Genomic DNA, 288,358 nt, shown 5'->3' on the forward strand with positions numbered 1-288,358 from the left:
TCTCCCAGAGATTTTCTAACTGCTTGCTTGTGTCAATTCCTGTTTCAATCATTAGAATACCTTTAGCCAGCCATATAAATGGCACAAATCTATTGTTTATGTCTTGTTTGTTTCTAATTTTTTCCCATTTACTTTGTGCCATCACACACATGTGAAGGGCATCTCGGAGGAGTTGGTTCTCTCTTTCCACCAGGCTTGGTCGTGAGCCCGTGCCTTAAGGTGATTCTTGTTTGCTTGCTTGCTTCCTTCCTTTCTGAGTAACCCAGAATGGCCTTAAACTCAGTATATAGTTGAGACTGACCATGAGTTTCTTATCTTTCCTGTCTCCACCCTTCAAGAGTTGGGATTATAGATATGTGCCACCATGCCCAGGAAATTTCTGTCTTATTCATTGCTGTATTCCTGGCAATTAGCACAGGGCCCATCATGCAAGAAGCACTCCCTATATTTGTTGAATGAAAGAAAGGATGAATGGCTTTCTCGAGAGCGTCTTGATGGCTGAGAGGAAGAAGTAAACAGCCTCAGTACTACGTGGGTGGTGCTATGATGCACACAGATTGCTGTCAACATATTGCACTAAGAACACGACAGCAAGGCAATTCATAGCAGTCTCACTGAAGTGGGGTGGTAGAAGCTAGGCGTCATGGAGCATACCTGTAATCTTAGCACTACAGAGGCTCTCAGGGGAATCTTGAGTTCAAGGCCAACCTGTGTGTGCTATACAGCACGAAAGACTCTCTTTACCCCCCCACAAAAAAACCCATGAAGTGGTATGATTAACGCTAACTTGAGGTTCTGCCATGATACGCTATTTGAGTGACCTTGGGAGTTGCTTGTTGTTTAACCTCTTTTTTTTTTTTTTCCAAGACAGGGCTTCTCTGTGTCACAGCCCTGCCTGTCCTGGAACCCATTCTGTAGACCAGGCTGGCCTCAAACTCACAGAGATCTACCTACCTTTGCCTCCCAAGTGCTAGGATCACAGGCATATGCCACTCCTCCAGCTGTTATTTAACCTCTTTAACCTTTATTTTAACGCAGTAAAATGAGTGAATGACTATGTAATGAATTTTGTGAGGTTTGACTGAGATACTGTCTGTAAAGGACCTATTGCAGTCAAACTTTATTTGGACTGCCAACTCCCAACACAGAGGCTTCTTATTCATTATGAAAGCTTGGCTTTAACTTAGGCTTGTACATACTAGCTTTTTTGTTTTTGTTTGTTTGTTTGTTTCCAGAGACAGGATTCCTCAGTGTAAGAGCCCTAGCTGTCCAGGGACTTGCTTTGTAGACCAGGCTGGCCTCGAACTCACAGAAATCTGCCTGCCTCCGCCTCTGCCTCCTGAGTGCTGGATTAAAGGCATGTGCCACCACCAACCGGTTTCACACACTAGCTCTTATAACTTAAATTAACCCATTTATGTTAATCTACACTCTGTCACGCGGCTCCTTACTTCCCCTCAGTACAGTATGTCCCATTTCCTCCGCATCTAGCTAGCAAATTCTGCCTCTTTTCTTTGCAGAGTTTCTGTCTCTGTCTAGAAGTCTGGCCTATCCTCTCCTGCCTAACTATTGGCTGCTAAACTCTTTATTAAACCAATCCAGAAGGTGTCTTGGCAGAGATATATCTTCACAGTGTACAAAAAGATTATCCCACAACACCCTATTACATAGAGATGCTTAACAATTATTAGTTACTATTAGATTGTGGTTTTAGTAGCATTGTTCAAGTATGACATATGTCTCTCCATTTTTAAAGATTTACTTTTATTATTTTTATTTTTTAAAGATTTATTTATTATGTATATAGTGTTCTGCCTGCAGGCCAGAAGAGGGCACCAGATCTCCTTACAGATGGCTGTGAGCCACCATGTGGTTGCTGGGAATTGAACTCAGGACCTCTGGAATAGTAGCTGGTGCTCTTACCCTCTGAGCCGTCTCTCCAGCCCCTACTTTTACTTTTATTATTTTTAAAATGTGAATTTAGGTACCTGCCAAGGCCAGAGGCATCAGATTCCTTGGAGCTGGAGTCACAGGTAGTTGAGTAGCCTGATGTAAGTACTGGGAGCTGAATTCAGGTCCTCTGCAAAACTAGTATGTGCTTGAACTATCTCTCTAGCCCCTATGCATTTATTTTTTGAGACAGCTCTGTATAACAGCTCTGGCTGTCCTAGAACTCACTCTGTAGACCAGGCTGGCCTCAAACTCAAGAGATCCACCTGCTCTGCCTCTCTAGTGCTAGGATTAAAGATGTGCTGAGACAGGTTTCTTGTTTCCCCATCAGCCTTGGGATTCATGAACTTGAACATAATTTGTAGTCTAGGCTAGGCTTGAATTTCTGATATCCTTCCCCTGCCCCCAAGACAGGGTTTTTCTATATAGTCCTGGGACTCTCTCTATACACCAGACTTTAGAGACGCAAAGGACTCTGCTTCCTGAGTGGTGGGATTAAAAAGGTGTGCCACCGTCACAGCCCTGCTCAAATTCCTGGTATCCTATCTTCACACCCAGAGTCCTCGGAGTATACTCATACACCAGTATACCTTGCTTTATGTTAATATATTGAGCGAGAAATAAGTGAATAAGCCTGAAAACTAAATAATAAATACAATTTTTAAACAAAGTTTTGGGGGCTGGAGGGATGGCTCAGAGGTTAAGAGCACTGGCTGCTCTTCCAGAGGTCCTGAGTTCAATTCCCAGCAACCACATGGTGGCTCACAACCATCTGTACTGAGATCTGGCGCCCTCCTCTGGCGTGCGGGCATACATGGAGGCAGAATGTTGTATACATAATAAATAAATCTTTAAAAAAAAAAAACAAAGTTTTGGGGGGTTGAATGCAGGCATCGCATATTTTTTGTAAACATTCAGCCACATTCCTAACCCAATCATTGAATTCAGAATCAATGGCTGGGATATGTGGCGCATGCCTGCACTCCATAACTTGACTGGTAGACACATGAAGATCAGTTTAAGGACAGTCTCAACTACATAGCAAGTTTAAAGCTAGCCTGGGATACTTGGACCTTATCTATAAAAAAGAATCACAATTAAATTTCCTCAAATGGGCACATCAGCGCAAACCTTTAACTACAAGCAGAGGTGGAGGCAGGAGAATCTCAAATTCAAGGTCATTCTCAGCTGTGTAGCTAGTTCAAGGCCAGCTGGGGATACTGGAAACTCCATTTTAAAAATTTAAATATCCCAAATAAAATTCTTCTTCCTCTCTTTAGATTATGTCAGCTCTCACTTGAAAAAAAAAAAAAGTTAATGGACTCTACAGAAGTTTCCTGCTTGGCTCATACCAGGTAAAGCCTTAGAATGTGAGTTGGTTTTGTTTTCTTGACCACAAGAGGGCACCAATCAATTAATTCAAGTCTGTTCCTGCTATTATGAAACAGAAGGTTGTAATTTCTACCAATCATTTTTGTTGGGGTGGTTGTGTTCCTCAGTGCCAGATCATGAATGGGCCTTACATGTTGCACAAGTGTTCTACCACCGAGCTATATATTCCCAGACTTTTTAATTTTGAGAGAGGACCAACTTGCCCAGACTGATTTTGAACTGACTCTGTAGCTGGCTTTGAACTTGTGTTTGAATTGCCCCTCCATCTCTTTCATCTCTCTGCGTTCAGCTTTTACTTCAGAACATAATCCATGAAAGACATTAGAAAAATATGATTATGTATTTTGTTGTCCGGAATACCTGCTATGTGCCAGAGACAGCGTAGCCATGGAGGTGGAAGGTGGGGTTCAATGTGTTATTCTGTGATACTGACTATCTTCTTGGCTCTGACTCCCCCACCCTGTGTGTGTGTGCGCGCGTGTGTGTGCGCGCGCGTGTGTGTGTTGAGTCAGAATCTTGTTGTGCAGCCCTGGTTGACCTGGTACTCACTAAATAGTTCCAACTCAAGGTAATCCTCCTGCCTTAACCACTTAAATGCTGGACTTCCTGCTTTAGCCTTGCCATTCAGTGCTGAAATTACAGACTATGCCACCAAGTCTTGTTGCCTTTCAAAACAAATACTTAAGTGACCTCCTGAGCTACAAGAGAAGATCCTTCCTCAAAAAGCAAACAGACAAACAGGGGATGGCAAAATGGCTCAGAGGGTAAAGGCACTTGCTGCCAAGCCTGGTGACTGAGGTTCTATACCATGAGCTTCACACCGTGAAAAGAGAGAGCCTATTCCTGCAAGTTGTTCTCTGACCTCCATATCCCACCTCGATGTTGCATGTGGTCTCCCCCCACACAAAATAAACATAATAATAATAAGCAACATAAATTCCAAATGCCAAGTATCTGCTTTGTATCAGACATGGTGCCTTCCCTGAGATACAGAGATGAGTTAAGAAGCTGCAGTTTACTAAAGAATGTCTTGGTGGGATTGCGCTTCTAGACTGACAGTGGAGAGTTGAGAATAAAACCCATTAAGACAAGAAGATGCCAGTCTACCGTAGGACCATGCCCAGAGTAGATATGAGTGTATGAGTGTGTGAGTTGACTTGAGCCCAGGAATGCAGGTGCGTGTTTCAATGGGTTAGGCTAAAGATCTATAATCCTATAGGTCAGGGTGGGGCCATGGTGACTGTATGTGGGTGAAATGCTTTGAAGAAGATCTTTCTGCCTATTTGTCTACTCACAGCTGTGCTATTAAAGGTGTCAACATCATCTCCCGGGTTTCTAGGTCAGCAATCTTCTTGTCCTTAAATTGAATAGTGGAGGAAAGGAAGCTAGAGCTAGGCATATGTCATCATTTGGAGAGGAGAGGATGCTTTAATTAGGATATTCTTCCTTGAGGGAGTTCTAATTCTAGTGGTAGAACTTGGTCTCATGACCTAGACAGGCTTGAGAGCCCATCAACTATTCCTTTTAAAAATGGTTTGAGACAGGGTCTTATGTTGCCCTCGCTGGGGACTGAATGGCTGTGGGACCGGGTGGGACAGAAACTTCAGTCTGCATTTAACTATACAGCTAAAGATGACCCAGGGATGAAAATGATGCTTTAAAGTACCGAGGTCTCAGCTATGGGGGGGAGGGGAGTTGTGCTTGGTGGTGACACATATCTGTAGTCCCAGAATTAGGCAGGGAGACAGGAGGCTCACAAGTCTTAGGCCAGCTTGGGCTACATACTGAGTTATAAGTCAGCTTGGGCTATACAGCAAGAAGATACCCTGTCTGTAAATAAACAAGTTGCTCATCAACTGGATTTTTGTACAGTGACTTCCTTCCAGACAACACAGTAATGAAGGGGTGGGGAAGCAGAGTGACTTTACAGTGGAGAGACTTGACACACTACCTTAGCCAGCTGACCAAGGTCAACATCAACAAGGCTAATCATGTTGTTCTATTACATGCCCTTGGTATGATGTGATGCAGATGGTATTTTACCTCTGTGATCGTTCCCTTTAGGAAAAAAAAAGTCTAACTTATGAGAAAGACATCGCAAATCCCAGTTTTGAGGGATTGTCTACTAAATACTTGATCTAGATAAGTGTGGTGGCCTTCCCCTATTATCAACTGTTCTGGAGGCTGAGGCAGAGACTGCCAGTTGAAGTCAGCCTGGGTTACATAGTGAAATCTGTAACCCAAAAAGTAAAACAGAGGGTCAGCAAGAGATAGCCCAGTGGGTACAGGCTCTTAGTGCCAAGCCTGAGGACTGAGTTTGATCCCTAGGACTCACATGGTGAAGGGAGAGAATCAACTCCAGAAAATTGTCCTCTGACCGCCATGCAGGACACTCCCCACCCCACAATGTAGAATAATAAATAAATAAAAAGAGGGAATCCTGATTGAAAATAAAAATAAAAAAGAAGAAGCAAGTAGCCGAGGGTTGTATCTCAGATGTAGAGTGTTTCCTTACCTCGGAGGCGGTCTGAGTCAGGGTTACTGTTGCTGCAATCAAATGCCATGACCAAAGCAACTTAGGGAGGAAAGGGTTTATTTCACTCACAGTTCCATGTAATAGTTCTTCACCAAAAGCAGTGAGGGCAGAAACTCACACAGGATGGGAACCTGGAGGCAGGAGCTGAGGAATGCTACTTACTGGTTTGTTCAGCATGGCTTGCTCAGCTTACAGAATTTAGGACCACCAGCCCAGGGATGGCATCACCCACCAAGGCCTGGGCCCTTCTCCATGAATCACAAATAAAGAAAATAATGTCCTTCAGCTGGATTTCTTTTTTGAGACAGGGTTTCTCTGTGTGTAGCTCTGGCTGTCCTGGAACTTGCTCTGTAGACCAGATTGACCTCGAACTCACAGACATCTGCCTGCCTCTGTCTCCCAAGTGCTGGGATTGAAGACATGTGCCACCACCGCCTGGCCAGCTGAATCTGAAATGAAGGCATTTTCTCAGTTGAGGTTCCCTACTCTCAGATGACTCCAGCTTGTGTCAAACAGACATAAAACTAGCCAGGAAAGAGGCCTTGGTTTCAGTCCTCAGCACCACCATAAGTAATTAAAAATAAAAGCAGGCCGGGCGGTGGTGGCGCACGCCTTTAATCCCAGCACTCGGGAGGCAGAGGCAGGCGGATCTCTGTGAGTTCGAGGCCAGCCTGGTCTACAAGAGCTAGTTCCAGGACAGGCTCTAGAAACTACAGGGAAACCTTGTCTCGAAAAACAAACAAACAAAAAAAAAAAAATAAAAGCAGGACTGGAGAGATGGATGACTGGTTGATCTTTGAGAGGCCCTAGGTTCAAGCGTCTGCACCCACATGGCAGCTCACAGCTGCAGTCCCAGGAGAGCTGACCCTCTTATGACCTCTGAAGGCACCAGGAATGCACATGTTACACAGACATATGTACAGGTAATTCACTCATGCCCATCACATGATTGAAATGTAAAAAGCAAAAACCAATATGCTTTAAAATTTTTTGACAATTCCTTTTTATTTATTTGTTTGTTTGTTTGTTTGTTTATTTATTTATTTTTATGTCCGTTGGTGTTTTGCTTGCATGTATGTCTGTATGAGGGTGTTTGGTCCCCTGAAACTGAAGTTGCAGACAATTTTGAGTTGCTGTGTTGAGTGCTGGGAATTGAACCAGGGACTTCTGGAAGAGCAGCCAGTGCTCTTTACCTCTGAGCCATCTGTCCGGCCCTACCCTCCACCCCAATATTCTTTAGAAGTGTCAAAGTTGTCAAAAGGAAAAAAAGTCTAAGAAACTGCACTCGTTAAGACTGGATGGGATAGTCAAGAAAATGTCCTGTAGGAAAAAAAAAAAGACTGGATGGGATAGGTGGATTTCTGTGAGTTCAAGGCCAACCTGGTCTACAAAATAAGTTCCAGGACTGGCTCCATAGCTAAAGAAAAACCCTGACTCGAAAAGCCAAAAAAAGAGGAAAAAAAAAAAAAAGAAAGAAAAAAGACTGGGTGGAATGCAGAAATAGAAAAGGAAAAATGACACTGGTCTCTGAGTTTGAGGTCAGCCTGGTCTGCAATTCTAGGACATCCAGATCTAGGGAGCTTCAGGGACACCCAGGGCTACCCAGAGAAACCGTCTCCTCCCCCCCAAAAAAAGGGAAAATAACACTAGGTAAAAGCAAAGAAAATGTGAATAAAACCCGAGCTTCCATTAATAGTCTTGCATCAGTATCGGCATATATCTATTTCCGGATGATGGAGGGGGACCTTGGAACGTTGCTAGGTTCTGGGGTCATGGGTCACACTTGATTTGACCTTCCGTTTGGGTGCAGGTTGTTGTGGGTGCACGTCCTGTGGGGGTGGACTGCCCTGCCCCTGGGTGCCTTTGTGACAGCTCATCTTGTCCCAGGTGCACTTCTGGATGAGCTGGCAAAGGGACAGGTGCAGGGGGCACTCTTTCTGGACAGTGTAGTCTGACAAGATGCGGTCATCCTCCAGCCGCTTCCTAGTGCACAGCAGCCCTGCCGGTTGTGCTGGATGCCTTCCTTGTCTTGGATTTTGGCCCTGAGAATGGTGTCCCTGGGCTCATCCTCTAGGGTGAGGGTCTTACTCCTTCAGGCCTCCATGAAGATCTGTAAGCTGATGTCTCATCTGGCCATTGTTTAAAGAGAAAGAGGGTGGCAGAACTGGAAATGCTGGGGTTTAAAAAGCCTCTCAAAAGTTGCCAAGTGTGGGGCACAGAACTTTAGTCCCAGCACCTGGGTGGCAGAGGCAGGTGGATCTTGTTGAGTTTGAGACCAATCCGGTCTACATAGTGAGTTCTAGGACAGTCAGAGCTACATAGTTCCCTATCTCAAAAATACCAAAAAAGAAAAAAAAAGGAAAAATGTTTTCTTAATATGTATATGGAATTATTATTATTATTATCATTATTTATTTGTTTTTTCGAGACAGGGTTTCTCTGTAGTTTTAGAGCCTGGCCTGGAACTAACTCTTGTAGACCAGGCTGGCCTCAAACTCACAAAGATCCACCTGCCTCTGCCTCCCAAATGCTGGGATTAAAGGCATGCACCACCACCACCACCCGGCTATTATTATTATTATTTTGGTTTTTCGAGACAGGGTTTCACTGTAGCTTTAGAGCCTGGCCTGGAGCTAGCTCTTGTAGACCAGGCTGGCCTCAAACTCACAGAGATCTGCCTGCCTCTGCCTTCCGAGGGAATTATTTTTCTTGTTTTTTTTTTTTTTGACAGAATTTCTCTGTGTAGCCCTTGCTGTCCTAGAACTCTGTAGACTAGGCTGGCCTCAAACTCAGATTGATCAGCCTCTGCTTCCCAGGTGCTGGGATTGGAGGTGTGTGCGTGGGTGTTGTGCCTTCATGAATATCTGTACACCATGTGAATATAGTGGTGAATATAGTGCCCATGGAGGTGAGAAAAGGGTGTTGGCTCCCCTGTAAATGGAGTTACAAGTGGTTTTGAGTCACCACGTGGGTGCTGGGGACCGAATCCAGGCCCTTTGCAAGAACATCAAGTTCTCTTAACTGCTGAACCATTTCTCCAGTCCCCTCCTTTTTTTATATTAAAAAATTATGTGTGTGTATTTTTGTGTTGAGAAGTACATGTGAGTGTGGTGACCACAGAGGCCAGAAACAGTCACTGGAGATGGATTGTATGTGATTGTGAGCTGTCTGATGTGGGTGCTGGGAATTGATATCAGGTCCTCCGGAAGAGAAGTACACACTCTTCACCACTGATCTCTCTCCAGCCCCCAGGCTTGAATGTGGTACATACATGCAGGCAAGCACACACACACATCTAAACTATTTAAACGATTTTTACATCTTTATTTATTGTGTGCCACTGCAAGCACTGAGTGTAGGTCAGAGGACAGCTTGTGGGAGTCAGTTCTTCACTTCCACCATGTGGATCCTAGACTCCTCTGTCATCAGACTTAACAGCAGTTCCTGTATCTGCTGAGGCTTCTCTCAGGCTCCTTGTGCTTGAGTGGGGTCTTGTAGCCCAGAATTGATTCTCTTGTCTCTGTACCCAGAGGGCTGGGGATTACAGGGAGCAGCAGAACCACTTGGTTTTAAGACAGGTTCTTCTGAAGGTCAGGCAGGCCTAGAATTTGAAGTGATCTTTCTGCTTCAGCCTCAGAATCTTGGGGGTCACAAACATGTAGCATCATGCTAAGCTGTAAGTATTGTTTTATAGTCACAATAACTGCCCTATACTATGGAAGATGTTACAATAGGGGTACTGGGTGCTAAGTACATGAGAACTGTTTCTATAAATCTGAAACTTTTGTAAAATAAAGTCTTATTACCTGTAGATTCAATTTAACCATTACAAATTCTTTTAAGTGTAATCAGTCCTCTTTTACAGAAGCTGATCAAACAAGGGGTTAATGGAGCTTTCTGTACCCAAAATGGTATGTTTGGAATTTATTTCAGTATTCTGGTTTCTATTTTTGTTTGTTTGCTTGTTTTTTTGAGACAGCTCTGACAGTTTGCTTTGTAGCTCTGGCTGTCCTGGAACTAGTTAGGTAGACTAGGTTGGCCTTGAATTCAATCAGCCTGCCTCTGCCTATCAAGTACTGAAATCAAAAGCGTGAGCCCCTGTGCCCAACAGTCTCCTGGTTTCCTTAGCGAACAATCCTGGAGTATCCTAACCCAGGGACTGAAGACCATGTCTCCCTATCTCTCTTCAGTCATGACATATCCAGGTAGAACAAGCAGAAAGGATCCGTACGAAGTAAAAGTTCAACCGCAGCCTTTTGTCTTTAGAGGCGGTCTCACTCTGTAGCGCTGACTGGCAAGGAAGTACACAGGTTGGCCTCGCACTGACTCTTCGGCTTTTGTCCCCGTCTTCCTTTCCAAGCTCAAACCAGGCCAACCTCAATATTTTGCAACCAGGTACTCTAAAGTATAGGCAGCGCTCTTCCCCAAATCTCACGGAGAGGGACCTGGAATCAGGTTCAGTATTAGTTTTCTAAGTTTTCTACTCTTTTCACACAACCTTCTCTCGGAAAAAGGAAGCAGGAGCTAGCTGTTTTTCTCTAGTTCTCCTTTGGGAGACTGCTTTCCCCAAGGTGGGCGACTTGCCTAGGGGCTCGATCAGCGGGAGACAGAGCTTTTGCTAGCATCTCCTAAGTGTGGGGACCACAGACTGGGTGTCGCCGAGAGGAGCCCGCAGGGGACCAGGGTTCCACCCAGGAAGACTGCGGAGGCCAAGGGACACACAGGGCGAGAGCTCTGAGAGCCTTAGGTTCCTTCCGGGGCACGCCTCTGGAACCGCGGCGTCCAGCCGCACAACTGTCACTTAGGGCCCAAAGCGATCCTCGGCGGCCCGCCCTTGATCCCCACCGCCGCTTGGCCCTTAAAGGGTGGGGGACACGCGCGGGCGTCACAAAGCGCCGCCACCGTGGGGCCCGGCGAGGAAGAGGCGGGCAGACGGGAGCAGGAGCCGAGTGGAGCCGAGAGAAGAGGGCGGGCGGGGGGGAGGGAGGAGGGGCGCGCGCACGCGCACCGGGCAGCTGCCGCCGCGAGCCGCCCCCCTCCCGGCGCGCGCCCCTCCTCCTCTCCGTCCCTCCCTGCCTCCCTCCCTCCCTCCTTCTCTGCTCTGTCGCTCCCGCGGCGCGAGGCGCTCTCGCTCTTCTCCTCCGCCCCTCCCCCCGCGCAGCCGCCGCCGCCGCCGCCACCGTCCCCGAGACCCTAGCGCACGGCGCGCCCTCCCTCGTGCGCCTCTCCGGCCCCCGCGGAGAACGAGAGGGCGAGCGAGCACGGCGCTCCCGGCCCAGCCCGGCCCCCCTGTCTTCACCACCGCCTGCCCTCCGCCGCCTTCTTTCGCTTCCACCTCCACTCCCCCCCCCCGCCCGCCAAGTAGAGGCCCCCTCCGGGGGGGGGAGGCCCGGGGCCGGGAGCGGATTCCCCAACTCCTTCAGGCCCGCCCCCACCCGGCCCGAGTGTGAGGAGGGCCCGGGCCGGCCCGCGTCGAGAGTGAGGAGGACCCCGGGCGGGCCCGCGGGCCGTCTGGGGCCTGATCCGGCCCCACCAGGCGTGTGAAGACAGGGGCCCGGCCCGGCCCGAGGGCGAGCGGAGGGGAGGGGCCTGGTCCGGCCCGGCCGGTGCGCGAGGACTGGGGCCGCGGCCCCGCACGGCCGCCGCCGCGATGGCCCAGCAGCAGATGACCAGCTCGCAAAAAGCCTTGATGCTTGAGCTGAAATCCTTGCAGGAGGAACCAGTGGAGGGCTTCCGGATCACCCTGGTGGATGAGTCCGACCTCTACAACTGGGAGGTGGCCATCTTCGGACCCCCTAACACCCTCTACGAAGGCGGCTACTTCAAGGTACCCCCACCCCTTCCCGGACCGGCTTCCGGGCCCTCTGCTCTCCGCCGCGGGCCGGGAGCGTGAGCGCGGGGGAGTCGAGGGGGCTCCTCACCTCGCAGCCCCCTCCCCCAATCGTGGAGGCAGGAAGGCCTTGCTCACCAAGTGCCTTTTCTTTGTCATGGGGCGGGGGCGGGAGGCCAGACTGCACCGGGAAATAGGAAAGCCTCTGTGGCTGGGGTAGTGGCTACCGGGAAGGAGGGCTGCCTTTGTTTTGTTTCTCCAGCTGAGGGTGTGTGGAAATAGAGATGGTCTGTCTTCTCTTTCTCGACCCATCCGAGCCTTCTCTGCGCAGGCTGGAACTGCCCCAGAGGGCAGGATGACCTGCACTTATTGGATTGGACTTTTCTCTTTTTTGGGGGGGGGGGGAGTGTGGGGGAGGAACATTAGCCTGTCATTCCCGATGTCGCTAGTGCCCTGACATTTGGAGGATTTGTCGGTCTGGGTACGGGTAGTCCAACTTTTGATTTCAGTAGGCGGTAATAAGGAAGAGGACCCCCTGGGGGTGGCCAAAAAAGGGAGGGTGGTGTGCTGGCGTTGCCTTGTTCGGCTGCTTGAGGGGACTTTAATTTAACCCTCTTTCTGCCCTCATTCTCCATTTACTTGAGTCTCCCCTGCTTTCAGAATGCCCTTTGTCCTTTTCTACCAAGTTTACTAGCGTGCCCCCCCCCCCCCCCCGTGTACAAACATTCACAAAGGGTGGAACGTGTTAGGCAGAGAGATTGATAGCTTCCCACTTTAGGGAGAGAAAATTGAAAGCTTTTGCTTAGGTGGTTAGCTTCTGCAAATGGGGTCGTCCCACAAATGAGAAGCATCTGGGGTGAGAGGGTTTCTCATGGTGGAGTGGCTCCTTAGGCAGCCTCTATATAGACACTGTTACTATTGTTTTCCATGAATTATTTCTGAGTTCACGGAGGTTTTTTTTTTTTTTTTTTTACTTGATTTGACTAAAGCGTGTTTTTGGAGGGTGGAATCCCAGAGTGAAGATGGAGTGGGGGGGGTAGAGAGAGAAAATAAGTGCTTAAGAATCCATTTTTTAAAAATTTCCAGAATTAAGTAAAATAGGCCAATGAGTCAATTTTCGGTTGTTTTGAAGGGAGGGGTTATCTTGGCACAAGTTTTAAACGAATATCTTAGTCATGTAGTTGTGATGTGTATTTTTAGGACTACCCAATTACTTAACTCTTATTTTTCTACCGTCCAGAAGCCTCAATTTCAGGCTTCAAACTGGGTCAACTTTGTGGAAAATAGGATTGATAGGGAGGGAATGCTTAACATTCATGCATGTGATAGTTGCTGAATACTCAGTAAAAGGACGTTCTTAGAATATTATGTAAGAGTAGTATCCTTACCAACTGTTTGCTTCATCTTTTGTGGTCGGTGTACACTACTTTTTAGATGCAGGTGCTTAAAAGTGCTAAGTGAAGGTTCAAGTTACTAGTGACAGATTGGAAAGAGTATTGTGTCCTTGTTGAGGTATGTTGTATGTGCTGTCAGATGTAAACATTATTTGTAGATACTGGAAGTGTTGCACACAGTGGAGTTCATATGCCAACTTTCTTAGAAACTGCTGGCTAGTTTTAAAGGATACAGTTTGTTTGTTTGCTTTTTGTTCTTTTGGTTGAGATGGGGATTGGTTTCTCTGTGTAGCCTTGGCTGTCCTGGAACTCTCTGTAGACCAGGCTGGCCTTGAACTCACAGAGATCCACCTTCTGCTTCCTGAGTACTGGGATCAAAGGCCTGCACCACCATGCATGCCTTAAGGATACAATTTAATTTCCAAAAACTATTATTACTGAACAACTAATAGTTAATTTCCCTATATTGGAATTTGTTAATTAAAAAAATCAAACTATGAAAGTAATACTTCTGCTTACTAATAGGGAACAGAGTGTGACACTTTTGATTTGAAATTGATAATATAGAAATACTTCCTGTAGCATATACTTATTTAGAATAAAGGCTTTGGACTTAGTGTGTAGCTTAGTGGTAGAGTACTTGCTTATCATGCATGAAGCCCTGATTTTAAACTTGAGCAACACACACACACACACACACACACGAAAATAAATAGCTTCAGTTCTGCTAAAAAGTTTGGCTTTGGGGACTGGGGTGTACCTCAGTGGTAGAGGACTTGTTTAGCATGGTTAAGCCCTGGGTTCCATCTCCAGTACTGCTCAAACCCAGACAAGTCCCTGAAATCCTAGCAGTCAGGAAACAAAGGCAAGAGTTATGCAAGCAAGTTAGAGGCCAGTCTAGTCTCCATAGTAAGGATAGTAAGGTCTAGGTCAACCAGGACTGCATAGCAAGAGGTGAAAAGAGAGAAAAAGGCTTTATGTCCTATATCCTATTTAATGTTGTTTTTTCGTTCTTTTTTTTTTTTTTTTTTTGGTTTTTTTTTTTTTTTTTTTGAGACAGGGTCTCCCTGTGTAGTCCTGACTGTTTTGGACCTAGCTCTGTAGACCAGATTGGCTTCAAACTCAGAGATCCACCTGCCTCTTTCTTCCAGAGTTCTGGGATTAAAGCTGTGTACCACCAAGGCCGGTTCATGTCCACCCTTTTAAGATCTCTCTCTCTCTCTCTCTCTCTCTCTCTCTCTCTCTCTCTCTCTCTCTCTCTCTCTCTCTCTCTCTCGATTTGTTGAGACAAGTCTGTCTTGGAACTCGCTCTGTAGACAAGGCTGGTCTTGAACTCACAGATATCCACCTGTCTTTGCCTCTGAATGCTGGGATTAAAGGTGTGTGCCACCACCGCCCCGCAAAGGCTTCTCTTATATGTATGTGTAGTATGTGTGTGCTTGCTTTGTGGTTTTAGAGTTCAAAAGAGGGCATTGGATCATCTGAAACTGTAGTTATAGGAGGTTGTCAGCCACCTTGTGGGTGCTTGGAGTTGAACCTGAGTCCTCCAAGAGCAGCCTGTGCTCTTAGCTATTGATCCAACCCTTCAGCCCCTGTTTACATCTTTGTTGGGGGTGTGGGGTTTCGAAACAGGGTTTCTTTGTGTGTCTTGGCTATACTGGAACTCTGTAGACCAATCTGACCTCAGATTTAGTGATCTGCCTGCCTATGAGTGTTGGAATTGAAGGCGTGCGCCGCTATGACCAGTTTAAATATTAGGATATGTGTGTTGTTTCTTTTTTCTGTCCTAATTTTTAAAAAATTGTGTTTGTGTGTGAATATGGGTGAGCGGAAACCACACCTTGTTTGTGAAGGCCAGAGGACAGCTTTAGAGTATAGTTTTCCCCTTCCACCTATGTGTGGGTTCTGGTGATTAAACTCAAATTTACAGGCTTGTATGGGAAGAACTTTACCTGCTGATCCATCTTATACTAATTTTTTTTTTTTTTTTTTTTTTGGTTTTTCGAGACAGGGTTTCCCTGTAGTTTCTAGAGCCTGTCCTGGAACTAGCTCTAGTAGACCAGGCTGGCCTCGAACTCACAGAGATCCGCCTGCCTCTGCCTCCCGAGTGCTGGGATTAAAGGCCTGCGCCACCACCGCCCGGCTTTGTTTTTGTTTTTTGAGACAGGGTTTCTCTGTGTAGCTTTGGAGCCTGTCCTGGAACTAGCTCTTGTAGACCAGGCTGGTCTCAAACTCAACAGAGATCTGCCTATCTCTGCCTCCCTAGTGCTGGGATTAAAGGTGTGCTCCACCATCTCCCGACCCCGTACTAATTTTTTGATGCTGGGGATTGAACCCAGGGCTACTCAAAGTCTACCACTGAAGCTATGCACTCAGCATTTTTATCTGTAGTTTTTAGAAAAATGACACCCATTCTCCACCCCAATCCAAAACCCCTTACTCCCATGTTTCATATTTGCTGTGTCAGTGGCAGCCTGTGATCAGGATTAGATCCTGGTTATGTAGCTCATGATGGCCAGGAGATTTGCAACTTGTGCTGACTTCCAGCTCACCTCACCACCCCTGTTCTCAGCCTCTGAAATGTCTGTGCTACCCTGTTCTAGTAAAGTATGAACACTTTTCGTTTTTCGAGACAGGGTTTCTCTGTATAACAGCCCTAGATGTCCTGGGACTTGTTCTGTAGACCAGACTGGCCTTAAACTCAGAGAGATCTGCCTATCTCTGCCTCCCAAGTGCTGGGATTAAAGGCGTGCACCACCACCACCCGGCTTTTTTTTTTTTTTTTTGTAAAGACATGCCTCATATAACCTGGGTTGACTTGGCTTGAACTTTCTATGTAGCCAGGGATGACCTTAAACTTCTGATCTTCTTGACTCCCACCCCCCAAGTGTTGGCATTACAGGCTTTTGTCACCATGCCAGGTTTATGCCATGCTGGAGATTGAACCTAGGGTATGATGTGTGTCGGGCAAGAACTGTGCCAGTTGTTACATCCTCAACGTTCAAATGAAATTTTTTTTAAAATACTGTGTGTGTGTGTGTGTGTGTGTGTGTGTGTGTGTGTGTGTGTAAGAGAGGAGAGTGTGTCTGTGTCTGTGTTTGCCCCAGATGGGTGCTTTCAGAAGCCAGAAAAGGACATCAGATCCCCTAGAATTAGAGTTGCAGAGGGTTATGAGCCTACTAATACGGTTGCTAGACACTGATCTTGGGTCCTTTTGGAAAAAAAGCAAATGCTATTAACTACTGAGCCATCATTCTCACTCTCAGAAATTCTTTACTTTGAGGTGGGGTTATTGAAACAGGATTTCTACAAAGTCCCCAGTGTCCTGCAACTCAATATGTAAACTAGGCTGGCCTTGAACTTACAGAGATACACCTGCTAAATGCCAAGATTTAAGGTGTGTGCTGCCACATCTAGCCCTCAGAAATTCTTTAAAATGTATTTTTTATTTTTATGTCTCTGGGTGTTTTGCTTACATGTATGTCTGTGCACCCTGTGCATACCCGGTATTCATGGAAGACTGAAGAGGCCACCAGATCCCCAGGAACTGGTGTTACAGATGGTTATGAACTTGAACCCTGGTCCTATGGAAGAGCGGCTAGTGGTCTTTATTGGCTGAGCCAACTCCAGCTCCTAAAATTCTTTTTATTGCATTATACACACACACACACACACACACACACACACACACACAGCATTTGTTTCCTTTGTTTTCAAGAAAGATTTTCTGTGTAGCCTTGGCTGTCCTGGAACTTGATCTGTAGGCACAGACTGGCCTGGAACTCAGAGTTTTTCCTGCCTCTGCTTCCTGAGTATTTAAGATACATATTTATATATTCATTTTAATTCCAGCACTCTGGAGGCAGAGACAGGTGACTTTGAAACCAGCTTAGTTGACATAGTGAGTTCCAGGACATCCAGAGCTCTATATAGAAAAATCTGAACTCAAAAAACCAGAATAAGGGGCTGGAGAGATGGCTCAGAGGTTAAGAGCACTGGCTGCTCTTCCAGAGGTCCTGAGTTCAATTCCCAGCAACCACATGGTGGCTCACAACCATCTGTAATGAGATCTAGTGCCCTCCTCTGGCGTGCGGGCATACATGGAGGCAGAATGTTGTATACATAATAAATCTTAAAAAAAAACAGAATAATTTTATTTTTATTTCACATGTATATGTGAGTGCTTGTATGTGTGTGTGTTTGTGCCTAATGTGGCCTGGGGTCTGAGGTGTCCAGACGAGGATATTGGATCTTCTGGAACTACAGTCACGGGTAGTTGTGAACTTCTGAATGAGTGCTAGGAACTGAATCTGGTTCCTCTTGGGTCTTAAAAAGCTGAGCCATCTCATCCATGTTGGGCCTGTTTTTGTTTTGACACAGGGTTTCTCTCTTCAGCCCCGGCTGGCCTTGGAATCACAAAGATCCACCTGCCTCTGCCTCCGCCTCTGCCTCCCTAGTGCTGCTAAAGAAGTGTATCACTACCACCTGTCAGCTTTTTTTTTTTTTTAAATACAAGTGCTTTGCTTGCATGTGTGTCTGCACCACATGTGTACCTGATGCCTGAAAAGATCTGAAGATGTCCTCCACCATGTGGGAGCCACCATGTGGGAGCTTGAACTCAAACCTGGGTCTTCTGCAAGAATAACAAGAATAACTCTTACCCGGCAAGCCATCTCTTCTAGCCCTGCATCTTGTATTTAAGTGTATGTATATGCTCACATGATCATTGCAGGAGTTAGTTCTCTGCTTTTGCAATGTGGGTACCAGAGATGGAACTCAGGTCATCAGAGTTGGCAGCAGATGTTTTTTTTAAAACCTGTTGAGCCAGCTCTTTGGCAAAGTTTGAAAACCTTTTTTTTTTTTTTTTTTTGTTGTTGTTGTTTTCTTTTTAAGATTTATTTATTTATACAGTATCCTACCTGAGGCCAGAAGAAGGCACCAGATCTCATTACAGATGGTTGTAAGCCACCATGTGGTTGCTGGGAATTGAACTCAGGACCTCTGGAAGAGCAGTCAGTGCTCTTAACTGCTGAGCCATCTCTCCAGCCCAGTTTGAAAACTCTTAACAGGTTTTTTCTTTCAGTCTTTATGAGAAATTTGTTCAGTGGCATTTTCTGCTGTTTTTCTCCTTAAGTTATCTTATTAGTTCTTCCTTGGAAAAAGGTCAATTTTTTATCACTTTTTTTGTTTTGTTGTTTTTTTTGAGACAGGCTTTCCTCTGTAGTTTTGGAGCCTGTCTTGGAACTCATGCTGTAGACCAGGCTGGCCTCGAACTCACAGAGATCTGTCTGACTCTACCTCCTGAGTGCTGGAATTAAAGGTATGTGCTGCCACCACCACCATCTGGCTATAATCATTGTTTTTGTTTTTTAAAATTTCAGTGCTTTTGTCTTAAAACAAGGTTTTAGTGTGTTCCTCTACAGCTACAATGACAAGTTGGCACAGGGACTGACAAGATTGCTGGTTAAGAGTGCTTGCTGCCAAAACTGATGACCTATGTATATTAGGCAAAGTAATCTACCACCAAGTTACAGTTCCAGCTGAAGTTACCCTTGGTTAATGTGGCATAAGGTAAAGAGATCACTTAATAAACATAGTAAGTGGTAAACTGGAAAGGAGGTTATATGAAGACTACAATATTCTATTTTAACGGAATCTGTTATTTCTAGCTTTGAAAACACTTTCTAGGGCAACCTAATCTTTTAGCCTTCTCCCTTGCTATTGCAGGGAGCTCTTTTTCTATCCCACTAAAGGTTTGTTTGTTGTTCTTTTAAGAACCCTGTCTGCCAGTCAGTAGGGGCAGGCAGATCTCTGAGTTCAAGGCCAGTCTGGTCTATAAAGAGTTCTACAACAGCCAGGATTGTTATACAAAGAAACACTGTCTCAAAAAAATAAAAAATAAAAAAATAAAAAAAAAGAACTCTTGGGCCGGGCAGTGGAATCCCAGCACTCGGAAGGCAGAGGCAGGTGGATCTCTGTGAGTTGGAGGCCAGCGTGGCAGCCTGGTCTACAAGAGCCAGGAGAGGCTCCAAAGCTACAGAGAAATCCTGTCTCAAAAAACAAAAACAAAAAAGGACCTCTTTCCAAGCTGGGTGCTAGTGGTACATCCCTTTGATTCCAGTACTCGGGAGGCAGATCTGAGTTTAAGGCCGGCCTGGGTTACATAGACGAGGGTGCTTTCCAGCTGAGGCCATACCTCAGTGATACTGGTCTTACCTAGTATTGAACCAGGCCATGGGTTCAATCTTCACTACTGAAAAAAAAAAAAAAAATTTTTTTTTTTTCTTTTTCTTTAGTTAGTAGGCATGGTGGCTCACATCAATAATCTCAGTTTATGGGAGACTGAAGCAGGAGTATTGTAAGTTTTTGAATTGCTGAGGTTAGCCTGTACTAATAGTTGAGACCCTGTCTCTTTCTCTCTCTTAAAAAAAAAAACAGTAAAATACCAGGCCGTAGTGGTGCACGCCTTTAATCTCAGCACTCAGGAGGCAGAGGCAGGCGGATCTAAAAGTTTTCTCTAGTGAACAAAGCTTGTTAGTACAATTAGTACAGTATATATATGGCTATAGGCTCTTTTCTCTGTTTACTTATTTCTTGTTTTATTTATTTTTAAATATGTATTTTTTATGTATGTGGATGTGTTGTCTGCATGTACATGAGAGAGGGCATTGGATCCTGTGGGACTGCAGGTGTAGATGGTTGTGAGCCACCATGTGGGTGCAGGGAATTAGACTCAGAACTTGGAAAAGCAGCTAGTGCTTGAAACTCTTTTTTTTTTTTTTTTTTTTTTTTTTTTTTTTTTGGTTTTTCGAGACAGGGTTTCTCTGCAGCTTTTTTAGAGCCTGTCCTGGAACTAGCTCTTGTAGACCAGGCTGGCCTTGAACTCACAGAGATCCGTCTGCCTCTGCCTCCCGAGTGCTGGGATTAAAGGCGTGCGCCACCACCGCCTGGCTGTGCTTGAAACTCTTGAGCCATCTCCCCTGCCTCTGCTCTTGTTTATTTTTATTGCAACTTATTTGGTATGTGTGTACCCTGAGGTCAGAGGACAATTTTTAGATTCATTGATCTCCTACGTTGGATCAAATTCAAGACTTGGGGGGGGGGGGGGGCGTGTCAGTGTCTTGCTTGCTGAGCCATCCTTGTTTGTTTGTCTTTGCAGACAGAATTTTTCTGCTTAACCCTGGCTGTCCTAGAGCTCGCTCTGTAGACCAGCCTGGCCTCGAACTCACAGAGATCTGCTTACCTCTTCCTCCCAAGTGCTGGGATTAAAGGTTTGCAACACCACTACCTGGAAAGCTGTTTGATTTTTTACTTTATTTACTTATTTTTGGTTTTTTGAGACAGGGTTTCTTTGTGTAGCTTTGGAGTCTGTCCTGGAACTTGTTCTGTGTAGACCAGGCTGGCCTCAAACTCACAGAGATCCCCCTGCCTCTGCCTCCCGAGTGCTGTGATTAAAGACCTCTGCTTTGTTTGAGATTTAGAGACAGAATTTCAGGTACACACGTTAGATTTGAAGTGAATGCCTGTTCTTGCCTTCACTTCACCCCCAATTTCCTTTTTTTTGTTTGCTGTTGTTTGTTTTTCCGAGATGTGGTATCTCTGTCTCTTGGAACCTGTCCTGGAACTCCCTCTGTTTATCAGGCTGGCCTTGAACTCACGGAGATCACCTGTCTCTGCCTCGAGTGCTGTGATTAAAGGTGTGCACCACCATTGCTACCCCCAAGCTACCACACCTGGCTTCTTAGATTGTGAACTATTTAGGAAATGTTACTCAGCCTTAAAATAGCAGTTTAATTCTTCCTTCTTTCCTTCCTTCCCCTTTCTTCCTTTCTTTTTCTCTCTCTCTCTTTATTGAGACTGTGTCTGTACATAGACCTGGCTGTCCTGTAATTAACTAGAACCAACTGGATAAAGATCAGCCTGCTTTTGCTTCTGGAATTCTGCAATTAAAGTTATGTCACCACACTTGAAATCTTTTTTGTTTTCCAGAGAGAGGGTTCTTACTATGTTGTCCAGACTGGCCTCAAACTTCTGGGCTTAAGGGTTCCTCCTGTTTGAGCTGAGACCAGCTTTAATACTATTTACTATTATTTTTTGAGTTCTCTTTCTGAGATCTGAGACAGGGTCTCTATGTAGTACTCTCTTGGAACTCACTCTGTAGAACAGGCTGGCCTCAAACTCATAGATAATTTGTTGAGACAGTGTTTCTCTGTGCAATAGCCCTAGCTGTCCTGGAACTCTGTAGATCAGGCTGGCCTTTAGCTCACAGAGATCCTATGCCTGCCTCTGCCTCCAAAGTGCTAGGATTAAAGGTGTGCAACAACATTGCCTGGATCATTTGATTTTTTTGGGTGGGGGAGGAGGGAGGTTTCGAGACAGGGTTTCTCTATAGCTTTGGAGCCTGTTCTGGAACTAGTTCATATATATATATATATATATATATATATATATATATATATAATTTATTTAGATTCATTTTATGATACATTGGTGTGAAGGTGTCAGATCCCTTGGAACTGGAGTGACAGACATTTGTGAGCTGCCATGTGGGTGCTGGGAATTGAACCCAGGTCCTCTGGAAGAGCAATCAGTGCTCTTAACCACTGAACCATCTCTCCAGCCCGGCTTTTTTTTTTTTTTTTTTTTTTTGAAACTCAGATGGTTGACTTAAACTTTCAGTCTCTTTGGATTGTGAATCCTTTGGTTCCATTTTTCCTCCTAGGAAGAAATTGGATTTTATTTTAGAGTTTGCTTATCAGTGACTTTTTATCTAGTTGCTGGGTTGTCTCAGGCTCTTAATGGACTGAAGGTTTGGCTAAACAACAACAAAAGAGGATGATTGCAATCTTGTTAATATACTCAATATAGCAAATTAGCATCTTTGTAAAGGCAGCCTATAACTAAATGTACATAGGAGGAAGGCTAAGAATTCCACAGCAGTGATAATGAGGGACATTAGCAAAACCTGCTGGCAATAACAGCCTCGACTTCTATGAATTTGGAGAATCTAAGGAACAAATAAACCTAATTCTGTTTTCACCTTAACTTTTACAATATTAAAATAAGTTAAAAAGCCAGGCCTGGTGGAGCTAACTTTTAATCCCAGCACTTGGGAGGCAGAGGCAGGCGGATCTCTGAATTTAAGGCTAGCCTGGTCTATAGAGTGAGTTCCTGGGTATCAGATGCCCTCTTCTGACTCTGGCAGGCACCAAGTGAGTGTGTGGTGCACATACTTACATGAAACAATTGAATAAATTTTAATTTAAAAAGTGTACAATTAAAAAATCGTTTATAAACAGTTGTTTCTAACAGGGAGGCATTCCTAATTAACTCTGTGCTGTAAGTGTTGCTCAGTGGTGCAGTGGGAGTGTGGCATGTTTGAGGCTCTGTAACATAGTAGCTATGTCACATTTCTTGCAGCAGTCTTTGAGAGCTCTCATTTCTCTGTATTCTACCTATATGTTTGCACTGTAAAAGGAACATTAAGATCTGCTGTGGTGGCATGCACCTTTAATACCAAACTTGGAGGAAGAGATAGGCTTTGTGAGCTCCAAGCTTGTATGGTCTACATATAGTGAATCCCAGGCCTGCCAGGGTGACACAGTGACACTTTGTTTCCAAAAAGGGGGGGGGGGGGGGGCTGCTGCCAAGATGATTGTGTACAGGGTACTTTCCACTGACTCTGAAGATTTTAATACCCAGGACCCACATAGTCCTGGAGAGAAAAAACTGCAAATTCTTCTGACTTACATACGAGAGTGCACACATGCAAAAATATTTCTTTTAATTTCGTGTAGATATGTGTGTCTGCATGTATATGTGCATATGAGTGAGTACAGGTTACTAGAGAGGCCAGAGGCATCAGAGCCCCTGGAGCTGGATTTACAGACATCTGGGAGCTGTCCTCTGTAAGAGCTGAGCAGCGGTATCCTTACCTGCTGAGCCATCTTACCTCTCCAGACCTAAAGAATTAATTTGTAACAGCTGAGATGCTACCTTCACTTTATTTGAATTCAGTATTGGATTGGTCATACTTATATTTTGTTGTAAACCAAAGAATTTCATCACAATACTAATGTATCGTGAGGCTACTGTCTTGTTTGTTTGTTTTTCGAGACGGTTTCTCTGTAGCTTTGGAGCCTGTCCTGGAACTAGATCTTGTAGACCAGGCTGGCCTCGAACTCACAGATTCGCCTGCCTCTGTCTTCCAAGTGCTGGGATTAAAGGCATGCGCCATCACAGCCCTGGTGAGGGTACTGTTTTAGGGTTGGCAGTTACAAAGTAATCATGGAAAGCTGGAGCCGGAAACGAGTTTAGCTTGCCTTGCCTCTTTCTGCTCCCCATTTCAGTCCTTAAACCCTTGATTATGTGTGCTTCTGTATAGAGTTATCAGGGCCTGAGGTTGTAGCTCAGTGTTTGGGTACTTCCTTAGGATGCACAAGGCCTTTGGTTCAGTTGATCAACTCCTAATACTACAAAAGTAAAATGAAAATGAACAGTTTAGTAAGTTAAATATTTTTGTTTTTCTTTATATGAGCTGTTTAAATTTAGGTCCATAAATTTGGTAAGAAAATAAAGTCTAAGATAAGATGGGGATTTTTGTTTGTTTTGTGTGTATTGTATATGTGTGTGTGTGTGTGTATCTTCTGAGGAAGGCTTCTCTGTGTATCCTTGACGTCCTGGAACTCACTCTGTAAACTAGGCTGCCCTCAGACTCAGAGATCTGCCACCAAGCCTGGTGAGTGAATATAATTTTATCATCATAGATACTGTACAAAAATTCATTTTTTTAACAGCGACAGTTAACATTTTTCTTTTCTAAAAAGACTGGTATGGAAAAACAAGCAATGTAAGTGCATTTCTTACTCCTGAAAGCCACTTACCTGTTCAAGATGTAATCCTCCAGAAATAGTCTATGCATATGTAAACATATACTCTCTAAAATTAGAAGCAGCAGCTGGGTGTGGTGGTACACACCTGTACTCAGCAGGCTTAAGCAGAATGATTGTCCCTTATAAGATGATATTAAAGTGGTAACCAGATAACTCAGATCTCACTACTGTCAGTAGTGAATTAGTTGTATGTATTATTTGTGACCTGGAACTGAAGATGACTACCTCAGTCTCCTGAGATGTTGGGCTACAAGTGTTATGTGCCACACCAGTCTGGACTTTTTATCCTGTAGTTTTATGTATTTCTATTTCATTTATTACTATTAGTAGACTTAATTTTATGTATATGAGTGTTTTGTCTGCATGTATGTACATTATGTGTCTGCTTGGTGCCCCTAGAGGTGAGAAGAGGGTGTCAGGGTCCCTGGAACTAGCACTGCCATGTGGAACCTGGGAACTGAACCCGAGTCTTCTGCAAGAATAAGTGCTCCTAACTGCTGTCCCATCTTTTCAACTCTCATTTAACTATTTTTCTTTATTTGTTTTGAGATAACTTGGATAACCATGAACTCCTAGACTTCCTCCCTTTACCTCCGAAGTGTTTAAGTAACATATACCACCTTGTTTAGTTTATGCTGCATTTTAATTGCTATTTAGTGTACATGCTATAATTTTGTACTGCCTGTATTGTTGAAGTTTTTTTTGCTTTACCCTAATAAAAATTTTATTTTCCAAAGAAATTACTCCATACACCCTTAGAATGTACCCTTTGCAACGAAATATTGTAGATTTTAGAAATACAGCCCAGTACAGACAGAGGTGTGCGTCCATTCGTACTGGGAAGACTGAGAAGAGATATGAGTTTAGGAATTCAAGCCAATCTAGAAAACATAGAAACCTCCCATCTCAAAAAGGAAAGTTAGTAGAGCAGTGGATGCCCTGATAACTACCATCCAGCTTTGGCCTAAAATTTTATAAACACTATTTGGTTTTATTTATTATAAATTAATAGAAATTGATTTCTATAGGTCAATATGTTTACATCTGGAAATTTTTGTAGTAAATTTAATAATTTCATAAAAATAAAATTGAGCCAGGCAGTGGTGGTCACTCTTTTAATCCCAGCACTTGGGAGGCAGAGGTGAGTGGATCTCTGGGAGTTTGAGGCCAGCTTGGTCTACAAGAGTTAGTTCCAGGACAGCTAGGGATGTTACAGAGAAACCCTGTCTTGAAAAACCAATAAATAAAATAAATTTGGAGCAAATTCTGAAGATTATTTAGATTTTCTTTATTTTTTTCCCTCCTGAGTGGTAGCTAGTGTTTGAATTTGGAAGCATTGAATACCAGCATCTTCCAGTTTAATATCTTTTTTTTTTTGTAGAAACTAGATCAGGAGAACAAGGCAGGTTTCATTATGTTAGGCCAAGGATTTCCAATATTTGGTGCTTTCCATAAATTCAGGTATTGGGGGAGATGAAGAAATTTTTGTCCTGGAGATCATTCAGTGTGTTTTAGATGGGGTTTAGGGCAGTAGTCTAAGAATATTAAACATATGATCATTTTTGGAAACTTGAAGATAATACTAGTTGAAAAATATGTTGATATAGAGCTAGATAAGGTGGTTACATGCCTATAATCCAGCTCAGGATCACATAGTGAAGTAATGGCATCTGCATATTACTTATAAAATATTGTCTGTTGGCCTGGAGAGATGGCTCAGAGGTTAAGAGCACTAGCTGCTCTTCCAGAGGTCCTGAGTTCAATTCCTAGCAACCACATGGTGACTCACAACCTTCTGTAATGAAATCTGGTGCCCTCTTCTGGCCGGCAGGTATACATGCAGACAGAACACTATAGCAAATATTTTTTAAAAAAATACTGTTTAAAGCCGGGCGGTGGTGGCGCACGCCTTTAATCCCAGCACTCGGGAGGCAGAGGCAGGCGGATCTCTGTGTGTTCGAGACCAGCCTGGTCTACAAGAGCTGGTTCCAGGACAGGCTCCAAAGCCACAGAGAAACCCTGTCTCGAAAAAACCAAAAAAAAAAAAAAAATACTGTTTAATTCTCTCTGTCATTTGTCTGTTTTTCTCTGTTCGAATGAGGTTTGAGTTAAAGGTTAGTTGGAACTGCATAGAAAGATCCTATCTCCAAAACACATAGATTTGATCAACTTGTTCCAGAATTGTTTTCAGAATCAAAATCTTCCAGGTTAGAACAAGAATCTGTTGGAAATCTCTACCTGGGATTCTATTTTCTATTTAATTTGTTAATGTGGAGACATAGTGTGTACTAGGGAGAAGACAGCTTTCAGAAGTCAGTTTTCACCTTTACTGGCCCTGAACTCAGGTCATCGCTAGTGTGGCAAGTGCTTTTTACCTGCTGAGCCACCTTGCCTGCCCAAAAATTGTGGGAGAATTTTTTTTTTTTTTTTTTTTTTTTTTTTTTTTTTTTTTTTTTTTTTTTGTGATAGGGTCTCCTTGTATAGCCCTAGCTGGCCTGGAACTTGCTTTGTAGGATAGGCTGGAGTACAAGGTTGGTCTTGAATTCACAGAGACCTGCCTGTGCCTAGCAATGCTGGGACTAAAGGTGTACGGTGCTGCACCCAATTTATTATTTATTGTTTTTTTTGAGATGGTGTGGTGAGGATGACCTTGAACTCCTGATTCTGCCTCAGCATCCAGAGTGTTCAGATTATAGACATAGCACCTCGCCCAGTCTCCATGTAATCCTCACAAATCCACATAGTCAATAGTTTTTTTAATGATTAGAATGTCTTTATGTTTTAAAGATACATACCTGTGAGGGTTTGTTTGTTCATTTGTTTCTGGTTTTTGTTCATTCATTCATTTAATTTTTTCATTTTTTAAGACAGGGTTTCTCTGTGTAACAGCTCTAACTGTCCTGGAACCAGAGTGACCTGTAGCTTGGCTGGTCTCAGACTCACAGAAATTCACCTGCCTCTGCCTCCTGAGTAATGGGATTAAAGGTATGTGCTACCACTGCTTTTTTTGTTTTTCCTTAAAGATAGGGTCTCATTTTTTTTATCTTTTTTTCATACGTGTGTGATTTTTGCTAGCTCATATACACCACCTGTGGGTAGCAGCCTGCAGAGACCAGAGGGAGGCATTGGGGTCCCTGGAACTGGAGTTGGAGGTGGTTCTCAGCTGCCACATGGATGTTGAGGACTAAACTCTGACTCCTGCAAGCACAGGAAGTGCTGAGCTGTGTCTCCAGCCCCCAGCTGTGTTCCTGAATGCCTGGGACTTGCTGTGAGCAGAAAGGTTTGGACCATGTGGTGACTCTCCCCTTCTTGACCCTGAGTGCTGCTGTTATTAATGACATGCCCAACTGATAAGTTCATTTTTTAAAATAACTCATTTTATGTGCATTGGTGTGAGGGTGTCAGATCCCCTGGAAAAGGAGTTAGAGACAGGTGTGAACTGCCGTGTGGGTGCTGGGAATTGACCCAGGTCCTCTAGAAGACCTTAACTGCTGAACCATCCAGCCCTGATAAGTTCATTTTAAAAACACTTTGTGTGAATATGTAAACCAGATAACTTTATTTAAGTTTGGAGAGTTTTGGAAAGGCAATTTGAATGTACAGCAAGGGAGTAACAGACTGGGTCAGAAGTAGAAGCTTGAGCTGGAAATGTTTATTTCCAGATAGGTTTTCTCTGAACAAACAGCCTTTGCAGTCCTGGGACTCGGTCTGTAGACCGTGGTGACCAGTGCGGCCTTTGTGAGCACAGACACATGTGCATCCAAAGACATAAAAACATAGCTAAAATTTTTTAAAGATTTATTTATTATGTATACAGTCTTCTGTCTGCATATATGTCTGCATGACAGTAGGAAGCACCAGATCTCATTACAGGTGGTTGTGAGTCGCCATGTAGTTGCCAGGAATTGAACTCAGGACCTCTGGAAGAGCAGTCTCTGCTCTTAACCTCTGAGCCATCTCTCCAGCCCTTAAAAAAAATTTTTTTTATAGGTGGGATTGAGTATTGATTCTCAAGAAAGATCATTCCTTTGGTCTGATTTCTCCTTAAATTTAATTGTTAATTTTTTTTTTTCTTTTTCAAGTTAAGATTTCACTGTGTAGCTCTGGTTGTCCTGAAAACTGTAGACCAGGCTGACCTCAAACTCATTGATAGCCTTTTACCTCTGCTTCCCAAATGCTGGGATTAACGATGTGAGCCACTGCTGCCCAGCTTCATTTTGGAATTTTTATGCTAATAGCCTTCATAATTTGTTCCAAGGAAAGCTTGTTTTTTCATTCACTCATTTGTCTGCCTGCCTGCCTACCTATCATTTATTTATATTCATTCATTCATTCATTCATTCATTCATTCATTCATTCAGAGACAAGAGCCTAGAATTTATTGAGTAGACCAGGCTAGCCATGAACTCAGAGAGGTCCACCTGCTCTAATCTTCCTGACTATTGAGACAAGGTTTCACTCTCTGAGCTGGTCTGAACTGTAGGAGAGTAGTAGGATTCCTGTGTGTGCCCAGCCAGGATGTTACATGCTGATATATAATCCATGCTTTAGGATGCTAAAACAGAAGGATTTCTTTGAGTTTGAGGCCTTTCTGAGCTACATAGTAAGTTCAAGGTCTTGGGTTTTCAGAGCAATAGGGGTGAGGTAAGAGAAAGAAACTGAATGATTCTCAAATTCAGTTATTTTTCCTTTTTAAAAAAATGTTTTATTAGGTGGTGGTGGCGGCACACGCCTTTAATCTCAGCACTTGGGAGGCAGAGGCAGGCGGATCTCTGTGAGTTTGAGGTCAGCTTGGTACAGAGAGTTCCAGGACAGCCTGGGCGGTCACGGAGAAACCATGTCTTGAAAAGCTAAAAAAAAAAAAAATTTTTTTTTGGACTTGAGAAATGGCTTAGCTTAAAGTTAAGAGCACTGGCTGCTCTTCAGAGGACCTGAGTTCAATTTTCAGCACCCAACTGGGAGGCCAGCCTGGTTTACAAAGTGAGTTCCAAGATAGCCAGAACTATACAAACCCTGTCTCAATAATTATCTATCTTTTTGTCTGTCTGTCTATCTATCGATCTATCTATTGTCTCAGTCAGTGTTCTTTTGCTGTGAAGAGACACCATGACTATGGCAGCTCTTATAAGGGAAACATGTAATTGGGGCTGGCTTCCAGTTCAGATGTTTAGTCCATTATTGTTATGGTGGGAAGCATGTTGGCACTCAGACATGTTGCTGAGAGGTAGCTGACAGTTCTATATCCAGATCCACAGTCAACAGGAAGAGACACTGGACCTGGCTTGAGCTTTGAAATCCAAAACCCACCCCCAATGACACCCTTCCTCCAACAAGGCCACACCTCCCAATCCCTGTCAAGCAGTACTTCTTTAATGACCAGGGATTCAAATATATGGGCCTATGGAGGCCATCTTATTCATACCACCACATTTATTGTGTTTTAATTCTGTCTGCATGTGGCTGTGCACATGCAAGTGTAGGTGCTGTGAAGGCTGAGGGCTGGAGTTGCACATTATTGTGAGCGTCCTGAAATAGGTGCTGCGACTTGAACTGAGGTTCCCTGCAAAGAGCAGTAGCACGTGCAGCTATTAAATCATCTCTTCAGTCCCCTTTCTTTTCCTTTTTGCCTGCTTGCCTTCCTTCCTTAAGATAGAGTCTCAATATTTAGCCTCTGCTGCCTGGAACTAGCTATGTAGATCAGGCTAGCCTCAAATTCATTGAGATGTGCCTTCTGTCTCCTGAGTGCAGGACTGAAAAGTGTGTGCTGTCATCGTCAGCCGCTTTTCCTTTTTTAAATTAATGTTTTAGGTTATAACAGAGTAGTGGGTTACATCATGGCATCTTCATTCATATGCATACCATATTTTGTTCTCATTTATTTCTGTCCTCTCTGCCCACCCTCATGCCTTTCCCACCTCCAGCTGGTTCTCTTTCTTCCCACAGTCTTACCTTCTGGGTGCCTGTCAAACATTCCATACCGTCTGTATTTCCCACAACCCTCAGACTGCTGCCCCTTCTAATCCCCTAGATTTTTTAAAAGTTAGATTTAGTGCATCTAATTTTTGAGTCTTTATGGGTTGGTTTTTAGAGTCTAAGTAACGTTAAGAGGTGAAAAAAGTCTAATGCCATTTGAGACTATTTTTAGTAGAGTTAGAGATTAAGTATTCTATACGTTATTGGTCCTTTGAATTTTACTGTGTTAAAACAATTCTTTAGGTTAATTAACAGGATTAGGGGGTTATAGCTTGGTGAAATGCTTTAATATCATTCCAAGTATATAGCTATGAAAATAAATACTTGTTAAAAAATTTTTAATGTCAGGTCAAGCAGTGGTGGCACACACGCCTTTAATCCCAGCACTCAGGAGGCAGAGGCAGGTGGATCTCTGAGTTGGAGGCCAGTCTGGTCTACAAGAGTGAGTTCCAGGATAGGCATCAAAGCTACAGAGAAACCCTGTCTTCAAAAACAAAAACAAACAAAAGAAAAAAAAAAAAAGAAAGAAAAACCAAACCAAACAAATTTATTTGGGTGTGTATAGACTTTTGAAGGTCCGAGTACAATTTGCAGAGTTGGCTCCCTCCTTCCATGGTGTGCGTGCCAGGGATTGAACTCAGATCATCAGGCTAGTGCAGAGTTAATTTTTTTATTTTAAAGATTTATTTGTGTATGATCATTTTGGCTCATGTGCTTGATATCTGAAGAGGTCAGACCCCCTGACACTGGAGTTACAAATGGTTGTGAGCCACCATATAGGTTCTGAGAAACAAATTTGGGTCCTCTGTAAGAACAAGTTTTTTGTTTTTAATTATTTATGTGCATTGGTGTCAGATCCCCTGGAACTAGACTTACAGACAGTTGTGAGCTGCCATGTAAGTGCTGGGAATTGAACCCAGATCCTCTGTAAGAGCCAGTCTTTTTTTTTTTTTTTTTTTTTTTGGTTTTTCGAGACAGGGTTTCTCTGTGGCTTTGGAGCCTGTCCTGGAACTAGCTCTTGTAGACCAGGCTGGTCTCGAACTCACAGAGATCCGCCTGCCTCTGCCTCCCGAGTGCTGGGATTAAAGGCGTGCGCCACCACCGCCCGGCGAGCCAGTCTTCTTTAACTGCCGACTTGTGTCGTCGTCCCCCTCCCCCCCCCCCCCCCCCCCAAATAAAGACTAAAGATAGAGGCTGTGAGAAAGCAGCTTTGCCGGGCAGTCATGACATGTGCCTTTAATGCCAACACTAGGGAGGCAGAGGGAGGATCTCTGAGTTTGAGGCCAGCCTGATCTACAGAGTGAGTTCTGAGACAGCCAGAGCTTCGCAGAGAAACCCTGTCTCAAAAAAAAAAAAAAAAAAAAACTAAAATAAACAAAGAACTTTGTTATACTGGTAAGATGGGTCAGTAGGTAAAGGTGTTTGCCATTGAGTCTAAAGACCTGAATTTAAACCCTGAAACCCACGTATTAAGAGGAGAGAATGAAGTTCAGTTTGTTCTTTGACATCTGCATGTGTACCCTCCTTCAATGAGTGCAATAAAATTTTTTTAAAAAAATATTTCCTTGGAGCTAGGGGTAGTGACACATGCATATAATCCCAGTATTTGGAAAGCTGAGGCAAGACTTCCGTGAGTTTGAGAACAACCCAGTACTTATAGCAAGACCTGCCTCAAAAAATGAAACAAAACAGAAAACAAGTTTCTTCTTTTCTAAAAAATGTATTATGTATACAGTGTTCTGCCTGAGTGTATGCCTGCAGGCCAGAAGAGGGCACCAGATCTCATTACAGATTTTTTAGTCACCATGTGGTTCCCAGGAATTGAATTCAGGACCTTTGAAAGAGCAGGCTTAACCGCTCAACCTTCTCTCCAGTACCAAGTTTGTTTGTTTCTTCCTTCCCCTCCCCTCCCCTCCCCTCCCCTCCTCTCCCTTTCCTCTTCTCTCCTCCCTCCTTCCCTCCGATTCTCCCTTCCTTCCTTCCTTCCTTCCTTCCTTCCTTCCTTCCTTCCTTCCTTCCTTCCTTCCTTTTTTTCCTTCCTTTTTTCCTTCCTTCCTTTCTTCTTTTTCTTCTAAAGAAACTTTCCCTTCTTCCGGAATTCAATTCCTCTCCATGCTAGAATGCCAGCTTGTGTTTGTTGTCTTGTGCAGGCGTCCTGTCATTTCCATAAGATGCTGTTTTAGACCTTTGGCTTTTAGAATCTTTCCTTGGGGCAGGGCTGGTGGTGTGTGTGTCTGCCTGTCTGTCTGTCTGTCTCTCTGTCTCTGTTTGTGTGTAGGGTATTAGGGTGGTAGTGATTCACATCTTTGATCCCAGCACTAAGAAGGCAGAGGCAGACAAATCTCTTGAATTTGAGGTTAGCCTAGTCTACACTACAAAACTAGTTCAGGATAGCCAGGGCTACACAGAGAAATCTGTCTTGAAAAACAAGGATTTCATTTGTGGCTGAGCATTCCACTGACATTGGCTTTCTGCAGTTTGACCAGTTGTGAGTTTCTGTGTTAACCACTTTTAATTACACAAAGAAACTTCTCTGATGGGATCTGAGAGTTGTATTAATCTACAGGTAGACAGATAATGAATTTAGAGGACAATAATAGTAAGTTCTCTGGGGCATGTGAGCTCCCTAGTCATGGATTCTTGCTTAGATTGACAGTACGGAGAACATGTTTCCTCCTCTGGGGTGGGCCTTAAGTGCTGCCAGTCCTACCCTGTAGACATACCTTGCATGGATTGTAGTTCACAGGATTCACAGCTGGATGAGACTGTTGATGTCCCTCTCCATCCTCTCTCCAGCTGCCTACTAAAGCCTTGCAGTTTTGAGAGCTTGCCAGCAGAGGTGAAGATTCCTTTTTTGGTTTTTTGAGATGAGGTTTCTCTGTAGCTTTGGAGCCTGTCCTGGAACTAGCTCTTGTAGACCAGGCTGGCCTCGAACTCACAGAGATCCGCCTGCCTCTGCCTCCCTGAGTGCTGGGATTAAAGGCGTGCGCCGCCGCCACCACCACCGGCGAAGCTTCCTTTTTAGTACCCGTTTGTTCTCCTTGTCCTTGTTTTTGGGATGTCATTAGCCTTTTTTCTCTCCACACACAGTTGTACTGTGTCGATTTGCCTGGCCTTGGACTCCTATGCAAACCTGTGTAGACATCCTTTTGAATCAGCCTCCCTAGTGCTGGGCATGTCGCTGTCTAACCTTTTCATCCACAGGGAATTGCCATTCTACTTCTGTCTCTGGATTTACCTATCCTGAACATTTAATATAAATGAAATTACATGTGGTCTTTTATGAATGGCTTCTTTCACTTAGCCTAATATTCTCAAAGTTTATGTATATTTTAACATGTACCAGTACCTCTTTATTTATTCATGAGGCAGGGTCCTTATTGTAGTTCCAGCTCCCAGTGCTGGTATTATGGGCATGTTCCACCATACCCAGTTTGGAAGCCCACACAGATGAGCTATATGCTCATCCTACTTCATTCCTTTTATTGCTGAATAACTTTGTGTTGCATGGGTGCATTTGTCTTCTGTTGTGATTCTGAGGATGGAATCTGGAGCTTTGTGTATGCTAGGGAAGTGCTTTAACTGCTGATAATAGCCTATATTCCCAGCCCTGAGCACATTTTTTCTCCTCTTCCTCCTCCTCCTCTTCCTGCTTTTTGAGACAGCCTCCCCCCCCCCCTCCCCGAGGCAGGGTTTCTCTGTAGCTTTGGTGCCTGTCTTGGAGCTGGCTCTTGTAGACCAGGCTGGCCTCGAACTCAGAGATCCGCCTGCCTCTTTCTCCATAGTGTTGGGATTAAAGGCAAGTGCCACCACCGCCTGGCTTCTAAAAGTTCTTTTATGCTGCTTTTCTGATCATTCTACCCCACATTATCCCAGACAATCAATTTAAATTTTAATTAATAATTATGTGTGCAGGTGTTTTGCCAGCTTGTATGTATACCACTTTTGTCCTGATGCCCCCCGGGTTACAGATAGTTGTGAACCACCATGCAGATCTAGGAATTGAACCCAGGTCTGCTGGGAAAGTAACCAGTGCTCTTAACTGTGGAGCTGTTTCACCAGCTCCTTTTTAAACTTTTTTGGGTTTTTGAGACAGGGTTTCTCTGTGTAATAGCTCTGGCTGCCCTGGCACTCACTCATAGACCAGGCTGGCCTTGAACTCACAGAGATCTGCCTGTCTCTGGCTCCTGAGTGCTGGAATTAAGGGCATGTGCCACTGTCCCCAGCAAAATTTTATAAAATTACATAACAACTTGTAGGATTTGGTTTTCTCTCAACCATGTAAGTCCCGAGGATTGAACTCAGGCTGTCAGACTTGGCTGCAATGCCTTTACCCACCCAGTCATCTCAGCAGCCACTCACTGTAACTTAGTTTTGCACATCCCAGACATTTATATGATAATAGTCAAATGAAGTAATGCAGTGTATATTTTTGGGTATGACTTATTTTGTTTGATGAGTGGCTTTAAGATTTCACATTGTTTCAGTAGGTAGAATGCTTTGATTGGTTAGTGGTATCCTGTAGATAATTGGATTGTTTTCACTACCTTTGGTTTGTTGTATATGCTTAATTCTGCTATTTTACTTCTCTACCCAGCCCCCAGGCAGGGTTTCTCCATGTAGCCCTTGCTGTCCTAGAACTCACTCTGTAGACAAGGCTGGCCTCCAGATACCTACTTAACTCTGCCTCTTTTTTTTTTTTTTTTTTTTTTTTTTTTTTTTTTTTTTTTTTTTTTTTTTTTTGTAGCCTTAGCTGTCCTGGAACTGGCTCTGTAATTCAGGCTGGCCTCAAACTCACAAAGATGTATCTGCCTGTCTTTGCCTCCCAAGTGCTGGGCATGCACCACCATCATCTCTTTGAGTCCTGGGATTAAAGGTGTGCCCCTGGCCAGTGCTGAGGTTTCTAATTCTTGGGTAGTGGTCAAGAATTCAGTATGAAACAAAAGTGGAATCTGCTAAGACACAGTATAAATGATGTTGGTAAAAATGCATGCAGAACAGAAAAAGATTAACAAATTGGTGAACCTTGGTGAACCTATGTGAATAAATGTTTGTCAAGCTTGTGATTATTCATTCCATTGTTTATTAGCAGATGCTTTTTAAGAGCAGGAAATTTGCATCAGTCGTGTATAATGGACCAGTAGTGATGAGAGGGGAATTCATTCACTTTTGTGTATTTCCCAAAGAATGTCCTGCTGTCCCTATATATAGCAATTCAGTGTCATGACAGGGGCTGATGCTTTTTAGTTCAGGCTAGTAACTCACTGCATAGCCCACATAGGCCTTGAATTCATGGTAATCCTCCTGCCTTGCCTGCCCAAGTACTTCATTACAGATGTGAACTTCCCCCCAAAAAAATCCACCCAAAATTAGAATACAATAGGCAAATACTGTAGAATACAGTAGGCAAATACTGTATTCTAATTTTTGGGTGTTTTTTTTCTGTTTTGTTTTGTTCGAGACAGGGTTTCTCTGTGTAACTACCCTGGCTGTCCTGGAACTCCCTTTGTAGACCAGGCTGGCCTTGAACTCACAGAGATCTGCACGCCTCTGCCTCCACCTCCCAAGTGCTGGGGATAAAGGTGTGTACCACCACCGCTGGGCGCCTAATTTTTATTTTTAAAGCCCATTGCCAAAACAGCTGAGAAAGTATCACAGATACTCTTTTCTCTTAAAAAGCGTTTTGTGTGAGAGCCTGAGCACGTGCGTGCTTAGCAGGCGTTGTATCCATGTGCCATGTGGGTGTGTGGAGGTCAGAGGACAGGTTTCTAACTTGTTGTTTCTGCTGCTGCTCAGTATATAGTTAGCTGTAGTGCCTATGGCGGCCAGAGGACAATCATGAGAGTTGCTCCTCAGTTGCTGTCCACCTGTTTTATCTTTTTTTTATTAGACAAAAGAAGAGAAAAAGAAGTTAACACATAATTATCTTTCAGAAAATGAGGTTTGTTGGCAGAAAGGGCCTCAAGGCTGCTCTTTGACACTTAAAAGTGGAAAAACATTGGAAAGGAGGTACCAGGCCTGGTGATGCACACCTTTAATCCAAGCAGAAGCAAGTGGATCTCTGAGTTTGCAGCTAGCCTGGTCTACAGAGTGAGCTCCAGGACCGTCAGGGCTGCACAGAGAAACCCTGGTCTCCAATTCCCCCCACCCCCCAAAAAAAACTCCACAAAAACAAAAATAAAGGAAATCGTCTTGTTTAACAGAGAACTACGGAGATATAACTCCTGTCCATTGTATCACTTGCAGTCTTCCTGTGCTAAGATGGAAATGTCTGTTCTCTGTGCTGCATATGGATACATACATATGTCAAATCTTAAATAGATAATATGCAGACTCTCTTAAATGTGACCCTGTATAAGTTTCTAGAACTTTGTATTCATCTTCTTTATAATAAGGTTCTGATGATAATAATTCAGGGTTAGTTTAGGAATTACATGAATTAACAATGTAACATTTTAGAAGTATGTCCAGCACATAGGAAATGCCCACTGAATGAAGCTGCTTGCTTTTATTATATACATGTGTTCTTGTGAGTGGGGTAGATCTGCATGTGTCTCTGTGGTTACGTCCTCTTGTGTAGAGGCCAGGGGCAGAGGTTGGATGTTCTCTTCCATTGCTCCCCCCATTTCAGCTAGGCTTGTTAGCTAGGACGACCCCCCAGAATCATCCTGAGTCTGGGTTATCCCCAAGCTCCTGCAGTCACTGAGGTTGTGCACCTGCACACTCAGCCTTGTGTGGTGCTGGACATGGTGATGCGGGTCCTGAGGTTGCACAGCAGACACTCCACCCGGGCTGTCTGCCTGTCTCCTACTGTCGTGGTTTGCACAACAGCTTGGTGAGACTTCAGTGACGTAGTTCGAGAAATGGGATGAGTAGAATGAAGGCTTGTAGGGTGTTTGAGACTTGCCCGGGTTACACAGATTAGTTTTCATTCCAGGTTCTGCAGCTTACTAAGTTAGTATGCCTTAACTATTCTACCCTACTTCTCAAAGCACATACTTGAATTTTCAGCTGTGGAAGTCTGTTAGAGAGTTGTTTGGTAAGAGGTTCACAAAGATCCTTGCGATGTTAGGGAGACAGAGTATAGCCTTCAGGAGGAGGTTTGATGGGCATGGCAAATAAGAGAATAAATATCACACAGTTTAGAGGGCAGGTAGATAGTGCTGGGTGTTAAGTCGAGGGCCTTATGTATGCTAGCCAACTGCTCTCCCGCTGAGCTATGTACACTCTGTTCCATGTATTTTCAGGAGAAAAATCAGAGTTGGGGCAGATTCTAGTGTCCGTGCTTGAAGATTGAGAGTGGGTGTAGTCATTAGGCTGTTTTAAGGTTGCACCAAAGCTGAGGATCTGGACTTCTAAAGTCAGGCAGGATTAGGAGTACTCTGATGTAGGTGTGTTTAAAGTGGCAGTAGGGCAGGGAGAATTGCTGGAGAGAGGTCACAGAAGTGTCATTGTTGCTTCCTTTAGCAGTCCTATGTAACCATTCATCCAGTGTACTAAACCAGCCTACCCTACAGTCTGCTGAACTACTGGACTCGTAACTTAGATGCCTTTTGCAATGCCAAGTGTTATTGTGTCCTGGTGGCTGATGACTTAACTGACCTGCTTATCTCTGGCTTTAAACCTCCCCTCCGAATCTTCCAGTCCAGATTGCTCACTGTCTTCACATAAGAAACACACGCACTGACTAGTAACAATATCTTTCAGTTCCTTCAGAACAGAATCTTTACCTCCAACGTCAAACCACCCCTGGAGGGAGTTCTAGCCCTAGATTCAGTCATGTTTCAGTACTTAAAATAATTTTTAAAGTATTGTTTCTAATATTGAGATCATAATCATATTTTTAAGTTCATGGTTCCCTCTCTGAGATTCTGAAATATTAGAGAAGGAGCCAAGGGCCTGAAGCTTGCGATCTCCTGAGCTATACCTCATGCCCCATTTTACGATTCATTATTACTTTGACTGCTATAGGCCTTCTTTTATTTGTTGGTCTCCATGTAGTCATTTCTTTTTCTCCTGCTGCTCCTTGGACAACAGTTCAAACAGATTATATTCTTTATTAGGCACTCTAGTTTTTAAAGAATTAAACACACTCGGGAGGCAGAGGCAGGCGGATCTCTGTGAGTTCGAGACCAGCCTGGTCTACAAGAGCTAGTTCCAGGACAGGCTCCAAAGCCACAGAGAAACCCTGTCTCGAAAAACCAAAAAAAAAAAAAAGAATTAAACACTTTGAGATAAGTTAAAAAAATTTTTGGGGGAGAGCCACTTGAAGTATCTGATGTCTCATTATTACTCTGAATATTTTAGTGTGTACCCTACAAACAAGGGTATATTCTGTATATTCAGAATTGTTATCAACAAGACACTAAAATGAAGTTGACTGTGATAATTCACTCATGCTTGTAATCTTACCACTTGGGAAGCCGAGGCAAATGGGTTGTTGTGAGTTTGGGGTTAGCCTGGGATGACCTCTCTTCCTCATCCTCCCCAAAAGAGAAATTAAAGTTGAGACATAAGTACCATTTAATATGCAGATCCCGGGGTTGGAGAGATGGCTCAGTGGTTAAGAGCACTGACTGCTCTTCCAAAGGACCCAGGTCCAATTCCCAGCACCCACATGGCAGCTCACAACTGTCTGAAGATCCAGTTGCAGGGGATCTGACACCTTCACACCAATGCACATTAAATAAACCATAAAATATATATGTAAAAATAATAATAATAATATGCAGATCCCATTAAGTTTGCCCAGTCATTTTAAAGTTACAGTAACAGAAGGATGCACTTGAGTCTTTTACTGCTTCTGGCTATCCTGTCTATAGAACCTTTGAGCAGGTAGCAAGCATTCCTAGTCTTGTCCTAGACTTTCATGACCTTGATGTTTGGTCACTATAGTTCCTTTATTTTGTAGACTCACAGTCTGATTTCTTCCCATTCCTGCTCTTTGAGGTGGCACATCATTTCACATGTCTCACTAATGGGAATATCTACTTTGGTTGCTGTAGATGGCTCCCAGGTTTCTCCACTACAGTTAATTTTCTGTGTAATTCATATTGCATAGAATTTTATTTCCGAAGTGCAGTGGTGGCACAGGTCTTCAGTGCTAGAACTCAGGAGGCCGAGGCAGGCAGATCTCAAGATCAAGGCCAGACTGGGGTACAGAGCAAGTTCCACTTTTGAGCCATAAAGTGAAACCTGTCTCAAAAATTAAAAACTAAGAAAATGCGAAGTAGAATAAGGTGTATGATGGTTCATAGTTAGAATCCCAGCATTTGTTAGGTGCAGGTAGAAAGAGTAAGAGTTTGAAGTTAGACTGGGCTAAATGAAACCCAGTCTCAAAAGGAGGAGGAGGATGGGGAAGGGGGAGAGAGGAAAGAGGAGAGGAGGAAATTAGAGCAAAGAGGAAAGCTGGAAAGGAATAAAAATTTTGTTTTTTGAGACAGGGCTTTTCTGTGTACCTCTGGCTCTCCTGGAATTCTCTTTGTAGTACAGGATGACCTTGAACTTGCAAGAGATCTGCCTGTCTCTGCCTCCCGAGTGCTGGGATTAAATTTTGTCACTGTGCTTGGCTCTCATTTCCTTTTTTTTTTTTAAATAGAACTATTTTATATAGAGTGTTTGCTGCATGTATGCACCATGTTTGTGCCTGGTGCCTGTAGCGCCAGTTCTAGCCCTGGAACTAGAGATAAAGGCAGTTCTACTACCTGTGGGTCCTAGAACCCACACCTAGGTCCTTTGGAAAAATAGTAAGCAGCATTCCTAACCATGGATCCTCTAGCCTGCACTGCCTGTTTTTCAAGTAGGTAAGCCAAGTTTTTAGTGATAAGATTTCATTGTGTTGCCCAGGCTGGCCTTTAACTCACACTCTTGTCTCAGCCTCTTAAATTATTAGCTGGATTATAGATTTATTATTAAATGAATGAATGATAGTGTGCAATTTTGTTTTATAGTGCTAGAGATAGTGCCCAGTGTTTTGCATCAAGTGCTTAGTCTATCATTGCTTCATCTCTAGACCCTTCTCTGCCTGCCCCCCAATAAGGTCTTTCCTGAAGTGCAGGATAGCTTTGAACTCAGTCTTCCCACCTCAGCTTCTGATTGCTGATTATCGAAATGTACCCATTCAGTTTTATTGCATGCATATTACATTGGCATAAATGACCATGTTTAATTTTTATTTTGATTGTAATAGTATAAAGGTATTAACATATAACTTAAGCCCAGAATGTCATATTCTAGGATGGTGGTTATATAGTTGGTGATATGTAAGTTCCACCTTACTGTGTTAAGTGGTGTTAAATAAGTCACACAAAATGTGAGATGTTATTTCTGTCTTGGAATTTCAGGAAATCCTCGTTATCTAAATCTGATTTGGTCTTGGAGGTACTTTGCCGCCACCTAGTGGCAGTGGTCTATCTCAGCATAAAAATGTTAATGGGAACAAATCAAGCTGGCTAAGACTTCTAGGCATTGGCAGCGATTTTATGTGAGGTTTGTTGATGCCAGGTTCTTTGTCACAATCCTGGAGGATCGGGCCAGGAAAAGACTGAGGACAAAAATGGCCTTTTCTCTACCTCTTGCTTTCGAAGATAGATTTTGTTTCTAGGCCTTGACTTTATGAGAATTTGGAGTGAAGGTGGGTAGAAGTGTTAACTATTCAGCCAGCGATTTTTACTTTGTATTTAAAAATTGGGATGCTCGGGGCCTGGGGAGATGACTCAGGGTTAAAAGTACTTGGTTCTTGCAGAGGTGTTCAATTCCTAACACCATGTGGAGGCTCAAAACGATGTGTAACTCCAGTTTCAGAGGATATGAACGAAACAACAGTTCCAGAGGATCTGATGCCCTCTTTTGGCTTTTTTAAAATATAATTTATTATATATATATTTTGTTAAAATAATTTTTTAATATAATTTATTTTTATTTTATTTGCATTGGTGTTTTGCTACATGTCTGTCCATGTGAAGATGTCAGATCTTGGAGTTACAGACAGTTTGAGCTGCCATGTGGGTGCTAGGACTTGAACCCACATGGAAGAGCAGCCAGTGCTCTTAACCACTGAGCCATCTCTCCAGCCCCTCTCTTTTGGCGTTCACAGGCACCAGGCATCAGGCTTGCATACACAAACATTCAGGAATAATGTTAAGTAGAAGAAATATATAAAAATCTTTTTAAAAATGGGATCTGAGAATATAGCTTAGTAGAGCACTTGCCCAGCATGTGTAAGACCCCAGGGTTAATCTCCAATACCATAACCAAATTATTTTCTGTTTCTTTAAATTAGCATATGAATGGTGTGTGTGTGTGTGTGTGTGTGTGTGTGTGTGTGTGTGTGTGTTGTACTGGAACTCTACCCCAGGGTTTCATATGTACCAGATGCTCACTACAGACAAATTACAAATTACCACCAACTTGGAAGACAGGGACGGGTAGTTGTGATCTGCCTGACAGTGCTGGGAAACAAGCTTGAATTTTCTACAAGAGCAGGTACACTTTCAATTTTCATTTCATTCATTCACAAAAGCACGCCTTTATTTATTTATTTATTTATTTATTTATTTATTTATTTATTTATTTATTATGTTTCAAGACAGGCTTATTCTATTAACTCCTGGCTGTCCTTGAACTCAGAGATCTGCCTACCTCTGTCTCTCAAGTGCAAAGGCACACGCTGCCACCACCCAGCTATAGTACACATTCTTAATCCCTGAACCATCTCAATAGCTTCAGATCCTTGAATTTTTGATTCTTTTGTCTCAGCCTCCCCAGTAGCTGGGATTCCAGATATGTTAACCATGCTGGGTTTGGATATTCAGTTTCTAATTAGAAGCACCCTAAACATTTCTGTTCTATTCTAGGACTATGCCAGATCAAATCTGCCTTTTTTAGTGTATGAAAATGTTTGTATCTCTCCCCCACCTCCCTGCTTTCCACAAAGCTTATTACTTTCTGGTTGCTTTCCTGATTGCTGGGATTACAGCTGTGTCCACTAAGTGTCTGTCAGTTAACTTTAAGAATACAGATGCTACTTGGGAGGCAGAGGTACGTAGATCTCTGTGAGTTCGAGGTCAGCCTGGTCTACAAAGTGAGTTCCAGGACTGTTAAAGAAACCCTGTCTTAAAAAACAAAAAATACAGATGCTACCGAACATGGTGGCATAAGCCTTCCATTTCAGCATTCTGAGGTAGAGGTAGGAGAATCTGAGCCCCCGGTCAGCCTGGGTTGTGTTGCTTTGTGGAATATTTGCTTGCACTGAACTCCAGACTGTCAATAAAGTTTACCTTGAAACAAAGTGGTGATGGAGGATCCATCAGCTGACTCTGCCTTTCCATGCTTCCCAGATCAAAAAGGCTAAGCTCCTCCCTGCTACTTTCTATGCCCCTTTCTCAGTCCTCTAAAACCTCTATAGCTAATTCCGGTCAGCCAATCATTGACTCTGCTCTCTGATTCTAGGTAAACTTTATTGGCAGTCTTGGGAGTATCAGTGTGAACAAATACCCTGCAAAATATAGAGAGACCCTGTCTCAAAAAATATAGAAGCTTTCTAAAAATTGGTTACGTTTTTCATTTTTTAAAAAATGTGTGTATATGTGTGTGGGTGTGCATGGGCTATGGTATACAAGTATGGGTCAGAGAAGAGTTGCGGTCAAGGAGAGGGCACCAAACCTCATTACAGATGGCTGTGAGCCACCATGTGGTTGCTGGGAATTGAACTCAGGACCTCTGGAAGAGCAGCCAGTGCTCTTAACTTCTGAGCCATCTCTCCAGCCTGAGAACAGTTACAGAATTAGTGATTCAATCTTGTAGGGACTGAGCCAGGTCATCAGGCTTGGTGGCAGGTACCTTTTTCTACCAACCAGTCCACTGATGGACTGGGGGTTGAGGGTCTGGAGAGTTGTCACACTTTTAGAGGACACACATGGTGACAACAACAGCTCAGTTCTAGGCCAGCCGATGCCCTCTTCTGCCTCTCTCTGTAGGCATTATTCAAGCATGTGGTGCACTGACAGCCCAGGCAGAGGCAAGTGGGTTTATCTCAGCTGGTCCACATAGTGAGTTCCAGGCCAGCCAAGGCTATGTAGTGAGACCCTTTCTTAACAGAATGCAGATGGTATTATAATTTAAAAAACAGCAGGAGAGAGTCATACCACATAACAGAGCTCACATTGGAGGTTTACCGGAAGAGGAGAGAGAGGGGGGCAGAGACTGGTTCTTGAGGACGAGAGTGGAGGAAGAGAGACTGGAGGTGGGCAAGACCCGCCCGTATTGAAATGTAGAGTTTGTGCACGGGGTGCTCTTAGTGGCTACAGCTGAGGATGTATCCTGTTAGGACCCTGAGGGCAGGCCAGTACAGGCGCCTGAAAGCTAACGTTCCTTCCTTTGCTTATTAGAAAGGGGTAGCAGGTGAAGTGGGGATGAGGACTCAGTGTTCTTGAGACTGCTTCCTGCTGACCTGGGGGCGTCACAATCTTTGAGGGAACCTGAGAGAGTTGGGGATAGCTGGCTATTACACTTTGCTCTCCAGACTCTGTGGGACCCTCCGATGGATGCCTCTTGGACCTGGCAAGATGCTGTTCGAGGTGGATCCAAGTCGACTCCCTGGAGCTCACAAGGATTCTTTGAGCTTGTGAAAGATGAGCTTTAGACACATTAGCGTTCCCACTGTTTGTAATCTGCACCAAAACCACATTACAGGAAAGGTGGTATACTCAGAAAAAAGAGTGTAGTACTCTGCCAGTTAACAGCTTATCAAGATTCTGTCGATTGATGTTAAGACTATAACAGTAGCATAGTGAGAGAGAAATCTGGAACATGTTTCAATCTTTTAAACGATTTAAAAAGGAAGTCACTTTTCCTTGTCACCAGTTAAGCTTCTTATCTTTATGTAAACAGACCATAAAGCACTGACCCTTTCCCACACCAGGACATCATCACCTGGATACCCTCTTTTTTTTTTTTTTTAATTATGTATACAACATTCTGCCTCCATCTATGCCCACATGCCAGAAGAGGGTGCCAGATCTCATTACAGATGGTTGTGAGCCACCATGTTGCTGGGAATTGAACTCAGGACCTCTGGAAGAGCAGCCAGTACTCTTAACCACTGAGCCATCTCTCCAGCCCTGGATACCCTCTTTCTATCCAGTTTACCAGGACACAGGTGGTTGATTACTGAGGGTAGTCATTGTATTTTAAATAAAGGAATAGTAAAGAGTTACATTAATAGTTACATCTACTTCTGTGAGTCTCTTTTCTGAGTCTGGGGGTACATGGATACTTCTGGAGTACTGTTGGTTTTTACCACCTGAAAGTAGTCTTGCGCCTCCAGTTCTGTGCCTGAATGATTGCCAGTCCTGTAACAGTAGCTGACCAATTGTTTGATGGAGATAAATAGAGAAGAAATAGATAAAGCAGGGAGTGGTTGTTAAAGATAGGAGAATGAGGAGATGGGTCAGGAAGTAAAGGCATCCACTTCCATATGGGGTTCCTAATCCAGTAGAGTTGGTGCAGCTGTGGGGTGAAGCCTCATTCTCCCGAAATGGAGACAAGGCAGTTGCTCTCGGTGTCCTCTGAAGCAGGGTTCCAGTCGAGGTGAAGTTCCTGTGACATTTTAACAAGGGTGTTTTATAAGGAGCGGTTTCCCAAGGACTGTCTCCATCTCTGACTCCCACTTTGCAGCTAACGTAGATTGGACATTTAGAGAGGGAGAGCAAACAGACGCAAGCAGGTTTGAAGCAATGAAAAAGAAAATGGAGAATTCTCTCTGTTCCCAGACTGTCTGGTCCGAGGAATACGGAGGCAAGATTTGATTTAAAACATATAGTCAGTGGGTCTCCAAAAGACATCCCAGTGGGAGCGAGGAGGAGTATGACACAGTTCCCATGGATGAGACAGAGGAGGATTGGGCACAACGAGTGAGGTAGAGAAAGAAGATCCAAAGGCCTGAACACACTGGCACAGGGATCCAGGGAGGATCAGATTGAGTGGGCACAATCTGTTCAGTATGTCGTCATGCAAGAACAGGGCCAAGGGCTCTGAGCCCGAGAGAGACATGTTTGCCTGGTACCAGAAGGCAAGGAGAGGACTGCTGGAGAAAGGAAGCCTTACATCTAGGGGAATGGTCAGAGGTGGAAACCCTCCAGAGACCCAACTGTTGGTATTGAATGGAAGGCAAAGCTGTCAGCAAACGAGCAGGTGGGTAGGGTCCCAGTGTGAAGTGGTTTCCTTTCGGTGAGCTCTGCCACTAAGCAAACATTCTGCACAAAACAGTGTAAGAAGTCTATTGGAGGAGGGGGAGGGGGGAGGAGGGAGGGGGAGGGGAGCAGAAACACGAAAGGGTGAAAGTGAAAGGCTGCTTCGGAGTTGGGGACATCAGAGACTCAAGAGAGGAAATTAGAGATAGGAAGGATTAAGAGGCGAGAAAAGAACAGAGCGAGCTTGGAGCAAAGAAGAGAAAAGCATGAAAATAGGATACCAACTGGGTGGTGGTGGCACACACCTTTAATCCCAGCACTCGGGAGGCAGAGGCAGGCGGATCTTTGTGAGTCCGAGGCCAACCTGGTCTACAAGAGCTAGTTCCAGGACAGGTTCCAAAGCTGCAGAGAAACTCTGTCTCAAAAAACGACAGGAAAAACAAAAAAGAAGAAGAAAAGGAACATTGGATACGTCCTTCCATCTATTGGATTGCAGAATGTTCCAAAATACCCTGGTATTTTGCAGGACCTTTGGAACAAGTGGCCATTTGGATTGATATCTAAGGGATGTTTGGATCAGATCAGATCTTACTGTAAAAGTGGACACAGTTCCCACAAGTGAGGTAGAGAAATCAAGATCCAAGGATCTGCAATTTCTAGAGCCCCAGGAATTCAGAGAGGATTGGATAAGTAGGCACAGGCTGTCCTGTACATCGTCTTGCAAAGAACAGGAACCAAGGGCTCCGAGCCTGAGAGAGCCATGGTTGCCTGGTATCAGGACTTACTGTGGGGCCAAAAGGCAAGAAACTACACTTGAGAGGGGAGACCTCACTCATGGGAATTGGCCAGAGGTCAGTCAGTGAAGATGGTCAACTGTAGCCTTAAAGGCTGTGGTTGGGGGTTCCTCCATTTCCAAGGACACCAGAAGGATGCAGGATACTAAGCGGTCACTCCCACGGATCCAGGAAGAAGGGAAACTTAACCATTTCTGCCGGTGTAGTGTGGTTCACCCATGATTTGTTAGTTGGAAAAGTGAGACTGTCACAGGAAGACCGGGTTTCAGGGTTCTGGCATACCTCAGACTGCCAGTGGGCAGGAGGAAGCGCCAGGAGAGCCTGCTGAGGTTATAACATTTATTGTTTATTATCTGAATGGCTGTTAGCAGAGATAACCATTGTGTAGTTACCTCCTGTGCCAAAATCTTCTGGCTGTCATTTTGTATGATAAATTGTCAAGAGTTAGAGATTTTTTTGTTTTTCTCTTCAGCCACTGTTGTTATTTTCTGGTTAATTAATTCTCTTCAGTTGTCACTCATAACTCCTGCCCGGGAGTCTGGGTCTAGTACGCAATGCTAGTCAGGCACGCAGGGTAGTGTGTGGGCACGCCACTATTTGTTCTCTTCTTGCTGTGGTAAACTTGACACTTGATGTGGATTTCCTTCTGTCTGGCTGGCTTTTTTTCTGTGTATTCATTATTTCTCAGTGGCGTACACAAGGATTACTACTCTACATTTTAAAAAATTGTTGGCTCACTGTGTAAGAGGTTCTTTCCATGTATACTTTTCGGATTCTTAGCCCATGAATAGGCTGGTAAGTAGTATGCTGTAATTTTTCTCTTTGGCTCCTTCATTCAGGTCCTTTGTTGTAAGTGGCTTTTTGTATTTATGTCTTAAATTACAAAGTTATTTCCTTTATAGTGTTTCTGCTTTCTTTTGTCAGGGTTACTCTATGTAGCCCAGGCTGGCCTTGACAACTGTGGATTACAAGTATAAACCAAAGTGCCAAGTTTGTTTTTGAGATGGGATGTTGTTTCATATCCTTGACTTCCTCTGAACTGTCTATTCTTCTTTTCCACCTCCAAATACTGATACTATAGGCATGTGCCAGTACAGCTATCTGGTTCATCTTCTTTCTGTTGTAAATGAATTTTAGTATTCTTAATATCACCCTTGTTAGCTTAGAGAATTTTGGTTGACTTTTTGGTGTCTGCTGATTTATTTCTTTTTTTCTTTTTCTTATTGGTATTTATTTTTTATTTTTTTAAATATCTATTGGAGACTTTTTAAAAATTTATTTATTTATTATGTGTACAATATTCTGTCTGTGTATGCCTGAAGGCCAGGACACCAGACCTCATTACAAATGGTTATGAGTCATCATGTGGTTGCTGGGAATTGAACTCAGGATCTTGGGAAGAACAGGCAATGCTCTTAACCACTGAACCATCTCTCCAGCCCTTTATTGATATTTATTGAGCTCTACATTTTTCTCTGCTTCCCTCCCTGCTTCTCCCCTCCCGCCTTCAATCCTCCCCCAAAGTCCCCATGCTCCCAATTTACTCAGGAGATCTTGTCTTTTTCTACTTTCCATGTAGATTAGATCTATGTAAGTCTCTCTTAGTGTCCTCATTGTTGTCTAAGTTCTCTGTGATTGTGGTTTGAAGGCTGGCTTTCTTTGCTTTATGTTTAAAAACCACCTATGAGTGAGTACATGTGATAATTGTCTTTCTGTGTCTGGGTTACCTCACTCAAAATAATGTTTTCTAGTTCCATCCATTTTCTTGCAAAATTCAAGCTGTCATTTTTTTCTGCTGCGTAGTACTCCACTGTGTAAATGTACCACATTTTTTTTATCCATTCTTCGGTCGAGGGGCATTTAGGTTGTTTCCAGGTTCTGGCTATGACAAACAAAGCTGCTATGAACAGCACATCATGTCTTTGTGGCACGATTGAGCATCCTTTGGTTATACCCCAAAATGGTATTATTTGGTCTTGAGGAAGGTTGTTTCCTAATTTTCTGAGAAATCACCACACTGACATCCAAAGGGGTTGTACCAGCTCGCATTCCCACCAGCAATGCAGATGTGTTCCCTTTTCCCCACAACCTCTCCAGCATAAGTTGTCATTGGTGTTTTTGATCTTGGCCATTCTTACAGGTGTAAGATAGAATATCAGAGTTGTTTTGATTTGCATTTCTCTGATGACTAAGGATGTTGAACATTGTCTTAAGTGTCTTTCAGCCATTTTAGATTTCTCTGTTGAGAGTTCTCTGTTTAGGTCTGTACTCCATTTTTTTTTATTGGATTATGTGATCTTTTGGTGTCCAATTTCTTGAGTTCTTTGTATATTTTGGAGTTCAGACTGATGTGGGGTTAGTGAAGATCTTTTCCCATTCTGTAGGCTGTTTTGTCTTGTTGACCATGTCCTTTGCTTTACAGAAGCGTTTCAGTTTCAGGAGTTCCTATTTATTAATTGTTTCTCTCAGTTTCTGTGCTGCTGGGGTTATATTTAGGAAGTAGGTCCTTGTGCCAATGTGATCAAGTGTACTTTGCACTTTCTCTTTATAAGGTTTGCACTTTCTCTTTATAAGGTTCAGTGTGGCTGGCTTTATGTTGAGGTCTTTGATCCATTTGGACTTGAGTTTTGTGCATGGTGATAGATATGGGTCTATTTTCATTCTTCTACATGTTGGTATCCAGTTATGCCAGCACCACTTGTTAAATATGCTTTCTTTTTTCCATTTGATATCTTTTGCTTCTTTATCAAATATCAGGTGTTTGAAGATGTGTGGGTTGATATCCGGGTCTTCTGTTCGGGTCCATTGGTCCTCCTGTCTGTTCTTATGCCAGTACCAGGCTGTTTTCAGTACTGTAACTCTGTAGTAGAGTTTGACATCAGGGATTGTGATGCCTTCAGAAGTTCTTTTATTGCCCCGGATTGTTTTGGCTATCCTGGGTTTTGTTTTTTTTTTTTTTTGCTTTTCCAAATGAAGAGGTCTTTGATGAATTTTGCTGAGATTTTGATGGGCATTGCGTTGAATCTGTAGATTGCTTTTGGTAAGATTGCCATTTTTACTATGTTAATTCTGCCTGCCCAATAGCATGGGAGATCTTTCCACTTTCTGGTGTCTCCTTCAATTTCTTTCTTCAAAGATTTAAAGTTCTTGTCATACAAGTCCTCCACTTGTTTGGTTAGAGTTACTCCGAGATATTTTATGCTTTTTATGGCTATTATGAAGGGTGTTGATTCTCTGATTTCTTTCTAATCCCATTTATCACCTTTGTATAGGAGGGCTATTGATTTTTTTGAGTTAATCTTATATCCTGCTACATTGTTGAAAGTGTTTATGAGTTGTAGAAGTTCCTTGGTAGAATTTTTGGAATCACTTATATAAACTATTATATCAGCAAATGGTGAGATTTTGACTTCTTCTTTTCCAATTTGTATCCCTTTCATCTCCCCTTGGTGTCTTATCGCTCTAGCTAGGACCTCAAGAACTATATTGAATAAATATGGAGAGAGTGGACAACCTTGTCTTGTTCCTGATTTCAGTGGAATCACTGGGAGTTTCTCTCCATTTAGTTTGATGTTGGCTTGCTGTATATTGCCTTGATTATGTTTAGGTATGTTTCTTGTATCCCTGCTCTCTCCAAGACCTTTATCATGAAGGGATGTTGTATTTTGTCGAAAGCTTTTTCAGCATCTAATGAGATGATCATATGGTTTTTATTTTTTAGCTTGTTTATATGGTGGATTACGTTGACAGATTTTCTTATGTTGAAGCATCCCTGCATCTGTGGGATGAAGCCAACTTGGTCATGGTGGATGATGGTTCTGATGTGTTCTTGGATTAGATTTGCTGGTATTTTATTTAGTATTTTTGCATCAATGTTCATGAGTGAGATTGGTCTGTAATTCTCTTTCTTAGCAATGTCTTTCTGTGGTTTGGGTATCAGGGTAATTGTAGCCTCATAAAAAGAGTTTGCCAATGTTCTCTCTGTTTCTATTGTGTGGAGTATGGAAAATTTGAGGAGTATTGGTATTAGAATTCTGAGCTGAAACCATTTGGTCCTGGACTTTTTTTTTTTTTTTTTTTTTTGGTTGGGAGTCTTTTGGTGACTTTCTTTCTTTTTTTTTTTTTTTAAGCAGTTATAGGTCGGTTTAATTTGCTTATCTGGTCTTGATTTAATTTTGGTAAGTGATATTTATCTAGAAAGTTGTCCATTTCCTTTAAGTTTTTCAATTTTGTGGAGTATAGAGTTTCAACATAAGAGCTAATGATTCTCTGTATTTCCTCCGTGACTGTTGTTATGTCCCCCTTTTCTGATTTTGTTAATTTGGATATTCTTTCTTTGCCTTTTGGTTAGTTTGGATAAAGGTTTGTCTGTTTTGTTGATTTTTCTTGAAGAACCAACTCTTTGTCTCATTGATTCTTTGTATTGTTTTCTTTGTTTCTATTTTGTTGATTTCAGCTCTCAATTTGATTATTTCCTGCCATCTAGTTCTCTTAGGTGAGTTTGCTTCTTTTTGTTCTAAAGTTTTCAAATGTTCTGTTAATTCACTAGTGTGGGATTTTTCCAGCTTCTTTAAATAGGCGTTTAGTGCTATGTATACATAATTTTGTATGTGTGCAGTATTATATCTGTGTACCACATGCATTCAGTGTTAGTGTTGGCCAGAAGAGGGTATTGAATTCCCTGGGACCGGAGTTACAGATGGTTCCTAATCACTGTGGTGCTAGGAATAGAACCTGGGTCCTCTGGAAGATAAGTTAGGGCTCTTCACTGCTGAGCCATGTCTTCAGCCTGTTTTGCTTGGATTTTTTTTCCTTATATATGTTGGGATTAAGTGTGCCCACATGCCCAGTGTGTGTATGCACACCTGTGCATGCTGGAGTACCAGTGCATATGTGTAAACACAAGTGTGAGCACATGTGATTTTTGCATTTGAAAATGGACATTTTAATAATAGTTGTTTAATCTGTGTTTTATTTATCTGTGTACTTATTTAGATCTTTATTTTAGAAAAGAGGTTTGATATGTAATTTAGATTTACTCTTTCTGCCTCAGTCTTTTGTGATGGAATTTCAGGCATTTGCTACCTCATCATTTTAAAAATTTATCAGCAAGCATGGCTGTGCATACTTTTAATCCTAGCAAATCCAGAGGCAGGAGGATTTCTGTGAGTTCAGTGTTAGCTTGGTCTACATTGTGAGACCCCAGGGCTACATAGAGAGACTAACCCGGTGGTGGTGGCACACGCCTTTAATCCCAGCACTCAGGAGGCAGAGGCAGGCGGATCTTTGTGAGTTCGAGGCCAGCCTAGTTTACAAGAGCTACAGAGAAATCCTGTCTTGAAAAACCAAAGAGGTGTGTGTGTGTGTGTGTGTGTGTGTGTGTGTGTGTGTGTGTGAGAGAGAGAGAGAGAGAGAGAGAGAGAGAGAGAGAGAGAGAGAGAGAGGAGAGAGAGAGAATGTCTACAAAAATGAATGAACGACCTCCTCATGAATTTATTATAGTCTTTATCATAGGCTTTGGAATTCCCACTCTGCAGTGGAGGGTGGGTTTCAGATCCTTCCGCTTTAATATCTGTATTGGGATTAAGTGTACCACCATTGCGAATGTGTGTGCACATACATTCACATTCGGGAGTGCAAGAGCATCTATGTGCGCACAAATTCTTGTGTGTGTGGGTGTGTGTTTCTGGTCATGTCAGATATCCTCTTTAATCCTGACCACAGCCATACCATCAGGAATATTCCAAGTCTTACCTTAATGACTTTTCATTAAGATAATTGTTGCTAAAACAATTTTTTTTATATTTACCTTGTTTTTAGTGATTTTACTAATTGCTTTGATAGTTTATTCTTTTGAGTCTTGTACATTTTTTATAACATTTGTTTGTGTGTTTTTGCTTCATTTAAGATAAGGGTCTCTTTGTAGCTCAGACTGGCCTGATGCTCTAGATACTTCTGTCTCATTTCTTGAATGCTGAGATTACAGGTTTGTGCCTGTATAATGTAATTGATAACATGGTTAATTACAATCTTTTTGGAATGTGGGAGTATGAAGTGTAAATTCTAGTACCTCTTTTTGTTTGTATGTGTGCGATTTATTTATTTATTTTGAGATCGGGTTTCTCTGTGAAATAGTTCTCACTCTGTACACCAGACTGGCCTTGGTCTGAGTTCCACCTGCTCCTGCTGCCCAAGTGCTGGGATTAAAGGCATGTACCACCACCACCTGGTAATTCTAGTACCTTTTAGAAAAGAGCATCATTAGAAGATAATATTGACATTTTTATATCTAAAAATACATATTTTGCATTTGAAGTATAGTTTGCTAGATGAATAATTTTTCTATAGACTTTTGAAAGCATGTGTTTCTTCCAGTATTGCTTGAGACATCTCTTACAAGTATTTTTTTTAATCTCTGTCTCCCCCTCCCAAAAAAAAGAAAAAAACAAACAAAAAGTTCGGTTTTCTTGCCTCAGCCTTTTAGTGTCAGGAATACTGCTATGCCCACCTTCTTTATGGAATTAAAAAATTTTATTACATTTTAATTTATTTTGTATGTGCATAAATGTGTGTTTGCTGTGGCTCTTGTGTGGAGGTCAGAGAACAACGTGCAGGAATTGGTTTTCTCCTATACTCCTTGTGTCCCTGGGATGGACCTCAGATTGTCAGACTTGGGGGCAAGTGTCAGTAAGCAGTAAGCTACCTCACCAGCTCGCTAGAATCTTGCACATCTCACAAAGATGTGCCCTTTGAGTTTTCCCTTCCGTACATGCACTACTGTGATCTATTTTCATCCCCCGCCCGCGCGCCCCTCCCCCCAAGACAGGGTGTCTCTAAATAGTTGTAGAACTATGTACACCGGCCTGGCCTCAAACTCACAGAGACTTGCCTGCCTCTGTCTCGAGTGCTGGGTGTGCACCACCATGCTTGACTTTTACTTCGTTTTTTAATCTTCAACTATAATGACTGTTGAGCTTCCTAGATTGTTCTTTTAATGAAAACTTTCTTATTTTAAATTTTCAATTTTTGTCTTCATAAGTTTTTTTTTTTTAATTATTAAACCTGGGTTTTCTGGAAGAGCAGCTGCTGAGTCATCTTTCCAGTTCCTAAATGTATTTTGTTTACTCATGTTCATTCATTCATTTTGGTGTTTCTAAACAAGGTTTCTTTGTGTAGCCCTGGCTGTCCTGGTACTAACTCTGTAGATCAAGCTGACCTCTTATCTCAGAGATCCACTTGCCTCTGCTTTCCTGTGCTGGATTAAAAGCAAGAGCCATCTTACCTAAAGTTTTTTTTAAATGTCTGTGTATAATGTGTATGTATATATATACATATATATTTTATAGTATATTATATAAAATATATTTATAAAATATTATCTCATATATATATTGAAGCTTAGCCAGGCATGGTAGTACACACTTCTAACTCCAGCACTTGAAAGGCAGAGACAGGTAGATCTCTGAGTTCTAGGCTAGCCAGGGCTACTATAATGAGACCCTGTCTTAAAATAGAAAAAAGAAAAGGAAAAAAAAAGTTTAGAGATTTAAATAATAGGGTGATAAATTGTTAGGGCTCAGAGCCTCTGTTCCGTTGTCCTATCTTTTCATTGTTCCTCCTTGTTTTAGTTAGGGTTTCTTTTGCTGTGAAGAGACACCCTGACCACAGAAACTCTTGTTACAGGAGGAGCGGGCCTGCTTTTCGTCCCGGCCACCCGGCTAGCTTAACCCCAGAAATAACCACACAGAAATTGTATTAATTAAATCACTGCCTGGCCCATTATTTCTAGCCTCTTACTGGCTAACTCTCACATATTAGTTTAACCCATCTCCATTAACGTGTATCGCTTGACTGTGGCTTCCCGGCATGAGTCTGACCAGCGTCCGTCTCGGGCAGGAGAATCATGGCGTCTGCCACACTGCCCTTCTTCCTCCCAGCATTCCGTTCTCTTTTCCATGCCTACCTAAGCTCTTCCCTATCAAAAGGCCAAGGCAGTTTCTTTATTCAACCAATGAAAGCAACACAAATACAGAAGGACCTCCTACACCAAACTCTTAAAAAGAAAACATTTAATTGAGGGTGGTGGCTTACAGTTCAGAGGTTCAGTCCATTATCATCATGGCGGGGAGCATGGCAGCATGCAGGCGCAGGCCGACATGGTTCTGGCTATATCTTGATCAAAAGGCAACAGGATGTGAACTCAATGTCACACTGAGGGAAGCTTGAGCAAAATAGACCTCAACGCCCACCCTCATAATAACACACTTCCTCCAGCAAGGCCACACCTTCTAATAGTGCCACTCCCTTTAGGGACCATTTTCTTTCAAACCACATTCCTACCTCCATCTCCCCTTACCTTGATGGAAATGGTTTGTTACGGTTAATGATTTCCTTTCCTTTAGGATTTTAAACTCATTCTTTCTTTCTTTTAATCTTATGTGTACAAGACAAGGCATAACTGTATGTTCCAGGCTGGCCAGAACTCAAAAACTGTGTCTATTTTGTTGACTCCATTAATCCTTTAGCCATAGCTTCCTATAGTCCTGTTTAAAGTAGCTAATTAAAAACCTTCATAGGGTCTAGAGAGATGGCTCAGAAGTTAAGAGCACCTGATGCTCTTGCGAAGTTTTTTTGTATTCTTGTGTTTGTATTAATTAAATCACCGCTTGGCCTATTAGCTCTAGCTTCTTATTGGCTAGCTCTTGCATCTAGAATTAATCCATTTTTATTATTTTATATTTCACCACGAGGTTCTTGGCCTACCGGGAAGGTTTTGACTGGTGGCTCACATCATTTTCCTCTGGCAGCTCTATGGCTTCTCTCTGACTTCACCTTTTTTCTCTGTCTTTTCGGCCTGGCTACACTGTGTTAAACCGTTGTCTGAAAGCACCTTTATTATTCATTAACCAGTAAAAGCAACACATATACAGAAGGACCTCCTTACACTACCCCTTTGGACCAAGCATTGGTAGAGGTAAAAAACTCCCTAGTCGCTGGCTACTCTGCTTCTCTGATCCTTCAGCTTTCACAGCCTGATAGCTGACACTGAGTTTTCATTATTAAGACCAATTAGAATTTATGCTCCAGTGATGACTGTAGGCCCTGGCATGTTGACAACTCGAGCATGGCCTTCCAGTCTTCCTTGTTTGATGACAGATGCACATAGCTCATTGTGGCCTGGCGGCACAGCTCAATCATGCTCTCTCTACATGGAGCCCAAGATGCAACAAAAACTCTTTGCAGTTTTGAGCACACAAGTTGGGCATTCACAACCACTTGTAATGCCAGTTTCAGGGGACCTGATGCCCTCTCTGACCTCACATGCATACATCCACACATAGACACATGTGTGTGCATGTACACACAGGCATTCATATACACACCCCTCCCTCTTTAACTAAAAATCCCTTAAAATGTTTTAAAATTTTATGTATATGAGTGTTTTTCCCAAATGTATGTCTATGCATCACACACAGTTCTGGTGCCCACAGAGGGCAGACACAGTCAGATCCCTTGAAACTGGAGTAATGGACAGTTGTAGGCTGCCACGTAGGTGCTGGGAATTGAGCCCAGATCTTCTTCCAAGAAGGTGCTCTTAACCTCTGAGCCATAATAATATACTCCCCTAATAATAAACTTTGAAAAAATTAAAAATCTTTAGTAAATATAGCCAGGATTTTAATTTCAAATGATTACCTGCTCCTCTCCCCTTCTCTCTATATTTTTATGTCTTCCAGAATTATATAATTATTTTTAATTATTTTTTTACATATTGTATGTTATAATTTTTTTTACAGTTACTTATGTATGTGTTTGCATGCATGCCACGATGCATGCGTGAATGTCAGAGGATAACTTAATGGGACAACTGAATTCTACCATGTAGAACCTAATTCTACAACTTAGGTTGTTAGGTTTAGTGAGAGTTTGATGGGTAAATCACATAACCCCAGCTTCAGGGGATCACACACCCGCTTCTGACCTCTGAAGTCACCAGGCACACATGGTGCATATACATACATGCACACAAACATTCAGTACAAATAAAATACATACATGCACACAAACATTCAGTACAAATAAAATGAAATAAATAATTTTAAGTAAGTTTTGAAAACTTTATTTAGTGTTGAGGAAATGCATGAGAGATGACACTATGAAGCCTGGGAATTGAGCTCAAGTCATGAGACTTGGCAGCAAGTGCTTTTTTTGGGAGGGGGTTGGGGGAGGAGGAAAAGAGCATTTGTATAATAAAAAGAACCACTGAAAAGAAATGACATCAAAATGTGCACATTAGCCAGGTGGTGGTACAGTGCACACCTTTAATCCCAGTACTTGGGAGGCAGAGGCAGGTGGATCTCAGTGAGTTTGAGGCCAGCCTGGTCTACAAAGTGAGTTCCAGCATAGCCAGGACTGTTACAAGAGAAACCCTGTCTCGAAAAGCCAAGAAAAGGAGGAAAAAAAAGGTCAAACGTTGGTGAGTGAGGAGATACTGTTTGCATGATATCAATAAAAAGGAAAAATTATTTTGTTCTCTTATTTATTAGAAAACCATGTTGGTTTGTTTGGCACAAAAATAGTGGTAGCAGGCTGGAGAGATGGCTCAGAGGTTATGAGCACTGGCTGTTCTTCCAGAGGTCCTGAGTTCAATTCCCAGCAGCCACATGGTAGCTCACAACCATCTATACTGAGATCTGGTGCCCTCTTCTGGCCTGCAGGTATACATGCAGATAGAACACTATATACATAATTAATAAATCTTTAAACAGTAGTGGTAGCAGAGAACGGGGACTAACTTAGTGACAGGGCGCATCTCTGGACGCAGGGCAGCAGCCTCAGTGTTTTGGCACATCTCTTACTTTTCTTTCCTGTGAGCTGAACTTTTATTCATAAAAATGATAATATCTGAATTTGGGTCATTTAGCCAAGACACAAATATTTGATGATCTACTGAAAGAACATTCTGATAACCCTGGTGCTGTGACTCCTCGGGAACCTGATCTGTAGAAAGGAGCTCTCTTTCTTTGGGATATAATAGTGGGAACTATAGGCAAACGAACAACTTGTCTTATTTATTAGCATTTTTTTTCTTTTTCAGGCACATATTAAATTTCCTATTGACTACCCATATTCACCACCTACCTTCAGATTCTTGACCAAAATGTGGCACCCCAACATTTATGAGGTAAGAGACATCTGTTATAACTTTCTCTGTGGATTTTTTCAGATTAGTTCTTAAAAAGAGTTCTTAAAAAGAGACTAGAGATTTACCAGTCAAGGACCTGTGTTTAATTATCACACCACACAAAAACAGTAGTTTGAGCTGGAGAGTGTAACTTGGTAAAGCATTTGCTTAGCATGCCCAAGGATCTCAGTTCAGTCACTTCAGCACACCCTGCCCACCCTGAAATAGACTGTGTGTATCAGTAAGTTGTGTTTCACTGTACCCACAGAGAAATGTTTGTTTTCTATTTTGTATTCTCTGCTTTAATTATTTAAAATCAAGAGTACTTTTATAATATATAATAATTATTCCAGTTAAAGATGGAAACTTTAAGCCTTTGCAGCTGGTTGCTAAGTTTATAATGCACACATGTTAACTTTCATGTTTTACAAATTTAGTAAAGTACCTATCCTCTAACTTTACAGCAAGGGACACCTGTTGCTATGGGCAGAGACTCAACTTTTTCGGGGGGATTTATCCTAGTACATTTGGCTTGGTCTCCTTTCAGGAGTTACTGCTGAGCATTTGAGAGCCTCTTTTGGAATAAATCCAAGGTGAGGTTCTATTGTATGGAGAGGCCTGCTTTTTTGTCCTGGCTGCCCGGCTAGCTTAGCCCCGAAATAATCACACATAAATTGTATTTATTAAAATACTGCTTGGCCATTAGCTGTAACTTCTTATTGGCTAACTCTTACATATTAGTTTAACCCATCTCCATTAATCTGTGTATCGCCACGTGGCAGTGGCTTACTGGAGATTCTAACTGGCGTCTGTCTCAGGCAGAGGATCCATGCCTTCTCCCTTGACTCTGCTTTCTTCCTCCCAGCATTCAGTTCTGTCCCGTCCTGTGTCCCCCCCCACCCACACCTAAGTTCTGCTCTATCTAAAGGCCAAGGCAGTTTCTTTATTCATTAACCAATGAAAGCAACACATGAACAGAAAAACCTCCTACACCAAGGTTCTCTTGGACAAGTCAATGTGCCTGCAGGGAGACTTTCGAGTAGAACTGCCGGTCAAAACAGAACATGTTAGCTTTGGGCTAATCATGACAGTGCTGGAGTTACTCATTAGCCTTGCAGAGCAGCCGCTTTACCTTCCACGGTTGGCTTTCCCTTTTAATTTATGTTTGTTTGAGAACAGCTCTCATAGTGTATCTCAGGCTGTTTTCTAATTTGTAGTTCTTGGAACCTCCCAAGTAGGGTTCCAGACATCCACAGTTTTACTTTCTGTTTTTTTTCCAACTAGGACAAACATGAAATGGTGATCTATGCTGTTCTGTCCAGAAGTAGCCTCCTGCAATACTGTCTTGTAGTAGTTAGCATAGTCATAATGTTAAGGCAAGATGGCTCAGTGAGTAAAGACGCTTGCCACCAAGCCTGACAACTGGGGTTTAATTTCTGGAACCCACATGGTGGAAGGAGAGAACTGACTCTTCAGAGGTGTCCTCTGATCTATACATAAAACATGTGTTTTCACACCCCCCCCGCCCAATAAATACATATATGTCAAAAAAACAAAAGATGGAGTGGGCATTGTAGCACATGCCTTTAAATCCAGGCAGAGGCGGACAGAGCCAGGGCTACACAGAGAAACACTGTTTTAAAGACCTTAAAAAAAAAAAAAAAAAAAAAAACCTTTGATTATCATTTACTTCTTTTATTGCCCAAAGGAAGTAAACTTTACTGTAGTATTTGTGAATTTAATTTTTAAAAACACCATGATCTGAAATTAATAAAAATAAAGGATAGACTTGTAGACTGTAAGAGTGCATAAGCACAGTGGTGGTGGGATCTTTAATCCCAGCACTTGGGAGGTAGAGGCAGGGGCATCTCTGTGAGTTCAAGGCCAGCCTGGTCTACAGAGTGAGTTCCAAACAGCCAGCCAGCCACACTGAACCTTATAGAAGAGAAAGTGGGAAATACACGTGAATGCATTGGCACAGGGACCCACTTCCTAAATAGAACCCCAGACACTGAGAGAAACAATTAATAAATGGGAACTCCTGAAACTGAAAAGCTTCTGTAAAGCAAAGGACACGGTCTACAAGACAAAACAACAGCCTACGAATGGGAAAAGATCTTCACTAATCCCACATCAGACAGAGGTCTGATCTCCAAAATATACAAAGAACTCAAGAAATTGGACACCAAAAGATCACATAATCCAATTAAAAAAAAAAAAAAAAACAGAGACCTAAACAGAGAACTCTCAACAGAGAAATCTAAAATGGCTGAAAGACACTTAAGACAATGTTCAACATCCTTAGTCAGTAGAGAAATGCAAATCAAAACAACTCTGAGATTCTATCTTACACCTGTAAGAATGGCCAAGATCAAAAACACCAATGACAACTTATGCTGGAGAGGTTGTGGGGAAAAGGGAACACATCTGCATTGCTGGTGGGAATGCAAGCTGGTATAACCCCTTTGGATGTCAGTGTGGCGATTTCTCAGAAAATTAGGAAATAACCTTCCTCAAGACCCAGTAATACCACTTTTGGGTATATATCCAAAGGATGCTCAATCATGCTACAAGGACATGTGCTCAACTATGTTCACAGCAGCTTTGTTTGTCATAGCCAGAACCTGGAAACAACCTAAATGCCCTTCGACCGAAGAATGGATAAAAAAATGTGGTACATTTACACAGTGGAGTACTACGCAGCAGAAAAAAATAACGACAGCTTGAATTTTGCAAGAAAATGGATGGAACTAGAAAACATTATTTTGAGTGAGGTAACCCAGACACAGAAAGACAATTATCACATGTACTCACTCATAGGTGGTTTTTAAACATAAAGCAAAGAAAGCCAGCCTTCAAACCACAATCCCAGAGAACTTAGACAACAATGCGAACACTGAGAGAGACTTCCATAGATCTAATCTACATGGGAAGTAGAAAGTAGAAAAAGACAAGATCTCCTGAGTAAATTGGGAGCATGGGGACCTTGGCTGAGGATTGAAGGGAGGAGGGGAGAGGCAGGGAGAGGAGCAGAGAAAAATGTAGAGCTCAATAAATATCAATAAAAAAAGACACAACAAAAAAAACTTCTAAACAGTAGAGCAACTTAGTATTCACACACTAGGTAGTGAATACAAGAATACTTATTGTACTGTTCTTTTTACATGTCTTAAATAAAATGTAAAATATCAAGACAAAAATAACCAAAAAAATTATTTTTTTAAAAAACAAAGAATATATACTGCTTTTGCTAGCTGAGCTCCCAGTAAAGACAACTTTAATGGGGCAGATAGCATAAGCAGTCGCCTATCAAAATCTCCCCCCAAACATCAGCAAGATGAATATAAAATTTATAAAGAAATAATAAGAGACCTAGAATTTCAAAAATTGAAAGGAATTTAAAACATAGCATGAAATTATTGTCACTAAGAGAGTTTAGTGCTACCATGGTGAAGAACTAAGAACCTCAAAATAATTCAGAACATCTATAATTACCAGTATGTTTATCTTGAGATAAGATCTTGCCATGTAGTCCAGATCAGCCTCTAACACGTCATCTTCCCTCCTCAGCTTCCTAAGTATTAGAACTTTAAGCAGGAACTGCGATGCCCATTTATAATCAATAGATTTTCACAAAAAACGACACCAATCTCATTGAATATCATCTTTACTATGATTTCTCTTGTGGTGACGAAATGTCCTTCAACCTCGGGAGGAAAGGTTTACTTGGCTTTCATACTCTAGATCACTGTCAGATGAGGGAAGCCGGGCTAGGAACTGATGGCAGAGTGTGGAGAAAGTCTGCCTTCTGGCTTACTCCTCATGACTTGCTCAGCCTGCTCTCTTATACAGCTCAGGACCACTGCACAGGGGTGGCTCCAACCACACATCCTTATCAATCAGTGGTTAAGAAATGTCCCAAGTATTTGTCCACAGATAATCGATAGAGGCATCTTCTCAATTAAGGTTCCCACTTCCCAAATGATCCTAGTCTGTGAAGCTGACATAAAAATTAGCACAAGTGAGCACAAGGGGGAAGTAGTGGTCTCATTAATTGTTGGATTTCCACAAACAAAAAAAATGATATTGGCCATCTGTAATGGGGTCTGCTGCCCTCTTCTGGCCTGCAGGCATACACACAGACAGAATATTGTATACATAATTAAAAAAAAACCCACAGGATTTTAAAAGGATTAACCTAATTGAAAAGTAGCCAAAGTTAGCCACAAGTGTGTGTTAGAAGGCGGAGGCAGGAGGATTACCAAAGCCCAGGAGTTTGAGACCAGACTAGGCAGCAATGGCTTGGAGAATAGAAAGAGACCCTGACAACGAATGAACTCAGTTCACATCAGACATGTAGTGAGACTTGACTAATGCACAAAGTGGTGCGTGCGCTCTTAGGAAAAAAGGCCCGTGGAAGTTAAACACAGGCCTCACGTCTAACAAGGGAAAAGAAGCACACAGTATAGAGAGCAGCACTGTTGACATACAACTCCAGTGTCCACCAACGGAAGCCCAGCACATGCTCACTGCATCGATGGAGGGTAGAGGGAACTCTGAAACATTTGACTAAGTGAGAGGAGTCAGAAAACGGTTGCATATTGTGTGATTGCATTTATATTAAAGGTTCAGAATATATAGGGCACTAAACCAGAAAGCCAGCTGGTAGTGACTGAAGACTGGGGCAGCCATGGGGCAGACGACTAAGCTGCGTGGGTTTTTTTCTCTCTATCTTTTCCTTCCTTCCTTCCTTCCTTCCTTCCTTCCTTCCTTCCTTCCTTCCTTCCTCATTTTCTTTTCTTTTTTTTTTTTTTTTGTGGTTTTCTGAGACAGGGTTTCTCTGTGGCTTTGGAGTCTACCCTGGAACTAGCTCTTGTAGGCCAGGCTGGCCAGTTTTATTCTTATAGCCTTGGCAGACAGATCTGTATCTCACTATGCAAACTAAGCTAACCATGAACCTAATTCTGCCTTCCAAGTGTTGGGATTGTAGATGTGTGCCCAACCCAGTTATTCATATAAAAACTTGATTTAGTCAGCCATGATGACAGGCCTTTAAAGACAGAGACAGGTGGCTCTCAATTTCAAGGTCAACCTAGTATATATAGAACTCCAGGCTAACCAAGGCTACATGACAAGACACCCATCTTAAGCAACCAGAAAAGTTTAATTTAGTAAGTTAAATTAATCTAGAAATATTTAAGGGATAAGGTTTTGCCTCTAGAACTGTAGATCTGGAACTGGGTGGTGGCGGCGGCGCATGCCTTTAATCCCGGTACTCAGGAGGCAGAGGCAGGTGGCTCTCTCTTGAGTTTGAGACAAGTCTGGTCTACAGATTCAGTTCCAGGACAGCCAAGGCTACACAGAGAAACTGTGTCTTGAAAAACTAAAAAGAGATAGAGAGACAGAGAAAGAGAGACAAAGGGAAAGACAGAGATAAATATTTATTTATTTACAGCTGTGGCACATGACTTTAACCACAGCACTTTGGAGGCAGAGACAGGTGGGTCTTTGAGTTTGAGGCCAGAGCAAGTTCCAGGACAGCCAGGGCTACACAGAAATCCTGTCTCTAAAAACCAAGAAAAAAAGGGGGGGGGGGTGTTTAGATCTTTGAGTTTTAGGATCAAGAGACCCTGTCTCCAAAAAAAGTAGTATTTATTAACTTTTATTGTTTTATTATTTATTAATTTATAAACTATAATATATTTTATGATATTTTTATACATGCATATAATTTTGATTTATATTCCTTTTCATTATTCCCTTTTGCCCCACTTCCATTCTCACTAATTCTGTTTCTCTTCCCAACTGGTCCTCTTTCTACTTTTTTACCTTTTGTAGTAAATGAGTTCATGTGGTTGCCGACATGAGCCTGGGCATCTTACTGGTGGCTTTACCTTTGAAGAAACTTTCTTTTCCTCCTCAAGGAAGGGTGGGACCTCGTGACCGCCTCCCCTTTCATGACAGGATGTTGGCAGACAGTCTTGTGCAGGGATTACGAAGGCATTCATAGCTCATGTGAATTCAAGGGAGCACTGGCCATATCGTGTCTGTCTCTGTGATCTAGAGCTTGCTCTCTGCACTTTGACTCCTGAGCCATTGTCCGCTGTAGAGAGAGCACTGCAGCACTAGTCTTGGGACGGAACCATGGTTTCCTGGGAGGCAGCTTGGCAGGTATCATGTCCACTTAACAAGGCAGCACAGTAGCTTCCTTATGAGAACTCAGAACTGCCTCCGCCGCAGGCTTTTGACCAGCGAGCACTCTGTCTCTGCCTATCTGCCTTGCCTGTCTGTTTCTGGGACTGGAGAGATGCTCAGCAATTGAGCATGTGCTGATCTTCTAGAAGACCTGGATTCAATTCCCAGCATTCAACCTGGTAGCTCACAACCACATGTAACTCCAGTCCTAGGAATGGTAGGTTCTCTTATGGCTTCTGTGGGCACTGCACATGCATAGTGCACAGATAAACACATAAAAATGAAATTTAAAAAAGTGTATGAGAGAGAGAGAGCGAGAGGGAGGGAGGGAGGGAGAGAGGAGAGAGTGTGTGCTCATGCAGGTGCTTGAAGAAGACAAAAGAGGATGTCAGATCCACTGGAACTGGAGCTACAAGTGGTTGTGAGCTGCCTGATGTGGGTGCAGGGAACTGAACTTGGGTCTTATGAAGATGCCGTATCATTATCATCTTCTTCTTCTTCTTCTTCTTCTTATTATTATTATTATTATTATTATTATTATTATTATTATTATTATTATTATTATTATTATTATTTGTTTGCTGGGTGTGGTAGATCATGACTTTAATCCCAATACTTGGTAGGCAGAGGCAGGCAAATTTGAGGATAGCCTATTCTACATAGAAAGCTCTAGTCCACCTAGGGCTACATAGTGATACCCTGTCCTCCCCCCCAATTGGTTGTATTATATATTTTTAAAAGTGTGTGTGAGATTATATATAACTTAGTTATAACATTTCCCCATTGTCTTCTCCCTCCCCACCCCCATATGCCTCTCCTTGTTCTCTTTCAATTTCATGACCTCTTTTTATGTTAGTTGTTATGTGCCTGTAAGTATGTATATATACACATAAATTCCTACATATGTAAATCCAACTGGCTCAGTCTCTATAATGTTGCATATGTGTATGTTTTCATTTGTTATGGGATGGCAATTCACTGGTATGCTGTCCCTGGGAAAGACCTTGTGTAGTTCTAGTCTGTGTTTCAGTTGCTTCCTGCATAGTAGAGACTCTTAGATTTGGTCTGTTAGTGATTCCCGAAGTCTTGCATGTTCTTTTTTTGTTTTGTTTTCGTTGTTTGTTTGTTTTAGTTAATAACTGAATGTACTAATTCCTCAATCTTGTCTTTAGTCCCTGATGTTAACTTTCTGCCTAGGTCACTTCATTTGTGATGTTTTAGTGAATTTTTTTTAAACTTTATTTTTTGTGCATTGGTATTTTGCCTGAATGTATGTCTTTGTGAAGGTCAGATCTTGGAGTTACAGAGAGTTGTTAGCTACCGTGTGAGTGATGCTGGGAATTGAACCCTCATCCTTGGGAAGAGCAGCCAGTGCTCTGAACTGCTGAGTCACTCACTCTCCAGTGCTGAAGTTGACGTGTGCAGCTGCTCTGCTGTGTCGTTGTAGTTACCCAGCTCTGGCTCTGACAGTTCCTACTGTCTTTTTACTTTCGTGTCTGAGGGTGCTGGTGGGGCAGTATGTGTTTCCTTTAGGGGTGAGCATTTCATAGTCCCTTATTTTCTGCACCTTGGCCAGCTGTGGTTTTCTGTGGTAATCACCATCTACTGCAAATAGGAGCTTCTCAAGTGGGAGTTAAGAGACGTAAAGGAGCACAGAAGGTGGGCAGGCCTTCTGTGGGTGTTGATTTGGCCACATCAGTGTCATGGCTTCACAGCCTGTGTGATCTGCAGCTTGCTGGCCATGACACCCACAGAGAGCACAAGTGTGTTGTCTTCTGTCTTCATGGCTGACTCCATGGTCGGGGACATTGGATGATGTCATAGTGGTCAAGGTGTTTCTCCTGGGTGTGCTCTTTCAAGGGTCTTGGGCTGCCGGAAGGTGGGTGCCGTGTGGGTCTTCCTTTTGTGGCTGTGGGTGCCTTTCAGCACTGCCTTCTTGGCCTTTGCTTTGGCTGCAGCTTTGTGGGGAGGAGCAGGAGCTTCCTTTTTTGCCTTTGGCACCATGTTGGTGAACAGCTTGAATTTGCTGTCTTACATCGTCATGCTGTGGTAATTTTTAGAGTAGTAATAGAAAACAGAAAGAAGTAGCCAGGAATATTTATCAGGTTTTGATTTTCTATGTATTTATCTGTTGTGTATGGGTGCATGTAGTTTGTGATTGCATGTATTATTAAACCAAGGCCAGTGATCAATCTTGGGTGTTGTTCCTCAGAAGCCATTTACTTTGTTTCTTTTGATACAAGATCTCACTCTGGGACCTGGAGCCCATAGGTAGCCCAAGGAAGCATCTCTGCTGAGATTATCAGCGCGCTCCACTGTTCCCATCTCTTTATGTGGTGCTGGGGGTTCAATTCAGGTCCTTATGCTTGTGGAGCAAACACTGCCAACTAAGCTATTTCCCCAGCTTCTGTTCTAATGCTTGTGATGTGGATTTATTTTTCTAGGCAGACACGTGTCAAAATTTATGGAATTTACTCAGTATTAGAGGTCTATGTAAAAGCTTCTACAACCACAAAGCCTCTTGTCTTTTTTCATATTCTACATATACATTCTTTCTCACTGTGTTCTATCGTCTGCCTTTCTTTAATATCCAATTGTAATTTAGCTTTAGAATATACTATTCGATACTTTTACACCTTTAATGTTAGCACTTTGGAGGTAGAGACAGGCTGTTCTCTTGAGTTTTTTGAGGCCAGTCTGGTTTACAGAGTGAGTTCCAGGACAGCTAGGGCTACACAAAGAAACCCTGACTCAAAAAATAAACAAAAGCATGTACGGGTATTTTGCCTGCATGGGTATCTCTGTGTATCATGTGTATGCCTGGTACCTGAGGAGGCCGGGAGAGGGTCTTAGAACCCATGGAACTGGAGTTACATATGGTTGTGAACTGTCATGTGGGTGCTGGGAATTGAACCTGGGTCCTCTGGAGAGCAAATAGCCTCTTTACCTCCCTCCAGCCCCTAAAATTCTTTAAAAATGTTTTGGAGGGGTCTAGAGAAATGGCTTAGGGGTTAAGAGCCCTTGTGTCTGCTCTTATAGAGAACCTCGGTTCAATTCCCAACAACCACGTGGCCACTCATAACTGCTTGTAACTCCAGGTCCGGGAATCCAGCACTCTCACACAGACGTACATGCAAGCAGAACACCAGTCACATAAAAATAAGCAAATCTTTTTTTTAAAGGTGCTGGAAATAAAAACAAAAATCATTAAAATTTTATAAACTGAGCAGGGGTGGTGCACATCTTTAATCCCAGCACTCAGAAGGCAGAGACAGGTGGATTTTGATGCCAGCCTGGTCTACAGAGCGAGTTCCAGGACAGGCAGGGCTACACAGAGAAACTTTGTCTTGAAAAACAAACAAACAAAAGAAAAGCAATTTTTTTAATTAAAAAATTCTTTAAAGATGGGTCTGGAGAGCTTGGCTTAGTGGCTAAGAGTACATACTGCTTTGGCAGAGAACGCGAGTTCAATTCCTACGTCAGGATGCTCATGACCTGTGACTCTAGACTCTGGTGGATGGGTTTCCTTAGGCACTTGCACTCGTGTGTACAGACGCACACACCATGTGGGCTAGTTGTATGTTAGGTTTAGTATAAGCTAGGAAGCCTCAATTGAGAAAATGTCACCATAAGATTTTTTTGTAGGGAATCTTGTAGTGCTTTTCTTAATTGTGGGTGGTGCCTTCTCTAGACTGGTAGTCCTGGGTTCCATAAGAAAGCAGGCTGAGGGCTGGAGAGATGGCTCAGAGGTTAAGAGCATTGCCTGCTCTTCCAAAGGTCCTGAGTTCAATTCCCAGCAACCACATGGTGGCTCACAACCATCTGTAATGGGGTCTGGTGCCCTCTTCTGGCCTGCAGGTATACAGACAGAATATTGTATACATAATAAATAAATAAATATTAAAAAAAAAAAAAAAAGAAAGAAAGCAGGCTGAGCAAGCTACGGGAAGCAAACCCCTCCATGGCCTCTGCATCAGCACCTGCCTCCAGGTCCCTTCCCTGGCTCTCTTTGATGACTAACATAACAATTTTGCACATTATAATACACAGCTAAGTTAATTTTTTTTAAAGAGGCGGGGTTTCTCTGTGTAGCAGCCCTAACTGTCCTGGCTCTGTAGACCAGGCTGGCCTCGAACTCACAAAGATCCGCTTGCCTCTGCCTTCCAAGTGCTGGGATTAACGGTGTGCACTACCACCACCCAGCTAAATTCAAAAAGGTTTTTAACTCTTATGTCCAGTTTTGATTCTTAAACGAAAAACAAATGATTTGGCACACCCCATTGATCCCAGTACTCGGGAGGCAGAGGCAGGTGGATCTCTGAGTTCAAGGTCAGCCCTGCTACACAGCCCTTGGATGACCTGGAACTTGACATGTATGTAGATCAGGCTGCCTCATACTTGGAGTGATCCTCTTGCTTCTCATCTCATTGAGTGTTGTGATTATTATAGGCATGTGCCACTGAACATGGTCCTGGTGAATGTTTATCCTATTTAGTTCTCTTCAACTTCAATATGGAGAACTGTTTTCCCATAATAAAAAGAAACAAACTTTTTAGCAAAACAAATTATGTGCCTTATTCATCGCATGTTTTGGTGGGTTTGTTTGTTTGTTTGTTTGTGTGTGTGTGTGTGTGTTATTAAAGACAGCTTTTACTGTGTAGCACTAGCTGGTTTAGAATTTGCTATGTAGACCAGGCTAACTTCAGACGCATATATTTGCCTGCCTGTGCCTATCAAGTACTGGGATTAAAGGTGCGTACCATCATGCCTGGCCTTTATCACAGGTGTGTGTGTGTGTGTGTGTGTGTGTGTATACCAGGTTTGACTGGCCTTGTACTTGAGATCCTATTGCTTCAGTCTGAGTACTGGGTCTGCAGGTGTGTGTCACTGCACCTTGCTTACATCAGTTTTTTTTACGTATTTACTGAATGTCGTATTATTGTTTTGTAGAATGGAGATGTATGCATTTCAATTCTTCATCCGCCTGTAGATGACCCACAAAGTGGAGAACTGCCCTCTGAAAGGTGGAATCCCACTCAGAATGTGAGGTAAGGTGTTATAAGAGATGATACTTGCCGAGCTTTGTTCTCTGCTTTCTATTTTTATTGGTTTCTTGAGAAAGGATTACTCTGTGAAAGCCCTGGCTCCTGGAACTCCATTTGTAAACCAGGCTGGCTTTGAACTCAGAGACCTGTGTCTGCCCCAGGTGCTGGGATTAAAGGCATGCACCACTATTGCCCAACTATTTTTGAGACATTCTTATTATGTTGCCAAGATTGACCTCAAATTCCTGGGCTCAAGTAAACCCTTTATGTCAGCCTCCCAAATACACCAGACTGCAGACACTTGCTACTTGAGCCGTATGTTGGGTGTCTCACTCTGTGTGAAGCTGTGTTTGATAGCTTCCTCTCTGCCTAGTGCATGAGGATGTGTTGTAAGGGTTTGGCTTCAAAGGGGCATTGGTGATCGGAGGCCAAGAATGCTGCAGAAATCAGAAATTTATTAGGGGGTGGGCCAGAGGCTAGCTCTGAGCTGGGGCGAGGATGACACAGGGGGGGGGGGCTGGAGCATCCCTAAAGGGACATAGGTGACAGTGGTCACAGTGATCTTTAGTGATGATGGTTGAAGGTGGGGTACGGATTGCTTCTGAAATGTGGGCAATTCTTGGTTGACTAACTTCCTGAGGTGGTTGGGATTCTTTCTCATTTCCCTCCATCAGGTTTGGTTTTTTGTTGTTGTTGTTGTTGTTGCTGCTGTTGTTTGCTTGTTTGTTTGTTTTTTGGTTTTGTTTTTTGAGACAGGGTTTCTCTGGGTATCTTTGTAGTCTGTCCTGAAACTCACTCTTGTAGACCAGGCTGGCCTCAAACTCACAGAGATTCACCTGCCTCTGCCTCCCGAGTGCTGGGATTAAAGGCGTGCACCACCACTGCATGGCTGGGATTCAGTTTTATTCATGATTAATACTGTAGTCATTGGAGGATCCTTTAACTTTTCTGTTCTCTCAACTAAAAGCCCAAGCCAACACCTTGCTTAGTTGGTAGAAGCCATGACCAGATAGATAAGGGAAGCTGCTGGAAGAGCCACAGAGCTTTCAGAGTGGGGGTGGGATTTCTTTCTCCGTCCTTCCTTCCCTCTCTCCCTCCTTCCCTTCCTCCCTCCCCCACTTCTTTGGTTTTTTAAGACAGGGTCCCGGAACTAGCTCTTGTAGACCAGGCTGGCCTCAAACTTGGAAAGATCCGCCTGCCTCTTCCTCCTGAGCGTGCACCACCACTGCCCGGCGCAATAAATTTCTTTTTTTTCTCCTTTTTTTCTTTATATGCAATACATTTCTTAATTCCTCAAATCTTTCATTCATTTACGGGGAGAAATAGCTGATAGCTGTCTATATACATCATAGCTTACATATGTCAAATTTAATTTGAATGCTAAATGCATAAAAATAATTATTTTAAACACTTTATTAAAATGCATCCTACTTGTTTTTGAGAAGAACCTATAGCAAATCCTACATATAGGAGCTAACTTTGTTGTTGTTGTTGTTGTTGTTGTTTAGCATGGTTTGTGTAACCACCCTGGCTGGACTGGAACTCGCTCTGTAGATCAGGCTGGCCTAGAACTCACAGAGATCCACCTGCCTCTGGCTCCTGAGTTCTAGGATTAAAGGTGTGTGCCGGCACCACCCAGCTGTAGGAGCGCTATCTTTTTTATTTATTATGTATACACAGAAGAGGGCATGCACATGCAGGCCTGCTTTCTTCAGAGAAAGGGAGAATGATGCCCGGTTACCTGGAATGTTGGAGTGGCATAGCCACACAACCTGATGATCCTTTTCTAGCTGGAATTTCCCCCAAATCCTGATAATTGTTTAGGCCTTAATCCTAGGCTTTGCCTCTCAGTGGATAGAACTCATCCTTATGAAAGTTGCCTCATACTTTGCATCAATCCTTTGCTTAGTGCAAATTCTACCTCTCTGCCCTCGCCCTGAGCATTGTCTCAGCCAGTTGAGCTCATAATGAATTAGATTAGAGGACTGTGCAGCAAGATCCTGTCTCAGGAGAGAGCAGTCTCTGACTTATGTAGGCAAGCTCAGTGTATGGCATTTGCTTTGGAACTGGCTACCTTGTGTCTCTGCTCCTTGTAGCTGTCGTGTATTCCTTCAGCAGAAGTTCTTCTCCGAGGGGGAAATCTCTCGGGGTCATTCAAGAAGACTTTCGCTGGTTGTCTTTGAAAATATTTTTACTTGTCCTTTTTGTTTCTGTTACTTATAGAGATAAAGTTTTTTGTTTTTTTTAAACAAGGTTTTACTGTGTAGCCTAGCTGACCTCAATATTGTAATCTTCCTGCCTCCATCTCCTGAGTCCTGCTATTACAGGCATGCACCACATCTAGCTTGTTTAATGAGGTTATAAAGGTAGGTAGTAAATTGCCAAGTCTGTTTGAGGGTTACTTACGATACTATCATGTCTCACTATGTAGTTCTGGTTGACTTGGAACTTACCCTGTAGACCAGGTGTGCCTTCATTTGTACATCTGTCTCTGCCTCCCAAAGGCTCAACACACTGATACACTGAAATACTGACTCAAGAGACAATAGGGCAGATAGTGCAATCTTTTCTTTCACACCACTTTGCTGCTAATTCGTCAGTGTTCAGTAGCTTGTCTGACTCAGAGGGTTGATCTCTGAGTTGAGCTTTAGGGTTACTGTAGCAGGACTGCAGTGGAACTAGCATGGGGTGTCTGGCTTATCTGTCATCAGTCACAGCTGCTGCATGGCACTGGTATCATATCCTCATGGGTTGGGGTTTCCAGTGTTCTTCAGCTTATTAGTGGGCATATTCATAAGGTAGAGTTGTTTGGAAGAGTCTTTGTGACCTACAGAATATAAAACCTTCTTTAAGAGCTGAGCCTGTACAGTTGTAAGTGTTGGTTAGGGCAGTAAAAGAAAGAGACCAGTTATCCACTAAAGCCTGATGGGTTCGCCAGCCCTGAAGGGTGGGTAGCCAGCCTTTCTGGAGGAAGTCCAGACACCAGGGAGCACAGTGATGTTGAGTGGTCCTTATGTCTCTAGTTAGTAGAAACAACCTCCCCTAGTTCTTGTTTTGGCCATAACCAAGCTGAGACCAGAGAGTTGGTCACAGCCTGCTTACAGTTTACAGTTCCTTTCTCTGAGATACATCTCCAGAACTACTTGTTAGCTCCCCTGTTTCCTGTAGGTCAAGAAAGTGGTCTTCAGTGGAGCCAAATGGATGGGCCTAATCCAGCAGTCACAGTTGCATATAGAGTTTCTTGTCTAGTCTTTTCTACAACCCACTGGAAGGGCAAAGAGGCAAGGTCTGCTACAAGCAAGTGTGGGCAGAATAGGCACAGCTAAGGGGGAAGTTGTAGTCTCACTTGTCCTGGGATTCTTTTAAACCTTACTCGTGGTCAGAGAGATTTTATTTGTCCCTTTGATTTTTGTGTATTGAGTCCCAGTGAACATCGCCATTAATTTTTGCTTTTTTTTTTTGCAAGTAATGAATTTTTTTATATTTAAAATTGCTTCTTTTTGAAAGACAGGGTCTTACGTAGTTAGTTCAGTCTGGCTAGGAACTTGCTATGTAGCTGTGGTTCACTTTGAACTCCTGATCCCATTGCCTTTTCCTTTCAGCTGCTCGATGTGCTTAGTGCTTACCTTGGTGAGTAAAGGTACTTCCTTGTAAGCCTGACAATCCAAGTTTCACCCCCAGAGCCCACAGAAAGGTAGAAGGAGAGAACTGTCTCCACAAAATTGTCTTCTTTTTTGTTTGTTTGGTTTTATTATTTTTGTTTTTCAAGACAAGGATTCTCTGTAGCTTCGGTGCCTGTCCTGGAACTAGCTCTTGTAGACCAGGCTGGCCTCGAACTCACAGAGATCTGCCTGCCTCTGCCTCCCAAGGCATGCGCCATCACCGCCCAGCCAAAATTGTCCTCTTCATACATGTGCCATAGCATACATGCACACACTCATGCAATCATAAAATTTTTAAATTATGTTTTTGCTTACTTGTCTTGGGCAAAGCCCTAAGTTTGATCTCCAGAGGCATGTGTCTCCCCTCCTAAACCCCTACTCCAATCTTAGTTTTGTTATTGTTGTTATTTTTCAGACAGGGTCTTTCTACATAGCCCTGGATATCCTGGAAGTCACTAGGTAGACCAAGCTGGCCTCCCAGTCTTAGTTTTTAAACTTTGTATTTAACTTGGGAATCCTTGATTTTGCATCATGTCCTAGGAATACATTATCAGCAACAGGTACAGCACTTCTCAGAAGGAACTATTAAAATGTCTTAGTTGCTTTAGCAGCATAAAGAAAAGTTGTTTGTAGTATGTGAACCAGTTAAGTTACTATGTTTTTGCCCTGTGTTGCCCTGTTTTCCCAGTTAGAACTTGATTCTTTGCCCCATGTTCTCTTTAATCATCTCTTCTACATCGAAACATGGAATGAGGAATTTTTAGCTAGGTTGTCTTCTGGTGTTACTAGCTGCTCTTTCAAAGAATCCCTTTTTATTAGCAGAGTCAGGGTAGATGAAGCCAGTACAAGTGGTAACCTACAGCAGTATGTGAAGTCTGCTTCTGACAAAAGAAACAAGTTCTTGAGACAGGGTTTCTCTGTAGCTTTGGAGCCTGTTGGAACTAGCTCTTGTAGACCAGGCTGGCCTCGAACTCACAGAGATCTGCCTGCCTCTGCCTCCTGAGTGCTGGGATTAAAGGTGTGTGCCACCAAAGCCCCGCAAAAGAACGAAGTTTTGCTAGGCCTATAAATCTCATCTACAAATCTCTGTGTTAAGCTAGAATCTTTGTTTTTGCTTTAAAAAGATTATTTATTATGTACAAATTGTTCTACCTTCATGTCTGCCTGCAGGACAGAAGAGGGCACCAGATCTCACTATAGGTGGTAGTGAGCCATCATGTTGGTGCTGGGAATTGAACTCAGGACATCAGGAAGAACAGCCAGTGCTCTTAACCTCTGAGCCATCTCTCCAGACTTAGGTTTTTTAAAAGTGAACTTTTTGCTTCTCAAATGCTGCTCTGGGGAGTATATGTAGACTTGGGAGGGAAATAAAAGGCAGGCTGATTTATTTATTTGTTTGTTGTTGGGTTATTTTTTGGAGGCAGTGTCTCACTGTGTAGTCTTGACTTGCTTGGAACTGCTATGTTCTTTGAGCTCACAGATCTGCCTGCCTCTGCTTAAAGTTCTGCAACACAGGCCGGAAGATGATGTGCATGCCTTTGATCCCAGCACTCAGGAGGCAGAGGCAGGAGGATCTTTGTGAGTTTGAGGCCAGCCTGGTCTACAGAGTGAGTTCCAGGACAACCAGGACTGTCTCACAGAGAAGACCTATTTCGAAAAACAAACAAAGTCTGCAGCACCATGGCCAGGTGTTCTGAGATCTGCAAACTGTCACAAGAAGCTAGTTTGCATGCATTGAGTGTGTGTGTGTGTGTGTGTGTGTGTGTGTGTGTGTGTGTGTACATGTACATGCATGCATTTTCCCTACCCATTTTGTAACAGGCTTTGTCCTTTTCCTGTTTTACCTACAGGTGAAATAGGTTTTCCTTAACACACGATTTTCCTATTTTTATCTTTCTGTGATTTTCTGCTCACCCACACAGGGTGTTATGTTGGTGCATTTTCCATTGTTAAGCATGTTGGTATTAAAGGCAGGTACCACCACTGGATGGCCTAGTAGTTCTTTTCCTGCACGGTTGTTTCATGGTCTGTAAAGAATTGTGTTGGAATGCTTTTGGTAGGAAGGCCATTTTTATTATATATATTTTATTATATTGACCGTACTGATCCATGAGCATGGGATATCTTTCCATCTTCTGATATCTTTTCCAGTTTCTTTCTTCAATGACTTGACGTTCTTATCATAAAGGTCTTTCACTTCTTTGGTTAGTGTTACCTCACGATATTTTATATTATTTGATGTGAAGGGTGTTGTGTCCCTGATGTATTTCTCAGTCTGTCATTTCTGTATAGGAGGGCTGTTGAGTTTTGTGAGTTAGTTATTCTATATCTAGCCACTTCACTGAAAGTGAATCTGAATCAGGTGTAGAATTTTTGGGGTCACTTATGTAGACTGTCATATCACCTGCAAATAATGATCCTTTGATTTCTTCCTTTCCAATTTGTATTCCCTGATCTCCTTCAGTTGTCTTATTGCTCTAGCTAAGGATTCAAGTTCTATATTGGAAAGGGAGAGTGGACAGCCTTGTCCCTGATTTTACTAGAATTTCTGTTTCTTTCCATTTAATTTGATGTTGGCAGTTAGTGTGGTATATATTGCTTTCATTATGTTTAGGTATGGCCCTTGTTTCCCTAATCTCTCCAAGACTTTTTTTTTTAAGAAGGGGGGTTAGATTTTGTCAAAGGCTTTTAAACATCTGAGATGATCATGTTTTTTTTTTCCTTTCTGTTTGTTTATATGGTGGATTACATTGACCGATTTTTTTTTTTTTTTTTTTTTTTTTGGTTTTTTGAGACAGGGTTTCTCTGCAGCTTTAGAGCCTGTCCTGGAGCCAGCTCTTGTAGACCAGGCTGGTCTCGAACAGAGATCCACCTGCCTCTGCCTCCCAAGTGCTGGGATTAAAGGCGTGTGCCACCACCGCCCGGCTACATTGACTGAATTTTAAATGTTGAATTGTTTCTGCATCTTTAGGATGAAGCCAACTTGGTCATGCTGGATGATCTTTTTGATGTGCTCATAGATTTGGTTTGTGAGGCTTTTTATTGTTTTGTTTTTTGAGAAAGGATTTCTCTGTATAGCTTTGGTTGTTTTTGGAACTCGCTCTTTAGACCAACCAGGTTGGTCTCCAACTCACGCGATCGCTTGTTTCTACCTTCTAAGTGCTGGGATTAAAGGCGTGTGCCACCAGTGCCCAACCTTTGGGGGGTGGATTGCGATTATTTTATTGAGCATTTTTGCATCTATGTTCATGAGGGAGATTGATTTGTAATTCTTTCTTCGTTAAATGTTTGTGTAATTTGGGTGTCAGGGTAACTATGCCTTATAAAATTAATTTGGCAATGTTCCTTTTATTTTTATTTTGTGGAATAATGTGAGTAGTATTGGTATTAGTTCCTCTTTGAAAGTCTTGGAGAATTCTGCATTTTTAGTTGGGAGACATTTAATGACTGCATTTATTCCTTAGGTTTATAGATCTGTTTATCTGATTGTGATGCTTAGGTAAGTGGGATCTATTGAGAAAATTATTCATTAATTTTCGATTTTCCATTTTTGTGGAGTACAGGTTTTTAAAGTATGACCTAATTCTTTTTTTGGATTTCCTCAGTGTATGTTGTTAGGCCCCCCTCATGTTTCTGGTTTTGTTAATTTGAATATTCCCTCTCAGTTTTTTTAGTTAATTTGGATAAGGGTTTGTCTAGCCTAATGATTTTCTCAAAGAACCATTTCTTTGTTTCTTTGATTCTTTGTATTGTTTTTTGTTTCTCTATTATTGATTTTAGCTCTCAGTTTGATAATTTCCTGCTAGCTCCTCCTGGGTGAGCTTACTTCTTTCTGTCTAGATCTTTCAGGTGTGCTGTTAATTGCTAGTGTGAGAGTTCTCCAAATTCTTTATGTGGGCACTTAGTGCTATGAACTTTGAACCTCTTAGCACTGCTTTCATTGTGTCCCGTAAGTTTGGGTATGTTGTACATTCATTTTTATTGAATTCTAGTAGGTCTTTAATTTCTTTGTCTTAACTTAGTTTTTATTCAGTAGAGTTGTTCAGTTTCCATGAGTTTGTAGGCTTTCTGTTGTTTCTGCTGTTGTTGAAATCTAGCTTTAATCCATGGTAGTTTAATAGGTAAGGGGATTATTTCAATTTCTTGTCTCTGTTGAGACTTGCTTTGTGAGTAGGTATGTGGTCAGTTTTGGAGGAGGCTCATGAGATGCTGGGAAGAAGATATGTTCTTTTGTGTTTGGGCAAAATGTTCTGTAGATGTCTGTTAGGTTCATTTGATTTATAATCAGTTAGCTTCAGTGTTTCTCTGCTTAGTTTCTGGCTGGATGACCTGTCTATTGGCAAGAGTGGGTTTTTGAAGTCTCCCACATTAGTGTGTGACGATCAGCATGTGATTTAAGCTGTAGTACTGTTTCTTCTATAAACATGGGTTGAACCAGGTGTTTTCTTTTGGGCCACCAACCGGCTCCCAAATCATGACATGGAGACTTATTAGTTATGAATGCTTAGCTTAACTTAGGCTTGTTCCTGGCTAGCACTTTGGACTTAAATTAACCTTCTTTTCTTTATCTACTGTTTGCCTCAGGGCTTTTTACTTTTCCCCCTATCTGTTTTATCTTTTTCTGTTGTCTATGGCTGGCTGTTCGGTCCTGGGCATCTCCCTCTTTCTCTCCTCCTTCCTCTCCTTCCTAGGTTTCTTTTATTCTCTCTCTCTCTCTGCTAGCCTTGCCTCTAACCCTAGCTATTGGCCATTCAGCTCTTTATTAGACCAATCAGATGCTTTAGGCAGGCAAGGTGACATAGACACACATCTTTTCATAATTAAACAAATGCAACATAAACAAATGTAACACATCTTTACATAGTTAAATATTCCACAGCAGTGGGTGCTCTTGCATTTGGGGTAGACATTAAGAATTGAAAGATGGGGCTGGAGAGATGGCTCAGAGGTTAAAGAGCACTGGCTGCTCTTCCAGAAGTCCTGAGTTCAATTCCCAGCCACAACCATCTGTAATGAGATCTGGCGCCCTCTTCTGGCCTGCAGGCGTACATGGAGGCAGAATGCTGTATATATAATAAATAAATAAATCTTAAAAAAAAAAAAACTGAAAGATCATTCTGAGGGATTTTTCCTTTGGTGAGTGTAAGATTCCCTCCCTCTCTCCCTCCCTCCCTCCTCCTCCCCCTTTTTCTCTTGAAACAAAATTTCTCTAGCTTTGGAGCTTGTCCTGGAACTAGCTTTTGTAGACCAGGCTGGCCTTGAACTCACAAAGATCCGCCTGCTTCTGCCTCCAGATTGCTGGGAGCTCCCCTATCTCTTGATTAGTTTTGGTTAGCTTTCATTTAATTGGAAAATCTTTTTCCAGCCCTTTCCTCTATATTTGATGCTATATTTGGGCATAGCAGAAGGATGGATTCTGTTTTCAATCCATTCTGTTAGTCTGTCTCTTTACTGGGGAATTGAGTCTGTTGATAGCAATGGCCAGTGATTGTTCATTACTGTTATTTTGTTGTTGGTGTTGGTGGTGATGGTGTGTATAAGTGTGTGTGTGTTTCTTTTGGTTTTGCTGGTGTGAAGTTATTTCCTATGATTTTGTAGGTATAGTTAACCTCCTTAGATTAGAGTTCTCCTTCTAGGACCTTCTGAAGGGCTGGATTTGTGAATATTGTTTGAATTTTACTTTATCATGGAATATCTTGTTTTCTTCATCTTTGGTGATTGAAAGTTTTGCTGTGTGGTCTCCTAAAGAGTCTGTAGCACATCTGTTCAGGCCCTTCTGACTTTTAGAGTTTCCTTTGAGAAGTTGGATGTAGTTCAGGTATGCCTTTCTATGTTACTTGGTCTTTTTCCCTTATAACTTTTGATGTTCTTTGTTTGTTGTGTGTATTCAGTGGTTTGGTTATGTGGCGAGGGGACTTTCTCTTCTTGTCCAGTCTATTTGTTGTTGTGCCTTTATAGGCATCTCCTTCTTTAGGTTAGGAACATTTTCTTATATGATCCTGTTGAAATAGTTTCTGGGCCATTGAGCTGGGTTTCTTCTCCTTCTGTTTCTATTATTCTTAGGTTTGGTCTTTTCACAGTGTCCCATATTTCCTAAATGTTTTATGTCAAGTTTTTTTGTATTTAACATTTCCTTTTACTAATATATCTATTTCTTCTATGCTGTCTTCAGTGCCTGAGAGTCTCTTGTATTCTGCTGGTGGAGCTGGCCTCTGTAGTTCCTCTTCATTTACCTAAAGTTTTCCTTCCAGAATTCCTTCAGTTTGTATTTTCTCTATTGCTTCTATTTCCATTTTCAGGTCTTGGACAGTTTTGTCTCCTACAACTTTTTTTTTTTTTGTTGTTCTTTTTGGCCTTTTATTTCCTTCAACCTTTTGTTAGTCTCTTCCTTCATTTCTTTAGTTTATTCATTTCCTCCCTTGAAGCCCTCAGTCACCTACGTAAAGTTGGTTTTAAGGATGTTTTCATGTGCTCCAGCTGTGTTGGAATAGTCGGGGCTTGCTGTGGTAGGATAGCTGGACTCTGGTGACATATTACCTGGCTGTTACTGTGCTTTTACACTGGCCTCCAGGCTGTTGTGTTCGGGGTGATACAGGTCTAGGTGCCACCTCAAGAGTTTCCTCTCTGGTCTTCTGGCCTGTGGTTGAACAGGCGGGGTCTTCACCTGAGTTGGGGGCTGTACTTCTGGTGACCACTGTGGTCTCTTATGGAGCAGGACACCTCTTGAGTTTGGGGCTGGAGTTCTGGTGGTAGTCTGCAAGGCCTGTGATCCAGGAGGGAGTCTCTGCTTGTACTGGGGGCTGGGTCAAGGCGATGAGAAGTGGGGGTGTTGGGGATAGATTGGGGGCACTGAGTTGGGGAGGTACGCTGGCAAGCTGCCTACCTGGAGTTCTGGCAGCTGGGGTAAATGACTTCTGGTCCTAATCCTAATAAGTTTATATATATATATATATATATATATATATATATATATATATATATATGTGTGTGTGTGTGTGTGTGTGTGTGTGTGTGTATATATATGTGTGTGTGTGTGTGTGTGTGTGTGTGTGTGTATAATAAACATATATGTATATAGATATTTATTATATATACATATATATTATATATAATACATATAATATTAACTTATATAGTTATATATAATATATATATTCTCCCTACATGTCCACCTGCAGGCCAGAAGAGGGCATCAGATCTCATTACAGATGGCTGTGAGCCACCATGTGTTGTTGGGAATTGAACTCAGAACCTCTGGAAAAGCAGCCAGTGCTGATAACCTCTGAGCTATCACTCCAACCCCTAAAAAATTTTTTTAAAATCATATTTACTGTGTGTGTGTGTGTGTATGTATGTATGTGTGTATGTGTGTATGGCATCTAAGCAGAAGTGTGAGAACAACTTGGGGCAGTCATTCTCTTCCTGTCGTTCATCCTGGCTATCAGAGTCGAGTCTCCAGGCTTGGTGGCCAGCACCTCTGCCTGCGGGGCCATCTCTCCAGCTCCCAAACTGTCATCGCTTTTCATAAGTCTTCAAATAGAACCTCACGTTTGAATCAGATATTTTAAGGGTGAAAAACTTTAAAACTGACTGTAATTTCTTTAAAAACTACTTTCTCAACACGGGCCTTCACAGTGGTTTCTTTGCTTTTCAGAACTATCCTGTTAAGTGTAATCTCACTGCTTAATGAGCCCAACACCTTTTCTCCAGCCAATGTGGACGCTTCAGTTATGTTCAGGAAATGGAGGGACAGTAAAGGAAAAGACAAGGAGTATGCTGAGATCATCAGGTGAGTCAGACCGTAGCATTCTGGACCTCACTGCTCATGCGCAAACTTCAATATCCTGTTATTTTAAAACAATTCTCAGGCTTATGGAGTAAGAATCTAAGAGAACTCAGAACAGAAACAAAAAACAAAAAATAAACTCATTAGAAAGCGGGGGGGGGGGCAACGGGAGCTACACAGAACAGGACAGGACAGATGTATTTTATTTTTAAAGATTTATTTATTTATTTATTATGTATACAACATTCTGCCTCCATGCCAGAAGAGGTCGCCAGATCTCATTACAGATGGTTGTGAGCCACCATGCGGTTGCTGGGAATTGAACTCAGGACCTTTGGAAGAGCAGGCGGTGCTCTTAACCACTGAGCCATCTCTCCAGCCCCGACAGATGTATTTTAAAGCAGGCTAGCCTTGAACGTAAAGATCAGAGCTCCATCCTCTGCCTCCCAAGTACTGGGGTTACAGTGTACATCACTGTGCCCTGCTTGTCTTTCATGGTCATCCACTGAGGTTGTCAAGAATCAAGAGGCTGGAGAGATGGCTCAGAGGTTAAGAGCACTGACTGTTCTTCCAGAGGATCTGAGTTCAATTCCCAGCAACCACATGGTGGCTCACAACCATCTATATTGGAATCTGGTGCCCTTTTCTGGTGTGCAGACTGAACACTGTATACATAATAAGAAAAAGTAGTATAAGTGGTAAAGACCTATAGCAACTACAGGAATGTGTGCAAAGCCTGGGACAAACTAAAGCTTCAGGGAAGCAGTGTTCTTATGTTTTCAGTGTTTCCAGTCCTCCATCTTGATGCCTTTGGTTTTTGTACTTTTGGGATGAAACTGTTTTACTTAAACAGCCAGCATTTGCTGCACACCTGTTACCTGACACGCCACCACTAGGTGATGGGAGGCTGGGGAAGACAGGGCGCCTTCTAATGAAGAGCACTCCAAACCAGTGAGACTTAGTGACATGGGGACCTAATCAGCTTCGTGCATTCAAGGCACTGTATATATATGCTGGGCTCTAGCTAAGAGCTGGCTGGAACGCTTGATACATGCCCTGGGTTTGATTCCCAACATCCCCACCCCCCCCCCCATACACACACACAAACGAGGCTGACTCTAAATTCAGAATGCACATTAAAAACCAGTAAGCCAGGTAGTGGTGGCACACGCCTTTAATCCCAGCACTCGGGAGGCAGAGGCAGGCAGATCTCTGTGAGTTCGAGACCAGCCTGGTCTACAAGAGCTAGCTCCAGGACAGGCTCTAAAGCTGCAGAGAAACCCTGTCTCGAAAAACAAAACAAAAAACAAACAAAAAAAGCCAGTAGTGTGTGTGCATCTGTAATCCCTGAGCCCTCAGCAGGAGATGGGAGGCAAAGACAGGATTAGCTAGCCTGATCCGTGTATCAGTGAAGAGATTTTTGTCTCAAGCAAGGCTAAAATGTTAAGCAAGGAGCCTCTATGATGCCTTAGTGTGCTGCAGGGTATCTGTCCTATCTGGAGTATGCAAAGTGAGTGATGACAATATTTATTATGGTCAGTTACAAATTTCTTAAAAACAGAGGCTTAAACCAAGTACGATGGGTTTTGCTCATAATGCCGCATAAGGAGACTTAGGGGCAAGAGCATTAGAGTTGCAGGCCAGTGTTAGTGACATCCTCTCAAACAAAAGCCGACTCGCACAAACCATTGTGTCATCCTCTGCTCAGGAAACAGGTCTCGGCCACTAAGGCTGAAGCAGAAAAGGATGGAGTGAAGGTCCCCACAACCCTGGCAGAATACTGCATCAAAACTAAAGTGCCTTCCAATGACAACAGCTCAGATCTGCTGTATGACGACTTGTATGACGACGACATTGATGATGAAGATGAGGAGGAAGAGGACGCCGACTGTTATGATGATGATGATTCTGGGAACGAGGAGTCGTGACATGTTCCTTCAGTGCCCCTGTACTGCCCTGAGTCTCAGGCCAAAGGGAGGGGAGCAAGTGGGGATCTATGGTGGCCCCTCAGCAAAAACTTACTCATGGGGGGGGGAAACACACAGCTCCTGCTGACTCCCCGCGGATCTCAGTTTGCTCCTTTTTATGGACCTTTACTGGAGAGAAAGTACCCTCCACAGAATGTCTGAATTCTTGCATTCTTTATCCTTCCATCACTGTATTGATTCTTTTTAAAGAAAAAAAAAAAGCCACCACCCTTCAAACTCCCACCTCACTTCATCTCTGCAGAATGTTCACAGCAAAACACGTTTGTCTGTTTTTAGATTCTTGAAGAATTAGTCTGTTTAAGACATTATGTGTTTAAAGCTGGGAACTCACTGGGAGTCCACAAGTGCTGCATATATTGGGTAGCAAAAGAAAATGGGGGAAAAAAAACACAAAACCAAAAAAAAAAAAAAAAACCCACAAAACAAACTTAAAAAAAAAAAAAAAAGCCAATTTGCCAAGCAAGGTTTAGCTGCTCCTTTCCATTAGTGCGTGTGCATTTGTTCAGCCCGTGGTGGTGAATTTTGTTTCTTTCCCTTCCTAAGGCTGGGATGCAGTGGGCATCAGGGACTTTTACTCTTGCTAATCCTGATGAAGTGTGCTGCTTCTGCCTCTATGACATCACCCCAACATGGAGGCTACAGCTACTCTGAGAGAAATCAGATTTTTTTTTTTTGGAATTGATTGGGATCTAAAGCCTGAAATAAATATTCATACTTTACATAGAACTGAGCACTTGGCTGCTATTTATTTTAAAAATAGGGAATCTTTTTTTTTTCTGCCAGAGTGGGGTGAGTGGGGGGACGTGAAAGGCAGTGTGTGTGAAGTTTCAGTTATGAAAACAGAGAATTGAAAATTGTACCAGTTTTGATTGATGCTGCTGAGGGGGAAGGTCAAAAGCCGCTGTTGGGGGAGGAAACATCTCAGATACTCAAATGAGGGTCATTTTTTAAGTAGCCATTTTTAATTATTCAGTATTAATCCTAGGTGCATGTGTTAAGATTTTGGTTTTCATCGAGCTGCTCATACTGGTAGTGACACTTGTGAGCATGTGTGACCTGGATCTCATCCTTCCGGTGTACTTTGGGCCACAGAGTGCAAGCAGGAATTGTTCCTGGAGCTTCCCCTGGCTTACCTCAGTTTTGGCAGGGCTGCAGTTGCTGCAGCTGTTTCCCAGGTCTCAGTCACGTGTTGCTTCAATCAAGAGTGAGCTCCTTTTAGCCTTCACCATCCAGGGACTTCAGATTTGAAGTAAAATTTTTGTTCCTGGTTCAGCAAACTGCTATGACATAAAACTAGTTTTCAGAAGGAGAGGATGCTACGATCCTTGTGTACCAGCTCAGCTAGGAACTGGGGAGGACGGATCCTCCACTGTCGAGTAGGCGCCCCTTCCTTCCTTCCTTTCTGATCTCAGGGTTTTCATTCAATCTTTGAACGCTCCTGAATGAATGCTATTTTTTCCAGTTCTCTGGCCTCTAAAATTGGGTCTGTTCTTCAATGAGAATGTTTAGTCCAGAAATGTTTCAATAGTAAAGAGTTAAAATTCCTCTCAATACTCCCGGATAGCCTGCAGCCCTGGTTCCATACGTAGTGCTGATCTTCTTTCCCCCTACACCCAGCCACCGAAGCTAAAGCATCTCACTCCCGGGCATGGTAGGCACCTTGGCATCCTGGGAGGCGCCCTACTGGCCTCTATTGCATGTTGACTCAGGGAGCCAGAGAGGCAAGTGGAGGTGGGCCTCTTGGCTTCTGTTGACATTACTGTTAAGGTTGGCCTTTGACGGGGGTGCAGCTAGTTCCAAAAGAACTTTCTAGTCTAACCAAGGCCTCACTGAGGCTGAGTGGAGGAGGTACATAGTGACATGATCTGCTGTTGCTACTCTCTTACCATAGAACCCGTCAGCCAAGCTCTACTTTTGTAGGCCCTTCTTCCCCTCTCCTGGCCATTATTTGCTGGGTTTGGTCTTGTCCACTGGAAGGGAAAGGTATATAGCTTTCTTGGAAATCTCTTGGAAAATCACCATGATGCACAAGGTTTACATTTGCAACTAAAAAGATTCAGATGCAATTTTCAATTAAACCAGTGGACACAACGACTTTAGTAGTTTCCTTAGCTACAATTGATGGTTTTTCAGTTTAACTTATGAGAAAAGTTTACCCAATGCATTTTGTGTTGATTTCTCCTTAGTGGTTTGTCTTTTTCTGCCCATCTGTCTCCTAATAAAAAATGTGAAATAAAATATACCTGTATTGCTACTTCCCCATGGGTCATCCCTCCCCACCCCCACCTCGACAATAGCCAGGTCTCAGCTACTACTTGGGCTTCAGAGACTTTTTTGTAGAGAATACCTTCGGTCAGTAACCTCTTTTAAGGAGGATTATTAAAGTCAAAGCCACTCGTTTAACTTACTGAAGGGGGTTTCCATCCCTGAGCAAACACTGAGTTCACTTTCATAAGCAAGAGCATGGGAGGCAGCACACTCACTCGAGGCAGAGGAATAAAGATTGCTGCAGGAGACTAAACATGGGGTGTTCCTGCCTCAGTTGGCCACAATCCTAACTACATGAGTCTGTAGCTACAGGGGTCTGCTGGCTGACCACTGCTCCTGACTATAGCAGGTATGACTGACTGTCATTGTGAACCCCAAATCCTCCAAACTTCAAATAGAGTCTCATCTAAGTAGATATGACTCACTCCAAACTCGCTAATCCCCAACTCTGCCTAGCTCTAGGATTATACCCTTTGCTCCCTTTCCCCCAAAAACCTGTCCTCAGAGCATTTTGAATGAAGTGTGGAGTTGGAGCTGACACTTGAGGATAATGCCAGCCCAACTGACTCAGTAGGAGGACCCTATCCCACTGTCAGCAGAAGCAAGGGGCAGGCATAGGCAGCTATGGGGCCTGGAGTAGTAATAGTCCACTGGCTTCCCTTCACATTATCAGTCACTACCCTGGCATCCCTGCTATGACATAAAACTAGTTTTCAGAAGGATAGGATCCTTGTGTACCAGCTCAGACTATTATAAAGATGGCCAGAAAAGGCACATAGCTTTCCTGAGCACAGCCTAGGCCTGCAGAGAAAGGTCAAAAGACAGTTCAAATGGCTGTCCTTGTGAGGTCCAGTGACTCCCAAACCATCCTTAGTCACAGTACACAGAGAACCAGCATGCTCTCAGAACTTTATTAGGTGGAGTTTGGATGAGAGAAAACCCTGAAACAGTTGCCCGCCTGGTTCAGGACAACTGGTATGGAGCAGCCTTTGTTTGGAACGGCTTTCACTGAGATGGAAGCGGATTGATTTCTTTTCATGGGAGCTGACTGGCTGAACATCTTGAGACCCAGTTCAGATTCTGTTTTAAATGGTTGGTCAAAGGCAAGCCCCTAGGGTAGGGCCAAACCAGAAGGCCTTCCTGTGCAGGCAGACGGGTTTATGCTGGACAGGGGTCATCTCTGCTATTCCCAGATTAAGATCTGTTGGAATGGGGACTGTGACAAATGACAAAAATCAGTTTCTCAAAAACAGTATGAAGTAATTACAGAGGGAAGAAACAATGGTTCACAGCGAGCGAGATAAAGAAAAGTCGTGATTCTTCATTGGTACCTGACCCCAGTCCCCAAACCAGCAGCCCACTGAGCTGGGAGCCACATGGGAGGCCAGAAGGCAGAAGGGGTGGGGCTTGCTTGGCTACAGTGAGGGTGTCCACATGGGAGAGCACACACCCCAGCTCCTCCAGGCTTATATCACATTTATAAACACATACATAAATACATCACATACAACAGTGGGTCTGGGAGGCAGGCTTCCCATAGAGGCTCAGCTGACACAGTTAGGTCTCAGAATTCTAGGAAAGGGCACCGGGCTCCCAGAAATGTGCTCCATGTGTTCTCTCCTGCCCAAGAGCCCACCCTCGTTTTTTTTTCAGGGTCTAGTTTGTCCAGTATGGAGAGCTGCCATAGGTGGGTTTGGAAGCTTGAGACTTGGGCTGCAGGGAGCTGGGCTGGCTGCGCTGACCAGAGCCACTCTGAGGAGGAAGAGGAGAAAAGGCTATAAAGGCAGGCACAGAACCCCAGGCCCATGGTAGGGAGGCTGCCTCCATCACTGCGCTCACCGGGGTATCCTGTGGTAGGTGGTGGTGCAGCAGCTGGGAGTGGGGCTGCTGGTGGGCCGGCATGATATGCAGGAACTGTGCGGGTGCATAACCAGCTGCTGCTCCCGGGGCCAGCGGCCCAGTGGAGCCCAAGGCAGAGGGCACGTTGAAAGGTGGGGGTGTCCCTGCATGAAATCCCTGCTTGTCAAAGTTCTGTAGGACAGAGATGACAATGAGAAGCTCACGTTGAACTGTTCTCTCATCTACCTGCCCGCCTTGTAGGCCCTCACCTGTGTCTTGTTGTAGACAGAACCAGTCATATCCGGTAGGCCAGTGGTGCCTGAAGATACTGATACTCCTAGGAGGAAAGACATTTAAGTGCTCCTGCCTGCCTCAGAGAGGAAACAAGTATTGCAGGACCTAGCCCTGGAGAGGAAGTGACACTACCTTTGCCAGGCCCAGATCCAGCTGACTTGTTTGGTGCCTGTGATGATCCACCATAGCCACCCTTGGTGTAATCTCCTGCCGCTGTCCCCTGGGTCAAATCATCATAACCTAGCATGGCAGGGTACAAAAGGCATATGTGGGCTAAGCAAGTTTGTCCCCACCCCTGTGCCCCTCAGTACGGAGGTATGCCCTTACCTGTGCTGTAAGTGTGCTGCCCATAGCCACTGGCCTGCTGGAAAGGGGTAGGGGGAGTGCTGAGGGTCACACCGTGCTGCTTTGCTGAGGCCGGTGGGACCTAGTGGGACAGGCAGGTGAGGGTGGAGTGTAAGAAAAAGGCAAAGAGATCAGGCAGATCTCTGAGCCTCCGGCAAAACTAAATCACAGCCAAGAGAACCAGCCTTTTCCTAAGAGCAATCCATGATGGATAAAGGCAGCGGGGAAACAGAATCTGACCCCCGAGCAATCCTCAAGGCCAAAACTGTAAGGCAATGGGGCTTGTGGCCACACTCGTCCACTGCTGACAGATGCAGGAAAACCTGCACAGCATTTCAGCCTCAAGGACCCACAGTCCAGGGATGATCTGAGAATACTCACAAACATAGTGGGTCCATACTGGAAGGCACTGGGCACGCCTGTGTAGTAGGGGAGGCCAGGATAGCTGTACCCAGGTGGCAGAGCAGGATTCAGAAAGGGCTGCTGTGCCGTGTGATGGGTCTGAGATTGGCTCTGCTGTGCTGGAGCTGGTGTTGGAGGTGCAGGGGATGCAGAGTCTCCTCGGCCAAATTTTGTGACGTCACCTAGAAGAACAGCAGGCTAGCTGTTAGGTCAACTGACAGCTCAAGGACTTCAGCCCTTCTGGCCTCCTATGGCTACGGGCCACCCCATCCCTTCCCTCTCTTGCCCACGGAGCCAACTAACCTGAGTATGGATTATTAGCTAAACTCCCATCTCGGCTGGCAAGAGCTGTGGGTGCTGCAAAAGGAATTCCATAGTAATCCTAGGAAAAAAAACCAAGGAGACTCACTGAGCAGATGGCCTCCCCCACCCTCAGAGCAGATCCAGCTGACAGAACACAGGCACTCTGGTGGTACCTCTCCGAGTGCCTGTGACAGGTAGCTACGGCAGAGCTGAGCTATGACAGGAACCTCGGTGCAAACAGCCCCGAGTCCCTGCTTCAACACCTATTTTTTAACCACATGTGGAGATTTGGTAAATGCTACAGAGCAAACCAACTTTACTGGCCTTTGCTGTGTGAGTGACTCTAAATGGAAGAGCCACCAGCAAGGCAGAAGAGGCAAAGCCTGGGAGGCTTACAGGGGCTGGAGCAGTGCTAGGTGGGTACAGGACCCTGTGTCTAGGCCCTGCCTAGCCCAGTCTCTCCCAACTCATCTGCACCAGCAACAATGACACTGCAGAGCCAAGCTTGAGAATGGCAGCGGCAAAGGCTAAGATTAAAAAGGGTGAAGAAATCCTGCCATGGCCCTTACCAGCCAAGGTTCTGGGCTGTGTATTCCTCAGCTGGGAATGGCACTCAAATCCTCTGGGCTCTAGGCTAGTAGACTCCAGGGAAATCATGGAATTCTCAGGTAGAATCCCAAAGAGGCCCAGGAAACAGCGAACAGCTTGCAGAAGCCCAAATGGAGACTGGTGGGGAGGGTGCCCAGAAGAGAAATCCAAAGGAAGACGAAAATATGATCCAAGGAAAAACTTAAAGCTGTTGCCCTGTGCTGCACTGGAGATCTGGAGATGTCCTCTAAGATACAGCTTTTTAAAAGAAAAGGGAAGGGCTGGAGAGATGGCTCCAAGGTTAAGAAAATTGGCTGCTCTTCCAGCAACCCACTTAGCTGCTCACAACTGTAACCAGTTCCAGGGATCTAAAGCCTTTGTTTACCCTGTGGGCACCAGGTACACATCTGGTACACTACACAACATGGGAAGTTGGGGGTAGTGGAGAAGGAGCAGGCAGCCCCATGCCTGGGTAGAAGTCTTTTCCTCTGAGGAACATAGAGGCCTTGGCTTACCACTGTGCTTTCCCACAAAACCCACTATTTTATCCCTAGACCCAGAGTCAGAACAGACAGCCCTGGTTGGAAATGAGCCAATCCTGCCCCCATTCCACACAGGGAGAAAAGCAATGCTGCCCATGAGTGTGGCCACTGGCCGCTCTCTGAGGAAGACAACACTAAATCCCAAGATCAACTCTCAGATCATGGATTATATGATATTTGCTTGCTTGTTCTGAGACAGGATCTCAACACACAGCCTATGTTGGTCTTGAACTCAAGCTTAGTCTCTCTGGGATTACAGGAACATACTTCCACGTTCAGCTGTTCTTTGTTGTTTTTTTGTTTTTTTTTAATATTTCTTATTGTTTATTTACTTTATGTGTACTGGTGTGAAGGTGTCAGATCCCCTGGAAGTGGATCTTCAGACAGTTGTGAGCTGCCAATGTGGGTGCTGGGAATTGAACCCGGGTCCTCTGGAAGAGCAGTCAGTGCTCTTAACTGCTGAGCCATCTCTCCAGCCCTGTTCTTTGTTTTCTTAAAGAAAATGAAAAAGAAATAGAGTAGGAAAATAGGGGACTAGATTTGGTACAGGGCATGGCTTACATGTGTTCTTAGTCTAAGTCTCTCAAATTCACCAGGATGACCACTGCTCAAAAGAAATGGTCAAACCAAACATAGGACCAGACACAGCTTCTCAAAGGTGGTGTGGAGAATCCCATAGCTGAGGTCCTGAAGGCCAAACATTTTGGGAGTCAAGAGAAGAAAGAAGAGCGCCCTGAGAGTCTGAGCTGTCCGGGTCCACTACGTCATTTCGTACTCACCATTGGCAGCCGGGACTGCAGCATTTGGAGCTCATCATATCCGTAGATCTGCAGGAGAATCAGCAGATTAGGGACCACACCAAAGCCATCTCAGGTACCAAAACAGATACACTCAAGAACGGGACTGGGGTCAGGTGCTACAGGAAAAGATCTCATCTACATGAAGTCCAGGAGGAAGACACATCGGGTATTGGGTGGACGGAGACAGGGAGACATGAGCTGCCACAGGTAGCCCATTTATCGTGTCCTGCAAGGTACCAGCCCCTGTGCTCACCGGGTAAGCAGGGAGAAGTCCTCCAGGGCCCACGAGGTACTGATTGTGTAGCAGAGGAGGCACCCCTTGAGGCAGGTTTGGGGGTGCTTTGCCTACAAAGAGGAGAAACCAAACACAATAGATTACCTACCCCCTTCAACGTGAGGCCTGGAAGTTCACTCGTGGAGGTGGGGGAGGGGTAGGTAAGGGACATACCTGAGGTCACCAAGGCTGTGGCCCTGGTACTGTTGCTGGGCACGCTCACAGTGGTCCCACCCAGGCACAGGCTGTTCCCGGGTAAGCCAACTCCCGAGGATGGGGCACTTGGGGCAGAGGTTGCAGCTGTGGAGAAGGTAGCTGAGGATGGGGTGCTCTCCACACTGGCATGCTGTCAAGACAAAAGCCAAGATGTGTGGATTTGATGGCAAGGAAGGAGGAGTTGGGACAGCAAGGACTCCAGACAGACCTATGGCACAATAGGCAGTGGGCAATGACAGTACTTGGCAACTAAAAATCACTCTGAGAGTGATTCTGAGAGAATCTTTCTGTCTCAGGGTCAGTGTAGCCAGATTCAGTCAGCAGGACTCAAAGAGAACACAAAGACTATTAAACTGGTCTGGAGGCTGGTCCAGCGTGGTCCACATAGTGAGTTCCAGACCAGTCTGAGACTGTTAACCCCAGTGGCTAAGAGCACATGCAGCTCTTCTAGAAGACAGGAGTCTCTGCTCCTACCTCAGTGTTACAAAACAGCAAATGGAGGTAACCTATAATAACGTATAGGAGGTAACGTATAGTCTCATGGGAAGGGCAGCTCTCCAAGGATGGGAAGCATGCAAAGGACAAGATAGTGAGAATCAACCCACAATGATTTTGGAGACAGACAGAGAAGAGAGATGTCACTTTATTTGAAGGTGCTGGAGAGACGGCTCAAGGTCGGCATGTACAGTTCTGTTCCAAGCACCCATAGCCTATCAGACGGCTCACAGCCTACTGTCACACCAACTTTAGGGAATTCAATACCCTTTTCCAGATTCTATGGTTACCCACCCACAGCCACACACAGACAGCACACATAAATAAAAAGAAGGGAGTTAGAGAGATCGTTCAGTGATTAAAAGCACTGGCTACTCTCGGGGCTGGAGAGATGGCTCAGACGTTAAGAGCACTGGCTGCTCTTCCAGAGGTCCTGAGTTCAATTCTCAGCAACCATATGGTGGCTCACAAACATCTGCAATTTAATCTGGCTCCTACTTCTGGTGTGCAGACCAAACACTGTAATAATAAATAATTAAACGCACTGGCTACTCTTGCAGAGGACCTAGATTTGGTCCCTAGCACACACCTGGTGCCTTACAATCATCTGTAGCTCTAAATGCAGGGAACTGATACCTTCTTCCTTACCTCTGGCACACGAAAGGTGCATATACATAAATGTCAGCAAACACTCACAGGTATTCCCTCACAGAAACCTCCACTCTGAAATGCTCCTGGCCTGGATTTCGTGACCTTCTAAAACATCTTTCCTCAAACTGTCTGTCTCTAAGCAACCAAAGATGGTATGAAGGTCTAATCACCCACTACCACTAGCAAAGCCCCAAATGGCATTAACAAAATGCAATTCAATTTAGTCTACATCTTTTAGGCAGACAGTGAGAGAGATCTGCAGACAGGAATAAGAAACTAAGGCGGTGAACCATGAGACTCTGGGTTATCTCAGTCCAAAATGAACCAATTTCCCCACTACACATGGGAGGTCTTGGTATACTGTGCAGGAGGGGTGCGCACTTACAGTGTGTGGCGTGCTTGTGGGACGTGCTGTGTGTGCAGAAGACAAGCTGTTCTGGTGACTGGAGAGGGAACTAGAAAATAAAATAAAGCACAGGTCCAAACAACACAAGTTTTTTTTTTTTTTTATTTTTTATTTTTTTCCCCCACAGAAGCAAGTCCTGCCTGGTTTAGCTATAATCAAGGTCAATCCTATCCCTGAGATTGCCTGGCTGGGAATCAGATTTCATGCCCTTAGACTCCTGTGGCAACTACTCCTACAGGCCAAAAATGACTTACATGGCTTCAATAAATTATAACCTTTTTTGGCTATAAAAAGAGTAAAATCAGGATTGTTTACCTGGAGAGCTCATAAGACTGAGTCAAGAGAGGTTCTATGTGTTTGCCCACACCTAAGAGTCCAGCTTAAATTCCAATCAGATACAGAGTTGAAATAACTCACGTTTGCTCTGAACTAAATGGATCAAATAACTCTACCCAAAAGTTATGGTAACAAGCTAATTTCTTTTCCTGTATCCTATTCCAATAATTTATCTCTGGAATCAGGACATATTTAAATCATATTAAGGTGGCGTGGGTCAAGAACTCGGGACAAGCAAGTCATTAAGTATCTGCATGTGGTTCCAACGCTTCTCAGGAGACCTCGGACAGAGACATCAGAAGCAGTTAGGGTTTTCATATCAGGTGATGTTGGGCCACGACAGGCCAAAGTCTACGCCAGTATTTTACAACAGACACTCCACCAGAGGTAACAAATAAGCTCTGTTGATGGCATCAGCTTGACAGGAGCCCCACAAGTCTCCATCCCCTTTCTTTTCTGTCACCCACGTACCTGGTAAGCTGAGAAAGAGGGCTGCTGGACAGGTCCCCAGACTGGGACAAGGAGGGCAAAGTGGCAGTGTGTTGGGATGTAGAGGGCAGAAGTACAGTGCAGGAGGTGGTGCTGGGTAAGGAGCCTACGGATGGGAGGGCTGGAGGGTCTGTCGGTTTTGGCTCTAAAATGGATGAAGTACCTGCAAGAAATGTATCTCTTTAGCCGCAGAAACAACCCTTAGTACCGGAGACACAGTCGATGATCTGGTCATATTCAGATATGATATAAAACATGCTACATTTCCTAGCATATCACCTAGGCATGTCACCAGACAGCTCTACTGCTTCACACAAGTGTGAAAGGTGTGGACAGAGAGCAGAAAGGGACACCCAATCCTAAGCTGTCTCGATGGGGATATATTTCTCCCATTTTCAAAAACCTGACACGCACCCAGAGAAGAAAAAAATGGGCCAACATGGATGTGTGTGTGCAGTGGACAAACTTCCCATAGAAAGCGTGGCCCGATTCCGGGCGGTGGTGGCGCACGCCTTTAATCCCAGCACTCGGGAGGCAGAGGCAGGCGGATCTCTGAGTTCGAGGCCAGCCTGGTCTACAAGAGCCAGCTCCAAGACAGGCTCTAGAAACTACAGGGAAACCCTGTCTCGAGGGAAAAAAAAAAAAAAAAAAAAGCGTGGTCCGAGGAAGAAGAGCAAGAACTCCCCAGAGCACTTTCACCCACGTGAAACCACTGAAGGTACAGGCTGCCAGGGGAAATGTCCAGGAAGAACTCACAGCAACGTCTACTAGCAAATTCACAGTGGGAACTTCCTCTGTTTGTCTCACAGACACAAGGTTTTATGTTTCAGGGATGAGATGGACAGAACTGATGATCTTTGGAAAAGACTCAGGTTGATTGTCATCCACACATAAGTCAGATATGTGCTTGGAAACACATCATCGTCTTTTCTCTCTTGCAGAACGCCCTGGGAAGAAGCAAGCACTCTAACAAGAAGGGAGAGTTCACAGCGGACAGGTGAAAGGTTGGCCTGCAGCTTGGGCAACCTGGCTTCTTTCTGAGATAGCCTACAACAAAATTCTGAGTACTCAAGGATGACTTTGAACTCCTGATCCTTGTGCCACCTCTTGCATGCTGTATTTACACTGTATACCACCACACCCATGTAGTTTTGATTCTTATGCCTTCCTAGGGCTACCATTATAGGCTCCTGCCAGCACACCTGGTAGGTTATGTCCTGGAGATTAAACTCAGAGCTACATGTAGACTGAGTAGACACTCCTCTGACCAATAGTTCAGTGCTGTTGGGTGCTAGAAAGACGTGAGTGTGGTGACATCTGAGTAGGGCCATCACAGCTATTGATGTTGCTATGTTACAATGATTCATTTGGGTAAAAATTCTATTAGTGAAGGATTGTACAGGATACAAACAGTATAATATTTTAATTCATATTTGTGAGAGGGACGTAACTAATGTCAATGAATAATAAGAGGATAAATACTGAAATTGTTAGGATTTTAATTATTAGGTTAAAGAGTTTGAGAGTTGGGTTGAACAGCCATAATTCAATCCTGTATTGGTAAAGGAGTAGGCTTTCATTTTTCACAGTTTGGTCTAGTTGAAGCCATTGCAGTCTCTGATTAGATCTGATAAAAATGCAAGAAAAAAATTATAAGGTTAATGCTGATTAATTCATAAATTTAGAATAGAATCGATAATGGGGTATAGTTTTATTGTTTGTTTTGCAGTAGTGGTGCACACCTTTAATTCCAGCACTCGGGAGGCAGAGACAGGCATACATACAGAGGAAGTTCAAGGACAGCCTGGAACAAAGAGAAAGCCTGTCTTGAAAATCCAAAAAGGATTAGCAGTTTGGAGTGAAATACCTTGTGTTACTTTGGGCGATTGAGAGGAATGTGCCAATTCTAGTTTAATTTTAGTTTAAAAGGTCAGGGTTGAGGGGGTAAGTTTGAGGTGACTCCTCGATCTCTTGGCATCTGTTTCATAAGATTAAGCCAGCCATGAAGCATCTAACCCGAGATTAAGAGGCCAAAGGTCACCTGCACAACCAAGGATGACTTTGTAGAAGGCTCACAGAGACATGTTTTCTTGAAAAAGGAACAGGAAGAGAGAGCGAGAACAGGCTGAGAATGGAGCATCTTACATGCTCACTTGGATTCCTAGACACTTTACATTTATTAACTGTGAAGCCTGAGGTCATTCTGGCAGACACGGTGAATGAACACCCTCTCCATAAAAGTAAAAGTTTGGGATGTGGTGTGGTAGTATACATCTTTATTTAATCCTGCACACAGGGGTCAGCGGCAAGCAGAGCTCTTATGAGTTTGAGGGCAGCATGTAGGAATAGCAAACTCCAGGTTAGCCAGAGCTAAGTAAGACCATCTCAAAAACAAACCAACAATGGTTTCCAGAAAAAAGGTCAAGTACTGATTTTAGTGAATTAACCACTGATCAATTGGTGTTTTCCAAATTATGTTAGCCAAAATTTCTGTTTGGTTTCCACAAGTGATAATGAGAACATAACACTTACTGTCCACTGCGTGCTGACTTCGGCTGCCACCATGTCCGTTCTACAAAGAACAGAGAGAGAATTAACACATGGACATGTCAGACAACACCCGTGACTCTCGTGGGGACCAAGACAACCATGCGCACAGGTTAACAAAGGAGCAGTTATTCTTTTCAAAGATTTTACTTTATCTTTAGTCACGTGTATGTGTGTATCTTATGTGACTGCACGTCACTCGGGTAACAGAAGCAGCTGGAAGACACGAACCAGAGCTGAACCCATCATAGCCAATCCTGACGCTTTCCATTTCTCATGAAAACTCTGTAATGCAAAAGTCTCTAAAATTTTGTTAAAAAAAAACCCAAATCCTTTTTTAAAAGAAATAATAATAAAAAGCATCACGGCTTGAGAAATATTTCTTCTTTTTCTTTTCTTTTGAGACAGGGTTTTTCTGTGTAGCTTTGGAGCCTGTCCTGGAACCGGCTCTGCAGATGAGGCACCTCAAACTCACCGAGACCTGCCTGTCTATGCCTCCCAAATGCGGGGGTTAAACATGTGTGCCACCACCTGGCAAGAAACATTTCTAAAAGATGAGATCATCAGATAGACAGAAGACACACCTACATCAACAGGTTAATAATGGTATGTCTGTTATGGGGAATAATTAATGCTTTTCTGGTTGGATTCGATGACTGTTCCACAGAAAACAGTTCACATCTGGTACTGCAGGCCTTGCCAAAAGCCAGTCAAGGAAAGTTCTTTTACCTAAACAACTACAACAGGCAAGCAAGATGGCTCTGTGAGCAAAGGCACTAGCTGCCAAGCCTGATGCCCTTAGTTAGCTTTAGCTCTTCGGGACACAAGATAAAGAGAGAACAACTCCTGCAAGTTGTTCTCTTGACTTCCAGCTCTCTCTCTGTCTCCCCTGCCCCCCCAACACAAACACAATTTTTTTCCTCCCAGTTTTTGAGACACGGTGTTATGCTGGCTATCCTATCCCACTCACCCTGTAGACCAGGTTGACCTTGAATTCAAAAATATGTCTGCCTCTGCCTCCTGAATGCAGAGATAAAAGGTGTGTGGCACGACTGCCTGGCAAACAAACAAACAAATAAACAAAAAAACTGCACACGAACTTGCAAGGAGGAAATCCTAAGAAAAGACACCCAGGTGAATCACTTACAGCCACAGAGCCTGGAGCTGGGTCTGGCGGGCTCGCAGGGCTTTGGTATGCAATCCGGGTGTGCACAGAACTCTGGTCATAAGAGGAAGACGTTGTTGCTGGGCTGGCGGAGCTCAGGGACGAGCTGCTCAGGCTGGAGGAGGTGATGACTGAGGTTGTGTAGGTGGAGCTCTGCACAGCGCTGGTCAGTGGTAGAGAGGCATTCAAAGGGTCACTGAAAAGAGGACATGGGGTCAGACACACTGGCATCATCTGACAGCTCCATATCACACTGTTTCTGTACTGGCATTCACTACAGAATTGCACTAGTCTTTATCAGGCTTCCCCTCTAGATATGGAAAACCCAATTAAGAAAAATATCAAATCTATTTGCAAAATATTTCACTTAAGCAAAATGACATGTTGGAGAGCTAGAGAAGTCAGGCCCCTGCTAGACTGCAGGGAGCGCTAAGTGCTGCCGCTGCCTGCAAGCCCGAGGGCTCCAGGTGCGTCTAGTGACCCAGCATTCTGCTACTAGGACACAGTAACACAGCAGTTACACCACAAGCAAAAGGAGCAAAGAACCTAAATGTCTACCAAACATGAATGTACCACACCTGCTCAGTGAAATGCTAGGCAATGCAAGTTCACTCACATGCAGTATGGACAACCTTTGAAAACTTTTAAGTAAAAGCTAGGAGACACAAAAGCCAAATTTTACATGATTCTAGTTACAAGACACCTCTAGATCAGACGGGTTCTGACATGGCTTTGTCAGAGGGAGGGAAGGAGTGGGAGAAATGAGTACCTGCTAGAGCAGAGTCTAAGAAACTAAGCATGCTGAATGCTGCACAGCAGCATTATTAAGTTGTCTTCACCAATTCTTAGACTCTGTTTTGTTTGACTTTGCAAAGAAAGGAGTATGTTCAGTCATGACTAAAACGGGAGGTCTGTACCTTAAGGACGTTGGGTACATGCTGATAGGACTCTGACAACTATTTTCACTGCCTGAAGCTGCTGGTCCAAACTCAGAAAGAGATGGTTCTGACCCAAATTCCAGGGCCCCAAATTGTACATTTAATCCAGTGACATCCGTAGAACCAGGCATTTCCACCGCGGAAGCAGGAACCTACAAAAGCAAAGCTCTGTCAGGACAGGAAGACAGGAGCTCCAGGTCTCAAGGCTTACAACAGATTAAAGAAAATGGCTTCAGTGAGCTGCACTGGCAAAAACGGTGAGAAAAAGAAAGAAGGGAAACCGAATCTTTTAAACAGTGAGGGAAACCAAGCAAACAACCTATTGGGTTGTAGGGGATGGCTTCAGAGTTGTTGGGAGTCATAGTACTGGCAGTTGGTAGATGACATGCAGCTATTTTTAAAGACATAGAGCAGTGATGAAAACATTATCTGGTCCCAACCATGAGATACCATAAACAATCACAAAAGTGCTTTCAATTAGACCCTCAGGTCTTTACATGAACTAAGAAGCTCTGTTTTCCAGAATGAATAATTAGCCCAGTACCTGAAAAATGGCCAAATCCTCCCAAGCAATGATGTGCTATGCTTGAACACGCTGTATCCCAATGTCTAATACTCAGTTTTCCAATACTTGAGCTATTGTGAAATAGATCCTTTGGGATGGAATGCCTACCTTAGCTGGAGGTATCCGGCGCTTAGGGAGTTTGATGTGTTTGGGCTGTGGTTGGTGGGCAGATACAATGTTTTCAACAGCCATGTTGGGAAGCTGTAAGAGTCTGTTGACAGTAGTAGAAGGACCATCTCCAGGTGTTGACTCTCGGTGTTTAGCCTGGGAAGGAAAGGACTCCAAACCAGGAGGAGGAACACTGACTGCCGGAGTCTGGTGTTGCTGTCGCTGGCTCAACTGGCTAAGAACTGGGGATGGCTCAGGCTGAGATTTAAAGTCTAAGAAATGTGGAAAGAGAAAATAAGCAGCAATGGGTAATTCTGCAACATGTCTTGGACGCTATGCCACTACGGCTACCAGGTGCTCTGAGTTCTCCAGTAGAGCAGCACAGGAGGGGAAGGACAAGTAGACTGCTGGTGACTGGACAGGGTTTGTTCTCATTCCTCATGCAGAAGACACAAAGCAGAGACACCTGTGCATTAGCTAACGGATTTACATGCTTGGTATTTCATCAGTTTTGTTATATTCTCTGTGTGTAGCCGCCAGAGGTCACCACAAAATGTTTTCCAGAGTGGCTCTGTACTTTATTTTGAACTCACCAGAAGCTAGACAGAGAGCTAGTTAATCCAGGGATTAACTTGTTTGCTTCCTCAATGCTAGGATTACAAATGTGTGGCACTACACCCAGCTCTGATGTGGGTGTCAACAAGTCAAACACAGATGTTCTCCCTACACTGCGGGCACTTTACAAAATGAGCCATCTCCCTAGGCAATCTGGTACATACCTTTAAGAAACTATTTTGATTACTATATATTATGTGTGATATTACAAAACTGTAAAGTACATGTGTGACAAACACAACCTTTTCCACTTGCTGTTCTGTTCTCACTCTTGCTCTAGAGAACCAGCTTTGTATACCTGGGTTCTTGACTATCAAAAACACACAAATGTAATTATGTATCTTCATTTCATTTTCAGAGGCTGCTCCATTTTAATATACAGAGAGCATCTTCCCTCATCTTTAGGGCACTGAACTCAGCACATAGTCTACTTTTCTCATACTGCTATTATATGGATGAGCTATATCTTTATCATGTGTGTGTCCACGAGGACAAGAAAAGGGCACTGGATTACCTGAGACTGGAGCAAAGATAGGTGTGAGCAAGGCCACGTGGATGGTGGGATTCCAACCTAGGTCCTCTGAAAGATCAACCAGGACTCGCTAATTCACCTCACTAGTCCCAATTGCTTGGTTTTCCCTGTTGTTATTTTGTTGTATTTTTGGCAGGCTCTCATTATTTTGTCCTGGAACTCAGACTAGCTGGACTCAAACTAATGGAGACCAGTTTGCCTCCCAAGTTGGTGATCAAACTGGCCCAAAGTGGCTTTTGTGACAGGTTCCTACTCTATACTATATATATACTGTGCTAGTTTGGTCTCAAGTTTTTGGTAATCCTCCTCCTTCCACCTCATAAGTGATGGAATTCCAGGCATGAAGCATCATAGAACATTTGTGTTTTCTTCTAGCTAAGAATCTATTCCTGTAAATTGTACAATAAATAAATGTAGGCACTGTACACTAAGACAACTAACTTAATTTTCCAAGCAGTATGTATTCTAAAAGACTCTGAACAAGGTCCTCCACACTGTTCATACACAACACACTCTGCTGATTAACTCAGTATAAAACATGCACTTACCAAAATGATTAAGGACTGACTGTGATGCTGAGGGCTTGAGGTCCCAAGCAGCAGTAGAGGCGGGGGGACTTGTACTGTTCTGCTGTGCACCTGAAGTGGTAGCAAACCGGCTCATACTTGGTGCTTTCAACTTATCCAGAATCTGGGAGTTGGTGATATTCACCATCTTTGATGGGGCTAGATCTCCAAATCCTGAGCCCAGGACAGATGACTGTAGAGACATGGAAAGAGCAAGTCCTGAGCTTTCTTTCACTTCAGGGCTGCAAACACAGTGATCTACAGAAATAAGAACATTGCACCTTGGATCATCTGAACAAGCAAACCTTGCTTTAGAAAGCAGTACATGAAAATGTGCCTATAGTTTAACTATAGCTAAATAAAGCATCATTCCTCCTGATGTGAGAGTAAGAAAACAAAACATTTACTATAATCTTGAAAAGAATATTTTATTTATTAGTACTGATTAATTATTTTTAATTCATGGGGCTCGGAATCAAACTTGGGTCTTCTCCAAGAGGAGTAACTGCTTTTATCTGCTGGGCCATCTCTCCAACCCCAAAATAAACTTTTAAGAAACAACTAAATGTCAAAAATATGCCTGGTAGGTAAAAACACTTTCATAACCTTCAGAGAGTAAATTCTCTCTGCTGACAATAGCAGAGGTCAGTTCTGAATATTCCCTGCAGTGTGAAGAAGTGAATGCCAAAAGCTCACATCCTAATACCAGACACTGAAACATGCAGAAAGCTAAGTAAATGCCATGACAGTACTGTGCTCAGGTGGGTCACATGACTAAGAACACCAATCATTCTCCAGAAGAAAATCAAAACAAAAAAATGCCCCACTCCTTTAGAGAGAGTGTGTGTGTGTCTTACAGAAGCAGAGTAAACAGTAATTTTTATAAGCAATATTCTGGGGGTGGGGGAGGAACAACAGGATTTCTCTGTGTAGCCCTGGCTGCTGTGGAACTCACTCTGTAGATCTGAACTCCAACTCATGACATCTGCCTGCCTTGGCCTCCAAAGTGCTAGGGTTAAAGGAGTACACCATCATGACTGGCTATTATCAATATTCTAAGGTGAGGAATAGCACAGTTAGAAATTCAGGGCTCTCCAATGAGAGGCCCACCAATCACAGCTCCTGCCTCTTAGTGCACTTGTGCAAATGTTATTTTGCCAACAAGGTTATACTCAAGCCCCTCTGGCTCAAGTTAACCCACGCTCTACCGTTTTCACGGACACAGAATCCACCATCCATTCACTAGGTACTACTATCATATAATCTTTTTCTCTGCAGCCACTGCTTTGGTCTCTGTAACATTTAGTACAGTCTCTATTCCATCTACTTCACTAAACCAATAAGATACAAAAAGGCATATATGAACATGCACAGGTATATAATAAATGCACACAGAGTCGGTATCCTAATACCACAGAATCTGACTCATTCTGTCTTATGGTAACCAATTTTACTATTATTATTAAATTGTTATTCACTTAATTTTGGCAATTTGGTTATAAATAGTAGCAATGTTTAGAGCCATGGCTCTAATATAATGCTAAATAGCTCTCACTACAGTGTCTTGAGGTATTGATCATAGAATAAAACAAACTTGATGGTAGAGCTCAATCTTGACCTCAGTGATCAAATAGACTCTAGTAGCCAAAAATACCCTATCAACAGCAAAGGGAAAGGCAGAGGAAAGCACACGGATGACTCCTCTGCATTACAACAGACTTCAGCTCTCCTTCTGTAGCTACATTCCTAAGCAGGTTGCACTACCAATCCCAGAATTCTTTCTGACGGGAAGTCATAGTCACTGTCTCTCTGATGGTGGTTAGAAAACGTATTTTCTGAAGTAAGGGCCTCTGTCATATTACCTGGAAATTTAAGAAAGGAGTGTATTTTAGGGGAGTAGAAGAAAATTGCACAGTAGGAACACCTAGACAGAACTAAGACATCTACATTTTATTTTAGGCATATCAAAAACACAGAAACAGCCTTTAAAACAAAATCTAGGGAAAAATAGATCACTTGGGCTGCCAAATGGCCACTCAATGAGAGTGAAAACCTCCCCCTACAAGTGTCTCTCTTCAAGTGTGTCACTTGTGCACATGGGCGTACCTGCAAGCACGCCCGCAATAAACAGAAAGGAGTGAAAGAAAAGTAAAACAAAATAAAACATTGGTAAGGATACATTAATAAGAAGCCTTCATCCCAGTTACCGCTCACTGGCCCAGGAAACTCAGTAGCTGAGCTCCACACAGAATCATCAGATATGTGCTTGGAAATCATCACATCATCGTTTCCTGGAAGAGGACCACTGCCAGCATTTTACTTCTTAGGAAAGAACTGCAAGGTGTGAGCCATAAATTCTCAATGACAGTTGCTATCGGTGCATTCCTCAAGACCCCAATTTGAAATAAAAGTGAGTTACCAAGCTGTGAGGAGAATAGGCGTTGGCAGAAGTAGAGCTGCCAGTCCCTGGCGCCGTCTGATTACTGTGTTGAGAATTTGTGAAGACGAGTGCTTGGCCAAAGCCCTGCTGCTGGGATGTTTCAAAGGAGCTGGCTTCTGCGGCTTGAGTGGAAGGGACAGGCTTCTGGAGCAAGGCCACTAGATCAATGCTAAGCAGATGAGAGACAAACGAGCAATCAGCTGTCATGAGCAAATCACACCAGCCAGCAAACTGGAGAGCAAATCCATATAAAGAAAATTTAAGCAAGAGATTAAATAAGCAAAACCACTGGGAACTGGAGTTTCAAAGAGAGGCTGAGCAGTCACCCAAACAAGTTACAAAGCCAGAGAGAGAACACACCTTATAAATGGACACTGACAGACTCCGTGAGAACATGAGGGAGCTGTGAGGTCAGATACTATCACCTGAGCTCATGCTCCCCTTTCAACTTTTTGATTTTTGTTACTATGTATATCAGGCTAGCCTCTAACTCAAGATAGCCCCCTGCCTCTGCATACTCAGTGCTAGGATTGAAGGCAGGCACCGCCACTTCAGGCTTCAATATTCTTAAAGCATCAAGACCTCAACCATGGCAGAAGTTTTTAAGTCTTAAATATTTTAAATATCCATATAAATTCTTTATTCTATCTCATAACATATTTAACCATGTATAATTCTCTAGAATATTTAAGAATAAAGAAACAAACTAACAAAAACAGAGTTTCTTTTATGTATGTAGTCTATGTCCTAAACTAGCTCTATTGACCAGGTCGGCCATTAACTCAGAGATCCACCTGCAAAAGCATTGCAAAACACCACTGCTCAGCTCAACGAAGTATCTTATAACGCCCCGTCACCCTGACCGAAAACCCACCACATTTCAGGAGAATGGCCTCAAGAAGAAGTTTGGGATAGATACTGACTGCCATATGAATGACTTACCCAGTAGAGTGGGACCTGTCAAAGATTTTCCCAGGATGGTGCTCCATGAGTCCTTGCAAAACAGCTCTCTAACTGAAACTCACCATATCAGTGAGGTGAGACAGGTTCTAGGTTAAACTATTCAGGCTTTCTTCCTCATACAAACCCAGCTTCTAACCGAAGTTCTTTTTCTTATAAACAACAATTTTCACTCTCCAGACACCGATTTCAATTTTGAAGCTAAAAACCTAATGTTAGTGTTTACTCTAAAAACCTAAGTTAGGCCGGGCAATGGTGGCGCACGCCTTTAATCCCAGCACTCGGGAGGCAGAGGCAGGCGGATCTCTGTGAGTTCGAGACCAGCCTGGTCAACAAGAGCTAGTCCCAGGACAAGCTCCAAAGCCACAGAGAAACCCTGTCTCGAAAAACCAAAAAACAAAACAAAACAAAAAACCTAAGTGAGTGTTCTAATAATTGATACTCCAATTCCAATGATACAAATCAGTTATGTGCATTACATATAGTTATAATAAAACTTGCAACACTATCAGATCAAAGCAAGTTCTATTTTAAATGTTTACTAAGATTCAAATGAGAAATGGTACTGTAGGGTAAAACCAAGAGCCAGGTGTGGTGGTGCACACCTTTTACCTCAGCACTCAGGAGGCAGAGGCAGGCAGTTCTGGTCTACATAGTACTTTCATGACAGCCACAGCTATGAAGAGACTCAAAAATCAATAAAGAACTACAAAAAGTCCAGGGTTTTGACCACTGAGATGGTTTGGAAGATAAAGAAACCTATGAAGAGACTCAAAAATCAATAAAGAACTACAAAAAGTCCAGGGTTTTGACCACTGAGATGGTTTGGAAGATAAAGAAACCTGCCACTAAAACCTGACAACCTGAGTTCCACCAGAGGGAGCCACGGGGTTAAAGGAGAAAACCAATGATCATAAACTGTCCTCTGACCCCCACTCGTGTGGTAGCATAAAATACACATACACACAATAAACACGGATGCCTTCATCCCAGTTACCACTCACTGGCCCAGGAAACTCAGTAGCTGAGCTCCACACAGAATCATCAGATATGTGCTTGGAAATCATCACATCATCGTTTCCTGGAAGAGGACCACTGCCAGCATTTTACTTCTTAGGAAAGAACTGCAAGGTGTGAGCCATAAATTCTCGATGACAGTTGCTATCGGGTGCATTCCTCAAGACCCCATGTTTAATGAAGTTGCAAATGCCTTCTTCAGTCCCAGAAATTGGGAGGCTGATAGAGGCAAGTTTCTGAGTTCAAGGCCAGTCTAGTCTACATTGGTTCCAAGACAGCCAGGGTTTCAAGGTGAGACACACACAAAAGCACATCATACTGAAACAAAAGTGGCCAAACTCTAAGGATAACAGTCCCTAGTAGCAGTGAAGTTTGCAGTCCCTGGTGCCATCTCATCAGTTGTGCTGAGAATTTGTGCAGAAAAGGGCTTGTCCAAAACAGCAAGTTTGTTTGCTTGTTTGTTTTTTAAAGCATTTTGGTTGGGTTTTTGTTTCTTTGATTGGTTTTATAAGACAGGGTTTCTCTGTGTTTCTTTGGCTTTGCCTCCCGAGTTCTGTGTGTGCGCCACCACTGCCTGAGTAATGTTCTGTGTTTTTAAAAATAGGACTCAGGTAGTCAAGATTAGGCTCAAATTTGCTTTGTATGTGAGCCTTGCTTTGAATTCTTGATCCTCCTGTCTCTCCCTCCTGAATGCAAAGATTAAAGGCATTCAAGATCATGCCTTTTTTTCATATTTATTTTACAGCTGAGTGTTTCAGTTGTATGTATATCTGTGTATGGCTGGTACCAGTGGAGATCAAAAGAGATCTCTTGGAACTGGAGTGAGGGACAGCTATGAGCAGTCACGGTAGTGCTGGAATCTAACTTAGGTTTTTACAAAAGAACAAGTGCTCTTAACCAGTGATTCACCTCTCCAGCTCTCTTAATTATCTTTTTAAGAAATTGAAGTACCATTAGTAAATTGGTCATTTTTCATTTATTCATAAATGCAATGGAGGTCTATGTACCTTTCTCTCCTAACTGTTGTAATGCGTCTTAACTGTCTCATTTAGCTTGGTTTAAAGAAGCTAGACTTGCTTACTTTTTAAAGATATATACACACTTCTAGGCTTTAATTCTTCTAGCGTTTAAATTTTTTAATTTTAAAATTAACTACTTTTGGAGCATGTGTGTGCACATATGTTTGAATGCTTGTATTAAGGTCAGAGAACAGCTGTAGGAATCAGCCACATAGACCCTTAAGCACATCTTCAAATGTGTTTAGAATTACTGTGAAGAGTATGATTCTCTAAGAATTCCGGTGAAACCTGGTATGATGACCTAAATCTGTAAGCCTATGGGAGTTTGAGGCAGTAGGACTGCTAAGAGATCAGCATAGACTACATAGCAAAATTATGAAGGGGAATAAAGTAACTCAGCTATGTACACATTCATTTGAGCTGTCTCACTATATAGCACAAATTATCTTTAAGCCCATGACACTTCTGCCTCAGCCTTTGGAATGTTGGGATCATAAGGGAGCACTAACTACCAAGCCTGACTTTCCAATACAGGCTTAAGATTATTATCCTCAGGGCTGCACAATTAGTTCAGTCAAGAGATTCCTAGCAAACACACTGGAGAGGACGAAACAGGTGGACTAACCTCCTCAACAGTTCCCAAACACTAAGAAACTTATTTCCCTAGGCAATTCCCCCAAAAAGTGAAGCAGGGACTAGCAAGATGGCTCAACGGGTGAAGATGAGTGCCGCCAAGCCAGAGAACCTGAGTTTGATCTCTGCAATACACATGATAGACAAAACTGAATAAAGACGTTCTCCTCTGACCTCCAGATTCTTCCACGATTCAGCTGGATGCGCTGTTGAAGACCTAGGTTCTACTCGCTGAGAGCATCACGGAAACATCTACAGTGCAGTGACACTCAAGAAAGGTTTTGTCTGCTGTGTAGATCATAGAAATTTAAAGAAAGTGAAAAGGGCCGGGCGGTGGTGGTGCATGCCTTTAAATCCCAGCACTTGGGAGGCGGAGGCAGGAGGATCTCTGTGAGTTCGAGGCCAGCCTGGTCTACAAGAGCTAGTTCCAGGAGAGGCTCCAAAGCTGCAGAGAAACCCTGTCTCAAAAAACAACAACAAAAGTGCTATGGCACACGTCAAAGGATGTTTCTTTTTCAGGGTGGACAGCCTTCTAAAGGACAACACAAAGCGTTTGTCCTCTAGCCTCCACACACCTGCATCGTCACACAAATGAAAAAAATGCCCTTCTTTTTCTAGAATTTAGAACACTGTAACTAATGTACCCATTTAAATGACAAGTTTAAATTAGGATTGAGACCAACTAAACAAATGCATGAAGAAAACAAAGGATAAAGTAAATTTATTTTTAAATAAATAGTTTTAGCCAGTAATAAATAGTGATATACACCCAGAACTCCAGAGGCAAGATCTCTAATTTCTAAGCTAGCGTGGACTAGGCTTAGTATAACCTCTGTACATCTACTAACAAATCCCATCACCCTTGGACACAGCCTGTACGATGTGACTGAAGCCATGGACGCTGCAAGAAGGGGAAACAAAAACTAAACAGAGAAATAAAAGAGAAACAGAGTAAAAATTGGAAACAGTTGACCTAAAGTAAATTTCCAATTATGCTTTTGATGGGAAAAAAAAAAGATAAAGAAAACCCAGCAAACCCTTTACCTTTGCCCAGGAGTGATGTGGTTCTCTGCTGGAACAGACGAAGCAGTGAAGACTTTGGTTTCAGAAAGCTGTGTGGGAAGTTCAGGAGAAAAAGGCTTTTATTCTTGCGTACAACACAAAAGCCTCTTCAGGCAACAGTGTTCTCACCCTCACCAAAAGGGTGTCGAAAGGAAATGAATGTACAAAACCATCAACTAAGCCTCCCCAGGCAAGGTGACTATGGTTTAGTGTGCCTGCAGGAATGGCTCCACAGAAAGGAAGCCAGTCTCCTGAGACACCACAGAGCAACGAAAAGTGAGGAGAAACAGGACTTGGAAAAGGCTGATCATTTATTTCTCTAAAGACAGATGTCTTTTCGACTTTATCAGTAATCTTTATTTCAAGATTTATTTCATTTATTATCTTTAGATTCATTTTTTATCTTATGTGAAGGTTTGCCTGGTGTGCCTGACGCATCAATTCCCAAGTTTGCCCTTGACCTAACACTTGAATGTTCAGTTCTTCTACCACTAAACAATTCAAAAAAACAAGCTGGGTGGTGGTGCACGCCTTTGGAGGTGAGGCAGGACAGGAGGATCTCCATTAGTTCAACATGGTCTAGAGTTCTAGCACATTCAGGGCCACATATAATTGTCTAAACAAACAAAAAAAAAAAAACCTGAAAATACCAGTTTCTTTATGAGACCCACATGCTGAGGAACAGAAGCCAGGGAGAGGAAGAGAAGCAGGAAGAAGGTGGAGAAGGAGGAAAGAGAATGGCGAGATGCAGCAGTAGCATCTGAGTGACACACTGAGAGGGAAAAGGTCTGAATGGCACCAGACACTTACATCTTCAGTCCAGTCTTCTGTTGTCCAGTCTTCCATAGAATTTTTCCAGGCACCTGACAAGGAAAAAAAAAAAGGGTCCAGCACAGTCAACCAATGATTCTGTGTACCATGCAAGAAAACAATTCATCTCATTAGTAATCTACTTAGCAATCCAAGAAACATGATTCTTTAAATCTACTCTTAATAAAAATAAAAAATTATTCTATGTAAAATACCCAAAACTATATGTTTAAATCAAATTAATGCCTCACCTTGGTATATATATATAGTTACAGCATAGCTAGAACTACAAAGTAAGACTGCCTTAAACAAACAATATAAAATAAATGAATAAAATGGAACACCAGAGCAGACTATAGCTTAACAATAGAGTGTTTGCCTAGCGTGCCTAAGGTCCAATATCTGGTACTGAAAAAAATAAAATAAATAATAATAAAAAAAAAGGTACTGGAGAGTTCACCCAGTCAGGGTACTGCTCATTGTGGAAGTTGAGGGTTTGAAGTCAATTCTCAGAACCCATAATTTAACAAAGAACTCAATGGCTAGAGGGACAGGTAAGAGTACTTGGCTGTGTAAGCATGGAGAATGGAAGGGTTGGGGATTTAGCTCAGTGGTAGAGCGCTTGCCTAGCAAGCGCAAGGCCCTGGGTTCGGTCCTCAGCTTCAGAAAAAAAAAAAAGACAAAATAACAAGCATGGAGAATGGAGCTGGAATTTCCAGTAACTCGTGTAAATGCTGAGCAGGGCCAACCCCAGTGTTGGGGAATGGAGCTCAGCCAGCATGCCTACACCGGTGTGCTTCTTGTTCAGTAAGAACACCGTCTCAAGGCAATACGGTGGAAGGCAACAGAGGAAGACACATGATGTCCACCAGACTCTGGGTGCTTACTTTGTATATTTTCCTGCACACATTACATAAACAAACAAACAAACAAGCTGGGCATGACTGGACGTGTTTGATCCTTGGAAGGGATGACGAGAAGATACGGGAGGCACAATGGGAGACCCGATCAGCCTACTGAAGGCTCCAAACACAAAGTGTGAGACTCAGTCTCAAAATACAAACGGTATGGCTCCTAAGATACGACACCTAAATTTGACTTCAGCCTCCTTGTGCGTGTGTACACACACGTGTATCCACCTGAGCATATAACTACGTTTTTAAAACAAAATAAGAAATTTAAAGGAACAGTTTTAATGCAAATCTGCACCCGGCCCTGTATCAAGTAGATTACTGATTATCAGATTTAGAGAGCAAGGTTAAAATACTACTAGCTATATTACACCACTTATATGTCATCACTGTAACTGTCATCCTGTTCTAAGTACAGAGGAACAGAAAAATAATTCTAAAATTAATTAACCCAAAAGAGGCCATGTATAAACAGGTTAGAAACTGAGTCTGTTTCTAAGCAGGAAGGCATCATGTGCAGTAACTGTAGATGGAATCAGTGCAGTACCATGGATTGCTGTGTTAGCAAATACATGGGACCCCCAGGGCAGTGATGGGGCAGGCCTTTAATCCCAGCAAAAGGCAGAGGTGGGCGGATCTCTGTGAGTTCAAGGTCAGCCTGCTCAAAAGTGTGAGTTCCAAGACTGTCAGGGCCGTTATACAGAGATATCCTGTCTTGAAAAACCAAAAAGAAATGCATGGGAAAGCCAGCGGCAAATGTTGCAATAGATTGCCATACATACTGCAATATAAAAATACCACTCACTGTCTACGGAACTCCCTGTGTAGACCAGGTTGGCTTTGAACTCAGAGATCTACCTCTGCCTCTAGAGTGCTAGGATTAAAGGTTTGCAACACTATATTCAGCCTGAAATCCATTACTTTGTGTAGGAACCAAATACCTTTAAATTTTCAAAAATTTATTAGTTTTATTTATTTTGTGGCGGGAGTATCACAGTATGAATGCGGAGGTCAGTGGACAACGTGTAAGGGTTTGTAAATTCCCAGGAGTAGACATATCAGGACTGGGACACATGCCTTCACCATGACCTGACTGGCTCAAATGCTGTTCAAGCTGCACTACTGCACCACATCCACGTCTATGCAGTGCTGGGGCCAAACCCGGACGTTTAAACCAATGAATGACACACTTGGCTCTGTATGATTCTTAATGATGCAAAATTTCAAAACAAAACATTCCCTATACCTTTGAGTCCATAAGAACTTTTATGTGGCAGCTCCTGAGATATATTGTGAGGCTTTGTTATTCCTTCTGCAGGTCAAAGTAAAAAGAAAGCTTTAAGTATATGAAAACAAGAGAAATAACAGCACAGGGGAAAAGTTAATGTGGTACAGCAGCCCCTCCTCATGGAGAGACCAAGGCCCAAAAATATTAAATGGAAAATTCTAGAAACAAAACATCAACCACATTCATGTAGTGCTTAAAGGGACCAGAAAGATGGTGAACAGGTTTGCTGTTAAGCCTGATATCCAGAGCCCATTTCTGGAACCCACTGGTGGAAAGTCTCCTGACCTCCTCACACGGTAAGAAAAAAACCTAAAAGGCAGAGAAATGTCTTTTAGAAAGACATGTGGTGTCAAGTTCTGGTTTCTTTAAGTATACACATGAACACAAGGACCGACAGCCATGCACGTATACACAAATTATTAATAACCCAAGTTCATGGAGACTTTTATAAATTGTCTTTCCCAGCCCTATCTTTGTGAATGTGTGTGGGTCTCAATTGGGCCCGTTTTCCTACTCAGGACTGCTCCGCTGTGTTCACTCTAGTGACCACTAGGCTACATCGTCAAGCTGTCCACATATGCTTCTGCTAGCTCCATGTTGCTCATTACTGTGGTTTGAGATTAAGTTCTTGAGTTCTTAGCTGTTTCATCATAATTTGGATTACTGTAAATACTTTTCCATCATGTTTTCAGAATGAAGGTAAAAGCCTCCTGAGATGTGGGATGGAATATACACTGAAGCTACCTCCCCATCAATACCTATCACCCTGAGGGAACGGGGTTGTAGCAACAATGAGAATGCCAACCCCACAATACTGAGCATATTCCCCTTTTGGTAGAAAGGGTGCTTTATATTCTCCACAATCAAATCTTTCAAATATATTATGTATGTTTTACTTCTTCAATGTTAGGGATACGGCCAGGGCCCTGCACATGGAAAGAATATGCTCAATCACTGAGCTACATCCCTAGCCAAAAAGATGTTTTTAAACTATAATCCATTCTTACTCTCTTTATAACTGTTTACTGCTACCAGAAAAATACCATCTCGATTTTAATTATGGCTACAATTATGCATGTATTTGTTAAAATTCACTGCTCTGCCCCTTAAAATTTATCAAACTTTTCTCTATGTAAATTAGATATCAATGAGCCAGCAAAATAGCTCAACGGGTACAGATTCTCTCGATCAAGCTATATAAACCTGAGTTCAATTACCAAGTTCTACTGGCAGAAGCAAACAGACTCCATAAGTCGCCCATGTGCTCGTACAGATACATGCAAAAAAAAAAATGTAATAATACCTTAAAAGCTGAAAATGATAAACCCAGAGCTAAAGGAGCTGAGGCAGGAGAATCTCACTGAACTCCAGGCCAGCCTGCACTACATTCATACGTAAGACCCTCCAAATAAAAAATAGCGTATAAATAAAAAATACTCACCAGAGCTCTCATTTTTACTATTCTGAGCAGCTTCCCAAACTCCCGACTTTGTCCCACAGCCGTTTGTGGATGCAGAATCTGAATAGTCTGCAGGGTTGAATGTCCTAGGGTTACGAAAGCAAGTGTCAAAATCACAAAATAAACTTCGTGCACAAAACAATTCCAAATCTGGCCAGGTGTAGTGACACACACACACACACACACACACACACACACACACACGTCTTGGCAATATCCTGGAATTACAAGTTTGTACCAGCATATCCAATTTTATGGTGTGCGGGAACTGAACCCAGAGACCTCTTTGCCTGTACAGGGGAGGCGGTCAATCACCACATCTCCAGTCAAGCTTGACCTTCTACAGAAGAAAGGCTACTCAGGGTCACGTATCTACTCTTGTACAAAACAGCCCTCAAGCTTCTACAATTTGGTTTTGGAATCCTTAGTAGTTATGAAACCTGGAAGCTTTTAACACGAGTAAAAATTAACAGTGAAGGAAGGAGCTCGCGTGATGGGTCAGTGGTTAATAGCACTAGCTGCTCTTGCAGGAAGTGACAGCAGATTCAATGCCCAGCACCCACATGACAGCTCAAAATGGCATGAAACTCCAGTACCTAGGAAACTTATTCGGATCTCAGATACCTTCATGCACACAGTACACTCAAGGCTCACAAATAAACTAAATATCTTTAAAAAAAAAACTTTCAATGAGCTACTGAAGAGAAGGCCCAGGGGTTAAGAGCATTGGCTGATATTCTCAGACGTCAAGTTCAGTTCCCAGCAACCACCTATAATGAGGTCTGGTGTCCTCTTCTGGTGAGCAGACATACAGATAAGCACAATACAGTATTCATTAATCTTTAAAAACAATTAATCTTTAAATTAAACAAAAAACTTCCAGTGAGAAGTAGCATATCCGGAGTCGTACTCTAAGCTTGGCAGGTCTATTTGGTGGAAATCTGATGGAGGAGTGTCTATGTGTTACTTTCATTATTAATAAAGATACTGCCTTGGCCCTTTAAGAGAACAGAAAATTAGGTAGGCGGAGTAGACAGAACAGAATGCTGGGTAGCAGGAGTGGGGAGACGCTTCAGGCAGTTGCCATAGTGAGTCTCCATGCTTCTCCTCTCTGAGATCGACGCAGGTTAAGATCTCTCCGGGTAAGCCACACCTCGTGGTGCTACACAGATTACTAAATATGGGTTAAAGGAAGATGTGAGAATTAACCAATAAGAGGCTGAAACAATGGGCCAGGCAGTGATTTAAAAGAATACAGTTTCCGTGTAATTATTTTGGGCAAAGCTAGCCGGGTGGCGGGAAGCCCGCCGCTTCCTTCTACAGAAATCAGTTTTTGGAATAAGATCTTTCACTGTCACTCTGGCTGTCCCAGAACTTGCTGTGGACTAAACAAGGATCTGCCTGCCTCTGCTTTGATGTGCTGGGGATTAAGAAAGAGTCATTTTTATTTTTATGTGTATGAATGTTTTGACGTGTGTGTGTGTGTGTGTGTGTATCATATGCATGTCCTTGCCGAGAAGAGGCCAGAAAAGAGCATGAGATCCCCTGAAATGGAATTACAAATGGTTATGAGCCACAATGTGGTGCCTGTGTGCTAGAATCAAACCCAGGTCCTCTCCAAGAGCAGCAAGTACACTCAACCAAAGAACCATTTCTCCGGTGCCCAAACCTAGCCAGGACTTCCTGTATTTTCTTTAAAATCTAAAACTGACTGGTGAAATCCAACAAAGCATTATCCAGCAAGACTGCCAGCAGTGCCAAGCTTAGAACCTCAAATTCAGATCTACAACAGCAAAAGTGCTCTAACTGGGATAAATAAATTATAGACAGGAACTAACTACAACAACAGGATAGCTGAGACTTACCCCATGCTTTGTGAAGAGAACCTTCCTGCCCCTCTGCCTCTGCCACGTCCAAATCCTTTAAAAAACACAATTGTAGAATATAGTGTTATTTTTATATTGCATATTTTTGGAATGATTTAATAAAGCAGAGAGTTTCAGGCCTATCTGGGCTACACAGTGACTTTCTAACCAACCTAGACTGTAGTATGAGACGCTTTAAAACATACACATACACAACAACAACAACAACAGAACAAAACCCACAAGTTGCTAGGCAGTGGTGGCACACCCCTTTAATACCAGCACTAAAGGCCTATCTGTGAGATCAAGGCCAGCCTGGTCTACAGAAGGAGTTCAAGGACAACCAAGACACACAGAAAAACTCTGTCTAGAAAAAAGCAAAAAACAAAAAAGTCCCATAAACCCCAAAATAAAGAATTGACAGCCTATGCATACCAGAACTCTCCACACCCCTGCCTGACTCCTAAGCACTGGGATTACATCTGTAGCCACCATGGACGATAAAGGTAGTTTATAACAATAAACTTGTTATGACAATAACCAATCAGAGTCTAGGGTCTGGAGTACTGCTCAGAGGTGGATTAAATTCTTATCAAGGACAGGCATTGAGCAACAGCAGAAAAACAGAACCAATAAAATGTAACAACAAAAACTCCTGGCATAAACTACACCTCTGTCACAGGCAGCAGTAGCTACGCTGCAACATCTCAGAGGACAGCACTCTTTCCAGTCTCAGAAGCACCAACCTGCCTTCTCCTCTGGTGCCCAGCATTCCATCTCACTCATTCTCCCTTACCTCTGCCTCGGGCCCGCTTTCCTCGTTCTGAAGGCTTGTCTCCTTGGTTGTAATCAAATCCGTTCTCTTCACCTTTGACTACAGAGGGGAAAATAAACAGAAATGCCAACTCTTCATTTCCAAACCTTTGTATCAAACTTATCAGGCGCTTACAAAACCAAGTGCAAAATGAACAAAGAGTAAAAAGTGCCATGGTTGCACTCTCCTCTGAGCCCACAAGGTGAAGCCAGCCTGGTCTACAAGTGAGGCCCTCTCTCAAACTGCAGGTTACAATGCAAACAGCATTTAGAAAACAGGAAAAACTAAAAGTAGCACAAAACTGAAGCACACGACTGAACACTTCTCAATCACTAGGATGGTGGGACCAAGAGAATCATGAGTTCGAGGCCACCTGGATAACACGGTGACACAGTCTCAGAGGCAGGCGGATCTTTGTAAGTTCGAGACCAGTCTGGTCTACATGAGCTACAACAGCTCCAGAACAGCAGAGAAACGTTGTCTCGAGACCCCCACCCCCCAAAAAATAAAATAAAAAGGTAAAGGCTCCTGTCAAGTCTGGCAACCTGAGTTCAATGCCAAGACCCAAATGGTAGAAGGAGAGAGAGAGACAAACCGAAGTTGTTCTCTGAGCATCATGTGTATGCCATGGCAAGTTCACCCACAAACAACAAACAGATGCCAGGGCCTCGCGCTTGCTGAGCTAAATGCCCAACATCAAGAAATTTTTTTTAAATTAAAATTTACAGCCAAGGTGATGGCAGAGGTTAATACTAACACACAGGAAGCAGAAAGAAGATCTATGTGAGTTTGAGGTCAGCCTGATCTAGAGAATGAGTTCCAGGACAGCAAGGACTACACAGAAAAATACTGTCTTGAAAAACCTAAAAGAAATAATTACTGCCGGGTGGTGGTGGCGCACGCCTTTAATCCCAGCACTCGGGAGGCAGAGGTGGGCGAATCTCTGTGAGTTTGAGACCAGCCTGGTCTACAAGAGCTAGCTCCAGGACAGGCTCTAAAAGCTACAGAGAAACCGTCTCGAAAAACCAAAAAAAAAAAAAAAAAAAAAAAAAAGAAAAGAAAAGAAAAGAAAAAAGAAAGAAAGAAAGAAAGAAAGAAAGAAATAATTACTTAGGGCAAGGCAAGGCATAGTGATGGGTGCCTGTAATTTCACTTCTGGAGGAAGGAGAATTTAGTTAAAGTCAGCTCAAGACCTATTGACAATCTAATTAACTTCTAATTAATTTTAGGAGGACTAGGGGAAAGCAGAAGGGAGGCTTTTTGAGACAGGACTTCACTATGTAACTCAGGCTGGCCCTAAACTCAATTTTCCTATTAAAAGATCTTAAATTCCAGGATTACAGGCATTACCACACTCCACAGCAAGTAGTTGATAAATATCAACAGAGTACACTAACTATAAAATGTCTCCTGGGCTGTTCCAAGTAAAATGGTGTCAAAATATGGATCCACAGGAAACACACCACGGCACATACACAGAGCTCAGACAACAATCTGGATTGTCCCTTTCTTTCCTTCTACCATGTGTCCTGAAACTGAACACAGGTCACCAGGCATGCAGGCGCCTTTACCTACTGAGCCATTTCCCAGCCCTGCTTGTGTATGGAGGTTAAAATAAACAAAAAACCCTGACTATTAAACTTATCTCCTTTAGAGTTTTTGTTGTTGTTGTTGTTTTAGGATTGGGGCGGGGAGGGGGGGACCAGGGTCTTGCTATATAACCCTGGCTGGGCTGTAACTGGTGATGTATACTAGGATATAACAGTGAAGTAACCTATACCCACCCCAAGCCCAGCTCACTTGACCTCCAACAGACACTAGTCTTCAAGAATGTACAAATAACTACAAGCAGAAAAAAAATGACAGATTGAAATTTGCAGGCAAATGAATGGATCTAGAAAACATTGTATCAAATGAGGTAACCCAGATCCAGAAAGACAAAAAACATATGTACTCAATCATAAGTGGCTTTTGGACATAAAGCAAAGAAAACCAGCCTACAATTCACAATCCCAGAAAACCTAGACAACAATGAGGATCCTAAGAGAGACATACATGGATCTAATCTACATGGGAAGTAGAAAAAGACAAGATCTCCTGAGTAAACTGGGAGCATGGGGATCATGGGAGAGGTTAGAAGGGGAGAGGAGAGGAAGGGAGAGGAACAGAGAAAAATATACTCAATAAAAATCGATTAAAAAATTTTAAATAGTTATGAAAAAATGCAAAAATGAACTCCATGCAGCCCAGTTCAGCACTGACAGGAAAGCCCAGATCACTGCTAGTGATTACAACATGAAATTTACATTGACAGGTTGAGTTTATGGGCACTCTCTGGGCTGTTCATTCAGCTTGCAGATGTACAAAAATGCAAAACAGAGAAGCTATACTCACACTCTCGGCCTCGGCCGCCACCTCTTCCTTTCCGGTTGTTGTTTCCCCGTCCACGACTTGTTTCTCTCTCTGTTCTCTTCTCTCTGTTTTCTTTATTTTCGGAGTTTTCTTTCCCCAAATTCTTCTTCTTCCCCCCTACAGTCTCCCATGAGGCCTATCAGAAAGTAGAGTTCTGCAATCACTGAGCTGTCACACGGCTGTCAGACCTTACATTCTAATTCTTTCCTGAACAAGACAAAACCCAATCAGATGGTTCATAACTGCCTCTAACTCCAGCTCCAAGGGAATATGACAATTTGGACCTCTGAAGCCATACAAAGTTGTATGCACGCACACACAAACAAATCTCGAAAGTGACAACAAACCTTGTTACGCTCTTATTAATGCAGTGCACGAATAATTACAGACAACATACTCCTTTCCCACCACATTTTTACTATGCAAATACAGAAATAAAGTTAATGACATTCCCTAAAGCACCTCCTCTATATTTTAAATTAGAAAATGTAAAAAATGTTGCTCTTTGGGGGCTGGAGAGATGGCTCAGAGGTTAAGAGCATTGACTGCTCTTCCAGAGGTCCTGAGTTCAATTCCCAGCAACCACATGGTGGCTCACAACCATCTGTAATGGGGTCTGGTGCCCTCTTCTGGCCTGCAGGCATATACACAGACAGAATATTGTATACATAATAAATAAATAAATATTTTTTAAAAATGTTGCTCTTCAAGTAAAAGTCTGCAAATTCAACTTCTTCTGTTTGCAAATCTTATTAAACTAGAGACACAATCCTACCCTTGACGTAGGAAGTCCTTCTGCATATATGTTGCTTTTATTGGTTAATGAATAAAGAATCTACATTGGCCTCTGATAGGGTAGAGTAGAGCTTGGGGTGGGGACTAAACAGAATGCTGGAAGAAAGAAGGCAGAGTTAGGGGAAGCCATGTAGCCCAGCCAGAGACAGAACTTTACCGGGTAAGCCACAGCCACGTGGCAATACACAGATGAATGGAAGGTTAATTCTAGATGTAAGAGCTAGCAATAAGAAGCTAGCGCTAAGACACCAAGCAGTGTTGTAATTAATACAGTTTTTGTATGATTATTTTGGTTCTGAGCAGCCAGGAACAAACAAGCAAGCAGCCCCCTTACTACATACCCTCACATGTTACAGGAGAGCAAGCATTCCAAAGCCATAAGCCTATAACCCCAGAACTCAGGAGGCTGAGGCAGGAGATCAAAAGTTAAAAAATAGCCAGGGCTTCATTGTCAGATACTTCCTCAAAAAATAGAAACCATCAGTTGTGGTTCAGCATATGCTAGCAGGAAAATGATGGGGGGTCAGAGGTAGAAGACATGAGTTCAAGACCGCTCTGAGGTGTATATTTTGGGCTAAACAGATGGTTCCATGCTGCTCTTCAGGACTTCAGTTCTCAGCACCCATGTTGAGCAGCTGACAAGTGCCTGTAGCTACAGCACTCTTCTAACCCCCTTGGGCATTGTCTCAGACACACACATGCTTGCACGTAACAGAGTAAATTTCCTGGAATGTATGGGGAAATAATGAAGCTAGGACAAGGCAGGTATATGCAAATGAGGGAGGTATTTACAAGTTTACAAAGGGAGTTCCACAGGCTAGGGTACCAGAAGCTGTTTTTTGGAAGGAATGCCCAAGTTACTGCTCTTGCTGGAACTTTCCTATAGTACTTATCTCAACTATGAATGGCCCTGGGTTTGTTTCCCAAAACACCCCTTCTAAAACCCATGCCCCAACCCCTCTACCACAACTTTCATCAAAGGTGAAACTGAAAATACAATCTGAAGTTGAAGGGAAAAAATGCTTACCGTGTCTGAATCTCCTTCCAGCAATATATTGATAGCTTTGTTCACATCTCCATTACAGTCGTGTAGAGCCACTATGCATTCATCCTGATTTTTCCCCGTCACTTCCATTAGCTAGTCAAAGTATCAGAAAATGGTTAAAGGGAACCAAAAAAAGGGCATTCAATATTAACTTTGCTGATTCTTCTATCATGCTATCCATCCACGTGAGGGCTCCAGTAAGTTTAGGCTCTAAGTGCATGCTGACTTTCCCATGCCCCATTAATACTAGTAGACTCATTCACAAATCAACTTCCTCAAAGACAAGTCACATTTTTGTTGTTGAAACAGAATCTTATTATGTAGCTGTGGCTGACTTGGAACAACTTGCTAGATAGACCAGACTGGCTTCACAGTCATAGTGATTTGCCTACAAGTACACCAACACCCTCAGCCAACTAATTATAATTAGCACAATATATGCACAGACCAACTCCTAGAAATTGCTCAAACTTAGGTCAATAGCACAGACAATGCAAAGCTTTGATTCCAAAACATTAACTGGGACTTAATTTGTAAATGGCCACCATTCACTAACAGCATTATAACATTCCACATACAAACTTAGTTACACCCTATAGTCTCCAAAGCTATAGAGATACCCTGTCTGGGGTGGGGGTGAGGGAGATAAGCATGCTATATTTCATCATCTGCCTACCAATATTAAATATTTGATCAGAGGCGCAAAATTCAATATCAAATACAAGTTCAGACTAAGCAATAAGTATATTTCAAAACTAAAAATCTCTAATAAAATAATCTCTTTAAGATTATAAGGAATCAAGTGTAAGAGCATTTGCTGCTGCAGCAGAAAACAGGTTCAGTTCTCTGAAATCATATGGTGGTGGTTCATAATAATCCATAATTCCAATTCTGTATCTGGTGCCCCTTATGGCCTCCCTGGTCAAAACTGTATGCAATACATATGTGGGGGGGGGGGGGGCATGATCCACACATAAAGAGAAAAATTTTTGAAATAATTTATTTTTTGACCAGGTAGTGGTAGAATACACCTTTAGTCCCAGCACTTGGAGAGGCAGAGTCCAACTTGGTTTACAAAGTAGTTCCAGGACAGCCAGAGCTGTTACACAGAGAAACCCTGTCTCTAACAACCAAAAGTAAATAAATAAAATTGTTTTGTTGTGTTGCTCTTTTGCCTGCATCAATGTCTGCATCGGTTTCTTGGAAATAGAGTTACATATACGAGCTGTCGTGTGGTTGCTGGGAACTGAAAGTGGGTCCTCTAGAAGAGTAGTCAATGATGAGCGACCTCTACAGCCCACCAGATTTTAATTTTACATACTGGTGTTTCTGCCTTCATATGTCTGTGTGAGGGTATCTACAGACAGGTGTGAGGTGCCATGTGGGTGCGGAGAATGAAAAGTGGGTCCCCTCTGGAAGAGCAGCCTCTGAGTCATCTCTCCAGGCTCAGAGATTTTTTTTTTTTAAACCGAGGATAAAGAACAAAGTCATATCATCCTTTTCTAGAAACATACCTGTTTAACTTTTATTTCAAATTCTGAATCATTCTTATCAAAGATCACTTGTGCGAGCCGCATCTGTTCAGCCGTTGCCTAGGAAGCAAAAACAGTAGTGGGTTTCAGAAAACAAAATACTAAGACACTAGAATCCAAGTCAAACAGAACTCTGAACCACTAAGCATCACACTTTGAGAAACACTGACTGACTAACCAAGTATGGTAGCACACATTCATAATCCCAGCACCTGAAGAGGCAGAAGCAGGAGGGTCAAGGTCATCATGGAGGGAGGGAGGGAGGTAAGCTGGCCGGCTGAATTTAGGACTCGAAACTATATATAACTATTCCCATAAGAAAACTGCCATGAAATTAAACATAAAGGACTTGTTCCCTTGGCCAAATAACCTTACGGTCATGATGCTTATCTAAATGTCCTTTCCACTGAGGAGGTGAGGACATGGCAGAATAAAACAGCAGCAGTGGCACCGGCCTGTGCCTGTGCTCCCTGTACTCAGAAGCATCCTCCTGCCTCACTACATAACAAGTCCCAAACAAGCCAGGGATAATACATGATAATACAAATGACACCCAACTAGCTATGGTTGGTTCTGAAGAAAAAAAGCTGCGTTTAGCTAAAAAGAATAATTCTGAAGTTCATTCCCTTTTACATTACACTCTAAATGGGTAGAGGGGCCTTTTAGTCAGCTCCACAGGAAATGATTCCTTATTCAAAACCCTGTTCTTAGAAAACAGACTTTTTCTGGAGGCAGTCTGGACTACAGAGTGAGTTCCAGGACAGCTTGAGCTGTTACACAGATAGAGAAATCCTGCCTAAAAAAAAAAAAAAAGAAAAAGAAAAGAAAAAGAAAACGGAACTCTAATTTTTTTTTTAGGTCTCCTGCTACATTATTTATATCAATTAAATATTAGTAACATAGTGTGGTGACTATAAAATGCTCATTTGAGGTTTGTGGTGATAGTTTTTCTTTTTTGGTTCTTTGTACAGGGATTCTCCGCCTAACAGCCCTGGTTGTCCTGGAACTCACTTTGTAGACCAGACAGCTGGTCTTGAACTCACAGGGATCCACCTGCCTCTGTCTCCCAAGTGCTGGAATTAAAGACGTGTGCCACCACTGCCCACTTCCTGTCTTGTTTTTATAGTAACAGAAACTGAATCTAGGACCTCCCACATGCTAGGCAAGCACTATACCACTGAATATATATTCCCTCTCCCCAATGTTTTACACTTTTGTTGTTTTGAGACTTGCTGAGTTTGAAGCCAGACCTAGTGGCACATTCTCACCCCAGCACTTGGGGGCAGAGGCAGGAAGAACTGTGTGAATTATATGTCAGAGGGCCATAGGAAGAGTTCCACAACACTGTCTCAAAAACAGACAGACAGCCTAAATTAGCTGTGAACTCACTCTGTAACCCACAACTCTTGTTACACCGCCTGAGTGGTTGCTATTATAGGATTGTGTCACCAAGCCTATAGTTTCCTGCCTCAATCTACAGAATCCTGAGATTATAGGCATATGTACCAGTATGCTTGGCATCTTAAACTTGGAAAACTTCCAGGATTAGGCCAGTAAGTAAATTCGGTAAAAGACATAAACTTTCTACCCTATCTCTGTACAAGTTTAGTAAATCCAACATTACTTCAAACATTTCTTCAGTTACTCACTTCTTTGCACATCTATTGACTGTTCTTGCACATGCAAGGTATGGACAACGTCAGTCTCTGCACATCCTTTGGGTCCATGTTTCCTTGGCTAGGTGGAAGCCAGAAAACACCAAAGAAGCTCCTGTCTCTAAGCCCTCAGTGCTAGTGTTACCAGAGTACCCAGAATTCCCAGCTTGCCACCTGGTGCTATGCTGCAATCCACCAGTTCTCAAGATTGTACTCTTAGATACTGAGCTATCTTTTCAGGCCCAGGTTACTATTCAGAAAAAGAATTTTTGTTGCCATCGTTTGGACTGCTGCTGCCAGAGCTGATGTTGGAGCAGTCTAATAAGCAAGCCAGCCTGGACTGAAAGTCACTATATAGTCTCACTGACCTTAAATTCAGCGCAATTCTCATGATTCAGCCTTTAGAATGTCAGAACTGTACGTGTGAACCACCATGCCCATCTAAATTATTTAGGGAGGCCAGCCTATAGCACCCATGTGGAGATCGTCTTTCCTACAGTCTCTTGAGAGTCTTTGTCAGAAGCACTTTTATACAATGAACCATCCCACTAGCCCTAAATTATCGTTTTTGTTTTGTTTTTTGAGACATGGTCTCACTGTGTATCCCTGAATGGCCTGGAACTCAAAGAGATCATGCTGGCCTGGCCTCTACTTCCCAAGCAGCATCATGCCTGGCTAAATTAACATTTTCCCTCCAAGACAGGGTTTCTCTATGTCGCTTTGGAACCTGTCCTGGACTGAATGAGCTCTGTAAACCAGGTTGGCCTTGAACTCAAGAAATCCCCCTACCTATGCCCCCCAAGTGCTGAGATTAAAGGCATGTGTTGCCACCACCACCCAGCTAAATTAGCCTTCTTAAAGTCTGCATTGTCTCCTGATTACACATTTAAAAACCTAAATATGTGATCAAGTATGGCACGTAGAATCACAACTAAGGAGAAAAAAGCAGGAGGATCACAATTTCAGGGGTCAGCCTAAGGGACAGAAAGGCAGAGCCTCAGTCAATACAGCAGTCTGTTAAGAATCTCATAAAGGGGGGCTGGAGAGATGGCTCAGAGGTTAAGAGCACTGACTGCTCTTCTAGAGGTCCTGAGTTCAATTCCCAGCAACCACATGGTGGCTCACAACCATCTGTAATGAGATCTGGTGCTCTCCTCTGGCATGCAAGCATACAGGGAAGGAATGTTGTATACATAATAAATAAATAAATCTTTAAAAAAAAAAAAAAGAATCTCATAAAGGAGTGAAGCAGTTTATGTGTACTCGGGACTGAACCAGGGTCTTGTGCATGCTAGGCAGACACTGTACCAACTCAACTACAGCCCAGCTCCATACAGCTTTTATTGTATATATTTCACTCATTACAAGGACCCTTAATTAAGATGCAGTTTCTACATCATAAATCACCTTTCACAAGGACTAAAAAGCCAATCCTAATATCCCAATGTATTCATGCTGTTACCTCAGTTTAACTGTCAAATACTATTGTATTACATCCAGAAAGGTGTCTATACAGAGAAACTCAATGCCCATACTTGCTGACAATGTTAATGCAATCTCCCCCAGGATACACAAAGACAAAATACACTTTCATTATTCCTACAGCCCACCAGTTAACTATCCCCTGACCATCAACTGAGAAGTCCCAGTGTTGTAGACCAAGGCCAACAGCATGATAGGTGGTCAAGGTGAGAGGAAAAGCCAAACGACCTCTGAAATGGAACTCTCATGCTACATTGAATCTAAGTGAGAGTTATTTCTGAGTGAGATGATGAAGTCTCTGACTAACATCCCACAGGAGCAGTCTGTCCCATTTCATGAATTAATACAGCCCCTTCCCTGCTCTCCATAGCAGATGGAAACATTGTATATCACTTTCAATTTAGAATATCTGGGGGTGTGGGAGAGAAGGGAACTGGAGAGATAACTCAGAGATTAAGACCAATGACTGCTCTTGCAGAACACCCAGGTTCAGTTTCCAACACACACATGGCAGCTCAAAACCACCTGTAATTCTAATGTCCAGAGATCCAATACCCTCTTTCCGGTCTCTGTAATACCAGGCATAAATGGTGCACATACATAAATGCAGGTATAACATTCATACATGAAATTTCATTAATAAATGAAAATAAATTTGAAAAATGTTGTGGGGCTGAAAAGACAGCTACTTTATGAAAGTACTTGTGCAAGCATAGGGACCTCAGTTCCAACAGAAAAAGATGAACATGAGAACAAAGGCTTATAACCCTACCACTGTGGAGACAGAAACAGACAGATCTTTGTGAGAATACCTTTAAGTCTACATAGTTCCACAGCAGCAAGGGCTACACAGTGAAATGCTGTCTCAAACAAAACAAGTGGGAAAACCACCAAAGAAAATGGGAAAGCAACATAGCACAGTGGGTAAAGGCACGGACAATTACATGAGCCTGGTGGCCTAAATTCAATACCCAGAACTCTAATCTAAGGTAAAAGGAAAGTTGACAAAGTTGACCTCTCTATATTCACACTATGCTTGCCTTCGTGTGTGAGCTTTCATGTGCTCATAGACTGACTCTCTCTCTCTCTGTCACACACACACATACACACACAGACACACACACACTTTTACTTTTAAAAATAAAGTAAAATAAAATACACGTAGGTAATGAGCCATGATGGCAGTGCTAATATGTAATCTCAACACTCAGGAATCAAGGCAGGAGGACCATGAGTCACAAGCCAACCAAACTATGAAGACCCCTATCTCTAAACAAACAAAACCAGCAAGAAGAAAAACTTTTTTATGCTGTAAGAAACTAAAAAAGAACTGCAAACCAATAAACCACAGTCAGGCAGAAAATAAACAGATGTCAGAGAAAGTAAAATAAATGAAGATTAGAAAAAGGGAAGTCAATCAGTCAGGATAGACTGGATTCACAGTTGGGTAGTCACTCATACTTTTAATCCCAGCAATTGGCGGGATTGAGTGGAGAGTCTGGTCAACATCAAACCCACCCTGGGCTATGGACTGCCTTCCAGATCAACTGAGTTACAGACTAAGACTCTGTATTTAAAAGGGGTGGGGTCTTCTGGTGATGGGAGGTGGGAATGCTTTGCTTTGTTTTTTGGTGGTCCTGGAGACAGAACCTGGGACCTCTAGCAAGATAGGTAGTCACTCTTCTACTAAGCTAGCTCAGAAGTTGACTCAGAGTTGGGTGGGGGCATGAGATGTATGCCAATAAAATAGCACAGCTACAAACAAAAAGATGAGATTCAAGAGTAATATAAGGAGTAAAAGAAGGAACAGTACTACTAGAGAGATTGCAAGGCATGGCAGCATACATCTAAAATCCCAATACTGAAAGAGGAGACTGAGGCAAGGACAGACTAGCAAGAAAGTGAGACCTCACCTCAAACTTGCAAGTAACAACAAAAATGAAACTTTAGGCTCACAAAATTAGACAGCTTAGACAAACAGAAAATCCCAAAAATAAATGCCTAACCACACAAGTCTGGCACCAGAGCTCCACCCCTGGAGTATACATAAATGGTCAGGACGCAAGAGAGCGAGTCTACAATCCCAGCACGTCTACCAAGATGTGACAGCAGAACCCGGTTGGGAAGTTCAAGGCCATCTAGCCTGCAGACGCCTGCCTCAGCAAGAGAATTTACACCTGACCTGCACATCCACACCATGGCTTGTGCCTGCCCTCACTCACATCATACATATACACAAAGCGGGCATCACTTACTGAAAAAGAAGACTCCTAATAGGTTAAGTAACTAAACTAGTCGTCCTCAAAACTTCCCAGACAAGTGTAGCATAGTGGCTCACACCTATAATCCCTAGCACTCATGGGCTGAGGCAGGAAAACTGCAATGTGTTTGAGGGATAACTGGGCTACAGTGAGTTCTGCCTGCCTGGTTTACAGAGTTAAGACCATGTTCTCAATGAATGAATGAATGGATCGTGAAAGCGACGTCAGGCATAGTCAGTTTCTCTAGTTGATTCTAATTCTGAAAACTGATAAAGGACACTTTGCAACTCTCTGAAAACCAGGACTGTAGCTACAGCAAAAACAAAAACATAAATAAGCATACTTTATCAATAGAAAAGTAATTATCAGATCAGGTGCTGGTGGTGCACAACTTAAATCCTAGCATTCGGGAGGCAGAGGCAGGTAGATCTCTAAATTTTAGGCAAACCTAATCTACAGAGTAAATTCCAGGACGGCCAGGGATTATACAGAGAAATCCTGTCTCAAAAATGTTTAAAAAAAAAAAAAAAAAAAAAAAAAACAGGCATTGTGACACATGCCTTTGACCTCAGTGAGTTTGAGGCCAGCCTGATCTATGTAGTCAGTTCCAGGACAGCCAAGGCTTCAGAGAAAAACCCTGTCTCAAAGACAAAAACAAAAAAGAAACCAAGGCTATATGTTCTCAGCAGTTTCCTAAACACTAAAAAAAGGCTAAAATCAACAGACAAGGAAATTAGGCAAAAAAACTAAACAAATTACATGATAGAATTCTATGTTTAAAAATTAAAAATTGTGTTTATGTGTAAACAGAAAAATGAAATCCAAAAATACACCCTTCAAATGTACATAGCATCTTGAGAACAATATAATAAAATTAAACAGGGTAGAAATAACAACGATCTGGTAAACAATTATCATTTTTTCTAAAAACTAAAGTTCCTCTTTAGAAATTACAAAATCACAAAGAGAACTTCCATTTCACTGACAGACAGGATCCTGTAAGTAACTCAAGTCTGACACAATCTGACACTATTTGCTAATGGTTCGGACCTTAATGTATACAGTAGGAAACAGATTATGTTCCCTCCCTCTTAACAATGTAGCAACAGGAACAGTGCTACTGTTAATAAGGAAGCAAGATATGGGCATTTACTAGTTTATTTTGTGTCTATGTGTGTGTCTGGGTGTCAGAAGCCTACAACACACATGTGGAAGTCAGAGGACTTTTAGGATTCAATTCTCTTCCACTACTCAGGTTATGACAATAAAATGCAGGTCCTCAGCCTTGACCTCATGTGTCTCTACTCATGATCTCATGAGCCCATTTCACTGACTGAAATACTTCTGGTATTTATTTACTTATCTATTCGTTCATCCATTTATTTGGGCAGGGGGCGGGGTAGACAGGGTTTCTCTGTAGCTTTGGAACCTGTCCTGAAATTCACTATATCAGGCTGGCCTCAAATGCCTGCCTCTGCCTCCCAAGTTCTGTGATTAAAGGCCTGCGCCACCACCGCTCGGCTACTTCTGGTTCTTCTATACAAGTATAGCTACTACTATACTTGAAAACTGAGTAAAGGGACTCTACAAGCACAAAGCCTGGAATCCAAGAAAGCACACCACATTAGCGACTGTGAAGTGGAAAAGGAGAGCAGGACAGAAGTGATAACTGGAGCTAAGAGACTGATGGTGTGGGGTTGGACAGGTGGATGAATCAGTAAAGTAAAGAATGAAGAACTGAGTTCAAATCCCAGCACTTACCCTTTGTGAGTAAGTTCCAAGACAACGTATGTATCTTTGACTGTCCTGGAACTCGCTCTGTAGACCAGGCTGGTCTCGAACTCAGAGGTACACCTGCCTCTGCCTCCTGAATGCTGGGATTAAAGGTGTGTGCCACCAATGCCTGGCTAATTTACCAATTTTTATAAAGGTGGGGTGGAGGGGAGCTAGAGGTGGAGGTTTAGTATATGGAAATAGCCCTGAAGGAGGCCAAAATAAAAAAGACAAACAGGTATTAAGAGAGCTAAGAAAGATGAGCCCTGCCTGAGCTACATTCATTGCCTGACGAGAAGAAGGGAAATGAAAGAGGAAACAATTTTAAGTGAGTAAAATAATGGATCACTTGTAGCTCCTCCCTGGCTACATGATGAGTATTATTATAAAAAATATACCTGGTGGGGGCTGGAGAAATGGCTCAGAGGTTAAGAGCACTGTTCTTCCAGAGGTCCTGAGTTCAATTCCCAACAAGCACATGTTGGCTCACAACCATCTATAATCAGATCTAGTGCCCTCTTCAGGCCTGCAGGCCGAACACTATATACATAATCTAAATACACACACACACACACACACACACACACACACACCCCTAGTTTCAGAAAGAAGAACAGAGAGTTAGAATTGAGTTATATATTAAGACACCATTTCAACAAGACTTCTTTATCAGGCATGCATGAAACCCTGGGTATGATCCCTAGCACCACACAAAACCAGAAATAAGCATGGTAGTACATGCCTGCAATCCCAGAACTCAGAAGGTAAACAAAGAGGGATCAGGCACTCACAGTCAGTTTCTGCTACAAAGAGAACAAGAATTCAATGAAACACTGTCATAAGGCTGGGTGTAGTAGCGCTATCTTTAATCCCAGCACTTGAGGCAAAGCTGATCTACAAAACTAGCTCCAGGACCACCAGGGATACACAGAGAAAAACTGTCTCATACCAAACAAAAATTTAAAAAAATAATGAAAAAGATACTGTCCCAAAATAAATAAATACATTTGTTGGGACTGGAGAGATGGCTGATTGGTTAAAAACACTTGTTGATCTTGCAGTCCAGGGGACTGTACTCCCTCTTATGACCTCCACAGGCTGCATAAACATAGTACAATGACATACATGCAGGCAAAACATTAATGTTCAAATAAAATAGATAAATCTTAGAAGAGGAGAAATAAACTTAGAATGGCATTGTAGAACTTGCCTTTAGTTGCAGCATTTAAAAGACAAAGGCAGCTGGATCTCCTGTGAGCTCAGGCCAGCCAGAGCTCTATGAAGACAGAAACCATGCCTCAAAATAACACATTAAAAAACAAACAAACAAAAAAAAAAAAGACAAAAAAAAAAACTGTGGAATTCTGTGGTTTCAGATTTTTCAAAAATAAAGTTACTTCATGGGGTAATGTCAAAATGCAGGGCTGGAGAAATGGCCCAGAAGTTAAGAGCACTGGCTGCACTTCCAGAGGTCCTGAGTTCAATTCACATCAACATGGTGGCTCACAGCCCTCTATAGTGAGATCTGGTGCCCTCTTCTGGTGTGCAGCATACATGCAGGAAGAATACTGTATACATACTAATTAAAATAAAAATTTATTTTAAAAAATGTCACCATGTATAGGGACTGTTCTTACAGAGGTCCAGAGTTCAGTTCCCAGCACCCACAACAAACAGCTCACAACCACCTGCCATTGTAGCACCAAAGGTTTGGACATCCACCTCTGGTCATCCCCCAAGATGGCCTGCCCACACTCAATGTGCACATGCCCACATAGAGAAATATGGACACACATGCCGTATAAGTTATAAAAATAATTTTTTTTTATTCTCATAAAGCCCAACAAAAAGGTAGGAACTGGGGTGTTATCTTCCTGAAAAGGTTTATGAATAATGGAGTCTGGGAGAACAAGATTAACAACTGTTGGCTCTGCAGAGAATGGGTTTTTTTGTTTGTTTGTTTTTTGGTGGTGCTAGGGACTGACCCAGGGGTTAACAAATATCCAACCATTAGCTATGCCTCCAAGGCCAAGGGAGCTACATTTAAGCCTAAAAATTCCTTAAGAAATGTCCACTGCCTTTAATTATACACAACTTATACATTTTATTCCTTGACCCTATAAAATATCATACAAAATATTAATTAAAAAAAACATATGCACCAACAAGCATGGCCAGCGATTTCCAGCAAAATAATTACCAATGGCCTCATGCAGGCTAAGTACCATCTCGGTCCCTGGGTGTGTCTCTGTATCTTCACTCGTACAGTCGCACTGTTCCTTGTTTCAGTCATACTCTTTCAGTCATACTCCTCTGTCTTATAAAGTATCAACCACTGACCTATTGAAAAGACTCGCCCTTTTTACTTTAAATATTAACTTTTTTTAACTTTTAACTTTTACAAACATTTACTTTCATCTGTAAAATCTTCCTTTAGTTCTGAACAGAGCACAGACTAGACAACTTCTGAAAGCACAGCTGACAGACTCAGCAGCAGTTTATAAGCATAATATTACAGCAGTAATGCTACATATACATCATCAACAGTTTCAGTCAAAATACTAAATTGTATTACCTTTATAAAATACTCTACAAACCTTAATCAAGAAGATACTTTATTACATAAACAGTTCAATTATCCAATAAACAAACATAAGAGTATAATAGGGAAGTTACCAGGCTGAGCTCAAGAAGTGTCAAGAGGTCTGTAAAGCTTAGGAAAAAAAGAGGAAAAAGTAGGGTCAACTAATAATTCCAACTTAAAACAACGTTAGTGCACCCTCCCCAACAGTTTGTAATTCTAGTTCTAGGGAACTCTGATGCCCTCTTCTGGCCCCCCAAGACACCAGGCCCACAACTTGTGCATAGATATATATATACAGGTGAAAACACCCATATACACATATAATTTTTAATTTGTAAGAAAACTATGCTTAAAGATTCCCCAGTGAACATATTTCTTTAACTGGACTGTTCTCCAGAAACCATTGGATAATTTATTGAAGCAGGGGTATGTTTTGTTTAGAATTTTTATTTTATCTAGGGGCAGGGGCTATATATAACCCAGGCAGCAAGAAACTCAGTATACAAACTAGACTAGCCTGGAACTCACAGCAATCCTTCCACATCATCCTAGTACTAGAACAATAAAACATCCAGTTAGCCTATTTTTGAACTACTCTAGTTTTTTTAACTTACATTTATCCGTTTATTCTTAAGTCTGTGTATGTGCCCATTCCTACACGTGTACACATGTACATACACAGAAGATACAGGACAGACTTCCAGAGCTCTCTTTATCCATCATGCGGGCTCTAAAAACCAAACTGAGGTCATTAAGCTGGGCAACAAATATCTTTATTCACCGAGCCCCTATTTTATTTTTTTAAACCATCCTTATAGGTGGGCATGGGGCATGACACTGATACTAGCTAGTGCTAAAGGGCAAAGACAGAAGGATATTAGTAGTATGTTTAAGAGCAATTTTCTCTAAATCATTGACACTGTCTCAAAAACAAAACAGTAATAGGGACAAGAAGGTCTGTAAATTTATATTACACAAATATAAATACAAAACCACATGTTTTCAATAATTGATATTTAATTTTAAATATAAAATAAACATAATTTTATTTTCTACTTATTATTTACTTTGAGATAGGGTCTCTCTATGTAGCACTTTAAGTTTCAAAACTTGCTATATATATATAAAATCAGACTGACCTCTAACTTGCAGAGATCTGCCTGCCTCTGACTCTTGTGTGCTGAGATTAAAGGTACATACCACCAAAGCCTGATATCTTGCTATGTAATTAAATTATTTGTTTGTCTGTATGTGGGTATGCACACACACACAGCACCCAAGTATAGGACAGAGAATAATCTGCAGGCGTGGATCCCTGTTTCAATCATGTGAGACCCAGGATCAAACTCAGGTTATAAGACTCGGTAGCAAGGACCTTTATCAGCAGATCCTTTTCACCAACCCTGATTTCTAATTTGTAATCCACTGACTTAGAGAAGCCTGTCTACAGATGGGATTAGAGGAATGGACATTCATGTCCACCTCAAGTTTCAAATCCTAACTTTATAGTTTGTGGAACATACAATAAAAATTACCACTTCCTGATAGCAACTGAATATAATTTCCAATTCCTTACCATCATTCTGCAAGATTAATACTCTATTTTGCATTTTAAAACACCAATTGGCCTTCCTAAGATACTAGAGGACTATTAGCTACTTTATAGTCAACTGGTAAAACTAATCACTATTAAAATACAACAAACTTAACCCTATTATATCATCGAATACAAATCACATCCAGTTGAAACTATACTTCAGTGGAAGAACATTTGCCTAATATATGCAAGATTCTGAGTTTGGTGCCTAGCACTGAAAAGGGGAAAAAATAATAGATCACATTTACTTATACCAAAAATATGTAATTAATTCTAATCATAAAAAAGTATATAAACTCAAGCTAGAAGACAATATAGATATAATATTTCTGTAACCTCTCAGATGTCAAAGTAAAGAAACTGAAGAAAAAGCCTATCCTACTAATGGTAGACTTAAAATTCCAGCTAATCAGGAAGCTGAAGGATGGCTGAGAGGAAAAGCTTGTGCTAAGCATAATGGAGCTGGTACGGGAAGAAGACAAAAAGAGACATCAACTGGAGAGAACGGATGTCTAAATAATACTTAACTAAAAAGGACAGACACTATTGCCAGGAACAAAAAAAGCACTCCAGATTGTATCTTGCTTAATTAATAAAGATGTGGACTCATGACCCAAAACTCGGGCTTACAGAAATCCAAAGCAGTTCTTTCATCACTAACCCTGGAGAGAAAATCCCTACCACTAGATATTACTATACTAGTATAGATATTCCTATACTAGTACCCTAACAAATATTCTTTATTGTCACTTTAAGGAAGGTAACTGTCAGGAAATCATTTTATATTAGAGCAAACAATTAAAACATGTAGCCCAGGCTGACTTCAAACACACTACAGCCAAAGATAACACTGAACTTCTGATCCCCTGCCTCCACTTCCTGAGTGCTGAGATTACAGGCTTGTTCCACCGTGCCCAGTTTTCATGGTGGTGAAGACTGAACCCAGGGATTCATACAGGCTAGGCAAATAACCATGATTAGGTTACATCCCCAAGTGTGTACTCATATATGTATATTGTACTGGGATTGTGACGGGCACTTCATGTATGTTAGTCAAATGTTTTACCACTGAGCAAGCAATAACGTCAGTCCAACATAAAACCTCCCCTGGCAGTATTTTTTTTTAAAAAAATACTTTAAATAATTTTATAAACAGCAAAATCAGAAACTAGTTCTTAGTCAGAGCAAATGGTGTATGACTTTAATCCCAGCGCAAGAGGCAGAGGCAGGTGGGTTTTTGTGTGTTTGAGGCCAGCCTGGTCTACAGAGCAAGTTTCAGGACAGAGATGCACAATAGGCTGTGCCTCAAAACTAAACAAAAAAGAAACTCCACTACATGTGAGGCTATGACAAGATGGCAACATTATAAGATTCCTTTTTTAAAGGTTTCCCCCATTTTTTTCTGTTATTATTATTATAAATGTATGTATGAGTGCAAGCTTGTGCATACTGTGGCATGCATGTATAAGTGGAAAGGCTTTTGGAAGCTGATTTTCTTATTTCCAATGTGTATTTCTGGGCTCAAATTCAGGGCTCAAGGCTTGCATGGTAGGAGCTTTTACCAAATGAGCAATCTCACTATCCTACAATGCCTACTATTTTTCTTCCTTTGTTATAAAAGTGTATATATTATATGCACATGTGGAGGTGACAGAAAACCTCTGTGGAATCAATTCCATCCTTCCATCAAACTCAGGTTGCTAGGCCTGTGGGGCAAGTCCTTCAACCAGTGAGCAATCTTGTAGGCCCAAAACAACAGGAGGACTGGAAAGAGGGCTCAGTGTTTAAGAACACTGACTGCTCTTCCAAAGTTAAGAATTCAATGCCCAGCAACCACATGGTGGCTCACAACCATCCAAAAGATCTAATGCCCTCTAATGCATGTGTACATACAGATAGAGCATAAAATACATAAAAAAATAAATATGGGGGGGGGGGGAAGACAGCAAATCAGGTTGGAGAGATGGCTTGGTGGTTAAGAACACTGTTCCTCCAAAAGATCCAGGTTTGATTTCCAAAACACATATGGTGGCTCTCAACTACCTGTTAACTGTGTATGTGGTATAGACATTTATGCAGGAATAATACCCATACATGTAAATAAACAAAATGTAAAAAAAGAAAAAGGACATGATGGTACACTATAAACAGGTTGGCTTCAGACTCGGAGATCTGCCTGCCTCTGCCTTAGGTACTGAGATTAAAGGCCAGTGCTACCACGCTCAGCATGGCGGTCTTTCTTGATCAATTTGTGAAGAATACTTATCAGAGTAAAAGAACTTAGAGTTAAGATATAAAATAGCAGATATTTATACAAACTTTAGATTCAATTTAACACAAAAATTATGAAAAAAAATATACTCTGTACCAAGCACTTAAGTATGAAATTATACAAAAGCCCCTGAAAAGAGTAAGGGAAATCGCTCATTGGTAAAATACTTGCCTCATGCATAAAACCCCATGTTCTAACCCCAATACCAAAAATAAAGCATCAAAATGAGCCATAGTAGTCCAAGTCTGAAACCCCAGACACAACCCTGGAAGTTGAAGCAGAGAAATAGTGAATTCAAAGCCTGACTGGCTAACCTATTAAGACCTAATCTCAAAACAAAACAAACAAACAAACAAAAACAATAAAAATGCATGAAACCATGGATCTGGTATTAGAATGGACTAGATTAAGATTGATTACTCACTAAGACAATTCTGCTAAGGGTCGGTCAGCAAGACAGTTTAGTAGCAGGAAGGAAGGAAGGTAAGGGCCCCCATAAGCAACCTTGACACTTGAGTTCCATCCCTGACCTCAAAAAAACCACAATGATATTGTGTGCATGTGTGCATGCATAAGCGTTCACACACATAGTTAATAAATGTAAAAAGAGTAAATAATAAAACATGAAGGGAGAAAGACACTGTTTCTGTTAAAAAGCTTGTCAACTGGATCAATATATTATAGACACTGTGCTCAGTGTCTCACTTCATTTAAAAGAGTAACAGAGGAGCTGGGAGTGCAGTTCAGTAGTAGCATGCTGGTCTACAACACAAGGGGCTCTGGGTTCAATTCCTAGTGCCATAAACTGGACCATGAAATAAAGAAAGAGGAAGGAAGGAAACTGCTGTAGCAGAGATGATACAACTGGAATTCAGGATTATTAAACAAATGGTTCTCTGGGAACAACATTCAATCTTAGCATTATCCCCTCTTTCCTACACTTATTACATACTCACTTTGTGAACACAATGTGAAATCCTGAGTTTCCTAGAAAGGGAACTTTTAAAGCATTTCTTCTCCCTAAAGTGTCTTTACTTATAACTAAGAAAGAAACTCCACAAGACTTACATGTATTACTTGTTTCTGTTGCTGTGCTGCGTGTGTTGTTGGCATCTGTGTTTTTTCCCGAGCACCTCGGCAACGATCATTGTTCACCGAAGTCATCATATACAGAATATACAAAATAATGTATGTACAAAATACAAAATCTGCAAGAAAGAAAGCACTGTAAGCAAAACATCCAAATCATGGGGGTAAAAAACAAATATCTAATTCAGGAGGTAAAAGACCGCATAATAAAACTTAAGTATGTTTCACATATTTAACAAGAGCTAAGTATGGTAGCACAAGTCTCTTTTAATTCCAGCACTTGGGAGGCTGAGGCAAGCAGATCTGAATTGAGGCCAGCCTGGTCTACACATAGCAAGTTCCAGGTCAGTCAGAGCTAGAGTCTTCCTTAATAAAAAAGGAAGGAAGGAAGGAAGGAAGGAAGGAAGGAAGGAAAGAAGGAAGGAAGGAAGGAAGGAAGGAAGTCGGGCATATGCCTTTAATCCCAACACTTGGGAGGCAGAGACAGGTGGATGGATCTCTGTGAGTTCAAGGACAGCATGGTCTACAAGAACTAGTTCCAGGGGCTGGAGAGATGGCTCAGAGGTTAAGAGCATTGCCTGCTCTTCCAAAGGTCCTGAGTTCAATTCCCAGTAACCATATGATGGCTCACAACCATCTGTAATGGGGTCTGGTGCCCTCTTCTGGCCTGCAGGCATACATGGAAGGAATGCTGTATACATAATAAATAAATAAATATTTAAAAAAAAAAGAGCTAGTTCCAGAACAGGCTTCAAGGCTATAAAGAAACTCTGTCTCTTTTAGAAAAGGGGGGGGGGGGCGCGGGCGGTGGTGGCGCACGCCTTTAATCCCAGCACTCGGGAGGCAGACGGATCTCTGTGAGTTCGAGGCCAGCCTGGTCTACAAGAGCTAGTTCCAGGACAGGCTCCAACGCCACAGAGAAACTCTGTCTCGAAAAACAAAAACAAAAACAAAAAAAGAAAAGAAAAAGGGGGGGAAGGGAGGAGAAGGGGCTGGAAAGATGGCTAAGAGCACTGGCTACTGAGTTCAATTCCCAGCACCCACATGGTGGTTCACAACCATCTATAGTGGGGTCTGATGCCCTCTTCCGGCATAAAGGTGTACAAGCAGATAGAGCACACACATACATTTAAAAAAATCTTAAAAAAAAAAAAAACAGTTCAGGAACATTCTAAATTATGATTGTATAATTTTTGGTGGGTGGGAGACAGAACTTCATAAATACTAAAATGTATACTCTACAACATAGCTACATCATCAGCTACTTGTGAATATTTAGTTAATTTTGCTAATGCAATCAAAAATGCTATGGTTGGGAGAAGATGGCTCAGTGGGGAAAGGCACTTGCCACCAAGCCTGACAACCTTAGTTCACTTTCTGAGACTAACACAGTAGGAAAGGATCAACGCTCACAAACTGTCATCAGACCTCTCTTTGTGCATCCTGACACTCAATGCCCACAAATATACATATACAGACACACACACAGCAAAACAAAACAAAAAAATGTAAACACATTTTCATATTAATGGGAAAAGATGGCACATGTTTGTAATGCCAATACTTGAAACACTCTGACAAGATGATTGAGTTCCAGGGACATAAAGAGATGGCTTAGCAGTTAAGAACATTTGCTGTGCAATCATGAGGACTACATTTTTGCATTCCAGCACTCACACCAAGCCAGAGCTCCAGGTACACATTAACACAAGCTCTACTGGAAGCAGCCTTAAACCATCCATAGTACAATCTGAAGGTAGGTATAGTAGCCCATGTCTATAATACTGGCACTCAAGTACAGGGAGAAGGATCATTAGTTCAAGGTTATCCTCAGCTACATAGAATTTAAGGGAAGCCTGGCTACATGACACCTTGCCTCAAATGCAAAATTCTGGATAATTTTAATTTGTGGCATAACTACCACTAAGCACAAGGTAAATAATACAAATAAGTCATATCACAATGAAAAGCTAAGTTTCTACCCGTTTATTTTTTGAAAATATCTAAAACAGGAATGAAGTGACCAGGATTATTTCCCTAAGAGTTTTCCCTCTGCCTTATCCACATGTTCCTGTTCTCTTCTCTTGGATGTGGGGTTCCATTATGCTGCTCAGACTGACCTCGAACGCACTGCTTTGCTTTCGCTCCAGGTATAACTGACCACAGACTCCCCAAGCTACATTCAACTATTTTACTTGTTTACTGATTACCAATAGTTCTGCTCAATGAACTGACATCCACTCTTCCTCAGTATAACAGAGCCTCTCCTTACAAGAAGGCATCCTGAGAAAACTACAGGAACAGAGCACAAACCCTTACACTAAACTGCGTAACCTTGTGATTTACAAAAGATTGACGTCTTAGAGCCTATGACAACAGAACATCAGTCTGATGTTATGAACCTGATTTGTCTCAAAATACAAAAGATTTGGGGGTCAACAGAACTCATAAGCAATTAAAGTTCCTTGCTATCATACCTGACAACCCAAGTTAAGTCAACAGGACCCATATAATGAAGAGAACTGACTCCTCCAAGTTGCCCTATGACATTCCAACATGGCATAGACATACAAATAAGTGGCCTTTTTTTAATAGTATTTTTTTGAATGGGGGTTGAGGATGTAGGTCAGTAGGTAGAGTACCTAGGCAACATGCATGAAACCCTGAATAATCCCCCAGCACTATATAAAGCTGGCATACTGATGCACACCTGTAATTCTACATTCAGGTAGAGATAGAAGACCACAACTTATGGCCACCCTCACCTACAAAGTAAACTTGAGACCTGCCTGGAATACAAGAAACCCTATTCCTGCTAAAAAGAGCAAGACTATTACAGACTATTTATTTACACTGTAAAGATATGTCTCTACCTAAGATACCTTCTGACCAACTTAATAATAAGCTGAATGGCCAATAGCTAGACAAAAAAGAATAGGCTGGACTTCCGGACAGAGAGAGGATGCCAGAGGGATAAATCAAAGCATGAGACGTGGACCAATCCTGATGTTCCCTATATAGGAAGGGTAAAAGTCACATGGCAGAATTTAGATTAATAAAAGCAGGTTAAAGGCTGGAGAGATGGCTCAGTGGTTAAGAGCATTGCCTGCTCTTCCAAAGGTCATGAGTTCAATTCCTGGCAACCACATGATGGCTCACAACCATCTGTAATGCGGTCTGCTGCCCTCTTCTGGTCTGCAGACACACACAGACAGAATACTGCATACATAATTAATTAATAGCAGGTTAATGTGTTAAAAGAGCTTGTTGAAGATAAGGCCACGCTTTCATAATTATTAAGTCTCTATGTCATTATTTGCTAGCTGGCAGTCCAAAGATAGTCTGAAAAGAAAGCTAGCTACACAAGATGGCTCAGTAGCTGAGAGTGATTGCTAAAAAAGTCTCACAACCACTGGGCAGTGGTGGCGCACTCCTCTAATCCCAGCACTTGGGAGGCAGAGGCAGGTGGAGCTCTGTGAGTTTCAGGCCAGCTTGGTCTACAAGAGCTAGCTCCAGGACAGGCTCCAAAGCTACAAAGAGATGATGTGGAAGGGTCTTCTGTTTGAGTTGATTTCATTGACTAATAAAGAAACTGCCTGGTTCATTTGATTGGCCAGCCCTTAGGTGGGCGGAGTAAACAGAACAGAATGCTGGGAAGTTAATAAATTGCCATGCCTCCCCTCTCTGGGGCAGATGCTGGGCCTCTCCTCAGGGAGACAGATGCGATGAAGCCAGCCACCAGGTCAGACATGCTGAATCCTTCCTGGTAAGACACCACTTTCGTGGTGCTACACAGATTATTAGATATGGGTTAATCAGGATGTGAGTAAGAGGCTGGAACTAATGAGCCAGGCAGTGTTTAAATGAATGCAGTTTGTGTGTTATTTCGGGGCATAAGCTAGCCAGGCAGCCAGGAGCTGTGGCGGCATGAACGCAGCCCGCAGCTCCTCACTACAAAGAGAAACTGTGTCTCAAAACATCAGAAACAAAAAAAGTCTAACAACCCACGTTCAATAGGATGGAAGAAGAGAACCCATTCCTAAAACTGTCCTCTGATCTCCACATGTGAATCCTGGCCCACATAATAAAATTTTAAATTAAAAAATTAGGGGCTGCCAATAGTGGTGGCAGTGGCTCATGGCTTTAATCCCTGCACTTCTGTGCATTCAAGGTCAGTCTGGTCTCCAAATCAAGTTCCAGGACAGCCAGGGCCAGAGAGAAACCATGTCCAGAAAACAAAACAAAAATTAAAAGAAAAATAAAAATCAGGTGCCAGCAAGATGTCTAACACTTGCTGCCCAACCTGACCACCTGAGTTCAATCCCTGGGAGCACAGATAGAGGGTGAAAATAAACTCCCACAATTTGTCTTCTGACCTCCCTGCTTGTACCATGGCAAGTGCATGTGCCCCACAAGTACACAAACATCAAAGTATAAGACTTAAACTAATTCAGGGCTGGAGAGATAGCACAGAGACGGAGAGCTCTCAGACTGCTCCTGCAAAGAACCCAAGTTCAGTGCCCAGCACCAGCTTCAGGCTGCTTACAATTTCCTGAACTCCAGTACTAGGAGATGCAACGCCTCTGGTCTCTCAGGGCACAAGCACAAATCTACACCATCAAGAAAGGAAGGACAGGCGGACGAACGGACAGACAGACAGACGAAAGGAAGGATAAATGAATGAATCCTTTTTAAAAGTTAGGTCCAGCAGAGGCAGGCAGATCTCTGAGTTTAAGGTCATCCTAGTCTACATATTGAGTTCCAGGCAACCAGGACTATATAATGAGACCCTATCACAAAAACAAAAATAATTTCAGGACTGTAAAGATGGCTCAGAAGTTAGGAGCACTGGCTGCTCTTCCAGAGGGCCCAAATTTAATTCTCAACACCATGGAAGTGTATCTGTAACTATCTGTAACTTCAGTCCCAGGGCATCTGACACCCTCTTCTGGGCTCCCTAGACACTATGCATGTGGCGCAGAGACATGCCTACAAGAAAAACATTCATACACAAGTGTAGTGGTGTTATGTCATGTTTTGTTTTGCTTTTTTCAAGACAAGGTCTAAGGTCTTTCTGTATAAAGCTAGTCCTGGAACTCCCTCAGTAGATCAGGCTGGTCTGTAACTCACCTGCCTCTGTCTCTGAGGGCTGAGATTGAAGGCAAGCACTACCACCAATCGGCGTAAATTAAAATTTTTAAAAATAAATTTTTACTAATTCAGAGTATAAACATTAAAATTCTGTATCTCCACTTTAAACAGCAAGTAAAACATTTCTAATGAATATGTAATCATGCAAAAAAAATGGCCCCAGTTCCAGAATTAAAGCAAAATAGGCTGTTGCTCTAGCCCTAGCTGTCCTTGAGCTATCTATTTAGACCAGACTGGCCTTGAACTCAGAGATCTCCATCTCCCTCTCTGCCAAACTCATTAATTAAATAGTTTAGAATGACCTTGAATCCTTGATCTTTCTGTCTCTACCTCCCAAGTACTGGGATTATGGGTGTGTGTCACCAGCACCAGCTGGTTTTTAAGTTTAAGATTTATTTTTAAGTGTGATCACTTTACCTGCGTGTATGTGTGTTGACCACTTGTGACCTGCAGGAGGTCAGAGAGGTCAGATTTCCTGGAACTGAAAAGTGGTTGTGAACTGGGTGCTGGTAACCCAGTCTAGGTCCTCTGCAAGAACAGTTAAGAACTCTTTAGTCACTGAAGCATCCTTCCAGCCTGGTTTTTTATTGTTTGAGATAGGCACTTGCAATACTATAGCCCAGACTGACCTGGAACACAAACACTTCCAAGTGGTGAGATTATTGGTATATTACATAGCTTAGTGGCAGAAGACTTGTCTAGCATATGTGACATGTCCTGCGTGCTATCCCTAATCCTACAGAAGAAACACACATACACACGGCTACAAATTATAAAATTTAGCAACACAACAGAGGTGGAGGGTGAAATGGCACAGTGAATAAAGCCCTCGCCACAGCTCTCCAACCCAGCTAAAAGCCACATGAAGTAGCATGCATCTCTAATTCCAGCACTCATGCTGAGATGGGAGATGAAAAAGAGAACTACCGCCAGTCAGCCTGGAATACACAGCATGACACGACAAGAGACTCTGCCTCAACAAGGTGAAGGCAAGAACAAACTCCTAGACAATGTGCATGTGCACACACTCACACCTCTCATTCCCCCCTCTCCCGCACACACAGACAATACGGGAAGGAGGGAGGAAGGAAGAAGGGAAGGAGGACCTTACCAAAGCAATCACCAAAAACCCTTATAATTGTTTACTACCTCTAAACTGAAAATGGAGGGCATAGAAACCAGATTAAGAACACCTTCAGACGGGCGGTGGTGGCGCATGCCTTTAATCCCAGCACTGGGGAGGCAGAGGCAGGCGGATCTCTGTGAGTTCGAGACCAGTCTGGTCTACAAGAGCTAGTTCCAGGACAGGCTCTAAAGCTGCAGAGAAACCCTGTCTCGAAAAACCAAAAAAAAAAAATAACACCTTCAATCAGCACCCCAAAACAGCACATGGGGAATTCTACCTGCTTTTGGGAACAGAACCTTGTGTAGTAAATAGATCTGTGTCTGCAACACACACCCAGTTAGTTGCCAGACATAGGAATTGCATTTACACTGTTTGCCATCAGCTCTACTACTCTGGAACAGGTTCCAAGAGAATTCTTAGAATAGAAACAGACAAGAGCAAGAGACTTCTAAAAATAATCTGTCAGAAACTCTTCCATATCTCAGGTTCTTGAGCTACAGAAAGCATGAGGTTACTCAGATCTATCCAGTGAAATTTCAAAACCCAAATGAAAAAACAAAAAACAAATGACATTTCTACTTCTTTTACCTCATCTTATTCAAAGTAACTAAAGATATGATACAGTGATAGATTTCAACTTAGAACTGGTGATACATTTTTAATTTCTTTAAAACAAAAAACAGAAATTTCCTCCTTTATCTAAGGTACATAAACAGTCTACACCTGTGCTATGAGGGAAGTGTACAGTTGTGAAAGTCAGGTCAACTTTAGGGAATGATGTCTCTACATCGCCACAAGCTCTAGCAGTCAAACTCAGGTCATCAGGTTTGGAGACAAACAAGTATTTTTACCTACTGAGCCATTTCACTGGTTCTAGAAAAAGTTTAAGCCAATACTTTTTTCCTTTGCAAGCAAGGTACTTCAGATAAACAACTGTTCCCAAAAGATCCCCACAGAAGAGTATCCAGCTCAGTGATAAATTGCTTGCCTAGCATTCATGAAGCCCTGGATTCGATTCCTGCTGCTGAGGTAAGGAGGAGGGAGAACGGAGATAGGATTTCTCAGTTTAGAATGAATTGAGAATTGTTAACAGCCACCTACTTCTCTAAAAGTTTACACAAACACAAATTCATCACGAAGACACTAACTTTAAGGCAAAACTAACTTAAAACTGCTATCTTAAAACTGCTATCTAAAGTGACAAACTGGGTCAGGGAAAGACTCATAAAATACAGCGGAAGGGCTGGAGAGATGGCTCAGTGGTTAAGAGCACTGGCTGCTCTTCCAGGTCATGAGTTCAATTCCCAGCAGCCACATGGTGGCTCACAACCATCTGTAATGAGATCTGGCACCCTCTTCTGGCATGTGAGCATACATGGTGGCAGAATTATATACATAACAAATAAATCTTTTAAAAAATACGGCAGAAAACGAGGAAGACACCCAGCATCAACTTCTTGCCTCTACACACATTACCCACAAAGAATGCCTATTGAGGATATTAACTCAGTTCAGAGTCTTCTTATTTGGTAAAGATAATCCCAAAATTCTAAAACCAGTAAGTAATGATACCAGCAGCAAACATATATATTATATGTGCCAGACACTACTTTAAGATGTCAGGTAGCCTGGTACTTGCTATGCAGCATGACACTGGATATGTAGCCCAGGCTACCCCAAAAACTTATGACTGATTTTAGGGTATTAAATCATAAACTTTTCCAGCACTCCTAAGTACATACTACTCCCACTTTACAGAGTCACAGATCATTAAGCGACAAAGTGAAGAATTCAAACCCACCTGGCTCCCTAGTCTATGAAATACTATACCAAAGTCAAATGTTCAATTATAGAAATCTAACAGTCTCCAACTCCTACGAGGCAGCAACTGTTGACATCACCTGAATACCTCATTCCTAATCCAAAATATCTTGTCCACAGGCTTTCGAATATCCATTTACTTTCCAACATTAATGACCTCTGTGACCAATTCTGCTCTATTACTTTCATTTCATTTCCAATCTGCATTCTTGTTTTTTCTATCAGAATTCATTATTCTCAACCTTTTTCTGCCTGGGAAATTAGTAAAGATTCTCGACAGGCAGCAAGAAATCAACACTGCCAATCTGGTATAAAATAAGGCAACAAGGGTGTCAAACACTCAATTATGAGGCCTAATTCCATGCAGCTCAACTGCTAGTGTCTGCATGCCAGGAGCTGACCAAGCTGATCCTTTTATTCTCCACAGCTGCGGAGGGCAGGATCAGGCCTCTCCCAGCTGGTGGATAAGGATGAACTCCCTACACCCACAAACGTTACCAGCTGGGCAGGGCTTATAACCTGCCCGTGAAAAAGACGAGTGCACTGAACTCCACATTAGAGGACATCAAATTTTATCTATCTCTGGCTATCTACAGAAGGAAAACCATTTTACTGCCTGTGGCTTCTTCATACATGCGTCCCATTCCAGCTATCCAGATTTCTCAACACTAAACCTCATCTTTCTTATTAGGTTACTGCTCTCATCTTTCATGGTGCTAGGGATCGAACCCAGGACTTCATGTGCAAGGCAACGATTCTACCACCATGCTACTACCCAACCTTTAAACCCTATCTAATCTGGCAGGACCAAGGATTTTTTGCCCTCCAAAGAAAAATCACTCATTATTCGTAACTAATCTTTACCCCTACCTCTAACAGACCTGTCTCCAAACAAAAAGCCCATATTACACACAGTATTTCACAGAACCTATGATGTAAATAAAAAGAGCCTTGGAAGTGTATTCCCTCAGCTCTTTATTTGTTCTGAGGCAGGATCTCTCTTTGTAGCCCTGATTGGCCTCCTACATATATCAGGCTGTCCTCAAACTTGTGGTAAGCCTTCGGTTTCTTTGACAAAGTTCCCAAGACCAAGTTAAAGAACGTAACATGCCTCCAGCATGCATGAAGGTCCATGAGACCTGGGTTCAAATCACAGCATACATACACCCACACCAAAAACTTATTCACTAAAACAAGCACTTCTCAAATATCCAGATGGTGCTGTCATTAGAATATTATACTACGCTGGGCACATTGGCCTGTTCCTAAAAATCACATCCTCCTTTTGGAAGATAGGATAGAATAATAGCCAAAATATCAAAGTTAGTCTGAGACACAAGTTCCAGGCCAGCCTTCAGATCCTATTTTTAAAAAAAATAAACAAACCACGCATAATTGCAGCACTGAATTTGGGGTGCATCCTGAAGATCAGAAAAGCAAAGCAGCCACCCACTGGCTCTTACCTCTACCTCAGTCTGAAATGTCAATCATCTCAGAATGAGACTAAGAGCCGTCTCCTGCCATTTTATAACACTCTTTAGGGCTGGGATTAAAGGTGTGAACTGCTGGGATTAAAGGCATGTACCATCACTACCTGGTCTGTAAGGCTGACCAGTGGGCTGTTTTCATTTCTGATCTTCAGGCAAGCTGAAGTGATTCAGGTGTGGTGACTACTGCCTGTAAGTCTCGAGACAAACTGAAGGATTTTAAGTCTGATATATGCAGTAGGCCAACTAGGGTTACAAAGAGAAATTCTGTCTCAGAACAAGTAAATAGCTCAGTGAATGTTATTTCCAAGGCTCTTTTTTGCATCATAATGATGGCTACCCATAAATAAACTAAAACATAAAAGCAAAGTACCATTAGAATTATAGCATCTTGGGGCTGAAGAGACGGCCCAGTACTTAGAAGCACTTACTGCTACTCTTCTAGAGTACACAGTTTAGTTCCCAGCACATAAAGACAGCTGACAACCACCTATGTCTCCTTCTCTAAGGGATCTGACACCTTTTCTGACCACTGCAAACACCAACACACAAACACATTCGTAACTAAAATAAATCCTAAAATGTATAGCACTTCACTTACTCTGTTCAGCTGAGTGATCAGTATTATGGATACTAAAGCAAACTTCAAAGGAATCCTAGCACTCAAGAGACTGAAGCAGGAGATTGTATTATATGTACGCTCCAGGCTCACCTGTGGATGGATCAATAAGTAAAGGCAACTGCCACCAAGCCTGACCACCTCAGTTTGGTCACTGGGACACACATGGACCTCTGATTTTCACATGTGCCACAGTGCACACAAGCACACATTCCTAAGCATGTGCATACACTAAATTTTTCTTTTAAAAAAAAAAGACAACTCTTGTCTAGTTACATAGCCTTGGCTGGCTTGAAACTCCTAATGTAAACTCACAGGGATTCACCTGCCTCCGCTTCCCAGGTACAATGATTCAAGGTTTGTGCCACCATGCTGGGCCCAAATTTTTGGTCCCACCCTTTTACAATATAAGTTCTTTCAAAAAGCAGTATTAGCAAGCATGGTAACACATGCTGCCTTCAATCCCAGCATTAGCAAGGCAGAGGCAGGTGGGCCTCCCTGAGTTTAGGCCAGCATGATTTACACAGTGAATTCCAGAATGGACAGGACTACACAGGGAGACCATGTTTCAAATAGAATTAGACAGATATAGACAGAATTTTACAAACATATCAGTAAATTAAACTTTGTTTTTCTTCCTTGGCAGTTGAGTATCACAAACACTAATTTTAAGCCTGGTGTTGTTGGCATGCACCTTTATCTCCCAGTATTTGGGAGATAGAGGCAGGTGGATCTCTGAGTTTGAGACCAGCCTGGTGTACAGAATGAGTTCCAGAACAGCCAGAGCTACACAGAGAAATTCTATCTCAAAAAAAACAAACAAACAAAAAAAAAAAAACAAAAAAAAAAAACTAGGGCTGGAGAGATGGCTTAGAGGTTAAGAGCACTGGCTGCTCCTCCAAAGGTCCTGAGTTCAATTCCCAGCAACCACATGGTGGCTTACAACTATCTATAATGTGTAGGCAGAACACTGTATACATAAGTAAATAAATCTTTAAAAAAAAAACTAAACAAACACTAATTTTTTTGACTCATCAGTTATTCTAACTACGTAGTGAGTGATAAAGGAAACAAGAACTTGCTTTCCTAACATTAAACTCATCACATCTTGTTTGTTTTCTTATCCTCGGCTCATTTTGCAGAGGCAGCACTTATGTCTGCATAACTTCTGGGCAGCATAAAATGGCTACTTTCCAAAACCAAAATTCCAAACCCAAGGACAATGCAACCCTTCAAATGGCTTTCCTGTCATGCATTTCTTAAACATCTTTACTCTTTAATAAAAAGAATTTTAAAGCAGAGAAGATATTTTTAACCCTATCATTACAGAACAAGCCTTCAAATACTCAAAACACCTTTGATTTTCACCAAGTTGCAGAATGAATTCCCTGCTGATTTGGATAATTAAAAAGCCATCTCCTCATCTCCAAGCATCCACTGGCACAAGCACATATTGTATACATTTGAAGGACAGGACAAAAGAGCTAAGATTAAAAGAAGCAGAAGCAGCCAGTGGTGGCAGTGCAGTCCTTTAATCCTAGTACTCAGGAGACAGAGGCAGGTCAATCTCTGAGTTCAAGCAGAGATTCAAGTGAGTGCGGTAATAGTCTGGTTAGTAATTATAGGACCTATATTTGAGCCCCAGAACCTATTTACAAAAAGCAAGGCCTGTATATCCTAGCATTATGTAGGTGGACACAGAAAGATCTCTAGGACTTGCTTGCCATGCAGTCTAACAGAATCTGAGAATTCCAGGATCAATGACAAAACCTGTCTTTTTTTTTTTTTTTTTTTTTTTTGGTTTTTCGAGACAGGGTTTCTCTGCAGCTTTAGAGCCTGTCCTGGAGCTAGCTCTTTTAAATTAAAAAACAGGGAGGGGAGAGGGAGAGTGGTGTAGGAACATGCCTGTATTCCCAGCAATATAGACTCAGAAGCCTGTACATTCAAGGCCAAATGGTCCATGTAAATAAAAAGCTCCAAGCCAGGTAGAGCTACACACAACACAGTGAGATCCTGACTTCTATAAAGGGCTATTCTTTTTTGGTTGTTGTTTTCAAGACAGGATTTCTGTGTAAAGATCCTAGCTGTCCTAAAACTCTCTACAGACCAGGGTGGCCTCAAACTCACAGAGATCTGCCGGCCTCTGCTTCCCAAGTGCTGGGATTAAAGGATGCACCACCATGTCCAGCTAGCGGGGAGCTATTTCAAGACAAAAGTACATATACTCTAGATAATACTATAATGCTAGGATCTGCCGGGTAGTGTGGGCGCACGCCTTTAATTCCAACACTTGGGAGGCAAAGGCAGGCGGATCTTCGTGAGTTCGAAGCCAGCCTAGTCAACAAAGTGAATTCCAGGACTACATAGAGAAACCTTGTCTTGAAAAACTAATGAACAAACAAAGGGAGAGGGGGACGGGTGGGAAGGACCGGGGAGGGCAAGGAAAAGAAAGGAGACGGGAAAGAAACGGAAAGGGAAGGGAAGGAAAGAAAACTAAGATTTTTTTTTTTCTTCCTCAAGACTAGGTTTCTTTGCCGGGCAGTGGTGGCACACGCCTTTAATCCCAGCACTCAGGAGGCAGAGGCAGGCAGATCTCTGAGTTCTGAGACCAGCCTGGTTGGTGGTGGTGCACGCCCAGCTCTCGGGTGGATCTCTGTGAATTCAAGACCAGCATGATCTACAAGAGCTAGTTCCAGGACAGGCTCTAGAAACTACAGGGAAACTCTGTCTCAAAAAACCAAAAAAAAAAGAAAAAAAAAGCTCAAAACAGAGTTCTTTCCAGTCACTACTGGAAACTGCATGCTCTATGCTGTAGCCAATGACGACTTACATGCTTTCCCTAAGGAATACACTCACTGTCTCCATCCTTCCCCAATCACCTGCCTAACCTTCGATCTGGTTTCCTTCACGTCATTACTCCCACAGAAGAAACGCTACCCCCAGGCCATGACCTCTGTTTGCAGTCTTCCCTCTTGTTCTCCTGCCTCTGTCTCTACCACTCACTCCTTTTCAGGTATGGAAACACCATCCTTGTTTCCTTTTGTCCTCAAACGCTCAGCACTATTTCATTCTTATTCCTGAAATAGAAAATCCAATATTGAGAATGCCCCCTCGCCACCATCTGTGTGCTCTACTAGCATCAGCAATTGGCTGGGGAGTGGGGTAGCTAGTGCTGGGCATGAGCAAGGCTGTGACGGGTTCGAGCAGCACCATCTAAAGAAAGGAAGAAGGCTGGGGGGTACAGATAGCTTGAGAAAACAAAATGCCCCTCAATGTATGTGCCTGACCACTTCATAAGGTAACTATAAACTGGCACAAAATAAAAAAAGTAAAGTAGCCTATTGTATTGAAGCTCAGAACTCAAGTTCCAACTTTAAATGTCTCCCCACCAAATAAATAGCAAAACTAGGTATGTAAAGTCTAGTGGAACCCTATACAATTCAAAGACCCCCCACCTCCGTATCCCATTCCTATTCCTTACCTAGTATGGAGAGCAAGCCTTTTACACTACAAAGATGCTCAATTTCCTTTCCTTTGCTTGCTCTTTTTATCAGGTAGCACCTGGCCGTACTCCCAGACAGCAGCATTTCAGACAAACAGAGCAGTAGAGAGTGATTAAGAGCACCTAGTTCAGAAGTCAGACAGACTTGAAATCTACTAATTTTGAGATTAGGAAAGCTTAATCAAATACTGTTTCCTAAGCCTGTGGGGAACCTAGAAAAGATAATGGATTTCTAATGCTTGGTTATAACTGGTAACAATTATAGGATTAATGTATGCTGCTTGAGTTTCTTGTTTTATCTATTTAACTTACTGACCTCAAAATATTTATTCCAAAAAAAGTTGAATAATTTTACTGCAGTATGGTCAAAACATAAAGTTCATTTTAATCCCAATATTCAGGAGGCAGAAGCAAGCAGATCTCTTGAGTTCCAGGACAGTTTAGGATACACAGAAACTCTGCCTCAGGAGAAGACTTTTGGAGTATTTGCTAAGCTTTGCAACAATCACCACAATTTAGCTAACAAATAAGATAAACCTGCCATTTCCTTGTCCACTCCCGGCCAGACCCTGGTTACGTACATCTCATTGTGCCAGCTCTATCACATTACCATCTATAGGGTATTTCCCAATCACTACTGTTCTGAAGAGGGCAGCAGCACTACGAACTGAATCTAAGGTCTAGGCAATACAACCACTGGGTTACAGCACCTCCATCCTTTTTTTTTTTTTAATTTGAAAAGAATATGTGCTAGGCGGTGATGGCGCACGCCTTTAATCCCAGCACTCAGGAGCCAGAGGCAGACGAATCTCTGTGAGTTTGAGGCCAGTCTGGTTGATCTCCAAGAGTGAGTTCCAGGGTGGCCAGAGCTACAAAGAAACCCTGTCTTGAAGAACCTCCAGCAAAAAAAAAAAAAAAAAAAAAAATCCTTTATAGCAATATTTAGAGATTATGTACTTTGGAGTTCTAAGACGGCCAGGACTATTTCACAAACACTGTCTCAAAAAACAAAAAGCAAAAAAAAATAAGAAAAAAAGAAACGGGGTCTGTGTAGTCCTGGTTATCCTAGAATTCCCTAAGTAGATCAGTCTGACTCAAACTCTTAAGCAATCCCATGCCTCTACTGCCTTTCCAAATGAGATCAGGACACATTAAAAAAAACTTTTTTTAAAAAAATTAAGCTGGGCAGTGGTGGCACGAGGCAGGCGGATCTCTGTGAGTTCAAGGCTCCAAAGCCACTGAGAAACCCTGTCTCGAAAAACCGAAAAAAACTGTATGACGGCTGGAGAGATGGCTCACAGGTTAAGAGCACTGACTGCTGTTCTAGAGGTCCTGAGTTAATTCCCAGCAACCACATGGTAGCTCACAACCATTTGTAATGAGATTTGGTGCCCTCTTCTGGCCTGCAGGCATACATCAAGGCTGAACACTGTGTACATAATAAATCTTTAAAAAAATTGTATGAAATGAGCATGGTGGAGCATGCCTTTTATTGCAGCACTTCAGAAGAGAAAGCAAGATCTCTTAAGTTCAAGGCCAACCGATATACAAGGAGAGTTCCAGTTCAGCTATGAAGGAGTAATGAGATTGGGGCAGAGGGGACCTGAGAGACAGCTCAGCATTTAGGAGTGTGTGCAGCAGTTCCCATCACTCTTGTTAGGCAGCTCACAACTGCCTGCAACTCCAGCTGATCGGAGAGCAAAAATGAAAGAGCCTCTACATGGCCCAAGTGCATATACACAGCATCTAAATTATAAAAACAAGCATATATAAAAGTTCTTAAAATGTGGAAATAATAGAAATACCAGGTATTACTGAATTGTGTTCTATTAAATACAAGTTAATAACACCGACTAGAGCAGAGGTTCTCAACCTTCCTAATGCTACAGCTCTTTAATATAGTTCCTCAAAAAAAAAAAAAATACAGTTCCTAATGTTGTGGTGACCCCTACCACAAAATTATTTTCACTGCTACTTCATAACTGTTAATTCTGCTCCTGTTGTGAATCGTAATGTAAATGCCTGTGTTTTATGATGGTCTTAATGCAACCCCTGGAAAGGGTCGTTAACACCCAGAGGTTGAGAACCATTGGTCTAAATACAAATAAAATCCAATTTTCACAAGATTTGGAGCACTCCTGTGTCTGTGTTTTTACATTTGGAAGATACAGGCAGAAGAAATACCACAAGTAACACACCTAAACCTCTTGCCCTGAACTACAAGTTAGTGCAGAGCTATCCTTGGCAGCTATCTGAAAAAAATAAAAAGCCCAAGGATTTAATCCAAGTATTCAGGAAGCACAGGTAGAAGGACCACAGAAAGTTTGAAGCCAGCCTAGTCTACGTAGCAAGTTCCACACCAGCCAGGTATACTAAGATCCTATGCCAACAATAAATAAATAAATAAAAGCCAGGCATGATGGCACAGACCTTTAATTTAATCCCAGCACTCAGAAGACAAAGGCAGCAGGCCTTTAGAGTTTAAGGCCAGCCTGGTCTACGTATTGAGCTCTAAGACAGCAAGGAACCTAGAGACAATAATGTAGGGCTGGAGAGATGACTCAGAGATCAAGTAGAGCACTGGCTGTTCTTCCAGAGGACCCGGGTTCAATTCCCAGCACCCGCTTGTCAGCTCACAATCCTAACTCCAGTTCCAAAGGACCCCAGACCCTCACACAGACACATGCAGGCAAAACACCAATATTCATAAATAAACTTTTAAAAAGTGACAAAAAAGAAACAATAAGGTATGTTCTAATAAGTATTAAATGTTCAAATGGGGGAGGGGGGTTAAGCCCACTTTTTTCCTCAGTGCAGAAGACTGAGCCTTGATGCTTGGGCAGGAAGCTTTCCATTACTGAACCACACACACATTCCTAACAACTTTTTAAAAAACATTATTATATTTTTGTGTATGCAATACCACAGCGTGTAAGTGGAGGTCAGAAAAATAGCAGGAGCCTAATCTCATTCTACCATGTGGATTCTAGGGATTAAACTCAGGAAACCACACTCGAAAGCATGTCTTTATCCACTGAGCCATCTCACTGACCTAGAAGACTTTGTTTTAAATGTGTATGGGTGTTTACCTGCTGGTACTTTTGTCCATACCACTAGAGGCCTGATGCTCAAGAAGGCCAAAAGAGAGTGTCAGATCTTCTAGAGCTGGAGTATTACAGACAGCTATGAGCCATCATGCATGCTGGGCACTCGTCAGCAGTCCTCTTGAAGAGCAGAAAGTGCTCTTAACCTAAGCTACCTCTCCAGCCTTTTTCTTTTAAATTGCTGTTTGTCCTGGATCTCCTTACACAGACCAAGCTGGCCTGACCTTGCTCTCGGAGAAGGCCTGCCCCTGCCCCCAAGTGCTGGGATTAAAGTTAGCATCACCACACCCAGCCCTCTAACAACTCTGTGTTCTTCCTGTAAAGCTTACCGCCCTTTATTTTACTTTACGTGCACTGGTGCGAGGGTGTCAGATCTGGAACTGAGTTTCAGAATATAATTGTGAGCTGCCATGTGGGTGCTGGGAACTGAATCGAGTCCTCTGGAAGAGCCACCTCTGCAGTCAGCCCCTCCTAAAAACTTTTAGAAGGAAAATATTGCCTGGCGTTAACCAAGGCACTTCCTTCCTCAACACAGCCCTGTTCCACACCTCCATTCCAAACACTTAACTGTGTACCAACTGAAACTCCAGTTCACAAGCAACTATGTCCCTCCGCCAAAAATTCACAAAACCTGGTCCTCAAGGTCTGTACCCACACCTGTGGAGCACACCTGTAAAGGGTAGAAGTGGAAGCACGGAAATCAGTTCAAGCTCATCCTTGGCTACCCATCAAACATAAGGCCAACCTGGCCTACAAGACCCTGAATTTAAAAAGACAAACTTTCCAATGAATTTCCTTTTATTAAAAAGTACAGGAAGTTGAACTGTACTCAGTTGCAGGGTGCATCTTCAGTCCTGGTTCGACCACATGCACCCCCCCCCACACACACACCCCAAACATAAACCTTACACAATCTGATTGTGGGAAAAGAGAAAGGCGGGGCCAGGTGGTGGTTAATCCCAGCACACCTTTAGCCTTTAATCCCAGCACTCAAGAGACAGAGGCAGGCGGATCTCTGTGAGTTCAAAGCCAGCCTTGTCTACAAGAGCTAGTTCAAAGCTAGAGAAACCCTGTCTAGAAAAACAAAACAAAAAAGAAAGAAAGAAAGAAAGAAAGAAAGAAAGAAAGAAAGAAAGAAAAGGAAAGACAGACTTCTCAGTTAAAACTTGTAAAACTCTCCCATGGGCTTTTTAGTGACATTTCCCACATAGACCTTCCTCTAACTTTCTTTAAGCTCATCCCCACTCCCCAGCTTGCAAACAGAACAAAAGGGCCGCAACACTCACTCTATCAGAAGAGGAGCATATAGGCGCAGAACTGGAATCCCACCCAGCACTTGGAAGTCTGGAGAAGGAGGCTACAACAAGTTTGAGGCTACACCCTGCACTGGAAAACACCAGCTACAGAGTGAAACTGTCTCAAACAAACATGCACACATCAAGGCTGCACTCTGGATTTCAGGTCAACCAGGGCTACACAGTGAGACCATCTCAAACAAACCAAAGTAAAGTCAACGCTAACATTTAAAAGTTAAAAATCACTTTAGACCATGTCTACATTGCAAGACAGTATTATACTTTCTAAATGCATTTTATATCCTTAAGGAGTAAACATCAAAATTAGGCCGGGCGGTGATGGCACATGCCTTTAATCTCAGCTACTGAGAGACAGAGACAGGCGGATCTCCGTTAGTTTGAAGCCACCCTGGTCTGCAGACCAAGTTTGGACAAGCAGAACAAGCTCCAAAGCTACAGAGAAACTGTCTCAAAAATAATTAAGTAATAGGTAAATACATAAACAAACTAAAAAAATCAGGCCAGAATGATATGCCAGATGCCTGTAATCCAGCCCTCAAGAGACTGGAACAGGCAGCACAGTGAAACCTGATCAAATAAAAAGTACATTAATTAAAATAACCTCATCATTCTTGTAACCATGTTCTTCAACCATTTCTTCCAAAATAACAAAATTCATTCAAACTAAAAATAAGGGAGCCTCCTGAGGAGCAAGCACTTCTTCAGCTACTAGGAAAGAGAGTAGAATCCCTTCTCAAGGAAGCCCAATCCACATGCAAAGAGAGATCAGAGGAAACCAGAGCAGCAGGAAACAGGCAGGAGAAGCAATTACCACAATCCTTTCTCATGGCCTCATTCTCGGCCATGTTACAACTTCCACCCATATTTCAAACAAAACAATCTCCCTTTCCCTGAAATGTTTAGTTTCTGAAGGTCAGAGGCAGCAAGGAAGCAAAGTGGGGGGGGGGGGGGGATCGGAAGTGTGGGAAACACACAGGTCAGGCCCTGGGGGTGAGGGGAGTGAACCTAACAGAAAGGAAGAGCCCAAAGTAGGAAAATCAGGCAAGAACATAAGTCAGCAACAGAAGCGTGGAATGGGAAAGTGAGACACCTTTGCTCAATAAGACAAATCTTTGTAACCACTGGAAAACAGGCCTAGCCAAGACAAAACACAGTGGATCATCTTCTCCAAAGACTGGAATTTATCCTTTCCTAAAATAGGCAGACACCATACCAAAGAACAAGTCCAATGTCTTAAGCTACACTACAGAACTTTTAGGTGTGATATTCACCTTCCTTCTACCTTTATCTGAAAAACCAACACCAAAAAGAACAAGGAAGTGGAGGCACATGTCTTTAATCCCAGCCCTCTGGAGGCAAAGGTAGGTGATTTTCTGTGAGGCCAGTCTAACCTACAAAGCATGTTCCAGGACAGCCAGGGCTACACAGAGAAAACCTGTCTCATAAAAGAAAGAGTAGGTAACTCAGAGGGAATACTGTACTAACGTGGGACAAAAAAAAAGTTATACCAACAGAAGAGATATGCATAAACACTGTTCACTTTAAAAAAAAAAAAGTTCATGGGCTGGAGAGATGGCTCAGTGGTTAAGAGCATTGCCTGCTCTTCCAAAGGTCATGAGTTCAATTCCCAGCAACCACATGGTGGCTCACAACCATCTGTAATGAGGTTTGCTGCCCTCTTCTGGTCTGCAGACACAGACAGAATATTGTATACATAATAAATAAATATTTAAAAAAAATTTTTAAAAAAAAGTTCATTGTAAACGGGTACAGCAGCGCTTGCCTGTAATCCAAACAGCCTGAGATTCCCACCTTAGAAAAACTGAGGCAAGAGGCTTGAGACGGAAGTCAGCCGTTAGGTAGTGCAACCCTCTCTCAAAAACGACCAAAGAATGACATGCCTTCAAATAAAAGAAGATCTCTGTGTACCTCATGTAGAGACCTTGAAAGAGCTAAATTGTTACTGTACACATTTGCTGGAGAAAGTCAAAGTGTAGGCAAATGTGCTCCTTGGAAATAAAGCAGAAAAGTATAGTGGTAAACTACAGGACTATGTTAAAGCAGCACACAGCAGGAATGATTCGAAAACAAGAGTCCTGAGTGGTGACAGTTGACATGCCTGGGCAACGAAGACTTAAAATTCAGGGGGAAAGGTAGGAAAACCTAGTAGTACAGTGATTACAGTGATTCCGCGGTAAAGAAAGCTGAGCTGGAATGCATCAGGCTAAAAAAAAAAAAAAAATCATCTTTTAAATTTCTAACAGCTCGCTTTACAGTTTACAAAGCACACTCTTAGCTTGCTTTAAAGAAAAGAATAAACTGTGACACAACCAGACTACAAAAACAGGCAGGGCACGAGGAAGAAGTTTCAACTGACACCAAAGCATTCCGGAATGAAAGTAAGTAAAACTGAACTATGCCTTCAGGTTAAGTAGGAAAGACTAGAGCGCAGAAGTTGGGCTTTAAGACCAGTTCCCAGGACCGGCGCCAGACGTGAAAGCGGAAAGGTGGTAAGGATGAAGGCGACAGCGTGGCGGGGGAGCTCCAGCCTACACGCAGGGACCGAGGTGGGAGAGAAAACCACACCCTCCAGGACAGAAAGCCGGGGGAGGGGGAGGGGAAGGCGCCCCCTGGGGCTGGGTGGGGCCCGGCCAACTAGGATGGGGGGGGCAGAAACAGAGGGTAACCTGAGCGGGAGAGGAAGGAGGGTACCCAGGCCTGGACACACTAAGGAAACCAGAAGCCAGCGAGGGAAGCTCGGCCCGGTCCACCCTGGTAGACCCTGAGGCATCCCAAAGAGGGTTGGGAGTTCTGAAGACCTTAGCCCAGGTCTAGAAAGCACAAGACTGCAGGTTTCAGGACCCTGAAAGAGCGACCGAAGGGACAGGGGGACAATTTACCGCTGCTGCTCTCGTTGGACTCGGGACCCGCTGCCGCCGCCGCCGCTCGTTACCTGCCAATGTGCCTCTTACAAAGCGGCGGCGGCGGTAGGGGCGGCCCTGCCCGTCACGTGATCCCTACGTCACGGGAGGGGCGGAGCCAAGACAAGAAACTTGAGCCGGTCTACCCTGCTGGAAAGTACTACTCTGGCAGCTGGGCAGGGGGGTTTATGTGAAAGCTCTGGGGAAGCTGCCATTGCTCGCGGTTGGAGTTTCAGGGTCGTTTTATCCGCTATCTACAGGGAATCCACTACTAGCGCGTGCTGTCGCGCTATGATGACCTCAGACACCGCAAGTTACTCGCATGCGGCCGCCTCTGTCATCACGTGACATGGTCCAACCACTCAAAGCAAGCCTGGCCTCTAGTCATTGCCGGAGTGAACTACAACTTCCAGCGTGCTGTGCGGCAAAAAGCACTGCGTAAGACCGCCTTTTCCCGTCGATTTCGTAGATGCAGCTCCAGACTCCGGCTACTCCAAGTACGGTAGCGCGGGCACCAGTGGCTGCCACCTGCTAAGGAATCAACGTGGTTCCTGCTGGGAAGTGTAGTCCTGGCGGAGAGTGAATCACGCTACCACGTTGCGGGACTGGCGCTCCGCCCTGCTCTTTGCGCGGGAAAACGCTAACGGCTAGCTGCTGAGCCGAGACGCCGCCGAGAACGTCCTCCGGCTGATGAGCCTCGAGACCTCAGTGTAGTCAAAGGCGCATTGCTCTCTGCGTTCCCAACACTCTCCTTCAGGACACGACTAACGTTTTTTGAACACCTACTCGATGTCCGAGGTTTATAAAATCGTATTCTAGCCCAAGAGGTTGGGGTTCTTTTTTTTTTTTTTTTTTTTTTTTTTTTGCGATAAGGAAAGGGAGACTTACCTCCTGGCATAAGAGACCCGAATAAGGTTTTGCCTTTAGAAGTTACCTGAGCCACCTCTTATCAAAGATGTTAACTTCAGGGGATTAAGCACAAAGAATGGTTTTTTGTTTGTTTGTTTTGGTTGGGGTGGAGGTGAGAGCTTGGTTGAGTTTTTCTGTTTGGTTGTTTTGGCTTTTTTGAGACAGGGTTTCTCTGTGTAGCCCTGGCTGTCCTGGAACTCTTTCTGTAGACCATGCTGGCCTCGAACTCAAAGATCCGTCTGCCTCCGGTGCGCTAGGATTAAAGGCGTGCACCACCACCTCCCGACTCAAATAATGATTAATAGTTGAAGGCTGGGCAGTGGTGGTGCAGGACTTTAATCCCAGTACTCTGGAGGTAGAGGCAGTCAGATCTCTTGAGTTCGAAGCCAGGCTGGTCTACAAGAGCTAGTTCCAAGACAGACTCCAAAGTTACAGAGAAACCACCGTGTCTTAAAAAACCAAGAAAAGGAAGAAGTAGAAAACAGTTTCACTCCAGCCCAGATTAACCTAGCCTCATCATACTGTCTACAGTGACCTCTTACAACACCAACTGCTGGGTTTACAAGCAAGAGCAACCCACCATGCCTTGTTAATAAAATTAGTTTCAAATAATTTTTAAAAAATGTTTAATATGTATATATTCGGATATGCACCATGTACGTGCCTAGTTTCGGATCCCCTGAAACCGGAATTTGAAATGGTTGTAATCCAGCTTCTGGGTGCTGAGAATCAAGCCAACGTCCTCTGGAAGAACTGGTACTCTAAACAGCTGAGCCATTTCTCCAACCCTGTTTCAGTTCTCATTGACTGGGTTGTTGACACCAGGGCCAAGAATATAGTTCAATGGTATTGTGCATACTTAGCAGGCACAAAGCTGGAGTTGCAATGCCTAGCACCAAAAAATATAGATTTAAACATAATACAATATAAATACATGTGTGTAGTTTATTAAGATAGATATATCACAACTTTGGAATCCAGCAAACACTGCCTCCATTTTGAGTTTTCCTGGATTGTGACAATTAAGTTATGTAGCAGGGTGTGTTGGTGCAAGCCTTTGATCACAGCACTCAGGAGGCAGAGGAAACGAATCTCTAGGGCCAGCCTGGTCTACAGATCTAGGACAGCCAGGATTATACAGATAAAACCTGTACCGAAAAGACAGAGAGAGATTATGTAAAGTATCTGCGTAGTAAAAAGAAAATTAGCTTATACTGATGGTACAAGTATATCAACTTGCTAGTTACTAATAGACATAGTCTATTTAAATTACTTGGCTAGGGGGCTGGAGAGATGGCTCAGAGGTTAAGAGCATTGCCTGCTCTTCCAAAGGTCCTGAGTTCAATTCCCAGCAACCACATGGTGGCTCACAGCCATCTGTAATGAGGTCTGCTGCCCTCTTCTGGCCTGCAGTCATACACACAGACAGAATATTGTATAATAAATAAATAAATATTTACAAAAAAAAAAAAAACTACTTGGCTAAAACAATTGAAGTTTTAAGCAGTCCTGCCCAGTTCAAGGGAAGTCTTTGTTCTTCTGCCTGAATTGATCAAAGAATGCTCAGGGTGTACCTCTAACAGTAGAGTTTATCCTGATTATTCATATGGAGATACATCTTATCTCTCTTGACTAGTTATCTATCATTGTGTCTGGACAATTCAGTCTCTGTTTTGTTTAGTTTAGTTTTTTTGTTTTGGGGGGGTTTGTTTTGGTTTTCCAAGACAGGGTTTCTCTGTTGTTGGTTTGGAACCTGTCCCTGGAACTCATAAATTCTTGTCAGGTAGTAGTGGCGCACACCTTTAATCCCAGCACTCCAGAGGCAGAGGCAGGCGAATTTCTGAGTTCGAGACCAGCCTGGTCTACAAGAGCGAGTTCAAGGAAGCCTCTGCTTCCCGAGTTCTAAGATTAAAGACGTGCATCACCACTGCCAGGCTATGTTAAAATCTTTTAAGAGCCTTGACGTAATACTTCACAATACAATGTCTTATGTGCTAAATGGAAAAAAGTAAGACTGGGAGAAGATGGATTAGCAGATGTTCCTAGCAGGGGAAATTGTGTGAGCCCCAGGCAGAAAGAAGTAAATTTAGGACAGTGCTTTGGGAATCAGTGTAGCGCAAAATATAGGTATCAGTGGTGTCTGTGCAGTGTTTTGCATGTCAAGCTAAAGAATTTATTTTCTCTTTCCTCCAGTTACTAATCCCATAAGAATCTGATGTTAGTAGGGGTCTCTAGAAGCAGAAAAGTCTCCTTATAGGCCCTGGGGATTAAGCTCTAACGGTAGAGTGACAGGTGGTGGCGTTGGTGAGAAAGCTGCCCCTTCAGATCCTTTGCTGCTGCGGTGGCATGGTTGTGCCAGCCTGAGGACGGGCCAGCTGACTACTCACTCGTCAGCTTTGTTTCAACCAGCACAGACCTTTCTGTCGAGTTTCTGAGATTCCCTGATGTCACTGCCAGAAGAACACGGCTCTGATCAGGTTGAGCCATTTCCAGCACAACTGTTTGCTAAGGGGGAAAGAGGCTCAATAGCCTGTTCAGTCTGACCTTGATGTTCCTTCAGACAAATGCTAATCTCCCAGCAGGTCGGGGACCTGTTCCAGGGCCAAAGAACAAAGTGGATACACTTGTTTTCTTGCTAAAGCAAGACCATATATGCCTGTTAGTTAAGGATAAACCACAATCTTTGCTGCGGTGGGCTCTAATTTAGGGGAAATTGTGAGTAGGTCATCCATATGCGACATAAGCTCTGAGCTCATCTCCAGCTTCCTAGTAGGAAGGAAATATCTTTTTTTTAGCTTTTTTTTTCTGTGTGTTTCCTGATTTTGTTTTGTTTTTGAGACAGGGTCTCAGTATGCAGCTCTAGCCATCCTGAACTCACTATATAGACCATGCTGTTCTTAAATTCACAGAAATCCATCTGCCTCTGATACCCAGTACTGGAATTAAAGGTGTCCAGCTTTGTATTGTATTGAGATAGGGTCCTATTAAGTAGGCCAATCAGTCCTCGAGCCTTGGCCCTGAAATGCTGAGATTACATTTGTGATTTTAAACTACCTTTTGAAATAAGGTCTCGTGTATCCCATCCAGAAACTCTGATGTGTAACTAAGGATAAACTTAAACCTCTGATCTCCCTGCCTCCATGTCTCAAATGCTGGGACTGTAAGTGGTTTTATATGGTTTATAAGTGGATCAAACCCAAAGCCAAATAAACACCTGTACACCTGGACATGGTGGCACAAGCCTTTAATCCAGCACTAGGGAGGTAGAAGCAGGCAGATCTCTTTGAGTTCAAGATCAGTCTAGTCTACATAGTTCCAGGGCTATGTAGAGAGACTTTTTTTTTTCTTTTTTTCTGAGGGGTGGGGTCTGTAGCTTTGGAGCCTGTCCTGGAACTAGCTCTTGTAGACCATGCTGGCTTCGAACTCACAAAGATTCGCCTGCCTCCATCTCCAGAGTGCTGGGATTAAAGGCATCTGCCACCACCGCCTGGCGAGATCTTTTCTTTCTTACATAGCTAGATCATAGTACATTCATAAGTGTAAAGAGGTCAGCAGTGAGGGCATCAGAAGGGGAGGTGCCCTTTCAGGAACTAGCAACTGCTGTGGCTGAAGGAGCTCACTCATGGCACAAACCAAGATCCTGAAGTTCAACATTTGAAGGGCCTTTTAACTATTGTTAGATAGGCTACTAGCTTGCCATATGACCAAGACCCTTCTCTTTTCTGATTTTTATTTTATATAACAAAGGGGTTTATTGTAAACAATCTTAGGATCATCTGTAGCTCTGGTTAAAGAAATTGTAGCCTACCTCTAGTTTATAAGAGCCTTTCCTTTCGGGAAATCAGAGGTGTTTGACACTTGAGTGGCTCTGGACACAGTCAGGTGGATTCTGTCCAAAATGGACTCAGTCCAAAGAGCAAAGTTAAAACTAATTGTCAGTCTTGGCCTCATTCAGTCTGGGAAAACTTCTTTGGGGCCAAAACTTTCTGGGTGGAACTCTATTCATTTGAGTGACAGCTCCAGGTGCTGGTCACTTCTGGCTGCTTAGTTTAGAAGCAAGCTGGATGGTGGCGTTCAGGGACTTACTTGTCTCTGGATGAATGGGGCACCAGGGGAAAAGGGTGCCTTTTTCTTTGTTTTAATGGAGAGTAATGGGGAAAGAAAGCAGAATTGCAGAGAAAGGTAGAAACATGATTCATAAAAATCAACAGGAAAAAAGAACAATCTTCTGACATTTTGTAACTGGGAAAGATAAACGCTAACAGAGCTGGGTAGAAAATAAAGCCTGGGTTCAGGCCTGGAAGGTGGCTCAAGGCAAGAAGGTAAAGGCACTAACTGCCAAGCCTGAGTTCCATCCATGGACCCACGTAGTAGGAAAATGATTCCTTCAAGTTGTCTCAGACTTGTGCCGTTGCACATCCCAACCCCCCAGATATAATCACTGATAAGTTTATTAATATTTTAAAGCATATTTTTATAGCTAGAAAATTTCTTGGAAAGGACTATGTTGAAATTAACACATTGTAGCACAGAGAGAGGTATTTGTTGCCTTTCCTCTACCAAATCTGAGACATTGTCTCATGTAGCCAAGACCTGTTTTGGAATTTCTGATCCCCCTGATTCTACCTCCCAAATGCTGAGATTACAGGCATTCTCCACTATGTCTGGTTTTCTAATGAACCCAAGACTTCATGCCTTCCAGGTAAACTCTACCAACTGAGCCCACTAACTATTTATTTGTTTGTTTCTTTGTTTATTTTGAGGCATGGTCTCTCTACATATCCCTGATTGTCCCAGAACTCACATGTAGACTGGGCATGCCTCAAACTCAGAACAGAGATGCTCCTGCCTCTGCCTCCAGAGTGAGCCACCATGCCTGGTTTATTTTCCTTTGTGTTTCTCCCCCACTCAACCACCCACCCCAGCTAGCCCAAGGGCCTTAGGCTTACTAGGCAATTGCCCTACCACTGAGCTAAATCTCCAACCCCCACAACTAATTCGTAACACTGAGATACTTGGAATATGCATACTTCTTCCCACAAACCCAAATGTTCCATCAAGGTAGGTGGACAGACTTTTCTGCTCAGGCCCATGTTCTTGTTGAATTGTTTATGATTTTTTTGAAACAAGGTCTCATGTAACTCAATCTGCTTTTGTACCAGATATAACCAAGAGTGACTTCTGATCCTCGTACCGTTGTCTCCCAAGGGCAGAGATTACTGATGTGTGCCACAAGGCACGAGCCTTGAACTCACTATGTAGGTCATCAGCCAGGCCTTCGATTGGCTGCCATCTTCTTGCTTCTGCATCTAGAATGCTGGGATTACAGGCATGCAGCCTCATGCCCAGATCTTTGTGGTTGAATTCCATAAGCATTAAATAATCACCTTGTTACCAACTTAGAACCAAAGACCTCTTATAGCATCCTCTTCTCCTGGGGGATATTTACATACGAGGGAACAAAAGCACAGACAAGTTAGGTAACTTGCCCAAAGTCTCACTGACAGATCTCTGGGACAGTATACATCCTATCACTCAGAAGCCATCTCAACATTAATGGATATTTGAAAAGGTTACAAGAGCTGGCCAGGTACCTCAGGGCCATTTTTCAAGGAAAAGACTAGAGATGACTATATGGGTCACAGAGGATAACAAAGGGAGCAAGCGAGGATCACATGGAAAAGGCCTCCTGATGGGTCTGCAGGAGCTCTTAGGAAGGTGGGATGATGTGCAACGGAGATAGATAAACCTTCCCTGTTCCTCTCCTTACTCCGGCACCTGGTCCTGACTACTTCACCTCCCAAGTGCTGGCATTCCAGGCTTCTCCTCCCACCATTTGCTGAATTTCAACCACTTGCAGTTTACAACCTTAATTTGGCCTTGAAGTGTGTAACACAGTAAACTTCAGGAGAACTAAGGTAACAGTAAAACTTTAGAAACTTGCAGGGTAGGGAGCCAAACCTTCCTGTACTAACAAAAGCAGAGCTAAGACAGGCATGGTGGTAGATGCCTGTCATTGTAGCACTGGGGAGGCTGAGGCAAAGGATTGCTGTGAGGTCCAGACTAGTAAGGGCTGCACAGGGAGCCACTGTCTAGAAAAGGAGACTGAAAGGATGGGATTTCTCAGACAGGCTGCTTTGCTCTATGGCCCAATACTCCATACACACCTGACAACATCTCAGACCCTGCCTTCAAGAAACCTAAGTCTAGGCCAGGTAGGTGGTGGTGGCACACACCTTTAATGTCTGTTTCTAGTTTCCATTGCTATTTTTAAGATTTATTTATTAACTATGAATACAGTGTTCTGTTTGCATGTTATGCCTGCAGGTCAGAAGAGAGTGCCAGATCTCATTACAGATGGTTATGAGCCACCATGTGGTTGGCTAGGAATTGAACTCAGGACCTCTGGAAGAGCAGCCAGTGCTCTTAACTGCTGAGCCCCTCTTTCTTTTCTTCTTTGTTTGGAGGGGGAGGTGATGGGGTGAGGTGGGGTGTGTAATGGATTAAGGAAAAAGCTGCAGGTCCCTGGCAGGGGGTCCTGAGAGCATCCAGTCCCAGGCAGGGAGAGATGTTGCAGTTCCCTAAGTGGATGCAGGGGGCCACAAGGAGCAGCGAGTCCCACAAGGAGAGAAAGACAGATAGGCAGGCCATGCAGAGTGAGGTTGGATATTTATTTATTGGGTTATGGAAGGGAAGGGGAGAAGGGAGAAGAGCAGAGAGAGAGAGAAACAGAAGGGGGAAGGAGAGAAGTGGGGAGAGACAGAAGCTGTCTCTTCAAGAGGGAGATGAAAAAGGAAGGTACTCAGGTTGAAAGCTGAAGATCAGCTTACCTCGGGAGGCAAGTGGGATTGGGCATGGCTTGCCTGTTAAAGGGACAAAGCAGACCATTACAGGGTGGGCTTTCGAGATAGGGTTTTACTGTGTAGCCTTGGCTGTCCTGGAACTAGCTCTATAGACCAGGCTGGTCTCAAGCCCACAGAGATCCGCCTGCCTCTGACTCCCAAGTGCTGTGATTAAAGGCGTGCGCCACTACCAGACAGCAACAACAGATTTCTTAAGAAAAGACAGATCTCCTTGGCTATTTAGGGTCTTGACCCAGAACCCCTCCACTTCCCTTCCCTGCCCTGAGGCTTAAGGAGTCTGAAATGGAGTCAAGAGTGTCAAGAAGCAAGTTAAACCAGTTCCTCCAGGCCTGGACCTGCCCTGCAGGAGAAAAGCCCTACTGTAAACCCTTTCAACCTTAGCCACAACCAGCTGCAGAGGCACAGGGAAGAGATACTTCAAGGAACACACAGATTAGCATCCATCTCCACAGACAGACAGGAGCCCAACTGATTCTTTAGTGCTGTGATCCCCTTGAGTAAAATGGACACTCAGATTGCCTCTGCCTTGTTCCACAAGATGGTAGCCGATACCTTGGATGAGTCCCAGTACTGCTTCTTGGTGTCGTTCCTACTGGACAGCTCAGCTCCTCAGATTATAAGGGAGCTCAGTTTTCTGTTTCTCCCTCCAGGTAGCTCAGGTCCCCTGAGTCCTATGGAAAAGCCACGTTTTCCTTCAGTGGCTGGCCTCTTGCCTAACTGTGGTTAGGTACCCCATTATACAGGGTGGACTACACCCAGAAGGAATTACCAGGCACCAAGTCAGTTTGGATAAAGGCCTGGAGGGAGGATTGAGGGTTTGAAGCTGTGTGTTAGTTATCTCTAATCAGTTCCTCCATTTTGGTTATTGTGACTGAGTTAAAATGAAGATCTCCTGTTTCCCCAGGACTGTAAAACCCACTCTAAAATCTCAATGACTCAATTTGTTCGAAGCCTGAAAAATGCCTTACAGAGAGGGTCACACCAGTCCAGAGAGGTCTAATGAAGTGCTTATTTACAGTCAAACAGCTGCCTAGAGACTTGAGAGACTTGGGAGACTGAGGCAGGAGATTTGCAACTTCAAGGACAGTTTGTAGTGCAACCCTATTTTAAAAATCAAAGTTGGGCATAATGGCGCATGACTTTAATCCCAGCACTTGCCAAGCCTAACTATCTGAGTTTCTTCCCTGGGACCCGCACAGTGAAAGGAAGGGACTGGCTCCCACAGGTTGTCCTCTGACCTCCACATGTGTACTGAGACACCCTCCCCCCAAAAAAACAGTAAGTGTAATTGCAAACTCATCATATATATAAAATCAAACAGAATAGAAGAGCATCACCCCAAACCCCAACCACTAGGAGAATCAACCTTGGATGCAGTACTCTTTCTCCAAAATGCTGTCAGCCAAACTCCCGCAAAATTCCATTCATTGGAAGTGAGTAGCCCATTTCTTGCACAGTAAGATCCATCTGGCTTTATTTTCTTATTGTCATCCGTGCTATTTTTCGGTGCTGGGCACTAGGAAGGTACTCTAGCCCTGAGCTACATCCCTAGTACCCATCTGGCATATTATGTGTATGTGTGATGTGTGTAGGTTCAGGGGTGGCATGGTGCACATGTGGAAGGCACAGGACAACTCTGTGGTTCTCTCCTTCCACCTTTACATTGGATTCTGGCCGGGTTTTATTTTTTGAGCCATCTTGATAGCCCCTGTATTTTTGGTTTGAGACAGGGTCTCGTACACACAGGCTGACTTCAAACTCTTGGTGATGCTTCTCTTTCGGGCTCGTATGTGATGGGATTACAAGCATATGTCATACCTGGCTTCTCATGTGGTTTTAAATGATACATAGTTTTGAGAAGCTTTGTGCCTATGTATGCCTTTGTACATCAATCTATACAGAAAGCAGCATGGGGGGTAGGGGGTTACTGCCCCAGTACAAAAGCTTCCTTAATGCGGTACTAGAGCTCTGCTTGCCTTGCCCTTCCCCCAAGGCCCACAGACAGGTTTCATAGGGTTGGGGAGGTAGTCCAGGTATAGAAGCCTGAGTCAACTGCACCCTGAAAGAGTTTTATAATGCATATCTTTAGGGGCGGCTTTTTTTTTTTCTTTCCAGGATTCCATTAGGTGTTGATTCAGGAGAGGTGCCCCAGAGTTTGGCTAAGTTCTGGCTCCCCCTACTGGGAATGTGATGGATTCCTTAACCTCACGAAGCTAAACAGACAATGTAGTTCCCCAAGAAGCTTGAAGCACAGAAAACTCTCCTGGTTTTTCTTTCCTTCTTCCTCCTCCTCTTGCTATGCAGCTCTGGTTGGTCTGGACCTGCTATGTAGTTGATGTTGACCTTAAGCTTCTGATAATTTACCTGCCTTTCCCAAACACTGGGATTACAGGATGTGCCACTGCACCCAACTGGAGGTTGCCAAGAGCACATCTGCTGCCAAGAGAGCAGCTATTGGCAAATCTAGTGTCGATATTTTGGATCTCTGTGTATAGATGTGTGTGACTGAACAGAGTGCAGAAAGAGAGGAGAGGGAAGAAGAAGATATAGACGGTGGGAAGGGGAAGAAGAGAGAGGGAGAATGCTTTCATTGTAATCATTTTACATGGGGGTCTTTAGAGTTTTATTTAACCCAGGCTAGCTAGGAATGACCTTGATCTTTTTGTTTTCCCAGACAGGTTCTCTCTGCAGTAGCCTTGGCTGTCCTGGAACTCTCTACAGACCAGGCTGGCCTCAAATTCAAAGATCTGATAGTCTCTGTCTCCAAAGAGGACCTTAAATTTCCGATCCTCTGCCTTTATGTGCAAGGCTACAAGCAGGTGCCATCCAAACGCAGCACCCAGTATGCCATACTAGGGACTGGACTGAACTTAACTTACAGTCTCCTGCCTCAGTTTCCCCAATGGTAGACTACAAGAGTGTGCCACAGTCCTGCCTTATTTTGGGGAAGAGTTGTTTGCTGTTGTTTTATTTGTGGTGGGGATTAAATCTAGGCCCTAGTGCATGCTTGACAAAAGTGCTTTACAATTAGACAATATTCCTAGCCCCTCTTTTTTTGGAGGTTGTCTTTGAGATAGGGTTTCCTTGTGTTACTTTGGAGCCTACCCTGGAACTCGTTCTGTAGACCAGGCTAGCCTCGAACTCACAGAGATCTGCCTGCCTCTGCCTCCCAAGTGCTGGGATTAAAGGTGTGCACCACCACTGCCTGGCTTCCCTGTCTTTTGTGTGTGATTCTATGAGACAAGGTTATATGGCTCAGCACTTACCATGTAGACTAAGCCAGTCTCAACCTTGTGAGATCCTCTTGCTTATTTTCTTAAGTGATGGGATTACAGGTGAATGTTACCATATGCAGCTGATTTTCTGAGGCTATCTCCTGCTACCCAATCTGTCCTTTAGCTACTCAAGGCAACTACCTACTCACCCTGCCTCAGCCTTCCAACACTGGGATTACAGGTGTGCCACCATGCCTGGTTGCTGGGCTAAGCACTCCCTTCTTCACAGACATGATCTGTGCAGTGTTGCCATCTGGCTAGTACTAGACAACTAACCATAACCATCTGTGCTGGCATGCCTGCCTAGAGTATCTGCTAATTCCCAGAGTTAAACATCTGGGTTAGTGGAGACACTTTTATACATTTCTGATAGGCTAGGCTTCCCTGCCTTTTTTAACAAAAGCCCTGCCTACCAACCCTTCACAACTGCTAATGTAAGCAACCTTCACTAGACTCATTAGTTCACTAAAATCAAACACCACCCCATAGTTACTAGTTAAATGAGTAGTTTAGGAACTTTAAATAAAGTCAATGATCCTCTAGCATCTTTTATCTATTTTTTTTTTTTTTTTTTTAGACAGGGTCTCAGGATAGTCTGATCACTATCCTGCCTCACCCTCCCCAGTGCCGGGATCCTAAGTATGTGCTACTATACCCAGATTTCTTGTTTTTGTACTGAGGGTTGAGCCCAGTTGTCGTGGTTTGAATAAACATACCCACCTCAACTGCTCTTGTAGACCAGGCTGTCCTCCAACTCACAGAAATCCACCTGCCTCTGCCTCCTGAGTGCTTACCGATGTGCGCCACCACCACCAATAGGCTCCACTACCATTTCTAACATATCACTGGCGATCAGCAGGAAAAGAAGATTCGACTGGGAGGAGTGGAGCAAGGGGAAACTGCAGTCGGGATGTAATGTATAAGAGAAGAACAAATAAACTAAGACTCTGGAATCCTCAAGATGGCTCAGTGGGGAAAGGCACTAGCTACAAAAGCCTGGTCACCCGAGGTCAGTCTCCTGCAGTCAGAACCTACAGTGGAAGCAGTGAAGAGACTCCCACAAGCTGTCCTCTGATGTCCATCCCTGGACCACTGTATCTTACATGCATACACAACAACAATAATGTAACAGACTCTAAAGCCAAGAATGGTAATACATGCTTGTAATCCCAGTACCTGGAAAGGCTAAGGCAGCAGCAGAATTGGGAGTTCAAGGCCAGCCTGAACTACTTGAGACTCTGTCCCCTCACACACACACACACACACACACAGACACATCTAAACTAGCACAAAAACATTTAACAACCCATGGGCACGCCTCTAAACTAGTGCTCATAGTACCACTGAGGCAGAGGACTAGTCTGAATGTCTTATTACATAAAGAGAAAAGATACACTCAGCAGTCAGTTTCTGACATGAAGCTCAGGCCTCCACGCATACCCACTCATGTGCATGAACACCCGCACCCATATATGTAGAACACTTGTACACTCACACATTATACTAACACACACACACACACACACACACACACACACACATCTGCACCAGCAATGAAAGAAAAGCTGTCACCCAATGAAGGGGCTCCTTTTGCCATAAGCAGCTGTGCAGCTAGAACCAACCCCTTCTCTCTCAGTCCAAACTCGCTGTTGGTAGATGGCACCTAAGGGATGTTCTTTCTCAGGAATCCATGTTAGTACCTTAAAACACACTCCACATCTTTAAAGAAAAAGACCCAAGCCAGGCACACGCACATAATCTCAGCCATTGGATAATGGAGGCAGGAGGAGTTAGTTTAAGGCTAGCCATGGCTATGAGTCTCAAAAAGCAAAATCTAGTGATGGAAATCTAAATCTGATCTACACTAACAACTTTCACAGTAATAACTTTTGTATTCTTAGTGTAACAGACTACAGGACGAACAGCCTGCTTTGAAAATGGGCCGGGCGGTGGTGGCGCACGCCTTTAATCCCAGCACTCGGGAGGCAGAGGCAGGCGGATCTCTGTGAGTTCGAGACCAGCCTGGTCTACAAGAGCTAGTTCCAGGACAGGCTCTAAAGCTGCAGAGAAACCCTGTCTCGAAAAACCAAAAAAAAAAAAAAAAAAAAAAGAAAAGAAAAAAAAAAAAATGTTTACTGGGTAACACACTGGGGACCCGAATCTTACCAAGGCAATCAACTGTGCTATTGGCAAATGCCCTCACCACAAAATAGCCGAGATAAACCATTTATGAGGTCTGAGACCTTTTGCTTTGTGTTTTTGACTGAATCCCACTGAGTAGCTCTGCCTGGCCTCTATCTACTTCTCCTGCATGCTGGGATTAAAGCCAGGTGCTTCCATGTCCAGCCTTTTGGTATCCTTACTTCTGTTGTTTTGGGAGACAAGGTATCGTGGAGCCTAGGCTAGCTTTGAACTATGTAGCTGAGACTTCTCTCGAATTCCTGATCCTTCTGCTTCCATCTCACAAGTACTAGTTACACCAAACCTGGCTTGTTTATTTCATTTTCTTCCTTGAGGCTTTCAGGTGTCCTTTTTTTCTTGAAGTTACTCCAGAGGCAGCTGGATCCATTATTTCAGGGCCTGTGGCAAAGCTAACCATCATAGCTGGGATTGTGTGGCAGAAAAGACAGCTGGAGAGAAAAGATTTGGGTAGAAAGGAAAGAGAGGATATGTTCCTGCATCTTCTAGTACACAGCTCCATGATCTAGTTTCCTTCTCCATGAACCTTGGGGGACATTTAGGATCTACATTTTTTTTTTGTTTTTGTTTTTTGTTTTTTGAAGACAGGGCTTCTCTATGTAGCCCTGGCTGTCCTGGAATTCACTCCTCTGTAGACCAGGCTGCCCTCAAACCACAGAGATCCTCCTTCCTCTGCCTCCCAAGTTCTGGGATTAAAAGTATGTGCTATCACTACCCAGCCTAGGACCTAAATCTTAACCCTCAGAAAACAGACATTTCATTATTTCCAGTCCTCTGACTGGGTTGTTACTCGTTAAGAAAAGGTAGTCAGGAGTGAGGTGGTTTATAGAAAGCAGCAGTGTGGGCAGGTTCATTTTCTTCCAGCCCACAGCACTAAGATGTTAGGGATCTAGGTACAGTTAATAAGAAGCATGGTAAACCTGGGCTGAGCTCAGTAGCACTATTACCATCTAAAAATTCTTAGCTGGTCAGGCGTGGTCATTCATGCCTGTAAACCCAGCACTGAGGGGGCCTAAGGTAGGTGACTTCAAAGCCAGTCTGGGCTCTTCAGTAAATGACAGGCTGGATGGGGTCTCAGTCCCCTCAAATAAGACTGCTAGGGGAATGGGAACACTGATGAAGGTTGATGGACTAGAGATTCTCTTCAGCCAAGAACCCAAGGGATGATGGGAGGAGCCAGCAGCTCATCTGGAACGAGGCAGGCAGCAGTGACTGAAAATGAACAAGAAAATTCTTTCATGGCTGGCAGGAGGAGCTGCTGGCAGGTGGGGACACCAGGAAGTTCACAAAGCCCTTCTGTGCTATGTATTTAGCTACAAAGCCTGACTGGAAAATGGGAATAGGGCCAAGACTCCAGGGAGGCCAGAGGGCCAGGGCAAGTCCACGCATGTCTGCTAAGATCCCTTCCTTTGAGCATGTTCCATAGAATTGAGTCCTGCAGTGACATACCAAAACCTCAGGAGTAAGGTGACAGGTGGGTGCAGTGGTGCAATCTTGGGTGTAATCCCAGCGTTCAGAGCTAGGAGGAAAGTCAGACGTCAAGGTCATCTTTGGCTAGATTAAGTGAGCTCAATGACAAGTACGTCTCATAAAAACAGTGATTATTTTTTTAAAGACATTTTTAATGTGCATTGGTGTTTTGCCTGCATATATGTCTGTGTGAGGGTGTTGGAACCCCTGGAACTGGAATTACTGACAGTTTTAAGTTGCCATGTGGATGCTGGGAATTAAACTCGTGTCCTCTGGTGGAGCAGGCAGTGCTCTTAACTGCTGAGCTGAGCCATTTCTAGCCCTTAAAAATATATTTTTTAGCTGGGCGGTGGTGGCACACGCCTTTAATCCCAGCACTCGGGAGGCAGAGGCAGGCGGATCTCTGTGAGTTCGAGACCAGCCTGGTCTACAAGAGCTAGTTCCAGGACAGGCTCCAAAGCTACAGAGAAACCCTGTCTCGAAAAACCAAAAAAAAAAAAATATATATATATATATATTTTTTTTTTTTGCACTTATTTTTATCTGTATGTGTGCTTTGCCTTCCTGTGCATGTATGTCTGTGCACTGCACATCTGCAATGCACAGAAGAGGCCAGAAGAGGGCATCGTGTTCCCCTGGTACTGGAGCTAAGACAGTTGTGAGCAGTCAGGAGGGTTCTATAGGAATTGAGAGCAGCCAGTGCTCTTAACTGCTGAGCGGTCTCTCCAGCCCGTCAGTGATTGTTTTGAAAAGGTGATTAAAAAAAAAATTAACATTTTTCTTCTTATGTGAATGAGTGTTTTACCTGCATATATGTGTATATGAATGTGCGCATGCCATGTGAATGCTTGCTGCCCTCAGAGTTCTGGAACAAGAGTTACAGATGGCTGTGAACCACCATGAGAACCAAATTCAGGTCCTCTGCAAGAGCAACGAGTTCTCTTGACCACAGAGCCACCTCCCCACCCCAATGCCTGTCTAATTCCTCGAGTCCTCCACACACTGGAATATTACACAAACACCACCGTTCAGAATCTTGTACTCAGATTCAGTTTAGGAGAGGCTACTTCTCGGCCCTGTCCACATGCCGCTCCTCTCCAGGAGCAGTCTCGGCTAATCTTCATATCCTTTCCCATCGTGCAATCTTTGGCCACTGAGATCCCAATGTGAGTCTGGTCTGAATTAGCCTACAGTGCCAGTGCAAACACAGCTATAGCTTGTTTGCCCTGGAGAGCGATTAAGTGCCATGTGGCAGAAGACTGGGAACTACTTTTTAGGGTCAGTGCCCTGAGCGCCGCTGGGTGTTCCAGAGATAGCTGCATGACTGGTATGACTGAGCATCTCCCCTCCCCCCAGCTTTAGGAAGACCATATTTTTTTTTTTTTTTTCGAGACAGGGTTCTCTGTAGCTATGGCACCTGTTGTCTGGAACTAGCTCTTGTAGACCAGGTTGGCCTTGAACTCACAGAGATCCACCTGCTTCTGCATCCCTCCCTTCCCCCCCCCCCCCGGGATTAAAGGTATGAGTCACCACTGCCCACACGGGAAGACCATCTTTCACTGTGGCCACTGTGTCCTACCTTATGAAGAACATCAAAGACTCATGGTTCCAACTACAAAAAAGGCCAACGTGAAGCCACTTCCTGTCATTCTCAGGGCCCATCACTGACCCTGACTGCAGCTAGTCAGTGTTTTGTTCCTCTCAGGTATTACACTACCTCCCCTGGGCACAGCCACCCTCAGCTGTCCCCAGAGACAGTGATGTTGCCCCTTCGCTGAGGAACCGGAGCAAGCCACTCTAGATACCCTAACCTGGACACACCCCAGCATGTCCTCCACCAATCCTTTGCCACACGCAGTCACTCACACAGCTCTGCACTAGGATAGTGTTTATTTTCCTTGGCAAAAGTCAAACGCTACATTTTAAAAACAGAAAATCTCAAAACAAACGCATCACAGCAGACAGTCTGGTCAAAGCACAAAGCATCCTAATCAAGATTTTTGTTTTTTAAATATACAAGTCAGTTTAAAATGATAAGTTCTGTGAGAACTAAGAAATCTACAGCCTGTAGTTTAACAATACAAAAAATTAAGACAAAAGATTCATAGCATCCAGCATTTTGCTTAATTTCCTGTTCATAGCACCTATTTCTCTAGACTATAGGATGATTATGCTAAAACCTGTGGCATATGCTATGTACTACCAAGTGAGCTTGCTGCTTCCCTTTCCCAGCAATCCCTGCCATAATAACACAGAGAAAACGGGAAGACCTGGGAGCAACTGAGAAGCTGGACGCAGGTCGATGGCTGTTTCTCAGGACTGGGTGACGCCCAGCTGCCTGCAGTTAAAAAGCCTCAGACTCAAAGCTCAAAAGAAGAACAAGTGAAGTACGACCACATCTGTGCTGTCACATGCAATGCTGCTGCCACAGCCACCTGTCCTGCCGCAGGTGCAAGCCAGCAGAGCAGGAGGGTGGCTTCCTAAGCTCCACTGCACTGCGAAAACAGACATCACACACACAGCACTCGCTACAATCACTCCTTCTGGACAAAGCCCATCGGAAAACACCAGCAAAAACCCCAAGAACGGAACAGTTCCTCCTACAAGTCCTAGGAGACTGTGAATGGTAACCATGTCAAGAATGGCAACCATGGTCTTGGCCAGAGCAGACCCAGAGCAGAGAAGGAGACAGGGCAGAGGAGACTCTTTACCTAGACCAGGAAGTCTTCTGCAGTCCCAGAGATGCACCTGATGTTTTAGCCAAGTGGCCTGGGCTAAGAGACCAGAGATTAGGAAGTAACACACACACGGGCATTCTTACTTGGGGATACACAGGTGGGAAGGACAGACAGGGGCGGGCACTCTGGAGTCCTGGCATGGAGCCTCCCCTCCCGCTCCAAGCCTGCTACTCCAACTCAAGGGTTTTCCTGGTGGGGTTTGTTTCTCTAAATTTTTACTTCCTACAATGTCAGACATTACAAAAGATACAGGCTAGTCCCAAAGCTGGACTCTGAGTAAAGTCGTTTCTTTTATAAATACTTTAATACAGATAATCCTCACTCTGAGTAGTATCAGTGACACAGCGCCACCAGGCGCACAAGTTCACACACACACACACACACACACACACACACACACACACGGCTCCCAAACTTTCACAGAAAGTCTGACAGCTACCACGTAATTATGAAGGCTCCACCTCTCAAATGAAGTGAGGTGAGAGTGGCCTTGCCATTTCGGTGTAACGAAGCCAGAGAAAGGAGAGTGCCCGTCACTTAACGAAAAGCTAAACAGGGGTTTGTAACAACGTTTGGTTGAGAAAGTAGAAAGGGAGGGGGGTAAAATTCTGATTACCGAAAGGAAAACCAAACAACAACAACAACAACAAATCTACCAAACAACCTAACAAAAACCCCAAAACAACAAACCACCAACCAACCAAAGAAAAACCCCACCTTTTGGATTTCTGCAGAGCTTCCTCCTAGTACTGGCTGAACCATGGCAAACTGCTGTCTGCGCTATACAGGAGGGCTTCCACAGCGGGGGGAATCAAAAGACCAAACAATGAAACTGAGGGTGGAAGTTAGTGTAAATCTGCATTTGGAAGAAAGTTAGCTGTCATTAACTCCACAGTCCAGCATAGTTTCCATGGAGCCCAGAAGGGAGGGGACCGCCTGCCACAAAGAGCTTCGTTCCGGACGAGTCGTAGCAGTGGGTGTAAACAGCATTGGGGAAGAAATCAATGTCCGAAAAGTAATTCCTCCAGGTTTCATCATGATTCTATGGGAAGAGAAGGAAACTGTTAGCACCACCGGGAAGAGCCAGAAAGAACAGGAAGGCCTTCTACTCTCTGCCTGAGCAAAGTGTTCTATACCTGCCACCTGACGTTACACACTGGTCCTCATGGAAACTGGCCTCACTTTTCCAACTGCGCTGAAAGCTTTCCAGAATCCAACTTGTTAGTGACAACTCACCGGCAGCAACAACAGGAAGTCCTTATCATAACTTCCTGCTGCTGTTACTTGAAGAAAATCTTAAGGCAACCAGCATATTTTACTGTCTTTCACTTATGTTTTGCAATCTTCCTTCAGTTTATGGAGTGCTGAGATTAAAAGCATTTACCACCACTGACCTACTGGGCTCTCCCCCCAACCAAGAGCCAATATATAGACACAAAGGAGAGTCAGGGGAAGGTGCTTTTCTCTGCTCTAAGGAATGCCAATAGCAAAAAAAGGAGGAAGGCTAAGCAGAGGAAAGACAATTTCCCCTCCCCGTCAAGCAACCACTACCTCAGGTTTGTGTTCACTCACCAGCCAGCCCTTGCCAGTAGTTAGTTTCAGATTCTCCCCTGCGAGTCTGGGCTTGGATCCATAACAAGGTGAGAGCCTCTCTTCCAGAAATCTCTGTGCTCGGATATCATAGAAGAGCAGGGAGCCCTGCCCTGTGCCCACAGTGATAATATGTTCATAGAAACTCACTGATCGAATCCCTGAGAGAGAAAAGCACAGAGCAAATTCAGGGACAGAACAACCCAAATATCACATGGTACTATGCCAATGGCTAAACAGAACTCATGGTGACTGATAGGACTCTCTGCTAATATGGCAAATGACTGAGAATATCCATGTTGCTTTCTGCCAAAGAGTGTATATATGAAATTGTGTGTGCCACACCCATAAGCAGGACCGGAGTCATCTCACATAACTACAGCTCTTCTCCATACATGGTCCTCACACTGCGGCCACTGTTACCATCGTATTACCAGCATGGCCCTACAGGAAGTATCTGGAAGTCTGTTATCCATGGCGTGATGCCAGCTTTTTGGATCAAAGGGAAACTACATCTGCCGCACCTGTGGATTAGGTAAGTATATGCATGTCAGTGTCTCCTGGCGTCTGTGTGAGGCTAGAGACCTTTGTGGACTAGTATTTCCTTATGCAAGCTACCTCCATTAACAGTAACCAAAACCCTTAAAAAGCTGGGCATGGTGGTGCATGCCTTTAATTCCAGTACTGAGGAGAACGGAAGCAGATCTCTGTGAACTCAAGGCAGCATGGTCGACCCAGCAAACTCCAGGCTCGTCAAGGATACCTAGGGAGACCTTGTCTCTAAACAAAGCAAGGACGCTGCTGCTGCCAATACTAAGAACTGTACACCAATCCAGCTAAACCTTGTTTCTTCTCAAACTTTCATTATATCCACTGTTTTCTAGTCTAAATTTCCACATCTCAACTACTTACAAATAAATCTAGGGCAGGTGAGATGGCTCAGCAGTTAGGACTTTTGCTAGTCAAGGCTGGCCACCTAAGTTGATTCCTGTGGCTCCCATGGAAGGAGAGAACCAACTCTCTTTGACTGCTCTGTGGCTTCCAATCAGCATCCTGGCACCTACCTTCCCCAGCAATAAATAGAGAAACAAACACAAACACTGCTTTTGTACTATCTACACAGAAATAACACTATTTGAAAAAGAGAATAAACTGTAACCCTCACTGTTCCTTTTATTAGTTTGTTTTGTTTTTTGAGACAGGGTTTCTGTAAACAACTTGTTTTCCTCTGCTCTGAGAAGCCTGCAGCTGCTCTGAGCATGAGACCCTGATGGCAGGGGAGTGGGTTCTGATGAGTATGCAGCTGAAAGATCCAGAGAGCTGGGGCGTGGCCAGAGCCCTATATAAGCTGCCCCTGATCACAACAAAGTGGGCATTCTTGTCTCAAGGATGTCCCCGTGGCCCCGTCTGTCTGTCTGTCTGTCTGTCTGTCTGTCTGTCTCTATGTTTTTAAATTTTCAGTCTAGTTCCTGTAGCGCATAGGGAGTAAGAGCACGGAACAGAACCAGTGTAGTTTTACAAGTGGAGGCCCCAGCAAGGTCACCCTCGGGAATGGTGAGGGTGGATCAAAGATGTGTGTGTGTGTTATGTGTGTCTGAGTAAGTCTTTAAAGAGAAGAGTATAGACAGTCAGATTATAAGCCACAAAAGGATGGAATGTGCACAGAGAATTTGGATTATGTATAATGGGTTTTCTTTTGGTTTTCTGACTGGAGAAAGACATTTGATTCTGGGAACTGCTAAGAAAGATATCTTGACTTCAAAATATGGGTCTAAAGATATGTTGCTTTGGAAAAGAGGCTCTGCTTTTGTTTCCACAGAAGATTAGAGCTTGTGGAATCATTCAAGGCTAATGTGGTTTGATTTACCAAGACCCCCCAAATGGGCATTCTTGTCTCAAGGATGTTCCCGTGGCCCTGTCTGTCTGTCTGTCTCTGTCTGTGTATTTTTTAAAATTTTCAGTCTAGTTCCCATAGTGTGTAGGAGTAAAGCGTGGAACGGAACCGGTATAGTTTTATATGACCTCATACTCCTCTAACTCCTCCCACCAGAGTCATTCAGTGCATAAGAATTTTAGCTCAGGCAGGGCCCCAGCAAAAGATTCCCAGGGGACTAGTGCCAACTGCTTATCTCCTCACGGTGGTTTGTCCCAAAGCCTTCTACAGCCTGGACATTCTGTTGCCACATGCACATAATTAAGTTCTTCTCTTCTGTCACCAAATATTTCTACATGGTACACACAGATCACTATTCTTGTTTGGAAGTCAAATAAGAAACAAAAGGTGAAAAGCCATTTGCCATGTAGCTGTAAACCTGAAGGAACACACAGGGACTTACCACTGCCTCGCTCCCTGGAGCAGACAGACTTGACGTTGTACGATGGCTGTCGTGGATCCAAGAAGGAGACATGCGCCTGAGAGCCCACTGCATACACTGACCATTCGCTACCATAGGCCAGACACACATTCTCTCGGCAATATGGCAATTTGGTGGAAAGGAGCTGAAAAGAAATACAGCCATAACTAGCATAAAATGGACATTCTTGTGCCCAGCCTCTGTGGACTTCCTGTACACAAAAATTATCTACCTAAGCCAGGAACAAGACAAAGTAAATGAAGTAACTTCTGGGTTAGGGAAAAGGTAAAGCTGGAATTAAATAATGAGAATGCCAGGAAAAGCCAAGAACTATAGTTTATTTCCAGGAATGAGCCCAGTGCACTAAACCCAAGCCTCACCCTGATCTCTCTGCAAGATGAGCCACCATTCTCCTTGTTGCTCTTTAGATAAAGGGACTCATTTCAAGTGCTGTGGGACAATTATCTTTTATCCTTTCCTTTTAAACTTTCCTCCTATATTCTCTTCTTAAAAATATTTATTTATTTATTTATTTATTTATTTATTTATTTATTATGTATACAATATTCTATTTATTTATTATGTATACAATATTCTGTCTGCGTGTATGCCTGCAGGCCAGAAGAGGGCACCAGACCTCATTACAGATGGTTGTGAGCCACCATGTGGTTGCTGGGAATTGAACTTGGGACCTTTGGAAGAGCAGGCAATGCTCTTAACCACTGAGCCATCTCTCCAGCCCACTTGTATTATTTTTAATAAAATGCTGATTGGCCAGTAGCCAGGCAGGAAGTAGAAGCGTGGTAATGAGAATTATGGGAAGAGGAAAGTTTCAGTCCACAGTCGTCAGGCAGACACAGAGCAAGTAAGATGTGACTGCCTCGCCCAAAAAGGTACCAAACCACGTGGCTAACAGAGACAAGAATAATGAGCTAATATAACTTATAAGAGAGTTCATAAGAAGCCTGAGTTACTGGACCAACCAGTTTATGATTAATGTAGGCCTCTGCGTACTTCTTTGGAACTTAACGACTGCGGGACCTGGTGGGATAGAAACCTCTGTCAACAGACGACCCTCAGCCAATTTCCCAAAGAAATGGGAACTGTACACCAGAGGAAGCATACCCATAGGACTGACTCCATCCCAGATAACCTGAGTCAGCCTTCCTATTTGACCCCATGGATTAGCCTGATGTATGGAAGACACTATGCAGGGCCAGCGAATGCAAAGTTGCTGTGACATAGGGAGCTGCCAATTCCCAGAGCTTTGCTTTCTCTTTAGAAAAAGTTTGGTTACAGATATCACAAGCAGCACAGGCAAGGCGTGGACTAATGATCCACACATATACTTTATTGTATAAAAAAGTTGTTAGCACGTATTAATAAACCTGTTTTCTCCTTAATTGTGTTGTTGCAATCTCAGTCTCTTTAAAAGACTTTCCTGTCATTCTGGCACTGGAAGATTGAGAAAGGATCTCAAGTTGGAGACTGTTTTTTTTTTTTTATTGTGTACATAGTGTTCTATCTGCATATATGTCTACAGGCCAGAAGAGGGCACCAGATCTCATTACAGATGGTGGTGAGTTACCATGTGGGTGCTGGGAATTGAACTCAGGACCTCTGGAAGAGCAGCCAGTACTCTTAACCTCTGAGTCATCTCTCCAGTCCATAGCTAATCTTTTTTTTTTTTTTTTTTTTTTTTTGGTTTTTCGAGACAGGGTTTCTCTGTGGCTTTGGAGCCTGTCCTGGAACTAGCTCTAGAGATCCGCCTGCCTCTGCCTCCCGAGTGCTGGGATTAAAGGCGCATAGCTAATCTTTGAAGAAAGAAAAAAAAATGGATGTTGAGTGGTAGTGTCATATGCCTTTAATCCCAGTACTTGGGAAGCAAAGGCAGGCAGATCTCTTTGAGTTTAGGCCAGCCTGGTCTACAGAACAAGTTCCAGGACAGCCAGAGAAAGTCTGTCTTAAAACATAACAACAAAGGCCTTTTCTTGCTTAAGCATGGTGGCTGTCAGTATTTCCAGTCTTTGGGAAGATCACAAGTTTAAGACAAGACTGGACTACATAAAGAGATGTCTCAAAAATAAATTTAAAAGATATATAGATTTTTCACCAAGAAATGCATACCAGACTCACAACTTCATGTACTATGCAGTTCTATTCCCAGACCTTGGGAGAAAAGGTGTTTTGGACAAATCCACTATGATTCTGAAACAATTATAGTATTCTAAACATATGATAAATTATCATATAAACCTACTAAGTCATGCCAGGCGGTGGTATTGCGTGCCTTTAATCCCAGCACTGGGGAGGCAGAGGCAGGTGAATCTCTGTGAGTTCAAGGCCACTTTGGGTTACAAAGTGAGTTACAAGACAACCAGGACTATTACACAGAGAAACAATGTCTCGAAAGCACCCCCCCTCCAAAAAAACCCACCAAACTACTGAGTCATGGTCACACCTTAGACAATGTATTTTCAGCCTTCCAGAGATGAAAGTAGCCATCCAGTGATACTGCTCCCAACTCCTACAAAAGCAATGAAGAAGAAGTTATAATATGATCTGCAACAAACTGAAGCAGCAGGATATGCAGGGGGGAGCCTGAGGACTGGGGTTCTCCTGTTCTCCACTCCTATCCCACGGTGCGCTAGCCTCACTCCACAAATGGCAGCCAGGTAGTATATTCAATTCCACAAAGCAAGCGTAGTCTCTAACAATTACATGAGCACACCTCTGTGGGTCACTGAGTCCCCTGACATCCTTACGACTGCTAGAGTGTGCTCCCAAGTGAAAGGCTGTTTTCTCAATCCCAACGTGGGAGCTGTAGGTACAGAGAGAATCTACTTCTAGTAAACCACACATACCCACACACATGTGCAGGCAAAACACCCTTACACATAAATAAAATTAAAAAAAAATGAACTGGGGCCTTTCCCGGGTTTTGCAGAAGCCAGTCTCCTTTCTGGGCTCTGGTTCTAGACTTAGATTCAGCTTACAACCTCACCATCAGAAGATGTGGCACAGTGCTTTAGGTGAAACTCAGTAGCAAGTGCGAGATAAAGAATTAATTAAAGACGAGGAGCTTAAAAACAAGGGATGGCTTTTAGAGTAAGTATGAAAATCAAATCCAAAATAGAGCCCTTGAAAAGGGACATGCAAACGAGGCAGTGTCAGGTTAGAGTGGACCACAAACGTGGTCTACCCAGACAAAGCCAACAGAAACAGAGCCTGAGCCTGACAGCCGTCACTCCTCCCCAGCCTCCTAGACTCTAAAAGGCCACGGTGCCCTGGGAGTCTGAAGTAAAGTCACTCAGAAGCACTACCATGGAGGAGAAAGGATCCCCAAGATAAAGTCAGGAGAGATAGGCTTCTAGGTCCCTTGGTTGTTCATACCTTGTTCTTGTTGTTGAAGGCTAAGGCCCGCACCTTGCAGTTGTCCGGGTTTGTATCCTCCTTGGGGATATCTTTTAAGGCCTTGTGAGTGATGTGAGCATACACAGGGACTGGTGACACGTTATGTCTCGCATCGCTTTTGGTCAATACATCATCTGTCACCTCCCAGAGTCCCATAGAACCATCCCGTGAGCCTGCAGCATAGGAGATTCACAAATGTCAAATATACTTAACCCTCCATGAGAGAACCCCACAGAAGACCACACAGGCCTTTACTTTTCAACATACTACCTGGCACTAAACATTGGCTACATGGCCTACCCCAAATACTACATACAGTATGTTTTGTTTTTTGGTTTTTTGTTACTTTTTGTTTTTCAAGACAAGGTTTCTCTGTGTCATCTTGGCTGATCTGGTACTCACTCTGTAGGCTGGCATCGAAGTCACAGAGATCTGCCTGCCACCTGTGTGTGCCACCGTCACCACCTGGCTGGCACGCATTAAGACAGATCTCACTCTGTAACTAAGGCTAGCCTCAAACTTGCAGCATGAGTCTCAACCTCCATTCCTGAGTGCTGGGATCACAAGCATGAGCCATCACACTCAGTTCAGATTTCTTCATCTAGACGTCTTTCTCTACAAACATTTCTTTACAAGAAATTTGCCTGCCTCTGCCTCCCTGAGTGTGGAATTAAAGGCATGCAACACCACCGCCCGGCAAGAAGGAATTCTTAGTGCCGGAGCTATAACCCGACAGAGCACTTGTCTAGCATGCATGAAAGTCCTAGGTTCAATCCCCAGCATCACAGAAAACCTGATATGATAGGCTATACGCATGATCTAAGCTCTTCAGAGGGAGAGGCAGTTGGATCAGGTGTGTTCAATGCCATCTTTCGCTACACAGTGAACATGAGATAAACACGGGCTATATAAGACCATCTCAGGTGGTTTTTTTTTTTAGAGAAAAAAAAAGGAAAATGATGGATTTTTAAAAAAAATGTATGATCATTGGTGTTTTGACTGCATGTATATTTGTGCGAGGATATCAGAAGCCCTGGAACTGAAGTTACAGACAGGTATGAGCTGCTATGTGGGTGCTGGGAATTGAACCCGGGTCCTCTGGAAGAACAGTCAGTGCTATTAATCCCTGAGTCATCTCTCTAGTCCCAAGATGGTTGTTTTTTATATGCTGGGACTGTAACTCAGAAGCAGAATGGTTGCCTGTGCACAAGGACTGTTCATCTATCCCTATTTATTTATTAATTTATTTATTAAAGGCAGGGTCTTACTTTGACCTCCTAGCTCTCCCGGGCCTCCTGACAGAATAGCATAGCTTCAAAACCACAGAGATCTGCCTGCTCCTGCCCCAGGAGTGCTGGGATTAAAGGTGTACCCCACCATACGTGGCTCCTGAATTCAATTTTAAATACCATAAGACAAATAAAGCCCATTCATTTTTTTCCTTAGGAAACAAGAATGAACAAGAAGTTTTCTTTTCTTTAGCTCCTTGCCCAGTGCTGAGTTAATTCCCAGGGCCTCACACATTCAAAGAAAACTTTTCTTTGAACCTACCCTGCATTGTTCGCCAAAATAAAATGAGGTCATCTACACAACACCTAACATTTACGTTCCCATTAGAAACAATTCATAACATTGAAGCCCATACAGAAAGATATCTATTTACTTATATTTCTGTTCTCCCACTCTCCCATCTCTTCCTTTTTAAAAATCTATCTATCTATCTATCTATCTATCTATCTATCTATCTATCTATCTATCTATCATTGTTTTTTCAAGACAGGGTTTCTCTGTTTAACAGCTTTTGGCTGTCCTGGAAATTCCTTCATAGACCAGTCTGGCTGCAAACTCACAGAGATCCACCTGCCTCAGCCTCCCAAGTGCTGGGATTAAAGGTGTGCGCCACCACCCAACAAGGTTATTTTCTATCACACTACTATAACTTAAACTTCCTCTTTGCCACACCAAAGCTTCCTAAAGGAGGGCAACTTTACCAGACACTGCCATAGTATCGTTGATCCATGCAATGGAAAAGATCCAATCCTTGTGTCCATCCTTAGAGGGGTAAGTGACATGCACAGAGAGGAAAAAACAAAAACAACAACAACAAAAGATTAGTAAAATAAGAACCACAATGAATTCTTCTGAAAAGCATACAGGTCTGAATGAAAATATCTTGTAAAACCTTTAAGTATGAAAGGGCATATGCTGCAGGAAGCAGAGGCAGAGGATCCCAAGTTCTAGGACAGCATGAACAACAAATGGAGACCCTGCCACAAAACAAAACAGAGCCAGCAAAATAGCCCAGCAAGGTGTTCACTGCCAAGTCTGATGACCCGAGTTTGATCCCAAAAACCCCCATGAAGGGGAGTACTGAATTATCTCTCGGTGTCCTCTGACCTCCACGAAGGGGAGTACTAAATTGTCTCTCGGTGTCCTCTGATCTCCACATGTGCACACCCCCCCCCACAGAGATAATGTAAAACTACGACCAAACAAAAGCATGGTCTCTGGTGATCTTAACCTGTAGAGTAAGATCTCATACTATCTGGGGAGAACCAAAGGTAGAACAAAACTGGCACTCCTGCAGACAAAAAGAATTCCAAAAAGGGGCGCACACCTTGAATCCCAGCACCGGGGAAGCAGAGGCAGGAATATCTCTGTGATTTTGAGGCCAGCCTGGTCTACACAAGGAGTTTCAGGATAGCCACGACTACATAGAGACCCTGTCTCAAAAAAACAAAACTCAAAAACAAACAAAAATACAAAAGAAACAACAAAAACAGAATGTCGAGAGGACAGAGCTTCCAGATTTCAACCTCAGAGTCCCATCTTCTGCCGGGAACACTCCCCTGGTGCCAGCCATGTTTCCTGGAAGTCTCCTTCGCAAGAAGCTTTCTCTGCCTCCCTCTGAAACAGCATCTTCCCCTTACTCCCTGCTACTCTGTGGCATACGTCACACTGACGTGCTATTGACCTGTATGATATACATGTTAGCTCCCAGGTCACACTCAGCACTATACTGAAGATAAGGGCTTTATTGATTTTATTCACTGCTATGCTCCTGGAGCCAAAGACAATGCCTGACTACAGATGAACTGGGAAGCTATTTTCTGACAGGGCACTGGGAGATATGTGGACCCTGTGAACTGAAAAACACCCCACTATTAGCCACAGAGAGGTACCACTTGTCCCTTCTACCAAACACACATCCTGGTTCTTACCTCTGGGGTCCTAATCTCCATTCTGCTCTCTCTTCCACCCCTTATCCCATGTCAGGAGAATTCTAGAGAAAACCATTCCTTTCTAGGTTAGGAGAGAATCATGTTTTAAGACAAAGTTAGTTCTAACAATGACCAATGGAAAAACTTACATCACCCACACACACAGGATCTAATGTAGGCAGCCGATAGATGGCCAGACTGTTTGGGTTGTCTCCTCCAGTGGCTAGGAGTGTTCTAGAAGGATTCAGCTCTATTGCATGGATACCACAGCCCTGCTGAGACACACCTCCAGGTTCCCGGTCTTTCAAAATGGGAATCTTGGTGATCTGGCCTGTCTGGACATCTACTACAAAGAGCTGCAAGAGAAAAGAGGTACACAAAACATAGTTTTTACTTCATGTGTTCAACATTGGTACAAACACCCATTTGTTCAATTAGAGTCTACTATACAGCAGACCCTAGGGATTTTCATCGTTGTTTTCTGTTTTGAGTCAAGGTCTTACTATGTAGCCTTAGTAAGCCTGGAACTCACTATGTACAACAGGCTGGCCTCCAACTAAGAGATCTGTCTTCTTCTGTCTCCCAAGTACCTAAGCCACCATGGCCAGCATTTATTTATTTTGGAGACAAGGTCTCACTGTGTAGCCCTGACTGACTTGGAAATCACTATGTAGACCAATCTGGCCTTGAGGCTTACAGGGATCCACTTATATTAAAAGGATATTAAAAGGTATGCACTGCCAAGCCCAGCAGAACAATGGCATGGCTAAGGCCATTAGTCAAACGAAATATGAAATAACTTAAAATGACGTAAGAGTAAAGTTTAACATTTTTTAAAAATTCATTCATTTATTTATTATAGATACAATGTTCTGCCTGCGTGTATCCCTGCGGGCCAGAAGAGGGCGCCAGATCTCATTACAGATGGTTGTGAGCCACCATGTGGGTGCTGGGAATTGAACTCAGGATCTCTGGAAGAGCAACCATCTCGCCAGCCCCAAAGTTTAACATTTTACATCCACATATTAGAAAGATTTTGTCTACAGTCAAACCACCCTGTATGCACCCTATCTCCTCTGATCTCACAAGCTAAGCAGGGTTGGGCCTGTTTAGGACAAAAAAGATAAAACAAACAACCCCGGGGGGAGGGGGGAGGAGGGGACGGGGGGGGGGGGATCCAAGGACTGAAAACATCTGTCTTCACCCTGAGAGGCAAACCTCTTTACCCACTCAGCCTTCTAGCTGCTCCCTTAATCTTTCTTACTGGTAATACAAATATTTGGCACAAACTGTATAGTGGTAGACCCAGACTCTCAGCTCTGAAAAACAGAAGCAGGAGGAACAGACTTTTTAGGTCAGCCTGGGGTACATGAGAGCCTATCTCAGAAAGAGCAAGGAGCTAGAGAGGGCTCAGTGGTCAACAACAGGTACTGTTCTGGCAAAGGACCCAAGCATGGTTCCCACCATCCAGGTAAGGCTCACTAACACCTGTAACTGCAGCTCTAGAGGGAATCTAATTCTTCCGGTTACATAGGCATCTTCATTAACATGCACATATTTACACACACACACAATTAGGTAAAAGAAACCTTAAAACAGTAGTATCTAATTACTGCTCACACTGACAAGGGCAGAGGCTCCAATGTGGAACCCTGTTCCACGCTCAGTGCTGCTGTTTCACACTAACCTACTGGGCCCAGAGCCAGAAATTGGCAGCTCAGCGAGAAGCTAAGACCCTGGCTCCTGCATCTTCCCTTCTTGGACAGGGGAAAGAACAAGTAAAGGTTACTGAGAAAGATGTAAGATTAGGAAGCAATGAAGGTAGGTGGGGGTAAAAACACATGAATGCACCCACAGGACAATGGTTTTCAAAAGGGAAGAGAAGCATACAAAGTGACTAGAAACACAGTATCCCATTTGTAGAATGGACTCCAGCATAGAAAGGAGAGCGAATGCCGGGTTCCAGACACTAAGATAAACTGCACTGGGCCAAGCTTGATGGCTCAGTGGGTGAAGACGCCCAATGCCAAGTCAGACATCCTGAGTTTGATTCCCAATGCCAATGTGGTGAAAGGAGAAAATCAATTCTCTCAAATGTCTTCCTCTGATCTCTGTAAATAAATAGAGATCTCGATACTGATGTTAAAGAAAAAGATTATTACAGTCAGATAGAAAGACAGAAGGATCCAGTCATTGTATCAAACTAAAACAGTAAGGAACAAAGGAGAAAGTCAAGATCAAAAAACAACAGTTGGTGTGCCAAGAAGGAAAACAGGCTGCATGAATCCACCTGACAAGAGCAGCCAAAGGTAGGGTTCTCTAGCTCCCTGCTTCAATATCTTGCCTTATCCTGATGGCAAAGTCATGGCATCAAGAGGTGGTGGTAGCTGGTCACACTGCAGCCATGGACCAGAGGCAGTGATGATGTTAGCACTTGCCTCGTTATTCTGTCCTAACCCATGGAGAGGGGCTGCTCACAGTCAAGGTGGGCCTTTCCACCTCAACCAACCTAACCCAGGTAATCCCAGTCATACGGTGCATACTTACTTGTTCATGTGTGTGTGTACACATGTGTATGCATACACACAAGTAACATGGTACACCTATGGAGGCCACATGACAACCTGCAGGAGTTAGCTCTTTCCTTCTACCAGTAAGTTCCAGATAGTAAACTCAGGTCAAACTGGATGTCTTTACCTGCTAGACCCATGTTGGCTCACCAAACTTCCTTGGTGTATGTCTGTTCAGGATTTGAACCAGGGCTTCAGGTGCTTCTACACATTTTTTTTTGAGGGTGGAGTGTCCTCAGACAACACTGTCCAGAGCTGGCCTTGAACTTACTCTATAGCTTAGGCTAGCTTTGATTTTTTTTTTGTTTTGTTTTGGTTTTTTGTTTGTTTTTAAGACAGAGTCTTGACAAGCAGTGGTGGTGCATGCCTTTAATCTTTTCATCCTAGCCCTCAAAAGGCAGAGGAAGGGAGATCTCTGAGTTCTTTAGCCCACTGCCCAGTGCTGAGTTCATTCCCAGGGTCAGGGCTATACATAAAAACCCTGTCTTGAAAAACTGGAAAAAAAAAAAAAAAGAGTCTGACTACATAGCCCTGGCTGTCCAGAACCCAGTATGTAAACTAGGCTGGTCACGCCACTGTTGGTCTCATGGAGCCTCTTGGCCTCAAACCTGCCATGTAGCAGCGGGTGACCCTGAACTGATTCCACCTCCAAGTACTAGAAATAGAGGTGTATGCCACTAGCCTCAGCTTTCTGCAGTTTTTCATGGCCACAGAGTACTTCACTGCATAGATAAACTAGCATGTAATGAATAAATTCCCTGAACTTCAACATTTATGCTGTGTTCAACTTTTTTCTAAAGATTTATTTATCATGTATATAGTGTTCTGCCTGCATGTAAGCTTGCACACCAGAGGAAGGCATCAGATCTTAATACAAACAGTTGTGGGCCACCGTGTGGTTGCTGGGAAGAGCAGCCAGTGTTTTTAAACCTCTGAGCCAATTCCAATCCCCAAGGTTTTTAAATGCAAGATCAAAAGTTGGACATGGTAGCATGTATATGTATTCAGTGCTTTGATTTCTATAACAAACCAGTATCTTATCTGGGAACACTCATTTAATCGGTAGACGACAGAAGACTTCCACACCTCAATACAGTACTTAGGGTGTGTGTGTGTGTGTTGCTGAAGATTGAACCCTGGGCCTCATGTACTCTCCTGAACTATAGTCCCAGAAACAAGGCTTTTTTGTTGTTGTTGTTTTTTCGAGACAGGGTTTTTCTGTCTAACAGCCCTAGCTGTCCTGGAACTAGCTCTTGTAGATCAGGCTGGCCTCAAACTCACAGAGATCCACCTGTCTCTGCCTCCCAAGTGCTGGGATTAAAGGTGTGCACCAATACCGCCTGGCTTGGCTTACAATACTTTAAATATTATCTTAGAACTCTAAGGAAATTTCACACTGGCCCAGATACTGAGCAGCCTAGGGGTACTGCAGTGAAAGTCTGAGAAGTGTGATCTAATATAAAGAATTCTGACAGTCCATACAGAGTTTCTCTTTTACAACAGGAAAAAGTAGTCCTGTGCTTCAGGTCAGGACAAACTCTGATTTGTCTAACCTCCCACGCACTCTTTCCTTTTGTGGTGCTGTGTCAGGCATAGCAAGCACAAGCTTGGCCATTGAACTATACCCCACCCACCCTCTCACCAACCACATTGGGATTTGAACAGGAAAACGTCTAGCGGGCACGGTGGCACACACCTGTGGTCCTGGTACTGACTAGAACGCCTCTTGAAGATCCAGTTTGGATAAAGGCTATGAGCACCAAAGGCAGCAACATGCTCCTTCCCTACTCACTATCCAGCAGCTGAAACCACACATAAACCCCTGAAGAAAGGACTCAGATCACATCAAATTATGCAGATGTTATTTATCAACTGGAAGGACAAGTGCTTTAAAAAATGCATGGTAGTGCATCTATGAGTTTACATGAATCTAATCATTAGCGTTACGGGAGATGTGGAGAAAGAAAGCGATTTCTGGCCCCCATAGAGCAGAGCCCAAGTCTGCCAGCTCCTTCCAAGTGGCACGGTCCTGGATGACAAAGAAATCATTACTATCTCAAAGGATGAAAGCTGCCCTACATGACATCTTGTTCCTTCCTCCTGTTCCCCATGCTCAGACCCTACCTTGTTTGACTGCAGTGCTGGGGATGAAACTAGGACCTCGTCATGCTAAGCAGAGTGTTACTGAGCTACATGACCTGCACAGCTGGGGAATACAGGAATATCATTGGTTTCCTTACAGAGAGAGGATAGCCTGAAAAGAGAAAAGCACTACATTAAACAGGTCCAAACCTCATCCGAGCAATGCCTTCCAAAAGGCAAAAGGCAGTAAAAAACAAGTCTACTACCATCACACACAAAAGCTCATTCTTCGCTCCTGCTCCTCCTAAAGCTTTACACACGGATTAATTCTGCACAGAACCTTAGGAGTATAAAATATTGTCACAGTTATTTCCAACTAGGAACAGTCACACATACGCCAAGGGCAATAACCACCCGGCAACCTGACACCTAAATATCTTCCCAATAAAATCAAATTGTCTCCTAATTCCAGCACTCGGGAAGCAGAGGCAGGTGGATCTCTGTGAGTTCTAGGGCAGGTGAGGCTACTCAGAGAAGCCGGGTCTCAAAAAACACACACACAAAAAAACAAAAACAAAACAATCAAATTCAATTGTCTGCTGGAAGTGGTGGCACACACCTTTAAACCCAATTCTAGGGAGGCAGAAGGAGGCACACTTCTTTTTTTTTTTTTTTTTTTTTTTTTTTTTTTTTTTGGTTTTTCGAGACAGGGTTTCTCAGCAGCTTTTTTAGAGCCTGTCCTGGAACTAGCTCTTGTAGACCAGGCTGGCCTCGAACTGACAGAGATCCACCTGCCTCTGCCTCCCGAGTGCTGGGATTAAAGGCGTGCGCCACCACCGCCCGGCTTGGCACACTTCTATAAGTTCTAAGCTACCCTGTTTAGTACGTCAAGTTCAAAGATAGCCAAGACCACTTATTGAGACCCCAAGACCTGTTTCCAAAACAGAAACAAAATTAGTCCTAAAAACAGGGAAACCACTAATTCTGGGATTAAAGAGGGAGGGAGGACAGGTTCACCTGATAGTACAGCTGTTAGCCAGTGGGGTGGGAATGGAGAATAAAGAGACATACCTGGTGTCTAAGTCCAATACAATTAATTATTTTTGAGATGTTTTGCAATGTGGAATCTGTATCACTCAGGCTTTCTCTTGCAGAACCTCCTGCCTCACGTCCTGAATAGTTGGATTACAGATATGCCAGCTCGTTTTATAAGGTGTGAGTGCAAGAGCACACACGTCACGGCTGCACATATGGAGGCCAGAAGGCATTAGGAAGTTAGCTCATCCACCTTGTTGAAGCAAACGTCTTGCTTGTTTCTGCTTGCACTGTACATACTTTGTCCATAGTGATCTCGGTTGTCCCTACATTTTACCTTGAGACAGGGTCTCCCGAACTGACCTGGGCTGACCTAAACTCATTCTGTAACTCAAGCTAACACTCAACTTTTTAAATTTTTTAAAAAATAATTTATTTAATTTTATGTACACCTGTGTGAGGGTGTCAGAGCCCCTGGAAATTGAGTTAGACAGTTGTGAGCTGCTATGTAGGTTCTGGGAATTGAACCTGGGTCCTCTGGAAGAACAGCCAGTGAGTGCGCTTAACTGCTGAGCCATCTCTCCAGCCCCAACACTGAACCTTTATTTTTTATTGATGTAGTTTTCAAGACAGGATTTCTCTGTGTAGCATTGGCTGCACTGAAACCCACTCTGTAGACCAGGCTGGCCTCAAACTCAGAGATCCACCTGCTTCTGCCCCCAAACTGCTAGGATTAAACATGTGAGCCACCACCACCAGGCTTCCCCACCCCCTTTTTTTGGTTTTTTGAGACAGAGTTTCTTTGTTTAACAGCACTAGCTGTACTGGAACTAGTTCTTGTAGACCAGGTTAGCCTCATACTCACAGATATCCACCTACCTCTGCCTCCCAAGTGCTGGGATTAAAGGTGTGCGCCACCACCACCCAGCTTTTTTTTTTTTTTTTTAATGTGCATTGGTGTTTTATTTGCGCGCACCTTTGTGTGAGGGTATCAGAGTATGGAGTTACAGACAGGTGTGAGCTGCCATGTGGGTGCTGGGAATTGAACTCGGGTCCTTTGGAAGAGCAGCCAGTGAGTGCTCTTAACCGCTAAGCCATCTCTCCAGCCCCTATTTTTATTTATTTACTTTTTAGTGATAGGGTCTTATGTCATTTAGATTGGTCTCAGATTTGCTATGTAGCCAAGAACTGCCTTGAATTCCAGTCCTGTCTCTTTCTCCCTAACACTGGGATCATAAATATACAACACCTGATATAGTTTTAAGAAGTGCTGGGAATCAAGTCGTGTTTCCTGCACGACAGGAAGACACCACCAACTGACCTAGCCCTGAACTCTTTATAAAAGCAGGCAAGTGCTCTTAACCACTGAGCCATCTCTTTAACTCCACTGCCCAAGAACTTTTGATCTTCTTCCCTCATTTAGTCACTTGAGTAGAGGGGATTACAGGCTGGCACCACCACATCTGGCTAATAAATCCGTCCTGTTGCACACGCCTTCAATTTCAGCACTCAAGAGGCAGAGGCTGGCAGATCTCTGAGTTCAAGACCAATATGATCTGCTCAGCAAGTTCCAAAACCTACCCATGGCTACACAATGAAATCCAGCCTCAAAAACAACAAAACACACACACCTTCACATCAGGGAAAAAAAGTATGTACCAGGAGAACTGAATAATATCTGGCCAGGGAAAACTTCCTGACTCTGTGCTCTTTCTTGTTTCCCTCCAGGCTCCCTGTTCGCTCTGCAGCAGTTCTGGCTACAGGTGTTACTCCAAAGGTTACTATATAGCTCCTCCTCCTCCTCCTCCTCCTCCTCTTCTTCTTCTTCTTTTTTTTTTTTTAGATTTTTCAAGACAGGGTTTCTTTGTAGCTTTGGAGACTGTCCTGGAAAAAGCTCTTATAAACTACTAACTCCCAATACAGACTGACCTTCTCCCAAATGCCAACTATGGGATTCTACCTGAGACAATGCCTTCCATCTCTCTCTACCTGCTCTGTCCATCATTTGGACTTAGTCCATTCACTCACAGGAAAATCCAGGGTCTCTCCCTGGAGCAGGCCCCTAACCATATCATCCCCATGTCTCTCAAACCCCTATAAAGTAAAATGGCCAGGCTTCCACTATCGAGCCCATTCCAACTCTCTTTAGATTGCTGAAGCCTGTCATACCGGAACTGAAATCTCCCTCACAGATCAGAGTTTTATCTTTGAAACAGGGTCACACTCCGCAGCCTGGGCTGACCTGGAACTCAAGAGATTCACCTGCCTCAGCCTCCCAGATAGTTTTCAACTTTGAACTGGCACACCAGATAATGCACTCAGGAGATGCACATATCTCAGCCTCAAGTGCTAGGGCCTCAGCCAGCTAGTTTCCAGAGGACCAGCAGACCAGGTAATGCAATACTGCTTTACAGAAACAAACCCAAGAGCAGCTGGGAGGTAGAGGCAAGAGGCTCAGGAGTTCAAGGCAGGCAACAGAACTAAATAACAAAGGCAAAAGTAAGAAGTATTTGCTAAACAACAACACACTTCCTCCTTGGTTCCCTACTTTGGTTCTAGAAGCTGAGCAAACAGAAAAATAACACCATTAAAAAAAATAACAAAAAACAGAGCTTGACATGGTGGCACATGCCTTTAATCCTAGTATTCAGGAGCCAGAGGCAGCAGATCTCTGAGCTGGAGTCCAGCCTGGTCTACAAAATTTCAGGATACCCAGGGCTTCAAAGAAACCCTGTCCCCCACCCTCCAAAACAAACAAACAAGGAAAACCAGCTGGTTCTGGAGCGCTGGCTGCTCTTCCACAGGACCCAGGTTTGATTCCCGTGACAGCTATCAAGTGTCTATACCCACTTCTGGCCGCCTCAAGTACCAGCGCTCATACATACCCACAGCAGAGTTAAGAGTACCTGTCTATAATCTCAGCAATCACAACACAGGGACTGGTATTTTCAAGGTCATTCTCTTCTATATAGTAAAACAGATGCCAACCTGGGCTATATGAGACCCTGTCTCAAAACACAACAACAAAAGAAGACAGCCTCCTCTACTTCCAAGCATTTTAAATCATGAAGATATAGGAAGACAGAAACAGTTATTAAGTCTAAGTTAGGGGTCAGGAGTGACCAAACACTACTGTGACCCTGGGACTGAGGAGGCAGAAGCAAGCAGATCTCTGTGAGGTCAAAGCTAGCCTGGTCTCCACCAAGTCCCAGGAAGAGAACGAGCAGAGAGAAGAAGTTAGGAGGGTACGGAGCTCAACAGGCTGGGGACCTGAGTTCCAACCCCCAGAGCCCACGTGGTGGAAGGCAGGAACCAACGTCTGTAAATTGTGACCTCTACATGCTCAGTGTGGCCAGTGAAGCACTCATCAACACGTGAAATTTTAAAAAAATGAAAATGAAAATGGGCTTTTTGTTTTTAGTTTTTCAAGACAGGATTTCTTTGTGTAATTCTGGCTGTTCTCTAACTATAGACCAGGCTGGCTTTGAACTCACAAATCTATCTGCCTGCCTCTGCCTCCTGAGTGCTGGGATTAAAAGCCTGTGCTACCACAGAGAAAAACAGAAGGTATTAAGAGTAAATTAAAAAAAAAAAACTTTGTTATGTATGGATGTTTGATCTGCATGTATGTCTACACAGCACACATATGCTTGGTGCCCCCAGAAAGCAGAAGGAGCATCAGATTTCCTGGATCTGAGTTATGGATGACTGTGAGCTGGGAATCAAACCTATGCTAAGTCTTTCTTTTCTTTTCTTTTTCTTTCTTTCTTTCGTTTTTTTTTTGTTTTTTAAGACAGGGTTTCTCTGTAACTTTGAAACCTGTCCTGGAAGCTCTGTAGACCAGGATGGCCCCAAACTCACAAAGATCCACCTGTCTCTGCCTTCCAAGTGCTGGGATTAAAGGTGTGTGCCACCATCGCCTGGCTTCCATCTTTCTAGTCTTAAATAAACTCAATTATTAGCTGATACGCTCACCTTCAAAATATCATCAATAGGTTAAAGAAGCAGGAGACACTTTTTCTACTCCAAGTGTCAGCAATGCCAGTTTCCTAAGCCACCAGGGTACAAATGAAATCAGAAAAAGGAAGTTTGTGCAGGCTTCCTACCAGCACAGAGTTTTGAAAGTGTTATGTGTAAGACAAACAACCTTGAACAGAAGAAGTGAAAATTTGGCCCCAACCACCATAGTATTATTTCCTTCCTCAAAACTGGTGAAATTTTGCCTATGGTCTTTAAAAAGACACTTCTAATACTTAAGGTATTTGGTAGGGTTGTTTTTTTTTTTCATGTTTGGCGGTGGGTACACAAGCCACAGCAAGCACAGCAGTTCAGTCTTTGGTACTTTGTTCTTTTTCCATCACGAGTCCTTAATTTTATGTGCGCTGGTGTTTTTGCCATGGGTGTCAGGTCCCCTGAAACCAGAGTTGCAGACAGGTGTGAGCTGCCATGCCGGTGCTGGGAATTGAACCCAGGTCCTCTGGAAGAGCCGTCAAGTGTTCCTAAGCCCTGTGCCATCTTCCCAGCCCCATCACATGGGTTTTGAGGGTCAAACTCAGGTTGGCAGGCTTGGCAGCTTTTGCCCACTGAGTACCCAAGATTTTTTTTTAATTATTCTTATTAGTGTTTGTGTGGTTGGGTGTGGTGTGTATCTCAGAAAGTGTGACATGGTAGGCATGTGGCAGTCAGAAAAACCAACTTTATGGAAACAGGTCTTGTCTTCCACCCTTCCTGTGGTGGGTTCCAGGGATCAAACTCAGGTCTCTTTTCTTTTCTTTTCTTTTCTTTCTTTTTTATTTGTTTTTTGAGACAGGGTTTCTCTGAGTAGCTTTGGAGCCTGTTCTGGAACTCATTCTGTAGACCAAGGCTGACCTCAAAATCAGAGAGTAACCTCTCTTTTAAGTAACCCCAGATGTTTTGGTTCAGAGTCAGTTTGCTCACCATTATAACATCACTCGTCCAGCCACACTAGGAGAGACGAAGACTTTATCCACCACCAGCTGTCTCTTCTGGCACCGACCATTTCTGTACGGTCTTGCCATTTGTACTCTTTATTCAAATCACCACAAACACGCCAGATTCGCGTGCCAACCTTGTGCAGGGCCATGCTCATCTCTGCAGCGTCTCTGTTTTAGTACATACTGTTCAAGCACGAGCCACATCCAATGTGGACTTTATTCTTCCTGTAACCACTCGGTTATATGGCTTACAGGTAACACTTCCCCTCCAATCATTTATAACTGTTAGCTCTTTCAAACTGCTCCCTACCCTCATATATTTAATTTTCCTCTCTTCTTCACAAATGCTCATACCCTAAAACATACCACCAGGCACACCCATTTCTTGCCTTTTTTCTTTTGTTTGTTTTTTGGAGAAAGAGTTTCTCTGTGCAGCCCTGGCTGTCCTGGAACTCTGTAGACCAAGCTGGTCTTGAACTCAGAGATCCACCCGCCTCTACCTAAAAGTCTGCACCACTGCCGCAGCCACCCAGCATGTCTTGTCTGTCTTACAGGAAGCGATTCATATCTTTCCTTTCTGTTTCTTCCAAGACAGGATCACAGTATACAGACCTGCCTGGAACTTAAACTAGTCTACTGCCTAGTCCTCCAAGTGCTACGTTTGGATTCTATGAAAAAGCATATTTGCCTTATTTCTGTTTTCAGCCAAGTTCTAAACCCTTCTCCATGTGTCAAAGGCTGGTATACGGCCATTAAGTTGTCACTACCATGCATGTATCCTGAATGGTGCTCCGGGTATCAATTTCTATCCTTTCTTTGAGGTCTTTAAAAGATGAGGCTAAAACACTAGAAGAAGCAGCACACACAGATCCAGGGGCCTAAAGACACATGTTCATGTGACACCATCCAAAGATGCAGAAGTGAGAGGAGGAGAAAAAGGGGATGAGGCCATTAGCGGAAAGGAATGGAGAGCGAGACAATGCTTTCTAAAAGAAACAGATGGGGCCATCTCTCCCTGAAGAGCCCAGACCCACACTTGGGTTTGTTCTTTCCTTGAGCACCTCTCTGCCATAACACTTCTACTGAAAATCTCTTAATAAATTCCAAATCTGCTCGTATAAAAGACGTAAATGCAAATGGGGCAGATGCACGGGAAGGTCCTCGAATAGGTGAAGCCATGCGTCTCAGACCCAAAAGAACAGAGTGCTCCTGACACTTACCGTGTTGCATTTTGTGCCACACACCACTTGCCTATGATTCAACCACTGAGAAGCAAACACTTTATTAAGGGTCCCAAGGTGAAATTCTCTCTCCTTCAGGAGACCGGGAAGCTGTTGTGCCGCGTAACCATGTAACAGCCGAGAATAGTTGGTTTCATTCTGCAGCCTGACCTCCCGGTTCTTCAGGTAGTACACTAAGGATCTCTTCACTGGGGGGAGTCTTTTCCGTTTGTACAGTGAGTGATCCCAGCCAAACTGTGGAAATCAACACCAGAAATCAGAGCTTTGGTCCCTTTCCTCGAAGGTAAGAAATCCCACTGTACTGGAGAACCACCACCAAGAAATTCGTCCTTCAGGATTCACACAATTAAAAACATCACAGAAGATTCACAACCCAGAAAATACATCTTAACTCATCTTGCACTGAAATAAAGTTCTCACAGTGAAGCCTACTTGAAAGTTTATCAGGCCTTTAAGTGGAGGACTCTGAAATCCTATATACACTCAGGTGTCCCTGAAAGTGAAGGAAAGGAGGCCCAGATTACCGAATCCACCTGGGCTGCATTTCTACCCAGCCCCCTTCTCCCTCTCCGCCTGTGCTCCCCGAAGAGCATAAAGAGTATTCAAAGAGCCAGAGTGGGATCCCGGATCTTCCAGGGCTGTAAGTCAATGGCCGCTCATCGGACACCGCGCGACCGGCGCTGAGGGCAGTTTTAGAATTCGAAAAATCAAATACCAACGGGGTGAAAAGGAAGAGTAACCAGCGTCGGAATCCCAAGTCCGAGGGGCCCTGCTATCTAAAGGGGGCAGTATAGAGGCGACACCTAGTGTCTCTTTTAGGTGTCTAAATAGCCAAAAGGACCAGCATCCAGCTTGGAACATTGTTTCCTTGTTAAGAGACAATCGGCCCACATTCAGACATTGTTTCCTTGATAAGAGACAATCGGCCCACATTCACGGAGCCACTGAAAGGCTGACTTCCCTCTCCTTCCCAGATTCCCCTAGAACTCAGTTTCCTGCAGGACCGAGGAGGTACTGGCTTCTCCTCCAGCTCTATCCCTAGCTACAGACTTCCAGCGGAAGGCGTCATTTTGGAGTTTCCTTTTGGCTCTTCACCCTTCCGGCCCGCCTGCACGCCAGTAAACTGCAGGACGACCGGCCACGACTCTACAGTCTCGGACCCCGGCTCTTGTCCCGCCCTGGCCCCTGGTTCCTGTCCCCAGCTGGAACTCCCTAAGCCTCTGTTGGGGTTCTGGCCATCTTGCAGGCCTGGAAGCCCTCACCTGCTGGCCCTGAGCGTCGCTCCCGGCTCCAGGCGAGGCAGGCGCTTTCCGCTTCCTGCTAACTGCTTTCCGGGCCATAGTGGGCAGCGCCGCCGTGGCCCCGCAGCCACATGGGGCGGAGGAAGCAAGGGGCGGCAGGGCGGCGGGTCATATACCGGGCCCCGGGGCCGCGCGCTTTCGTGCGCCCGGCCCGGAAAATGGCCCGGCCCCGGGGAGGCAGGCGATCAAAGAAAGGCACGTAAAAGGAAGGAGGGGAAAATCAGGGTAAGGAAAGGGAAGGGAAGGGGAAGGCAAAGCAGGATCAGGCAGCTTTCCGACAGCCAGGTCTGGAAAGGACGGCGAGCGGCGAGAACCAAAACACCCCCTCCTTCTTGCCCGAGCCCCGTCACTCCTGCGCAGCCGCACATCGCAGCATGTCGCCACGGAGACGCCGCCTTGACCAGAGGGGTGGGACTTAAGGACTGCAAAGAAAATTGGTGTCCACGGAGAACTTCCGCTTGCCTTTTGCCCGTGGCGTTTTAGCTGTGGCCAAGCTGTGGCCAAAGGAATCTAGCATTTCCTCAGCCAGCTCATCCTCTGGCATGCGGAAGTAAGTATGAGCTGTCTCGCTGCCGGTGGGAAGCCCTTCCAATCTTTGGCCTCTATAACCATCCTGGCTGGATTAAAGGTATTCTAGAGACCCCGATGGATGCCGGTTAGCAATCAGACTGTTAAAACACTGGACTGAAATTGCAGTTTCCCTGGGAGTCCATGCTGGGAGAAGGAAAAGACTAGGGCCAACCGAGGAACTTGACTCCAGGAAAAGATGTTTCACAGTTCCGAAAACTTGTCAGACTACCTTACCAGAGAAACTGGAAATGAAGAGATGATGGATGCGCCCACACCTCGACAAAGGACTGCTTAGTTACACGTACCTCTTGGCGTCTATGTAAGCCTAAACTAAACCACTTGTCAGAACTCTGGAGTAGAGAATGTCACTAGAGGTCCTTGTTCTTTCAAATGTGGCCATATTAAGTAAAATCTCTCCTCTCTCTCTCTCTCTCTCTCTCTCTCTCTCTCTCTCTCTCTCTCTCTCTCTCTCTCTCTCTCTCTCTCTCTCTCTCTCTTAATTGGCCTGCTGAGAATGAGCACTAAGGAGGCAGAGGCAGGCAGATCTCCGAGTTCGAGGCCAGCCTGGTCTACAAGAGCTAGTTCTAGGACAGGCTCCAAAGCTACAGAGAAACCCGTCTGGGAAAACCGAAGAAAAAGAAAGTAAAGACTGCCAAGGCTCAGGCTGGGACTCTTGCATCTCTGATAACAGCTTTTACTCCTGCAGCTAGTGGTCTTGAGCACATTTTCCCAAATCTCTCACAAATGACCACTGGGCACACAGGGTTGGATATTGGGAGGGAGGCAGAAACCCTGCTTCCAGCCACAGCAGCATCCTTCAGATGCACAAGTCCCTTACCAGCGCTAAGCAGCTGCCTCAAACGCCTCAGCACAGGTCACCCCCATTTGGGGAGTTGTCAGATCCCATTCTCTGCTTCTTCCTTGCTCCCTAGCCCCCTCTCCATCCTGACTCCTGTCTGAACCTCAAGTTCCCCCCCACACACCCTTTTCTTTGAGACAGTCTAAATATGTAGGCTTGGCAGGCCTGGAACTCACTATGTTATGTAGATCAGGCTCACCTCGTAAAGACTCTACCTCCACGGTGCAGGCATGAAAGGTATGCTCCACCGAGACAGGCAAGCAATTTTCCTTCCATTCAACATCACCCCTGTCAGTCTCCAAGGTCTGACGTCACAGATTCATCATGCTTGTGCTTCGGGAAAGAGGCCCAGGGCTGTAATTCGTGTCACTGCCTGCCTCTGTCTTGGAGCCCGGGTGCTCTATCCGTTGAGGAATGAAAGCCAGAACCACGGGAAAGAGTGGTCATTTTTGGCATGTCACCATAGTTTGGACTGGCACCGGTCACCAAACAAAGCAGGTAGGGCTTCAGGATCACCCTTGCCTCCATTTTCTGAAGATCCTGAAGGAATGTGAGTGCCAGCTTCCACTTTCCTCAGACATAGAAACCCCCGGAGGAAGCAGGCTGCTCTCGCTTGAGCCTGACTGGTTACCTGCTGGTCGCTTCAGGCTTCAGGCCTCACATCTCCAGGGAACTGTGTTGGCCCATCTGCAGTTCTGCCTACAAGAAGATTTGATTGGTTTTCCAGATTGAAATGATGTGCCACCATCCCAAATCAATCGGCACTGCAGCCAACCCCTAACACCACTTTGGGAAGGGCAGTCCCAGCTGTCTTGGTTAGGCCTGCCCCTTCAGAGAGAAACACATTGTGAATGGGTAGGGTGGCAGCTTCCTTTTTCAAGTCTGTTGTTCTGGCTCTGTCTTGCCTCACAATGCTCTGGATGAGCCAGGGGTCCACTGGACAAGAATCTGGAATCCTTTGAGGATCTCTGGCTCAGGCTGTGTGGAGCTGGGATCTCGGTGTCTTCAGTCCATGGTAGGGCACACCGGGCAGGGGTGAAGGTTCATTCCGTAAGGTGTCCTGCACATTGGCATTCCAGGATTAACATCACATCCTCATCACAGGTCTCTGTGGAAATGAGTAAAGGCCCGCTCAGAAGAGCAACAGTTCATAATTGCTTATAGTGCTGTGGCCTCAAACTCAAGGCCTTTCTTATGTTAAGCAAGTTCTTTACCACTGAGCTATGCCCTCAGCCTTACAACAATTTTTTTTTTCAGTGCTATTGATGGAACCTAAATCATCTTGCATGGAAAACACATCACCCCTGAGCCACAACCCTAACTCCCTTTTTTTTAACCTTTCATTTTTCTTCCCGATCTGTCTTTTCTCCTCCTTTTTCTCCCTCAAGCCCCTGATTCTGTAACCCAGATTAGACTGGAATTTCCTATGTAACCATGGCTGATCTTGAACATCTGAGTCTCCTTTGTGTTTCTAATGCTGTGATCACAGACATGCAGCTGAACCCAGTTTATACCATGCTAAGGATCAGAACCTTATAGGTTCTTATGTGTGCTAGGCAAACGCTCCACCAAGTGAGCTAAATTTCCCTTGTTTTTAGAAGGGCTCATACTGTGGGACAGGTTGGCCTTGAACTCCTGACACTCCTCTGACCTCAGCTTCCTGAGAGCTAGGATTACAAAAATGAACCACCATGCTTGGCTTTTCTTCCTTTAGAAGTACTGTTTTTGTTTCCCAAGCTGGCCTTAAACTTTCCATCCCTCTGTCTTTTTTTTTTTTTTTTTTTTTTTTTTTTGGTTTTTCGAGACAGGGTTTCTCTGTGGCTTTGGAGCCTGTCCTACCTCTTGTAGACCAGGCTGGCCTCGAACTCACAGAGATCCGCCTGCCTCTGCCTCTCAAGTGATAGGACTAAAGGCGTGCACCACCACTGCCCAGTCCATCCCTCTGTCTTAAGCTTTTCAAGTAACTATAATTACAAATATGTACCACAATGCCTGGATACCTATAATATACATGTATGTATGTATATATGTGTATATATATATGTGTGTGTATGTATGTATGTGTATAGCACATGTATATTTTGCGTGTGTGTGTCTGTGTGTATGTATGTTTTTAAGTATGTGGACATGTGGATATTCATGTGCCTGTTATGGTTTAAATGAGAATGGGTTCATACATTTGAGTGCTTGGTCCCTAGTCGGTGGAACTGTTTTGGGAAGAATTAGGAAGTGTGGTCTTATTGGAGGAGGTGTGCTGTGGGAACTTCTTCAGCCAATGGCCTTTGAGATGCTAGAACACTTTGGGCTTGGGCTTGGGGTACTATAGAAACAGATGTAGCAATGTATACTCACTCTCTTGGCGGCTAGATTCGGTTCCTGTTTCCTGCTCGTGCAGAGGACTGTTGATCTGTGAGTCTACTCCTAAACAAAGAACCCTTTATATTCAATTCTGAGCTAGTGTGGGACTACTTTATCTTGATCCTCCAAAGAGATGTGGTCACTGTGGTGGGCTTTGAGGTTTCAAAACCTCATACCAGGCCCAGTCTCACTCTCGGCTACTACTCAGTGCCATACCTGCCTGCTGCTTTCTTGCTTCCTATGATATGGCCATGAACTCACCCTCTGAGACTGTAAACAAGCCCCCAGTAAATGCATTTCTCCTTGGTCATGGTGCCTCTTCACAGCAATAGAAAAGTAACTATATGTGCCTGCATATGAAGGCCCAAGGTTGATGTTAATCATCCTCCATCACTCTTCCACCTTCCTCAGTGAGGCAGGGTCTCAGTCAAACCTGGGGCTGGCTGATATGGCTAGTCTCACTGGTCAGCTTGGTCTGCATGAAAATAAGATTTTCTGCCAGGCAGCGGTGGTGCACACCTTTAATCCCAGCACTCGGGAGGCAGAGGCAGGTGGATCTCTGTGAGTTCAAGGCCAGCCTGGTCTACAGAGCTAGTTCCAGGACAGCCAGGGATGCACAGTGAAATGAAACCCATAGGTCCACAGGGAGAGCACTATTAGGAGGTGTGGTCTTACACGAGAAGGTGTGGCTTTGTTGGAGAAATTATGTCACTGGGGGTGGGCTTTGAACTTTAGATACTCAAGCCAGGTCCAGAGTCTCACTGTCTTACTGCTGTCTGCCAATCAGGATGAGAACTCTCAGCTACATCTGCAGCTTCCCACCATGATGATAATGGACTAAGTCTGAAAGCCAGCCCCCCAATTAAATGTTTTCCTTATAAGAGTTTCCATGGTCATGGTATCTCTTTACAACAATAGAAACCCTAACTAAGACATAGAAAAATGAATTTAAGTCAGCATCATGCATATAATATATATTTTCATACACATATTCCAAGTTCTACATATCCCACTGAGAAAAAAAATCCTTCTTTCTTCTTCCCTTGTAAACTGCACATATGGTGAAAAGTGCTGGCAGTAGAATGAAGAAAGGTGACAGAAGGCCTGGAGAGACAGCTCAGCATTCCAGAGAGCTGCTGCTCTTCCAGAGGACGCAGGTTCAATTCCCAGCACCCACATGGCAGCTCACAGCTGTAACTCCAGTTCCAGGAGTTATAACACTCTGTTCTGGCCTGCTTGGGTGCCGCACACATAGTGCACCAACATACTGAAATTCCCATACATAATAGATTGAAAAATAAATTAAAGAGGTGACATGCACAATGAACATGGGAAGGGAGGGTGTGATTTAATGACAATAAAGGAAAAAAAAAAACAAAGAAATGTCCCTTGAATCTACAAACTCAGCAGAGGTCCCAAGTCCTGCATTTAGAGTCTGAGATCCATGCCCACATCCACAGAAACGTTTAGAGTGCCACAGCCTATCTTCAGTGTGAGAAATCTAAGCAACTTGTTTAGTGCAAAAGCAGTTCTGTTGCACTGGCAAAATGAAATAAGTAAATACAACTGTCTTGTTCCTTTTCTCCAAAAAGAAGAGAGGAAAAATCCAGCACTGTAGGTGTCTAAGGTCTGTCCCAGAAAATTTCTTTTGAGCAGACAGGCAGAAATAGCGCTATTCAAAGGAGGTCTATCCCTTTAAGCCAAGGTGTCTGTCCCTCTGAGCCAGGTGGAAAAGGTCATTATCTTTGGCTTGGATTTATCAGGGAATAATTAAAAATTCTATAAAATGTGAGCCAGGCATGGTGGCACAGCCTTTAACCCCAGCACTCAATTCTCTAGGCAGAGACAGGAAATACAAATGGTTTCTATTCTAACTCAAGTAGTGGCTGTGTCTTTACCCCAGTGGCTACCCTCAGACCTCACAATTTTATTCCATGGCAGTGAAAAGAATTGACAGACAGGAGATGAAGGACGCAGAGGAAAGGTGTCACTGCAGAGGAAAGGCCATCACATTCCTAGGGTAAAGCAGTGTGGTGTGGGACAATTCTGTATTCTGTCAATTATGTTTTAAGTAAATGCTGATTGGCCAGTAGCCAAGCAGGAAGTATAGGCGGGACAACCAGACAGGAAGTAGAGGCAGGGCAATGAGAACAGGAGTATTCTGGGAAGAAGGAAGCTCCCTCTGCAGTCCTGCCAAGACAACGAAGAAGCAAGATGTAAACCTGCCCCGCTAAAAAAGGTACCGAGCCATGTGGCTAACATAGATAAGAATAATGGGCTATATAATTTATAAGCGCTAATAAGAAGCCTGAGCTAATGGGCCAATCAGTTTATCATTAATGTAGACTTCTGTGTGATTCTTTGGGACCTAACGACTGTGGGAACTGGGTCGGACAGAAACTCCAATCAGCAGGCCCTCATGCTACAGCAGTGGGCATTTGCATAAATAAAGGCTTACTGTATAAAAGTCTTACAAGGTGAGCGAGGTAAAAACATTTTAATTCCTTGTCCTAAAGACAAGATTTATTGTTGTGGAAAAATCTTTCTGTACATTGTAAAGATGTGTCTTTGCCAAGGCACCTTCTGTTTGGTTTAATAAAGAGCTGAATGGCCAGTAGCTAGGCAGGAAGAGGTTAGGCGGGACTTCTGGGCAGAGAAAGAAGAAGAGATGACTCTTGGGACTGGAGAGATGCCAGAGAACACAGAGAGGAAATGGAAGGTACAAGACGGGATAGATTATGGAGTATTTTCTTTAAATTTACCAGACACAAATGAATTGGAATTGAGTATATTGTGAATGTAATCTTTACAATTTAATCAGTTGTTTTTATTGTATACAGTCTTACTATGTTCAAATTAAAACTTTCCATTTTCGTTTAGAAAGAATAAATGGGAAATGTTGGGGAATATTGTTTTCAGGTGTGACTTTTGTTTATGCTGCATTTAACTCTGTGAAGCTGTGCTACTGTGCCTGTCTAAAACACCTGATGGGAGCCGGGCGGTGGTGGCGCACGCCTTTAATCCCAGCACTCGGGAGGCAGAGGCAGGTGGATCTCTGAGTTCGAGGCCAGCCTGGTCTACAAGAGCTAGTTCCAGGACAGGCTCTAGAAACTACAGGGAGACCCTGTCTCGAAAAAACCAAAAAAATAAATAAATAAATAAAATAAAAAAATTAAAAAAAATAAAAAAAAAAACACCTGATGGTCCTAGCAAAGATGAACAGCCAATAGTGAGGCAGGAGGAGCAAGGATAGGCGCGGCTAACAGGGAGGGGAGAGAACGAGAAGAGAACAAAGAGAGGACATCAGGGGCCAGCCACCCAGCTACACAGCAAGCCATGGAGAAAGAAGTAAAGAAAGTTATAAAGAAATAGAGAAAGATAAAGGCACAGAGGCAAAAGGTTGTTGGGTTAATATAATTTAAGAAAAGATGGCTAGAAACAAGCCAAGTGTGGGGTGGTGGTGGCTCATGCCTTTAATCCCAGCACTTGGGAGGCAGAGGCAGGTGAATCTCTGTGAGTTCGAGGCCAGCCTGGTCTACAAGAGCTAGTTCCAGGACAGGTTCCAAAGAAACCTTGTCTCGAAAAACAAAAACAAAAACCAAAAGAAAGAAAACAACAAAAGGTTGGTGTAATGGTGACTGTCTGTAATCCCAGCACTAGGAAGGTTCAGGCAGGAGGACCAGGGATTCAATGTCATTCTCAGCTATGTGGTGAGTTTGAAACCAGTCTAGGCTACTAGGGACCTATGTCAAAAGAGTGAGGGAAGAGTCAGGCAGGCATGCCTTCCCAGCACTTGGGAAGCAAAGGCAGACGGATCTCTGAGTTTGAGGTCAGCCTATTCTACAGAGTGAGTTCCAGGACAGCCAAGGCTATACAGAGAAACCCTGTCTCAAACAACAAGAACAACAAAATGTTACTTATTTGTGCCTGTTGGGGAAGGAGTAGTCAAAGAGATTACCTGAAGCTGGAATTACACGCAATTGCAAGCTTCCTGTTGTGGATGTTAGGAATTGAGCTCCAGTCCTCAGCAAGAACAGCATGTGCTCTTAACCACTGAGCGGTTATTACTCCTGGTATTACCTGAGCTATTACCTAAGCCCACTCATATCAATCATTAGTCAAGAAGAAAGAAAATGTCCCATAGGATGGCTTACAGGTCGTTCTGAGGAAGGTGTTTTCTCAACCGAACTTCCTTCTTTCCGGATGACTCTCGTCTGTGTCACATTGGCCAGACAATGATGTCAAAACTAACCAGTACTCCAGTCAAGACTAAGGGCCTGAATTCAAGTCCCAACTACTCCTGAAAGCTGTTCTCTGACCTCTGCATGGGCGCGGCCGCTATTTTTCTTCTGCTCTGACACAGGCTGATTGAGAACTTGGCACCAGAAATGATTCAGTTGGCCAGAGGCCTTTATAAAATGTTATGCAACAAAAAAGAACAGCTCCTGTATAGTCACTACCCCATTGCTGTGATGAACCACCATAGTCACAGCAACTCTATAAGGAAACACTTACCTGGGGCTGCTCACAGTTCAGAGGTCTAGTCCACCACGGTCGTGGTGGTGAGCAAGGTGACAGGCAGACAGGTAGATGGTGCTGGAGAGGCAGCTGTGAGTTCGACATTTGTATCAGTAGGCAGCAGGAACAGAGTGAGTCACTGGGTCTGGTTTGAGCATCTGAGACTTGAGAGCCCCCCCCACTTCCACACACTTTCTCCAACAAGGCCACACCTCTAAATAGCACTAATTCCTATGAGTGTTGGGGGCCGTTTTCATTCAAACCACCACACCTCCCTTCTGTCTAATTTGCTTTATGAATGCAGGCATGCCCTCAGGGAACTGGTGAAATCATGGCCCATCGATCTATTTCTGTTTACGCTCTTCTGGGTACCTTCTGAAGTCAATGCTTGTCTCTGTCTAATTTCTTTTTGCTGGGTAAGAATTTAGGATAAGGGATTATCATTTTTATGAAATGCAAAGGAGCAGTGGGAGAGAAGGAGTAAATCACATTCAGTTCTCTTATAATCTTAAATGCTTAATTTATTTAAGACGGGTTTCTATATAGTCTGGCTGTTCTGGAGCTCACTGTGTACACCAGGCTGGCCTGAAACTCACAGATCCACCTTCTTCTGTCTGCCACATTCTAGGATTAAAGAAGTGCACCACTATGCATTAATATGTCTGTAGACCAGGCTGGCCTTGAACTCAAAGATCTTCCTGCCTCTGCCTCCCGAGTGTTGGGATTAAAGTTGTGCACCACTTTGTGCACCTCCTGTTCCTGTTTTCCAGTGAGTGCTTGGATTTTCACATGTGATACAAACAACATGACAAGCAGGATGGTGGTGGTGTGTACTTTTGGTCCCAGTACTCAGGAGGCAGAGGCAGGCAGATCTGAGTTTGAAGTCAGCATAGTGTATGAGTTCTAGAACAGCCAGGTTACACAGAGAAAACCTTTCTTGGGGAAAAAATGCATGTGTGCACCACCACCATCCAGCATATATATATATATATATATATATATATATATATATATATATACACACACACACACACACACATATATATATACACACACATATATATGTATGTATATGTATGTATACATATATATGTATGTATGTGTATATATATATATTAGGCTTAAAGCTTTTAAACATTTTAAAAGCATTTTTTAAAAAGCATTTAAAAAAAAGCAGTATCTGGTTTGAGCCTTTCAAAAATTCCCAGAGAGAAAAATTATCATTGCCATTCAAAGGGGAAATTTGAATCTTGGAGGTCAGGGAGAGGTCAGGCAGAAGCCAGGCAACGACAAAGGCAAGTGAATAAATGACAGAGGCAGGACAAAAATCAGAGTTGCTCAACTCAACTTCATTTTTTGTAAACACTGGTTTAGGAACACAGTTCTCTGTCATGGTGGGATCAGTGCTAGAAATGGCCCATTGTAAAGCAAGACGTTGTCCTAGCACAGGCTGTTATGTTAAGTCGTATGCCCCTCTGGATCTTCATAATGTCTCATTGTCCTGACCATGCCCAAGCAGTTTGTCTGACCCTAGATACTGCAGAACAGCTGAGGTTTATGGGGCATGCCCACATACTGGCGCTTTGGGGGAAAAGAACAAAAGATCTAGGTTTGCCTGGGGCTAAATAGAACAAATCCCCAAGAAAAAAAAACCACCTCAAATAAATTCTCCATCAACATTTATCATAAGAGTGTCTTGTTAGAGCAAATTAGAGACAATTCCCACCTTCCCCAGTGTAGGTCCTAGGGATCAAACTCAGACTGTCAAACTTGGCGGCAGGTGTTTTTACCTGGTGAACCATCTCTTGGGAGCCTATTACTCCTAACTAACTTGATTGAAGCAGAAATCAAGCAGTAATCATTATTTCAAGTTTCTAGGTCAAGTCTTATTGCTGTTGAGTATGTTGTCTAATAATTTTCCAAAATTTTAAAAGCATTTTTAATGATTTATTTATGTGCGTTGCTGTTCTGCATGTATATATGTTTCTGTGTGAGGGTGTCAGATCCCCTGGAACGAGAGTTACAGACAGTTGTGAGCTGCCATGTGGGTGCTAGAATTGAACTTGGGTCCTCTGGAAGAGAAGCCAATGCTCTTAACTGCTGAGCCATCTCTCCAGCTCATCCCATCTGTAAGACAGGGTCCCCAGCTGGGCAGTGATGGTGCATGCCTTTAATCCCAGCACTCGGGAGGTAGAGGCAGGAGAATCTCTGTGAGTGTGAGGCCAGCCTGCTCTACAGAGTTCCAGGACATTTAGGACTACACAGAGAAACCCTGTTTTCAAAAAGCAAAAACAGAAAACCCACAAAACAACAACAAGACAGTGTCTCCATATATAGCCCAGACTGGTCTACAAGTGCTAGTTCCAGGACAGGCACCAAAGCTACAGAGAAAACTTGTCTCGAAAAAACCAAAGGGGAAAAACAAAACAAAACAAAACAAACAACTCTGTCTCAGGTGCACTAAAGTCTCTATCTCTCTCGCTCTCTCTCGCTCTCTCTCACACACACACACACACACAGAGAGAGAGAGAGAGAGAGAGAGAGAGAGAGAGAGAGGAGAAAGAGAGAGAGAGAGAGGGGGAGGGAGGGAGGGAGAGAGAGGGAGGGAGGGAGGGAGGGAGAGAAAGAGGGGGATACTTTATGGTCCAGTTTACAGAGAGTGGAGCTGCAGGAAGAGACAAAAATGAAACTCAGAAAATCATGAGAGTAGACAATGGGATTCTATAGTATTTCTGGGAAAAAATGTTAAGATGTACTTTACCCAGCCGGGCAGTGGTGGCGCACGCCTTTAATCCTAGCACTCGGGAAGCAGAGGCAGGCGGATCTCTGTGAGTTCGAGACCAGCCTGGTCTACAAGAGCTAGTTCCAGGACAGGCTCCAAAACCACAGAGAAACCCTGTCTCGAAAAATAAAAAAAAAAAAAAAGATGTACTTTACCCAAGCAGACCCAGTGATTCAAGTCATGTACTTTCTTTTTCTCTCTCCTCCCTCCCTTTCTTCCTTTCTTTCAAAGCTCCTTCCCTCCTTCCCTTCTCCCTCCATTCACAGTATAGCTGCATGAGGATTAAGTTGTCGTGGATTTAGTTTCTCTCATTACTTGGAAGACCATATGTACTCCGCTTGGATGTACAAACCCTGCTCTGTGCAGGGAACCACGTGCTGACCTACCTACCAGGCCTTCCCTTCTTCATCCTTCGCTAGTTCCTGTCCCGTACCACCTATCAGAGAGTGGGAGGGGGAGATGAGACTTTAGACAGAAATCCTCCCCGCCTACTATGGCATCCCTGGTACTCAGGGGTCTGGCAATCACCAGAGGAGCGCTGGCCATCAGGTAGCCTTGTCTAGCAACCACTAGCCAAGTTTTATCTGGGTGGGAAGTGTTTTCTGCTGGAGGAGACTTTTGCCCTTTTTATCTCCTCTCCTCAGACCTGACTTGAGTTCAAGGCTTAGTCATTTGGGTGGGCGTGGGAATATTTTTGTGATGTGTAAATACAAATTACATCAGAACTCTGGTAGGCTTACGGTGTGCTGATTCAATTAAAATGCGTTCTCTAGAATGAAAAATCATAAGGAAAACTGAGTTTTCAGTTTTATTATTATCTAGAAGATGATAGACTAGAGGCTGTTCAGAAGGATAAAAATATTGACTTAAATTATCACATATTTTGTTTATCTTCTTGTCCCTGAACAGAAATTTCCTTTCAGTTTCCTCTACTTTTTCCTTCCTTCTTAAGAATATAAGGAAGGAGCCGGGTGGTGGTGGTACACGCCTTTAATCCCAGCACTCAGGAGGCAGAGGCAGTAGGCTGTGAGTTCAAAGTCAGCCTGGTCTACAAGAGTTCTAGGACAGGCTCCAAAGTTACAGAGAAACCCTGTCTCAAAAAACAAAACAACAACAAAAAATTAAAATAAAACATTTTAAAATTAAAAAAAAATAAGGAAGAAAGAAACGGAGCCAGAAAAGAGGGCTATTTGAAAGGATGCCCTGTCTTTCTCACCAACTTCCCTCCATGGGATGGGAGAGATGGCTCAGCGGTTAAGAGCATTGGCTGCTCTTCTTGAGGACCCAGGTTCAATTCCTAGCACCCACATGACAGCTCACAACTGTCTGAAGATCCAGTTGCAGGGGATCTGACACCTTCACACCAATGCACATAAAGTTAAATAAACTATTAAAAAAACAGTAAATTACTGTTAAAAATAGTAATTAAAAAAACTTCCCTCCAGTATATTACTGATTATGCCAGCCATTTCAATGGCAGATGTGCAGCCTCCCCCATCCCTCTGCAGGCATACAGAGTGCCCTATGCATGAGCAAGGCTCACAGCTGGTTGGGGTGCAAAGTTTAATAGGCAAGGCTTGAACTTTGGTCCTCAGACTTGCTGGGCAAGCTCTTTAGCACTGAGCCTTATTCGCAGCCTGCCCTCGCTTTTCTGTTTAACACAGAACTCAGCTCTGTGCCTTTCATAGAGAAATCAGAGGTAGAAGGACCCTCCAGAGACAGGCAAGTCGAACACTTTAATCCATAGGCAACAGACACCGAAACCATCCTTCTTCTGAGATGACTGACCTTTGCCCCAGTAGCAAAGGGGTATTGCAGAGGAACACAGTGGGGTGTTGTAGAGTCAGGGTTCAACTTGGATTAGAAAACCGGTGATGTCCAGGCGTGGTGGCGCACGCCCGTAACCCCAGGATTGGCAGGTGGGGGTGGGAGGGTCGGTAGTGCAAGGCCATTCTTCCTCATGAATCCAGTGCAATTGTTTGTTGAAAACAATGATGCTGAGTAGTAGCTTCACTCTCTAGACCCGTCTCTGTACTGAAATTATAGATAATAATATTGTCTGTTTCATGAGGTTATTGAGAGCCTTGCTAAGGCTGCTGAAATGGTTCAGTAGACAGAGGTACTTGCAGCCAACCCTAACCTGAATCCAATCCCTGGAATTTACGTGTTGAGTGAAGTGACTTCCACAAGTCCACACACGTATAAAAAAATCAATAATGTTTGAGGGGCCTACGGGAGGGGGAGGAAGTGGAAGGAGAGGAGGGAAGGGAACTGGGATTGGTATGCAAACAAATAAGTTTTAAACAAACAAAAGAATTAAAAATGTAATGTGATATTAACATATATTTATATAAGCATGTACGCCTCTATTTTATTATATGGTATTTTGTTATGTATGTATTATATACAAATAAATATATTTATAAAAATTAGATGATTGATACATGGATAGATAGATATGATAGATATAGATGATTGATAGATATAGATGATAGATGATAGATAGATAGATATATAGATAGATAGATAGATGATAGATAGATAGATAGATAGATGATAGATGATACATAGATAGATAGATAGATAGATAGATAGATAGACAGACAGACTGAAGTAGGTCTCCCTGCATTGTCAGAACAGCAGAGGATTGTACACAGGACTCCTAGCTCCTCAAAATACCTAAATTTGAAATATTCTCCCTTCTTCCCTCCCTCCCTTTTTCCCATCTCTACCTCCATCCCTTCCTTTTTCCTCATTTTGTAGTTAAAAGATTTTGGGGAGGGGATAAGAATTATTTTATGTTGTATAAGTATACACCCCATGAATCACAGAAGGTTGTGAACCACCATGTAGGTGCTGGAAATTGAACCCAGGTCCTCTACAAGAGCAACAAGTATTCTTAACCACTGAGGCATCTCTTCAGGCCCTCTTTGGTAGTTTGTTTGAGTCAGGGTTTTGTTATATAGCTCAGGCTGGCCTTGACCTTAATATACTTCTGCCCCAGTCTTCCAGGTGCTGGGATAACAACGTACCACTACACCTGGCTCCAAGTGTGCTTTGGTGAACAGGTGTTGTTTTTATGCCATCATAGAACCAAAAAAATTGTCAGTTATATCAGTGAAAGCCAGGAACCACTGGTGTTGACCTTGGTCCCAGTTCTTGACACAGAATTTTTAATCTATTTACTTATTTGAGACAAGGTCTTATGATATAGTCATGGCTGACCTAGACCAAGCTATCTTAGCATTCATGAGTCATCCCACTGCTTCTGTCTCCCAAGTGATAGGATTCCAGGCAAGTGCTATTATGTACCACAGAACTTTTTTTTATCTTTTCTTTTCATTTCTGTATATGTGAGCTACCGTGTGTGCAGGTGCCCACACAGGTCAGAAGAAGGAGTTGAATTCCCACAACTGGAGTCCATCGACTGGGTGTACTGGGAACCACTTGGAGTCTCTGTGAGTGCTCTTAACTGCTGAACCATCCCACTGGCTCCAGAGCACTTCAGACTGTTGGATTTTGGCTGGTGGCGCACACCTTTAATCCCAGCACTCAAAAGGCAGAAGATGGATCTCTGTGAGTTCAAGGCTAGCCTGATCTACAGAGTTGGGTTCTAGGACAGCCAGGGCTACACAGAGTAACCTTGTCTTGGAAAAACAAAACAAAACCAAAGAGACTTTTGGATTTCAGACAGAGAGCTCCTGAATAGCTTGACTTCTCTTGGATGGGGGGAGCACCTGTTCTACTGAGGTGACTGTTGGTGGATAAACACCAGACCCCAGAAAGATGAAGCCATGATGGCATGGAGATAGACTTAGCAGTCACTTACACCTAAATGCTAAGGCCTCATTTTAATTGCAAAGGTATGTATTGGAGAGCTTTGGGATTGGTGAGCACTATTGTGTGCAGAGGTACCTATGCTGGGACCCTCCAGAACTTGTCTATGCATCCTTGCTTCTTATTGTTTATCTACACCCTTCCTTATATCCTTTTTAACAATGTGTTTGTGCATGCACGTGCATGTGTATGTGTGCATGTATGTAGGTGTGTGCATGTATGTGTGTATGTATATGCGTATGCATGTGTGCATGCTCATATGCAACTTTGAGTTGTCATTCCTTAGTAACATCACCCCCTCCTTTTACAGAGTCTCCTATGGCCTGAGATCACCAACTAGTCTAGACTTGCTGGTCAGTGAGCCTCAGTCCCAGTGATTTTCATGTTTCTGTTTCCTCGGCACAAGAATTACAGGCATACCCCACTGTGCCAAGCAGGTTTACATGGATCAGGTCCTCATGGTGGTGAGATAAACACCTTCCTGACTGAGCTATCTTCATAGCTCCACTCCCATAATATCTTTTATAATAAGTTGATATTTGTAAATATACTGCTTCCCTGAATTCTATGAACTCAGACTTATATCAAACCTAAGGAGAGGGTGATGGGAGCCACCAATGTCGAGGAAGTAAGTCGGGGGTTATGGATGCCCAGATTTGGGTTTGACATTTGTAGCAGAGAGGTGGGGGTGGAGTTGTGGTGAGGATGAACGGGTTTATGGAATTGAGCTCTTGAGCTTTGAGATTGGATTCTGACTCCATGTAGATAATTCATAACTGAATTGCATTATAGGAACACCTGTTAGTATGCATAGTATGAGTGGGGAAGTGACACACATACATCTGGTCAAAGAAATGTCCTGTGACATGTTATAGCATGTGACATGTTATAGCATGTGACCTGTGCATGGCAGAAGAAAGAGTCGGTTTGGATCAGTAGGCCCAAGTCTGTAAGTTTAATCCCTTGTAGTACAAGAAACACACAAAACAGGTTTTTCCTAACAAATACAAGTTAGTGTGGGTTTTGAAAGCGGAAGTCTTAAGTTTTTTTAAAAAAGTATTTTGTGGTCATGAATGTTTTGCCTGTATGCCTGTGCACCGTGTGTGTGCAATGTCTGAGGAGGACAGAAAAGGGGTGATGGACCCCTGGAACTGAAGTAACTGACTTTTATTGGGGCTGGGAATTGAACCTGGATGCTTTGGAAGAGCAGCTAATGCTTCTAAACTGCTGAGCAACTGCTTCAGTCCCCAGAGAGTTTTTTTCTTCCCATTTTTCTTCTTCCTTTTACTATCAATGCTGCCTAGTGACCAGGGGTTTTTCTCAGGGATAGCAATACTACGGGGGAGGGGGGTACCGTGAGGATCATATGAAAAGGTCTGTGTGCTATCTCAAACATATGCTAGGTTATTTTGAAAGTGATTGATAGGTTTTTTTATGTAGGGTTTACTGCCTATCTTTTAAAAAATGTTTACATTATTTTTATTTTATGTGTGTGAGTTTTTTTTTGCCTGCATGTATGCACATATGTGAGCCATGTGCAAGTGCCCATGGAGGTCAGAAGTGGGTAGTGGGTCCCCTGGAACTGGAGTTAAGAGCAGTTGTGAACTGACATGTGGGTGCTAAGAACCAAATCCAGTTACTTTGGAAGAACAGCCAGTGCTTTTAACTGCTGAGCCATTGCTCCACCCCACCTCTTAATGTATCTTTGAATTCACTATCTGTGTGGCTCAGGGTTGTTTTGAACCCTTTATCTACATATCCTGGGCAGCCTCAAACTCACTAGTACTGGTATTCCAGGCATGTGTTAGCACATCCAGCTCCCTTTCTGAACACTGTAATTATGGAAGTGTTAGTCAAGATGCCCTGCCGTTCACCCAGAATGTCAAAACAAACAGACAAGAGATGCCGAACTGCCCAGGCTATGTGTTATAAGCCAAGACAGGCCAGGCACACACTTGATTTCTGTAATCTGATTCCTTTTCAGAGTAAAATGGTGATAGCAAATGGCTGGAATTGATTCATACCAAATGTCAGCCCTAAGAGTACTTGGTTTATTTATTTTTAAATATTTTATCTTTGGTGTTTGAGACAGGGTCTGACTCTGCAACTCTGGCTGGTCCAGAACTCACTGTGCAGAGCAAGCTGGCCTCAAATTCACAGAAGTCTGCCTGCCTCTGCTTCCTGAATGCTAGGATTAAGTGCCACCTCTGCTGGCTATTTTTCTTTTATTCTGTTTCTTTTGTTTCTTTATTTGGCAGTGCTGGGGATGGAACCTATGTTCTCATCCTCATATGTGTGCTAGACAAGTGCTATACCACTGAGCTACAGCTTAGTCCTTTTAAAATATGTATCATTAGTGTGTGTGTGTGTGTGTGTGTGTAGTAGTCAAAAGCATGCAACAACCCATGTGTGACGGTCATAGGACAGCTTTTAGAGTCACTTTTCCTTCCACCATGTGATCCAGGGGAAAACTCAGGAGCTCAGGCTTGCCTGACGAGCACTTTTACCCACTGAACAGAAGTGAGGTGCATCAGCATGCCCCATATTCTTTTCCTTCCTTCTTTCCCATCAGGGCATCTTGTAGCTTAGGGTGACTTCACACTTGCTATGTAGCTGAGGATGACCTTGAAGTGTGCTGAGATTACAGGCATGTTACCACTGTTCTGAACTTACGATGGTGCTGGCAATTGAACCCAGGGCTTCGTTACCACGCTACCAAGTAGGCTAAATCCTCAGCCCCACATTTGTGTGTGTGTCTAAAGATTTATTTTTATTCATGTGTGTTTGTGTCTGTGTGAGTGTATGCTGTGTGTGTAGGGGTGCTAGGGGTGCCCAAAGAGGTCAGAAGCAGGTGTTGGATTGGATCCCCTCAAGCTAGATTTACAGGTAATTGTGAATTATGTGACACTGGTTGGCATTGGCTCAGGAATGTGAACTTGGAACTCTGGAAGAGCAGCAAGCACTCTTCATGGCTGAGCCATCTCCAGTCCGTTTCTTGTTTTTGAGACAGTATCCTGTGTTTTCTGATGTGGGAGGTCCTTCTGTATATGTGTTGCTTTTATTGGTTGATAAAGAAAGCTGTTTTGGCCAGTGACTTAGCAAAATAAAGCCAGGTGGGAAATCTGAACAGAGATATAGAGAGAAAGTAGTCAGAGCCAAGGAGTCACCATGTAGCTGCCGAAGGAGACAGATGTCACCACCTTGACTGGTAAAGCCACAGCCTTGTGGTGATACACAAGTTAATAGAAAAGGGTTAATTCAAGATGTAAGCGCTAGCTAGAAATACAACCAAGCTGTTGGCCAAGCAGTGCTATAATTAATATAGTTTCTGTGTGATTATTCTAATTGGGTGACCAGAAAATGAACGAACAGCCCCCATATGACAGTAGCCCAAGCTGACTTCTAACTTAATGTGTAGCCATATATCCAAACATCACATAGAACTTCTGACCTTCGTGCCTCTTCCTCTCAAGTTCTGGGATTACAGGATTACAGGTGTCACTGTGCTGGCTAGGTTTATGACAACTTGACACAAGCCAGAGTCATTTGGGAAGAGGGAACTTTGAGAAAATGGTCCCAGTCCTAAGATGGTGGTCCTGGATGCAATAAGAAAGCAGGTTGAGGGGGTGGAGAGATGGCTCAGTGGTTAAGAGCACTGACTGCTCTTACAGAGGACCCAGGTTCTGTTCCTAGCGCCCTCATGGTGGCTTATAATCATCCTTAACTCTAGTTCCATAGGATCTGGTGCCCTCTCCTGGCCTTCACTGACATTTTACACACATAGTATAGAACTATATAAAGGCAAAACACGTGCAAATAAAAGTAAATCTTAAAAAAGAAGTCATATTTCCTCTTTTAACTCCTTCAGGGTATCATTGGTTTCTGTCCTTATCCACAAGATGTGATTTTTGTGTTGTTCCCAGGGCCTTCCACATAATAGGTGATACCCTGACACTGAGCTATACACTCAGCCTTGTTTTTATTTATTATTTTGGTTGGTTTAGGAGTCTCTCTCTCTCTCTCTTCCTTCCTTCCTTCCTTCCTTCCTTCCTTCCTTCCTTCCTTCCTTTTTTTTTGGTCTTTCAAGACAGGGTTTCTCTGTGTAACAGTCCTGGTGGTTCTGGAGCACACCTTGTAGACCAAGTTGGCCTTGAAATCACAGAGCTCCTACTGCCTCTGCCTTCCGAGTGCTGGAATTAAAGGTGTGAAATTTAACCAAATCATGTGACCAGTATAGTTATTCTGTTAACTACCAAGCATAACAATTTAAATTTTTTTGTTTTGTTTTTTTTCAAGACGGGGTTTCTCTGTGTAGTCCTAGCTGTCCTGGAACTCACTCTGTAGACCAGACTAGCCTCAAACTCACAGACAATCCCCTGCCTCTGCCTCCCAAGTTCTGGGATCAAAGATGTGCTCCATCATGCCCAGGAACAATTTAATTTTTAATGACTTATTTTTATTAATATGTATATTTTGTATGTATGTCTGTGTGAGGGTGTTGGATCCCCTAGAGCCAGAGTTTCAGACCATTGTGAGCTGACATGTGGGTGCTAGGAATTGAGCCCAACCAAAATAAAAAGGAAAGAAAGAACATAGCAAGCAAGCAGCTAAATAAACCTTGATGAGCATGCCAGTAAGCAGCATTCCTCCATGGCCTCTGCATCAGTTCCAACTTCCAGGTTCCTGCCCTGCCTTCCCGCAGTGATGGACTTATCCACTATAAAGTGAAACAAACCCTCTCTGTTCCAAGTTGCTTTTGGTCATGGTGTTTTATCATAGCAATAGGAACTCTATGACATGGCTTAAAACTATAATTCAACAGCAACACTAATTCCAGAAAGCCCACAAACTTATGGAAATTAAACAATGCTCACCTGAATCATCAATGGATAAAGGAAGAAATAAAGGGAGAAATTAAAGACTTCCTAAAATTCAATGAACATGACCACACAATAGTTCTTGAGGTCCTAGCTAGAGCAATAAAACACCAAAGGGAGATTAAGGGGATACAAATTGGAAAAGAAGAAGTCAAACTCTCACTGTTTGCTGATGATATGATAATTTATATAGTGATCTCAAAAATTCTACTAAGAAACTTCTGCTACTCTTAAACACTTTCAGCAATGTAGCAGGATATAAGATTAACTCAAAAAAAAAAATCAGTAGCCCTCCTGTACACAGATGATAAAAGGGATTGGAAAGAATTAAGAGAATCAACACCCTTCACAATAGCCACAAATAGCATAAACTATCTCGGAGTAACTCTGACCAAACAAGTGGAAGACTTGTATGACAAGAACTTTAAATCTTTGAAGAAAGAAATTGAAGAAGACACCAGAAAGTGGAAAGACCTCCCATACCCTTAGGTAGGTAGAATTAACATAGTAAAAATGTCAATCTTACAAAAGCAATCTACAGATTCAATGCAATGTCCATCAAAATCCCAGCAAAATTCTTCAAAGGCCTCGAAAGAATGGTACTCAACTTCATTTGGAAAAGCAAAAAACCCAGGATAGCCAAAACAATCCTGTACAATGAAAGAACTTTTGGAGGCATCACAATCCCTGACTTCAAACTCTACTACAGAGATACAGTACTGAAAACAGCCTGGTACTGGCATAAGAACAGACAGGAGGACCAATGGAACCAAATAGAAGACCCAGATATTAATCCACACATCTTCGAACACCTGATCTTTGATAAAGAAGCAAAAAAAATATTAAATGGAAAAAGAAAGCATATTTAACAAATGGTGCCGGCATAACTGGATATCAACATGTAGAAGAATGAAAATAGATCCATATCTATCACCACGCACAAAACTCAAGTCCAAATGGATCAAAGACCTCAACATAAAACCAGCCACACTGAATCTCATAGAAGAGAAAGTGGGAAGTACACTTGAACGTATTGGCACAGGGAACTACTTCCTAAATATAACCCCAGCAGCACAGACACTGAGAAACAATTAATAAATGGGACCTCCTGAAACTGAAAAGCTTCTGTAAAGCAAAGGACATGGTCAAAAAGACAAAATGACAGTCTACAGAATGGGAAAAGATCTTCACCAACCCCATATCAAACAGAGGTCTGGTCTCCAAAATATACAAAGAACTCAAGAAATTGGTCATCAAAAGAACAAATAATTCAATAAAAAATGGAGTACAGACCTAAACAGAGGAATCTAAAATTTCTGAAAGACACTTAAGGAAATGCTCAACATCTTTAGTCATCAGAGAAATGCAAATCAAAACAGCTCTGAGATTCCATCTTACACCTGTAAAAACAGCCAAGATTAAAAACACTGATGACAACTTATGCTGGAGAGGTTATGGGGAAAAGGGAACACTTCTGCATTGCTGGTGGGAATGCAAACTGGTACAACCCCACACTTTGGATGTAAGTGTGGCAGTTTCTCAGAAAATTAGGAAACAACCTTCCTCAAGACCCAGTAATACCACTTTTAGGTATATATCCAAAGGATGTTCAATAGTGCCACAAGGATATGTGCTCAACTATGTTCATAGCAGCTTTGTTTGTCATAGACAGAACCTGGAAATGCCCCTCGACCAAAGAATGGATAAGGAAAATGTGGTATGTTTACACAATGGAGTACTACACAGCAGGAAAAAATGACAGCTTGAGTTTTGCTGTATATCGAGTTCTCTGTGTAGCTTTTGAAGGCTGTCTAGGAACTCGTTCTATAGATCAGGCTGGCCTCAAACTCTCAGAGATCTGCCTGCCTCTGCTTCCCAAGTGCTGGGATTGAAGGCATGCACCGCAACTGTGTGGCTGCGGAACTTTAATTGTGTAAAGGTGTGTTATATTTGTTTCTGTTCCCTTTGTTCAATCATATAAAGATGTGTTGCTGTTTCACCTTGCCTGCCTAATGCAACTGACTGGTCTAATAAAAAGCTGAATGGCTAATAGCTAAGCAGGGGCGGATAGGTAGAGCTGGTTTACAGAGAGACTAAGTAAGAGAGAGGAGAGAGACAATGAAAAAGAGAACAAGGGAGAAAGAAAGGAACACGCCAGGGCCAGAAGCTAGACAGCTTCCAGCCAGCCATGGAGACAGCAGGAGAGTAAGATATACAGAAGGAATAAAAGGTACAAAGCCCCAAGGTAAAACATAAAGGGAAACAGGTTAAGTTATCAGAGCTAGCAAGAAATGAGCCTAAGCTAAGGTTGAGCATTCCCAACTAATAATAAGTCTCCATGTCAAGATTTGGGAGCTGGTTGGTGGCCCAAAAGAAAAATTTTGCTACAGTGTAGCGTCCCAGATTTTATATTGAAGCCTTGGACCTAATCCATCAAACTATGGATGATTAGAAAACATAGTTTTTAGACTGATGATTAATTTGCACTGAGGTTGTTGGGTGCACACTAGCACAATCCGATTCATATTCTCATTGTAAGAGAAAATTGGATGCACATCATGCATGTGAGTGTACAGGAGACAGACAGGCTGTGAGATAATAGATACAGTGGGAAGGTGGAAGCTGCGGGGGGGGGGGGCAGAGAAACCACACCCACCATGAAGGAGGAGGAGGCAGAGAGGAAACTACTCCCAGCAACACCTTGACCTAGGATTCTTGACTTTCAGAACTGTGAGAATTTTTTTTCAAGACAAGGTTTCTTTGTAGCTTTGGGGCCTGTCTTGGAACTAGCTCTAATAGACCAGGCTGGCCTCGAACTCACAGAGGTCTGCCTGCCTCTGCCTCCTGAGTGCTGGGATTAAAGGCGTGTGCCACCACCACCCAACTAACTCTGTCTTAAAGAAACAAAATAAAGACTGCAGAGATGGCTCAAGAGTTAAGAATACTGGCTGCTCTTCCAGAGGTTCTGAGTTCAGTTCCCAGAAAACCACATGGTGGCTGACAACCATCTATAATAGGATCTGATGCCCTCTTCTGGCTTGCAAAGCACTCATACATAAAATATAAGTAAAATAAAATAAAATAAAATAAAAAGCATAAAATAAGGGCTGGCAAGATGGCTCAGTGACTAAAGGCACTTATTGCCAAGTTTGACCACCTGAGTTTGGCTCTTATGACTCCATAGTGGAAGGAGGAACCCAACTCCTACAAGTTGTCTTCTTTTGTTGAGTCTCAAACCTTGGGACAAATGGCTGAAGTGAAACTGGCCACCAGATTCTTCCAGCATCCCTCAGCCCCTGCCTGTTGCAGGGCTCTCTTGACTCTTGCATATCCTGCCCACTACTCTGGATTTCCCAGCCTACGGAGCTGAGCTGTTTTTTTCCATATACTCCAACCAGTGTGGTTACTTGGCCCCTTTTGTACCCTTGCCCTCTTTCCTACTGCACCTAGTCATTGTCGTCCATCCCCGTGGCGTGTCTTACCCCCCAGATAGTTCTGATTCTGTCTATTCTCTCTCTTTTATCTATAATAAACTTTCTCCTCCACCATACCTGGGAACAGTCAGTCCTTTCCTTTTTGCTTCTTTTTTTTTTCATTCAACTTTCACACGTGCACACACACACACACACACACACACACACACAAACAAATAAGACTATAAAATAAAACAAGGAGATGGTTTGTGTGTTCAAGGCCAGCCTGGTCTACAAAGCAAGTTCTAGACTACAATAGTGAAACTCTATAATTAAAAAGACAGGGAGGGACAAATCATACTTACTTTTAGTATTCATTTTGGGGCTGGGAGCTGAACTCAGGGCTTTGTGTGTTGTAAGCATGCACTCAACCACAGAGCTTTACTTCTGAACCCACTCTGCATGTTTTTGCTTGTTTTGGTTTTGAGACAGGTCTTACCATGTAAGACTTGGTTCCATGTAACTTTGGCTGTCCTGGATCTTGGTTATATAGACCAGGTTGGCTTGGAATTCAGAGATCTGTATGCCGCTGCCTCCTGAGTCTGGGATTAAAGGTGTGCCACCACACTCAGCTGGATTTCATCTTTTAATTTCTTCAGGGTATCATTGATTCATGCCCTTATCCATAAGATGTGATTTTGTGTGTGATGCCCAGGGCCTTCCACATAATAGGCCCTTCCACTGAGCTACATCCTCAGCCTCCCAAGTACTGGGATTAAAGGTGTGTGCCACCACTGTCTGGCTAACATTTTAATCTTTTAATAATAATTTTATGTGTATTGGTTTTCTGCCTGCATGTATGTCTGTGTGAGGGTGTTGAATTCCCTGGAGCAGGATGGTCAAGGGGAGGAGGGATGGAGTGGGAGAGCAAAGAAAGAGATATCTTGATAGAGGGAGCCTTTATGGAGGGAGAAACCTGGTACTAGGGAAATTCCCAGGAATCTGCAAGGATGACCCCAGCTAAGACCCCTAGCAATAGTGGAGAGGGTGCCCGAACTGCCCTTCTCCTGTAATCAGAATGGTGAATACCCCAACTATCATTATAGAACCTTCTTCATCCAGTAACTGATGGAAGCAGATGCAGAGATTCACAACAAAGTACCAGGCTGGGCTCTGAGAACCCAGTCAAAGAGAGGAAGGAGGGAACATATGAGCAAGGGAGGTCAAGATCATGATGGAGAAATTACAGAGACAGCTGAACCAAATTCTTGAAAACTCAGAACTCTAGACTGACAGCTGTGGAGCCTCCATGGGACGGAACTGGGCCCTCTGCATGTGGGAGACAGTGGTGAAGCTTGCACTATCTGAGGGGCCCCTGGCAGTAGGACCAGGATCTATGCCTGGTGGATGAGCTAGCTTGTTGGAGCCCATTCCCTAGGGTGGGATGCCATGCTCAGCCTTAATGCAAGGGGGAGGGGCTTATGTAGGGAGAAACCTGGTACTAGGGAAATTCCTAATGTGCCATGACTTAGTTGACTTTTTATGGGAGCCCTTACCCGGTGGGAGGTGGGCTGCGGGGGAAGTGAGGAGGGTCGGGTAGAACTGTGGTTGGAATGTAAAATGAAATTAAAATAATAGATAAATTTAAAAAAAAGATGAACTATGACTGAGTGTGGTCCTGGATTCTCTCCACAGCAATAGAACTCTTAGACAGAGGAAGAGGGAGGAACGGTAAGACTCCACTGCCAACTCTAAACACCGGGCTCATACAGCAGTAAAGGGACTTTGCTGTCCTGGCATAGCATTCAGTTGCCCATGTATTTGTACTGTTTTGGGGCAAGTTGTGTATTTCACTATCTTGGGGCAAGGAAGCTTTTAGATCTAATAACACCATTTTGGAAACCAGAAGGAAACATCTGGCATTCAACTCTGATAGGAGCAAAGCTGTAAATACCATCTGTATGTCTGTGTGAGGGTGGTGGCTGACAGTTCAGAGGTTTCATCCATTGTCATCATAGCAGGAAGCATGCAGGCATGCAGGCAGACATGGTGCTGGAGGAGCTGAGAGCTCTACATCTGAATCCTCAGGAAGCAGGAAGAGACAGAAACACCCTGGTCCTGGCTTGAGCTTCTGAGACCTCAAAGGCTGGCCCTGGTGACACACTTCCTGCAACAAGGCTACACCTATTCCAAGACCATAATTCCTAATAGTGCTACTCCCTATGGGTCCACGGGGACCATTTCCTTTCAAACCACCATGTTCTCTCTTTCTTTTTCTCACTCTCTCCTTCCCTTCCTTCCTTCTCTTAAGTTTTTTTTTTTTTTTGGATAGCCTTGGCAGGTGGTGCATATCTTTTGTTCTAACACACAGCAGGCAGAGGCAGGCAGATCTCTGTGAGTTCAAGACCAGTGCTGGGATTAAAGGCGTGCTTTAACTCTTTATGCTCTAATTTCTCCAATGATCATAAAATTTTAGAAAAAAAATCACTTAATAACAATTGTGAGTTCTCCCTGAAGCTATTTCTCGCAGATGTCTAATTACACAGAAAGCACTGAAGGCTTTGGGATTGCATTTCTGGTTTGAATGTACTGGATGTTAAAACTGAAGAGACATGTAGAGTTACTGTTTAGACAATCTGCTTATAAACGTGGGTCTGGGATACCTAAGGCCCTGTCTGAAAAACAACAAAACTCAGGAATAAATGCAGAGACCTGACAAGGGTGAAACCGGTCCCGGAATCTTAGAGGTTTTCTAATTTCCAAGGATTCACGGCTAAGCCTTTGGGTGTGCCCTCGCGATTCAAGTCTCTAGGGTTCTCGCTTTGGCCCCGTCTCTGACTCTGAGTCTTAACCTCTCAGTGACCCCTCCTTTCTTTCCCTGGGTCAGCTGGGTTGTCATTTCACAATCAAAGCTCCTGGTGGCAGGAATCCTTCAACCCCAGAAGAGGGATTTAGTTACGTCACTGTCGGCTCCTCCCATTGGTCCGGGCGGGTGGGGCTCAACGCCATGATGTCAGACGCCTAAAGGGGCGGAGCGACGGCTGGAAGGAGGAGGGAAGTAGGCCTTCAACATGGCTGCCGTGGTACTGGCGGTGGCTACGGTGACGGTCTGGCCCGGGGCGGATAGAGTTGGAATGGGGGTTGTTCGCTCTCCCTAGGGGCAGCAGGAGCTAGGCGGGGACTGAGCCCGGGAGGCCGGGCGGAGCAGCCAGCACCTTTCAGCTTTCTGGACGGCAGCGGCATTCAGGTGAGGGGGGGGGTCCTGTCTCTGGGGGAGGGGGAGAGGGGCGGAGTTGGGGGGAAGGGGCCGGTACCCGGCGACAGTGGAGGAGGGAAGCTGGGGACCCGGTGTCTGGGGGCCCAGCGGGATGAAAGGAGCTGGAGTACCGGGGAGGGAAGGAGAAAGAGCCGGACGGCGACCGACGTCTAGGGCGGATTCTGGGCGAAGGGTCAGAGTGACGGGACCGGAGTTGAAGGGGCGGAGGGCAGACGGCAGACGGGGTGCGGGCAAATGAGTTGGGATTAAGGGGACTAATTCTCTCCTAGGAGACGGACTCAGTAGACCTCTCTGCCGCTCTAGTGGGAGCTCAGTGGGAGCTAGAGCAGGTCGAGGAGCGGAACCCAGGTTTAGTAAAGAAAGAGTGCTGGGGAGTTGAGGGCGAGCTTGGAATGTGAGCATTTAGTTAATTGGGCGATGAGATGAGGGAGAAAAAGAGATCAGATCAGGGTGAATGTTTTCGGGGGGATTCTTTGGCATTGTCTGGTCTTCTCTAGCTATATCTTCCCTAGAGTTTCCTCTTTTTTATTTTTTTCCTGGGTGGAAATACCTGGGTTACCCACCTGGGTCTCATAAACAACCCCAAGTCTGTCTTTTGAAGTCAAGCATTTGCTTTTTACCAGCGACCCCTGACCTCATGTAATTGTTTTCTGACTTGAGACTTAGAAATATGATTGCTTAAAAAAATTTTTTTTTGTGTTGAACTGGAGTAAGATTTTGATACTTTTTAGACATCATAGCGTGTTGTAACCCAAAATTTGTCGTGTATTATATATAATGTTCTAATTTTCATTCTTAATGCTTTATCTGTTTCTTCAGTCGTAGTTGTTAGTATTTGGGAATTTTAATAAATATGGTGGATGCTTCTCTGTTGAATTTTTTTCAGATTTGATGATAAAATAAGGTATTTCATTTTCATTGATAGTTCTTTTTAGGATCTGAACAATTAAGAGCACTTATTCATGCAGAGGACCTGATTTCAGCTCTTGTCCCTACATGGTGGCTCACATTCATCCATAACTCCAGTTCCAGGGGATAGCTATCAAACCTTTTTCCGACCTCCATGACCACTAGGCAGGAGTGTGGTGCGTACATACAGCATGAAGGCAAAACACTCATACACATAAAATAAGTAAATCTACATAATTTTTATTTTTCCTCCTGCCATCACACCCAGCCTAAAACATTTTTCTTCCTACTTAGTATCACAGCCTAGTTAAACTGAAAGTTTCCATATTATCTTTAGCAAAGAACACAAAATGTCTAAAGTCAATAAGAAAAAGATTGCCTTAGGTATCATAAGTGAATGAGTTTTGTTTCTGATTCATTCTATTCATTCTGTTACTGAAAACCTACTGTGTGTTTCATCAGTGAGTCACAGTTATGGAACAGGGGAATTAGTAGTTCTCTAGTAAATGTCCCTGTCGCTGCATAGCAGGTAGTTAACCAACGGCCTCATGGAGAAAAAAGCATTAATTTACAAAGATTGACGTATGTAAATATAAAAACTCACTGAATTTTTACTTTTTTTTTGAGATAGGGTTTCTCTGTGTTGTCTTGCCTGTCCTGAAACTCGCTTTGTAAGCCAGGCTGGCCTCACTCACAGAGATCCGCCTGCCTCTCCTGAGTGTAGTACCACTGCCCTGCTGAATTTTTTTAAACTTTTCTTTTTAGTATTCAAAACTTTTTACTTAATTATGACATGTGTTTGGTTTTGTTTCCTTTTCTAATCTTTTTTTTTTAGTTTATTTATTTGTGTATGTGTATGGGTGTCTTTCCTGTATGTCTGTCTGTGCACAGAAGAGAGTGTTCTAGAATTTCACAGTTCTAAGGTTCTGTGTGGGAACTTGAATTTGGGTCTTTGGAAGAGGAGGTAGTGTTTTCTCTTGACTTCTGCCCTCTCTCTCTAACATCCCTCTTTCCCTTTTCTTTTGATACTCTCTTAATATGCATTAGTATGTAACTCTGGCGGACCTAGAACCCTGCAAACCATTCTGGCTTAAAGACTCAGATCCTCCTTCCTCTGCTGAGAGAGTTTGAGGATGAAAGGCATTTGCCAGTACCACACTTGGCAGCTTTATTTTTCCTTTTGATTTGGGAAAACAGTATCCTAGTAAGATACAGTAGATAGGCATTGTCAGTGATTATCAGTGTACATTTCTTTGACAAATGTCACCTGTGTCTTTAGCCTTTTTCTTTTTTTTTCTTTCTTTTTTTTTTTTTTTTTGTTTTTTGAGACATGGTTTCTCTGTGTAACAGTCCTAGCTGTCCTGGAACTAGCTCTTGTAAACCAGGCTGGCCTTGAACTCACAGAGCTGCGCCTGCTTCTGTCTCCCCAAGTGCTGGAATTAAAGGTATGTACCACCACCGCCCAGCCCTGCCTATTTTTAGTTTTTAAAATTAAATGACCATGTCCTGGTTGTGGTTGCGCACACCTTTAATTTAACACTCAGGGAGGCCAAGGCAGGTGGATCTCTGTGAGTGTGAGGTCCAGCCTGGTTTACAGATTGAGTTGTGAGTTCCAGGACAGTCAGAACAACCTGCAGGAATTGGTTCTTTCCTTCCCCCCTTATTGGTTCCAGGAATCAAACTTAGGTTGTCAGGTGTGGGTTCCTCTTTTACCTTTTGACTGTGGTATTTAAAATCTATCAGGAGTGGTGTCATGTTCCTGTCATCTCAGCACTTCTGAGTTGTACAGGACCCACTTGAACTACATAGTGAGACTTTACCTCTCCTACTGCCCCCAAAAGCTTAGGGTTCCTGAAGTTTAACTGATGATACAAGTTCTTTTGAATATTTTCAGCATTGTAAATATATCAATATTTCTGAGTATGGGCACTGATATATTAAGGTATTTTTTTTTTTTTTTTTTTTTTTTTGAGACAAGGTTTCTCTGTAGCCCTGGCTATCCTGGAACTCGTTCTGTTGACCAGACTGGCCTTGAACTCACAGAGATCCACCTGTCTTTTGCATACTGGGATTAAAGGCATGCACCACCACCACCAGGTACACACATTCTTGTACCTATATTGGTTCTTAATCAGTTTCTGTGTAACCCTGGCTGGCCTGGAATGCCCTATGTAGCCCAGGCTGTCCTCAGACTTCCAGCTGTTCTTCTGCCTCAGCTTCTGGGACCTTGGCTTGCGCCACCATGCTTTGCTCAATGTCAGTTACTGATGCTTACTAGACACTGCAGCATCTGAGTCACTGCACTGGCTCCAGGTAGAATCTTGTGATGATTGAGTCAAGAGGCTGCCAGTATGTGTTTTGTTGCTTCATTTTCCTCTTTGGCACTTCAGATTGGGAAACTTAAACTGTTTAATGATTTGGGGAGGGGGTTTAAAATGGTATCTGTTGTGTGATTTTTTTTTAAATTGGTATTTTCTAAAGTTGGGCTTGTTTTCATGTATTTGTTGGCAATTTGTACTTCTGGGAAGTTTGTATATTTTATTTTTTGTCATTATTTTGGGTTGTTTCTCTTCCTGGTTGAGTAGGATTTCTTTATTTATTCTGATTATCTTTTGAGAGAGGGTCTTGATGTAGCCCTGACTGACCTAGAATTCCTAATCCTTCTGCCTTCATTTCTCAGGTTGGGAATCACAGGTGTAAAACACCACAATTCAGCTCGCTTATTATTTATTTATTTATTTATTTATTTATTTATTTATTTATTAGTGACAGGGTTTCTTTGTAGCTTTGGGGCCTGTCCTGGAACTCTGTAGACCATGTTGGCCTTGAACTCACAGAGATCTGCCTCTGCTCCCAAGTGCTGGGATTAAAGGTTTGCACCACTACTGTTCTGAAGCTTAATTATTTTTTTAATGTATGAGTTATGAATATCTTCCTATATTTTATGTCTGTCATTTTTTAATATGTTTATGCCTTCTGGTGAGAGTAGCCCATGATTTTTTTTTTTTTATGTTGTTGATTTTTTTGAAAATTATATGACCGAGCGCATGTTTGGAGGTGAGAGGATGAGTTATGGGAGTTGGTTTATTCCACCATGTGGATCCTGGGGTTTGAACTCTAGTCATTAGGCTTAGAGGCAACTGCTGAGTCATCTTGCCAGCCTTAGTTTTGAGACAGGGTCTGGTTACATAGCTTTGGCAGGCCTGAACTTTAGCCAGTGTACTCTTCTCTGCCTCCCAAGTGCTGGGACTACATGTGCAGTCCCACATCTTGCTAAAACTTGTTTTAATGAAATGAGCTTTTCTGTCTTTTATAACTTTTATTTTTTCGAGTCAGGGTTTCTCTGTGTAGCCCCAGCTGTCTTGGGACTATCTCTATAGACTATGCTGGCCTCAAACTCAGAGATCCGCCTGCCTCTGTCTCCCAAGTGCTGGAATTAAAGGCGTCATCATCTGGCTTTTTTTTATTATTATTTTATGTGTATGTGTGAGTGCCCATGTATGGAATGTGCACCGTGTGTGTGCCTGGTGCCCTCAGGAGGTCAGTACACAAATCAGGTTCCCAGGCCTCATGCTCTCCAGGTGAGCACTCTACTCACTAAGCTGCGTCCTCATCCCGGCCTTTTGAGTCTGCAGAATGTAGCTTAGTTGGCAGAGTGCTTGTGTGGTGTACGCAGAGCCCTGGGTTTGGTCCTCAGCATGGAATAAGCTGGACGTGGTGATGCACACCTGTAATCCCAGCATTTCGGAAGTGGAGGCAGAAGGACCAGTCATCTGTGGTTACATAGTTAATTTGGGGCCAGACTGGACTTGTCTTCAAAGATTGGGGGTGGGGAGTGGAGGAAGAAAGGGGGAAAAAGGCACTCAGGAGGCAGAGAGGCAGGTGAATGTAGTAATGAGCTGCGGGCCGCATTCCTGCAGCCCTGCTCCCAGCCGCCTGCTAGCTTATGCCCCAAAATAACAACACACAAACTGTATTCTTTTAAACACTGCCTGGCCCATTAATTTCAGCCTCTTATTAGCTAATTCTCACATCTCTTTCTTTAACCCATATTTAATAATCTGTGTAACACCACGAGTGGTGTCTTACCGGGAAAGATTCAGCATGTCTGATCTGGCGACTGGCTCCATTAGGCAGTCTGCCCCAGAGTGGAGAGGGGGGGCAATTTGACTGAGCCATCTACCTCACTTCCTTCTTCCTGTTCTGTCTACTCCACCCACCTAAGGGCTGGCCAATCAAATGGGCCAAGGCAGTTTCTTTATTAATGAACACAAACAGAAGACCCTCCCACATCAGGTGAATCTCTATGAATTCATCCTGATCTGTAATATATCGACTTTCAGGCCAACCAGGGATACAGAATGAGATCCTGTCTCAAAAGAAAAAAAAGGGAAGAAACCTAGAAGTAAAAAAAAAAAAAAAGTGGAGCTTAGTAGTAGAAAGTAGGACATTGGATGTGTTGTCCTTAGAAGGAATGAAATACTTCCCATGGAATGCCAGTTAGTGCCTGAAAGTTTCTGATCATAAAAGAGCAAGAGCAAAGGGGAATGGCTCTTGGATAAGAGCTTTTGCTGCTCTTCAGAGGACTGCGTTTGGTTCTCAGCACTCATACTCAGGAGTCTCACAGTTGTGTTTAACTGCAGCTCCAGGTGATGGGTGTCTAGGCTCTGTGGGCACCTGCATCATGTGCACATATCTGTGTGTGGACACATACTTACAAATAATGAAAAAAAAAGCTGGGTGGTGATAGCACATGCAGATGAATCTCTGTGAGTTCGAGGCTAACCTGGCCTACAGAGCGAGTTCCAGGAGAGGTTCCAAAGCTATAGAGAAACCCTGTTTCGAAAAAAACAACAAAACCCCAGCAGATTTGGCCTCTTTTCATCTGTTGCTTTCCAGTCTCACTGTGTGATGGCAGGTGCTGCTATCACAGTGAGGTCTTCATGGAAGCTGCTTGGACTTTTCAGCCTTGAGCTGATTTTTACCTCCTTTGAGTTCTAGAACAGCGAAACCTTATCTCACAAAGACCAAAAAATAAATAAATAAGTAAAAAGGAAAAAGAAGAAAAAACTAGGGAAACTGTCAGGTGTTTTGGAGAATGGACTTCACTTTTGGTTTATCTGTTTTTGGAAAAATAGCTAGAGCTGAAGTAGGTGTTAGCTGTTAGGACCTCAGTGTGTGCCTAAGTGCACTTACTTTATACTTCAGGTTAAACGTTCTGTACTGCTTTCTGAGACCTTCAGATTGGCCATGGGGAATGCTTTTCAGAGTCAAAAACCTTAATTAGCCATTTCTCCAGAGAATAGGGTTAGGACTTTTAAAGTGTTTCTTTATCAGGCTGGTATTGATGACTTTCTGTTTTACTGGAACACTTCAGTTCGGTAACTAGAGGCTGTGTGTGGGAGTGGTAGTATGGTTTGGAGATTGTCATTGTAGTTGGTAGCTGTTCAGTCTGTTAACCTGATCTAGTACTATCAATATTTGGCAGAATATTTAGTGGCTAAAAGAGCTAGGTTTCTAGTATATTTTGTGAAAACAGGTATTTCATTTGAAGCATTTAAATTATACAGATGATACTCCTTGGACTCTTAGAGCACTGGTCTGCCATTCATTCTCCTGATTCTTTCCTATCCCATCCCTTTATCTCAGAGTTGTCTGTCCTCTTGAAATCTTGTCATTTCCTTTTCTTTATGAATTATATACTTAGATGTTTTTTTCTTCCCATTTTGTGTGTGTTTGTGAATGTGGTGTACTCAGTTGTGTGTATAGGTTAGAGAAAGATGACGTTGGGTGTTTTTATTCTCTACTTTGGTTTTGTTTTTGAGACAAGGTCTCACTGAATCAGGCTCATTGTATTCCCGCTAGCCTGGCTAGTCAGCAAGCCCTAAAGATCATCCAGTCTCTGTCCACTGTGGGCTTATAAGTGTGAGACACCATCTCCAGGCTTTCTTTCATTAGTTTTTAAAAATTATATTATTATGTGAGTGTATGGGTGCCTGAAGAGGCTAGCAGAGTGTTTCAGGTATCCTGGAACTGGAGTTACAGGTAGTTGTGTGGCTTAGGAACCAAATCCCGGTCTTCTGGAAGAGCAGTAAGTGTTCTTAACCATGTCTTCAACCTCTTGTGCAGTTTTCTGCATAGGTGCTGGGCATCCGAACTTGGTCCTCATGTTTGCATAGCATTTTAGTTACTGAGCCATCTCACCTCTCTCTTTTTGTTTTAAGACAGTGTCTCTGTAACTGGAGGTTTCTCTCTCACCTGCCAGTTCCCAAATAACCATTCAGAGACATAATATTAATAATAAATGTTTGGTCGATGGCTCAGGCTTATTACTAGTTAGTGCTTATATGTAAATTAACCCATTTCTATTAATCTGTGTATTGCTATGTGACCATGGTGTTACCTCATTTTCTTCATGTCTTGCTTCCTCCATGGCTGGCTGGTGTCTCTCTTGATTCCATCCTTCACCTCTATCTCTGCTTGGGTTTCCCGCCTGGCTCTATCCTGACTCTCCATAGGCCAAAGCAGCTTTATTTATCAACCACTGAGAACAACACATACTCATAGTGTACAGAAAGGCATCCCATAGCAGGTCTGTGTATCTCAGGTTGGCCATTAACTCAAGAGATCTGCCTGCCTTTCCCTCCCTAGTGCTTAGGTTAAAGGCTTGTGTCCCTATGCTTGACTCCTTTCCTTTTCTTTTTTCTTTCTTTCTTTCTTTCTTTCTTTCTTTCTTTCTTTCTTTCTTTCTTTCTTTCTTTCTTGTAAGATATACTTGTCTCTGTGTGTATTTGCACATAAATGCAGGTAACGGAGTAAGGAAGATGTCAGGTTCCCTAGAGTTACAGTAAGGTTTTCAGACATTAATATCCTCTGCAAGAAAGCAGAGTAAGAAAGAAAGTAAGCGCTTAACCTCTGGGCCATATCTCCAGCCCTGCCACTTCTGGTTCATTCGTTCTTTGTTTGTTTGAGACAGGGTTTCTCTTTAGCTTTGGAGCTTGTCCTGGAACTTGTAGACCAGGCTGGCCTCGAATTCACAGAGGTTCTCCTGTCTCTGTCTCTCAAGTGCTGGGATTAAAGGCATGCACCATCACTGCCTGGCCTGTTTTCTTCTTAAAAATATATTTGTAGACTAAATTGGCCCTTGAAGTTTTGGGTAGCCAAGGATGAGCTTGAACTGATTTCCCTGATTCCACTTCTACCTCCTGCAGGTGTGCTCCACAGGTGTGCTCCTGAAATTCTTTGATACAGGTGTTGAGGATCAAATTTTGTGAATTTTTGGCGGAGGGACATAGTTGCTTGTGAACTGGAGTTTCAGTTGGTACACAGTTAAGTGTTTGGAATGGAGGCGTGCAACAGGGCTTTAGATTAGTAGTTCAGTTAAGATAGCAAACTTCCTTTAATAAAAGTTGTTAGAGCTGTGGTGGCACACACACGCCTTTCATCCTAACACTTGGGAGGCAGAGCAGGCTGATGTTTGTGAGTTTGAGGCCAGTCTGGTCTACAGAGCTAGTTCAAGGATAGCTAAGGTTGTTACTGGCCCAATTCACAGAGATCCACCTGTCTCTGCCTCCTGAGTGCTAGGATTAAAGGAGTGTGTCTCCAAGCTGTTTTTGCTTTGTTTTCAAAATAAAACGTATCTTAAATACAGCGATGTAAGGCCTATTTTTAGGGTGCAGAAAATTTGGGTACATAATTTTAAGTATATGATTTATTCAGGAAGACAATTTTGATGTATTGACATAATTAAATTTGGAAAAATATCTTAGATTGCTTCTGATTAATTTGATAGTGTAGCAAAATGTCCTTAGATAAATCAGAACTAGGTTGGTTTGGAGTTAAGCAGAAGTACAATATAGTCATGCTTTAGGGCTGGGAGTGTTGCTGGGTAGCATGTGAAGGCAGATTTGAGTCCTGTACTGTAAAAACAAAACCAAACCACTTTTCCAGAAAGGCAAATAAATACCTGAGCTAATGGGAGCTCACTAACTCTAGCCAGATAGGGAAGGAACAAGCATAGGACCCTACAGACCCTCTGGATGTGAGTGACAGTTGATGGCTGGGGCAGACTGTGGGCACTGGCAACGGCACCAGGATTTATCCCTACTGTTTGTACTGGCTTTTTGGGAACCTATTCTCTTTGGATGATACATTGCTCAGCCTGGATGTAGTAGGGGCGGCCTTGGACCTTCCCCAAAGCAATGTGCCTTACCCTCTCTGAGGAGTAGATGGGGGGGTGGAGTGGGAGAGAAGGCGGAGGAAATAGGAGGAGGGGAGGGAGTGGGAACTGGGGTTGGTATGTAAAATGAAAAAAGATAGTTCTTTTTTTTTTTTTTTTTTTGTTTTTTTGTTTTTTTGTTTTTCGAGACAGGGTTTCTCTGCAGCTTTAGAGCCTGTCCTGGAACTAGCTCTTGTAGACCAGGCTGGTCTCGAACTCACAAAGATCCGCCTGCCTCTGCCTCCCGAGTGCTGGGATTAAAGGCGTGTGCCACCACCGCCCGGCGATAGTTCTTTTTTTTAAAAAAATTAAGAAAAAGCTTCCCCTCAAGTTCTGCTTTTGCCCATTTACTGATATTGTTTTCCTATTTCTAAGTATTTCTTTATTACCAAATGAGCTGTTAGTATGAACAATGCCAGTAGATTGATTTTCTGTCTAAGATGACAATGACATGGCAGTTTGCCAGCTAGTCACATATGGGTTCCTGTATTTAAGTTCTATTAAAGTTAATCAAAGAAAAATAGCAAAGTGTAAGGTAGCATTCAGATTTTTTTAACTTCTTAAAAAGATTTTATTTAATTTTATTTTAAGTGCATTGATGTTTTTTGTCTACATTCATATCTACATGAGGGTGTCAGATTCCCCAGAACTATAGTTACATGCAGTTGTGAGCTGCCATGTGGGTGCTAGGAATTGAACCCCGGTCCTCTGGAAGAGCAGTCAGTGCTCTTAACCGCTGAGCCATCTCTCTAGCCCCTAATTTAATGATTTTGAGGCAAGGGCTTACTGTGGTCCTCACTGGCTGTTGATCTGCTTGTGTGCCCCCAGTTGCAGCTGTAGTTTACTGTCTTTGAAAACTGCTGGAAGAACAGAAAAGTTGTGTTTGGTACTAGGTCTTTTGGGTGTGATAGCTTATCTTTCAAAACATTACACATACTTTGTTAAAAAGAAATAAGAAACTTACCTTTTTTTCTATTTTGATTTTGAGTTGAGCTTTGATATAATATATTCTAAATTATTTATTTTACCCAAGTTCCCAAGTGTACCTACAGTGCCATTTTCCATTGCTGGGCGGTAGTGGTGCATGCCATTAATCCCAGCACTTGGAAGGCAGAGGCAGGCGGATCTCTGTGAGTTCAAGGCCAGCCTGGTCTACAAGAGCTAGTTCCAGGACAGATTCCAAAGCCACAGAGAAACCCTGTCTCAAAAAACCAACAATGTCTTTGGTGTTCTTTTAGTTTTCTATATCTGCTTTATCTTTATTTATTTATTTATTCATTGGTTTAAGCTATATCTTTTTTCTCTTTAAGATAGGTGCAGACCTCTACGTATATACACCTGAAATCTAAAAGCACAGTCATCAGTCCGTTTGGGTTTTTTTTTTTTTTTTTTCTTCCCCTGGTTTTTGAGACAGGGTATTTCTGTATAGCTTTGGAACCAGTCTTAGAACTCACTTTGTAGACCAGGCTGGCCTTGAACTCACAGAGATCCACCTGCCTCTGCCTCCTGAGTTTCTGGGGTTAGAGGCGTGTGCCTCCACCACCCAGCTGGTTTTGTTTTTGAGAATTACTGTGTTGAACTTGAATTTTCCTGCCTCGGCCTCGGGTGTGAGGTTACAGGTGTGCTAAGAAGATGTAGTTCACTGAACCTTTTATTTCTTTTCTTTTTCTTTTTCTTTTCTTTTTTTTTGAGACAGGGTTTTTCTGTGCAGCCCTGGCTGTTCAGGAAAGCCAGGGCTACACATAGAAACTCTGTCTTGAAAAACAAAACAGAATGTGTATGAGTGTTCTGCCTACGTGTATGAATATGTGACTGGCTTGTTTATGTGAGCCCTTCAGATCCACATGATTGCATCGCACCGAGGGACAGGGTCACTAGCCTTAGTAGGTGACCCTGCGCCTCAGTAGGTGACCCTGCGCCTCAGTAGGTGACCCTGGTCCTCAGCAAGTGTTCCTGCCCTTCAGTGGGTGACCCTGGAGTCTATTAGAGATTGGTTAAAATTTTAGGTAGGTTATGGTTAAAGTGCTTGCCTAGCATTGCAAGGCCTTGGATTAAGTTCTGGCACCTGGTCCTCCTGACCCTTCCTAAGAGAAAAAGAAAAGGAAAGGAAGTGTTCATGTAGAAGCACATTTATTTCCGGTGTATTGATTCTCCTGCTTTTTAGTCTTGCTGACAAGACTGCCCCTGAACTCAGTCCTGTTGCCTCTGCCTTCTGAGAAACTCAGATCACAGCCTTGTTTCAGATGCTGCTGTCTGAAATATAGTGTCTGATACTCCTGTTTCAGGAGATCTATTGTCATTTTGTTTGTTCAGCAGTGTTTACTCAGGTTTTGTGAAGTGTTGTTACAGGTATTTCAGAAGGCATCTGGGGGCTGGAGAGAAGACTCTGTTGTTAAGGACAAGTTAGGTCCCAGCATCCACTTCAGGTGACTCTCACATTCCAGTAGTTAAGCTTCAGGGAACCTGGTGCACTGCACGTGTGTGCACCTCAACACACGTGGCATATAGACACATAGACATACAGATTTTAAAATAAAAATGAAAAAGGGTATTCTGATAAGGCGTGGTGCTAATTCACCTCATTTTCAGTATTTGGAGTCAGGCAGGAAGACAGAGCTTGAGACTATTCTGGATTACATAGTACAAGACTAGTTCAGTGAGATCTCACCTCAAAAACAAAGTTACCATAACATCAAAGGCTGGACATAGATTTCAGTAGTCTAGTGTTGCATAGTTACTATCTTTGGCAATTTATGAGTGGTCATTTTCTGTATTGTGTCAATTTATAACTGAGATCTTCATGGGTTGTACCCTGTGTAATTAATAACTGTTAAATCTCTAAGACATCTCCAACCCAACTCTGAGTGTTCGGGTGTTCTTAGTGGACTAGCAGTCATTGGGTTCTTCATTCATTGTTATTGTTCTGAGGTAAAAATCTTTGATTACTTATACATCACTGTGTATCTTAAATAATAACAAGGCTGGGTATTGGTGACACATGCCTTTAATCCTAGTACTCAGGAGGCAGAGATAGGCAGATCTTTGTGGTTTTGAGGACAGCCTGATCTACAGAAGTAGTACCAGAATAGCCAGGGCTATACACCCACACACGAGAGAGAGAGAGAGAGAGAGAGAGAGAGAGAGAGAGAGAGGGGAGAGAGAGAGAGAGAGAGAGAGAGAGGGAGGGGAAGAGAGGAAAGACAAACAAATTAGCTTCTCTTATTATATTGGGCTTTCTTTTGAACTTCAGGACTTCAGGAGTGAGAAGTAAAGACTTTTTGAGTGCTAAAACATTAGTTTTCTGTTTTGATTTTTTTTTGCCTCTGTTTTCTTGTTTAGTCTCAAGACATAGTACTTAGGAAATCTTTCCTTGTTTTTTAGGTTCTAAATGGCTTCTAAGAAGTTGGGTACAGATTTTCATGGTAAGTGAAGTGTTAAATGTTATGGTTTAAGTTATGATTTGATCACAAAATATAAATTGCTTTAGTATTTTGTTATTTTTTTATACTGTACAGCCTGAGTAAAACAAAGTTGTACAAAACATAGCATGTCCTGGAACTACGTAGATCAGCCTTGCCTGACCTCACAGACCTGGAAGAGCAGCCAGTGCTCTTAACCACCGAGCCATCTCTCCAGCCTGCTGCTCACTCTCTCTGCCCACCAGGCCCACCTATCCCTCTCCTGCCTCCTGCCTAGGCTATTGGCCATTCAGCCTTTTTTTTTTTCTTCTCTTTTTTCTTTTTCCTTTTCTTTCCTTTCTTTTTTTTTTTTTTTTTTTTTTAATTTTAAATCAATCAGGTGCCTTAGGCAGACAGGGTGGAACAAAAGCAACACATCTGTACATAATTAAATAGATGCACCATAAGCAAATTTAACACACACCTTTACACAGTTAATGTTCTGCAGCATAAACAAATGTAACCCATCTTTACATAGTTAAAGTGATATTTCACAACAGTTGAATGTTTCACATATCTGAGACATGGTCATGGGTTTGATTCTCTAGTACTGGGGGTGTGGTGGAAATCCATATTATTCTAGAAAGTAATAATATTTTTATTCTTTGTGCTAAAAAAAAATGATTGTTTCACTGGTACCCATGCCCTCACCCCCTAGAAGGCAAGAAAAAGTTCGTAGAGAACTCTTAAATCAAAGACACCTATTGTGAGGAGTCTCATCAGTTCAGATGGATGTGTATCAGACCGTGATGTAGGTTCTGAGAATACAAACTTGGCATAGTGGCACACAGTGTAATCCCAGCTACTTGACGACAAGGTTGGGTTGTTAGCTCAAGACCATCCGTGTCAGGTACCAATACTTTGTCTCCCAAACAAAACAGAACAACCCAAACAAAATGATTTTGAGACTACACCTTCAAATAAGACTTGACTTGGCTACAAGAAGCCTGTGTTTTCTTTGACAAGACAGACAATAAGTATAATAAAACAGCTATGTAGAATGTTAGAAGAAAAGAAATAGCGCGAGGTCAAGTCAGACTGCATAGTGAGGTAGGGTGCTGCGGTTAAACCTGGCTCAGAAACGTTTGAGCAGAGTTGAAGACATGAAGGAGTGAGTTGTGAATCCAAGAGACGAGCATTCCAGATAAAGAAACAGCGGGTATGGAACATTTTAGGGCAGGTTTGAGCTTGACATCACTTCAGGCAGAGGTCCTTGTGACTCAGGCACTAATCCAAAGGAAAGTTGTTAGGAGATATGGACAGAAAGGTCCTAGGAGGCTTTTTTAGGCTACTGTGAGTACTTTGGATCTTTTATTGTTTATTTTTATTTTTTGAGACAGGGTTTCTCTTTGTAGCTCTGGTTGTCCTGGCCTTGAACTCACAGAGACCCACGTTTCTCTGCCTCCAGAGTGCTGGGATTAAAGGTATACACCAGGCCCTGCAAGTTCTTTGGATTTTACATTGAGTATAATTGAAAACAAACCCTCCTAGTGAAGATAGTGAAGTAGAACAAGTAGACAGGTCTCGGTCAGGTAAGCTTTTGGAGAAGGGACTCAAGTCTTAGGGGAGCCTAAATGAATGTGTGTTCACCTAAGTTATAGCAAAATAAGTACTAAGGTTATTTGCTAATGTTTTCTTCTTCTTTTTTATTATTATTATTATTATAGGGACTTTCAGTTACCTTGATGATGTCCCATTCAAAATAGGAGACAAATTCAAAACACCAGCTAAAGTTGGTCTACCTATTGGCTTCTCCTTGCCTGATTGCTTACAGGTTATCAGAGAGGTGCAGGTAAGTCATGAATTTTACTTAGTGTTTAGTGCATTGATAAACTTGGATAAAGCTGTTCTTACACCTTTCATTCTTTTCTTGTTGCTCCTATTAATGCCTGGTTTACAGTGGTACCCGAACCTCCATTTATATGTTTGACACATGCATAGATTTGTTTAGCCCATTTCATTTTATATGTGTGTGTGTGTATGTTTGTTTGTATGTATGTATGTATACACACACACACACACACACACACACACACACACACACACACATATTGGGTCTCAGTGCTTTCCTTGCACTGAAGTTGCACAAAGCAAATTCCAGTTACCTATTTCAGACACTCGCCTCTTTCTTTTGTTGATGTCCTCATTGTCTTTTAGATAACATTTTCTCTTGTTCTGCTCACACTTAGTTTTTACCCAGGCTGTTAGAATAGCAGTTGGCTCTGCTGCTTGCAAGGTTTTCACATCATTTCTAGAATAATGATTTTAAGGCTTTAAAATTATTTTGAAAGTTTATAATTCAATGATTATTAAATCAAACATAGGGACATCAGGTTTTGTCAGAGCACATTCGACCATCTTCATGTTCCGAGTCAGCAAGAGTTTGTTGAATATACTTTGTGCATTTTCCCCTATACCTGGCTTTCCTTGTGAGTTGTCTCTGGGTGGAATAGTCTCTCTGACTGTGCAGAACTGTGATGAAATGTTCTCCAGGGTTTTTTTCTCAACTCTTTCCTCTGGAGAGCTAAGTTATATACAAATGCATGAAATTACTTCTTGAAAGCACCAAAAAGCTGAGTGTTGCTTCATAAGTGCTTGCCTTTGGGATGTGCTCTTGTGGGGACTGAGGAGAGAGTCAGCTCAGTATCCTCAGAGGTGCTCACAGCTTAGGGGCATTGTGAGAAACCCAGAAGAGCACAATTGCGCTCACGCACGGTCCTGCCATGACAGAAGTTCACTCCATCTTGTTGGAAAGGACATTTTGTTTCTGGGGACTCATTAGGACATCAGCATGTCACTTTGAAAGGATTTTGCCTTCTAGAGTCTGTGTGCAGAATTCAGTTGCTTTGTTTTTCTTTTTTGTTGTTTTTGTTTTTATTTTAGTTTTTCAAGACAGGGTTCCTCTGTGTAGCTTTGGAGCCTGTCCTGGAACTAGCTTATGTAGACCAGGCTGGCCTCAAACTCACAGAGATCCGCCTGCCTCTGCCTCCTGAATACTGGGATTAAAGGTATGCTGTTCGACTCTCAGTTGCTTTGTTTTAATAACTTTATTGAGATAAGATTTACATACCTTGAAATGAACTCTTTCAAGCTATACTTCAGTTGTTTTGTTTTGTTTTGTTTTTGTGACAGGATTTCTAGCCCTGGCTATTTTGGAACTAGCTCTATAGACCAGGCTGACTGATCTCTTTCTGACCAGGCTCAGAGATCCACCTGCCTCTGTCTCCCAAGTTCTGAGATTAAAGATGTAGCCACTACAACCCCACCTGATTTTTTTAAATTAATTTTAATTTGTGTGCTTTGGTGTTTTGCCATGGGTGTCAGGTCCCCTGGAACAGGAGTTACAGATGGTTGTGAGCTGCTATGTGGGTGCTGGAAATTGACCCAGGGTCCTCTGGAAGAACAGCCAGTGCTCTTAACTTCTAAGCCATCTCTCCAGTCCCCTGGTTAGAGCTTTTAATATTCACAATTGTGTAAACTTTTAGAATATTTTATTCCTCCCGCTCCCAAAAGAAACCCTCTGTGGTCTTTGTGACAGACACATTTAATTTAGGTTTTTGTAATTGGAGTCCTAGGCCAGAGGTCTCAATCTGGAGACTCCCAGTGAACCAGGTCTGCTCCTCATCCCAAAGGTCAGATGAGGAGACGAGTGGTGGTGAAGGAACGCCATGCATTCCAGGGCGGACGCTACTGGCGGTCTAATTACTAATACCAGCAGTCTAGTTATAAAGCCTGTCCTGGTCTGCAGTAGAAGCTGGAGGTTTGCACAGCTAGACAGTTTGGTCTGGTTGAGCATTATTTCAGAATAATGATAAACAAGTTGTTGCAAGACGTAAAGTGCGGCTCCTTTTGAGCTCTTCTTTCTCTCCTAACCAGAGTGCTTTAGTGAAATGTTCAGTTCTGCTCAAAAAAGAAAAGAAAAGTTGCTGCTGCCTGGCGGGAACTTTGAGCCTTTAGAACAAGGTGTTAATGTATTAGACTTTTGTTCCTGGAATCCACATGAGTGTGAGAGAATACTTCAGAAAAGGGCCAGTTCACACTTACCTTGCTTTTAGTTCCTCGTCAGACACCTTCAAACCCAAGCAGAGAGTCTGATTTTAATAAAAGCAGCCTCTCCGTCCCTGTTACATTGTGGCTGAGTAGTATTGCTCTTGTGTGGGTATGCCACACTTGTGTATTCATCAGTTGAGAGACATGCTGGTAGTTTCTATTTTTGACTATCCTGACCAGTATTGCTATGAAGGTTTACATGCAGGCTTCCCCTTCTTTCTCATTCTTCTGGATGTACAAAGGTGGAATCACTGGGCCTTCCTATAACTGTGTAAAGGAACTCCCAGATGATATTCCAAAGTAGCTCACTGTGTCATTTTATTCACACTAGCACTGGAGGTGTGTTCCAGTTTTGTCCGTCTTACCTGCCTGTGGTAACTGTCTCTTTCATTATGTATTTTGTGGGTGTGAAGTTGTATTTTGTGGCTTTGATTTTCATTTTACTAATGACATTAAGCATCTTAAGTGGTTTTGAATACTGGGTAGATAATCTTTTTTAAATGGAGACTTCATTGGGCCCTAAGGTACGTTTTTACCTTATACCTTTTACCTATATTTTCCTTGATCCATTTTCCTGATAATAAATAATCATGAAATACCTTTCTTGTGTATGTAGTCCTTATAATAATATGATTTCAAAAACCCCCAGAGCTAGAGATGTAGCTCAGTGGTAGCATGTGTGCTCTACATGCACGAAGCCCTTGGTTTATCTCTGTCACTGTACACAGACATACATATAAATACACAAACATGCACACGCAATTGAAAATATAAGACAAGAGGCAAGATGAATGAAGCCTTGGGTTTATTGCTACCAATGCACGCGCACGTACACACACACACACACACACACAGCATACACATACAATTGAAAAAAATAGGAAAGAGAGTCATGATGATTTTTGCTAGGAGTAGACACATATGATGTAGTCCCATAGGCTTGGGAGGCTGAGGCAGGAGGTCCACTTTCATACAGCAGTTTGAGGCCAGCAAAGCAAAATGGGTGGCCTTGGCCTTGTATCACTTACCTTCCCCATTGCTGACAGGATTCCTGCAGAAACCACTTCAGGTGGAGGAAGGATCTATTTGGGTTGTGTTTGGGGAAAGCAGTCCTCAACTAAGTAGAGGATCTGCATGCCTCTGCTTTACAAGTACTGAGATTACAGGGGTGAGCCATGATGTCCTGCTTTTATATGTTTTGCTTTCAAATGATGAAAACTAACCAGTGGACCTTTAATCCCAACACTCAGGAGGCAGGGGCAGATGGAGTCCAGTCTGATCTACCTAGTGAGTTCTAGACATCCAGGGCTACATAGTAGACAATATTCAACCAGTGTGAGACAGTTAACATACATGGCATCTAGGGTCCTGGAAACTTCACTTGGATGCTGTGGCCACAGTAGTGTAGGGTAGTCCTTAGTGTCTGTGGTTCAAACAGTCTGCAGTCATTCTTGTTTTTTGAGACTGGGTTTCTTTTACTTTTCTTTTTAATATTTATTTATCTATTTTATGTATATGACTGCTCTATTTGCTTGTATGCCTGCATTACAGAAGAGAGAATAAGACAGAAGATGACATCAGATCCCATTATATATGGTTTTGGGCCACCATGTGGTTGCTCTGAATTGAACTCAGGACCTCTGGAAGAGCAGCCAGTGCTCTTAATTGCTGAGCCATCTTTCTAGCCCTAAGATTTTATTTTCTTAAAATGCTTTTTCTGGAAGTTCTGAAATATTTAAAAGTACTTCCTACAGGAAATATACTACATTCTGCCTTCCACTAGGCCTGCCTCTTAGCACCCCTTCCATCTCAACACTAGGATCAGTAATCCTAAGGAGCCAGCCATCTCCAAACCATAGCATCCCTCCATATTCTGTGGGATGTGTTCTGCAACCTATGGAGGATGCCCAAAGCCTCAGGTAGCAGTTGAGCTAACCGCTAGGTATCACACTGGGTGTGCTGGACACTCGTCTCTGGCAGGACTGAGTGGGAGAGGAGGCCAGATTTTATCACACTATTCAGGGTGTCATTAAAGAGATTTAGTTTTTATTTTATCTATATTAGTGGATGCACCACATACATGCCTGTTACTTACAGAGGTCAGAAAAGGTGTTAGGTCTCTTGTGACTAGAGTTAAAGATAATTGCTGGATGGTGGTGGTGGTGCACACCTTTAATCCAGCACTCGGGAGGCAGAGGCAGGTGGATCTCTAAATTCAAGGCAGCTTGGTCTACAGAGTGAGTTCCAGGACAACCAGGGCTACACAGAGAAACCCTGTCTTGAAAACCAGTGGAAGATGATGAAAGGATAGTTTTGATCCATCATGTTGGTGCTGGGAACAGAGCTTGGGTCCTCTACAGGAGCAACAAATGCTCTTAACTGCTTAACTATCTTCCAGTCCAAAAGTTAAGATGTGTTTTTTCTGGAATTTTTTGCTTGCTATTCTTTTATTGTAGTTATTATAAACAAACGAAACTATATCAAAGGAAATGGGCCAGTGGGAAACCTCTAATGAGTTGATAGTGCTTGCCTCTTTTTTTTGTTTTTCAAGACAGGGTTGATGACTGGAGGTGTCACGCACTTTTAGAAAAGTGACTGGGCCACCAGAATAGCTTTCTTGAGTGGGTGGCTAACCCCTTCCCCCAGTCATTAAGAACCAGAAAAGCCAAAGGGAAGAGAAGCAATGGATGTGACAAATTCCCTTTGGTCTGGTACGAGGGTTAATTTATAGAAGTTATCTTGGTGCTCTCGTGAGGCTCAGCCTTGTACTGGCGTGCTGCCTGCTCACACAGGACTGAGTTGGGTAGGGGAGAGTAGCAGCCCCTGGGCTCACACCTCCTCTCTCTGCTGTATCTCTGCAGTATGACTTCTCCTTGGAAAAGAAAACCATTGAGTGGGCCGAAGATATTAAGCTAATCCAAGAAGCTCAGCGAGAAGCAGAGCGGAAGGCTGAGGATGCAGAAGCTAAAGTGACTTCTAAGAGTGGCCCAGAGGGTGACAGCAAAATGAGCTTCTCCAAGACTCATAATCCAGCCACAATGCCGCCTCCGATTAACCCCATCCTTGCCAGCTTACAGCACAACAGCATCCTCACTCCAACTCGGGTCAGCAGTAGTGCCACAAAGCAGAAAGTTCTCAGCCCACCCCACACAAAAGCGGATTTCAATCCTGCTGACTTTGAGTGCGAAGAGGACCCGTTTGATAATCTGGAGTTAAAAACCATCGATGAGAAGGAAGAACTGAGAAATATTCTGGTAGGAACCACTGGACCCATAATGGCTCAGTTACTGGACAGTAACTCACCCAGAGGAAGCTCGGGTTCTGTGTTACAGGACGAGGAGGTCTTGGCCTCCTTGGAGCAGGCAACCTTAGATTTCAAGCCTCTTCATAAACCCAATGGCTTTATAACCTTACCGCAGTTGGGCAACTGTGAAAAGATGTCGCTGTCTTCCAAAGTGTCCCTGCCCCCTGTCCCTACAGTAAGCAATATCAAATCTCTGTCCTTCCCCAAACTTGACTCTGATGACGGCAGTCAGAAGACAGTCAAGCTTGCGAGCACTTTCCATAGCGCATCCTGCCTCCGAAGCGGCACACCCCGGGGTTTCCTGAAGCCTTCCACCCAAAGCAGTGCCAGTGAGCTCAATGGGGACCATGCTCTTGGGCTTTCAGCTTTGAACTTGAACAGTGGTACAGAGGTGCCAACCCTGATGTCCTCCCAGATGCCTTCCCTGTCTGTCTTGTCTGTGTGTACAGAAGAACCATCACCTCCAAATACATGTCCCACAGTAAGTTTTCAGTCCTAACTTACAGTCCCAAAAATGCCTCAGTGATCCCATTTAGCAAAAGTCTCCCACAAGGCTTAATGGCTTTTTTATCTGATAGCTATAATTCCACTTATTTTTCTGAGGACCAGGATTACTACTTTTGAACCCAGCTTTGATATTTATTTATTTTTGGTTCTTCTTCAGTGCCAGGCCATTGCCGTGGTAGACAAGGACTCTGCCACTGCCCTACATTCCCAGCTAAAGCTTGGTTACTGTTCACCTTCCTGCATCTTTAAGATCTTTCCCTTTGCAAATATAAGATAGCACAGCCCCTAGGAATGGAATTTCTCTGTCTGATCTTGATCCTTTTTGTACTGTTGTGTCTTAATAGGTTTTTCGTCTTTGTTTATGGTGGTTTTAGTTGAATCAGGGTCTTACTGTATGGCCTAGATCTCCTACCTCCACCTGGTGAGAGCTGGGATCACAGTGTGTGCCCAGCCCTGTGCCTGACTGTCTGGCTGTTGTCTCTCTGCCCATCTTCCTTGCAGATACTCCTTGTCACACCCTCCCCTCTCCTCGCCTCTCCTTCTCACTGTGCCTTGTTTTGTTTTTCTAATCATGATGTGGCTCTTTAGGGTTTACATTCTTCAGACTGAATGGTGACTAAAGACTATAGATTGTAATTGTGTGATTCTTTTTATCCTGTTCAGCAGTATGTGTTAGGCAGTCTGGAAAGTGGTGTCGGGTCGAAAGATGCATTAGGATGGATTGATAAAGAGATTACAACTTTCTCATCCTAAAGAAAATCTAAATTTTTTTTTGTTTTGTTTTTTGAGACAGAATTTCTCTGTGTACCCTTGCCTGACCTGGAACTCACTTTGTGGACCAGGCTGGCCTTGAACTCACGGAGATCTGTCTACCTCTGCCTCCTGAGTGCTGGGATTAAAGGCGTACGCCGTTACCCTTAGCAGAAAATACTATTTTGCTACATAGAATGATTGTAAAACAGGGCAGTTTCTTTGTCAGGTAGTATAAGCTCAGCTTTGATGTGTGTTTCTACCCCAGAACAACATTTCTGTATCCTGGCTATATAAATCTTAGAAGCCGCAGAGTCTCTTTCTATACTAGCTCATAGATGTTTTTAAATGGCAGTGTGTGAAGAAGCTGTGTAGAGCCAGGAAGGAGCCTAGTTGCATTGGTAGAGACCACAGCAAGCTGTTTGTGAGCCAGTAGAAAGACGGAATCCTGGCCTGCCTCACTAGTGCACCTTCCCAGCAGCGGCCCTCCTGTGAATGACAGTGTGAATGCCTCCACTGTCAGAGAGCCCCTTGGCCAAGGGAAACATGACAGACTGCTGGATCTTAATTCCTCCTGGTCAGTTGCTGGCCTCTGGTCAGCACTGTATTCCTTCTCATGACATTAGATGCATTATGTAAATGAAGAGCACCCTGAAATGATGGGGGTTCAGCCAGTGCCCAGCCTTGTTTAGATGAACCCCTTAGAGACCAAAACCAGAGAACCCTCCCTCCTTCCTTCCTTTCTTTCCTTCTTCCTCTTTCTCTCCTCTCTCCCTCCCCCTTCCTTCCTCTCCCCTCCCTTCCTTTTTCTTTAAGATTGCTTTATTTTTCATGATTTGCCTGTATATACACACACACACACACACACACACACACACACCATATGTGTGCCTGGTGCCTGAGGAAGTCATAGTGTGTTGGATCCTTGGGAACCAGAATTAAAGACAGTGTGAGTGGCCATGCGTGTGCTGGGACGCAAACCTGAATCCTCTACAGGAGCACGGGTGCTGAGCTGTCTCCAGCCTCTCCTAAATCCCACAGAGTCTAGCATTTCAATTATCCTTTTTTTAAAAGAATTTTTTTTAAAGATTTATTCATTTGTTATGTATACAGCATTCTGTCTGCATGTATGCCTGCACATCAGAAGAGGGCACCAGATTTCATCATAGATGGTTGTGAGCGACCATGTGGTTGCTGGAAATTGAACTCAGGACCTCTGGAAGAGCAGCCAGTGCTCTTAACCTCTGAGCCATCTCTCCAGCCCCGCATTTCAGTTATTCTGAGGCTGGTTTTCTGTACCTCCACTTCCACCCATAGAAGCTTTTGATACCCTCCACCAATCTCTGGAGAGTTTGAATTTACTGTTGATTCGCCTTATCGTTTATTGTGTTGGGCCCTTCTGGTCTCTACAAGATCAGGGTTAGGCCAGGTTTTAGTCGCTGACTATGAAAAATTAAAATCGCATTTTGTGCTTGCCAATAAATATATATTTTTACTGAAAAAGTTCCTAATGAGAAAGAACTGCCTGTGGTAGTGGTGTCCTACGTGAGTCTGGGATGAGCACAGTCGTGCCGCACTGCACACAGAATTTCACCGTAGTGATCACAACCATGCCACATAACCTGAGGAAGGATGCGAAACACTCTAGTGTTAGCAATTTTGACAAGGGGTCCTTTTTTATTTTTGTAGATAGTCTTGCTATGTAGCCCAGACTGCCTTAACTTCAGGATCCTCCTCCTTCCTAAGCCCCAGTAATAAGGGATCCTTTTAAACATTGTCGATTTAGGATCTTCTTAGTGCTGTGTGGTTAATAAAGCATTATGTGAAGGAGACAGTCATTTTTCTCTGTTCAGGAAGTATTCTCACTGGAGAAGAGATGGCTCAGTGGTTAAGCGTTCTCGCTGCTTTTAAAGAGGTTCCAGGTTTGGTTCCCAGGACCTACATGATGGCTAATAACTATGTGTAACTCCACTTCCAAATATCATAACATCTTCTGGGCTTTGCAGTAACCAGACATACACATGGTGTACACATGTAGATGCAGGCAAGCAGAAAGTAAATAAAAATCTAAAAACCTTTTGGGCTGGGCATGGCATGGTGGCATATACCTTTAATCAGAGCACACTGGAAGCAGAGGGAATGAATTTGAGGCCAAATTGATCTACACAGAGAATCCTAGGCCTGCATAGTGAGACTCTATCTTTAAAACAAACAAAAACTGGGGCTGGAGCAGTGGCTCAGAGGTTAAGAGCACTGGCTGCTGTTCCAATTCTCAGCAACCACAGGGTGGCTCACAACCATCTATATGGTGGGATCCGATGCCCTCTTCTGGCATAAAGTTAATAGAGCACTCATTTACATAAAAATAAATAATAAAACAAAACAATAGTAATATGACTTTATTAAAATATCCTGTTGGCTATTTAAATTATCTCTAATGTTTATGACAAATGATGTTGAAATGACTTTTATTTATATATATGTATATATATATATATATCACATTTTTTAATATATTTATTTTTGGTGTATGAGTGTTTTGCCTACATATGTTTGTATGCTACATGCATGCCTGGCACTGTGGAGTTCAGAAGTATCTGGAGTTATGGACAGTTGTGATTCTGGGACCCAAACTCAGGTCTTCTGCAAGACCAACAAGTGCTCTTAACCGCTGACCTAGGTTTGTATTTTAATACTCCCAAAGACTTGGTCCCTAGATGTGTAACTAGAACAAAGAATTTTATCAGGCTTTCCATATAGCCACATTTACCTGAAGGTAGTAACAGTTCCCAAAGCACAGTGTATTAGAGGACTGTACACACTCCAAAAGTACTTTCTAGAGATGTTTTTGTTATTTTTTCATTTTGTTTTGAGACAGGGTTTCTCTATGTAGCTGCAGCAATCCTGGAACTCACTGTAGACCAGACTGGCCTCGAACTCACAGAGATCCGCCTGCCTCTACCTCCTGAGTGCTGGGATTAAAGACGTGTGCCACCACTGCCCAGCTCTTGGGGCTGTTTAAAGGGAGAGGCACACCTATTAGAATAGTTCTGGCTTCTGGCTTCCTGGCCGGGCTCATGTGAGAGCTGCCTTTGTTGTTTGAGAAGCTGGTGCTTTGGAGCCAGCTTCTGAGAAGGCTCATATAGTCTTGAGTCTGCAAAGGGGCTAGATTGATTTATGAGGATGGCGCCTACACCTTGTTTTAGTCCCTGGAAATGGACGCTTAGAGTACATTATGGGTGGTATTTCAATGGAAGCTGCGAGTCTACAGGTCTGTGGTCTTCCTGGCTTTCCCCAGCAGAGTTTCAGAACATCTGGTTATAGCAGAACTTGTTTTAGGACAGAGGACTATTTATTGCCTTAATTCTACCCAATAGAAAAAGAAAACTAGGAAAAATAACATGTTTTCTTTGCTTCTTGGGAGCCAAAGTACCATGAACAACTTGTGATTTTATTCCCATGGTGAATGGGTCTGGGGAGTGAGCTGAGTTGCCCTTGTATCTTAGGTTTCATTATCAGAGATGTAACCAGTCAGACGAGAACTAGGGAGGTCCAGTGGCAGGCAGCAAACTGCTTGTAGCCAGTGTAAGTACGCTGTGGCCAGGAGTCCAGCCTAGTCTAGTGTGGCAAATACTCCTGCCTTGGCTCCAGAGAACAGCATCGTTAGCAGAAAATGAAGGGAATGTGTTGTGTGGGGCAAAGGTAGCTGCCCTCAAAATCCCGAGGCCTGCACTGACTGTGCGTAGGAAGCCCAGACCAGTGATAAGCAGGGGTGAGACTAGGACAGAGTCAGGTCCAGAGTGGGAAAGACCCTTAAGGCTGATTGAAGGCTAGGGAGAAAATGCATAGCCTGTTCGAACATTAATCCTGTAGGTAGGTTCACTTTCTGAACTACTTTTTAAGTTTCAGGGATTGGCACATGTAGGGGTAAGGAAGGGCTCCAAGGGCTGGAGGTGCTTCCCAGCTTTTCTCCTTGTCTGGTACTCGGTACCTCTCTTCTTCCCACCCCACAATGCCTGGTCAGCAACCTGGGCCTCAGCTCATCTTGTTTTTTTTTTTTTTTTTTTTTTTTTTGGTTTTTCGAGACAGGGTTTCTCTGCAGCTTTAGAGCCTGTCCTGGAGCTAGCTCTTGTAGACCAGGCTGGTCTCGAACTCACAGAGATCCACCTGCCTCTGCCTCCCGAATGCTGGGATTAAAGGCGTGCGCCACCACCACCCGGCTTCATCTTGTTTTTGATCTTGCTTTTTTATTACTAGGTCACCCCTCTAAATTTCTCAGTGTCACAAGTGCCCAACATGCCCAGCTGTCCCCAGGCCTATTTGGAACTGCAGGCACTGTCTCCGAGTGAGCGGCAGTGTGTAGAGACAGTAGTCAACATGGGCTACTCATATGATTGTGTCCTGAGAGCCATGAAGAAGAAAGGAGAGAATATTGAGCAGGTAGGTGCTATGCAAGGCGTGGGTGTTGGAGCATGGTGGCCTCAAGTCACGGTTGTGATCTGCCTGCCTGTCCTAGAGTGCTTGCAGCTTCAGCCTCCTCCCCTGGCCTGTTGTCAGGGAAGCTGGAAGCTCAGTAGGACTCGTGTAGCCAGCCCAGGCTGCTTGGAGCTGAAGTAGCTGAGGCCGGCATTGGACTCAGGGTCCTTCGTCTCCACCATATAGGTGTGGTTACTGTTCCCATTTTGCCTCCAGAAACTTTTGTCATGTCTGTACAGGAAGTTATGTACAGGAAGGTCTTCTACCTTGGGGACATCTTTCTGACATAAGTGTATAATTTTAGAGGACTATCATCCTGCCTTGAGTGTTGAGTTGACATTCTGGGAGTTGGGTCAGCCGTGACAGCACCTCCTTTGAAAAGTGGCTGCTCTTTTCTAGAGGGGTGTGCCAGTCTGTTTACCAAGTAATGACCGCCTAGGATCTGATGACTAGGGAGGGGTATGGAGCTGAATTCACAGATGGTCTAGAACTCCCAGTACAGAAGTAGCGGTAGGAGCTCAAACTTTGTTTCTTTTCTTAGATTCTCGACTATCTCTTTGCACACGGACAGCTTTGTGAGAAGGGCTTTGACCCTCTTTTAGTGGAGGAGGCTCTGGAAATGCACCAGTGTTCAGAAGAGAAGGTAGGAACCTTTACCATTCCTGGGACAGAGCTATCTGTCCTCGTGCTTCCCCTGGGTCCTCTATCACCTTTCCTTACCAGTGACTGCAGGCAGAAGGAGTTAAAGACAGAATCCCTTGTGCCCAGACAAGATGGGTCCTTCCCATCTTCCCATCTGGGAGCTGACTCCCAGTGATAGGAAGGAAAAATTGAGTTGGGCTAAAAGCCAGGCTTTTGGATGGCTTGGGCCATTGCTAGCATTTTTGCCTTCCCCTCTACCTAAAGAGCAACCTTTAGGGGTTCAGTACTGTCTCGGTGGGAATATTCACATGGGGCAGTGGGACTCTTTCAGAGGTCAGCAAGTGAGTTGGGGCTGGGATCCACAGTCCATCTCTGGGGAACTTTAGAAAAATCCACAAGACTCTGAGGGATACAGGTCCTCCTCCTACCGGATGCCTCTACATTCAACTGTTCTGTGTGGTTGGACCCTTTTTAAAAATGTGTTCTTCTTTATCCCATAGATGATGGAGTTTCTTCAGTTGATGAGCAAGTTTAAGGAAATGGGCTTTGAACTGAAAGACATTAAGGAAGTTTTGCTATTACACAACAACAACCAGGACAATGCTTTGGAAGACCTCATGGCCCGGGCTGGAGCCAGCTGAGACCAGGCCCTGCCATGGCCCTGCCACGGCCCCACCATCCCCCAGGATGCACAGCTCACTCGCGGGCAGGAAGGACATGCTTCCAGATTTCCTTTGGGAATTAGGCCAGATGTGGAGATGACATTTGCTAGTCTCTGTGAGCCCAGGCCTGAGCTGGGGGAAAGTAGGAAGACTTGGGCATACAAATGCCCTGCTGGCTCCTTCAATATTAAACATATCTGTATTCTGAGAAGTGTCCTTCCCACATTGGCCTGTCAGAAAGAACACTTGGATCTTTCTGGGGTCTCTTATTTCCTCAGCCAAAACCTGGCCTGGTTCCCAAGAGGAGTGGGAAGAAGAGGAGGGGCATACTGCTGTTTGGGGGCTAGATGCCTTCCTCTCTGCCACACCACAGGCAGACTGAACTCCAACCTGAGTCGAATACAAGCAAGAGGTTCTTCCAGGGGCCCACCTTCCCCAGCAGTTCTTAGTGTTACACTGGTTCTGGAATGTCTCTGCGGTACAAAAGATGCACTTTTCCTCATGGGACAAAGTCTTCTGCTAGGCAGTTCCCATGTGTCCCTGTCCAGACTGTTTCTTGTGGATTAGACATAATCCTCTACTGCCCAGGGCATTGGAGCCCCTGTGCTAGGAAGCTGTTGGCAGTTTGAGTAATCATTGACCCTTCTCAGCTCACTGAGAAAACAGGCCACGACTAGTCACTCAGCACTAATCCCAGTTCTTAAACAGCCTCCTCCAGCCCTGCTTTAGGACGACACAGTGAGTAACACCTAGGCATAGAAACCACTCGGGTTTGTTTGTATTATGTTCTACACCATTAAAGATATAATACAGTCTTGAATCTAAAATAATTTGCTAACTATTTTGATTCTTCAGAGAACTACTAATAAAAACCTAAAAGGTACATTGTGCTGCCTTAACGTCTTTATTTCAAAAAACAGCTTGAGTTAGGATGTTGTAGGTGGCAGAGTCATTTCTGGCCCACATTTCAGTACACTCTTCCCACTGGAGGCCTGAGGGACCTGAAGCTGGCCACATCTTCTGGACCATGTCTTCTCTGTTTTTTTGCTATACAAATAAGACTCAAAGATCTCTTTAAACCTGATCTAGTGCAGTCTCTAGCTTCTTGCCAAAGTGGAGGAAGGGCAGATGAGGCTTCAAGGTGCTCTTTAAAAAATAAAAAGTCCTGCTTGGGAGTACTTGGGAGGCAGAGACAGGTGAAGCTCTGTGAGCTTGAGCCCCTGGGCTACAGAGTGAGTTCCAGGACAGGCTCAAAAAAAAAAGTCCCTTTGCCTATGATGCCACCATGCCTACAGCCACAGGCAGAGATAATGTGCTTCCGCAGCTCTCAGTGGCACTGGTGTGGCTGACAGAACTAATCCCTAGAGTTTCTAGTTCTTTAGTAAAATCCCACATCCAGCTCTTGCTGGGAATGGTTTTTAGTGGCAATGTGAGGATGCGCTCTACAGTTACAAGCTAGGAACAGGCTGCCCTCTGGTGGCCCTATAGAGCCTTTCAGCCCTTTTGAATGCCTTTTAAATAGAGCCAGATCTCACTGTAGCCCAGGTTGGTTTCAAGGTCCTCCTGCCTCAGCCTCCCAGATGCTGAAATTATAAGTGAGCAATGCCATATCTGGTTTATCTTGGCCTTTTAGACATAACTCTTAAAACTTCCTTATGGGTTGTTAAATTCACATATGAATCTCAGGTGAACTCCAAAGCTAACGGACTCTTGGAGGCTCTTTGTTTTCCTTGAGGTCCTTTCTGTTAAAAAGGTGACAGAGGAGATGGTTCATTAGTAAAGTGCTTAAGGTGCAAGCATGAGCGCTGAGGTTGGATCTCTAGCAGCTGGGGGTACTGGTGCACACCTTTAATCCCAGCACTTGGGGAGCAGAGGCAGCGGGATCTCTGTGAGCTGGTCCACATAGAGAGCCCCAAGACAGGAGGACCCATGGAACTTGGCTAATTAGATAAAATCAATAGTGAAACAGCAGAGGATTGTGGGTACCTAATAACATCTGGCCCACACATAGTAATAACAGCAAGAATTCATTTAAAGAGCACAGTATGTTTGTTCCTGTATCAGAAGGTCCAGACTATTGATTATACATACACTCGGTGCCAAGACACCCATAGCAAAGGTCCTCCTCATGTGTCTGGCCCGGGTGTCCTGAAGAGTCAAGCCTAGGCAATGGACTTGCCTGAGACCCTCCAGCCTGTCTAATCACTCAGAGGATTGGGAGTGAGGAGGGCTAGTAGGTACTGTCCACAGGCCGGCTGTTTTAGCAAAAAGCGAGTAAGAAAAACATGCCACCATCAGCAGCATCCTCTAAGTCAAAGCAGAGTTTCAGGGAGGGGCACTGTAAGCAGAAAGCCTACCGCCAAGCCAGTTGTACTCTTAAGGCATCAACAGTTGCCAGTTTGTTTTCCAGAACGACATCTCCACTCTGGTGGGGAGGAAGAAGCTCACCCAAGTGCCTGGCTGGCCCCAATGCTGTAGCCTTTGAAGATAGAAAGGCACATAAATCAGGAATAAGGTTGTTGGCTCAGTGTGTGGTCCTAACCTCTGATTTCCAGGTTACCAGTGAATAGCCCGATTTCATCCTCAAACTTAGGAACATGTACAGTTAGACCAAATATGTTCCTACAGACGACACAGGTCAACAAAGATACTCTGAGCCCCAAACAGAAGGGGACATGAAGGTCTTCAACCTGGTCCTTTCTTACAGGGGTCCTATAGTTGGAGCTGAGGTAAGATGAGGTCTGTTCCTGAGTAGTGTGGCCATCCAAGGTCATGTATGGCTAGAATGAAGCTAAGAGGTAGGACAGGGAATGTCTGACTCCAGGAAGGCCTTGGCAGAGCCTTTTCCAGCTCCAGAGAGCACAGCAATGTCTACCCAGGGTGAGCCCTTCTCCTAAGACAGCACGGTTCTCTTGGGAGCTGCAGCTGGCCTGTGGCAGGTGAGGTACAGCTGGAGCTGGCTTCTCAGACTCTGTATGCACTTAGACTTCAAAGCCATGAGTTCATCCAGCTGGATCACAAAATCTTCAAAATCCTGAGAAGAAAAAAAGACAGTAGAGGTGTTTAATCTTGATGACCCTTCATCTTTTCCAGTCTGTTTTGTGTAGTTTTTCTTGTGTAGTTTTTTTCATGTATATACTTGGTGATACCTGTGGAATTTAGAAGAGGATATCCGATCTCCTGGGACTGGAGTTTGGATGGTTGTGAGTCACACTGGGTGCTAGGACCTGGTCCTCTACAAGAGCAATGAGTGCTCTTAACTGCTGAGCCTTCTCTCCAGCCCCCTAGTCCATCTCCTTGAAGGAACATCTTAAAACCCAAGTTCCTCTTCTCAGGGGAAAACCTTAAAAGTTTCTATGGCTTTGGTTAGGGCCCCCTTCTCTGCATTGGAGACACTTTATAAATGGAGGTTGTATTCTGCAAAGGGGTGGTTACAAACAGGATTTTGCATCTACAGGTTGCAAGCAGCAACATAGTCACTGCTACAGTAATCACAGGGAGGCAACCCCAGCAAACCTTTAGGAAGGCAGAATGGCTGGAAACCATCTCGCTTGGTAGTGAGCAGTGTAGCACCATCTCCCACCTCTACCCAGACCGTGCTGCACAACAGCAGAACTTTGTCATGAATACTGTAGCAAACCTGACCCTCAAACAAACCACAAGCTACTTGTCAAAAGCACATGTGACTATTCTACTTACATTAGAATCCATCTGGGTTATTAAGGTCTCCTCCTTGAAGTCCAGCTCAGCCATTTCATCCAGCTGTTTCTGGTGTGCACGGATGATCACCTGCCTAGGAACATGTGGAAGAAACTGACCTTTCTGGTTTCCCATACTCAGGGACAGCCTTTGGAAATTGAGTCTCATTTTCATACTAGCAGCCTCTGCCCAGTATGGTAAGTTCAGCTGGCCACTCCTTGCTTTCTCCTCTGTTCTATTCTCAGAGCTAGTCAAGGATTAGGGAGACCCATAAGATATAGGAAGTATCTTGTCCCTTTCCCCAGCTGCTTCTCAGGGGCTCCCTGTTCCCTATGGCTTCCCTGAAAGAGGCTATCAAGCTGTGACAGCTGGAGTATTTGGTACAAGGTCTGCGCTTATTTCTACTTGGGGCGGGATATAGGGGGAGAGTCCAGGACCAAAGCAGGTCAGGGCTAAAAGCTGAGTATCTACCTTTGGTTAGACTCTAATGACTAATCAGAAACCACAACAGGAGCAGCAACTCTGCCCACTGAAGAGGCAAGCAAACTGGAAAGGACATGGGATGTTGCGGGGCTTAAGAACAAAGTCCAACTTACTGTGCCTGGTCCAGCGTAAGTGGACAGAGGGTCCCTGAGGCCTTGAGAGACCAGCTGGGGACCACAGGAGAGTCTGATGCTAAGCACTTTGAGACTGGCCTGTGCTTGAGCCACAAGATGTCCTCATAAGAGGGCTTGATGGAATCTGTGGAGGAAACAAGCTCCTGCCAGCTAAACCCTGCAGGGTGTTTTCTGTCCTGGGCCCAGGAACCGCCAGCTACATCACTACTTCCTGTACATGAGGTGAGCAAGGGTGTAGAACAGGGTGCTCCAGCATGTGTGATGGAGCAGGGCTTCCGAGGGAGTGACAAGGAGCCCCCCTGTCCAGTCTCCTCACCACTGTCACCGTTCAGATCACTGCCCACAGGACTCTGGGCCACGAGTACAGGCCTCCCGCTCTGGTCAGCCTCCCTATGGCGCAGTTTGTCAGGTGAGTGCTGACGGATGGGCGATGGGGAAAGAGCTGGAAGATCACCACTAGGCCGATTGTCAGGGGGAGATGAGGACAGCCACAGGAGCGCAGTTGCTGAAGATACTGGCAAGGCAGCCTCTGGATTGTAAGGGGGTACTGTGTGCTCCACTGCAGGCCCTCCTATGATCTCAGTCAGGAGACTATGCTCAGCTCTGTCCTGGGCAATCTGCTCCAAGGAAGAAGAGTCCTCCTGACTGGGGGTCTCCAAGAGGGACATAGTGAGAGGAGCCATGAGTCCAGAAGCATTCGCAGAGCCCATATGTAACTGCTCTCTAGAGTCTTCTTGGGGCGGAGCACTGCTGTCCACTGTTCCTGCTGCCTGAGTCACTCTGTCGTCACTGATGGCTCTTTCATCTGGGGATAGTGGCAAAGACAACCCATTTTCTGGGGATGGCAAGCTGCTCTCAGCTTGCCCAGGAACCTCACTTCTGAAGGCCTTAGGTCTAATGTCAGAGGCTTGAGCTCCACCCATTTCTTGGTGATGCACAAAATATACCTGTGAGCAGGGTGGCTTCTGGGCCAAGTCGTCCTTGGGGGAAGGTCCTGAGGAGGCAGAGTCTTCCTCCTTGCTGCAGTCCGAGCACACCTTACTTGGGCTGTGGCTCTGGCTGAGTGCTCCTCTTCGGTGGCTTATGATGGGGCCTCTGGAACACACCCATCTGTCAGTTCCTCCCTCATCACCATCCGTCTCGAAGCTGAAACGCAAACATTGCTGCCTTTCTGCCCCCTGCTCCTCAGGGCTGTGCACCCTGTTCTGATGAAGGAAGAAAGAGCTTCCGCTCTTCTCCAAGGTGCTCCTCTGCACATGTGAAAAAGAATCCTCACTGAAATCACTGTCGTCCAGGTCCTCAGCCTGGGCTCCATCATGGCTCTCAGGATTAGAGTGGAGGGGAGAAACGGTCTCATTTGGGAGCTGACCTTCGGAGGGCCTATGCTGACATAAAAGCCTTTCTAGTGGCTGGAATTTTAGCTTCTGCTTAAGGAGTGGTGGCTGCTGAAACTGCTGGTGGTAAAATCGCAAATGTTCCTCCCTTTCCTTCTGCTGGGGAAGTGGGTTTGTCCAAGCTTCAGGGGCAAGCCTGGCAGATGTGCCCACCTTGCTGTCCTGATTGGTTTCTAAGTGGTGGCGGTTGCCAGGAAGCTGGGCTCGGGACAATAGCTGCTTCTGCACTGGCTGCACCGGCTGTACCTTCTTCCCTCTGGCAGGCATCCTGAGACGCAGCATGCCTTCTCTGGGGCCCGAGGCCCTGCTTTCCCACACAATGGCAGTCTTGTTGCCAACTTGACTTTTCTCAGAGCACAACGCTGCTGACTCTTCTGCTCCCTTTTTGATCAAATGGCCAGACCTCACGGTTCCTTTCCAAAGGCTAGGCTTTGCGTCCCACTCTGGGACAGGACTTCCTCGGGAGCTATCCCTTTTACTGGGGGTTTCAGGTTCAGAGGCGAAGGGGATATTGGGAGCATGGCTGGCCAAAGGATGTGCTTTAACTCTTGTGGGGCCTGGGGCCACAACAACTGACTGCTGAAATCCCAGTTTAACTTTTTTGGGGGAGCACTTGTCCCCTGGCAGGGCAACAGGGGAGCTCTGAATTCGTTTTGGAGAGGAGTTTGCAGATGCCCGACTTCGACTGGTGGCTGAAGCCCAGCACTTAACACCTTTCTTTAGTTCCTTCACCCTGCAATATAACCGGTTAACATTAACTACGTATTCCGTCTGTGAGTCCTTTCCTACAGATCTCAGGGAACTGAAACAACAAAGGGAAGCATGGCAAAGACAGTGAACTCTTTCTTTAGGAGAGTTTTATGGAATACTATTTTAACTAGGCAAAGATGTGTTATGTTTGTTTATGTGACGGTCTGTGACATTTGTTTATGCTGTCTAATTATTATTTGTCTAATTATGTACAGGTGTGTTGCATTTGTTTCACCCTGCTTGCCTAAGGCACCTGATTGGTCTAAAAAAAGCTGAATGCCAATAGCTAGGCAGGAGAGGGACAGGCAGGACTGGGAGACAAAGAGAATAAATATGAGGAGAAATCGAGGCTCAGGAGAAAAGAAGGAGAAGAGAATGAGGGAGAAATAAAGGGAGACACCCAGGGCCAGAAGTTAGGCAGCCGCCAGCCAGTCATCCTTGGGAGACAGCAGGAAAGTAAGATATACACAAAGAAAAAAAGGTAAAAAGTCCTGTGGCAAAATGTAGATGAAGAGAAACAGGTTAAGTTGTAAAGGCTAACAAGAAATGAGCCTAAACTGAGGCCGAGCATTTGTAACTAATAAGTCTGTGCCATGATTTGGGAGCTGGTTGGTTGGTGGACCAAAAGAAAAAGACTGGTACAGGAGAGAATAAGAGAAAAAGGTACATTACCCTTTAATATGTGTTCCCTACTGCACTTGAACTAAAGGAATAGTGTCTTCTGAGAAGATAAACATGTCCCACGTGAGGGACAAGCTAGGAATCAGAATCATGCTATGTTCATGCAGGGCCTACCATGGCTCCTGAACATAGGCCATAGGAACTCGTGTCTACTCTTTAGCTGGAGTCCCACAGACAGCACAATGCTGGGCTTCTCTGAGAAGGTGAATTCCCCTAAATCTGCTGGGCAGTTCAGAAAACAAAACCTAAAGATCAGCAGATTGTGCTAGTTCCACCAAGGGAAAGATGACATGTATTCCCAGTACCCCTTAACTTAGCACTACTGACAATCTAACTGGATAAAATTCTTTATTTTAGATGCTCTGTATATTGGAGATGTTTAGTAACATCTGTGGTTTTTACCCACTAGATGCCAGTAGCACCTCTTTCAGTGATGACAATCAACAATGTTCTTACTTCCGGGGGCTGGAGAGATAGCTCAGAGTTTAAGAGTACTTGCTGCTTTTGCAGAGGATCTTACAAGTTTGGTCCCCAAACCCACAGGATAGCTCACAACCCTCTGTAACTCCAGTCTTAGGTGATCTGATGCCTTCTGACTTCTGGTGGAACAGGAATACATGGAGTGCATATACATACATGCACACAGGCAAAACCTTTTTATAACATGTTCTTGCTTCTGTAAGAGACTAACTGTACATAGAGATAGGAGGGATGCTGGCAGATACCGAAGTCCCCTCAGAGAGAAGCCTGCCAAGCAATTAATGGGTGCTAGCTTTAAAACCAGCGAGATGGTTCAGTGGGCAAAGGCTCTTGCTGCTAAGCCTGATAATCTGAGTTTGACCTGAGGCCCATATATGGTAGAGGGTACTGACTACCAGAAGTTGTCCTCTGACTTCCACATATCCCCACCCCCACACCTCCTGCAATTTTTCTTAAAATTGCTACATCTGCCACCAACTTTTAGTAATTCCTTGGGAAGTTGCTCCCCTTCTTTGACAGGTCCAGATTAGTCCTTTCTGGATGTACATGTTCCTATAAACAGCGCTGAGATCAGCAGAGAGGTTAATACATTATTCCTAGTGGACACTGTGAAGCTACTGATGGCAACGATTCATGAACGGCACATGTGCCATCTTTCCCTTGTCACACCACAAAAGTAGGGCTCATTGATCATATTTTTTAAAATGCTAGTATAGTAGCTCTAAGAAGACGGCTGTGGAGTTCAATGTCAGATCACTGTATGTTTGAGAGCCATGTGCACAAACACAAGTGACTTTTTTTTCTAGTTTTTCAAGACAGGGTTTAACTGTATAGCCCTTGCTGTCCTCAAACTCACAGAGATCTGCCTGCTTCTGCATCCCAATTACAGGGACTGAAGGCGTGTGCCACCATGTCTGGCACAACTTGACATCCTATAGCCAACTTACCGATCAGCATAACGCAAGGTATTCAGTGTGTGTTCTGTGGCTATGTGGCTTGGTGAGATGTTGGCAATCATGCAAGTTTTAGCATTGCCAATGAAAGAGTCCTTCAGGACCTGTCAAACCAAGAGACAGGCCAATGAATAATGGGCATTTTGATTACTTATGTATGAAGATGCTGGCAATAGCTTTCTCTATTCACAAAAGACATTTTACAAAAGAAATACATTAGATTGGAGAGATGGCTTAGTAGTTAAGAGCTCTGGCTGCTCTTGTAGAGGATCAGGATTCAATTCCCAGCAGCCATATGGTGGTTCACAACTATCTATAAGTTCAGTTCCAGGGGATCTGAGGTCCTCTTCTGGTCTCTGTAGGCACACATGTGGTGCATAGCATAGACATATATGGAGGCAAGACATACACATGAATAAAAATAAATCTAAAAAAAGAAGAAATAAGAAGCGCAAATAACCTATAAACAAAGCAAAAGGTACTTACTAGTAATCAGAGAAACACAAATAAACAACTAGAGAAACTAACATGGTGCTGAGAAGACAGCTCAGTGGGTAAAAACCTGCATGAGGACATGAGTTCACATTCCCTCATGTAAAAAGCCAGGCATAGCTGTGAGCAGCTGCAAGCCCAGAGCTGCTGAACAGAGGGGACGGGAGGGTTGATGGAGCTGCAGACCCAGAGCTGCTGAGCAGTGGGGACGGGAGGGTTGATGGAGCTGCAGTCCCAGAGCTGCTGAGCAGTGGGGACGGGAGGGTTGATGGAGCTGCTGGCTACCAGCCTTCCTCAAGGTCCAGTGAAAGACCATATCTCACAGGAAAAGGTGGAAAGAAAGTGACAGACCTTGAGGTCTTCAGGCCTCTGACTGTACATGGGTGAAGATACATACAACTAACTCATGCTCATACACAGCCCTGCACACAAATGAATATAAAGGAAAATAGTTTAAAAAGGAAAACCCAGCACTTTAGTATGTGCCCAGGTTAAGGTCCAGAAGTGGGAGCCTCCCTTACACACTCTGATAGTTAACTTTAATTGTCAACCTGATTAGATCTTAGGGTACCTGTTATCTTCTACTATTTTTTTCCCTAAGTGGCAATAAGGTCTCCCTATGTAGCCCTGGTTTGCCTAAAACTCACTACCAGGCTGGCCTCAAATTCACAGAAATCTGTCTGCCTCTGTCTCCTGAGTGCTAGGATTAAAGATGTGTACCACCATGCCTGGCTCTATTCTATATAAATTATTGACATTATTCTTTTTTAAAAGTAGAAGCAGCATGTTTTCTGGGGATAAAAACTTATTTAAAAACAAAAAATTAAATGTCAGAGTCAAGAATGGTATCCTGAGTTCCTGGTTAAATTGTATCTGAGCAGAAACGCTCAGGGTTGGAAAGACACTCAGTTAGGAGTGCTCTGTGCTCTTCCAAGGGTCTCAGTCTCAGCACCTATAGTAGGTTGTTCATAACCCTCTGTAATGCAGTTCCAGAGGATCAGATGCCTTCTTCTAGACTCTGCAGGCACCTAAACTCACTCCACTACATTCCTATATGTACATACATACACACATAATTGAAAGAGAGAAGTCACATTCATTGCAGAGAGCACTAATTCTGACTACTGATCTCATCCGAGGTCTTCCTCCTGCCTTCCCCACACCCAATCTATCTTCCAGTGAGTATAGGACCTAAGGTTGAAAGGAGCTCTTTCACATCTCTTTCTTCCTAGGCAAATCCCTCCCCAGGCTGCTCCTCTGCAGCTCAGAGACCTGGTGCCTTTCAGCCATTTTCCTGACAACAGAGTGTAAAAGGTTCTTATATTTGTATTACTCAGAATACACATGACTGGGCCTGTAATCCTAGATGCTCAGAAGACTGAGGCAGGAGGATACCAAGTTCAAGACTCAGTAACCCTACTAAATAATAAATACATATACTTTCCCCAGTATTGAGAATTAAACCTAGGATCTGGGGCATATTAGGCAAGTGCTACCACTGAGCTACCCCCCCGGCATATTCCCCATTGTTCTGTTGGTCAGGGGGTGGACGGACAGGATCTCATTATGTTGCCTAAACTGATCTCACTGGGCTCAAGCAATCCTCCTGCCTCAGCATCAGTAGCTTCAGGAAGACACACCCCCTGCAGTGAGGTTCTTTACACTGGAAGGACACTGAAAGGTGGAACCTGGTCAGCTCTGTCAACCTGATACATACGAGTCATCAGAAAAGGGAGTCTTTTTTTTTTTTTTTTTTTTTTTTGAGACAGGGTTTCTCTTCGTTAACTGCCCTGTCTGTCTTGGAACTCGCTCTGTAGATCAGGCCTCGAACTCATAGAGATCCACCTGCCTCTGCCTCCAGAGTGCTGGGATTAGAGGTGTGCGCCACCACCACCAGGCCGAGAAGGGAGTCTTAATTAAGGGATTTCTCAGATCAGTTCTGCCTGTGGGTAGACTTGTTAACTGAGGTAGGAGGCCCCAGGTACATGAACTGCATCATTGGGTAGGTGGTCCTGGGTTTATGGAAAACTCATCTAAACACAGGTCTGGGAGCAAGCCAGTAAGTGACAATGCTCCATGGTTTCTGGGTTCCTGCAGTGACTCTCAGTGGAGAACTGAACCAGACAGAGTACTTTTTATCACAGAACAGAATGAAAGTACATCAGGTGGTAAGAAGAGCCTGGGTGCCTTCTTTGGACTACAGCTGCTCTGGTGCTGCACATGTCTCTGAGGACACTGAGAGCTCCTGGAAGGAAATGACACCTAAGTTCTGTCTCCCCGGTGTGTTTAGCATCATGTCTTGCTAGTAGTGGATGCTTGACTAAATTAACAAAGTAATGGAGGAAGGAACAATGAGTGAACCAGAATAAACTCAAGGCTTTTGTTTAACATTACCTGGGTCAATTTGCTTTGCCTAAAAGGCGTATGGGTGTGTTCCTGGTCCAGTGCTCGAATACATTCTTTCAGCTGTAAAGTGGGAGAATAAACGACATATCAATATATCAATATGATAAAAAAAAATGTGAGGGACAGTCAAATGCTGCATCCATAAGAAGCTTCTTTCTCTTTTAAAGTTTATTTTTATTTTATATATATGAGTGTTTTGGCCAAATGTGTTTCAGTGTACCGTGTGTGTCTAGTGCCCACACAGGCCAGAAAAAGGCATAAAATCCGCTGGGACTGGAGTTTCAGACAGCTGTGAGCCACCATGTGGGTGCTCGGAATTGAACACTAATCCTCTGGAAGAGCAAGCAGCCAGTGCTCTTAACCTCTTGAGTCATCTCTCCAGGCCGAGAAGCTTAGTTTTCTTAAATAAAAGCAGTCATCAGTTAAGTGCTGGCTGCTTGCTGATCGGCAGTGGTCTACACCTTTAATCCCAGCACTCGGGAGCAGAGGAAAGTGGATATCTGTGAGTTTGAGGCCAGCCTGGTCGTCAAGTTCCAGAACAGGCAGGGCTACACAGAGAAACCCTGTCTCAAAAAACCAGAGTGCTGGCTGCTCTTCCAGAGGAGAGTTTGGTACCTAGTCCCACACGGGCAGCTCACCACCACTCGCTAACTCCATCCAGCTCAAGGGTATCTAATGCCCTCTCCTGTCCTCTTCAGACACCCAAACACTGTGGCACACATCACACACACATATAAATAAAACAATAAAAGAAATCTTGCTGGGCAGTGGTGATGTACGCCTTTAATAGCAGCATTCAGGAGGCAGAGACAGGTGAATCTCTGTGAGTTTGAGGCCAGCCTGGTCTTATAGAGTGAGTTCATGGACAGACTCCAAAGCTACAAAGAAAAACACTGTCATAAACAAACAAGCAAACAAACATAACAAAGGCAAACAAACCACACTCAGGAAATTCCTAAAAGAAAGTCAAATGTCCTGTTGCTTCCTGTTCAACAAGTAAAACCAAGCAACAATGGGAAAACACCATCCTGTGCTGTCTTCCTAAGAACCCTACATTCAGAGGCTATGATTTTAGATTAGCTGAGTCCATGGTGAGAAACCCAGGAGACCAGCCTGGGTCCAAAGTCCAGGCTTAGGCGAGGTAAGCCTGGCTGACTTATTGTTTCCCTCTTCACAACAGCTGGTGTGCTGAGGAGAGAACACACCTAAGCTACTTGCCTCTCTCTCTCTCTCATACATGTACACCTATAGGAATAAATTCAAGTGCAAATTTGGATATAAACTGATGGGAAAGAGAAATTGAGCAGCAGAGACAGAATGGTGCTGTCCTGTTTGGTTTTTGTCAATTTGACACAAGCTAGACTCTAGCTCTAACTGTTAGAGCTATCCGGGAAGAGGAATCTCAACTGAGAAAATGTCTCCAACAGACTGGCCTATCAACAAATCAGTAGGGCATTTTCTTCATTAATGAGTGATGTGGGAGGGCTCAGAGCACTGTGGGTAATCCCATCTCTGGGCAGGTAGTCCTGGGTTGTGTAAGAAAGTAGTTTGAGCAAGCCAGTAAACAGTGTACCTCCATGGTCTCTACTTCAGTTCTTGCCTCCAGGTTCCTGCCTGAGGAGCTCCTGTCTTGGTTTCCCCTGAAGATGGACTGTAACCTGTAGGCCAAATAAATCCACCTCTCCAAATTGCTTTTGGTCATGGTGTTTCTATCACAGCAGTAGAAACCCAAGTACTGAGCAACTGCTTCACACTACCATCTCCTTTCTTTTTCTTTTTTTTTTTTTTTCAAGACAGGGTTTCTCTGTGGCTTTGGAGCCTGTCCTGGAACTAGCTCTTGTAGACCAGGCTGGTCTCGAACTCACAGAGATCCGCCTGCCTCTGCCTCCCGAGTGCTGGGATTAAAGGCGTGCGCCACCATCGCCCAGCTATTTTTCTTTTAATACTATTATTATCCTTGTGTGTGCGCATGTGCTGGCATGTGTGTCATGGTGCACAACACAGAGGACAGAGGACAGCTCAAAGGAGTTGCTATTTTTCTCCCATGTGGGTCCCAGAGATCAGACCCCAGATGTCAGGCTAGGCAGCAAGCTCCTTTATCTGCAGAGCCACCTTCCTGGCTCTGGTAAAGTTTTTCAACTATTGAAACTGAGTGACAAGCAAATGAAGGATATACTACTTTTTATGCTTGCATCCTTCAAGTATAGTTTAAATTTTAGGGAGCAAGAAAAAGCTTTCTCAGCCGTTTAGCAATTGTAGAAACATTTCTCTGTCTAACTAGTAGGGAATGAGGAAAAGAGGCAAAGGAACAGCTCAGCACTGTGGAGAGGCTGCCCTGTACTTGCAGCCCCACTCAGGACGCCCACTGTCAGGGGAAAGCCTGTGTGTTACCTTCTGATTCTACCAGACTCACCAACTAGCTTCATATTAGGGCAAAATCTCTTTGGAAAAAAAAAAAAGGATTTTTAGATTCCAAACAAACAACTCACAGCCAGAAGACTCTGGTTTATTTCCGCGCCTTCCATCTTTGTCTGTCTGTCTGAGTCCCTGGCATCTGCTGCTCTCTCACTGCCAGCCAAATCAATGAAAGAGATCCTAGAAAAAAGACACAGCAGGAACGACTTCTTTGGGATTTTGGTTTATTTCCATATTAGTGACATTTTGTGACCTCAGGAAGAAAAGGAGCATGGCTTATCCTCAGGAAATAAAAGGCATTATTGTTAGTCTTCCAAAAACATCACAAGATTCTGATGTGTCAGCTGGAGCCGGCACTGTTCACTAAGACACTTACATTGGCTCTACTAGTTATGAGGAAGTATGACTGAATAAAGCATTTCCCCACAAGGGTAAGTGACCATAATGCAAATCAGTTAGGTGACTACTTAGATAATTAAATAGAAAGTTTTATTGGCTGTTTTCTAACAAGAAAGGATGAAAAAGAAGAGAATGACTCATTACTCAGAGGTGAGACAGGCTCATCCATCAGCATGGCAGAGTTTGCTAAGACAGCACCAGGAAAGCAATGAATGTATCCAATTGTCTTACATCTTCTTTGAAGAAGAATGGATTCCCCCACCCTCATTTATGGCCTGCAAGCTCTCCGAGGTGCATTCCTTGCTGTTTCTCTGCTGATACTGTGTTTCACGTTAGAAGTAATCGATGTCCCTTTTAATAACTTCGAGTTGACCAACAATAGGTCATTACTTCATGGTTAATCAACTGATGGCGCTTTATACAATGATTTATTTCAGGGTTAACAACAATTACTCTATATTCATGCAATGAAGATCCAAAGTAGCAGGGTGTCCCATTTTGAGCATGTATATTTCAAAGTTACATATGGAAAGGGAGACAATGCAATTCTCCACATAGTTCTAGCTCACCTGCCAAATGTCCTCTTGGCTGAATCTTTGATCTGAATTTGGATGATAGCGTGGGATCGAGAGGAATCTGCATTGACGCTAGTGGCCCCAGTGCTGCGCTCCTTGCTGCCCTTTAAGATCACCTAAAAATAAAATGCATAGAATGACTTTTCTTTGGGAGAAAACAAAGTCCTCTGGCTCTGGAAAGTTGGCTAAGTAAGCAGCAGAGACCAGGCATGTAATTTTGTTAGCACACTGCAGTGTTCAATGTCCAGGTGGAAGTGTGCCCAGACACTAAATCATACAGAGAAAGTACCAATAGCAGTGAGAACAATGTGGAATACTAATCTTGTGGGAGAACAGTCAATGGCTCAAGAGCTAATTTACTTCTTAATCTTATGCACTCTTTTTAATATCTTTGATGGATCTAGCCTAACCAAGATTCCCCAGGGCAAAAACTTGGCTCCAGAGCAAGGTCGTAGAGCCTTTCATCTATCTTAGTAACTGGAGTAAAGGACAGAAATACATCACAGAATGACTGATCACATCCACCTGCTCTACCAGGATGCAGGGATGGAGGAAGCCAAACGTGAAGTTCAGGAACAGGGAAATGAGTTATTTCATATGTCTGTAACTCCCCTTGACACCAGTACTCTCTGACCTCTGCCTGGAAGTCAAGACTAACTCGGATCTTTTGGTCACAAAGGAGTGGAGGAAGGGAGAAGTCTCAGGCCTCCAGCCTCCAAGCAATGAAAATATAATCATATATATGAACATGTTACCCTGATTTAAAAAAAAATTCAGACAGGGCCTCACAATGTAGCCGATGGCTTCCAACTAGGCATATTCCTTACTCTGCCTCCCAAGTACACTGGTCATAGGTTTGTGCCATGGCACCAGCTCTGCCACTCTGATTTTGGACAGAGAGAGAAGTACTGATTACAAAGAATAAAAATAATTTAATAATTATTTGAAAGAATCCTCATAATAGTCTAATGTGACTTAAGAATAATTACTATGCCAAATTTACTGTTGAGAAATTCAAAGGTGGCTTCTCATAGTCAAATAACTGTCATGTGGTGGAGCCAAAGCCTACATTCAGAATATCTGACTCCAACGTCTGTGTGGTTTCTACCATGTGCCCACACTGTGAGCACTTCAGATAAACTTGTTTATTTCACAGTGAATTATGAGTAAGAAAGTCCTAGCTGATTTCCTTCCCCAGTCTCTCAGAATTTTAATTTGTATCATGTTGAACATAGTCATGTTTTCTACATTAAGAGTCCAAATATTGACAGAATCAAATTCAACAAGCTTCAAAATACTGTATCAAGTAGGTGCAGGGGCTTTAATTTTCTTTCTTTTTTGGTTTTTCGAGACAGGGTTTCTCTGTAGCTTTGGAGCCTGTCCTGGAACTAGATCTTGTAAACCAAGATGGCCTCAAACTGGGATTAAAGGTGTGTGCCACCACCGCTGGGCAATTTTATTTTTTTAAAACTAATTAAAAATAATTTCTGGTAGAGTGCTTGTGCTAACCCCTGGTTTTGAATCCAACACTGCACACCCCACAGTCCTAGCCCTTAGGAGGCAAAGGTAAGAGGATCAGGAAGTCTAAGGCCATCCTAAGTTACATGGTAAGCTTGGCAGAAACCAATCTGATACACTTGAGGTCCGGTTTCAAAAAACAAAAAGAATTCCTTACTCTTAATCCCAGCATTTGGAAGGCAGAGGCAGGCAGACTTCTGAGAGTTCAAGGCCAGCCTGGTCTACATAGTGAGGCTCTACCTTAAAAGAAAGAAAGAAAGAAAAACGAAAAGAAAAAAATGAGTCTGTGGAGATTAATTTGACTGAGTCCTAGAATGCTATAAGTAGAGTCTTTACAGCTTGACTGTGGTGGGAATTCAGAGGACCAGCAACACTGACAGGAATGCAGGCAGTAAAGACTGTCTCACAAGCACACTACTGGAAGAAGACTAGAAGTCATTTATTTTGGCAAAGAATTTGTCTATATTTTGTTCATGTCCAGAAACTTTGCAGAAGCTGAATTTAAAGGTGATTGACTAATTTGACTTGAAAGTTCAAGAAAGCATAGCGTCCAAGCTGTAGAAGTTACCACTGTTTTCAGCTAGATTTATGGTAACGATGAGAAGCAAAGAGCAGGGGATTTTAAAAACATATACTCTGGCTAGAAAAGGAGTGAGCTGAAAGCTGTGAACAAGGAGGGTGGCTTATTAAACAGAATAGTGCCATTAAAAAGCACCAAGCGCTGGGCGGTGGTAGAGCTCACAAGACCATGACCAGACATGGTAAGCTCATGTAGTAACTTTACAAAGACAGAAAGAACTAACATCTATATATAAATTTCCAAAATGAATGGTTCCCTTCATCAGAATTTCATGGGAAATATAGCTTTATAAATTGTTACAGATGCCACAGGCTCCTTAGTCCACATCAAAAAAGAAAAGAAGGAGCCGGGCGGCGGTGGCGCACGCCTTTAATCCCAGCACTCGGGAGGCAGAGGCAGGCGGATCTCTGTGAGTTCGAGACCAGCCTGGTCTACAAGAGCTAGGTCCAGGACAGGCTCCAAAGCTACAGAGAAACCCTGTCTCGAAAAACCAAAAAAAAAGAAAAGAAGGGGGAGTGGGAATATGAAGGACAACCAGAGTGCCCTACTTTGTCTGGCCACAAGACTTTAACCACCAAGCCTTTCTACACAAAGGTCAAAGCACAGTAAACACCTGATGTGCATGCCATCCTTGTCTGAGAAGCAGTGATACTGTTTAGTCTATACCGTCCACACCCAAGTGAGAGTCACCTAGGGATGCATCTTCTTGTAGGGATCTTTACAGACAAGGCAATGATAAAAACATGAGCAGGTATCACAACTCTTAAGAATAAAAACCTGTGTATTGGGCTATAGAGATGGTTCAGTGGCTAAGACTGTTTGCTGCTCTCGAAGAGAATCGAGTTTGGTTCCCAGCTTCTATACAGATTGGGGCGGGGAGCTCCCATTCTCCATAACTGTAGTTCCAGGGTACTGATACTTTCTGGCCTCTATGGGTATCTGCACTCACATGGCATACATTCACACAAACACATTGTGTGTGTGCACTGGTGTTTTGCCTGCATGTATGTCTGTGTGAGGGTGTCAGAACCTCTGGAACTGGAGTTACAGACAGGTGTAAGGTGCCATCTGGGTGCTGGGAATTGAACCCAGGTCCTCTGAAAGAGCAATCAGTGCTCTTAACCACTAAGTCATCTCTCTATCCCCAAAAATAAATCTTAAAAAATATAAAAAGCTATTAGAATGATTTAAGGAAATCTCTAACTGACTGACCCAAAGTTAGTTAAAAAACAAAGGGTGAGATCACCACTCGCTTTATTCCATTTCTTAATCTGTCAGTCTCCTTGGATATAGGACTTGGAGGCATTACGTGTCCTGGCACTCCTTTTGTCCTCAAATAATTTTCCTTGCTCGGCTTGCTCTTTTTATTATAAGTCTTCATTAGAGTTAACACTAGTAACCAGAAAACAGAGTCAGGCTGTTTTAAGATGTCTTCTACCAATAAAATTTATCCAAAACTTTAAAAAAAAAACAAAAAACCCACAAAGGCTGGAGAGATGTTTCGGCAGATGAGAGCACTTGTTCCTCTTGCACAGGACCCAGTCTCAGTCCCCATTGCATATACACATGCAGGTAAAACACAAAGTAAATTAAACTAAACAAAGTCTTTTTTTTTCTTAAGGTTTTTTTTTTTCCCTTTTCAAGACAGGGTTTCTCTGTAGCTTTGGAGCCTGTCCTGGCACTAGCTCTGTAGACCACACTGGCCTTGAACTCACAGAGATCCGCCTGCCTCTGTCTCCTGAAGACTGGGATTTGAGGTGTGCGCCACCACTGCCTGGCTGGAAGAGCAGTCTTAACCTGTAAATCACCTCTCCAGCTCCCCTAAACAGTCTTTTAAAGAATAATAAAAAAATCTTGAGTCCAAATATGGTCAATATGTCAAGGCAGTTAGTTAGTTCTTCATAAGGGCAGAGTAGTCCTGGTGTCTGCACTGCTGAGGTCAGGTAGCCAGAAAGACCTGGAAGGACAAATTTCTGAAAGAAAGGAGAATCCTGTTGTGCAGGCAGTATCAGGTAGCCGTGCTGGAATGAGTGTGAGGTTTATCTGAGGGTACCACTTGAAGATGACACTTTAACAAACACATGGGTGATACCTGAGTGGGTATGAACACCGACATCTGAGAGAGTATAGGTGTAACATTCAAGTAGGCAAGTACTATGGTTTCAAGTCAATAAATGTTTATGAGAGTAACTGTGTCAGGTATCCATAATTTATGTTAACTTTCCACCTGGATCTCTGACATCTTTCTGATTGTAGTTTTATAGACTAGGGGATCAATGGCAATAAAACAATAACAAACTAACAAACATAAACCAAGTTAACAAACAAAAACCTTTATGCTTTTTTAAGGAACAATACTTTAGGATAAAACAATGCCACCGGGTGGTGGTGGTGGCAGCAGTGGTGGCGCACGCCTTTAATCCTAGCACTCCGGAGGCAGAGGCAGGTGGATCTCTGTGAGTTCGAGGTCAGCCTGGTCTACTGAGTGAGTTCTGGACAGCCAAAGCTACAGAGAGAAACCTTGTCTCGAAACAGACAAACAAACAACAGAAATATATTTGTACATAGATCAATAAATTTGAACAAGAAAAAATAATAATCAATTAATATTGTGTATCACAGAGACAGTGTATGTGCTAAGGATACCATTTTATATATTTCTGCAATGTTTAGATTTAACAGTGAACAAATATTATGTTTATTATAGCAAATGGATACCTTTTAATAAAGAAGCAGACTTTCAAAATTCCTTTGGAAGGATACACAAAAACTAATAAAATTAGTTGCCTCGGAAAAAGGGAATGGAAAGGGTATTTTCCAATTCTCTGGATTTTGAGAGCATGTGAAAGTATTCCTTATTAAAATTTTATTTAAAATAAGAACACTTGCCTCTAGCAGCTTTCTCCTAAGCCCACTGAAACATAAAATATAATCACAGTCTTTGAGAATGGCCCAAGAGCATCTCTGCCACGCATTCATTTCTGCAACATGCCCTGCCTTCTACACTCAAGGGCACTATCTCACTATCTCAAAGGCTCTCTTCAAAAGGTGGCTCACATTTTACAAAGGTGTGTGGCATCACTGCCCTCAGCATTTATCTGAGCCATCACACTTGCTAGGAAGCAAAATGAAGTGTTTACCCTGAGTTGAGGCTGCTGTGGGGTGTAAGGAGAAGGACGAATTACCTGTAGGAGGAGCTCCACACTGTCCACTTGGAGCTCTCGAAGGCCAGCTATCTGCACCACGTGCTTGCTATCTTCTCTTGCGAAGAGCCTGCAGATGAAAAGCTGTGGTTGGTATGACAGACACTGGGTTGTATCTTGCTTTCCCAAAACATTCTACAAAGTCTTTACATAGTGGTTTTGCCATTAGGATGGGATGGATCTGCTTTCCCTCCCCAGCCCTACCTTCCTAAGCGTCAGCTTCAGACTACCGTGGTGGTCCTTCCTTGTTGTAAACAAATCAGTATCTTTGATTAAAATCAAAAGAATTAGCATAAAATCCATACATATTCCAAACCAAGGACAGCACAGTCCTGGCTAGTAACCAGTGCAATGGAGGATTCAGGATCTTTGCTGTCTAATCAACTACAGCTCTAGCCTCTACCTGTTAGCTGCTCTCCTCTTCTCTCTTATGGAGAGAAAACATGTGGTCCCAGGAGCAGCAGCAGCCATTCTGTATGGACAAAGAACTAGCTCCACAATGAAGGTAACAAATGGAGGGGAGGTAGGGCAGAGGGATGCAAAGCAACCCTGTCATTATCCCTGAGCAATGGAGCAGAAAAGCCCTGAATCCTCCCTAGCCTTCCAACTTATCTGAGCCAATGATTTCCCTAAATACAGTAGGGTGGGGTTGTTTTTATAAATTTGTAACAGAAGGAGTCCTGATGCATATTTTTGTTTTGTTTGAGACAGGGCCTCACTATGAAATTCAAGCTGGCCTCCAACTTGTGAAAGGATACAAATATAGGACAGTAATTTATATAATTCATTAAAGAATTATATTCTGAGAAAGCTTGATATTCTGTCTCTTCATAAGAACACATACATAAACATGCACGCAACAATTACATATATAACAGTGACTTTTACTTAAAAGAAGTAGGCATTATGACTAGAGAGCTTTGGGGGATCGGGAGATGAGGCAAAGTCTCACTGTGTAGTTCAGGCTGGCTTTGAAACTGTAATCCTCTTATCTTAGTCTGCTGAGCACTGGCATTACAGGTCTGTGCTACCATGCCTGGGTAAATTTTTTCTTTCTTTCTTTTTATACTGAGGATTGAATTCAGGGCTTTACACATGTCCGGTTAAGTGTTCTACCACCCAGCTACAGCTTCAGCTTGGAAAGGGCTTTTAAGGAGGGTTCCTGGGGTTGAAAGAAAAGCCATAATTGAGCTACATGGAGGTTTAAACACCATTACAAAGATGGTGACTGAGGACAGTAACTCTCGCCCAAAGGATTTACAGAGTAGCACTGCTTCCGTTTGACATCTATGTTTCAGAGATGGATTCTGAACACTGTATTTTCTCTCAATTGTGACACATGGGCATACCTACTTGTTGGGATGGTAACAGTGCACCTGCTGGCTTCTTCAGTCATGCCACTCAATACCCTAGTGTCCTCCCTGCTGGAGCCTTTCCTATCAGTAAGAACCACGGTATCCCAACTGCACAGGAACTGTCCGACATCCTACTCCACTGCTTGCCTATAGCACAAGAACTTAAATGTCACACTGGACTCCTCAGGCTTGCACACCTTTGCTGTGGTGCTGGTCCAGCATTCCTAGCCTTCCACCACGCTTAACTTTCCACTCAAGTATCAGGTGTAGTACACGCTGGTGACAATCCTTTACCTTCCGACCTCCCTCTCACCTTCCTATGCTCCAGCTTCACAACTTTGTTGCTTGCTGTTCAGTTTAAGTCACATGTTCCCACCCTAACCAAACTTTATTCTAGGCATACTAATACACTTCTAGATTACTTTTATAAAAGCAATAAGCTGGGGCTGGAGAGATGGCTCAGAGGTTAATAGCACTGACTGCTCTTCCAGAGGTCCTGAGATCAATTCCCAGCAACCACATGGTGGCTCACAGCCATCTGTAATGAGATCAGGTGCCCTCTGCTGGTCAGCAAGCATACAGACAGAACAATGTATACATAATTAATAAATAAATCTTTAAAATAAATAAAAGCAATAAGCTGAAGGCTGATAACAATTAAAAGTTGAAGGTAGCCAGGCGGTGGTGGTGCACGCCTTTAATCCCAGCACTTAGGAAGCAGAGGCAGGAGGATCTCTGCAAGCCTGGTCTATGAATTGACTTCCAGGACAGCTAGAGCTGTTACACAGAGAAATCCTGTCTCAAAAAACAAAACAATACAAACAGTTGAAGGTGGGACAGTGGGACAGCTCCCACCACCAGACCTGACAATCTGAGTTCCATCCCTTAGACCAGAGGTTCTCAACCTATGGGTCACGACCTATGGGGGGAGTGCTGAATCACCTTTTCACAGGGTTCACCTAAGACCATCAGAAAACACAGATCTTTACATTACAGTTCATAACAATAGCAAAATTACAGCTATGAAGTAGCAACAAAAATAATTTTATGGTTGGGAGTCACCACAACATAACATGAGGAACTGTATTAAAGGATTGCCACATCAGGAAGGTTGAGAGGTACTGCCTTAGACCCACACAAAAATAGAGACAGAAGAGAAATGACTCCTAAAGTTATTCTTTGACCTCCACATCCCCATCATGTCACATGCACACTTACACACATATACATACGCCCACAAAATAAAGAAATCAAAATGTAATTTAAGAGCACTGGCTACTCTTCTGGAGGACTCAGGCTGTTTTCCAGCACTCACATGGAAACTGTCTGTAACTGCAGTTTCAGGGATTCTGATGCCCTCTTCCGGCCTCCACAGGCACCAAACATGCATGCAGTACAAAGGCATATAGGTAGGCTAAATACCCACACACATAAAATAAAAATGAATCTAAAATAAGTTGAATGTGAAGAAAAAGGCATTTTTTGACAATTTCAGAAAACTGTCATTAAATTAACTCTAACATTTAAAGGGAAATATTTAAATAAATGTTGATTTCCTGACATTCTGAAATTATCACCTTTTTCACAGGAAAAAAGGGGAGGAGTCTTGGTAGGCACTAAGATGTTATTATTTTAAAAACATTAATGGAAACTGAAGCTGTAGCCCAGGGGCAGATTGACTGCAAACGTGTGGGTACTAGGTTCAACCCCCAGCGCCGAAAAGATATTAACTGATGGCTAATTTACATTTTTCTCTAGCTGAATTAACAGTTTAAAAAATATGTACCGAGCTAAGCACTGCGGCAAAAGTCTTGAATCTTATCACCTGGGCAGGAGAGTAAGGGTGATCACAAGTGCACAGCTGCCCAGGCAAAGCAGAAAGTTTTATAGCAGACAGGACTACACAGCCAGACAGCCTCAACACAGAAAACAGAAGAAAGGGGAAGAAACAACATCCTATGCAAGAGACTGTCATTTCACAAAAATGCCTGTCATCAAAGTCATGTGACCAGAGTGATTCCGTGGAGCTCTGGCTCAAACAGAATGATGTAGAGACAAACAGCTTCTGACTAGTATCCAGTACCGTTTTCTTCTATTTAGGAGGTCATACAGTTGTCCACAGTAGATCTCATAGAAGCTGATCCACACAAAGAGGTTCCTTTTTGGCTGGGATACTTTCAGCTGCCTGAAGATATCTTTGGCGGCCAGAGCATACAATCCTGGGTTTTGATGAGTTCCTATCATGGTATAGGTTTTCCCAGCACCTGTTTGTCCATATGCAAAGCAAGTGGCATTGCCTCTGGGAGAAGAATAATTAGAATTACTTATAAATATTTAAAGAAGTGATAATTTACATAGAGACATTTAATGATGTCAGGAAGAAACAGAATCCTTGAAGAAATCTAGCATATAATTAAGAAGTCTTATATTATGAAAACACAAAAAGTAAAAACATCCTCAAACCGAGGTATGTTTTCTTAAAGGAATTATTTTACAGAACTGATAATACTATATAAGATAACTATTGAATATAAAATAAGGACTTTGAACACCACTTGAGCTAGAGATACAGTTAAGTTGGTAGAATGCTTGCCTTTAACATAGGAGGCCATGAGTTTGATTCCCAGCATCACACACACACACACACACACACACACACACACACACACACGCACACGCACACGCACACACACACAGCAACAAACACCAACTTTCTATTCTACATAAGATGCTTAGATGTATCCTAAAAACTCTTCTTTTCTTTCCTTTTGTATTCTGTGCTTTTCTTTTGTTGTCTTGTGACAGTTATCGCTGTAATCCAGGCTGGCCTAGAGCTCTTGGAGTTCACCCTGTACACCAGGCTGACCTTGAACCTGTTTTTTCCCACCTTAGCTAAGAGATTCCAAAGTTCAAGTTAATTACAAACACATATTTATTCTGAAAATACTGACAAAATTAAACTACTGAGAGTTTCTACTTTTCTAGGAAACAGAGAAACAGTATCTCCAGTGTAAAGGAAATTTTGTTGCAAATTTCTCAAAGTTTCGTAAATCTACGTTACAACATAAATTCATATTTAATTCAAAAGAACTAGAAAAGCATCCATGTATTAGTAAAGAAATACAGCTTATGGGGAACAGAAAACTAAAGGTAAGAGAAGGAATAAATCTGTCTCACCCATTGAACACATGCTGAATGAGCGGGTGAGCAGTCTTCAGGTACACATCTCGATTGGTGCATGCCTCACCAAAGACTTCATCAAAATAAAAAACATGCTGAAAAATAAACTTGAGTTTTATAGAAATACATTTGCATTTTCACCACCATTTTATGAACACATGGGAAAAGCTAAACATATTTCTTTTTTTAAAAAAAAGATTTATGTATTTATTATATATACAATTATGCCTACAGGTCAGAAGAGGGCACCAGATCTCATTACAGATGGCTATGAGCCACCATGTGGTTGCTGGGAATTGAACTCAGGACCTTTGGAAGAACAGCCAGTGCTCTTAACCGCTGAGCCATCTCTCCAGCCCCCAAAGCTAAACATATTTCTAAGCAATAGTAACTGACAAGTGCAGAGAAATGAATAACCGGTAACTGTTAAATGACAATGCCTTTGCTTTCCACCTGTCCTTATACGTTCTTACAGTGTAAGAACTAAAGTAAACAGCTTTTGTTCTCTCGGAAGGAATGTAAACTGACAAACGTTAAGAGTGAGTCAATCCTCTTGAGTCTGAGAGAGGAAATGAATTCTATAAGGATTATCTAACAGACTAGGTAACGTCGATATATATGAAAATTTGTGTGAATTTTAGGGATCAATTTTCTTCCGTAGGTTACATAGCTTAACTTGTAGCTCACAAACATTCACTGTTAGCTGATGGATGTAACAGGAGTGTGCAGGAGCTCAAAGATAAAGACATTATTCCACCCCATTCCTGAAGGTGCTGATCTATATAAACACACAGATGACCTATCTGATTTTTAATAGCAGAACTTTAAGAGATGGTTTGGGTGAGAAAAATGAACATGCATCCTGATATTTGCCCCATCTTCAGTGTCTCCTGATACTCTGAGTTGGATTATTAAGTATTTAGCTATAGGGAAAGTCACAATTTTTGTTTCAATGGATCTGTTTGATTATTTTTATTACTATTTGAGACAGGGTTTTATATGTCCCAACTGACTTTGAAGCTATAAAGCCAAGGATGACCTTGAACTTCTTATTCTCCCGACTCTGTCCTCCAAGTGCTAGAACTACATGACTGTACCACCGTGCCTGATTTATGTGGTGTGTGGATTAAACCCAGGATTTCATGCATGCCAAGCAAGCTCTACCAACTCTACCAACAAAGCTGTATTTCAAGCCCTATTTAAGCTGTATTTCAAGCCCTATTTTTATTTTAATAACAACTTCTGAGCAGCTATAGAAAAACTGAACAGAAAGCAGAATTTCTGTATACACCTTTCAAGTTCCTTCTATTAAAATCTTGCCCACTAGAGGAGGGCGGGTATAATTCAAGGGAAACATTTCTCTCACTGGGAAAGCTGTTGTGAAAAGGACTACTGAGACTGGCTGGGGTGGTGTGAGAGGTGGAGATGGGAGAAGGAAGGAAGATAGTATCAGAGAAGCATAAGCAAAAGGTCAAAGAAAGAAAGCATAAACAATTAGCTGTTTAGTTATGTTTAGGAACAGAGAATTCCAGTATGATCAAACTCAGGACCCTGGTAAGCAGAAGAGTGACTTAGACTATGTGGTAAGGGGTCTTGGGACATTAGCCTTAAAGGAATTAGCAGAAACAATGAGGATAAAGTAAAGAATTCTGCAAAAGAGAAGGATAATCTGAGCTACTTCACTGGAAGATTAACCTGAGTTTACAAAGTGACTAGATTGTGACTAGACTCCAGCCATTCGCTGGTGAAGTAAGAAGGTTCAAATTAGGTGAAAATAATGGGGAAACAAAAAAATTGGCAAATGACTGGATATGACAGAAAGGGCTATAAATAAAAAATCAGAGTGATCTAGAAAAAGAGAGAAAAGACTTCATTACACTGGGTCTGGAAAGCAATAATTCAATAACTATAGTTTTTGAATAACTTAGAAGCTTACCATGATGGTAACATAACTACCCCTGAGTAAGAAATCTTGGTAATTTCACACCGACTAGCAGAATACACAATGTAAATTGTGTAAATACACAATGAGTGAGATTAAGGCCTATCTTCTGCTACATTTTCAACCTGCTCGAATTACTTACTAGAGATAACTGTATAGACCAGAAAACTTCGGCAGATTTAATGAGCTCACTCTACCGCAGGTTCAACTGTCTTTTATTCCATTAGAGTGAAGTGAGATCACTAGAAAAGAAATTAGATCACAGAGCCATTTACAAGGTCACCAAACATTAGAAAGTGAGAGATCCATCTACAGAATGAAAGAAAGATCTGGGCTGGGCTGGGGATGAAGTTCAGCTGGTAGTAGAATGCTCTCCTAACATGTAGAAAACCCTAGGGTCATTCCCTCCCATGGAGTAAAAGCAGGGGCAGCTGCAGATGCTTATAATCCCAGCACTTAGGAAGTGGAACCACGAGAATCACGAGTTCAAGGTCACCTCAGGTACACACAACCGGCTCAAGACTGGCATAAGCTGTGTGTGTGTGTGTATGTGTGTGTGTGTGTGTGTGCTGGGGGTGGGTGGGAGTTGTATACATACATGTAAGTGTTCATACAGAGACCAGAGGAAGAGGACTTCAGGTGTCTTCACATATTATTTTTCTGCCTTGTGACAGACAGTTTCATACTAAACTAAAAGCTTGCCATTTCTAGACTGGCTGGCCAATGAGCTCCTGGCCAGCCTTGGTGGCATACACATTTAGTCCCAGCACTTGGGAGGCAGAGGTAGGTAGATATTGTCAGTTCCAGGTCAGCCTGATCTACAGAGCGAGTTCCAGGACAGCCAGGGCTGTATAGTAAGACCTGTCTTAACAAACACCAAAACCAAAATGAAACAAGAAACACAGGCCTTTTGCTGAGATGGTAAATCCTAGAGTCCCCATAGAGATTTATTTTACTAATGTAGATGAGTGTCTACTGTATGTGTAGAATGGAAGCCAGAAGAGGGTGTCAGATCCTCTGGATCTGGACTTAGAGACCACTGTGACCTGCCTGATACAGGTGCCAGGACTGAACTCAAATCCTCTGGAAGAGCAGTGAGTGTTCTTCCACCCAGCCAACTCCCTAGAGCCCTGTAAACATCTAAAAGGCCTAGCTAAGCATGGCAGGACATGCTTGTAATCTCAGAACTTGAGTTGCCAAGGCAAGAGTATCACAAGTATACAGCCTGGGCAGCAGATTAGGCAGTGATACCTTCCCTCAATAAACACATAAAATATTTTTTAAAATTGGAAAGTAGGGCAGAGCTTGGATGCAGCTCAGAGGTAAAGTATTTTCCTAGCATAGGTGAGGCCCTGAATTGAATTTCCAGTATTTGATGGGTGTGTATGTGGTGGCAGTGGGGGTGTAAAAGTAAAACAAAAAAGAAAATAGAACAAAAAAAAAAGAACTAGGAAAGGAAAATAAGTTTTTTCCCCACTTTTGTGCTTGTATAAAATTTTTAGTAAGTGGCAGACATACTTGATTTGAAAAGATAGGATATTTAACTATGTATACAAATTTTTGTTTTAATCCCTGAATAAGTTTCAAAATAAACCTAAAGAATCTAGGATTACTTTCATTTAGCACCAAGTTCTATACAGACTTTCTTTTAAGGAAGGAAAAAAGAGAGGATGTAAGTCCTTCCAATATTTTTATATCATAGCGTTGACAGGTAAGGACTCTGACCTATGAGATCAAAGGTCCAAAGTTCAACAGCAGAGAAAATACTATGAGATCTATGGATATTCAATAAATATTGATCAATGGCAATGACAAAGAAGTAAGGTTATTGTGTTTGGGGATAATGGAAAAATACAAAAGATAATATGATGCCTCCTGGAGGGAATTACTGTGACTGAAGCATCATTAAGGAAGTCTTGGGTAGATGGTGATTGGGCAGAGCGATTACTCTGGCTATAGTAGCCATGGAACTAACTAGCCTTACAACTAATTGGTCATTTAGACTATCTTCAAAGTAAGTATCTCCCACTGAAACCTAATAGACTGTGCATTGATCAACAATCAATGAAGCTGTTAAAATGATTGGGCTGGCTGTACAGTGGCCTAGTAATTTATTGCCCATAGAAAGACTATTGGATTACTCGAAATGTCACTGTGAAACTCAATTTTTGGAAGAACAATGCAAGTTTGAAAGAAGGCGTAAGTTTCAACAATTTGACTTCAGTGCTAAAGAATTTACTGCAATAGAATAGTGTCTCAGCTGACTAAGGTGAACTGTGAGCACATCCCATTAATCACCACATTCTTCTCGGTACCAATCACTGGGTTTTGCAAGAGAACAAGAGAAAGAACCAGTGTTCAGTATGCATGTTTATGGAGGCAGACTCTTTTATTCATAGTAATAGAAACCCTGAGTTCCAAAATACTTGTGTATATGTACAGGTGTGTACACCTATGTGCGCACATGGAAAGGCCTGAGGTTGATATTGGGAGTCTGTCACTCTGAATCTCATGTTTTGAAAGAGTTTATTTCCCTAAACCTGAGGTTCATCAATTAACTAGACCAGCCAGAAAGCTGACCTCTTGTTTCCATCTTCCAGTGCTGGGGCTAAATTGCTCAACTTATTATGTGGGTACTGAGAGTCTAAACTCAGCTACTTATGCTTGTGCAGCCAGCACTGTAACCACTGAACCATTTCCTTAGCCCCTAAGATTCCAATATCTTAATATACTACAGATTATATGACTTTCCTTCATTTGTGGAGTTCGTTACTTCTCTATGAGAATTGGTGCAAGGGTACTTGCTAGCTTGGGATAAGTTCTTTTCAACATCAAACTGTTTTTATAGATAGTTTGAAATTTTTTTATGTATCTGAACAGTATTTTATGAAACTCTTACACGTTAAATGTGAAAATATATCCCTAATAATATATTACCTATAATTAAATAAAGAGCTGGACATAATGGTATTCAATTCCCAGCACCCACATGGTAGCTTACAGTTGTCTGTAACCTCACTTTCAGGGAACCCCAACATCCTCACAAGGACAAATTTGCCTCACATGTAGACAAAACACTAGTGTTCATTTAAAAAGTTAAAAGCTAGCCGGGCGGTGGTGGCGCACGCCTTTAATCCCAGCACTCGGGAGGCAGAGGCAGGCGGATCTCTGAGTTCGAGGCCAGCCTGGTCTACAAGAGCTAGTTCCAGGACAGGCTCTAGAAACTACAGGGAAACCCTGTCTCGAAAAACAAAACAAAACAAAACAAAACAAAAAAAAGTTAAAAGCTGGGTGGTGGTGGTGGCACACGCCTTTAACCCCAGCAGGGGAGGCAGAGACAGGTGGATCTCCACGAGTTCAAGGCCAGCCTGGTCTACAGCCAGCCGGAGTTCCAGGACAGGCTCCAAAGCTACAGAAGTCCTGTCTTGACAAAGCAAATTAATTAATTAATTAAAAAATAAACATGCTAAGTAAATACATGGTAGAGCTTCATTGCATAATACAGGAATTATGGTTTTCCAACTATGTATATCATGACCACATTACATTTTTAAAGAATGAAGGCCCAAAGTATCAATAACTCAGAAAAGCAATCAAGAGCTGAGTACAGCGGCACATGCCATTAATCCCAGCATTTGGGAGGCAGAAGCAGCTGGATCTCTTTGAGTTCTAGCCGAGGTGAGATCCTGTCTGAAAATAAATAAATAAACAAACATTATAAAAAAATCAATACCTGAACCAGAAACTGGATTTTAGAATGATCATTTAAACATAAAACTGGCAAACTTGATAATACTAGTTTGAACCATAGTAAAAGATCCTACCTGCAAAATATATTGTGTGAGGTCAACTGCTTCTTTTTTTTCATGTACAAGCAGAGTTTCTTTATCTTCTACAGTAATAATATTAACTTCTCCACGACGAACTTCCCTTACACCTAACGGCCGTTTTCGAACACAAACTCTGATTTTCTCCATTTCAGTCCAAGGATTCTCTGAAGTGATCTGTCTGATATATGTTTACAAATAGACTTTAATTCTTAATAAAAGGATTAAATTACTTAAATGGTCAAGTATCAGCACACTTTGAGTATATTTAACATACTTATTCTCGGGTTTTGTTTGCTTGGTTTGTTGGTTTTGTTTTTACGACAGGGTTTCACTTTGCTACGTGGCCCAGGCTGGCCCCGTCTCTCTACTCTAGCCTCTCAAGTGCTGGGACTACAGGCATGTGCCACCACACCCAAGTTCTAAGACAGGGTTTTGCTACTGTCGTGCAGGCTAGCTTGGAGCTTCTGTTTCTCTTGCCTCCACCTGACGTGTGCTGTGATTAATAGGCCTATACTACCACACCAAGCTCATTTAAACAATTCAGCAAAGAGAAAAATTTTTACCGGCAAACCTCTGGTTTTCATCTCTGACCTACACCACCTTACTCTTACAATACAAAGGAAAAAAAAAAGAAGGAAGGAAGGAAGACAGACAGAAAGAAAAAGAAAGGAGAAAGGAACAGGCTAGTGACTAAACTGTAGCTCTAAGATTTGTACAGTTGATGCTGGGGAGCAAATCCAAGGTTTCATGCATGCCAAGTAAGCACTCTATCAACTGGAAGACATCCTCAGTCCCTACATTCCTCTTAAAAAATTCTACTGGTTTACTAAGTGTCTCGAATTAGGTGGTAGGTGTCAATGTACTTTTCCTCCTATTCCTCAGATATACTCAATTTCTCCAAATCCTATTCCTTTCTCTGTCTGTCTGTCTGTCTATCTGGTGTGTGTGTTGGGGTGAGGAACACATGCGCACACATGTGTGCACGCACAGTGTGTGTGAAGAGGTCAGGGAACAATCTTATTTGTCTTTTCTCCTCAGGAACTGTCCACCTTGTTTTCTGAGACAGAATTTTTACTTGATTTAGGGCGAGCATCAGGGATCCACCTGTTTCTACACTTCAGTGCTAGGATTACAAGTATGTACCACCATACTGGCTTTGACATGTGTGCTGGAGATTGAACTTGACGTTATGCTTGCATGGCAAGCATTTTATAAACTGATATGAATTCATTCATTACAATATAGTCATGTATTTCTTCTCAGAACAGTTTTAAAAATGGTCATATCTACTACTACCTCAATCTCCAATTCAATGCATTCTTTCAGCTAGCCTAGCACCTGAAGGACTATTCCTCGAATCAGGGATAAAACACTAATAAGGTTTATTTGCTGAGTTTCATGTGATAATGTTATCTAAGAACCAATCACTTATAGAAACTTCTCTAAAACTAGGTTGTAAGACAATAAGATCCAGGGGCTGGAGAGATGGCTCAGAGGTTAAGAACATTGCCTGCTCTTCCAAAGGTCCTGAGTTCAATTCCCAGCAACCACATGGTGGATCACAACCATCTGTAATGGGGTCTGGTGCCCTCTTCTGGCCCTCAGGCATACACACAGACAGAATATTGTATACATAATAAATAAATATTTGAAAAAAAAAGAAAATAAGATCCATTTTCATCTTAATTTATTTTCATAAAAATCTTATTTTCAGCTGGGCGGTGATGGCACACACTTTTAATCCTAGCACTTGGGAGGCAGAGGCAGGCGGATCTCTGTGAGTTCAAGGACAGCCAAGACTGTTACACAGAGAAGCCGTATCTTGAAAAACAAAACAAAAAAATAATAAAATAAAATAAAAAATTTAATTTTCTGAGCCTTCCAACTGGCTGAAAAATTATTTTTTGTCAGGATCTAAATTAGTTTTACTACAAAGAAATTTTCCAATAAATTATAGTGCTTGATTTTAAGACATCTTAAAACACGTTTTATTATTTTAATTAAAATATGAGACTAATGTATCATTTGAGGCATGAGACTTAATGAGTATATGGGGAATTTATTGTTCTCTCTTTTGCATATGTGCTTAATTTTTCACAACAAAAGAGAGAATATTTTAATCTATTATTTTGGAATCTATTCTACTTTTTGGTTTTATATTATTATCTGTTCCTTTATAAAATCTATTTTTTTTCTCTTTATGTTTTACTCTAATCCATTATTTTAAAGAGGTTTCTGGTCAAAATCTCTTTGATGTTAGCATTAGTAGCCTAATCATAAGAAGCTAATCAAAGAGTTTAGACCTTTTTATTTTTGTTAGGTTTGAGACGGGCCTTACAATGTGTCTGAGCGTCCACAGTGCTGGGATTACACAATACTACTACGCCCAGCCAGTCATTTAGAGTTGTGCAGGAATTCTAGGGGAGTCAAATGGACAAAAGGTCTCTAGTTTGTGGTTTTTAAGTTAAAAGACAAAAATGAAAGTGTGTTCTTTCCTAGTGGGTGTCTTCTGGTTCATTTGTTTTTGAGATAGGGTTTTTCTATGAGGCCAAGGCTGGCTGGGGCTCATCAGCCGTGTGTCTGTCTTGTGAGTGCTGGGCTTGCTGTGTGACCCACCATGCCTGGCACAAATGGCTATGCTTGTCATCTCTTACCTTGCCCTCTAATATCTAAGAGCCTCCAGATATCTTAATTATCTTCATACCTAGAGTCAGAGATCACAGCTATTAATATTTATAGAATAAATGTAATGGCAATATTTAAACTAAAATATGCATTCTAAATCATGATGGATTTAGTAGTGGAAAGTAGTTTTTGGTTTTTTTAAAAAGATTTATTTATTTATTTATTTATTTATTATGTATACAACATTCTGCCTCCATGTATGCCCGCACGCCAGAAGAGGGTGCCAAACCTCATTACAGATGGTCACCATGTGGTTTCTGGGAATTGAACTCAGGATCTCTGGAAGAGCAGCTAGTGTTCTTAACCTCTGAGCCATCTCTCCAGCCCCTATTTGTTTTTTTTTCAAGACAGGGTTTCTCTGTGTATCTTTTGCTGTTCTGGAACTCACTCTATAGACCAGGCTGGAATTAAATTCACAGAGATCCTCCTGCCACTGCCTCCCGAGTGCTGGGATTAAAGGCATATGCCACCATGCCCAGTGGAAAGTAGTAATTTTATATATAATTCTAATTTATATTTTTCTGTGTTGATCAACTAAGACTAAAATAGCAAAAAAGCTTGCTACTTTATCTTTCATATTTACAACCTATAATTAAAGAAGAAAATAGCAGCACTAAATCCTCTGTGCTCTGCTAGAACAAGTATCTCAAATTATTTATTTATTTATTTTGATTTTTTGAGACACGGTTTCTCTGTAGCTTTGGAGCCTGTCCTGGAACTAGCTCTTGTGGACCAGGCTGGTCTCGAACTCATAAAGATCCACCTGCCTTGCCTCCCGAGTACTGGGATTAAAGGCATGCACCACCACCACCTGTCTTAAGTATCTCAAATTATTATAGGTACTTTCACCTATAAAACTAAGTCACCTTGGAGTGGGAGAGATGACACAGTGGTTAAGAGTACTGGCTACTCTTTCAGAGGACCCAGGTTCAATTCATTGCACCCATATGTGATTCAGCGTTATCTGTCTATAATTCCCAGGATATTTGACATGCTCTTCTGGCCTGCATGGGCACCAGACACACATGCACACATGTAGTGTAAAGTCATACATGCTGGCAAAACATTCGTAAACATAAAATAAAAAATTTAAAAACCTAAATTACCTAGTTTGGGAGAATGAAAGAACTGATCATGAAGTACTCTGGCACTTTAACAAATATAAGACCAGATGTAAAGACTTTATCTTCCCACAGGAAGTAGGGGTGTACATCTTTAATCCCAGCACTCAGGGCAGAGACAGGATCTCTGTGAGTTCAAGGCCAGCCTGGTCTACAGAGTGAGTTCCAGGACAGTCAGGGCTACATAGAGAAACCCTGTATTCAGGAAGGAAGGAAGGAAGGAAGAAAGGAAAGAAGGAAGGGAGGGAGGGAAGAAGGGAGGAAGGAAAGAAGGAATTTATTTTCCTGTAACTCATATCCATTACTTTTATAATAACAAGTAATATATTTTAAAAGAATATATTTTCTAGTATATCATTCTTAGCATTGGGGACTATTGAGAATTTCACCTTTCAGGGATCTTATTTAAAATTCTATCTTGAAGAACTAGGTGAAAATAGCTTACTGTCATTCTGATTCACAACCTCTGATTGCCATCAAAAGGTCTTACTCTTTGTAATCACCAAAAAAATCACCTGTTTCTCCAGGGCTGAATTAAAAAAAAATGCAGTCAAAATTAGGATCCTATTTCAATTGTGCAGATAACCTAAGTGCTCAAAGAACTACTTAATTTAACTATCTGCTCTTTGGCCTTAAGTAAGCTGTAAATCATCTGGTTGGTATGAACTGGATGATCTTTAAAAAAAAATCCTGCTGGATGGTGGTAGAGCATGCCTCTAATCCCAGCATTCAGGAAGCAGAGGCCAGCAGATCTCTGTTGGTTCGAGGCCAGCCTGGTTTACAGAGTGAGTTCCAGGACAGCCAGGGTTACACAGAAAAATCCTGTTTCAAAAGACAAACAAATAAAATCCTGTGAATTGTGTGATTTTTTTTCATTGTAGAAGGCCAGTTACTACTTCGCTTTCACGAATATACTGTGTGTACAGTCTGCGAGAGGATGGACAGCAGGCCCTGGTAAGTAGCAGCTGTTTGTTTGACATACATGAACAATATCAGTTTTTTGCTTCGGGAAAGTTCCAGTTCCTCATTATTCTGTTTCTAACCACTTACTTCAATTATTAATACAAACTTTGTTAACATTCATATGTTACATTCATTTACTAGGAATAGAGAGTAATTGCTCTGCTCTGTCATGAAGGAGAGATTTGTCTTTGCCTCTCCCAAAAATGTAAAAATAAATTATTACCTGACACAAGAATGAGGTATTCCATAGTTATACCCTGAAACATGAGAGACTCTTTGAATCATGGGAATATCACTGTTTCCTAGTTTTGGAGAAAAGTAACTTGATGTAAAGAGCGCAGCGTCAGTTTCTGTCCCCACGAGAGCATCAGCAGCCGAGGCCTTCAGGGTTCTTATTTTTGTTTGGTCCTGGGAGTCATCAGGTAGCATGTGTGCCAGCACTTTCAGGTAAGTGGATTTCTGCTCCTCTACAGGTAAGTCTGATAGGTTGCATGTTTCATTGCTGGCCGTCCTGGCTTTGCTATCAGCAGGAGAATCAAAATGCAGTTGTCTTCGTGGGCCAGATCTGAACTCCCGACGCTTAGTGTACATGTTTGTTTGAAGAGGATTCTCTGGGCTACTGAGGGCTTTATCTTCCTCCTGCATAATCTTAATGATTTTGATAAGTTGGAAAAGACGTTTGCGGTCGTTCATGTCATGGACTCCCAATTTGGAGTAGTCCTTCATTGTAACCTTTGCTAATTCATCTATTTTCTGAAGGCCAAGCGCAGTAAAATGAGGATAATAGTGTGCAAGTTCAGCTTCACAAAGACATTCATATAACCAGGAGGCCATTTTTGTGACTAGATTTACATGAACTCTGAAGAAAAAGAGAAAAAGAAGTCATCTATATAGAGTAAACAGAATATATTCCTTTACAAATGAAAACATAAATATGCAGGAAAATGTTTCTCATCTCAGGTTTCCTAGGAATGTTTCTTCTGGAATGATTAACTGAACAGCAGAGTCTATAAGCAAAGCTGCTTTATTACAGCAAATGAAGTAACAGTTGTAATTTGTTTATCTGTTTAAGAATGTTTCCTAATATATATTTAAGTAAATATATGGACACAGATATAACATAAAGCACTTACTTATTGCTTGGGAATTCCTTCTAACTTTGCAGTGTCTGCTTAACAGGCAATACACTGCTGAAATCTTGTTCTCAACCACTGATTGTAGCAGGACTAATTTTAGATGTTCAACTCGGCGTCAAGGCATGTTGCACAACTGTTTCCTAAGATTAATGAACAAAGGCTAAGAAGTCTTTCAAAATAGAAAGCAGAATAAAATAGTGACCACAAGGAAAATTAACACAGCTCGAAGAAAACTGCATCGTTTATCTGCTGAGTATTGTAAGCTAGGGAGAAGTAAAAACAATCAATTCAGAATCAACTCACTCAGTATTTCAGATAATTCTAAAAGGTGATCACAGATGTCAACTGAACAGAATATCAATCAAATTTTTTCTAGAAAATTAATACTACAGTCACTTTGGACAACTACACAATATAATTCTTAAAATCAAAAATTTAATTAAACACTAACAGGTAATGTGGTAATAATACAAAATCTTTGTCTATTATAAGTCAGAATTCTAAGTAATTCTCAATTATTCCTGTTAATCAAGCTCAAGTTCCTAAGAATATAAAAAATAACTTTAAATTGCATTTTAAAATATTTAACCAATATTTTAAATGTGTATATGTGTGTGAATGTACATGTAAGTATGTGTGTGTGCTCGTGTGCACAATTATACTGCCAGAAAAGGGTGTTGGATCCACTGGAGATGGAGTGCTAGAACTTGAAGATGAGTCCTCTGGAAAAATAGTACATATTGTCTCCTCAGCCTCTGTTTTGTTCATTTGGGGGAGGGATTTCTATCTGCCTCTATCTGCTGTTGTCTGTATAGCCTGTATAGCCTAGGCTGGTTTGGAGTTTGCTGTGCAGTCCAGGGGGTTAGCCTCAAATTTGTGGTAATCCCCTTATCTTGGCCTCCCAATTTCTAGGATTACAAGCAGGAGCCACCATGCCTAAACATTTAAAAATTTAATTTTTTAAAAAATTATTATTTATTGTATGAGCATGAGTGTTTTGTCTGTATGTATGTCTGTGCACCACATGTGTGCCTGGTGTCCAAAGAGGCCAGCAGAGGACGATGGATCCCTTGGGACTAAAGTTACAGACTAGAATTGTGAGCTGTCATGTGGGTACTTGGAATTGAACCGAAGTCCTTAGCAAGAGTAGCCAGTGCTCCTAACTATGGGGCCATCTCTCCAGCCTTTTTTTTTTTTTTTTTTTTTTTTTTTCTTTTTTTGGTTTTTCGAGACAGGGTTTCCCTGTAGTTTCTAGAGCCTGTCCTGGAACTAGCTCTTGTAGACCAGGCTGGCCTCGAACTCAGAGATCCGCCTGCCTCTGCCTCCCGAGTGCTGAGATTAAAGGCCTGCGCCACCACCGCCCGGCTTCTCTCCAGCCTCTTATATTTTCTTTTTCAAAATGGTCTAATCCTTCAGAGCTTCCAAAAATCAAATAATTACTGAAGAAATGCTTTCATTTTCATTTATTTTTGTCCTTTCTAGGAGAAACAGTGTGTGTGTGTGTGTGTGTGTGTGTGTATGTGTGTGTGTGCGCGCGCACATATGTGCCCGCGCACACACACACACTAAAGACAACCAAGGAGTTCTGAGTAATTAAATTTGGAGAAAATACTATTTAGACAAAACAAAAAACCAAATATCTGAGTACCTAACCCTAACACATATCCTAAACTGACCCTGACATCATCTTTTAGTGATGGGTTTCCCCTCTGCAAAAGCCCACAAAAGTTTTGCAGTCCTTCCATCAAGGGTGGAGTATATTTCTTCCCCACATTATATCTAGAATGACTTTCTAATTTCTTTTGGGCAATAGAATGCAGTAAAGCAGACTGCCGTGCCCCGGTCTAAAGTGCCATCATAGCTGTTACTGTTGACAGAATTCTTCTACTGCCACGTGAAGAAATTTAGCCAATAGCTAGAGGCTCATACATTACTACTACTACCTTAATGGTGAAAAACATGTGCAAGGAAGCCATCTTAGACTAGATGTCACTAGATGAGTGTTTCTCAACTTTCCTAATGACGCAACCCTTTAATACAGTTCCTCAGGCTGTGGTGACCCCCAACCATAAAATTATTTTCGTTGTTACTTCATAACCTTAAACTTGCTACTGCTAAGAATCGTAATGTCAATTATTTGTTTTCCAATAGTTTTAGGTGACCCCTGTAAAAAGGTGGTTTGACTCCCCTGCAAGGGATCACGACTGGTTAAGAACCAATGCACTAGACAGTCACAGTCACAGTCACAGGAATGACTCCAAGTGAGATCAAGTAAAGAACTAACTAAGCTTGGTCCAAATAATCGACTCACAGAGCTTTAAGCAAATAAAAGGACAACTATTTTGAGTCAAGTTTGGGGCTGGATTGTTATGTAACATTAC

General features: G+C 43.2%; 5 protein-coding genes, 1 long non-coding RNA gene and 3 other non-coding genes across 13 annotated transcripts; 2 read left to right on the plus strand and 7 right to left on the minus strand.

Moving 5' to 3' along the window:
• Positions 1 to 9,181: 9,181 nt before the first annotated feature.
• On the minus strand, positions 9,182 to 12,059 carry LOC119826224. The gene is made up of 2 exons (XR_005287378.1): positions 11,800 to 12,059; positions 9,182 to 10,323 (listed from the first exon to the last, which is right to left on the minus strand). It is a non-coding gene; the product is annotated as an uncharacterized LOC119826224 (long non-coding RNA).
• On the plus strand, positions 11,285 to 84,051 carry Ube2r2 (ubiquitin conjugating enzyme E2 R2). The gene is made up of 5 exons (XM_038347352.2): positions 11,285 to 11,705; positions 57,051 to 57,137; positions 68,283 to 68,380; positions 79,694 to 79,828; positions 81,534 to 84,051. The coding sequence occupies exons 1-5, from the start codon at positions 11,529 to 11,531 to the stop codon at positions 81,751 to 81,753; spliced, it is 717 nt and encodes a 238-aa protein (XP_038203280.1). The 5' UTR covers positions 11,285 to 11,528; the 3' UTR covers positions 81,754 to 84,051.
• A 927-nt stretch (positions 84,052 to 84,978) lies between these two features.
• Positions 84,979 to 155,002, minus strand: Ubap2 (ubiquitin associated protein 2). 3 transcript variants are annotated; one of them, XM_038347853.2, is made up of 29 exons: positions 154,899 to 155,002; positions 133,852 to 133,991; positions 119,142 to 119,219; positions 117,610 to 117,720; positions 115,770 to 115,923; positions 113,358 to 113,435; positions 112,562 to 112,616; positions 110,679 to 110,782; positions 109,196 to 109,261; positions 107,039 to 107,091; positions 106,211 to 106,278; positions 101,517 to 101,706; positions 99,080 to 99,290; positions 97,385 to 97,656; positions 96,691 to 96,863; positions 95,756 to 95,969; positions 94,594 to 94,633; positions 92,044 to 92,224; positions 91,216 to 91,285; positions 89,643 to 89,814; positions 89,448 to 89,539; positions 89,174 to 89,221; positions 87,265 to 87,343; positions 86,941 to 87,143; positions 86,542 to 86,641; positions 86,347 to 86,454; positions 86,190 to 86,257; positions 85,921 to 86,112; positions 84,979 to 85,833 (listed from the first exon to the last, which is right to left on the minus strand). In XM_038347853.2, exons 2-29 carry the CDS (start codon positions 133,948 to 133,950, stop codon positions 85,738 to 85,740), a joined length of 3,375 nt encoding a protein of 1,124 aa, XP_038203781.1. In that variant the 5' UTR covers positions 133,951 to 133,991; positions 154,899 to 155,002; the 3' UTR covers positions 84,979 to 85,737. The 3 variants fall into 3 exon arrangements, with proteins under 3 accessions (XP_038203781.1, XP_038203782.1, XP_038203783.1); XM_038347854.2 differs by lacking the exon at positions 109,196 to 109,261; XM_038347855.2 differs by lacking the exons at positions 133,852 to 133,991; positions 154,899 to 155,002 and adding an exon at positions 129,007 to 129,036.
• LOC119826947 lies at positions 92,919 to 92,995 on the minus strand. The gene has a single exon (XR_005287510.1). It is a non-coding gene; the product is annotated as a small nucleolar RNA SNORD121A (small nucleolar RNA).
• LOC119826946 lies at positions 101,314 to 101,394 on the minus strand. Its single transcript, XR_005287509.1, has one exon. It is a non-coding gene; the product is annotated as a small nucleolar RNA SNORD121A (small nucleolar RNA).
• On the minus strand, positions 103,504 to 103,584 carry LOC119826945. Its single transcript, XR_005287508.1, has one exon. It is a non-coding gene; the product is annotated as a small nucleolar RNA SNORD121A (small nucleolar RNA).
• An 18,210-nt stretch (positions 155,003 to 173,212) lies between the features above and the next one.
• Dcaf12 (DDB1 and CUL4 associated factor 12) lies at positions 173,213 to 196,514 on the minus strand. Its single transcript, XM_038348323.2, has 9 exons — positions 196,098 to 196,514; positions 194,815 to 195,069; positions 183,102 to 183,308; positions 181,723 to 181,783; positions 179,711 to 179,904; positions 178,779 to 178,844; positions 176,300 to 176,462; positions 173,946 to 174,124; positions 173,213 to 173,415 (listed from the first exon to the last, which is right to left on the minus strand). Exons 1-9 carry the CDS (start codon positions 196,173 to 196,175, stop codon positions 173,257 to 173,259), a joined length of 1,362 nt encoding a protein of 453 aa, XP_038204251.1. The 5' UTR covers positions 196,176 to 196,514; the 3' UTR covers positions 173,213 to 173,256.
• On the plus strand, positions 195,964 to 250,486 carry Ubap1 (ubiquitin associated protein 1). 3 transcript variants are annotated; one of them, XM_038348321.1, is made up of 7 exons: positions 195,964 to 197,025; positions 235,136 to 235,176; positions 236,880 to 237,004; positions 242,124 to 243,047; positions 248,081 to 248,263; positions 248,841 to 248,942; positions 249,442 to 250,486. In XM_038348321.1, exons 2-7 carry the CDS (start codon positions 235,143 to 235,145, stop codon positions 249,580 to 249,582), a joined length of 1,509 nt encoding a protein of 502 aa, XP_038204249.1. In that variant the 5' UTR covers positions 195,964 to 197,025; positions 235,136 to 235,142; the 3' UTR covers positions 249,583 to 250,486. The 3 variants fall into 3 exon arrangements, with proteins under 3 accessions (XP_038204249.1, XP_038204248.1, XP_038204250.1); XM_038348320.1 differs by lacking the exon at positions 195,964 to 197,025 and adding an exon at positions 222,385 to 222,597; XM_038348322.1 differs by lacking the exons at positions 195,964 to 197,025; positions 242,124 to 243,047 and adding an exon at positions 222,385 to 222,597.
• Positions 250,487 to 251,149: 663 nt separating this feature from the next.
• Positions 251,150 to 285,675, minus strand: Kif24 (kinesin family member 24). The gene is made up of 12 exons (XM_038347936.1): positions 285,065 to 285,675; positions 280,067 to 280,250; positions 274,298 to 274,395; positions 273,204 to 273,419; positions 269,748 to 269,835; positions 264,459 to 264,580; positions 263,565 to 263,670; positions 261,064 to 261,135; positions 258,172 to 258,281; positions 253,899 to 256,046; positions 253,303 to 253,396; positions 251,150 to 252,637 (listed from the first exon to the last, which is right to left on the minus strand). Exons 1-12 carry the CDS (start codon positions 285,673 to 285,675, stop codon positions 252,497 to 252,499), a joined length of 3,990 nt encoding a protein of 1,329 aa, XP_038203864.1. The 3' UTR covers positions 251,150 to 252,496.
• Positions 285,676 to 288,358: the final 2,683 nt, after the last annotated feature.

This window comes from Arvicola amphibius, chromosome 11, assembly GCF_903992535.2.
Source record: "Arvicola amphibius chromosome 11, mArvAmp1.2, whole genome shotgun sequence".
NCBI lineage: Eukaryota > Metazoa > Chordata > Mammalia > Rodentia > Cricetidae > Arvicola > Arvicola amphibius.

Bases quoted from the DNA above. Each gene is read 5' to 3' on its own strand.
- Kif24 (XM_038347936.1), bottom strand. From the start codon at position 285,675: ATGGCCTCCTGGTTATATGAATGTCTTTGTGAAGCTGAACTTGCACAC. The intron at 280,251-285,064 runs GTAATAATTTAT...AACATATATCAG, and splicing joins ATACCTCATTCTTGTGTCAG to ACAGATCACTTCAGAGAATC. The intron at 273,420-274,297 runs GTGAGACAGATT...TTCTTCTCCCAG, and splicing joins ATTCAGCATGTGTTCAATGG to AGGCAATGCCACTTGCTTTG.
- Ubap2 (XM_038347853.2), bottom strand. From the start codon at position 133,950: ATGATGACTTCGGTGAACAATGATCGTTGCCGAGGTGCTCGGGAAAAA. The intron at 106,279-107,038 runs GTAAGTGTCTGG...CTTCCCACACAG, and splicing joins CAGAAGACTGGACTGAAGAT to CTTTCTGAAACCAAAGTCTT. The intron at 86,455-86,541 runs GTAAGGGCATAC...CTGCCATGCTAG, and splicing joins GCAGCACACTTACAGCACAG to GTTATGATGATTTGACCCAG.
- Dcaf12 (XM_038348323.2), bottom strand. From the start codon at position 196,175: ATGGCCCGGAAAGCAGTTAGCAGGAAGCGGAAAGCGCCTGCCTCGCCT. The intron at 178,845-179,710 runs GTATGAACAACC...TTGCTTTTGTAG, and splicing joins CCTTCAACAACAAGAACAAG to GAGTTGGGAGCAGTATCACT. The intron at 176,463-178,778 runs GTGTGACCATGA...ATTTCTTTTCAG, and splicing joins CTGAAAATACATTGTCTAAG to CTCCTTTCCACCAAATTGCC.
- Ube2r2 (XM_038347352.2), top strand. From the start codon at position 11,529: ATGGCCCAGCAGCAGATGACCAGCTCGCAAAAAGCCTTGATGCTTGAG. The intron at 11,706-57,050 runs GTACCCCCACCC...TTTCTTTTTCAG, and splicing joins ACGAAGGCGGCTACTTCAAG to GCACATATTAAATTTCCTAT. The intron at 79,829-81,533 runs GTGAGTCAGACC...TCCTCTGCTCAG, and splicing joins GAGTATGCTGAGATCATCAG to GAAACAGGTCTCGGCCACTA.
- Ubap1 (XM_038348321.1), top strand. From the start codon at position 235,143: ATGGCTTCTAAGAAGTTGGGTACAGATTTTCATG. The intron at 235,177-236,879 runs GTAAGTGAAGTG...TTATTATTATAG, and splicing joins GTTGGGTACAGATTTTCATG to GGACTTTCAGTTACCTTGAT. The intron at 248,264-248,840 runs GTAGGTGCTATG...TTCTTTTCTTAG, and splicing joins AAGGAGAGAATATTGAGCAG to ATTCTCGACTATCTCTTTGC.